Here is a 270,430-nt window from a genome sequence, read left to right as displayed (position 1 = left end):
AACATATGTATCTTTTGACGAAGGGTTTTTGTTTTCAACATTCCTCCACATCCTACAATACAACATGGTGATCAACCATATACAGTTTAACAGACTGGCACCAGGGTTACGTCTTAAATGGTACCCTATTCCCTACATATTCCCCCTTGGGCCCTGGTCAAAAGTAGTGCACTAGAAAAGGAATATGGTGCCATTTGGAATGCAGCCCAGATCATGAAGCAGAGAAAAATAATAATTTGAACACATTGTCTTAGAGAAAATGTAATAACTATTTCAGCATTCCTTAAATATTCCTCTAATAATATTTCAGTATTACTGAAATAACAGTTTGAATACATGCTCGAATTCAAAATACTAAAATTACTCTACAGAAGGGCCTTTTATATAGGCCTTTTGTATTTTCATTAGACGTGCCAAGCCACCAACATCATGTAAGCTGATAGTATGCAAACTGTAAATGTTAATGTGCGCATTAGCAAAAATTATATGACACCAGTCAAACCCTCATTGATTGTGAATGTGCAATCCCAAAGGTAGTGTATAATAGTGACGTAAATTTAGCAACGGCAGCCGTTTCCTTGGAGATGGTCATTAACATGGTCATTAACACCAAAACCGCATGGAAGCAAGAAGCAGCCTATGACGCCTTAGGAACATCTAAACTCAGCAAAAAAAGAAACGTCCTCTCACTGTCAACTGCGTTTATTTTCAGAAAACTTAACATGTGTAAATATTTGTAAGAACATAAGACTCAATAACTGAGACATAAACTGAACAAGTTCCACAGACATGTCACTAACAGAAATGGAATAATGTGTCCCTGAACAAAGGGGGGGTCAACATCAAAAGTAACAGTCAGTATCTGGTGTGGCCACCAGCTGCATTAAGTACTGCAATGCATCTCCTCCTCATGGACTGCACCAGATTTGCCAGTTCTTGCTGTGAGATGTTACCCCACTCTTCCACCAAGGCACCTGCAAGTTCCCGGACATTTCTGGGGGGAATGGCCCTAGCCCTCTGATCCAACAGATCCCAGATGTGCTCAATGGGATTGAGACCCAGGCTCTTCGCTGGCCATGGCAGAACATTGACATTCCTGTCTTGCAGGAAATCACACAGAACGAGCAGTATGGCTGGTGGCATTGTCATGCTGGAGGGTCATGTCAGGATGAGCCTGCAGGAAGGGTACCACATGAGGGAGGAGGATGTCTTCCCTATAACGCACAGCATTGAGATTGCCTGCAATGACAACAAGCTCAGTCCGATGATGCTGTGACACACCGCCCCAGACCATGACGGACCCTCTACCTCCAGTTCGATCCCGCTCCAGAGTACAGGCCTCGGTGTAATGCTCATTCCTTCGACGATAAACGCGAATCCAACCATCACCCGCGACTTGTCAGTGAAGAGCACTTTTTGCCAGTCCTGTCTGGTCCAGCGACGTTGTTGCCGGTGATGTCTGGTGAGGACCTGCCTTAGAACAGGCATACAAGCCCTCAGTCCAGCCTCTCTCCGCCTATTGCGGACAGTCTGAGCACTGATGGAGGGATTGTGCGTTCCTGGTGTATCTCAGGCAGTTGTTGTTGCCATCCTGTACTTGTCCTGCAGGTGTGATGTTCAGATGTACTGATCCTGTGCAGGTGTTGTTACACGTGGTCTGCCACTGCGAGGACAATCAGCTGTCTATCCTGTCTCCCTGTAGCGCTGTCTTAGGCGTCTCACAGTAGGGACATTGCAATTTATTGCCCTGGCCACATCTGCAGTCCTCATGCCTCCTTGCAGCACGCCTAAGGCACATTCACGCAGATGAGCAGGGACCCTGGGCATCTTTCTTTTGGTGTTTTTCAGAGTCAGTAGAAAGGCCTCTTTAGTGTCCTAAGTTTTCATAACCGTGACCTTAATTACCTTCCGTCTGTAAGGTGTTAGTGTCTTAACGACCGTTACTCAGGTGCATGTTCATTAATTGTTTATGGTTCATTGAACAAGCATGGGAAACAGTGTTTAAACCCTTTACAATGTAGATCTGTGAAGTTATTTGGATTTTTACGAATGATCTTTGAAAGACAGGGTGCTGAAAAAGGGACGTTTCTTTTTTTGCTGAGTTTATATTTTAAACAGCTTATTAATAATCAATTTAATGTATACCATAAAAATACATTGTTTCTGTATAGGTAGGTCTTAAGAAACATTAGTGTATGAAAAACATGTATTTCACGAAATAAGTGAGTTTACTTTGTTACTGTGCTCATAGTCTACCCATGTCCCTCCTTCTGCTCCTAGGAGCTGTGTCGTCAGCGGATGTCGGTCAAGCCGCCGGCGGAGCGTCCAGAGCCGATGCACAGTGTGTCGTCACGGCTCAACAGTGTGTCGTCCCAATTCAGCGACGGGGGGCCCATGGTCAGCCCCTCGGCACGAAGCTCCACCTCTTCCTGGTCTGAGGAACCCGTCCATTCCAACATGGACATTTCCACTGGACACATGATCCTGGTAAACATCACAATATCCTTATTTCTGTCTGACTGTTTGTCTGTCTGTCTGTGACTGGTTGTCTGTCTGTCTGTCTGTCTGTCTGTCTGTCTGTCTGTCTGTCTGTCTGTCTGTCTGTCTGTCTGTCGTTGTGTCTCATCTCTCTCTCTATCCCGTCTGTCTTTCTTTTTCTTTCTCTCTCGCACAGTCTCTTTCTTCCTCTCCTCCATCTCTCTCTCTCTCTCCGGCACCATCTCTCTCTCTCTCTCTCTCTCTCTCTCCGGCACCATCTCTCTCTCTCTCTCTCCGGCACCATCTCTCTTTGTTTCTATTCATCTCATTACAGCCACATTTCCATGAGCAGGCTTGTTCCACATGTCTTCTTTTCCCACAGATTAAAATATCCATTGATTCTGAAAAACTCAGTCTACCATCATTGCAATATATAGCTATTCTTCACATAACTCTGTCCTCCTGCTCCTGAGTCTACATGCATCATATGCTTCTCACAGTGATAGAAGGGCCCTGGGATGTGTTCAATTGGCATGAAGCTCTTAATTGCCCCTGAGATTTACGCTGGGAGTGTATGAGACACACATACATGCACATGAACGCACACACACGCACACAACGGTTCACCCTCTGTCTGGCTGTGCTATTCTGACTGACTGGCAGTGAGTGGAGCAGCAGGGTAATGTGAGAGAAAGCTCTGTGAGCTTCAGTACCTTGGACAACTCCCTGGCAGCAGATAGTAACATGTGCTGCTACTCAACTGAGCCCATTTTCAACGGATCGGCCAAATTGTTTGTCCCGTCCTTCCACGTACGGCAGTTTAAATATGAGAATGAACTGGGCCATGAGGCCGTCATTGGAGAGGTTCTGTTCAGTGTTGATGATACTGGGCCTTTGGTGGGTTGGTACATATTGGAGCCAGCCAGGGCAGGGAAGCAAAGGCAATTTACTCAGGAGGTGTGAGCCACGCTCCCTGCCTTCCCACTGCCGACTGTGCCCCTGGCCCCGCCCCCCATCCTGAATACCCTGCTTCATTACATACTGCAAGAGACTGGGGCAGATCCAGGGGCACGCCTCTCTCTTCTCCTGCAATTAATCCCCCCTCTCCTCTCTCTCTCCTCCTCCCCCTCTCCTCTCTCTCCTCCTCCCCCTTTCCTCTATCTTCTCTCCTCTTTCTCTCCTCTCGCTCTCTTCTCTTCCCCCCTCTCTTTCCCCCCCACCCCCCTCTCTCCCTCTCTTCTCTCCAGCCCATTTTCATCTCCTCACAGGGGGTCCCTCTTTCACAGCTGAACTGTCTCTGTCTTAGAGATAGAATTACAACTACAGGCCAAATGCAGTCAACAACAACTGCAATTGTGATCCAGTAAAATAAAAATATTGCCATCTTCTTGATAGAGAAGGGTTAATGTTTCCCTTTTTTGTTTTTCCTGAAGCTTTCAGGTCAAGGGATACTTTTTCTTTGTTCAGTACTGTGTGTGATAAGCTTTTAGTTGATACGTTGTTAGTAGTCTGTATTTTAGTTGATACGTTGTTAGTAGTCTGTATTTTAGTTGATACGTTGTTAGTAGTCTGTATTTCAGTTGATATGTTTTTAGTGGTCTGTATTTTAGTTGATATGTTTTTAGTAGTCTGTATTTTAGTTGATATGTTTTTAGTGGTCTGTATTTTAGTTGATATGTTTTTAGTAGTCTGTATTTTAGTTGATATGTTTTTAGTAGTCTGTATTTTAGTTGATATGTTTTTAGTAGTCTGTATTTTAGTTGATATGTTTTTAGTAGTCTGTATTTTAGTTGATATGTTTTTAGTAGTCTGTATTTTAGTTGATATGTTTTAGTAGTCTGTATTTTAGTTGATATGTTTTTAGTAGTCTGTATTTTAGTTGATATGTTTTTAGTGGTCTGTATTTTAGTTGATATGTTTTTAGTAGTCTGTATTTTAGTTGATATGTTTTTAGTAGTCTGTATTTTAGTTGATATGTTTTTAGTAGTCTGTATTTTAGTTGATACGTTTTTAGTAGTCTGTATTTTAGTTGATATGTTTTTAGTAGTCTGTATTTCAGTTGATATGTTTTTAGTGGTCTGTATTTTAGTTGATATGTTTTTAGTAGTCTGTATTTTAGTTGATACGTTTTTAGTAGTCTGTATTTTAGTTGATACGTTGTTAGTAGTCTGTATTTCAGTTGATATGTTTTTAGTAGTCTGTATTTTAGTTGATACGTTTTTAGTGGTCTGTATATATTCCAAACACCATAGCCATTCTTATGGACATCAACACTGAAGTCCATAATGCCCTCAAATGCCCTTTCTTAAAAGTGATTGTTCATCTAGCCACAATAAATGTTCTGAGTAGTTTCCTCAGACATATCATATGACCAGAGTCAGATCAGCACTATTCTGAAATGATATTGAGTTTTCACAAGCAGTACAGAAAGACAGTACCAACAGTACGAGCTGCATACTTACAGTACATTGTAGAGTGATTAAAACTGTGGGTGTCAGAAAAAAGCATAATTGCTTACTAAGTTTTTTACACTCAAAATTAATTGCCTTCTGTAAAGCTGCAAATCCCACAACATCATGATGCCCGACTGATTTTAATTTGAGAAATGGCTTGCACCATCTTATCTATGTTAATGTATTACTTTTTCCCATGTGACTTGTTCAGAATATGACTTCATACAGAGACTTGGCTGTGTCTTAAACGGATTAACTTGCCCTATATATAAAGCACATTATCTTGTCTTTTGTTGTTGGCCCAGTAAGTGTTATAGATTATACTGCTTGGAGTCTATATAGATTAGGGGTTTGCGAAGCCGCTAAGTCGGAAGTTATTTTGAGTGTGAGGGTGTGTGCTGAGGTGTAATTTGGAGTGTTGATTTACACCACAATGTTGCAGGCACAATGTGTATATGAAGTAATATGTTGTTTAATCACTTTAATACAGGACAGTGTCAGAGGAAAAGCCTATCGGGAGCATTTATGTTGGAAAGCACAATATGTGTTCAGGAGCAGGTCTTAATCTTCCATGATACCCCCTATTCCATGTCTGTGTCCCAAATGGCACCCTGTTCCCTTTATAATGCACTCTCTTTGATGGGCTCTGGTCAAAAGTAGTGTCATCTGGGGCATATCCCATATAAACTTAATCCAGGATTTTAAAAACTTGCCTTATTAGAACCATGTGATACTGTAGCTACCTCACTGTACTGTGTAAGTTGCAGTTGTACGCTAGTTCCTTTTCCTGGCATGTCCATGTCTACGTCCAAAATGGGCCCCCTATTCCCTATTTAATGCACTCCATTTGATGGGCTCTGGTCAAAAGTAGTGCATTACAGTATATAGGGAATAGGGTGCCATTTGTGAACCACCCCATCAGTGTAAAACCAAACAGCTTATACAGTATGTGTATATGTCCTTCTCCTACCCAGGTGCTCTATTCTAGTTCATTACGAGGCTCCAGCCCTGCCTCAACGTCATCGACAGCTCTGAGCAGCCCTGAGCCGAGCGCTAGCTCCTCATCGAGCGTTATTTCATTCTGATTTTATTGAGCACCTTTGGCAGCTGTAAACCCAGCAGTAAGGGGATTAGCCAGTGTTTGCCTGACACATGGTGATCTCAGCACCTCCTGATTGGATTGCAATAATCCCTTTACACAGTACAAAACCCCATTACTCTGGCATTAGCACAGAGGAGAGTGTGTCTCTCTGATGCCCTGGCAGGTAGGGCTGGTGGAGGAGGGGGGATGCAGGGGTAGAGGAGGGGGTATTTGGGAAGGAGATAAGTACAGAATGAAGCTGCTATTCGATAAGGGGCTAAATCAAGGAAGGGCCATGAATTCGTGCCCTGCTAAAAAGTGTAGACCGTTTCCCAGACTGTGTTCAGTGTGTCAGCACATAATGTAATAAGTGTTGATATGATATGGAGACCGAGGTGTACCGGGGTAGTGTGGGCAGGGATTAAAGTAGCATTGTTAAATGGAATGTGTGTGTGTGTGTGTGTGTGTGTGTGTGTGTGTGTGTGTGTGTGTGTGTGTGTGTGTGTGTGTGTGTGTGTGTGTGTGTGTGTGTGTGTTGATCATCTCTGTATGCTGTATTCCACTTTGTTTTTTCAATATCATAGTGAGTAAGAGTCAGACAAGGATACATCCAAAATGGCTCCCTAGTGCACTACAGTACTTTTGACCAGGGCCCATACGGCTCTGGTCAAAAGTAATGCACTATACCCTGTTAAGAGAAAGTCTATTAAGCCTCTTTGAGTAATGAACATGAATCCAGATTATGTCCCCACTCATTTGTAACCTTATGTTATTAATAGAATTACATTAGAGTTGTGTCCTAAATGGCAGCCTATTACCTACTGTATATAGTACACTGCTTTTGACCAGATCCCTATGGGTAGTATGGTTGTAGTGTACTACATAGGAAATAGGGTGTCATTTCTGACGCAGACATAGAGTCCGTTTTAGGAGACTATTTTATTTAATTAATACAAATTCTAATAGTTCACATAATTTAAGTTTATGTGACAAAACAAGAAATGTAGAGAATCATTGTACCATCTAAAACGTTGTGAAATATCTTTCAATAACCAAAAATATTGTATTTTGAGCTGATTGAAACTGGTGTACAAAATCGAAAGTAAAAGGCGCAAAAACTAAACTTAAGATTGGGAAGCGTAGAAATAGCCCACATAGAACAGATCTACAATTTCTTAGACTTGTTTTCAATGAGAATGACAGATCTATAACTCACATTTCTATGTGAATTTGGTTGGGTCGCCCAAAAAGTGACATAATGCAGCTTTAAAGAGACATTCCTGGTGATTGTTTCCTGCCTGTTTGTGTATGGACCCTGGATAACCATTGATGTCCAACAACCATCTCAGTCCAACTGTCCTCTATCAACAGAGAGGAACAATAGCTAGTCTACACTTTTGGCCCCCGTGCTAAAACATGCTACAGTAGGTTTCACATTTAGCTTTGACAATCTCATTAGCGGCAGTTAATCAAAGTCAGTGCTCCTGACTTAATGATGAATACAGTATGAGAGGTAATGGGCTCGGTTGAATGGCTTATCATTGTGAGGGAACTATTCCTGTTCCTGACTACAGATGTAGTTTCTTAATTTGAGCCAGTTTTCTACACCAGGAAAATAATCATGCAGCAACAGCAAATTGTAATTATTATGTGGGTTATAATTAAAGATGCACTATGCAGAAATCTCTCCGCCATTTCCTGTTTGCTAAAATTCGAATAGTTCGCCTAATTTCAGTTTGTGACAAAACAAGTAATATATTGTAGAGAATCATTGTACCATCTAAACGGTAAAATATATTTTCAATACCGAAAGTAAAAAATGCAAAAACAAAACTTCTGAACGCAAAACATAGAACAGATCTTACACTTCTTAGATGTGCTTTCAATGAGAATAAAATATCTATAACACACATTTCTCTGTGGATTTGGTAGGGTTGCCAAAAAAGTTACATATTGCAGCTTTTATGGACATTTCTGTAGGGGTTGATACATTTTTTGTTAGGGCAAATCAAGTCAAATTTCAAAGTGGAAATTACTAACTTTTGAAGCCTTTTTAAACCTAAAATACAGTACAAGATTGCATTTCCTGCTATGAAAGAAATTTCTCAGCAACAAAAGAGTGATAAATTTTTATCCTACATCTATACGGCTAGGACCACAAAGAGACCATAGATAATAGAGACCATAGATAACAATAATAAAGACACACACACCTCGGAACCAAATGCCATAAAACATTAGCATTATTATTCATATAATTATAAGAACATTTCTACTAGCTCATCTTTACTCCTGCTGAATTAAGAATATTCTATTTTGAGTTGTTTGAATGTCTTTCTTTGCATTGCTCCTTCTTGGTCAGATCATTATTGTCAAAGAGAATGTCTTCTCAATTGACTTACCTGGTTATTATATTCTCTTTCCTCGACCTCCTTAGTCTTACATTGAGGAGGAATACACACCAACTGACATGTTGGCTACAACTAGAGTTATTGAATGCATATTGACTCCATGTCTTCTTCTTCCTCCCTAGTCTTACATGGAGGACCACCTGAAGAACAAGAATCGTCTGGAGAAGGAGTGGGAGGCTCTGTGTGCGTACCAGGCTGAGCCCAACGCCTCCACTACAGGCCTGGGGGCTGGGAACACAAAGAAGAACCGCTCCAATGCTGTGGTGGCCTGTAAGTTATTATTCTATGTTTTTAAAGGAGTGGGGCAGTCCCACTCCTTCCGTATTGTTCCATGTTTATTGGATAGAGAGGAAAGGTAGAAGAGAGTGTGCTAAAAGAGCAGTGAATGGGATTTGAACCCATGCTCACAGCAGTACATCAGGCAGCAGCTTAGACCATTAGATCACCCCAGGTCACAAGGCCTGTAAGCTCTCCTCCTGTTAGATATCATGCTACTGTCAATTGCACCCATCTGAGACTATTTCAAATGATAAGATACACTGTATATGGAGCAGGTTTGCTTTTGAGTATTTGAGCATTCCAGCGCTTATAACACACTGCAGGCAGGCCGAGCATGGTGATGAGTCCTTGTAGAGGAGGTTGAGTTGGTGCAATAAATTCCTCCATTTATATTTCAGATGATCACTCAAGAATTACCTTGAAGGTTGAAAACAGCCACAGCAATTCAGATTACATCAATGCCAGCCCAATTGTAAGTACCTTTTCAGTAGACTAAACTCTGCTTTATAGTGTTGGATGCTGTACTTTAGAACGAACTGAAGCAAAGCAGTGCTTTACAATATACCATTTGATGCAACAGATTGCTTAGCTTTAGTAAGATGCCTGGTATTGCTTATGCACACTGTGTTTCATGCGTTGAATATTAATGATTGTTTTATTAGAAATAATGAGTGAATATTCACATGGGGAATGGGTGGGGAAGGGTACCGCGCATGATTCACCCTATTCATTCCCCCATTTTGAAAGCACAGTTGATCTGTGACTGTTATTGACCTTGAATTATGCTAATGTTCATGTCTGTGTTACTGTGTGCTGTTTGTCACAGCTATGCAGTTCAGTTTTTTTGTGCTTTGATGTTGCCTATATACACTGAGTGTACAAAACATTAAGAACACCTGCTCTTTCCATGACATAGACTGACCAGGTGAAAGCTATGATCCCTTATTGATGTCACTTGTTAAATCCACTTCAATCAGTGTAGATTTTAAAATGTTTCTTTAACCTTTATTTTAACAGGGAAGACATATTGAGATGTATAGTATGTCTCTTGCAAATGCGCCTTGTGGATAAGAGCGTCTGCTAAATAATGTAAATGTAAATGTATAATACAACATAAATATACACATTATACCCCAAATATACAGTACCAGTCAAAAGTTTGGACACACCTACTCATTCAAGGCTTTTTCTTTATTTTTACTATTTTCCACATTGTTGAATAATAGTGAAGACATCAAAACTATGAAATAACACTTATGGAATCATGTAGTAACCAGAAAAGTGTTAAACAAATCAGATTTTAGATTCTTGAAAGTAGCCACCCTTTGCCTTGATGTTGCTCCTAGATGTTTCCACTTAACAATAACAGCACTTACAGTTGACCGGGGCAGCTTTAGCAGGGCAGAAATTTGACAAACTGACTTGTTGGAAAGGTGGCATCCTTTGACGGTGCCACGTTGAAAGTCACTGAGCTCTTCAGTAAGGCCATTCTACTGACAATGTTTGTCTATGGAGATTTCATGGCTGTGTGCTCGATTGTATTCACCTGTCAGCTACGGGTGTGGCTGAAATAGCCAAATCCACTAATTTGAAGGGGTGTTCACATACTTTTGTATACAGTACCAGTCAAAAGTTTGGACACACCTACTCATTCTAGGGTTTTTCTTTATTTTTTACTATTTTTACTATTTTTCACTGTAGAGTAATAGTGAAGACATCAAAACTATAAAATAACACATGGAATCATATTTATATTTGAGATTTTTCAAAGTAGCCACCCTTTGCCTTCATGACAGCTTTGCACACTCTTGGCATTATCTCAACCAGCTTCATGATGTAGTCACCTGGAATTCATTTCAGTTAACAGGTGTGCCTTGTTAAAAGTAAATTTGTGGAATTTCTTTCCTTCATAATTTGTTTGAGCCAATCAGTTGTCTTGTGACAAGGTAGGGTTGGTATACAGAAGATTTACCAAATAGGGCTAAGACCAAGTCCATTTTATGGCAAGAACACCTCAAATTAGCAAAGAGAAACAACAGTCCATTATTACTTTAAGACATGAAGGTCAGTCAATGACGAACATTTCAAGAACATTTAAAGTTTCTTTAAGTGCAATCGCAAAAACCATCAAGCGCTATGATGAAACTGGCTCTCATGAGGACCGCCACAGGAAAGGAAGACCCATAGTTACCTCTGCTGCAGAGGACAAGTTCATGAGAGTTACCAGACTCTGAAATTGCAGCACAAATAAATGCTTCACAAAGTTCAGGTGACAGACACATCTCAACATCAACTGTTCAGACGAGACTACATGAATCAGGTCTTCATGGTTGAATTGCTGCAAAGAAACCACTACTAAAGGACACCAATAAGAAGAAAATACTTGATTGGGCCAACAAACATGAGCAATGGACATTAGACCGGTGGAAATCTGTGCTTTGGTCTGATGAGTCCAAATTTGAGATTTTTGGTTCCAACCGCCGTGTCTTTGTGAGACGGAGAGTAGGTGAATGGATGATCTCTGCATGTGTAGTTCCCACCGTGAAGCATGGAGGAGGAGGTGTGATGGTGGGGGGTGCTTTGCTGGTGACACTGTCTGTGATTTATTTAGAATTCAAGGCACACTTAACCAGCATGGCTACCACAGCATTTGGCAGCGATACGCCATCCCATTTGGTTTGCGCTTAGTGGGACTATAATTTGTTTTTCAACAGGACAATGACCCAACACACCTCCAGGCTTTATAAGGGCTATTTGACAAATAAGGAGAGTGATGGAGTGCTGCATCAGATGACCTGGCCTCCACAATCACCTGACCTCAACCCAATTGACATGGTTTGGGATGAGTTGGGCCGAAGAGTGAAGGAAAAGCAGCCAACAAATGCTCAGCATATGTGGGAACTCCTTCAAGACTGTTGGAAAAGCTTTCCAGGGACCTGGATGAGAGAATGCCAAGAGTGTGCAAAGCTGTCATCAAGGCAAAGAGTGGCATCTTTGAAGAATATACAATATAAAATATATACAGTTGAAGTCGGAAGTTTACATACACTTAGGTTGGAGTCATTAAAACTCGTTTTTCAACCACTCCACAAATTTCTTGTTAACAAACTATAGCTTTGACTAATTGGTTAGGACATCTACTTTGTGCATGACACAAGTAATTTTTACAATAATTGTTTACAGACAGATTATTTCACTTATAATTCACTGTATCACAATTCCAGTGGGTCAGAAGTTTACATACACTAAGTTGACTGTGCCTTTAAACAGCTTGGAAAATTCCATAAAATGATGTCATGGCTTTAGAAGCTTCTGATAGGCTAATTGACATAATTTCAGTGAATTGGAGGTTTCCTGTGGATGTATTTCAAGGCCTACCTTCAAACTCAGTGCCTCTTTGCTTGACGTCATGAGAAAATCAAAAGAAATCAGCCAAGACCTCAGAAAAAGAAATTGTAGACCTCCACAAGTCTGGTTCATCCTTGGGAGCAATTTGCAAATGCCTGAAGGTGCCACGTTCACCTGTACAAACAATAGTATGCAAGTATAAAAACCATGGGACCACGCAGCCGCCATACCGATCAGGAAGGAGACGCATTCTGTCTCCTAGAGATTAACGTATTTTGGTGCAAAAAGTGCTAATCAATCCCAGAACAACAGCAAAGGACCTTGTGAAGATGCTGGAGGAAACAGGTACAAAAGTATCTATATCCACAGTAAAACGAGTCCTATATCGACATAACCTAAAAGGCCGCTCTGCAAGGAAGTAGCCACTGCTCCAAAACCGCCATAAAAAAAGCCAGACTACGGTTTGCAACTGCACATGGGGACAAAGATCGTACTTTTTGGAGAAATGTGCTCTGGTCTGATGAAACAAAAATAGAACTGTTTGGCCATAATGACCATCGTTATGTTTGGAGGAAAAAGGGGGAGGCTTGCAAGCCGAAGAACACCATCCCAACCGTGAAGCACGGGGGTGGCAGCATCATGTTGTGGGGGTGCTTTGCTGCAGGAGGGACTGGTGCACTTAACAAAATAGATGGCATCATGAGGGAGGAAAATTATGTGGATATATTTAAGCAACATCTCACGACATCAGTCAGGAAGTTAAAGCTTGGTCGCAAATGGGTCTTCCAAATGGACAGTGACCCCAAGCATACTTCCAAAGTTGTGTCAAAATGGCCTAAGGACAACAAAGTCAAGGTATTGGAGTGGCCATCACAAAGCCCTGACCTCAATCCCATAGAAAATGTGTGGGCAGAACTGAAAAAGCGTATGCGAGCAAGGAGGCCTACAAACCTGACTCAGCTACACCAGCTCTGTCAGGAGGAATGGGTCAAAATTCACCCAATTTATTGTGGGAAGCTTGTGGAAGGCTACCCGCAACATTTGACCCAAGTTAAACAATTTAAACGCAATGCTACCAAATACTAATTGAGTGTATGTAAACTTCTGACCCACTGGGAATGTGATGAAATAAATAAAAACTGAAATAAATCATTCTCACTACTATTATTCTGACATTTCACATTCTTAAATTAAGTGGTGATCCTAACTGACCTAAAACAATTTTTACTAGGATTAAATGACTTCAACTGTATATTTGTTTAACACTTTTTTGGTTACTACATGATTCCTATATGTGTTATTTCATAATTTTGATGTCTTCACTATTATTCTGCAATGTAGAAAATAATAAAAATAAAGAAAAACCTTTGAATGAATAGGTGTGTCCAAATTTTTGACTGTTACTGTATATAACACATTAAAATACAAAAACATTGTCATGTGAAGCACAAAATAAAACAGCACAAATCACCCAGATAAACAGTTACATTCATCCACAAATAAGTCCCAAATCAATACTTTAAATTGCCCGAATGACACCAGAACATCAACATTAAATGTATTTTGAATTTTGCCTAGCTAGTTGGAGACACTAGAAAACCTCAAGAGTTAACCAATCCTGTGAACGGATTAGGCAACTCAGGTGTCTATACTTCAAAAGCAAAGTTAGATAAGATGGAAGTTTATGAAGTAGGGCCTTGTAAACAAAAAGGGAGTGATGTAGAGATCTACGGGTCTTTAGCGAAGTCCAGCCAACATGCAGTGATGAGTATCAGAACTGTCACCTGTAATAAAACGAAGGGCATTATGGTAGATGGCATCCAAAGGTTTAAGAGTAGTAGCAGCTGCACTTTGATAAATAATATCACCATAATCAAGAACAGATAGAAACGTTGACTGAAGGATCTGCTTCCTGAAGGCAGGATCTGTTGCTGTAGAAAAAAACTATTTTAAACCTTAGCTTCTTAACAAGCTCATCTATATGTTTTTTGAACGTTAAATCCATATCAATCCAAATGCCTAAATATTTATATGCGGGAACACGTTCGATTGGAGAATCCTCTAATGAGTGAACATGTAGTTCATCGGAAACATTCTTATGAAATTTTAAAAACAACATGTATTGTGTTTTGCCTGTATTAAGCACACATTTTAAATCAGGAATGGATTCCTGCATAGCTATAAAATCTGACTGTAGTTTTAACACAGCCAGATCAACAGTCGGGGCAGTAGCATACATAATACTATCATCCGCATATAGATTAAGTTTATAATTTTAAACAGATTGACCAATGGTGTTTATATAAATAGTGAAGAGAACAGGTCCCAAAATTGACCCCTGTGGGACACCTTTATGTACTTAACCCCATCAATCACGATGGCCTGAGTTATGTCACTAAGATAATCATGAAATCATGAACAGGCGTCAGAGCTCAGGCCTATTGAGGACAATTTATTCAATAAAATAGCCTGATAAACAGTATCAAAAACTTTAGACAGGTCTACAAACAAAGCAGCACATCTCATTTTAGTGTCTAAAGCATTGACAAGATCATTAACAACTAAAATGGTTGCTGTAATAGTGCTATGCCCAGGCCTAAACCCTGATTGGTTTACATTCAAAACATATTTCTCAGATAAAAAAAGAGAAAAGGTCTACATTTACCAAGGATTCAAGATTCTTAGCTAGACAAGGAAGTCTTGAAATGGAGAGATAATGATTAAGTTCACTACTATCCCTGCGTTTGTGGAGAGACAGAACAATAGTTGATTTCCATACTTTTGGAATATTTCCTGATAACAATGTTAAATTAATAATGTGGGTTATTGAGCAAACAATGATGGGCGCTGCACACTTAAGCAGACCAGGATCCAATTGGTCGGCCCCTGTGGAGTTCTTGTTGCCTATTGCTAGCAAAGCATCCAGGACTTATTTTTCTGTAAATAGCCTAAAAGAAATGTTTTGACTATACATTTTCTGATCATTCAGCACGTCATTCAGCGAGTTTTCCCTATCAGCATCCTGCCAAATATCATTGTGAATATGCTTGGAAGTTATTTCAAAGAGATAGCCCGCTGAAATAAAATGGTGATTAAATGCATCAATGATGGCATTTTTTTCCGTAATAAGGCCAGTGTCTGAATGAATTTGTTGTGGCAGTGAGGAGGAAATAGAACCCTTCAGGGATTTGACAGCTTTCCAGAATTTAGCCGGGTTCAATTACAATCTGAGTGTTTACATTATAATCAGATTTAACCTTTCGGATTTGTCTTACCCAATGATTCCTCAGTATCTTAAAGGCTTGTGTTCCTGGCCTTGACCAAAACATCATCTCTTTTATGAATGACTTCTGATAAAGAGTGTACCAGGCATTTGATCTACCTTTAAGGAGCATGATTATCCACAATAGTATTGAAGACATCTGCAAAAAGGCTCAAAGATAAATCAGGTTCAGGGATAGCTGAAATACAATCAAGGTCACAAAAATAAAGATTGTGTAAAAAAAAGCCTGTATACTGAAGTTTTTAAAGTTCCTCTTTGTGATAACATGAGGCTTAGATTTTTGTATTCTCACATCTCTTAGATAAACAACATATATTTTCGATTGTCTGAAGCCTGCATTTCCCAATCATCATTTTGGTCACCCAGGATAATAACTTCGGATTTAATAAAATAATACAACAAACTAGTTAAGTGCACAAAGGTTAGCCGAGGGAGGACGGTAGGTAGACCCCTATAACAGTTATGGATACATTTTTCCCCAGACAAAGGCTTAAATATAGTAGCTAAACATTTTTGGCAAGGGAAATGGATTTCAGTCAAGAGAGAGAAATTATTTTGTTAAGAATAGCCTCTCCACCACCTCTACCCTGTCTGTCAGCTCTGAACCTATTATAACACTCAATATTAATATCGGAGTCCAGAATGTCCCCAGAGATCCAAGTTTCAGTCAATACTAGAATGTCTGAATTTGTCTGCGTAGCCCAGATCTTGATGTAATTAAGTTTAGGAAGTAAGCTCCTAGTGTTTAGATGCATCAACCCAAGTCATTTCCGATTGTTTAAGTCACATGGACTCTCCAACTCAAACAAGCTACATTCGATAGGTAGTTGCAGGTCCTGTCTGATGTTTTTTTTTTTTTTTTTTTTTAATTTAACTAGGCAAGTCAGTTAAATTTCTTATTTACAATGACGGCCTACCCTGGCCAAACCCGGAACAATGCTAGGCCAATTGTGTGCCGCCCTATGGGACTCCTCTTGCACTGAGATGCAGTGCCTTTGACCGCTGCGCCACTCAGGAGCCCATTGATATAGTTGATATAGAAGAAGGGGAGGAGACAGGTTAAAGAAGGATTTTTAAGCCTTGAGACAATTGAGACATGGATTGTGTATGTGTGCCATTCAGAGGGTGAATGGGCAAGTGCCTTTGAACGGGGTATGGTAGTACCGGTTTGTGTCAAGAATTGCAACGCTGCTGGGTTTTTCATGCTCAACACTTTCCCATGTGTATTAAGAATGGTCCACCACCCAAAGGACATCCAGCCAACTTGACACAACTGTGGGAAGCATTGGAGTCAACATGGGCCAGCATCCCTGTGGAATGCTTTCGACACCTTGTAGATTCCATGCCCCGACGATTTGAGGCTGTTCTGAGGGCAGGGGGGGCAACTCAATATTAGGAAGGTGAGCTGTTTTGTACACTCACTTAAAAATCCTTCTATAACCTGTCTCCTCCCCTTCATGTACACTGGTTGAAGTGGATTTAACAAGTGACATCAATAAGGGATCATAGTTTTCACCTGGTCAGTCTGTCATGGAAAGAGCAGGTGTTCTTAATGTTTTGTACACTCAGTGTATATATTCAGGTTTAGTTGATTACATGTAAGCCTACACATTGGCAGCAGGGAATCAGCATGGGAGCTGATGCATTTATTTATACCGTTTCTACTGGTGCATTTTTAAAGGCTAAATCAGGAGTTTAAAGACCCACTCCGGCTATTTTTGAACCTTCGCCACTCACAAATGACAACCAGTGTATAAATTGGGTAATTTACACACACTTAAGCATCAAACAATACATTTTGAGCGAACATTTTTTTTTACTCAACTGTGAATGTCCAAGAACCAAACATTTGTAAGAAGGAGAGAAATAGGAGCCATGTGAATTCAGGAACTGAGCATACCCATTTGAAAAAGGTGGTCAAATCAAATAGATGCAGTTATCTTCCCCTGGAGGCAGATACAGAACTATTCCATTATAAGAAACTGAAATGCTATGCATTTCAAATACAAGGTCGTGTCCAAACTGGCACCCTGTTCCCTTCATAGTGCACTACCTTTGACCAGGGCTCATAGGGTTCAAAAGTAATGCACTATATAGGGAAAGGGGTGCCATTCGGGACACTGGCCCGTTGTCGTTGCACCAAAGTGCCAGGATGTGACGACACAGAAGAACCTTTTCCTACACACCGAGCGGGATGGGTACAACTACATATTTACAGAAATACCTCTGCTGCTGACAATTTGATTTCCTCAACAACACCACTTACTGGCTCACGCGCAAAACATTGTTGTCGGCACTCTGGAGAATGTTTGTCTGCAAAGTAGTACTGTGAATCACTGTAAAACTTATGACCATCTTATAAGAGGAATTGTGTAACTCCCTTGTGATTGCCGCTTTAAAGAGCTTGTTATTATTTCTCTTGCTACTGTGGGATATCTGGCTTCAAGCTAATTGAGCTGTTATTGTATGGCTTCATTTTGAAGGCATTACTGTTGCTGTTACATTGATGAAGTAGAGTTTCTATGGGCGCTCTAGATCGTCTTATGTACTCTTGCTTTCACATCATCACCACTAGCCCCTCACAATACATGGGAAACCTATTCAAACACCTCTGAAATGAGGACCAGAACAGAAGTGAATCTCCTGTGAGAGAGTATCTGTCCCTCCCTCCTTCTCCCTGGTCTCACAGTGTGGTGGGTGAAACAAAGAGCTGACAAGCCTTGGTCCCCCACGGTGCAGTGGTGACAGACAACCAGAGGCAGAGCAGTGCTATGCAATAACCGGCAGCCACTGGCCAGTAGGGAAGAAAGGCTGATAATTACTGCACACAGACCCTGGCTGGGCAGAACAAAACGGCCATGATTACGCCTGTCACGTTGCCGCTTGCTCCTCATTAGGTCCCAGGGAAATCATCCACTGGTAAACAATGTTTAATCTCTCTCTCTCTTTCTCTCTCTCTCTCTCTCTCTCTCTCTCTCTCTCCCTCTGCAACTCCAACCAAGAAGTTGGGTGGGTGGAAGAGGGAGGGATGGACGAGGGACAATGGGTTCCTGGAGACCCATCAACAGCATTAGCCCCTCAGCCTACTGACGGCTGAATGGACGGACACACTCAAGAATGTCATTAGCACCAGCTCTTAGTTCAGAGACAGCAGACACTTGAAATTGTCAGGAAACATTGTGTCTCCAAGAGATTGGAGAGAGAGAACGAGAGACAGAAGGGGAGCATCAGAGAGAGAGAGCGAGAGAGAGCTAGAGAGAGCAAGAGATATGTATACTTTGACAATGTATGTAATTTAACTTGCCATGTCTATAAAGTCTATTGAATTGAGAGAGAGAGAGAGAGAGAGAGAGAGAGGGGGAGAGCGAGAGAGAGAGAGCGAGAGAGAGAGAGAGAGAGAGAGAGGGAGAGCGAGAGAGAGAGAGAGAGAGAGAGAGAGAGAGAGAGAGAGCGAGAGAGAGAGAGAGAGAGAGGGGGAGCGACAGAGAGTACAGTTTCTCTGTACAGAGTGTACTGCAGACACTGAGTTTCTCTCAGTATTGAGTCTAGACCAATGACAGTCAGTTTCTCTGTTGCAGCAGCAGATACTCTCCAGGGGTACTGCATCAAACACTAGACATTTTTGTATTTCTGTTTTATTTTTTCTGCCAAAGCTAAAATGTTTGACTTGTTGTTAGCATTCGTCATCATTGACAATTATATAAAAGGACATAAAAGCACTCTCCCATTCACAGCTCCTCCTCTATTCTCCTCCATCTGTTAACAAATGCACTTTGCAGTGACAGTTTTTCCGTATTAATTGAAATGCAAACCCCTAGTTAAAACTGTGCCTTTCTTTCCCCAGTTAATACATTTACGTTAAAAGCGTAATCTTTTGTGTAAACCCGAGTTTATTTAAAACATTCTATTATTTTAGTTCATAAAGCAACAGAAGACTGTTAAACACCATTTTGTGTGTGCAAGCCTTGGAATTATCTGTCTTTTCCCATAATTGCTTCCAGATAAATTGGCCTATCCAATTATAACATTTTCCATACAATTTGCATGGTAATAGGTATGACTGACACTCAACTATTCTCTTCTCGCATTCGCCACACATTTCTGGACCACGCTTATTTTTTTAAGATGTCATTGCTCTCCAACTTGTGAGAGTTTAGCAGCCTTGTTGTTATAAGCACTGCAGAATAAGAAAAGACGGCACACAGACAACATTTCATAGAAATTCATAGAAAGGAGTTCTTCCACAAACATTTGGTTAACAATACATGGGAAAACTCTGATCTCATTCCCATTGAATACCTATTCAAACATATCCGAAATGAAGATCAGACCATAAGTGAATGGCTTTGCACACTGTATTAAACCTTGAACGCTTCACTGACCACTTACACTATTTCTCGGGGAGGGAAGAGTAGGCAGTAATACTCTGAATTTCCTCTTTCTACAGCCAATGTGGGTGTTACTTTAAAGCGGCAATAAGCGGTTGAAACAATAGCGTACTCCCCGCCCCTGTTTCAGTAAAAAGCTGAGGGATAGGGCTGGAGAAATATAACCACTCTCAAATTCATAGACAGAGCTATGGATGCAAGGACTGACCATCCATTACGTCAAAATAATAGTTTTAACCATGTTTTTAGGCTACATGGTGTTTGTTTACAAACATTGGAGTATAACAATCTTATATTTTGGGATCTGATGGGGTACGACAGTTGAACTAAGCTCAGGAGGCATTTGTAAGTTATTTTCTTCAAGAATCAATGGGTAAATATAATTAATTTATGAGTGGAATGTAGCAACTATGGATTGTCCCTTTATTTCAACATTTTGCTACATCATTTTTTATTTGACTTTAAGTTGGTATGTTTTTCACTATATCCAGTTTAAGAATATTGTTCTTTCTCAAAGCACTCACTAGGGTAAACCTTGTGGTCCTTTACTTGATCAATAATTAAGTAATAACATTGCTCTTTCTCTCTATCTCTCTGTCTCTCTCTCTCTCTCCCAGATGGATCATGACCCACGGAACCCAGCCTACATCGCTACTCAAGGCCCTCTTCCCTCCACGGTGGCTGATTTCTGGCAGGTACAGTCCTCTCTTTCATAAAATCAATATCTTCTCCAGACTTAAACAACAAGGGAACAGTGTTATTAGAAGTGTAAGTCAAACTGGAGACAAGTGCTTTTTGTAATCCCACCATAGCCTCCATATATACCACTCCCCAAACTATTTGCAAATGATAATCAAATATTGGTGCACATTTTATGTATACAGATATGCCTGGTTGTGTCAAACTATAGGAGAGAAAGGGAGGCTGTCTTGAATTATATTATATTATTTCATGCAATCGATAAGGTGCATGATAATGGGAGAATTCCGAGGATGGAATTGTTCTGGACGCATCCCAATTGGCACCCTATTCCATATATAGTGCACTACTTTTTTCACCAGGGTGCATAGTGCTCTGGCCAAAAGTAGAGTACTATGTAGGGAATAGGGTGCCATTTAGGATGCATCCTCTGTCACCCGTGTGCTACTTGAATTGTGCTACTGAGTGGACGGAATGTCTGGCCCAACATGACAACCGGAGTATGGGCCTCAGCCTGGGCCCCCTCTCTGCCTAATCCCTGTTTGGCTCTGAACACACTCTGAGAGGGGGGGTGGAGACTCTCTCTCTCCTCTCTTCTCCCTAATTTTCTCCCTCCTGTCTTAGTAAATTATAAAAAATGTAAGTGCATTTTACATGGGTCACAACACAATCTACATCATTAAACTATATTAGAACTTTGTCAACGTTGCTAAACTTTGTTCAATGTGCTAAACATTAGCAAATGTTCTTGGTAACTGTGAAATCATGAGCCATAGGTAAGAGAGCATCCTGGTCATCTGATGAGTGTAACAATAATGTTTTATTAGCTTCATTAACCTGGCTGCTGTCTTTCTATCCTGCCAATGGCTCTCTAGAGCCTACCTTCCTTCTGACCAGCAACATCTAGACTGTATGTTAGCGAGAAAAACACACCTAAACAGACACTCCTAGTTCTGGAATGGCACAATAGGGACAATAGTGTATTTATTTGTTAAGGGACAGATACAATTAAAACATTGATACATTGAATCGTCGACAGTCAGATGCATTGCACCATCATGCTTTAGCTTGCGCTAATTTGCACCATCAGTCCCCCCTACATATGAAGCTGTTCGTTTTTTACTATTGTTAAAGTTTACAAAAATACTTTAAGAATTTCACAGCGACAGCTAACAGTGTTTTCCCCAAGTATGGAAAGTAGATTGTACTGTAATTTAGATGCAGATGATTCAATAAAAAGGAATGGATGATAATTAATCATTTTAATCAATCATTTTATTCCATATTCCTGTTTGTCATGTTTTGTCTTTTTCCTCTAATACTAGTAAATGGGCTCATACATAAAAGTTTGAAGTGTGTGAGGGAGCGTCTCAATAGAATAGCGTGAGGCTGCATGTCACGAGGCAATTACCGGGTGTTGCCTTGTGACAAAATGGCCGTTCTCTGTCTTTTGTGTGCAGATGGTTTGGGAGAATGGCTGTGTGGTCATTGTCATGCTGACGCCCCTCACTGAGAGTGGAGTCAAACAGTGCTACCACTACTGGCCTGACGAGGGGTCCAACCTCTACCACATCTACGAGGTACCAGGCCTGGTTATCCAATGTCTGATGTTCGCTGAAAATGACAATTTTTTGTTTTTCTAGTCTTATCTATTGTTATTGTTCTAAATCAGAAATATGGTTATAGTCGTTTTGATTTTAAAATTCATGTGTAATTTCAGCGTAATTTGGTTGTAAATGTACTCAGTTTTAATTGTATTCAACCGTTTACTTATACACTGTAATAGCACAGTCAGTAATACACATTTTCTAACTTTTCTGTAAGGTGCACAGTGCACTGAATATTTAAAATCAAGTGCACTTATAATTACGTTTTACTGTGTATTCACGGATAACTTACAATAGAATAAGAATGAGAACTCATTATATTTCTATGACTCTGACATAACTTCCTCTCTAGGTGAACCTGGTGTCGGAGCACATCTGGTGTGATGACTTCTTGGTTCGTAGTTTCTACCTAAAGAACATGCAGACCAACGAGACTCGCACCGTCACACAGTTCCACTTCCTTACCTGGCTCAACCAGAATGTCCCTGGGTCCAGTCGGACACTCCTGGACTTCCGCAGGTAGGACTTCCTAGAGTCAGGGCTCCACAGGGCTGTCCTCCCCACTATCAACAGTTGTAAAAATCTGTGAACTTTCCAAAAATTCCCAGGTTTTCCAGAAGTCCTGATTGGAAGATTCCTCGGAAAACATGGATTTCTGGAAAACCTGGGAAAGTTACTAGACTTTGGAACCCTATTGCTGTCAGATTGATATGGTAACAATAAGGTATTTTGTGGGATTAAACCTTTAGTTCCCTTCTTTTCCTCTTACTTTATGTGCCAGTCTTCACATAGATATAAGATATACTACGACTCAGTAAATCTCTTTATGACTAGCCTTGCTGCTCTCTTAGACCCACTGAGGAATTTTTCAAATAACAGGACAAGTCTGAGTGCTGTGATGTTATATATCCTGGTGTTATTGTATTTGTGCTGCACACTTATGAGGTGAGATCTTCCGGGAAAGAGCAGGGCCAGGATATGTGGTGAAACACATCATACTGCCATCAAGCCACCAACTGTGGTCAGTGTAGGCATTTTTTCTCTCATGGGGTGAGGGAATGGTGAGGAGAAATACTAGGATTAAAAAATGTGTTCTCGCTCAATTTCTTATCACATGCTATTGCAGTAACACTTGAATCTGAATCTTAGTTTGTGGTTTCGACAGCAATTATCACACTTGAGGGTTCGAGATCATAAACTGCGAGCTAATTCCTCTCTCTGTATGCCGCCATGTATTTAATTAACAAGTCTTACTTCTGATCGAGCAGCACTTTCTTTTATTTCTCAGTTTCATAGCTACCTACCTGTTTTGGTTTGTTTTCTTCCTTTTGTTATTTTGCCAGCTAATTAGCGGTTGCCAGTGTCATTTTTGTGATGTTGCAGCTAGTAATATGAGCCCAGTTGCATAGTCACAAAAGTGATCATTGGAAACTGTGACTCTGCAACCAGGGGCCTTGCGGAACCCCCCTGCTCCTCCTCTCTCTCCTCAGCCTCTCTTCCTCTCTCTAATGATCTCTCACCTTTTGCTTGCTCATGATTTGCTTGACTTCCTCTGACTGATACTCTATACGTTGAACTTATTTAAGGATCACCTCCCTCCTTTGAATTCCCCCACTTCCCCCCAACCAACCCCCCATTGGTGATCTGCTGTTGTTCCTATGGTAATTTGGTTCATGGTGGTACTTCTGAATTGTGAATTGGTTTTTCGGGTTTGTTGCGTAACATTTTATGTCAATTTTCTTTTGATCGATGAAGGAATACTATTAATTTAAATCCAGTTTCTTAAAGAGATAATCATTGGGGATTATAGTGAGAGCTTGAAATAAATCCCTAGGCATAAGTATTCAGTGTCCTGCCCCACATACAGTAAATGTATACAGTTGAAGTCGGAAGTTTACATACACTTAGGTTAGAGTCATTAAAACTCGTTTTTTTCAACCACTCCACACATTTCTTGTTAACAAACTATAGTTTTGGCAAGTCGGTTAGGACATCTACTTTGTGCATGACACAAGTAATCTTTCCAACAATTGTTTACAGACAGATTATTTCACTTATAATTCACTGTATCACAATTCCAGTGGGTCAGAAGTTTACATACACTACGTTGATTGTGCCTTTAAACAGCTTGCAAAATTCCAGAAAATGCCTTTAGAAGCTTCTGATAGGCTACTTGACATAATTTGAGTAAATTGGAGGTGTACCTGTGGATGTATTTCAATGCCTACCTTCAAACTCAGTGCCTCTTTGCTTGACATCATGGGAAAATCAAAAGAAATCAGCCAAGACCTCAGAAAACAAATTGTAGACCTCCACAAGTCTGGTTCATCCTTGGGAGCAATTTCCAAACGCCTGAAGGTACCACGTTCATCTGTACAAACCTGATGCTACCTGAGCCTGATGAGTCATGTATTAAATACAATTTTTATGATCCCTACATAAATGACATTTAATGAGCCCAAGCCTAAAAAAGCCAAAATGATTGTGCCATTATCCAATACATATAACCTATGATATAGACTACTGCACATTACGCACAACAGAAAAACATAACAGCCTATAGATGTAGCTAGCTATATGATCTCTTGGGTAAATAAATGAAACTAGCTCCAGTAGGCTAATCTTTTTGAGTGTGAACTGTATTACTGTACTGTATTGTATTACACTGTATTATACGGACTGGAATTACGCACATCATTCAAGCCATGATAAAGCAGAAGAGAAACATGCAAATCTGGTGCAGCAAATGCGGCCTACAAATTTACAAGTATAGGCTAGCGAATTTGATTTTAATTTTGAAATATAATAGAGCCTATTTGTACAATTAGTAGACTGACGCATATATACCTTTCATAATATTTCCCCTAATGTTATTAGCCTACCTCCTCTTTCTCTCTCTATTGTTGCTTCATTCCTTCCTCGCTTTCAGCAGTTACATGAAACAAGTTTTGTTGTACTTATCTTCATCATTTTAATGACATGCTTCAATATTTTAGGACTAGAATTAGATTTTTTTTTTTTTATCTTTATTTAACTAGGCAAGTCAGTTCAATTCTTATTTTCAATGACAGCCTAGGAACAGTGGGTTAACTGCCTTGTTCAGGGGCAGAATGACAGATTTATAGCCTACCACCATCCCTCGTTCGCTCTTCTTTCAAATTACCCGTGAGTTCTATTGGCTGCTGTATTTAACATTCAGCAAAAAAGAGCTTGCATCCCTCTTCGAATAGTCTATTGGTATAAGAAATGCCCAAAATATTATGTCCAGCAAGCTATTCTAGTCTAGCTTTTCCTGCATGGGACTCCAAGAGCTAAGTAGCGTTTTTTAAGGAGAGGCCAGTGAAGCACAGGTGTGTGCGTATTGCGGCAAGAGACAGAGGCTGTAAGTTAGAAGCTTATTATGCATACCCATCATTCATTAACTAAATATAAGGCTAATACTGCATTGAATGTATTACCTGAAAGAGGGAGTCTAGGACATCTATATATAAGGCTATATATCAATCTTGAACAGGATTAAACATTTTGGATGCAATTTGAATGGAGTTGATTGAGAGAGAGAAAGACTGCGAGAGAGTGCTAGTGAGAGGGTGCACTGATTTAAAGCAATGATATTCTAGTGATAGGCTGTTTTAAAACTCTGGAGCTGCAATTAAAAAACAAGATGACCCCACGAAAGCCAGGTGGAGATGGGTGAATTAGACGCGCATTCAGTCTTTATATTACCGTAGCATAGGCTATGGTGCAGCAAATGTAGGCCTACCTGTCACAAGAAAAACAGTTACCATGCTGAGGTAATAGGTCTACATGCATTGTGAAGTGCGCTCCATACTGAGATGGGCTGTCTGTCCCCACCCTGAGCGCTGATTCATCATTTGGAGGCCGTAGAGAAGCCAGATTTAGACATTGCATATAATTTAACCGTTCCATTTCATGCCATGCTGTTCATATAAATAATTTATTATAATTGACCGGTTTCTTGCAGTTATTTATCCTTGGAAAAGGGAGTGGTTTTGGACGGTAAATTCCGGGTAAAGCGTGGTAGTAGTATACATACAGATGGAAGTTGAATTCTTATTTAGTTCTAGAAGTTTCAGTAAGATCATTAGCCTACTGCATGTACTTTTATGGGAGTGAGTGACCCCTAACCTCCACCACCCCTTCCCCTTTAACATTTTAGTTCTTGCGCTCCATGATGAAAAGATCTGATCCAGCATAATTCACCCCCACAACAACAGCCAATTAACAATGTAGGGCTGCTGTACGGTGCTGTTGGCAGGAGTGTGTCTCGCCACTGTGTAATGTCTTTAATTGTACAAGGTTAATGCATGGCGGACAAGGGGCCGCGTCTCAAAATGGCACCCTGGTCAAAAGTAGAGCACTAATGTGTCATTTGGGATGCAGATACCCAGCAGCCACCTCACCTCATTACCACAATCCAATATATCACCACTGCAATGGCATATCTTCATTAAGTCAGTCTTCATTAATTATGGTTGTGAAATGTGGATTTATATATTTTTTTAATAGATTGAGAAGGGATGTATCTTTTCAAAGTCCACAGTATCATTATAATATTTAACCTTGATGTAGACTTGTTCTAGTCTTCAGGGCCTTATTAATATGAGAAGTGTTGACCAATTAAAACCGATCATAATGAGAATAAAATTGGTTCAATCACTGGGTGTACTCTATTATTTTATATTTCATTTGATCTCATTTTGATGTTGGGATTTGACATAAGGTTTATGATGCTTTATGTCTGTCTGTTCTGTTGCAGAAAGGTTAACAAGTGCTACCGGGGAAGGTCTTGTCCTATAATAGTCCACTGCAGGCAAGTATAAACAGTATTGTACCTCAGTAGAGGAAGTAAATGATGTAATCATAGAATGCCATGTGTCTAAGGTGGGTCTTACATCTATGATTATAACACCCCTCTCTCTCAGAGTCATACTATTATGCGTAGATCTATTATGCATAGATCTACTGTGTTTTCCTTTCATGTATATGCTCCAAACCACAGTTCCCAAAAATAGATCAACCCTGAAACCTGAAATAAATGGTTGGAATATAGTTTATACACTGAACAAAAATATAAACCCAAAATGAAAAGTGTTGGTCCCGTGTTTCATGAGCTGAAATAAAAGATCCCAGAAATTTTCCACATGCACAAAAAACGTATTTCTCTCACATTTTGTGCACAAATTTGTTTACATCCCTGTTCGTGAGCATTTCCATCCACCTGACAGGTGTGGCATATCAGGAAGCTGTTTAAAGAGCATGATCATTACACAGGTGCACCTTGTGCTGGGGACAATGAAAGGCCACTCTAATATGTGCAGTTTTGTCACGCAACACAATGCCACAGATGTCTCAAGTTTTGAGAGAGCATGCAATTGAAATGCTGACTGCAGGAATGTCCACCAGAGCTGTTGCCAGAGAATTGAATGTTCATTTCTCTATAAGCCACCTCCAATGTCATTTTAAATAATTTGGCAGTACGTCCAACCGGCCTCAAACCGAAGACTACGTGTAACCACTCCAGCCCAGGACCTCCACAACCAGCTCCTTCACCTGCGGGATCTTCAAGGACCAGCTACCTGGACAGCTGATGAAACTGGGTTTGCACAACTGAAGAATTTCTGCACAAACTGTCAGAAACCGTCTCAGGGAAGCTCATCTGCATGCTCGTTGTCTTCACCAGGGTCTTGACCTGACTGCAGTTTGGCGTCGTAAACGACTTCAGTGGGAAAATGCTCACCTTCATTGGCCACTGGCACGCTGGAGAAATGTGCTCTTCACGGATGAATCCTGGTTTTAACTGTAAGGGGCACATGGCAGACAGCTTGTATGGCGTTGTGTGGGCGAGCGGATTGCTGATGTCAATGTTGTGAACAGTGCCCCATGGTGGTGGTAGGGTTATGGTATGGGCAGGCATAAGCTACAAACAACGAACACAATTGCATTTTATCATTGACAATTTGAATGATAAGATACCGTGACGAAATCCTGAGGCCCATTGTCGTGCCATTTATCCACTGCCATCACCTCAAGTTTCAGCGTGATAATACACGGCCCCATGTCGCAAGGATCAGTACACAATTCCCGGAAGCTGAAAATGTCCCAGTTCTTCCATGGCCTGCATACTCAACAGACATGTCACCCATTGAGCATGTTTGGGATGCTCTGGATCGACGAGTACAACAGCGTGTTCCAGTTCCCACTAATATCCAGCAACTTTGCACAGCCATTGAAGAGGAGTGGGACAACATTCTACAGGTCACAATCAACAGCCTGATCAACTCTATGCAAAGGAGATGTGTTGCGCTGCATGAAGGAAATGGTGATCACACCAGATACTGACTGGTTTTCTGTTGCATGGCCCTACCTTTTTTTAAGGTATCTGTGACCAACGGATGCATATCTCTATTCCCAGTCATGTGAAATCCATAGATTAGGGCCTAATTAAATTATACGAGTTAACTGATTTCTTTATATGAACTGTAACTCAGTAAAATGTTTGATATTGTTGTATGTTGAGTTTATATTTTTGTTCAGTGTAGTTTAAAGCTTGTGTTTTCAGTTTTCATATAACCAATAGCACAAGCAGCAACATTAGCATAGCTATAGCTTAGTAGACTATACAGAGGCACCTTGCAGATAAATCACAGGTCTCTATCTCAGCTCAGATCAGTTTAGCTCAGCTCTGAGAGGCTAGCCAGTCGAGGCCAGGCAGGCAAACAAACATCTTAAAATGTGTTTTCTGTTGCCCAGGGCTTTGTCCTCAGCCTTATCTTTGATCAGTTCATAATGACCCGTGCTAGGCGTTGCTAGGTATCGATACATACTGCAAACTGCAGACCTCAGATCCCAGACATAGATAGCAGTATTGCCCCGGAGTCCTTGTCTACGTTCCAAATGGCACCCTAGTCTATTCATAGTGGTACTACCAGGCCCTAGTCAAAACTTCTGCACTACAAAGGGATAAGGGGGCATTTGAGAAGCACATCCTGTATACTGTAGCGGGATTGTGCCCAATTATCTCAGCCTAGTTTGTTCAGATACACAACAGACAGTGTGTTTACTGTGTGTGTATGTATACCTCTCGTGCTTTTTTAAGGGGATTTGGTGTCTTTATTTTTACAGCACCAACACCAGATTTAGAAATGAAAAGACATAGATTAAAAACATAGATTAAAAACATAGATTAAAATAGTATTGCATCTCTATTCATCAAACTAAATGTTCAGTTTACCCCCTATTTTCTCTACATGTACGGAGTGTTTTTGTTAGTTTTTCACCAGCAATTTTAATCAAATAAATGTACTCTTCTTTGCATTATATTGCAGCTTTGCCACTTTTGAGGATGGTTTGCTATTCCTGTTATTAAATTTAAACCCCAGAACAACCTTTTTATACAAAAATCATCATGGTTTGATGTCGTTCAGCCTCTCAAAATAGCGTTAGTAGTTGTATATGCTTGGAATATTAAACCCTCCTCTATGTTGCCACTTGTTAAAAACAGCTCACATTTTTACAAGCTGATACAATATCAAACAACAAAAAATTGCATTCAAAATGAACAACTCATTTAGGGATATAAGTAAAAATTGCACTGACCGAAACGATAACACATTGAAATAGTCTTGTGTCTGTTAAGTGATGCTAATGACACCCCATCTCTCTCTCTCTATCTATCTCTCTCTCCATTGCAGCGACGGCGCCGGGAGGAGTGGAACATACATTCTGATGGACATGGTTCTCAATAAGATGGCTAAAGGTGGGAGTCAGACAGCTTTTCTCCTTACGCATGTTTAGCAGCATCGCCATGTCAACGTTAAAGCCTTACTTTTTCAGCTGTGGGTCTTTAAAAGCATTAGAGGGTGACTGGCTCGGGTGCAGCTTCACTGAATTAATGAGCGATGGGAGGGAAAAAATATGGAGATATATATCAGTATTCCTATTCACATTGATGATTTCAGATGTAAATGTAGTTTAAGAGTTCCTATTCTGGCAATTTACGTCAAGCAAATTGTAAATTTGTTCATGCAGATAAATTCATCCTGTTTATTGGAATTTAATGCCATTTCTTTTCAGCAAACAGTATACCTAATTGTGTTCATGTAGTCTCACATGCACTTTTGTTGGAATGTGCTCTTCCATTCAAATTGAAAGCACCTTACACCAATTGCTTCAGCATGGCATTCACACACACACACACACACACGCACGCATTTGTTCTTGACCTATTCTCCTCTTGGTTTGTCGAGGTATTGTGTGTGTATGTGTGTGTGTTCACCCGTGCATTTACATTTGTGTGTATTAGGGATGTCAATCTCCTGACCGGTGCTGTGGCCCTGGCCTTAATGAAAGATCAAAGGCCAAAGCAGGCATCTTAGGCCTGCTGAGAGGGGCTTTTCCCAGGCTGTCACACTGTGAGGCAGCCCAAAGGCTTTTTTCTCTGTGTCGGGGAGGAATCTGGGCCCGGCCAGTTAGGGTTAGGGTTCTCTTTGTCTGTCTCCTGAGAAGCAGGAGGCCCAGGTTCCCTCAGCCTGATCAAAGACCTGTATGCCCTTGGACACAAAATCACTCTCCGCTCTTTTTTTACCCTCTTTACCTTTCTCCCAAGGAATGAATTGTAAATTCGGAGGCTGAGAATTATGCCTTTTTTTTTTTTTTTTACTTACTACCAAAGCCTCTTCTTTTTTTCTCCTGCTGTAATGTTCTCTCTAACTTAAGAATCGGCAGCACAAGTGCAGGAGTGCTTTCAGCCCGGGGTCCAGCTGCTAGCCATGGCTCTGTCTCTTTCAGCCCGGGGTCCAGCTGCTAGCCACGGCTCTGTCTCTTTCACAGCTCCCATAAGGACTTGGGGCTTTCTCTTGTTTCTTCTCAGAGCTCCCCTCCTTGAAGGGAATCTTGCGAGGGAAACTCAAATGAGCCGTTTATACTGTTCCTCCACAGTCTGGTTTATTACAACCAGCACAATAGCCTGGCTGTTAAGTCCTAGAAAATAAAGAACTTATCAGTGTGGTGCTTGTAGAATTGTGCAAGCGCCATTCTTGGGTGGGAGGAATAGACTTGAGTTACTCTATTGTAACTGTAGAGTAAAAACTGTCATTGAAAGAGAATGGCTTGAATAAGCTATTCTTGCTTATTCATTTTTTGATTTGTAAAACAAAAAAGTTTGCTCTTTTGATGCACAGGAAAGACTTTCTGAGGAAAGTGTGGGAGTGGTTGAGGTAGTTAGCTACAGAAAACGAATCAAATCCTTTTTCTTTTTCCATTTTCCTCACCACTCCTCATGAATGTAATTTTGTTGTGTTTGTCTCCCTCGTTCTGTTACTTATTTATTTTCTCCAAAGGTTTCACAGTAGGCCTTCAGCGCCAGACAGGCGATCATGTAGTCTGCCCCCAATTCAAGGGCCTCAGATAGCCGCCTTCTTTGTGATCACAGCCGTGTTTGGTCGACAGGGGAGCATAGAGCAGTGCCAACTGGGCACTGGGTCTGAGGGCAGGGCCCGCTGCCAGGCTGACTGGGCACTGGTGCTGCAGGGATAGGGAAGAGAGGGTTCTCCACTCTGCTTGCCCAGTATCCAACACATCTAGCTATTCACCTGGGTGGTAGCTTGCCAAGTAGGCAGGCAGAAAGACAGACAGGCAAATAGGCAGGCAGACAGAAAGACACTCACCATCCCTCGCTGCTTGAGACTATGACAAACTATGGGGCACCTTGGTTAGCTCACAAAGCAACAGGGGGGACAAGGCTTTGGTCAAAACAAATCTTTATTTGAAGTGTTTATTTTATTTTATCCTAAAATAATCCCTCTGATTCCTGTATCTTAAATTTTGTGGTTTTACAAATACCTTTGCAAACATTCTCTTTCCCCACCCTCTCATTTTCATCTAGGCAACTAAAACAATCGGAGCCTTGTTTGTAGCATCTGTGTGGATATGGGATGAATGTAATAATTTTCAATCGCTGCATGGCGGAGGTTCCAAAGGGAGCAAGTAAAAAGGAGATTGACAGACGCTGCCTGGATTATCTCCTGGCTTTGAACTCTGTCCAATTTGTTGTTGGTGTTGTGTTGCAGGTGCTAAGGAGATTGATATTGCTGCCACCCTAGAGCACTTGAGGGATCAGCGGCCGGCTATGGTCCAGACAAAGGTAATGTCCTCACCTCTGCTGGGAACTCTAATGAACTGTGATTTCTGAAAGGAGATGGAGGGAGGGTATGAAATGGGCTAGCTAGTTAGCGGTGCGCACTAGTAGCGGTCACATTTTCAAAGCTTTTGATTTGGTGCAGTGCTAGGTTTGTAGTGGGTGTATGGTGCTTCCCAAATAATTTTACAGAGAGAGAGAGAGAGAGAGAACTGGCAGGCTCAGTTAGTTGTCTTGGGATAGGTAACACAGGTACACTCTGTGTCCTTTTATGTCTGTTTCATAAAGCAGAGCTCTCTCTCCAGAGTAGCAGCTCAAATGAGACCCAAGTTATTCCCCAACACTAAACACAAAGAATTAACAATATTTGTTCTGGTCAGACAATCGGCAGCCAGTTTGGAAACATCAATCATAGTGTGGATTCCCTGAGAATTATTAGATTGGTCCAGCAGTCATATCGATCCATTCTTTATTAAACCATGTATCCTCAATGAGTGACTCATGTTTTCACTATTATTGGTGATGAAAAAATGTTTTATTAGTATAAGTCTTGCTTTCTTCAATATCGTATAAGCCTATTGTATATAGTTTGATTTCATTAGTTAAGGGTTCTACATACATTGTAAATGTTTGTCATTTGTTTCGTTAGTAAGCGCTCCAGTTGTACTCCCCCTAGTGCTTGCTTATTGAATAACTTCAGTATCAAGTGACCAATCGCAGTGAAGTCATTGTTTTCTAGACTTCTTTCACATGATTCTCTATAGCTCTATAGCTGCTTTGTAAGTCTGATCTGTGTCTATTTCTGTATTGCAATTCATCTGGAAAGAACATTGGCATTAACTCTACAATGACTCTCTCCCCCTCCCCTCCCCTCCCCTCCCCCACTCTCTCTCTCTCTCTCTCTCTCTCTCTCTCTCCTCCCTCTCTTACTCCACCTCAGGAGCAGTTTGAGTTTGCATTGACAGCTGTTGCGGAGGAGGTGAACGCCATACTCAAAGCTCTTCCACAGTGAGAGGTTTACCCACTACCAAGCCTCAGCAGATCTCCCCAGGGACCTCCCTCCTGTTCTCCTTCTCTCGCCCACGCTTTCTTTCCCCCACTCCTTCTCTCCACCTCTCTATCTTTGTGGATGTTGTGCGAGAGAGTGTGACCTGATCTTAGTCGTGTATAAAAAAATATATATATTGTGAACCTATGAAGCTTGTTTCCAAACAAACAATTTAGTGCATCAAGACTTTTACTGATTGAAAAAGATGTTTATCTGTTAAATTACTAGAATATATCAATGACAGAAATATTGTTTTTGTGTGTGTGTAAATGATGATGTTGGTCATAACATCTGTATCATATGGCATATTTAAGTTGAATATTTTTTTTTTACTTTGATCCTATTATGCGGTGTACTAAATCATACCATGTAATGTATATAAAAGGAAAACTGCTTAATTAGGTCAAGTGAACACTGATAACAATGATGCTGATGTTAATTCTAGTTACCATAGTGATAATTACACCAAGCAATATGTGTTTCTTCAGCTTGTCCAGACCTGGACAAATAATTGTATGTTGTGGACAACGATTGTGAGTAAACTTAACTAATGTCAGTAAACTAAACTAGCTAATGCCTGCCTCAAGTAAAGCAGTTCTATGAATTGGTGTACTGTATGTACAATGAAAACGATATTGTCATTTTGTAAATAAAGCAGTTCATCTAATCTAGGGTCTGGATTCAATCCGTATCGCCAAAGTATCACAGAAGATCTGGGTTAAAATGTAAAGGTAATTTCTAATTTAGCCGACATATGCAGCGTTTACCGTTAATGCCGTTTTACCGTTAATGCAGTCTCCGCAACCACAGGAACATTGCCTTTCATTTTCAATCATGCTATAAAGTGGATCATCAGTGCTACGGATTGAATAAAGCCCTAGATGTACATGTAGCATCAGTGGCTTAAGTGTGAATATAAGCTGCCACTGGATGTCCCTATGTCTTATTAACAACTGAGTCCATATCTGCGTTCCAAATGGCAACCCTTTCCTTATATACAATAGATAACTTATTTTGACCAGAGCTCTGGTCAAAACGAGTGCACTATGTAGGGAATAGGGTGCCATTTTGGATGCTGACCAGGCAGGTTTGTCTGCACTACAGGAGTACAGTCAGCTAAATAATAATAATTAATAATAATATATGCCATTTAGCAGACGCTTTTATCCTGTACAGTCACGCGGGCATACAGCTCTACCCCAACACTTTCTGCTTTGACTAGACTCATGCCATTAGATCACACAATTTTGTGTCAAGCTTTCATGTTTGTCCATTGGATTCTGTTTTTTGTACACCCAATATTTTCTGAATTGCAGATGATATGACCTGTTTTTTTAGCATACACTCGCACATGGCTATTTGAGACTATTATTCCCCAAATGTATCTCCTTCAGCCTCAAAATATATCATGTCACCATGAAGAAAGCCAAGGATATAATTTCCTATTGACTTTGACAAGCCAAGGATATATAATCATGCCATTTGAGACATTCATTTCTGAAGAATAGTAGTGCAAATACAGAGGAGAAGATAGTGGATTGTTATATTACATATTGGCATAAACGTATTTTACCTGTCACAGCTGTGCTCCCAAAATGGCACCTGATTCCCTTTCTATTACACTTATTTTCCTTTGGTCCCTGGTCAAAAGTAGTGCACTATAAAGGGAATAGGGTGCCATTTGGAAGGCATTCAGAGTTAAAGCGGGCCATGTTATGTGTCCCATACTGTCACCACTGCAAAAAGCTTTCAACTAATTTATTGCAAGAGATGGCTGGTCTGTTCCATTGATTTGTATATATATATGATTATTAAAAAAACAACAGAAAATATTTTGTTCTATCAGTGAAGATAAACTATTGTGAATAAAGTCCCATTATTGATGGCATGTTGTATTGCAACCTTGTACTCCCAGATGTTGTTCTTCTTTCCACCACTATCTGCTGGGTAGTTCGTATTTATTTTTTGCATTGTCTGAGTAGGCAAGGAACCTCTGTAACGACCTGATCCTATTTCCCAATACCTCTAAAATGGTCTCAAAGAAACCTTAGTTCTTTCTAAAATTCTAAGTTTCCTTCCGGTTCAAAGGTTCTTTCTTCTTAGCCAGAGTGTCTGAATGGCTGAGTGCTATTCTGATCTCCAATCTGCATGGTGATTCACATGGCTTGGCAGCTTCATGCTACTTCAGAGTGTAGATTATGCTATCAACACTTCCTAACAACCACACAGTAAGAGGATGGAACACTGACTGTCTCCTGTCTCATAACCACACTCTCGCATGCAGCACACACACACAGAATGAAGAAAAATAAGTCACCATGAGAAATATCACAGGGATATTTTAAAACATATAAATAAAGAAAAAGCTTCAAAGACAGAAATTATTCTGCTTTTCATAGTAGAAAGTTAATTTAAAAAGATCAACAGGTGGCATGGAGAGATTGCAAACTAAATCTTCCCTTATGCCTCATCTTTGAGGGCCTACTGTTGTCTTTCAAGACATTGATGTGTTGTTTTATGCTTTCTAAGTCAACATCTCAGCTAGATACAATACGGTATGTACCTAGCTCAGGGAGACTTTTCTCTCAATCATTAAGCTCTTGTTTTGCCAGGATAAGCACACTAAATAAACAGTAGAAAACTATTTGAGTCCTAACCTTGCTCCTTCGGTCCCTCTAATAAGTGACACCTAGCTAATAAATATGACCGTGGTGTATTGTATTGCAACTTGTACTCCTAGATGTTGTCCTTTCCACCACTATCTGCTTGTGCTGTAACTATCACCACCAAAATAAAGTTATTATATTCTATTCTTCTACCCTACAAATAAGGAGCCTTTTCAGGACCATGGTCAACTCTCTTCCAAGCATGGGCTCCAGTCTAGTCTACTGCATGTTATGTAAGAGCAATTCAACAGGTGTATGTATCTCACTGGAATACTTGGAACAGGCTCTTATTAAACGTCAACCTGTTTACAGAAACACCACTAAGATTTGTCATTTGACAGCTAGCTACAGGTTGACCCTGAAAACAGCCACTCCCCCTTTTTATGACGTCATGTCAATATTGTGAATACTTCAAATAGAGCCGTGTTCAATGTCAACCTGTTTTCATCCTTATCTGATGATGTGAGATTCCACACAGCGACCATGGTCTCGTTTTCTATAGTGTAATGCAAAACAATCAACAGTTGTAGTTTGCTATTGGTCTGAGAGCCACAGTTAGGTTACAGCTTCAGGTCCATGATATGGTTGCCTGTGTTATGTTTTGGGTTTTGAGTCCAGTCTCTGAATGAGGCTGGCTGTAGTGATGTAGGCTACAGATGTAGAACAGAAGGCTGATGGGTCTTCAGAGAGGTCAATTGAATGAAACCGCCGTGGAATATTTGAACGACTGTTGCTCCAACAGGCTGCCAACATCTCGGGGAATGAACAGGGAAAAGTCTGAGTCCCAAATGTCACCCTATCCCCTATATAGTGGACTACTTTTGACCAGGGCTCTGGTCAAAAGTAGTGCACTATATAGGGATAGGTCCCATTTGGGACATAAAGACTCAGCCTCACTTCAATCACTATGAAAATATTTTCTCATTACATCCAATCCAATTTGATTATTAATAGGCGTCGATGTGACCATGGCATTTCACTCTGTTTCATCTCGTCCCCCCGCATCCGTACTGGACACTTCTGGCATTTAGTTGATCATTTTCATTGGTGTCCTACGTGTGGTGACCCCAATATCGCATGGTGTCACTCATCATTAGGCCGTTTAACTATTTGCATACAAAAATTGCTTTCCTTCTGCATGGCATGAAAAGACTGCTTTGCATAATTACAAATGATACAGTGATCTCAGACAAACCGTGTACTGGGGAATCATGATGAAAAATATTACTATAATAGAAAAGAAAAGCTACACTACAAGACATGAGGTCATGAAGAAATTCCTCTTGTTATTTAGGTCTATAAGTAAGCGTACCTCACACGCTGCTGTTAATCAGCTTGTTATTGCCCATTAGAATGAGTGGAATCATGTCAGAACATTGACCTCCATGCATGTTCTTTTCCTTAAGTTATTTTAATAGAATCTTAAAGGGCTCTTTGATCCTTTCTTTGGCTAAAAGCAAAAAGGTCAAGTTGGAGCCGAGGATGGTTAACTTTTCTATTGTAGAAAGTATTATTTTGGGAGGGCAAAGAAATCTAATTATCTTATTGAAGGAAAGCTGAATGAATGGTGTTTTGGTTGTATGATCTAAAAGAATTTGGACTAATTTGAAGAATATATGTATAGAACAGCAGCTAAATAAAACCTAAAAGAAGAGTTGCAAAGAATTATAAGAATCAAACTATGTCTGATAGTGATTGGACTACTGATTTGATTAGAGACTGGAAGTCAGAAGTATTGCTCATTAAAGGTGATTCTTTTTTATTTTTTAGCAGCAGAGGTCAAAACAAACAGATGCGTTTCGAAGGCAGCCTTCATCAGTGTTTGGAGAACAATAGACATCAACCAATATTTACAGATGACGTCACACTGTAGTACTGCTTCTTTCTTTTTCACAATCATTATTTACAATCATTACAGTGGCGTGTATTCATGGATGCCAAGGGAAGCCAGGCTTCCCCAAAAATGTGATCAATATTTTTTTTATAAAATAATGTATCTCTCTCTGTGTTTCATAATTTTCCTTCAATTGACAAGAGGCTGAATGTACAGTATCTCACAGGAGAAAGCATACGAGTCGAGCGAAACAGCACCCCTTTATTTCTATGTGTAGCCCATCTATCTTTTCTGTCTGGTCAAAAAGAGTATGATGTTTGTATTTGTATTTATTATGGGGGTTCAGGTCAGGGTTCTGTGCAGGCCAGTCATGTTTTTCCACACCAACGAACACCTTTGGGTAAATTGGAATGCCAACTGCGAGCCAGGTCTAATTGCCCAACATCAGTGCCTGACCTCACTAATGCTCTTGTGGCTGAATGGAAGCAAGTCTCCGCAGCAATGTTCCAACATCTAGTGGAAAGCCTTCCTAGAAGAGTAGAGGCTTTTATTGCAGCAAAGGGGGGACCAATTCCATGTTAATTCCCATGATTTTGGAATGAGATGTACGACGAGCAGGTGTCCACATACTTCGGTCATGTAGCGTAGCTAGCCCTACTCGGCTACAATTTGTATAAGACAGTTCTAGTGCTTTGTATTATTTACCTTGGAAGCTGAAAACCACCTGAATGAATATCATTGTCATGGACTCAGTTTGTACCCACACACAGCAGCATGACAACTGGTGTCAAAAGTGGGACTGCTAGCCTAGCTAGCCCAACCAGGTACTAAATGTTAGTAGTTGACATTAGAAGTGCTGGTATTTTATTACTGGACCTCGTGAACATTGAATAGCTAGCTCTGGACAGGGAGGAAGCTTTTGAAGCAAGCTAGCCAACGACCTCAATTGTTGCTTGTGGACTGTTAGCTTGCATCCTGTATGTAACTGAGCCTGTCAGACAAAGCTAAACAGCTAGCGAAGCCCCTTGGGCCAAAGCGCGAGCCCCTGTGTTAAAGCTGCAATGTCACATGATTAATATCACGAGTGGGTCGCATGCAAAGAGAGAGAGACTGTCCCGCTGTACAAAGAGAAACCCCTGTGCAGTACAGAGTGTGAGAGAAACCTTAGATGGGGAGAGAAAAGGAGAGATATTGCTGCTCTGCACCCCCAGTAACAAATCACAAGCACAAAAATCTGCCTTCTTGGTCATTCTTGTGGGGAAATAATTTCAGTGAATGGGACAGTGGAAGTTCAGTATTATAACAGTTGAAAAACAAAATAAATGTGATTTAAAGGAAGAATTAATTAAAAGGCCATCTGGGAAAATTCATTAAAGGGACATTGGAGAAAATTCCTGAAATTGAAAGCAAATTCATTAAAAAGTAAAGATACATAATTAGCTAACAACTGTAAATAAAGACTGAGTTGTAAAAATCACAGGAGATACGAGCAAAACAAATAAATCACCAACAAAATGGAGACAGCTGGAGACAATGAGAAAAGTGCTACTGCAGCCTCTAACCCAGAACAGCCCCAGGCCTGGCTACGCCTATTGTTGAATATTTATTTTTTGAAGCGGCTGTAAAAAGCATTCATGACCTGGATCCAAAGCCCCATCGTGGCCAGGAAAACAGTCAGCCTGATTGTGATAGAATGGCACTCCAAACGAGTTTCTCCACACCTTCCCGTGATGACTCTGCAAGGTAAACCCCCCCATCTAATCACATATGACACCTCATCAGCTTCCGCCAATGCTTCTCCAGACTTTGCCCCAGAGCTACAGATCATCCGACAACGGTCCCATACCTCAGCACCACCACGCCATATGTGGAATCCTGAGTACCCAGAGCCTGTCGTCCAACCACTGCAACACGGAGAGAAGAGGCGGAGCCCCGACCCCAACTATGGCCACTCTTCCTTCTACCAGCACCCACCTGTACAAGTCGGATAGAGAGACAGATGACTTCAGAGATAGTAACCCGCCACACAGCAACTTCAGTGGCTCTCATGGCACCTCACGCTCTGCCTCCTGCTGTTGCAGCGCCAAACTCATCACCACTTTCGATAGAAAAAAATGACTGGAACACCTTTTTCATAACGTTCGACCGGAAGGCTCAGAGACAGACATAGACTAGCGCGGAAAGAGTGGATAAACTCCATGAAAGACTCAGAGGCTCCGCAATCCACTTTGTCTGCTCTCTGCCGGAGCATGTCAGAGAGGACTACGCCCTCCTCATTGAGCAGCTAACAGCATTACGGGCAGATGTCTCCTCCTACCACTGTCTGTCACTGCCTGAATGAACTGCGCCAGCAAAAGGAGACCACTGCAGAGTTTGCAGAGGAAGTGAGACGCCTGGTAACATTGGCATACCCAGGGGTTGACCTTGAACTGCAGATAACCGAGGCAAGTGACAGATAAGTGACAGATAACCGAGGCGAGATGAGGCGCATATCTTGGGCAGAAGACAATGTCGCCATGGAAGTGAGGCCTACAACAGTGACTCCCCGAAGTGACCCAAACAGACAGCTACTGTATGCTACCACCAACCAGCTGCTGTCCCTGATGGATAAAGTGGAAAAGCTCCAAGACACAATGGAAACTGTCACGACTGACACAACTCTCTTGAGTCATGGACATACAGTAGGTCTTACAGCCTGAAACTGGACCCATCAGGAGGAAGGTCTCCCACACGCCAGCCCCATCTGAAGTCATGGACCCATCAGGAGGAAGGTCTCCCACACGCCAGCCCCATCTGAAGTCATGGACCCATCAGGAGGAAGGTCTCCCACACGCCAGCCCCATCTGAAGTCATGGACCCATCAGGAGGAAGGTCTCCCACACGCCAGCCCCATCTGAAGTCATGGACCCATCAGGAGGAAGGTCTCCCACACGCCAGCCCCATCTGAAGTCATGGACCCATCAGGAGGAAGGTCTCCCACACGCCAGCCCCATCTGAAGTCATGGACCCATCAGGAGGAAGGTCTCCCACACGCCAGCCCCATCTGAAGTCATGGACCCATCAGGAGGAAGGTCTCCCACACGCCAGCCCCATCTGAAGTAGTTGCTTCCGGTCCCCATTCCCACAGCTGCTACTAAGGGACCTTCTTACTACTGTGGTGAGACCGAATACTAGAAGCGTGACTGTTTCAGGTCCCCGAGCCCCACGGTCCTGGGAAATTAATAGAGGCCAGGTCCCATGGCCCGGGCCTGGCCGACAGTTCCAGCGGCTACACTGTCAAAGAGAACGGAAAAGCCAACAACTCACCAGTAGTTGCTTTAGGTAGGGCTACCAGTGCAGGGCAGAAGGATAATTGGTCTAGATCCAAGAATCGGCCACCAACCTGTACACAAAACTCATCCTCCTAAAACTTGAAAGCATTTTGCCATCCACTGGCATTTTCTACAAGAAATCTGCCTCCAGAAATAAAATATTCTCCCAGGTGGGTGACACCTACTCCCATTGCCTGCTGCACTGCTGCTTGGATTCCACCTGGCGATCTGTTCACCGCCTGCCCTGGCCTGTCTCTCCTGTCTGGTACAGGTACCCCCACCACACTCCCCACCACACACCCCCCCCCCTCTCTCTCCTGAGTTTCCACTCACCTCCAGCACACATGCAGTGTTGGGGCGAGTGACTCTGAACTTACAATGGCTAGGCCCAAGTCATTATATATTTTATTTTTTTCTTGTGCAGTTTGCTATTTCGCTATTTGCCTCATGACTTCTGCATCATGCTTTGTTGACTACAAACGTTCTTTACCCAACCGTGGGACAGGCTGTTTGTTCCCACACTCGGGACTCTGACTCTCTATTGGTTATACAGACTTTTGGCCTCCCATCCCATTCTAACCACCTCTCGCCGGCTTTGTATTCATGCTACCTGATGAAATTGCTGTACAATATGATCTTGTTGCCATCTGATGCACATTCAGATGTCATAAATCAGCACTGCAGAGCTCTCCCTGTCCTATGCCGTGCCTTGATTGTATTACTGTTGATGATATCTGGAAATGTGCATGTACACCCTGGCCCATCTACTATTCTGACTTCTGCTCTGATATCTGCTTCACTGATTTCTGCTCTCATAAAAGCCTGGGTTTTCTGCACGTTAACACTAGAAGCTTAATACCTAAAATGGATCAATTGAAAGTGTGGGTTCACAGCTCCAATCCAGATGTGTTGGTCATTACTGAGACGTGGTTAAGGAAGAGTGTTTTGATTACTGATGTTAACCTTTCTGGTTATAACCTTTTTCGGCAAGATATATCTTCCAAAGGTGCTCGGTTGTCTCCACCAAGTCTGTCCCCTAACAGTTTTATTTTCTGGTTTTAAGTATTAAACTTTCAAATAGCTCTTTGTTGACTGTTGCTGGGTGCTATCGTCCTCCATCAGCACCGGCCTGTACCCTACCTGCCCTAAGCTCTCTCCTGGCCCCTTACACCAAGTCTGAATTTGTCCTGCTAGGTGACCTAAACTGGGACATGCTTAAACCACCTGACCAAGTCCTAAAGCAATGGGACTCCCTAAATCTTTCTCAGATTATTACCAATCCCACAAGGTATGACTCCAAACACCTAGAAACGTCTACTCTTCTTGATGTTATCCTCACAAATAATCCTCATAGGTATCAGTCTGGTGTTTTCTGTAATGACCTTATTGATCACTGTTTTACAGCCTATGTGGCTGCTCAGTGAAACGACCTGTCCTGATTTGTCATAGAGGCTTGCTAAAAAACTTTAATGAGCAAGCCTTCCTTTATGAACTGGCCTCTGTAAAATGGTATAGAATCAACTTGATCCCCTTTGTCGAAGACGCTTGGACCTTCTTTTTTGATATTTTCAGTGGTACTGTTAACAAACACGCCCCATAAAGAAAATGAGAATTAAAAACAGGTTCAGCCCCTGGATCGACCGTGATCTTGCAGAGTTACTCCACCTCAAGAATTGCATTTGGCGAAAGGCTCGGCACACGCATACTCAGGCTGATTGGCTCTCATTCAGGCAAATGAGAAATAAGTGCACTCAGGCTATCCGGAAGGCCAAAGTTAGTTACTTTAAGGAGCAGTTCTCTCTCTGTGAGTCTAACCCCAAGAAGTTCTGGAAAACGGTTAAAGACCTGGAGAATAAACCCTCCTCCTCACAGCTGCCCATGTCCCTTAATGTTGATGATATGGTTGTTACTGACAAGAAGCACATGGCTGAGCTATTTAATCACCACTTCATTAAGTCAGGATTCCTATTTGACTCAGCCATGCCTCCTTGCCTGTCCAACATTTCCTCATCTCCCACCTCTTCTAATGTGACTATCTCTGATGCTTCTCCCTCTTTTCCCCCTGCCTCGCTACAAAGTTTCTCCCTGCAGGCAGTCACTGAGTCCCAGGTGCTAGAGGAGCACCTGAAACTTGACCCCAAAAAAACATCTGGGTCAGATGGTTTAGACCCTTTCTTCTTTATGGTTGCTGCCCCTATCACTGCCAAGTCTATCTCTGACCTTTTTATTCTGTCTCTCCTTTCTGGGGAGGTTCCCATTGCTTGGAAGGCAGCCACGGTTCATCCTTTATTCAAAGGGAGAGATCAAGCTGATCCTAACAGTTATAAGCCTATTTCTATTTTGCCCTATTTATCAAAAGTGTTGGAAAACTGACTGGCTTTCTTGATGTCTATAGTATTCTCTCTGGTATGCAATCTGGCTTCCGCTCAGGTTATGGATGTGTCACTGCAACCTTAAAGGTCCTCAATGATGTCACTATTGCCCTTGATTCTAAGCAATTTAGTGCTGCTATTTTTATTGACTTGGCCAAAGCTTTTGATACAGTAAACCATTCCATTCTTGTAGACCGGCTAAGGAATATTGGTGTCTCTGAGGGGTCTTTGGCCTGGTTTGCTAACTACCTCTCTCAAAGAGTGCAGTGTATAAAATCAGAGAATCTGCTGTCTCAGCCACTGCCTGTCACCAAGGGAGTACCCCAAGGCTCAATCCTAGGCCCCACGCTCTTCTCAATTTACATCAACAACATAGCTCAGGCAGTAGGAAGCTCTCTCATTCATTTATATGTAGATGATACAGTCTTATACTCATCTGGCCCCTCCCCAGAGTTTCTGTTAAATGCTCTACAACAAAGCTTTCTTAGTGTCCAACAAGCTTTCTCTACCCTTAACCTTGTTCTGAACACCTCCAAAACAAAGGTCATGTGGTTTGGTAAGAAGAATGCCCCTCTCCCCACAGGTGTGATTACTACCTCTGAGGGTTTAGAGCTTGAGGTAGTCACCTCATACAAGTACTTGGGAGTATGGCTAGACAGTGCACTGTCCTTCTCTCAGCACATATCAAAGCTGCAGGCTAAGTTAAATCTAGACTTGGTTTCCTCTATCGTAATCACTCCTCTTTCACCCCAGCTGCCAAACTAACCCGGATTCAGATGATCATCCTACCCATGCTAGATTACGGAGACATAATTTATAAATCAGCAGGTAAGGGTGCTCTTGAGTGGCTAGATGTTCTTTACCATTCGGTCATCAGATTTGCCACCAATGCTCCTTATAGGACACATCACTGCACTCTATACTCCTCTGTAAACTGGTCATCTCTGTATACCCATCGCAAGACCCACTGGTTGATGCTTATTTATTAAACCCTCTTAGGCCTCACTCCCCTCTATCTGAGATATCTACTGCATCCTCCACATACAACACCCGTTCTGCCAGTCGCATTCTGTTAAAGGTCCCCAAAGCACACACATCCCTGGGTCGCTCGTCTTTTCAGTCTTAGGTCTCTCTTTATGTAGTGTTGTGCTGTCTCTCTTGTCATGATGTGTGTTTTGTCCTATGTTCATATGTTATTTATTTTTTATTTTTAATCCCAGCCCCCGTCCCCGCAAGAGGTCTTTTGCCTTTTGGTAGGCCATCATTGTAAATAACAATTTGTTCTTAACTGACTTGCCTAGTTAAATAAAGGGTAAATATTTTTTTATTTATAAATAACAAATTTACAGGACTGTACTCATCCCCTTCACTCAAAACTCAGTCACAGCAGCATCCAGACAAGGGAAAAGAGACTTCTTTCAAAACAGATACATATGTTGACTCTTTTATTCCAACAGCCATTGGGCTGTATAATGGATAGTCTGTTGGTTCCTTGAGTATACAGCATATTACACTTTCACTTTAAATGTGAATCTATAGCACTTTCAATTAATTCTATTGTGTTGTTTCATGTTTCCCCCTGGTGGAATAATATCGTTGATCTGAATCTGTCACACCCTGATCTGTTTCACCTGTCTTTGTGATTGTCTCCAACTACCTCCAGGTGTCTCCTGTTTTCCCCATTAGTCCCTGGTGTATTTATCCCTGTGTTTCCTGTTTCTCTGTGCCAGTTCGTCTTGTTTTGCCAAGTCAACCTGCGTGTCTCCTAGCTACTATTTGTCCCAGTCTCTGTTTTCTCCTTGCCCTACTGGTTTTGATCCTTGCCTGTCCTGACACCGTATCCGCCTGCCTGACCACTATACCTGTTCTGACCTTGAGCCTGCCTATCCCCTTGTACTGTTTGGACTCGGATCTGTTCACTGAACCCCTGCCTGTACTGACCTCGAGCCTGCCTATCATCTGGTACTGTTTGGACTCTGACCTGGTTTATGAACTCTCGCCTGTCCCCGACCTGCCTTTTGCCTACCCCTTGTGTTATAATAAATATCGGAGCTCAACCATCTGCCTCCTGTGTCTGCATTTGGGTCTCGCCTTGTTTGTGCCCTTATAGAATCTGAAATGACCATACAGGCAGGAGGTAGAGTTGCCATTGCCGGTGAGCCAGTACCTAGCTATATCTTTGGAGGATCAGTTCAGACTTATGCAGTATCCTGAGTTCACCTACTTTTCTCCTCAACCCTTACAACTCAAAGTGAATGCCATGTGTGTGGAGTTGTAGAACACCCAAGGCCTGGAGTAGCAGTAGTTCTAGAGCCAGCAGGCTTAGCAGACAGGCTCTCGGGCAGTGTACTCATCGAAATGGATAAGCAGGTGCTCATCTGTTTCTGTAACCTGTCTCCTGTAAGCACAAAATTACGAGAGGGTACTTGCCCTGGAATACTCATTGAGGCTGGCCTCCAGCCCACAGAGTCAATTTCTGAAATAACAAGTGCACCCCAGCAGCAACTCCCCTCAGCAACACATATGACGCGTCCAGCCAGTAAATGCTCTAGACCTACCTGATAACCTGCGTGAGCTGTTCACTACATCAAGAAAAGACTTAAGCGATACTCAACATGAGAAATTCATCAGCCTACACCTGGAGTGTCAGTCAGTCTTCGCCACCAGTGACCAAGATCTGGGTCACTTCATTACAGTCTCCCATCAGATTGACACTGGAGATGCACGGCATGTGAGAGAACCAACACGGCGCACACCACTTGCATTCCAAGAAGAATGAACAGCACCTTCAAGCAATGTTGGATAGTGGTGTTGTCAACCCTTCTACTTCAGTGTGGGCGTCTCTAGTAGTGCTCGTCCGTAAAAAGGATGGAGGAGACAAGTGGTGCATAGACTACCGCAAGCTGAATGAATTGACCCTTAAGGATGCCTATCCGCTTCTAAAGATTGAAAAATGCTTGGACACACTAGGGGGTGCCACAGTTTTCTCCACCCTAGACTTGGAAAGCGGGTACTGGCAGATTGTCCATGAGCAAGACTGCCACAAGACTGCTTTCATAACAAGGTATGGGCTGTTTGAGTACACAAGAATGTCTTTCGGGCTGTGTAACGCACTGAGTACGTTCCAAAGAGCCATGGAGATTGTTCTCTGGGGGTTGCAGTAGCAAAGTCTCCTCATATACCTTGAAGATGTGATCATACTAGGCAAAGGAGTTGAAGACAGTCTACAGAACCTAGCGGAAGTCTTCAGTCACATGAAACAGCAAGGATTCAACCGAAACCATCAAAAGTGCCATCTCCAGAAGGATGAAGTGCTCTTTCTTGGTCATGTGGTCAATGGTCAAGGTATCGGGCCAAACCCAAAGCGCATCCAGGATGTCAAGGAATGGAGCACACCCACCAACCTGCAGGAGCTGCAGGCATTTATGGGGCTCTGTAACTATTATCGCCAGCATTCTCAGAAATCTGCAACTCATTGAATTAGCTCCAGAGAAAGGATGTGGATTTTCAGTGGGGTGAGGCACACCAGCATGCTTTCGAGGAGCTCAAGGGCAGCCATATAGCAGCTCCTATACTCTCATACCCTACATCTGAAGGGCTGTTCATACTGGACACAGATGCCTCGAACTTCAGCATAGGGGCTGTCTTGTCTCAACTTCAAGAGGGGGAGGAGAAAGCATATGCCAGCTCCCACCTATTGAGCACCAATCAGCACTACTGCGTAATCAGGGGAGAGCTCCTATCAGTGGTGAAGTTCACCAGGCAGTTCAGACACTACCTACTGGGTCAACGAATTGTCCTTTGCATGGTTCACAACAGCTTGGAGTGGCTGTTCCACTTCAAACACCCTGAAGGGCAGCTAGCACGGTGGCTAGAGGAACTCAGCCTGTATGACCGTCAGATAGAACACAGAGCTGGAGCTCGGCATGGAAACGCTGGAACCAGACTCCTCATGTGACTGTTACCATGCAGGCAAAGACGTGACCACGTTAACCTGCAGTGGATGTTCACATTGCCGAAGAGTATACCAGCAGTAGAAACTGAGGTGGACGATGTGGTGCAGCTGGCCGTCAGATGTACTGTGAGGTACAAAGAAGATCCACAAGTGGCAAGTCCAGACTCAGCTCATGACAACGAAAGCTCAGAGGATGGACATGAAAGGTCAACTGAACATGCAAAGTAGACCAGGAGCCAACTGGACAGCGCAGCAGAGTAAAAGAGAGTTGGAGAATAAGCAGAGGAGGGATCCTTCTCTCTTGGTGCTGGATCTGTAGAAAGATTCAGAGGAGCTACAGTTGTAGTCGGAAGTTTACATACAATTTAGCCAAATACATTTAAACTCAGTTTTTCACAATTCCTGACATTTAATCCTAATAAAAAATCCCTGTCTTAGGTCAGTTAGGATCACCACTTTATTTTAAGAATGTGAAATGTCAGGATAATAGTAGAGAGAATAATTTATTTCAGCTTTTATTTCTTTCATCACATTCCCAGTGGGTCAGAAGTTTACATAAACTCAATTAGTATTTGGTAGCATTGCCTTTAAATTGTTTAACTTGGGTATAAACGTTTCAGGTAGCCTTCCACAAGCTTCCCACAATAAGTTGGGTGAATTTTGGCCCATTCCTCCTGACGGAGCTGGAGTAACTGAGTCAGGTTTGTAGGCCTCATTGCTCACACACGCTTTTTCAGTTCTGCCAACAAATGTTCTATGGGATTGAGGTCAGGGCTTTGTGATGGCCACTCCAATATCTTTACTTTATTTTCCTTAAGCCGTTTTGCCACAACTTTGGAAGTATGCTTGGGGTATTTGTCCATTTGGAAGACCCATTTGCGACCAAGCTTTAACTTCCTGATTGATGTCTTGGGATGTTTCTTCAATATATCCACATAATTTTCCTCCTCATGATGCCATCTATTTTGTGAAGTGCACCAGTCCCTCCTGCAGCAAAGCACCCCCACAACATGATGGGTGATGCAGTGCCTTAGACCGCTACGCCACTTGGGAAGCCCCTGAAAACTTATTTTGAACAATATATTTTTGAAACAGGAAAATGTACACATTTACCGCACTTATGAGCATTTAAAACAACCGTGAATTATATACAGTTGATGTCGGAAGTTTACATACACTTATGCTGGAGTCATTAAAACTAATTCTAATTCTTCAACCACTCCACTCATTTCTTGTTAACAAACTATAGTTTTGGCAAGTCGGTTAGGACATCTACTTTGTGCATGACACAAGTCATTTTTCCAACAATTGTTTACAGATTATTTCACTTATAATTAATTCACTGTATCACAATTCCACTGGGTCAGAAGTTTACATCCACTAAGTTGACTGTACCTTTAAACAGCTTGGAAAATTCCAGAAATGATGTCATGGCTTCAGAAGCTTCTGATAGGCTAATTGACATCATTTGTCACGTATCTCAAGGAGCAGGAAACGGGTGAGTCAGGCGCAGGAGACGAAATGTCCGTAGAATATATATTTAATAATGTCCAGAGTGAATACAACGACTAGGCAGGGTGAAAACCACAACCAAGAGGGAGAACAGCTCCAAACTCAAAAAATACACGGGGCGCAGCCCGGCAACCCTATAGCCTATCAAAAATGTTGTGTAAATAAAACACATAGGAAAAATCATCCAGCCCTTAACCTCAACGTAACACAGAACAATCCCGCACAAATCCCAAACAAGAAACAGACAAACTAAATACTCTCCCACTAATTACAAACAAGGAACAGGTGCGTACTAAACAGACATAACCAACAGACACATGAAACATGGATCGGTGGCAGCTAGTAGGCCGGCGACGACGACCGCCGAGCGCCGCCCGACCGGGGAGTGGCGCCACCTTCTGTGGACGTTGTGACATAATTTGAGTCAATTGGAGGTGTACCTGTGGATTTATTTCAAGGCCTACCTTCAAATTCAGTGCCTCTTTACCCGACATCATGGGAAAATCAAAATAAATCAGCCAAGACCTCAGAAAAACAATTGTAGACCTCCACAAGTCTGGTTCATCCTTGGGAGCAATTTCCAAACGCTTGAAGGTACCACGTTCATCTGTACAAACAATAGTACGCAAGTATAAACACCATGAGACGCGTTCTGTCTCCTAGAGATGAACGTACTTTGGTGCGAAAAGTGCAAATCAATCCCAGAACAACAGCAAATAACCTTGTGAAGATGCTGGAGGAAACAAGTACAAAAGTATCTATATCCACATTAAAGCAAGGAAGAAGCCACTGCTACAAATCCGCCATAAAAAAGCCAGACTACAGTTTGCAACTGCGCATGTGTATCGGCTGTCTGAAGAAGTAGACCAAGGCGCAGCGTGTTGAGGGCTCATATTTAATTGTAAACGAAACACTTAGAACAAAACAAGAAAATGACAGCCAAACAGTTCTGTCAGGTATAACAAAACACTAAACAGAAATGAACTACCCACAAACCCCAAAGGAAAACAGGCTGCCTAAGTATGACTCCCAATCAGCGACAACAATGTACAGCTGTCCCTGATTGAGAGCCATACCAGGCCAAAAACAAAGAAATACAAAGCATAGAAAAAATGACATAGAATGCCCACCCAAATCACACCCTGACCAAACCTAAATAGAGACATAAAAAAGGCTCTCTCAGGTCAGGGCGTGACAGCATGGGGACAAAGATCATACTTTTTGGAGAAATGTCCTCTGGTCTGATGAAACAAAAATAGAACTGTTTGGCCATAATGACCATCGTTATGTTTGGAGGAAAAAGGGGTCGCTTGCAAGCCAAAGAACATCCCACACGTGAAGCACGGGGGTGGCAGCATCATGTTGTCGGGGTGCTTTGCTGCAGGAGGGACTGGTGCACTTAACAAAATAGATGGCATCATGAGGTAGAAAAATTATGTGGATATATTGAAGCAACATCTCAAGACATCAGTCAGGAAGTTAAAGCTTGGTGGCAAATGGGTCTTCCAAATGGACAATGACCCCAAGCATACTTCCAAAGTTGTGGCAAAATGGCTTAAGGACAACAAAGTCAAGGTATTGGAGTAGCCATCACAAAGCCCTGACTTCAATCCTATAGAAAATTTGTGGGCAGAACTGAAAAAGCGTGTGCGAGCAAGGAGGCCTACAAACCTGACTCAGTTACACCAGCTCTGTCAGGAGGAATGGGCCAAAATTCACCCAACTTAGTGTGGGAAGCTTGTGGAAAGCTACCCGAAACATTTGACCCAAGTAAAACAATTTAAAGGCAATGCTACCAAATACTAATTGAGTTTATGTAAACTTCTGACCCACTGGGAATGTGATAAAAGAAATAAAAGCTGAAATAAATCATTTTCTCTACTATTATTCTGACATTTCACGTTCTTAAAGTAAAGTGGTCGTGCTAACTGACCTAAGACAGGGAATGTTAACTAGGATTAAATGTCAAGAATAGTGAAAAACTGAGTTTAAATGTATTTGGCTAAGGTGTATGTAAACTTCCGACTTCAACTGTACATACCATACTAATCGTAACATATCATACTAATTTCAGTGTCCCAGATGTTAGTTTACTACGTCTACCCCCGAGTCCAGGTTGGCAATGCAGACGCAGAAGCAGAGTGGCTAGGAAAAACTCCCTAGAAGACCTACAGTAATAGGTCAATAATAATCAGATAGAAATCAGTCTGCGTTTTTTTAAGGCTAATAATGATCTGAAATGTATAACATTTGATAAAATAGAGATTTGCCTAATCCATTTATAAATCAGAGATTACATCTACTCCTAAATACACTACATGACCTAAGGTATGTGGACACCTGCTCGTCGAACATCTCATTCCAAGATCATCGGCATTAATAGGGAGTTGGTCCCCTCTTTGCTGACAAAACAGCCTCCACTCATCTGGGAAGGCTTTCCACTAGATGTTGGAACATTGCTGTGAAGAATTGCGTCCATTCAGCCACTAGAGCATTAGTGAGGTCGGGCACTGAAGATGGGCGATTAGGCCTGGCTCGCAGTTGGGGTTCCAATTCATCACAAAGGTGTTCGAAGGGGTTGAGGTCAGTGCACTGTGCAGGCCAGTCAAGTTTTTCAACACCAATCTCGACAAACCACTTCTGTATGGACCTCACTTTGTGTACAGGTGCATTGTCATGCTGAAACAGAAAAGGGCCTTCCCCAAACTGTTGCCCCAAAGTTCGAAGCACAGAATTGTCTAGATTGTCATTATATGCAGAAGCATTAAGATTTCACTTCACTGGAACTAAGGGGCCTTGCCCGAACCATTAAAAACAGCCCCAAACCATTATTCCTCCTCCACCAAACTTTACAGTTGGCACTATGCATTTGGGCAGGTAGTGTTCTCCTGGCATCCACCAAACCCAGATTCGTCAGTCTGACTGCCAGATTGTGAAGCGTGATTCATCACTCCAGAGAATGCGTTTCCACTGCTCCAGAGTCCAATGGCGGCTCAGCCTACCACTTCACAGCTGATTCAGTTGTTGCTCCTAGACGTTTCCACTTCACAATAACAGCACTTATAGTAGACCGGGACAGCTCTAGCATGGCAGAAATTTGAGGAAGTGACTTATTGGAAAGGTGGCATTCTATGACGGTGCCATGTTGAAAGTCAGAGCTCTTCAGTAAGGCCATTCTACTGCCAATATTTGTCTATGGCGATTGCATGGCTGCGTGCTCGATTTTATACACCTGTCATGAAACGGGTGTGGCTGAAATAGAGTCCCCATACTTTTGTATGTATAGTGTATATATACACTACCGTTCAAAAGTTTGGGGTCACTTAGAAATGTCCTTGTTTTTGAAAGAAAAGCACATTTTTTGCCCATTAAAATCACATAAAATTGATCAGAAATACAATGTAGACATTGTTCATTTTGTAAATGACTATTGTAGCTGGAAACGGCAGATTTTTTATGCAATATCTACATAGGCGTACAGAGGCACATTATCAGCAACCATCACTCCTGTGTTCCAGTGGCACGTTGTGTTAGCTAATCCAAGTTTATCATTTTAAAAGGCTAATTGATCATTAGAAAATCCTTTTGCAATTATGTTAGCACAGCTGAAAACTGTTGTCCTGATTAAAAAAGCAATAAAACTGGCCTTCTTTAGACTACTTGAGTATCTGGAGCATCAGCATGTGTGGGTTCGATTACAGGCTCAAAATGACCAGAAACAAATAACTTTCTTCTGAAACTCATCAGTCTATTCTTGTTCTGAGAAATGAAGGCTATTCCATGCGAGAAATTCCCTTGAAACTGAAGATCTCATACAACGCTTTGTACTACTCCCTTCACAGAACAGCGCAAACTGGCTCTAACCAGAATAGAAAGAGGAGTGGGAGGCCCCAGTGCACAACTGAGCAAGAGGACAAGTATATTAGAGTGTCTAGCTTGAGAAACAACTGGCAGCTTCAATAAATAGTATCCGCAAACACCAGTCTCAACGTCAACAGTGAAGAGTCGACTCCGGATTGCTGGCCTTGTAGGCAGAGTTCCTCTATCCAGTGTCTGTGTTCTTTTGCCAATCTGATTATTTATTTTTATTGGCTAGTTGTAGATATGGCTTTTTCTTTGCAACTGCCTAGAAGGCCAGCATCCCGGAGTCGCCTCTTCACTGTTGATGTTGAGACTAGTGTTTTGCGGTTACTATTTATTGAAGCTGCCAATTCAACAGTAACTCTGAAATTAGTTGAATTTGATATACAAGTATAAGGATATATTATTTGTTATAAGCACTTATGAACCTTCGATAATGTGTTATTTTAAGGCTTATAATAGGTTATGTTGCTCAGTCCTTGGATATTGTTATATAAGGTAAATGACAGCTACTGCCACATTGACCATCAGGTAGAATCTGTTCATCTGGCATTCATTCTCCACATTGCTCTCACTAGCCATTTCCTGTCCGATAATGCCTCTTGTATTGTGGTTTTCTCTGCTGCCAGTGTTTCGTCCCTCGGGGGGGGGTTGAGGGGATTGTTCCGAGTCATCATCCATGCCTTCCTTCCAGAGACAAAAAAAAACTATATTGACCTCTGACCTCTTTTTGCATTAGAATTGAATTGAATATCAATATTCTAGCGTACCGACAGCGGCAAATGGCTTTACACAATGGCCGGCTCCCGATTTCCAAACTCCCGATTTCTTTAATGAACCCAGAATAAAGTGTGTGTATTGGGAAAGCAGGGAGCGGAGGGTGGAGAGAGGGAAGAAAGAGAGGGAGGGAGGGAGGATTGAGCTCATCTGCATTTCAGATGAGGCCTCTATGAGAAAAATCAACCATCCATAATTCATTACGTTTTCTACAGAGCCTAGCGACAGAGGTGATCCTAGCAACAGAATCCTAGCAACAGCAACAACCACCCCCTCACCCTATCAAGAACCTGCATGTCTGATCCAATTTAGCCAATGGAGAGAGGGAAGGAACTGAGAGGGAAAAATTATGTTTCCTTTCTCCCCCAGCTGTGTGGACATACCACTAACTCACAACCTTTCTGTGTCTGTTGCTCAGGTACACACACACAAACACACACACACACAGACAAATACCATGTTTGTTGGAGAAACACTTATGAATAGAGAGTGCTTTATACATACCCACCTTGGTACAGAGGCTGGACAAAAATAATAACAACTGTCATGATGTAGACCATGTTGATCAAAACATTAACATTAACATTATTAAAGATTACAGAAAGCAAAGCGGATATTATACTTTCTCTGCTATTGCAGAAATACCTATAGACACATTTCTTCAGGTTTGTTTATTAGCATATGTTAGCACACAAACATTTGGAACCCTGAATATTTTTTTATATAATGTGCTTAGATTTAATATCTCCCTTCCAAAAAGTTCCTGCAGGAATATTTCAAGAAATCCCACCAGAATCCCTCAGGAAACATCGAAATGAGCATGTCCTACACTATATCATAAATCCTAGTGGTTCTACTCCTACAGGCTCCTGCAAGAATATACGTGAGATGTGCAAGATATTTTAAATTCCTTCAGGATATCTTTTTCCTGCAGGATTTCATCAAGCCACAATCAGTCCACAATTGGGCCACAATCAGCCCAGGGACATTCTATGGTATGAGGGGGAAAAGCTTGTATTTAACTTTAACTTCTTTGACTGAATCCAATATGGCTTTGCATCTGACAAACACAACAGCTTCTTTCTCTTTCCTGGCCAGAGGTGGGTATTATCTAGAGATGTATTATTTGGCTTAATCTAAAAATGAAAATGGGAGTCTTACCTGCTCTTTCAAAAGCTAACACTGCTCATTCATGCCTCCATTCTCTACCAGGCAATCTATCACAGACACTTTCATCTCAGATGATTTCTATAAAAATAGAAGAGCTGTTGTTTGTAACGTGATTTAAAGGGCTTGTCCATGATGCAGAAAAGGGGGTGTCAGTTTTATATTCTGTGTTGTCTATCCAGGGCATCAGCTACAGATAATGTGCTATTACTTTGGTGGAGTCCAAAATGACACCTATACAGTCCACTTCTTTTGACCAGAGCCCTGTGGGGGAATATCAAGTTGTGTCAACCAATAAAATCGCTGAACTCTACCACTATGTAATTACAAAGCTGCAACTAAATAACATGTTAGTAAAATGTTACTTAAGTAATTACAACGATATTACACAGATATAACAGCAGCTAATTAGTGTTAACAGTTGTTATATTGTCTGTCTCCAGAAAGTTAAAACTGCTGTTCCTATCTGAAGAGAAATTAAAAAAAACATGTCAATATTTTCATTTGAAAGTGACATTGAACTTCATCAGATCTCATCGTTACCACCATCCCCTTGCTTTTTGAAAATGTGTAAGTAGGGAGGAATATTACTCTCTTTAAAATTTGAATTCAGAGAGCATGTAATTGAAACAATTCTAGATGAGACAGTGTGTGGGTAGAGACCCCATTAAAGGGCTAGCCAGGCCTGTGTGACGACTGGGTGACACACAACTCATTTGGATCAAGATCAGAAAACTGCAGGTCCTCTGACAGGTGGTGGTCTCCCAATGTGCTATTAGAAATAAGGACACTGCACTGAATCATATAGAGACATAGGATATGTCCCAAATGGCACCCTATTCCCCACATAGTGCACTACTTTTGACCAGAGCCCTATGCACTACATAATAAATAGGGTGTAATTTGGGACCTAGATATATAGTTCTAAATGAGGGAGAATGAATCATCATCTCCAGATTAAATTAAAATTATAGGGTCTCGCTGTTGACATCTATGCAATCAGCAAGGATCACACTTTGGAACCCCATAGATATTCAATATTTAAAACTTTCACAAATGTGATAAAAATCTGAATTGCAAATTCAGTTCATCATTTCCCCTTAGCCAACAATAGTCACCTTTCTACTTTAAAAGGTGATGACTCTGAATGTGCTAGTCGGGTGAGAAAAATCCCATCAGAATAGTACGGCATGGACGAATGAAAAGCGGTACGGATTGGGTAACCAGCCATGCAATAACCTGTCCTAGCATAGAATAGATCAGTATTTTCCTATTACTTCAGTTCAATGTTCATATGTCTGATTCTTCACATGTAGTACGTTGCCATGGATCCTTGCCAGGTTCCGTATGGTGCACATTATTTGCCGTAGCTTTCGGGATTTCACAAGGCAGCAATTTATGTCTCAACACCTCAGTCTGTGCTCTTCTTCTATTAACAATTTAGCAATGGATGCCATGGTCGCACTTCAGGATATCCTCTTTCTCTCTCTCTCTCTCTCTCTCTCTCTCTCTCTCTCTCACTCACTCACGATTGTTTTTCTCCATGACTGCTTAGATTAATCAGCAGTTTACTGCCGCTGTCTGACAGTTTTCCCCTAGTTGGCTCTGGTCCAGATCAGCCTGAAACACGAGCCTGCCGTGAATCAGCATATTGGCAAATGGAACAGTTGTAATTTAGTCCTGAGGGGATACAAGCTGCTGAGTAACAATCTCTCACTTCCACCCCATGTTCCAACACTGTTTTGAATTATTCAAACAGACAACAAAAGGACCCAACATGGCAGTTGGTACCTGCACATATGAAAGGAGTGTGAATCTCCTTGACAGCAGGATTTAACAACTGATAACAACAACACAATCGGGTCGAAGAATATGTTTAAAATGAGATGTTGGATCTTCTGCACATGCAACAAGAATGAAACCAAAGTACTAGAGCCTACATTTAACTTAGAACATGAAGAAGCTGCAGTTTTCAGACAACATGGAGCTATCAGAAAATACAATATTGAATATTACAATGATATAGCACCATGCTCAAAAGCTAAAGTTATCTAACTGGCAGGGGTTGTGTTCAGTAGAAGTAGCTACTGTAGTCAAGCAGTTATAAAAGACTATGGTAATTGAGGAGCAGCATGGAGAAGGAAAGAGATGAGTAGGACATGATGAGGTCTGGAAATTCAACAGCAGTACCCAAACAGCAGCTCTCTCAAGTACAATCAAATAAAGGTTTTATTCAGTGTGGAAAATCAATACACTTGAATATGTTTTTACAAAGGGTCTCGTTGTCTCTTGGTGTAACCGGATTTAATGTATTCCAGCTGACTAAACTAATTAAGCAATATCTAGCTAACCCTCCACTCTAATGAAGAGCCAGGAGCGGTCAGACAGGGAAACATTGAGAATGCTGATGTGGTAGAGTAAGGTAAGGTAGGCTAACTGAGTCTGGCAATGTCCCAAATGGCACTCACATAGTGTGCTACTTTCGACCAGGCTCTGGTCAAACGTAGTGCACCATATAGGGAATAGGGTTCCATTTGGGCTGAAACCTAAGTCTGTCTGCCCACATATCTCATGCAGAGCCTTGTTATACACATCTTATTGATTTTGGCTGGCAATATTGACACGATGCTGTGGCCAAGGTAGGGGGACAGCTCAATAGCATCATGCTCTTTCATTGCTGGTGTAAATTGTCAATCCCGCTGTGTTATATACACTGAGGGTACAAAACATTAGGAACACCTTCCTTCTTTGAGTTGCACCCCCTTTTGCCCTCGGAATAGCCTCAATTCATTGGGGCATGGACTCTACAAGGTGTCAAAAGCGTTCCACAGGGATGCTGGCCCACGTTGACTCAAATGCTTCCCACAGTTAGTTGTGTCAAGTTGGCTGGCTGTCCTTTGGGTGGTGGAACATTCTTGATACACCCGGAAAACTCTTGAGCATGAAAACCCCAGCAGCATTGCAGTTCTTGACACAACTCAAACCGGTGCGCCTGGCGCCCACTACAGGATCCTGTTCAAAGGCACTTATTGTCTTGCCCATTCACCCTCTGAATGGGACACATACACAATCCATGTCTCAAGGCTTGAAACTTAACCTGTCTCCTCCCCTTCATCTACGATGATTGAAGTGGATTTAAGTAACATCAATAAGGGATCATAGCTTTCACCTGGATTCACCTGGTCAGTCTATGTCATGGAAAAAGCAGGTGTTCCTAATGTTTTGTACACTCAGTGTATATTTTGTATCTCGCATCAGAATGTGTTGATGTCCCTTCTGCCTTTCAGCACTCTCATCAGTCTCCCCATATGACCTCTAGCCACAGAACTTTAAAGAACAACATATTTTATGACTGAATCCCAAATTGCACCCTTCTCCCTATATAATGCACTACTGAAGGGTGCCATTTGGGATGTATCCGTAGACTACAGTACAAGAAGCTTCACCACAGCAAGAGGAGGGGTAGTATCCTTCATTGGTGGGGACATCATACAGGGTTAGGGCATGGACAAAGGATGCCATGGGACAGAAAATATTGACACATTTCATGCATGGTTGATACACATGCACAGAAAATGATATCACAACTTTGACCGGAACAGTCCTGCACTCATGGCTCATGCATACCTCATTGCTTCTCTCTCTATTTGAAAGGACTCAGGACTGACAGGGTGGAGTGCAATAAATGGTGGCATATTGCTTGAATACAATAATTCTGAATGGTGAAACAGTAAACAGCCGATATATGGAGTGCAGTCAGAATATTCTAAGAGATACATAAGCAAACGGGAGGCTGTATTTGGATAATAATACTTTGATAACAACATACTCCAAAGTGGGATATTGAAGAGATGATTGGAACTCAGCATCCTCACGACTGTCTGCTTCCATAAAAGATTAATGGGCGTAGATCGCAGCGAAGTGTTGAAGGATGGGGGCGAGATTACACATCAGGCATTTATCCTAAAATGGCTGTTATCTATGATCCATATTTAAAACTCATCCTGCTACACCTGCTTGGTCATACATTATTAACAACCGGTGTCTCGGTCCAATGAGCTGGTTCCTCTGCTTCTCTCTCACTCTGCTTCTCTCTCACTCTGTCTCTCTCTCTCTGCTCTCTTTCTCTCTCTCTCCATTTAATCCATTGGTAAATTAAGTTTCTAAATGGGAAATGTAATTACACCACGTTTTTTTGCATTTTGAATAATAAATTATGATAAGATTAGTGCCATTATATTTCTCCTTTTTATGAATTATGAAGGGTTCTATGATATTTTTTTCTGTGTCATTTTTTGCCCTGGGTTAATGTCTGAATAGCACTATGCCTCTGCAGGGCTATAACAAAGGCAGTGTGATGGATTTGTGTAACAAAATGCTTTAACCAAAGGAGCCTTCAGTAATCCTCAACTTTCTCTCATTTCCCCCTTACCCTCTACTACCCCATTTATTTTTCACAGAAATTCACACAGAACAATTTATTGTGATTAGGCATGTAAATAAAAATATAATTTCTATATTTATTTTCTCCTTTCTTTCTCTAAGTCAATTACATTTATATTGAATAGGCGGCAGTGGAGAGAGTGAGGTATGGAGGGAAGGAAAGCATAGTGATTATAATGTGAGATTACAGGCAGATTGGGCAGCCATTTTGTTGTAATTACAGAGGGAGAGAGGAGAAGTAAAGGGCCCTGATGCTCAGATGGCAGTATCCATTTCATTTAGGAACGGTCTCTGTTACCTCTCAATGCTCCTGTAAATATTATATAGACCAAGCAGACATTTTTATATCAAAACACAGCATTCAGTGAGATGGATTGTTGGCCCCATTGTACGATTCATGGCTGCATCTTTATCTCAGTTTTATGGGTTCATTTGAATGTATCGATCCTGTTGTGTTGTAATGCATGCAGTATTACTCATGATGCACTAAGGGGGTAATAGAATGAATAAAATCAATCCTCTAATCAATTCCCTTAATAAAAGATCATGCTGTTCTTTATGTTGTGCATGGGCCTACTGACAATAAAGGGGATAATGCAGGGGAACTGCAAAGCCAAAACAAATGGAAATTGTTAAATCCGATAAGAAATGTATCTAATTCCTATTGCATATTGAGACTGTCTATCTAGCAGACAAAACTAATCTGACTTTACTCATTCTAAAGAATCCTGGTCAATCCATTTAGAGAGGCTAAACCATAGAAATATAATCATTCTTGTTCTGTGGGCTGGACAAACCCATGGACATTTTTTAAGATGGGAAAACCTAATGCTCACACACACTATTTAAACCGAACATTTTATAGAAAAATATGTGTTCATCTTTTTTTCCCACAGATAAATGCAAATTAGTTTGAATTGTATTGTTTTGTAGCACTTTATATATTCTAAAACATACTGATTAAGACTTATGGAACCAAGTCTAGACTGCACACGTATATTATCTCTGAACAAGATGACAATGGCTCCACCTACTGATCTACCTACCAGCTTGTGCTTTTTTCCTCCCACAATACTTTTATTTTGAAAACGAGGCGATACGTTATACAGGTAGTAATCTTCCACTGGGTGAATGTTTATTTCCAAGTTCTTAAGCAAATTTCTAGCTGAATCTTCCATGTCTTTGGCCTCGCCTTTTCCTGTTGCACACAGGCCTTTGGATTTACATTGAGATTTATATTCTAACCTGGTTGTTTGCCGTAAATCGCACCATGACTGCCATACTCCCTCGTATCGATCAGTAGTTTTCCAGTTGTGTGAATTCTGGCATGCAACCCTGGTCCAATGACACTACAAGAAACCAATACATATTTAGTGGAAACGAGAAAATGTGATTTTCATTTTGTAAAATATACTACATTTGCTAGCCACGATTGCCCCTCTTAGATAGCATCGGCTCAGCTTTCTAGGTGATATTGTAGCAAAGAGGGTTCCGTTCTTTCTGGTTGGTCTAATGTAGCCCAATAATGGACTAAATGAGCCTACCGTTACTCCTTATAGTCCAATGACCTGAAATGTTCTGTTAAGAGGCGAATTGGCCCTGGCAGCCAAAACGGACAAATACTCCATCTAAACTAGCCGACTAAACTCAACTCCACCGTGTGCGACTTGTGTGGGCGCACTGGAGCTCCGAAGTCACATAAAATGAAGTTATCAAAAAATACTTATTTTAGCGCACAATTACACAGAACAACGTCATGTGTGATCGGCGGCTGTTCTTTTGAAATTAGTAGTTTTTGATAACTTCCTTTATTGTGAGGTTCAGTGCTCCCACACGAGTCACCGCTCAACTCCATCTTAAATCGCGGAGTTGGAGTTTAATCGGCTACATCTAAATGAATAGATTCTCAATTGCTGAACAATTCTACAAACATAGCTAAAGCGCTCTACTTTTATATCACCTCTAAATAATTTCACAAATGCAAAATATACACTTACTGTACGCTGTTATAACCGTTTTTTACACATTTGAATGCGACTGTATTTTTCAGTGACAACACGTTCTAACGTTACTTACATTTACACTCAGACTCAGATTGCTAATTGGCACAGGTAAGCCTGTCTTCCTCTTTTTTCACTAAACATGCCCTGTAACATGGAAACATGGCAGTGTGGGAATTCTAGCCCTTTAAAGGTGTGTAGTAATTTAACCTTTTGTTTTTAGAAAAGTATTTCTCGCTAGATTTCAGTTTCTTATGTTTCCAAAACTGTACTGCAAGCGATGCGTTTTAAAGTTCATAACGAGCGTCAGGGCTCTTAACAAAACACCCCCGACCAGAAGTTACTATCGTCAATAGACGTAGTTAGCGTCTATGAATGGGCTAGGTCAAATGCGGTAAGATTGTAGCCAGCTATTGTTTGTATGGATATTGAAATTGACCAAAAGTGTACTTGTTTTCAGACGAGTTTTGATGGACAGCAGGCTCTCCCGTGTCTCTGAGTACATCAGCAGTCTCAAACAAGCCTTGAGTCAGTTCAACACTACCATCCAGGAGATCATTGTCACCCATTGGCAGCACCACCATACAGGTGGATAGACATCAGCAGGGACATCACTGGAGGTGAGAGTGACACCAGAGGATAGGCTTCTCTGTCAGTTGGTCAGCTCCAGTTTGACGGCACTGAAGCTCTACAGAGACTAGGTCAGGTTCAGGACATAACCTATGGCTTGCTGAGACTGAGCCTCTGTGTCAGCAAGCGGAGTGCCCTGGACCAGAGCTAGAGGCCAATGTGCTTTTATTTTCGCATGCAGGTTCAAAGTCATTAAACTTCCTCGCTGTCCTCCAACTGACGAAAGAATAGTGCAAAGTAAGACGTACACTTACCTGAAGCATGGAGATAGAGGGGGCCACACTGAAGTGAGTTGATTGTCTAGTGTTACTATGTGCTAGTAGTATGTGCATGCATGTGCCCTTTTAAGTAATATATTGGCCAAAGCCAGTGTCATGTATGTCTGTGTATCTCTGTGGCTGTATGTATGTGCAGTGTCTCATCCACAGTCTGAGCATGGATGTCTATCGGTCTGTGCATGGTCCTGTTCTCCCCAGGACACACAGAGGTCCTCATGTTGGAGGAGGAGAAGGCCAACTTCTCAGGAGACTGTATTCTGGGGGAGGCAACTGCCGTGTTTGAAGATCTCTATGACTATGTGAAATCTCTGCAAACCCTGTTGGACTCACAGGCTGACCTAATATACCCAACTCTGAAACACTGAATGGTAGAATTGAATGAAAAGTGTTCAAAAAAGGCATGGATATCATCCATTACAAAAGACACATTACATTACATAAATTCTACTGTCAATCACACCTTCACATGGCTAGTTCACATTAGCTACAGAGCCTTCAGAAATTATTCACACCCCTTGACTTTTTCTACATTTTGTTGTTACATCCTGAATTTAAAAAGCATTACATTGAGATGTGTGTCACTGGCCTATACACAATACCCCATAATGTCAAGGTGGAATTATGTTTGTAGACATTTTTACAAATGTATTACAAATGAAAGCTGAAGTGTCTTGAGTCAATAAGTATTCAACCCCTTTGTTATGGCAAGAAATAAAAATTTGCTAAACAAGTCACATAAGTTGCATGGACTCACTGTGTGCATAATAGTGTTTAACATGATCTTTGAATAACTACCTCATCTCTGTACCCCACACATACAATTATCTGTAAGGTCCCTTAGTCGAGCAGTGAATTACAAACATATTCAACCACAAAGATCAGGGAGGTTTTCCAATGCCTCGCAAAGTAGGGCACCTATTGAGCATGGTGAAGTTATTAATTATACTTTGGGTGGTGTATCAACACACCCAGTCACGACAAAGATACAGGCGTCCTTCCTAACTCAGTTGCCGGAAAGGAAGGAAACCGCTCAGGGATTTCACAATGATGCAGGCCAATGGTGACTTTAAAACAGTTAATGGCTGTGATAGGAGAAAACTGAGGATGGATCAACAACATTGTAGTTACTCCACAATACTAACCTAAATGACAGAGTGAAAAGAAGGAAGCTTGTACAGAATAAAAATATTCAAAAACATGCATCCTGTTTGCAATAAGGCAAGAAAGTAAAACTGCAAAGAAATTGTCAAAGTTAACTTTATGTCCTGAATACAAAGCATTATGTTTGGGGCAAATCCAACACATCACTGAGTACCACTCTTCATGTTATCAAGCATGGGGGTGGCTGCATCATGTTATGGGTGTGCTTGTCATCGGCAAGGACTAGGGAGTTTTTTTAGGATAAAAAGAAACTGAATAAAACTAAGCACAGACAAAATCCTAGAGGAAAACCTGGTCAGTCTGCTTTCCAACAGACACTGGAAGACAATTCCCCCTTTCAGCAGGACAATAACCTAAAACACAAGGCCAAATATACACTGGAGTTGCCTACCAAGATGACATTGAATGGTCCTGAGTGGCCTAGTTACAGTTTTGACTTACACTGAACATAAATATAAATGGAACATGTAACAATTTCAAAGATTTTACTGAGTAACAGTTCATATAAGGAAATCAGTCAATTGAAATTAATTCATTAGGCCCTAATCTATGGATTTCACATGACTGGGAATACAGATATGCATCCATTGGTCACAGATACCGTTTAAAAAAGGTAGCGGTGGGGATCAGAAAACCAGTCAGTATCTGGTGTGACCACCATTTGCCTCATGCAGCGTGACACATCTTTGCATAGAGTTGATCAAGCTGTTGATTGTGGCCTGTGGAATGTTGTCCCACTCCTCTTCAATGGCTGTGCAAAGTTGCTGGACTTTGGCGGGAACTGGAACATGCTGTCGTACACGTCGATCCAGAGCATCCCAAACTTGCTCAATGGGTGACATATCTGGTGAGTATGCAGGCCATTGAAGAACTGGGCCTCTTTCAGCTTCCAGGAATTGAGTAAAGATCCTTGCGACATGGGGCTGTGCATTATGCTGAAACATGAGGTGATGGTGGCGGATGAATGGCATCAATAAAATGCAATTGTGTTTGTTGTCCCTAGCTTATGCCTACCCATACATAATCCCACCGCCACCATGGGGCACAATGTTGACATCAGCAAACCGCTCGCCCAATTGAGGCCATACACGCTGTCTGCCATCTGCCCGGTACTGTTGAAACTGGGATTCATCCGTGAAGGGCACACTTCTCCAGCGTGCCAGTGGCCATCAAAGTTAAGCATTTTCCCACTGAAGTTGGTTATGACACCAAACTGCGGTCAGGTCAAGACCCTGGTGAGGACGACGAGCACACAGATGAGCTTCCCTGAGACTGTTTCTGACAGTTTGTGCAGAAATTCTTCAGTTGTGCAAGCCCATCAACTATCCGGGTGTCTGGTCTCAGACCATCCCGTAGGTGAAGAAGCCAGATGTGGAGGTCCTGGGCTGGCGTGGTTACATGTTGTCTGTGGTTGTGAGGCCGGCTGGACGTACTGCCAAATTCTCTAAAACGACGTTGGAGGTGGGTTAGGTAGAGAAATTAACTTTAAATTCTCTGGTAACAGCTCTGATGGACATTTCCTGCAGTCAGCAAGCCAATTGCACACTACCTCAAAATCTATGGCATTGTGTTGTGTGACAAAGCTGCACATTTTAGAGTGGCCTTTTATTGTCCCCAGCATAAGGTGCACCTGTAAAAAGATCTTGCTGTTTAATCAGCTTCTTGATATGCCACATCGGGCAAGTGGATGTTTTTATCTTGGCCAAGGATAAATGCTCACTAACAGGGATGCAAACAAAATTGTCCACAAAATTTGAGAGAAATAAGCTTTTTGTGCGTATGGAACATTTCTGGGATCTTTTATTTCAGCTCATGAAACATGGGACCAACACTTTAGATGTTGCATTTATATTTTTGTTCAGTGTAAATTTGCTTGAAAGTCAATAGACTTGAAAATGGCTATCTAGCAATGATCAACAACCAACTTGACAGAGCTTGAAGAATTTGAAAAATAATGTACAAATATTTAACAATCCAGTTGTGCAAAGCTCAGAGACTTATCCAGAAAGACTCACAGCTGCAATCACTGCCAAAGGTGATTCTAACATGTATTGACTCAGGGGTGTGAATAAATCAAATCAAATTCAAATCAAATTTATTTATATAGCCCTTCTTACATCAGCTGATATCTCAAAGTGCTGTACAGAAACCCAGCCTAAAACCCCAAATAGCAAGCAATGCAGGTGTAGAAGCACGGTGGCTAGGAAAAACTCCCTAGAAAGGCCAAAACCTAGGAAGAAACCTAGAGAGGAACCAGGCTATGAGGGGTGGCCAGTCCTCTTCTGGCTGTGCCGGGTGGAGATTATAACAGCACATGGCCAAGATGTTCAAATGTTCATAAATGACCAGCATGGTCAAATAATAATAATCATAGTAGTTGTCGAGGGTGCAACAAGTCAGTAACACAAGAGTAAGTGTCAGTTGGCTTTTTCATAGCCGATCTTTGAAAGTATCTCTACCGCTCCTGCTGTCTCTAGAGAGTTGAAAACAGCAGGTCTGGGACAGGTAGCACGTCCGGTGAACAGGTCAGGGTTCCAGCAGGTCTGGGACAGCAGGTCTGGGACAGGTAGCATGTCCGGTGAACAGGTCAGGGTTCCATAGCCGCAGGCAGAACAGTTGGAACTGGAGCAGCAGCACGGCCAGGTGTACTGGGGACAGCAAGGAGTCATCAAGCCAGGTAGTCCTGAGGCATGGTCCTAGGGCTCAGGTCCTCCGAGAGAGAGAAAGAAAGAAAGAAAGAAAGAGAGAAAGAGAGAATTAGAGAGAGCATATTTAAATGCACACAGGACACCGGAAAGACAAGAGAAATACTCCAGATGTGACAGACTGACCCTAGCCCCCCGACACATAAACTACTGCAGCATAAATACTGGAGGCTGAGACAGGAGGGGTCAGGAGACACTGTGGCCCCATCCGAAGAAACCCCCGGACAGGGCCAAACAGGTAGGATATAACCCCACCCACTTTGCCAAAGCACAGCCCCCACACCACTGGAGGGATATCTCCAACCACCAACATACCATCCCGAGACAAGGCCGAGTATAGCCCACAAAGATCTCCGCCACGGCACAACCCAAGGGGGGGCGCCAACCCAGACAGGAAGACCACGTCAGTGACTCAATCCACTCAAGTGACGCACCCCTCCCAGGGACGGCATGGAAGAACACCAGTAAGCCAGTGACTCAGCCCCTGTAATAGGGGTAGAGGCAGAGAATCCCAAATGATACATTTCAGTCTTTACATTTCAATATATTATGCAAAACTGTCTAAAAACATGTTTTCGCTTTCTCATTATGGGGTATTGTGTGTAAACGGGTGAGAAAAAAATATATTTAATCCATTTTGAATCAGGCTGTAACACAACAAAATGTGGAATAAGTCAAGGGGTATGAATGCTTTCTGAAGGCACTTTATGTATAGAAATCAACACAAAAACGTATTTTACAAGAGTCATTAATTTCTTCCTTATCTAATATCTGCAAGGCATAGCCCTGTGGTCCAAGATGCAGCTTCTAAGATCCAGCATTACATCAGCCATAGAAACCTCAGAGAGCAACAGTTCCTCACTGTCCTCCAGGCAGCCGTAAGGGAACACATTGACTTCTATGGAACTGGTCAAAATCGTCTACAAGGTGTGGGAATTGTAACTTAAAGTTATGATCCTCTGTTGGTAACCGTAAGATTGATATACAGTATGTGTAGATGCTGAACCAAGAAGGTTAAGTAATTCAAAACATACTAAAACTGCTTTGCCTATTGAAATTAACATTTACAAATCTGTGGAATCTTGTGCTATACTCTACTGTGTATCTCACTTTGTAACATTTACTTCTCTGCAAAAGGAGACACCTGAACGTCTGCATAAAGCAACAAAGGTGTACCTTGTGCATCACCTTAAGAAATTTGAGAAGGATGGGAAGATAACTGTTGGTTTGTCTTTATTTCCGTCAATTAAATTGTCATCTTATGTTACACTATTTGATTAATGTACCGTAATACTATGTTCTAGATGTTTATAATTTTGTCTCCAATTTTCATTCAGCCAGTGATGAATCTTCTCACACAAGTAAATGGAAGAGTAGTTTGTGATCCACACTTTAATTCGACAAAGGACACTTGAGAACTTGGATTTCCCTGTGCAACGCACAAATGAGCTTGGTTTGGTGTGATGTGAAGAGTATTTTGCAAGAATATGAAGTTATTCTTCATATCAATTAAATTATTGTGTCTGTACTGTCTGAATACAGCCAAAGGAGAAAGTTGAAATGTGAAAGAAGAGTATAGCTGGCCCGGCACATCAATTTAGGGCGCTACCAATGTACTGGTGGCCACCTTTCATCCATTTTTAACATGCCGACTTTGGATATTTGAGGACATCATTTGACCTTCGGTATGTGCCTAGGGACAGCTGAACTCAAGATAAGCGCATATAAATTGAAACCCTGTGCAAAGAGTTCATTTCAACCAAGATCACACTGATTTTCCAATTGAAACACCAAGATCAAACTATATGAATCCATAATGTTAAATGTACAGATGCCTAATAAATTATAGTTTTTCAATATAGAACAAAACGCTAATGAACGTTCTAATTTCATCATTCATTGCCTTTTGCTGATTGTGCAATTTAAACCTTGTATGGGGGCCAATGATCAACGCTAATGCATGTGCTAACGTCACACTGAGAAATACTCACTAGGTGGCAGTGTATATCAAAGAAAGAATAAACGAACTGGAAAAGAGGAGTGAGAAAGAGTAGAATCAGAAACGGAAGTGGAAGCAAGAGACAACCCACTCGATGTTTTTTTCTGGTTCAATGAAAGTCAATTAACTAAGTAGACCAGACCTAGCTGCTATTGTATTGGTGCCTATGGGAGACCCTCCCCGTTAAATAGACCGGAACTGACCTTGGTAGAATGTCAGCCTATAATGGTATAGATTTTGCATTTAGCCCATAAGCAGGGAACCACTCAACAAGCAACAACATTAGGATATTACCAATTGCCTTCCATGGGTGGCTTTTGAATGTACTACTGAATTGTGATTTTGAAACTGTAATAGGCAACCAAAGCAATGATTGGCTGCCCTTTATTCCACCCTATGAAATGTATGGAACTAGATCCCCCAAATTCCTCAAACTAGATAAATATTATATTTACAGGATAGATCTACATGAGTCCCTCTTTCAAAATGTGCAAACCCTTTACCTTGCCCAAACAATCTCCATTTAATTGAAGCACATTATTTAACAACAATTTATTTTATCAACAGCAGGTTTGGCCAATTAGTAAGTGGCTGTGGCCACTATAAAGGCAGAAACGGGGGAAAGTAAGTAGCCTAATTGGTTCTATGGATATTTGAGGATGCAACATTGTATCTGTCCCCTTATAGTGTCTTTGAGAGCATGGGTAGCACCATTAAAGCCATCTCCATTTTGAAGTAGTACATTTTTGTCTTCTACTACTTCTATGAGTTTGTAAACAAACTGAAAGCGTACATACTACCACCTGAATTGTGTTGTTTGAACAGGTATAAAACCAAGGTTGTCGATTTACTGCCACCTGCATTTATGGAATGTTTGCTCGGGAATATCATTAATTGGCTGATCCCTCCTGATGATGTGGATGGAATTGGGATCGTTCCTTAACTCATGGGAAGTCCCGCCCAGTTGACTAGTTTAAAATTATGAAAGTCCTCAATGGCACTGCCCATGTTAACTGGCTTTTGGGCACTAGAGTCCTCTATCTAGCTCTATGGTATGGACAGAGACGATTTATGAGCAGTTCGAACATCTCTGCCTGAGACATTTTTAACATGCCATAGAGACAAAATTCATAATGTGAAGAGAGGCACTATCTTACTGTGTTTGTGCGGAGGCATGTTAAATGACTCCTACTTATATTAATGTGTGGTAGCTTGGGCTGCATGGCAAATACAAAGCCTAACATCACATACAAACCTGAAGAGTAAGCACACTTTTTTACTTATTAATTTGGGCCTAAAATAACGGGGTGTTTGTTGGTAGCCTACATTTGAAAGACTCCAAAATGTAATGTTTCATTATTTAAATTCAACCTTAAAGGGCGATATGACTAAAACACTTCTGAGTAAGCACAGCAGGGTCAACCTATTCGAGTTTTAAAAAAATACATTGTTAACAAACTTTAATCGGCCGCATTGATACCATGAGTATGTCTGCCTTTAAGCTGTTATGGCTGGCTGCAGTGTCATTATTCTGGCCTTCTGTTCTGTGAGCAGCCAAGTCTATTGTGGTAATGAGGGCTGGTGCGCTGCGCGTGTGGGGGAGGACTACGGGCATGATAAACAAGCACCCAGTCATCGCAAAGGAACATGGCGGCAGTGCTGTTACATTGCCGATTCACGAATGCGAAGGTCCTGACATAGCAGTTCACATTTATGGGACTTCAAGTTACGGTAAGTTATGGAGAGTAACTTACAATATATGCATTTTGTAGTGAAGTATGTTTTTGTGCAGATAGTTAATGTCTATGCTATAATCCATAATGCCAGTTTAGGTTTACCATTGGGAAGCTGCGTTGTTGCTTGTTATCTGAAGCGAGATATTTCTTTAGATGGTTCGAAGATTACTTCCACACTAGTTTTGTTTTGAAGCGTTGCTGAAGTTTAACTTTGTTTAGGCTACTAAGCAATGTAAATCACATTTGTTTTGGCTTGTGAGTCTATAGGCTACTACTGTGTTTGAGTTTCAGAGAGAAGTTGAAGGAGATTTCAATTTGCAAATTAATTTGAAGATTGAACAACGACGTCGATAGCGGATATAGTGGTAAACATTGCACGTAGTTCGAGGTTTTTTGCATAATGCAAAATAGCTTATTGAAACCAAAAGAACAGATGTGGTTGAAGAAACCAAACGTCACTGGCGTATGATTTCAAGTAGGAAATCCTCAGCAAGCACGGCACCACATTTTCGATTGGTAATCCGTCCTATCAACTATTTAACACTGTTAGAAACGTTTGCGATCTGAGAAGTGCAACATTATATATCAATCACATTGACACATTCAAAGGAATGATATCATTTTGACTTCAACTGTTCATCAACCTTTGAGTGACGTCATATGGCGAACGTGACGCAAGTCTTCCCACAGGAGTTATCTATAACTGTTAAAAAAGAATAATAATGTTCCAAAACACAAATATTTGGCAATTCGTTCCTACAACCTAAGTGTTGGTTTATCAGTGACTATCACCTAAACGGTTAAAACAAATATCTCAATCATAGTATTGTATTGCTTGCCTTGTTGTGGGAATCTCTGTGTTACTGTGTGATAATGAGTCATGATGAATCATCAGCTTTAAATTGCTAGTAAAGAATCTTAGGAGAATGGAATGGCTCCACAATCCAATACAGTTCACATTAACCAGGGCCAGTGGGCCACCAATAAATTGGCCTGCAGAAGGTTGACCATATGGCAGGTGCATGGTGTTATCCATAGTGAGATATTACCTAATAAGTCAAACTGCTATTAGAGTAGAAATATAAAGATTGGACAAAAGGCTTGATCTATTGGTAGAGAATCTCTTAATATTGGACTAGTGGCCCTTTAAAGACTTTATTCTCTGCTGCTGTATTACACACCAGTGAACTTTGAAAGGTATTGCATCACACAGCCACTTTCCTTGTTCTGTCATTGTCCATCTTTTCATTATTAAATGCACCAATCTTACATGAAAAACTGAACTTTGTTGACAGAAATGGGCAACTTTATATTTGTTTAGTAATGGAACATAGTATTTTCGATCTTATTTTGCTTATCGTTTTAGAGCCTTTTAGCCTGTTCATTTGCCATTATTTAGTAAGCTATGCAGGAGACTTGGCATGTGCTTCAAACATGCAGTACACAGCGAGTGATTTTTGAAGGGATGCCGTTTCATTGCATAGCTCGATGACTGTACTTAACATTTAAAGTGGAACTGACAGTGTTTTAGCATTTTACATTTTAGGCATTTAAAATACAGTTATCCAGAGAAACATATGGGAGCAATTGGGGTTAAGTGCCTAGCTCAAGGGTACACTGGCAGATTTTTCACCCAGTTGGCTCATGGATTCAAACCAGCAACCTTTTGGTTACTGGCCCAACGCTCTTGGCATGAAATCTTATTCAAATCTGTTCATATTCACCCCCAGGAAGAATATGATGCCTTTTTTGGGGAATGACGTAGAGGAAGACTTTTGTGAAAAATTCTAAAGCAATATAGAGTGGGAAAGCGGCCGTGCATTTGGACAATTTAATAGACAATTCAGTAAATAACACCTAATAAAAGTGTCAGTCTTGTCAAGGACCGGACTCTACACAGACCGGTTTGCCATAGCCAATCGGAGCTACAGTAAGCCTATATGCAAATAAGCAATTTTCCACATGGGCCTGCCATCATTCACTTTGAACTTTGACTGTGTTTACAGGCAGTAGCAACAGCGACATTTTAGATCATTAGAAAAGCATTCGCCAAAAGCCACAAAATACCAGGACGAAATGAGCTAAAATCTAATGAGGGAACAGTAGATAAACCCTCTCAAACTTTCAGCTTGTAGTTGGCAGTCAAAATTGAACTGATAAACGATGGGGAATAGTAGGCTGCTCGTCCTTCTGCAGCTTGCCTGCCAGTGCATGCTTGTCCCAACCCACGTTTTGACAACTGAATGGGAACTTGCCTGCCTGCCCACCCATTTTGATCGATACCAAATATATTTGATTGACAACTAAGAGATGATTGTTCAAGTTCAGCATAGCTAGCTAGCAAAGTGATTCACATTTCTTGCTAGCTAACCAAATGACACCTGCATCTCTAGCTGTAGCCACTGAAAAAACAATATGGAGGGGAAATTATATGACATCCTCCAAACAGCTAGTTAGTTAGCTAGTTAACATTAGGCGCCATGTTTTTAGTTTGCTAAATAACTACATAAATAGACAAGCTACCCTATTACCCACGTTATGACTGACTTGTGATCATTGCCCTTGCTAGTTTGATTGTATTGACAATATTGAGTAATTGAAACTGAATCAGTGCATCCTGAATGGCAGGAGGCAGCAAACATTGTACCAGACCAGCTGTGACTTACAACCTGATATTTGTTGGACTACCAAGAAAGTTCATTCACCAATACCTATCTTAATCATGCATTGATTCTATTCTGACAACAATGCCTTACTCTCCATCATGGTATTTTGAGTCAAATAGAATCTATTTTTAAAACATCAAGTTGGTTATCTAGCATAAACTGGGAATTTTACGTTTTTCACTGATATTATGATTGTCTGTTTGTTTCATATCTGCAAAACATGAATTTGACAGATTTCCCAAAGGGTGGTCCTTAGTGGCTTGAAATCTGCCAGCTATGTGAGTGACAGAATAATGCCTGGACCAATGGCAGAGGAGTGGGAGGGAGCTTGGGACTGGGCAGTTTTCTCTAGCAGGTTTCTGCAGGCTAAACAGGAATTTAGGGCTTGCAAAGTTATCGTGTAAACGACTGAAATAAAATTACCGTCATAACCGTTTTTATTATTATTTTTGTGTGGAATGAACAGCTGACTGAAGACAGGCCAGGCATTCTTGCAGTTTACTCTATTTTCTGTGGTAACATGAACTCTTTACAGCTGTGATGAAACTGTGTTGATCCTTGCTGAAAAAAGCTAGGTGTTTTAGGAAAGGAGTCTGGTTGCCTAGGCTATGCCCCCTTTACTTCAGCATCAGAACATGCAGTCGGTCAGGAGAGGAGAAAATGTGTGCCTTTTATTTTTTAATGAAAACAAAATACTATTCAAACGATTATAACAGTGACTGCGATCATTTGGCTGACCAATGACCATTATTGAAAATTCCATGATGTCACAGCCCTGCCTGAACTTAAATCCCATCTTAGAGGGGGTCTGCTGAAATCACAGCAACGTCAGTTATTCCTTTTGCATTGAGTTTATTTACTCATTTCAAAGTAATCAGAACTCTGATATTTGAAGCGCTGCATCAGTAAATTGAGTGCTCTAACCTACATCTCACCTTGTGCTTTCCTCCACTGGCCATTGAAATTCCAGGGGAATCCTCTGCTTCTCTCAGTAATTGTATATCCGTTCTTATGTGACCTAGTTATGAGAGGCTGTGTACTACTACAGTATGATTATTAATTTATCCAGAGCCCTTGAATGTTCATTCCATTCTGCATTCATGTTACTATTGGAATTCTCTCTTTTGGACATACATTTTACTTTAGCGTGCCCACTTCCTGTCACAGTTGTTCAGTTGATCTATTCATATGGATTCATTTCATTACCATTTTTTATTTTTGTATACAATGCAGACCAGGTTATGATACATCATTGTTTTATATGTTGTCCACCATACTGTGGGACAGAATGGCTCTGTAGGGTGACTACAATTCTGAATGATTGGACCTAGCTTGGTACTGGAGAATTAGTCACATGACAGTTTTCTTCCAAATGCATGCAGGCCAGTGCTGCTTACAAGGGCACATCCCATGAGAGAGTGTGTGCATATGGAGCTGCCACCCCCTGGCAGTCATCTCCTCGAATACCTCAATGACGGTTCATGCATGGACTGTCACCTTACAGTAAGCGGTCCATTCCTTTCTAGCATTCAGCAATGCAGGAAAATGGCAATTGCTGTCATGAAATGGTGGATGTAACATACTGGACTGAGGAGGAGACTGGTTCAAATGGTGTATCTCTCTCTCTCTGTGTGTGTGTGTGTGTGTGTGTGTGTGAACCCCTCCGTGGACAGTCCACACACACACACAGTCGAATAAGTGTACTTAGGCTGCATTTACACAGGCAGCCCCATTCTGATATTTTGCCAAATTGTTGGCAAAAGAGCTGATTTGATTGGTCAAAAGACACAATTAGTCAAAAAAATATCAGAATTGGGCTGCCTGTGTAAACGCAGCGATAGTGTACACATAGTCACAACCCACCATGGTAAACTGTTTCTAGGCCACCCAGCAAACAAGAGGGAATGCAGCAGAATGAACCAGTGGCCAGGGAGCCAAGTCCAGGGTTGCATAACAAGTGCTAATTTGGTTTGAGCTGTGGCCATAATTCTGCAGCTATGTGACAGGGCCCTGGTGGTAAAGTCTCCCCTGTGCTACACCCTGCGTGAAGCACTGTGGACTAACATGACTAGCAGCCAAGCCTGCATGCTTGGATCCAACCTCTGTTTTGTTTAGAATGTTATTTTCTTCTTCGGGAATCCCACATTGCTGTGAGAAGGGTCAGCAGCATTTTCATGTAGGTGCTCACATGTTAACTCCACCAGTGGTTAGCACAAGTACTGTTCTGCAGTATTTGCTTGCATGTGTAGAGAAACCTGGAGGCAGTGGTTGCATGAATCAGCCTGGAATAATATTAGGTAGTATGGATGTGAAAAGCCTACCAATAAACTTTAAAGCCTTGTTCACACTGCAGGCCTTAATGCTCAAATCAGCTTTGTTTTTCAATTCTGTTTTGGAATATTGACTGTCCAAACACCAAGTGAGCAAACTGGATTTGTGTGTGTTCAGACAGCAGTTATTTGCTGACATGGCTACAATAGTTATCATAGTAACGATGGGTGTGTGTGCAGTGGTGTAGGCTGATTTTGGTAGTGGTTCTCGTGCTTCTGATCACTCAGAAGTTATGTAGCAAGCTAAAGTGACAACAATGCCTGTCATGGATGTTTCCCAGTTGCTTTGAATGTTCAAAATCATTGTGTAAGAACTTATTTAAAAAAATTAATTAAAAAAATTAAGTCTCAAAGGATAAGATGATCCAACTTTCAAAACTAGTCCTTTTTGGCTAGCCACAGCACTGAACTAGCTGTTTAGCTTTCTAGCACATTCACTCATTTGTTTATAAACAATTAACAAGCTAGTTAGCTACCACGTGTTCTTGGCAAACTGTCAACAGAATAGCTAGCAAGCAACAAGAAATGCCAAATAGCAGTCTAAAAACCACTTGAGGGAAAATAAATCAAATTTGACCGTCCAGAGACAAGTCGCATGGCCAAGGTGGTTTGAAATGTGGCTTGAAATATCAGATTCCATATGCTTTTTGGCTGTTTAGACTGCAGGAAAAATAACAGATTTGAGTTGGACATGCAAAAAAAAAAAGGATTTGAGTGACTTCAAACTACCATTGTGAACAAGGCTTAATTGTGCCATGTTATGAAAATAAGTTGTGTGGTTATGGTGGTTTTAAGTTAGGATCAATGTAAAATCGGCAGGTATTACAATGTGATCATGATATCGACCATTTAACATCCTAACTGTCATCACTGCTGACATCAGAAGGCAAGAAGTATTTGTTGCAATACCATAATGACTAAAGGCTACTAAGGCTAGATACATTTACATTTAAGTCATTTAGCAGACGCTCTTATCCAGAGCGACTTAGATGCTTACCATCTGGTTGCTTGGTAACACATGAATCATACACACTTCCAGGCTATGTGTTAAATGGTTTAAGGATGACTACCATCGCTTGTGCTTCTGTGGTTTACTATGTTGGTGTACAGATCTGAAACTAGACACCTAGAAAACACTATGGAGAAAACAATATTTACTTTCTACAGATCTAAGATCAGCTGTACTTCATACCATGTAATGGCTAAGGCTTGGATTGGTTGAGAAAAATCTGATTTTTAGATCTGTGCAGGCAGGGGGCAAAGTCTACCATGAGCCAGTTGGACAAATGAAAATTCATGACAGCATTCCGTGTTGATTGAGTAATGACTTGTAAGCACTCGGCCCAGGATCTCCAAGATCTGCTTGGGTATCTACTGTAGCTTCAAGCCATCAACCAGGAGCGAAATTCCATCTGAGTGAGGTGCCATTTTATCCTGATGTGTGTTGTGTTCAGATCACATGCCTGGATCAAATGAATTGATCTGGGTGAGCCAGCATTGCTCTTCGAGCTGCCCTGTCATTGGCTCATTCCGGGGGGAATGAGCCAATGCAAAGCTGTCATCAAGGCAAAGGGTGGCTACTTTGAAGAATCTCATATATATATATATATATATATTTTGATTTGGTTTCTACATGATTCCATGTGTTATTTCATAGTTTTGATGTCTTCACTATTCTACAATGTAGGAAATTAGTAAAAAATAAAGAAAAAACCCTGGAATGAATAGGTGTCCAAACTTTTGACTGGTACTGTACATCCTAAGCATAACTCATTGTTCTGTTCTGAATTCCTTTAACTGATTGACTATCAACAGAAAGCTGATGTTCTCTGGCCATGCTCCCCCACCCATCCCCTCTCTCTCTCCGGGGCCCTGTGGTTGGTGGAGATCATGTTACAGCAGGAGGAAAGCACTGCTGCTCTCAACACACAGCATTACATGATAGTCCTGACTGACTGGGGAGATTTAACCTGTCCCTGTTCAGTGCTGGACTGTGTCTGCCACTGCTTTGTGTGCGCACACAGCACCTGTTCTCATTTGAAGACTATTTGACTTGCTTTTGTCCTGCATATTTTTGAACATCATTTAACAGGAGATGTGATGGATGTAGGCCTACATCAATATGCAATGAAAGAAGAAACGCTGAAATGGAACCAGTGTGTGCTAGGCCCTGCTCCTCCCTCTGAATGGGATGGTGTGTTAGGATCAGCTGTCGGCCCCACTCCCCACACCTCCCTTTGGTCTTTCTGGGACCAGGTGCATCTTTAAGTGCTCTGTGGTTTGAGGCTGCAGCCTGCTGAGAGTCTGTCATACAGCGTCTGTCATACAGTACAAATCAGACGAACACCACCGGGGAAGCTCTAGCAGATGTATATAGTTGACCAGTCACCAAGAAATGTTTCCCCTTTCTACTCTTTCTCTTACTGCAGTGCTTTCTGACTTGTTGCTCTCAATTTCATGTCATGTTGCTCACACATTGAAGTGAGGTAATCATGGTGAGGTAATCATATTGTGTCATTTCTGCTTTGGAACCGTCCTGTTTACTATAAGAAACGTAAGCCTTGTCTGAGCCATAAGGCAGGAGCCTGTCTCGTGTTTCTGAGGGCGTGAGGCAGTTTGATGTACAAGTACAACCCCTGTACAGGACGCTAGCCAACGGTGTATAATATAGTGTATACTATATTTGTATCTATCAACAATCTACATTTACTGGCAATTACTGACATACACAACTCTATGACAACAACAATAAGCTGTTTGTTGGTTCTATAGAACTGCTGTAAACCAAATATTGATGTTATGTAATGATCTGCAAAGTGAAAGTAAAGAGAAGCGACAGGCCTCTGCAGGTTAACTGGCTAGTGAAACAAAAGCCAGCTGCCTGCTGTGTTTAAAACACACACACTTCTTTTGTCTTTTGCCAGCCCATTGTTGCCGCTGCTTTGTCTCATGTGACAAGAGCAGGCCATTATCTTGGTGAAAAGGAAACCACTTTTCGGGGCCGGGCATCATAAACTATTGGAATTTTCGAGTGCTCTCTGCTCTCTCTAGCTGCTGGATTTCCGGAGGCGGGGCCAGGGAAGAGTGGGGGAGGGGATTGGAGATCATCGACTGCGGCTCTGAGGGGATTTGTGCTGTAGTTTGTCAGCTGTCATTAGGAGCAGATGACACAGGAGGTAATCTGCTGTTTGTGCATGTCCTTGCTCCAGCATGTGCCTCTGTCTACATCGCTGCGTAGCGTGTACAGCGCTGTGACTGCCTGTCTGCCTGGGCTCAACGCTAACCAGGCTATATGGGAGGGCTTCTCCTGTTTTTGCTGTGAAACTGAATCTACAGTAGCCATGGGTCAGACACTGTTGATTTATGGACCCATGTTTGGTCAAAGGGGTAAGTAATCAAGGAATGTAATAAATGGCTATTGTTTCCCAATGGAGATTACATTAAGTGTTTGTTTAGAATTGTTTGTTTCTTGGTATAGAATTGTTGCTGTTTTTAGGCGAGTGTTTGTGTGTGTCATTTTTATCTATGTTGTGTCTTTTGAAATACACAACAAACTTCCTACGGTATCATGAGAGGAATTTAGATGTCCACAGAACATTCCATTAGCTCTTTGTTGTGTGCTGTCAGCAGTCCTACTGATGCCACCGGAGATGAACAGGACAAGCCCCTCTGTACACATCCCCATAAGGGCCACCAGTCTGGTGAGGGGGCTGGGATTCTAAATTAACTTTGTATATAGAGCTGTGAATGTGTGGCCAAATAAATGTGTACAGTTAACTGACAGTAAGGAATTTAGGCTTCTGGATCCTGTCATCAGACACGAGGGCTCAGAAGTGCATTTCATTGGGCTTTGGTCAAAAGTGGTGTACTACATAGTATTTTTTTTTTGACCAAGTCGTATAGTAGGCCCCTATCTGTCGGTCATGGAGCATCTCTTCAGTAGAGGGCTGAGGAAGGTGAACCTGGCTCTTTAACACACCTCTCGCCCTGCCTGCTTCTTGCCTGGCATAGCAAAGCATGGGCCAGGTGTCAGCAACAGGTGGGCCGCAGGCCAAAACTAGTTCGCCACAGTGTAAATGTGTTAAATGGTATTGATCTGGTTCCATGATCAATACATTATAACATTGGATGCATCCCAAATGGCTCCCTATGTAGTGCACTACCTTTTGACCAGAGCCCAATAGGCCTATATAAGGAATAGGGTGCCATTTCTGACACAGACCTTGTCAAGCCCACACGGGCTGTAATGTAAGGTCAGCCTGTTATTTCCATGTTGCCTTCCATCGGTCCATTGAGCATAATCTAAACTCTAAACCAATTTTGTGTGTACAGTCAGTGTACAGAAATATTTCTTAGAGGATAATTTGGACTAATTCTAAATAAATTACATTGACTGTTCGCTTCATTCAAATAGCAATTGTGGATGTATTAATGGGACAGAAGTGGGTCATTGACGATAAGCACACTTGGACTACACTTCACAGCGCGCACACACAGTCAGTCGTTTGGTGCACATTCCAGCGCACAAGTGTCACAAGCCATCAGTAAATTAGGAAAACACAATAAAAGACTGTTAAAAATGCCTATCCTGATTTACCAATGGTAGCAGCCAGGGCTGAGCAGATAACATCTGGTTGGTCCTATGCTTTCTGTCTATTAGGAGTGACTCATTTCTTCCAGATACATCCAGTCTTCTGGATATTCAATGATATCACCATTAATTCACAAGAGAATGGTTTGCTAATTCCACTACGGGGTGTGAGTCATAGGATGTGTCCCAAATGGCACTCTATTCCCCATTTTTAATTCCCTATATTGTGCATATGAGCCCTGGTCATAAGTAGTACACCACAACAGGAATAGGGTACTGTTTGGGACGTACCATAGCTGTACACTGAAGACTGAGCAGGAACGCCAGCCTCTTGGACCAGGGTTGATAGCCATTAAAGTGCCTTTTTTATTTAGGTCTGACTTTTGTCTCAGCTGGCATTGCTAAGTGTGTACCCTTACTATAGGGGAGAAGGGCTAGGGGACATAGGCAGGGGAGGTTATCTCAAATGGCACCCTATTACCTATACATGTGCTCTACTTTTGACCAGGGACCATACAGCTCTGGTCAAAAGTAGTGCACTGAATAGGGTGCCATTTGGGATATACCCAGGTATAGTATGAGTGGGCCAGGGGATGTCGGCAGGCCAGGGCTGAGCCCTGATTCAATTTGACCTGAGGGATCAGCCTGGTAATGGCTGGCTCCAGCTCTCATCCGACGTCTCGTTGAATTGGTTATTTTAGTCTGCTGCCTCCCTGGTCGCACCAGTATCAGATCAATGTGCAGGGGTACAAGGTATTTATTTATTTCACCTTTATTCAACCAGGTAGGCCAGTTGAGAACAAGTTCTCATTCACAACTGCAACCTGGCCAAGATAAAGCAAAACAGTGTGACACAGACAACAACACAGAGTTACACATGGAATAAACAAACGTACAGTCAATAACACAATAGAAAAATATATGTACATAAAGGCAGGGTAAAGTGGCTAGGCATCAGGATGGATAATAAGAGTAAGAATAAAGAACAGAGCAGCAGCGAGTTGAGTTTGTTCCTTTTTGTAATTTACAGTTTAGGAATTGACTCTCGTGACCAATGGGGAAAACCGCAGTATTTAATTTGGTTTTGTTTATTAGGATCTTTTAGCCCACCAAGGGCTAGTTTTCAAGAGTAATTGAAAAAGTAAGAAAATTGTCATTGTTTTAGTCTACCCAATGTGGGGGTGTTGGGCTGTGTGTGTTAGTCTATTTTGGTCCATATGTCTTTTGTCTCCCAGACAGCGAAGAGGTTACAGGATAAACAACAGCTGCAAACAGAGATTGCGCACAAACATACGTAGCTACAGAAACATGAAGGCTCCTAATCTACATGTACACCACAGATTTAATACCCAGTGTATATGTCTGATGGGAGGGCTTCAGCCATGTTACCGTGAGGTTTTATACAGGCTTAGACATCCTCCAACAGTCGAACTGACTGATATCTCACTGAGGGTCCACGTCATGTCAGTCTGCATGCGTGGTATCTCAACATCCTCAATAAGGCTATTCTGAACTGCGTTACGCAGGAAAGCAATCAGGCCTATGTGATCAGAAATATTTTGATATACACTGCTCAAAAAAATAAAGGGAACACTTAAACAACACAATGTAACTTCAAGTCAATCACACTTCTGTGAAATCAAACTGTCCACTTAGGAAGCAACACTGATTGACAATAAATTTCACATGCTGTTGTGCAAATGGAATAGACAACAGGTGGAAATTATAGGCAATTAGCAAGACACCCCCAATAAAGGAGTGGTTCTGCAGGTGGGGACCACAGACCACTTCTCAGTTCCTATGCTTCCTGGTTGATGTTTTAGTCACTTTTGAATGCTGGCGGTGCTTTCACTCTAGTGGTAGCATGAGACGGAGTCTACAACCCACACAAGTGGCTCAGGTAGTGCAGCTTATCCAGGATGGCACATCAATGTGAGCTGTGGCAAGAAGGTTTGCTGTGTCTGTCAGCGCAGTGTCCAGAGCATGGAGGCGCTACCAGGAGACAGGCCAGTACATCAGGAGACGTGGAGGAGGCCGTAGAAGGGCAACAACCCAGCAGCAGGACCGCTACCTCCGCCTTTGTGCAAGGAGGAGCAGGAGAAGCACTGCCAGAGCCCTGCAAAATGACCTCCAGCAGACCACAAATGTGCATGTGTCTGCTCAAACGGTCAGAAACAGACTCCATGAGGGTGGTATGAGGGCCCGACGTCCACAGGTGGGGGTTGTGCTTACAGCCCAACACCGTGCAGGACGTTTGGCATTTGCCAGAGAACACCAAGATTGGCAAATTCGCCACTGGCGCCCTGTGCTCTTCACAGATGAAAGAAGGTTCACACTGAGCACGTGACAGAGTCTGAAGATGCTGTGGAGAACGTTCTGCTGCCTGCAACATCCTCCAGCATGACCGGTTTGGCGGTGGGTCAGTCATGGTGTGGGGTGGCATTTCTTTGTGGGGCCGCACAGCCCTCCATGTGCTCGCCAGAGGTAGCCTGACTGCCATTAGGTACCGAGATGAGATCCTCAGACCCCTTGTGAGACCATATGCTGGTGCGGTTGGCCCTGGGTTCCTCCTAATGCAAGACAATGCTAGACCTCATGTGGCTGGAGTGTGTCAGCAGTTCCTGCAAGAGGAAGGCATTGATGCTATGGACTGGCCCGCCCGTTCCCCAGACCTGAATCCAATTGAGTGGATGTCTCGCTCCATCCACCAACGCCACGTTGCACCACAGACTGTCCAGGAGTTGGCGGATGCTTTAGTCCAGGTCTGGGAGGAGATCCCTCAGGAGACCAACCGCCACCTCATCAGGAGCATGCCCAGGCGTTGTAGGGAGGTCATACAGGCACGTGGAGGCCACACACACTACTGAGCCTCATTTTGACTTGTTTTAAGGACATTACATCAAAGTTGGATCAGCCTGTAGTGTGGTTTTCCACTTTAATTTTGAGTGTGACTCCAAATCCAGACTTCCATGGGTTGATAAATTGGATTTCCATTGATTTATTTTTGTGATTTTGTTGTCAGCACATTCAACTATGTAAAGATAAAAGTATTTAATAAGATTATTTCTTTCATTCAAATCTAGGATGTGTTATTTTAGTGTTCCCTTTATTTTTTTGAGCAGTATATATTATTCCTATATTTGGTTGTGCTGGCCAGCCTTGATACTCTTGTCAAAGCACTTGACTCTCCAGTGATGATGATGATGATGATGATGAGAGCAGTTACATCTGATTATGACATCTGGCGTTGATCCGATGTGGCCCCATTCTCAGCTCCCAGGAGGGTGGTGACCTCACAGAAAGCATGCTGGGACAGATTGTTCCATCACCGCTCGAGGCAGGCACACTCTTGATGAATTAACAGTGATGAAGCCTACCACAAAATGCTAACACCCCAGCATCTTCTCCTTCCAATCCAATGCTAATGAAATTAGAGCCAAGTGCCTCCAAAGTAAAACCATTTTAAAACACTTTCGGCAGAGAGAAGAAAACAGTTCAAAGATCAACTGAGCCATTTAAAGAATGAACAGTTGGATTGGTCACTGCTTCCTAGCAGGATTATCTTCCTGATCAAAACACAAACCACTGTTCTGCTTTTGGGAGAATCACTTGTCATGTAGTGTTATTTTCAACCATAAAATAATAATTGTTTTAATCGCGTTGTGCACCTTTGCAGGCTGTGCAGCATGCCTAAAACATTCATACTATTTTTTTTTACATTTTTAATTTAGGACATTTTTATACTTAGGAGTAGCGAGAGTCTTAGCCTTCCCTGTAGCTCAGTTGGTAGAGCATGGTGTTTGCAACACCAGGGTTGTGGGTTCGATTCCCACGGGGGGCCAGCACAGAAAAAAAAAAATGTATGAAATTGTATGAAATGTATGCATTCACTACTGTAAGTCGCTCTGGGTAAGAGCGTCTGCTAAATGATTAAAATGTAAATGTAAATGTCTTACGCCTACTTTCCCTCACGTGTTATGAACCTGTGGAAATTGGAAGACTAATGTGCTGGCCACACCGGTTGTGTTACGTGCGCGAGCGTTGCAAAATAAATGTACACGTGTTATTCACTGCTCGAGTGCGTCAACGAGCATCTGCATAGCCAGGCGCTTCTGTTTGACGCTTGATGCGCTGCAAGTCCCGCCTCTCCCTTCTCCTGATTTTGGTTTTTAGGAGCATATACCCATGTGGGTTATTGAAAGATGAACTGAGGTCCAGTTGCACCTTAAAGTTGGTTGCCAACTGATATATATATATATATACCCTTTTTATCTGTGGATTAATTGTCGGAGTAGAGGACATTATGCATTTCAGGTAAAATAACAACCCAATGTTTATATACCTGGACAAATTAGCTAGCAACAGCAAGCTAGCTAGCTACATTGCCATATGTTTTAATGCTTTCGACCTGTCCCCAAATGAATATAGTTGGTTCAGTTTGTTTTGATATTTCAACCTGTGTGTCCTGATCGTGTCTGGTGTGAGTGGATAAAATTGCTATGCATGAGATGCTCTCACCCGGTGTAGTCGGCATGTAAGGCATCATAAAGATCCATTTCCTCCATTGCATTTCGAGGAGGAGTAAGACGATGTCACTAAATCTCTACATTTGCCATTAAAAGCTGCATCGTCTACAACCCACGATCGGATTGAATCCCGGCTTAAGGTTACTCCTACGTTATCAGACCATTTTTAAAGGGCTTTTGCCCTTTTTTTATGTGAAAAAGTATTATATGTTGGAAGACCTTACTCCAAGTCATAATAGTCAAAGGCCATAGTGTGCTATTTTACTCAATGCTGGAAATGGCTGAATGGCCAACATTCTGAAATGATTTGTAACTTCTGAATGCATTTAGCTGCTACCTTGTAATGGAATGAGGATGTAGGCTATGTCTATGCATTTAGAGCAAGCAGCCAGTTAAATAGCAGGCTGTTTACAATGGGTTGCGTCCCAAATGGCACCCTGTGTGGTGCACTACTTTTGACCAGGACCTATAGGTCTCTGTTTACTGAGAGTCACGTGTGACCATGTCTCTGTTGTATTGTACTACCATTACTTTTAGGAGGGCATCTCTTGTTGTCTCTTCATCAGGATCGGAGGCTGTTTCACAGGTTAGGCTATATAGTGTTCTATTACATAATATTATGTTCTCCCAAACACCTGCTCTGACTTTAAACTCAAAAGTTTGGTAAGCTACTTTTCTCAGCATCATGGAAAGTGCTACAGTCTAAATGGGACGGTGGCTGATGTCTTCAATATTCTCACTGTTATCTAATGCCTACAGTACAGTTTTACATACATGCCCAATCAGTTGAAGCTTTACAGTGAGAAAGTCTTGTAATTAATTACCCATCAATGTGCGCAAGGAAACATGTTTCCCTGCATGGTTTAACATGAACATGTTGATTGCCATAATCACGTCTCAAGATGATTGTATGATCTGTTTCGTTTCATGAGAGCTTTGATAAGCGCGCTCTCTCTCTCTCTCTCTCTCTCTCATTTAACTGATCAAGTGATTAGCCCTAATGATTCCTTCCTGTATAAATTTGCTAAGCATGCATACATGAAAAAAGTAGATTGAGACTCCTCCCACTCCTCCTCTTTCCTTCCTCCTCTCCCCACTCCTCCTACTCCCCTCTTTCTCATCCTCCTGATCGAATGGGGCCATTGTACTCTTAGTAAGGATCTGTGGGCTGATTATTCATTTAGATGAGCAGGGAGATTTGCTCCAGCCGGCCCTCTACTCCTCTCATCTGCTCAGTGGCAGGTCCAGGCTGTGTGTTATGTAATGATCAGGTGATGTGCTGGCCTGTTGGTAATTTAGGCTGCTGCTCCACCAGCATATCAGCTCAACGCTAGGCTAGCTGACACCACCACTGCCCTAAAGACGAGCTAGGTGGCCACACTGTCGCATATGTAATGAAACCTCACTGTACATAATATGCTTTTGCTGTTTTTATTTTGGATATATTTATTCAGGAATTGGGGCATTGATTATGATTCATTTATTTAAATTGTCCTCCGGGTAGATACAGATCACCGTAGAAGTGTATTTTCACAAGTTAGTCAGAAATCTGTGATGCTTTTTGCTTACAGCCATCGTTGTAAGGCCACGAATCTGTCTATTCAGATCAGTCGTTGTGATTATCCTCTGTTTTTAAGAGTTATTTGCGTGACTGTTCTTGTCTCTGTGTACCACTGTTGTTTCATGTATTTGTGTGGACTCCAAGAAGAATAGCTACTGCTTCAGCAAAAGCAAGTGGAGATCTGAACAAACCAATAGTTCACAGCCCCTTGTTGTTGACAGATCTCTTATTGTTACTTTTCAAGTATCAGCCAATGCAGGACCTGAATGTCAGCCTAGTTGCCATCCACACGTACTGGGCACAAGGAAAGAGCGCTGTTTGGACTACTAAGGTGCTGTGTCCCAAATTGCACCATATTCCCTTTAAAGTACACTGCTTTTGACCAGAGCCCTGGTTAAAGTACTGTACTATAAAGGGAATTGGGTGCAATGTGGGATACAGGCAGGGTGAAGTCTCCAATATTGTTCTGGCCTGGTTATACACCCCTTTAAGAGGCGCTCTTATGCTGCTTTTCGACTGTATCACCAGTGTATATACTATACTAGGGAAATTGTTTCCATAGCTAGAGCTGACAGTGAGGACTTGTGAAGAGCGGAATCAACAACCTCTGCATAATCAAAACAGTTGCTTTGTGAGAAGGTGTTAAAATTCACAGTCAGCCATTGTTATGTAAATGCAGGCTGAACAGAACCAGTGGCCTGGCTTTGCACTCAAGTGAAAGCTGATCCACCAGAGCCATGGCCCAGTGAGATACGGGTGCCGGCCCGGGTAGATGGAAGCTGAGCATTTTGGGTAAAACACTGGGGGAAATGCGGCATTACTTCTGTAATTGACAAACAGAGCATTGACCGGTGAAGGGTCTTGGACAAACAGACTAGTGGGGGGAGGGGTACCTCGGCTGCAAATGGGGCAGAAACACAAGGTGGCCATACACTTGGTTCTTCCACCTTCTGCCTGGATTTGATGAGAGACGTGTTAAACCGAAGCCCATGCTATATCACAGCCACACAAATTGCCTTATGTTGAGGTAAACATTGACACCTCTTACAATTAGCCTTCCCACACAATGTAGCTTATTGTGGGATGATGTGTACTAGATCTGTGGCTGACAGTCATGATTAACACCCATCTCAGTCTCTCATAGGTTCACTAGCGGCTATCAACACATTTTGTTAGTACAATGATGATCCACAACATATATCTGCAATTCAATTTAACTGCATGATCAAATTGTATTAGTCACATGTGCCGAATACAACAGGTATAGACCTTGCAGTGAAATGCTTACTTACGAGCCCCTAACCGACAGTGCAGTTTCAAAAAATGCGGCTAAGAGATAAAAGTAACAAGTAATTCAATTATGTAGCTAGTCTCTGGGTTGCCTATTGTCCTAAAAGGCGTCTTGTTTCAAATGTATTGTACAGACATCCAGTAACTTGCAGGTGCTAGGGTAGAAAAAATGAATGGATAAAATATTGGTAGATACCTGTTTATTGATTTAATGCTCCAGCGGTTTATTTCAACCTGAAGGTCTTCGTCAGGCTTGAGCCTTAATGGTGTCTCCTCCTCTCTTTTTCTGTAGTTGGTGATATTTTCTGAAGATGAGTAGTGCGGGGGACAACACCCCCGACCCTGCTGCCAGGGGAGAGTCTCTGAAGCGGAAAGAATGTGGCCCGGACCTCCTGGGGCCCAGGTAAGATCAGCTGTCCAACACACACAACCATAGTATGCATCCCAAATGGCACCCTATTCCCTCTATATAGTGCACTACTTTTGATTAGGGCTCTTACAGATCCCTCTCCAATATGCGCGTGCACACATACGCCTCAACACAACCTTAGTTACAGATCCCTTTCCGATGCAAAGCTCTAGAAGGTCATTCAGCAGTCCGGTTGTACACCGGTCATACAGAGAGCATGTCTGCGTTCAAAATGGCACCCTATTCCCTATTTAGTGCACTAGTTTTGACCAGAACGTGATCAAAATAATTGCACTTTGTAGAGAATACGGTGCCATCATGCAATGACAGAATACAGAATGACGTGTTTTTTTTTTTTCTTGCCGTCTATTAATCTTAAGTACATGTATAGGATTTCTATATTGCTTAAGTTATGATAAAGATACCACACGTATTGCTGTGAAAGTATTTTTCCTAACCAGTGTTGTTCACGTGCCCTGGGTTGTCGGTTGTCTTACCTCGGTCTCTGTCTCCACAGCCCCAAGCGGAGCACGGAAAAACCAAACCGGGAGCATGAAAACAAATACATTGAAGAACTGGCGGAGTTGATCTTTGCAAACATCAACGACATTGACAACTTCAATGTCAAGCCTGACAAATGTGCAATCTTGAAAGAAACTGTGAAGCAGATTCGTCAAATAAAAGAGCAGGGTAAGGCTTTATTTGACTTCATTGACCCTTTTCTAATATTGAGTTAATTCCCCTCCATTTTAAGCACACACATTCCTCTGTCACAGCAATCACTTGCTTTCTTCAAAATACCACACTTAATACCGTGTGTGTGTGTGCGTGTGTGTGTGTGTGTGTGTGTGTGTGTGTGTGCGAGTGCGAGCAGGACTGTGCGTGTATTTCAGTCAGCTGCAAGCTGCGTTGTGTGTCTGTGCTTGAAGGGCAGACAACAGCCGATCAGACGCGCACACACAGTGGAAGATCAGATGAGACACTTCTTGATGATAATGAAAAGCAGGCTGTTATTCACTGACTGGATTATATAATGATGAGCAATGTGATGTAAGACTCAGAGGAAACTAGGAGAGAGGGAGAGAGACGGCCTACTGTATTATATAGTTGAAGTCGGAAGTTTACATACACTTAGGTTGGAGTCATTAAAACTCGTTCTTCAACCACTCCACAAATTTCTTGTTAACAAACTATAGTTTTGGCAAGTCGTTTAGGACATCTACTTTGTGCATGACACAAGTCATTTTTCCAACAATTGTTTACAGACAGATTATTTCACTTATCATTCACTGTATTACAATTCCAGTGGGTCAGAAGTTTACATACACTAAGACGACTGTGTCTTTAAACAGCTTGGAAAATTCCAGAAAATGATGTCATGGCTTTAGAAGCTTCTGATGGCTGATTGATATAATTTGAGTCAATTGGAGGTGTACATGTGGATTTATTTCAAGACCTACCTTTAAACTCAGTGCCTCTTTGCTTGACATCATGGGAAAATCAAAAGAAATCAGCTAAAATTGTAGACCTCCACAAGTCAGGTTCATCCTTGGGAGCAATTTCCAAATGTCTGAAGGTACCACGTTCATCTGTACAAACAATAGTACGCAAGTACAAACACCATGGGACCACGCAGCCGTCATACCACTCAGGAAGGAGACGCGTTCTGTCTCCTAGAGATGAACGTACTTTGGTGCAAAAGTGCAAATCAATCCCAGAACAACAGCGAAGGACCTGGTGAAGATGCTGGAGGAAACGGGAACAAAAGTAACTATATCCACAGTAAAACGAGTCCTATATCGACATAACCTGAAAGGCCGCTCAGCAAGGAAGAAGCCACTGCTCCAAAACCGCCATAAAAAAGCCAGACTACGGTTTGCAACTGCACATGGGGACAAAGATTGCACTTTTTGGAGAAATGTGCTCTGGTCTGATGAAACAAAAATGGAACTGTTTGGCCATAATGATCATCGTTATGTTTGGAGGAAAAAGGGGGAGGCTTATAGCCTAGTGGTTAGAGCGTTGGACTAGTAACCGAAAGGTTGCAAGATCAAATCTCCGAGCTGACAGGGTAAAAAAATCTGTCGTTCTGTCCCTGAGTTAACCCACTGTTCCTAGGCCATCATTGAAAATAAGAATTTGTTCTTAACTGACTTGCCTAGTTAAATAAAGGTTAAAAAAAAGCCAAAGAACACCATCCCAACCTTAAAGCACGGGGGTGGCAGCATCATGTTGTGGGGGTGCTTTGCTGCAGGAGGGACTGGTGCACTTCACAAAATAGATGGCATCATGAGGAGGAAAATTATGTTGACATATTGAAGCAACATCTCAAGACATCAGTCGGGAATATAAAGCTTGGTGGCAAATGGGTCTTCCAAATGGACAATGACCCCAAGCATACTTCCAAAGTTGTGGCAAAATGGCTTAAGGACAACAAAGTCCTGACCTCAATCCTATAGAAAATGTGTGGGCAGAACTGAAAAAGCGTTTGCGAGCAAGGAGGCCTACAAACCTGACTCAGTTACACCAGCTCTGTCAGGAGGAATGGGCCAAAATTCAGCCAACTTATTGTGGAAATCTTGTGGAGGCTACCTGAAACGTTTCACCCAACAATTTAAAGGCAATGCTACCAAACACTAATTGAGTGTATGTAAACTTCTGACCCACTGGGAATGTGATGAAAGAAATAAAAGTTGAAATAAATTATTCTCTCCTATTATTCTGACATTTCACATTCTTAAATTAAATTGGTGATCTTACCTGACCTAAGACGGGACATTTTTACTAGGATTATATGTCAGAAATTGTGAAACTGAGTTTAAATGTATTTGGCTAAGGTGTATGTAAACTTCCGACTTCAACTGTATGGGCGATTCCATGGCAGCGGAAAATATATTTTTGGTATCAGATTATTCTGTCAATTCTCACAATCTCAATTGTGATGAAAGATGTTTTGAAATGCTTATTACATATGTTTCACAAACCATTTTTGTGAAAATCATGATACAAGGCCATTTTTTAGGACTCTTTTTAGACTTATACATGCCTCCTGCAAGACTCTGTGTTCTGTACGTGATAGACATATTGGTGTCATTATCCTCCGTATAGTGTGCTCTAAAATATGGAGTGCATCTTGATTCTCAAATAAAACATTTCACGTTCATTTATTCATCATAAAAAATATTTGATCAACTACCCATTTTGATTTTGTTCATTAAGACATATATATTTTTTGGTACAATATACTCTACAAGTGGGCTCTGCTAATTCTGAAGTTATCGTCATTTTTATGAGTACCATCAACACAGTGAATGGGACAGATTCAACATAATTTACAATCACTTGATTCTGCTGGCAAAGGTTTTAATTTTTAAAACTCAGAAAAAGAAACGTTTAATATTGGATTCTTTCAAAATAACTTTTAAACATACACTAGAAGGATTGATTTTAATTTAAAATGTGTTAAATTGAGACGTCACACAATACCCTATTAATGTCAAAATGGAATGATCTTTTTAGACATTCTTTACTAATTTTAAAAATGAAAAGCTAAAATGTCTTGAGTCTAAGTATTAAACCCCTTTGTTATGACAAGCCTATATAAGTTCAGGAGTAAAAATGTGCATATTTGCTGTAATAAGTGGTTTAATGTGGTTTTTTTTCTTCTTTTTACTACGTCCTCTCTGTACCCCACACAAACAATTATGTGTAAGGTCACACAGTTGAGCAGTGAATTTCAAACACAGATTCAACCCCAATGCCTCACAAAGAAGAGCACCTATGGATAAAGGTCAATGGTGACTTTAAACCAGTTACAGAGTTATGGTTGTGATAGAACTGACGATGGATCAATCATTGTAATTACTCCACAATACTAACCTAAATGACAGTGAAAAGAAGTAAGCCTATACAGAATACAAATCTTCCAAAACATGGATCATGTTTGCAATAAGGCACTAGAACTGCAAGAAAAACTTTGTCCTGAATACAAAGCATTATGTTTGGGGCAAATCCACAACAACACATCACTGAGTACCATTCCATGTTTTCAAGCGGGGTGGCTGCATCATGTTATGAGTATGCTTGTCATCGGCAAGGACTAGGGAGTTTTTTAGGGTAAAAAGAAACGGAATAAAACTAAGCACAGACACAAATCATAGAAGAAAACCTGGTCAGTCTGCTTTCCAACAGACACTGGGAGACAAATCCCCCTTTCAGCAGGACAATAACCTAAATCACAAGGCCAAATATACACAAGTTGTTTACCAAGACGACATTGAATGTTCCTGAGTGGCCTACTTACAGTTTTGACTTAAATCGGCCTGAATGTCTATGGCAAGACTTAAATTGAACGCATTTCAATTAACAGGTGTGCCTTAAGTTAATTTGTGGAATTTATTTCCTTAATGCATTTGAGCCAATCAGTTGTGTTGTGACAAGTTAAGGGTGGTATGCAGAAGATGGCCCTATTTGGTAAAAGACCAAGTCCATATTATGGCAAGAACGGCTCACATGAGCAAAGAGCAACGACAGTCCATTACTTTAGGACATGAAGGTCAGTCAATGCGGAAGATTTCAAGAACGTTTCTTCAAGTGCAGTTTTACCAAGAAGGAGAGTGATGGAGTGCTTCATCAGATGACCTGGACTCCATAATCACTGACCTCAACCCAATTGAGATGGTTTGGGATGAGTTGGACCGCGGAGTGAAGGAATAGCAGCCAACAAGTGCTCAGCATATGTGGAACCCCTTCAAGACTGTTGGAAAAGTATTCCAGGTGAAGCTGGTTCAGAGAATGGCAAGAGTGCGCAAAGCTGTCAAGGCAAAGGGTGGCTACTTTGAAGAATCTCAAATCTAAAATATATTTTGATTTGTTTAACTTTTAACCCTTGTTTAACCTCTATGGGACCGGCGGGACGAATTCGTCCCACCTACGTAACAGCCAGTTGAATCCTGTGGCGCGATTTTCAAAACCTTTGAAATGCTATTACTTCAATTTCTCAAACATATGACTATTTTACAGCTATTTAAAGACAAGACTCTCGTTAATCTAACCACACTGTCCGATTTCAAAAAGGCTTTACAACGAAAGCAAAACATTAGATTATGTCAGCAGAGTACACAGCCAGAAATAATCAGACACCCATTTTTCAAGCTAGCATATGTCACAAAAACCCAGAAGACAGCTAAATGCAGCACTAACCTTTGATCTTCATCAGATGACACACCTAGGACATTATGTTATACAATACATGCATGTTTTGTTCAATCAAGTTCATATTTATATCAAAAAACAGCTTTTTACATTAGCATGTGACGTTCAGAAAAAGCATACCCCCCGCAAACGTCCGGGGAATTTACTAACAATTTACTAAATTACTCACGATAAACGTTCACAAAAAGCATAACAATTATTTTAAGAATTATAGATACATTACTCCTCTATGCACTCGATATGTCCGATTTTAAAATAGCTTTTCGGATGAAGCACATTTTGCAATATTCTGAGTAGATAGCCCGGCATCACAGGGCTAGCTATTTAGACACCCGGCAAGTTTAGCCTTCACCAAAATCACATTTACTATAACAAAAATGGTCTTACCTTTCCTGTTCTTCGTCAGAATGCACTCCCAGGACTTCTACTTCAATAACAAATGTAGGTTTGGTCCCAAATAATCCATAGTTATGTTCCATCAGCGTTCTAGACACTAGCCCAATGGTAAATAACGATCGCGCACGGCACATTTCGTGACAAAAGATTTCTAAATATTTCATTACCGTACTTCGAAGCATGTCAACCGCCGTTTAAAATCAATTTTTATGCCATTATTCTCGTAAAAAAGCGATAATATTCCAACCGGGAATCTGCAATTAGCTAAACAGCCGAAGGAAAATACTGCACGGGGTCAAATCGGGCATGCGCCTAATTCCATTGTCCTTTGATGGGCCACTTGGAAAAGGCGATAATGTGTTTCAGCCTGAGGCTGCCTCGTCATCGTTCAGGTTTTTCCCGGGCTCTGAGAGCCTATTGGAGCCGTAGGAAGTGTCACGTTACAGCTAAGATCCTGACTCTTCAATAAACAGAAGCAAGAACAACAACACCTTGTCAGACAGGCCACTTCCTGCATGAAATCTTCTCGGGTTTTGCCTGCCATAGGAGTTCTGTTATACTCACAGACACCATTCAAACAGTTTTAGAAACTTTAGGGTGTTTTCTATCCAAAGCCAATAATTATATGCATATTCTAGTTACTGGGCAGGAGTCGTAACCAGATTAAATCGGGTACGTTTTTTTATCCGGATGTGAAAATACTGCCCCCTAGCCCAAAGAAGTTAACCCCCGCACAGCCCTCCATGTGCTCGCCAGAGGTAGCCTGACTGCCATTAGGTACCGAGATGAGATCCTCAGACCCCTTGTGAGGTCATATGCTGGTGCGGTTGGCCCTGGGTTCCTCCTAATGCAAGACAATGCTAGACCTCATGTGGCTGGAGTGTGTCAGCAGTTCCTGCAAGAGGAAGGCATTGATGCTATGGACTGGCCCGCCCGTTCCCCAGACCTGAATCCAATTGAGCACATCTGGGACATCATGTCTCGCTCCATCCACCAACGCCACGTTGCACCACAGACTGTCCAGGAGTTGGCGGATGCTTTAGTCCAGGTCTGGGAGGAGATCCCTCAGGAGACCATCCGCCACCTCATCAGGAGCATGCCCAGGCGTTGTAGGGAGGTCATACAGGCACGTGGAGGCCACACACACTACTGAGCCTCATTTTGACTTGTTTTAAGAACATTACATCAAAGTTGGATCAGCCTGCAGTGTGGTTTTCCACTTTAATTTTGAGTGTGACTCCAAATCCAGACCTCCATGGGTTGATAAATTGGATTTCCATTGATTATTTTTGTGTGATTTTGTTGTCAGCACATTCAACTATGTAAAGAAAAAAGTATTTAATGAGATTATTTCATTCATTCAGATCTAGGATGTGTTATTTTAGTGTTCCCTTTATTTTTTGAGCTGTGTGTGTGTGTGTGTGTGTGTGTGTGTGTGTGTGTGAGAATCACATTTTTATCTGGCGTACCCCTGGCGGCATTGCGAGTACCCCTGCTTTCTGCTATTTAACAAGGGGCATGACCTATTTCTACAGAATACGGCCATTTTTATGCACAACCTAATTCTCTTCAATATGCTTTTTAAAAGATCGCTTTTCATATATATATATATGTGTGTATGTGTGTATGTGTGTGCAAATATTTATAAGCTGAGACACGATCAATTTGGGCACCATCCAAAGTACATATGCCTAAATCATCAGAGACATTTTTAAGTGTTCTGGAAAACAACATATACTTGGTTTTATCTGCACCAATTTCAGTTCAACAAAGACTTTCTGTAAAGCAATGAATGGAGACTTCAGCTCAAAGAACCTGGTTGACTGTGGGGTCAAAAGCATACACAAGTGTCAACGGCATACAAGTGCAGCTTAAATGTTTTTTTGTTTGCAGATAAACCAATACTGTTCATGTAAATGGTGAACAGAAATGGACCAAAAATGTATCCCTGTGGGACACCTTATGTCCAGATTTTTTTTAAACCAGCTACACACAGCCTGGTTTAGGCCAATTGATGAAAACTTCTGAATAAGCAATAAGTGATCAACAGTATCGATACTGTTGATCACTTATTGCTTATTCAGAAGCTTTCCTTAGACAGGCCAATGAAAAGGCCAGCACAATTTCCTATTAACCATGTTTGAAACCATGGATGCATCAGAGATGGTGCTTGTGCTATAACCTGGTCTGAAACCTGACGACTACATTTAGACAGGAGTACTGTAAAATCCTACTCAAATAGAAGTACTTTTACTTTAATGAAATTGTAATCAAGTAGAAGTAAAAGTACTGGTTTAAAAAAACAACTACTAAAGTAAAAAGTAGCACATTAAAAAGTACTCAGAGTAAAAGTTACTAATTTCTAAAATAATTTGCTATTTCAATTTTGATGGTTATTTTTATTCTCCTTGTACAATAACTGAAGTTCATGTGAAAAGGGCGTGGCAATTGAATGCAAGCTTCACAAATGAATATTAAAAAGTAATTTTCTATATACTACTGTAAATGCAATATTGTTTACATGTAATGCTTCCATAAAACACCAGAAAAGAACTAACAAGATAAGATCGAGCACAGCTGATTTTAATATTAAATATTAACTTCATGTATACAAATGTTCAAAAGGCATATTTTTGGTGGAACTACCAACCAGAACACATCTCATTTCACATCACTCTGAATTTGCCATTGTTTCAGTAGGAGCAGATTTAAAAAAAAAAAAATACATTTAAAAAAAGTTACCCTCTCTTGGGCAGGTGGGACGCTACCGTCCCACCCACGGTTCACACTATTCAACAGCCAGTGAAAAATCAGAGCGCCAAATTCAAAACAACAAAATGTCATAATTCAAAGTTCTCAAACATATGAATATTTAACACCATTTTAAAGATGCACTTCTCCTTATTGTAACCACATTGTCCAATTTCAAAAAGGCTTTACGGCAAAAGCATAAAGTTAGATTATGTTAGGACAGGTACAACACAAGAAACCACACAGCCATTTTCCAAGCAGGAGAGGGGTCACAAATACCAGAAATCCAGCTAAAATTAAGCACTAACCTTTGACGATCTTCATCAGATGACACTCCTAGGACTAAATGTTAGACAATACATGTATGTTTTGTTCGATGAAGTTCATATTTATATCCAAAAACAGCATTTTACATTGGCGCGTGATGTTCAGAAAATATTTGGCCTCCAATACTGCCGGTGAATCAGCACAACAATTTACAAAAATACTCATCATAAACGTTGATAAAATATTAAACTGTTATTCAAAGAATTATAGATAACCATCTCCTTTATGCAACCGCTGTGACAGATTTAAAAAAAAGCTTCACGGGGAAAGCACACTTTGCAATAATCTGAGTACAGCGCTCAGAAACATACACCAGGCAATACAGATACCCGCCATTTTGGAGTCATCTAAAATCATAAATAGCATTATAAATATTCACTTACCTTTGATGTTCTTCATCAGAAGGCACTTCCAGGCATCCCAGGTCCACAATAAATGTTGTTTTGTTCGATAAAGTCCATAATTTATGTCCAAATACCTCCTTGTTGTTTGCGCGTTCAGTAAGCTACTCCAAATGTAGGAAGTGCGCCCAAAATTTCATGACGAAAAGTTTAAAAAAAGAAGTTATATTTATGTTCGTTGAAACATGTCAAACGTTGTATAGCATCAATCTTTAGGGCCTTTTTAACTTAAAACTTCAATAATATTCCAACCAGACGATTCCAATGTCTTGAAAAACGTTATGGAACACAGCTACCTCATCACGTGAACGCGTGCCAATTAACTCATGTCATTTTCTGAGTCACCAACTTCCCGGCCTTCTTGTTCGCTCTCTGTTCACTGCAAAAGCCTGAAACTAGGTTCTTAAGACTGTTGACATCTAGTGAAAGCCTTAGGAAGTGCAAAATGAACCCTAAGTCACTGTGTGTTAGATAGTAGATAGGCAATGACTTGAAAAGACTACAAGCATCAGACTTCCCACTTCCTGGTTGGATTTTTCTCAGGTTGTTGCCTGCCATATGAGTTCTGTTATACTCAGACATCATTCAAACAGTTTTAGAAACGTCAATGTTTTCTATCCAAATCTACTAATAATATGCATATTATAGTTTCTGGACCAGAGTAGTAGGCCATTTAATATGGGTACATTTTTTATCCGGCTGTGAAAATACTGCCCCCTACCCAAGAGAGGTTAATTGAGTCTATCCTGGCTCGCTTTGCAGTCCAGCACAGCTAAAAAGACGCTCACAGGCGGCAGATGCAGGCAGGCATGTGTTGAGTTTTAGGGACAACTTCTGTATGTACGGAACAAATGAAGTAAATCCATTTTGTCCGATGGACTAGCAAGATACCCATCCAGCTCCCCTGTACATTCTGACCATTTGGTTGTCAGCGATGAGGAGAAATCCTCATCAGATTAATGCTGCCTTAGATGCTCAGTCTCGTCCTGTGTGATTGTGTCAAGATGATTCTTCAGGTACGCCAAACCTGTACATTGGAAACAACAAAACATTCAATGTTTCAGGAAACTCTGATCATGCCAATCATGTTATTGGCATTGCAATAGCTCTAACACAGACTTCCACACTTGTTATTCTCAGATACTGAGATTGGAGTTGTTCAAATAAATTCAGACCTAACAAATTATCTAGGTGAGTCCATGTCTGGCTGTACCAAAACATAGTTATATGCAAAGGTTATTGTCCAGCACCTGTAATGAAACTTAAATAATGAAAAAAAAGAAACATAAGCAATTAAAGAAAAGACTCAAAGACCAAAAGATATCATCATCAAATGGACAATGAGGTTAACCTTTTTGGAGTAAAGAAATCATACCGGCTGTGATGACATCAGCTTTGTCAGTCCAAGACATCTTGAACTTTGGCAGAAGGATTGCAGCAGAAATAAGCTGTGGCTCCTCCATCATTTCGCCGAAGTGCTTTTGGAGACCGTTCTGAATGGCTCTGATAAGTGTAGGCACATTTGGCAGGATGCTTCCAGCCTTTGAAGTTTTGTTTTTAGTAAGAAGATCACTGCCAGCAGCCACCCCATATGTGTGTTGGTCTCAGACTGTAGAATGTTCAAAACTGAGACCAAAGGCTTCATCGCTTTGCAGTACTCATTCAAGAACATTTCTGCCGGGCTCAGCTTGAAAGATAAGGTAAATGTAATACCTCATAGAATTCTAACATTTCATGGACAATAAATATTACTGTAATAGGACAACATTACATTGATTCAAAGAATTGCTACTCACATTTTCACTTTTAATTCTTCACACACATTTCTTATGGCCTCCTCCCCCTTCTCTTGTATGATACGTGTGATCCTCTCCACAGCCAGGTAAGTTGAGTTCCAACGTGTTTGATTTGGACGGATCAACTGCAGTTTGCGTTCATTCTCGACAACTTCGGCAGCTAAGATTGACCGCCCCGTTTTATTCCACATGGCATTTGGCAAAAGACAACCTGGACAACCTTTTGTAGCCATCACTATTTGTTTCTGCCAATGCAGAATCTGTTGCAATGAGGTTCAGCAGGTGACATGCACACTGTTGATGCTGAGGGAGTTGATATTCTAGGCCGCTGCCATTTTCCAGGATGGAATAGGTGTCTTGGTAATCAACCTGCTCTGATGGCTCGTCAGCATCTGAGTCTCGATCTGCTGACTCGACTGCCTGGCTCTGCTCACCAAAAACATTGAATGCTTTGAAGTTTGATCCACAGTCTGTGGTTCTTACAACTTTCCCCCTGATTCTGTATGCACAATGGATGTCATCAAGGGCACCTGCAAGCACATCAAATGTGTGGGAACCTCTCAAACTCTTGCAAGCGAGTGCAGCAGAACTTCTCACCATAGTTTCTTCATCGATCCAGTGACATGTGACCCTGATGTAACTCCTTTGAGCTGTCCAACAATATGGTGGTGGCAGCATAATTTACCCTGCCAAGGTGTGTCATAACTGTCTTCATGTGATTGGCAGCTTCATGTATTCTTGAATGAACAGTAGGTCTGGAGATGAATTTGCATTGAGGATGCAGGGCTGTTACCAACTCTTTAAAAACTGGTTGTTGGACCACAGAGTGGCTGTTGGCCCTCACAGATCAAATGAATGACAAGCTTGTCAACAGTTGCTGTGAGACGCACCTGGCTCCTCCCACTGCCATCTTTTCAGACATCTTTGCTTGCTTGCAAGTTGAAGACGTGTTTGATAGTTCCTTGGTTTGTTTGTTTGTGGTTGCAGAGGTGAGCATATTGTAGTTTGTCATCTTTAATGGATGTTTTCTCTGGACAAAATGTATATAGCCTGACCAGTTTCGGTTTTATACAAATGAACTTAAACCAGTACATAAAGTGCAATCTGTAATTATTTGGGCAATGACAACATTTTTGATTTGGCTCTGTAGTCCAGCACATTTGATTTTAATATATACAATGACAATGGGGTTAAAGTGCAGACTGTCAGCTATAAGGTGTTTTTATTCATATCAAATGAACCATTTAGAAATTACATTATGTTTTGAATAATGTCACTGTCCAAATACAGTGGGGAATATTGTTCGTTCTTTTCCCCAGTTAAGAACTATAGTTTTACCAATCAGGATTTTTGGCTATTATTCGAAACTCAGTGACCCACCAGATATAGCTAGATAATAAGAAGCAAAAAAAAGATAATGCACATACCTAAAAATCCCAGGTCTCAAAAGTATTTATTTTATCTTCACAAGTGCATTAATTTCACTTTTAGCTATCCCCAACAACTTACATTATTGGGATGGCAAGCTAAACTCAGCAAAAAAAGAAACGTCCTCTCACTGTCAACTGCGTTTTATTTTCAGCAAACTTAACATGTGTAAATATTTGTATGAACGTAAAGTTTCAACAACTGAGACAAACTGAACAAGTTCCCCAGACGTGACTAACAGAAATGGAATAATGTGTCCCTGAACAAAGGGGGGGGGGGGGGGGGTCAAAATCAACAGTAACAGTCAGTATCTGGTGTGGCCACCAGCTGCATTAAGTACTGCAATGCATCTCCTCCTCATGGACTGCACCTGATTTGTTCATGCTGTGAGATGTTACCCCACTCTTCCACCAAGGCACCTGCAAGTTCCCGGACATTTCTGGGGGGAATGGCCCTAGCCCTCTGATCCAACAGATCCCAGATGTGCTCAATGGGATTGAGACCCAGGCTCTTCGCTGGCCATGGCAGAACATTGACATTCCTGTCTTGCAGGAAATCACGCACAGAACGAGCAGTATGGCCGGTGGCATTGTCATGCTGGAAGGTCATGGCAGGATGAGCCTGCAGGAAGGGTACCACATGAGGGAGGAGGATGTCTTCCCTGTAATGCACAGCGTTGAGAGTGCCTGCAATGACAACAAGCTCAGTCCGATGACGATGTGACACACCGCCTCAGACCATGATGGACCCTCCACCTCCAAATTGATCACGCTCCAGAGTACAGCCTCGTGTAACGCTCATTCCTTTGACGATAAACGCAAATCTGACTATCACCCCTGGTGAGACAAAACCGTGACTTGTCAGTGAAGAGCACTTTTTGACAGTCCTGTCTGGTCCAGCGATGGTGGGTTTGTGCCCATAGGTGATGTTGTTGCCGGTGATGTCTGGTGAGGACCTGCCTTAGAACAAGCCTACAAGCCCTCAGTCCAGCCTCTCTCAGCCTATTGCGGACAGTCTGAGCACTGATTGAGGGATGGTGCGTTCCTTGTGGAACTCTGGTAGTTGTTGTTGCCGTCCTGTACCTGTCCCGCAGGTGTGATGTTCGGGTGCACCGATCCTGTGCAGGTGTTACACGTGGTCTGCCACTGCGAGGATGATCAGCTGTCCATCCTGTCTCCCAGTTAGTGCTCTTTTGGGAATCTCACAGTATGGACACTACAATTTATTGCCCTGGCCACATATGCAGTCCTCATGCCTCCTTGCAGCATGCCTAAAGCACATTCACGCAGATGAGCAGGGACCGTGGGCATCTTGCTTTTGGTGTTTTTCAGAGTCAGTAGAAAGGCCTCTTTAGTGTCCTAAGTTTTCATAACTGTGACCTTAATTGCCTACCCTTAAGTTGTTAGTGTCTTAATGACCGTTCCACAGGTGCATGTTCATTAATTGTTTATGGTTCATTGAACAAGCATGGGAAACTGTTTAAACCCTTTACAATGAAGATCTGTGAAGTTATTTGGACTTTTACGAATGATCTTTGAAAGACGGGGTCCTGAAAAAGGGACGTTTCTTTTTTTGTAGAGTTTACTAGCTACCATAATGTCAATGCGGTAGTAGCCCGCGCTACAGTTTATAGTTCCTTCAGCTGTGTAAAGATGTTGGTCAGGGTTAGCTTCTAACTAGCTAGCAACAGGATGAGCTAGTTAACGTTAGCATTATGCTACAGATTGAATGCAACTGGCTAGTAGCAACACTTTGTTAGCTACACAGCCTACACAACAAACGCCATTCATGGCGATTTAAAATATATTTATAACTTTTCGTACCATTACATGTTTCCTCAAGTTTGACAGAGTTTTTGTAGGCAGGCACCTCCATCTTTGGTAAGCAGAGCTTACATTCCATAATTACACCTTGTTTCTCTGCTAGATGCTGGTGTTCTTTGAGATGCGGCCAGGGATTTCCTTCCTCATGGTCTTCAGAAGACCCGGCCACTGGCTCGGTTTCTGTGTCTTCTCCTGAACCTGCTCAATCTCGTTAGGCTCCATTTATTTTTCAAGTTGATTAGGAAACCTTTTTTTTTTCATGGCACGTATTTTTTTTAAAACATTTTTTACACTGTTAGAAAATCCTACGACTGATCATTTGGTTTGCATACACAGCTGTGATTGGGCTGTTTTGCGCGATGCGTGAAATTGAATTGTATTGGTCCATCTGGTCATGTTCCTTGTCACTGACGAACTGACGAACAAGTGAACAGTTCTAGCTGCTACAAAAGGTGCGAACTTTATGCTTGCCATGATGTGTATCCTTTTCTAGATTGTACTCTGTAATGGATGGTTTTGAAAATGTACTTAAGTAAAAGTACAGCCTTTGAAAAATACTCGAAGTACAAGTACACAGAAAAGCTACTCAATTACAGGAATGTGAGTAGTTGTAATTTGTTACTTCCACCCCTGCGTTTAGAATACCGATTCTTAGTTCAATAAGATCTTAGCTGAGAATTAATCAAGGATTCTAATATTTTTGCTACAGTTAATGTAGTGGTCAGTGGTAGTTGGTGGACAGGAATGTCAGCTATGCACCCTATTGAGGCAGACAGGACAGACAGCGGACAGCTTGACTCTAGTGGCACCAACCAATGACACCACAGTATGAGGGAGAGAAAGGGAGTATATGGGGGGAAGAGGAGCTCCGGAGGGGAGGATGACTGGAAGGGACGGACGGGCCTATTGAGGCATTAATACAATATCCAATCACTCAATGATGCACACTGGTATTTAAGTCAACACACACATTCCCAAGTACATCAATAGTATGGTGGTTTACTGTTTGCACTTGGCTAGGTATAGACTGTGGGAGACTTTTAATGGGAAATTATGTTGCTAATGATTATCCGTTGTCCCAGACAAAATAATATTAACACAACAACCTGTTGTAAGTCATTCTCAGGGTTGGTAAAACGAGTGCATCCTAGAAATTAATCAGCACCCACACAAACCACTACATTTAATTGGCCTTATTTAAAATATACATTTGAATTTGTTTCTGTTGACAGGATTCTGTTAGTTTGAATGACAAATTAGTCACATTGTCTTTTTGATCCTCCCTTCTCAGGAGTTTTGTTTAGACTATGGTATATTTAAGTAGTCGTGTTTTTCTTTCAACACAGCAATGGCTGTGCTGGGGCTGACATGATTACATGTAAACTTGTGAAACATGTCTAACAACCTCGCTCTCCTCCTCTTCCCCCTCTCCCTCTCTCCCTCTTTCCCTCCTCTCCCTCTCCCCCCCCCCCTCCCTCTCTCCAACCCTGCAGAGAAAACAACTACTGCCAATGCAGAGGAGGTACAGAAAGCACACGTCTCGTCAACAGGCCAAAGTGTTATTGACAAAGACGCTCTTGGACCAATGATGCTCGAGGTGGGTGTGAGCAACGCACACTATTCACAACACCGACTCACTTTGGATCATGTGATCCTTTACCTTGAACACACACAAGTCACATAATTAGCAGGACTTGTGAAATCGACACATTTAAAATATATAGGGGGGTATAACTCCCCCAGCATGGGGTTGTAGCTAACGCCCCTGCAAGTTTGGTAGTGCACGATAGAACAAAAAGTAAATCCTCACACTGGTATAATGCTCCCAAAATGTGTAATAAGACAGCATTTCGACTGAAAACTGGGTTTTCGTCAGGACAAGTTGTTCACCAATGCACTAGCCTGGTCCTCATATGATGAGACAGAGGGGTCCCTCTATCTATAAGCAGGGGAAGTGGTCATCAGTGAGTGGCTGCCAGTGTTATTCTCCAGTTTTGTCTAATCTGTTGTCGGTGGGTATTTATTCTCCCTCTGGCTCATACGTCACTGCATTCAGACAGTGGCTGCGTCACAAATGGCACCCTATTCCCCACATAGTGAATAGGGTGCCATTTTAAATGGCCTATGTCATGGCATTGACACAGTAGACTCTAAATATAACTGCTGCGGCCGGTTGTCCGCGCTGTTTGAAGTGGTGCAGGTTGGGAGCAGGGACAATTCACAGCCGGGCTGCTGACGTGGTGGAGGAGAGGATTACTCATCAGTCCTGACGGTAACCAACCATGGGCCATAAAGCAAACTCTGAGAAACCTCTCTGTAGCTGCCAAGAGGACAGGCGATTTACCCGAAATCTTAGCTTTTAAAACCAGTTTCTGTCTATGAAGAGTTCCAACTGTGTTTTCTATTGCACACAGAATAGCTGCAGTAGCACCATGGCTAAAGCAAATTGATAGAGGAAGAGTATTCCTCTTTTAATCGTGTTAGTGTTTCAAGCATAGTTTTACCCTAGTTTGACCCATTTGTCATTGTAGTTTAGTTACATTGTGTACAACCCAAACCCACTAATATGACAGCGAATTGTTGCCAGGCCAGAATAAGCGAGTACAGGCTTCGGCTCAGGGAATGCGTTTAATGGCCTAGCTGTCTTGTACACACTCTCCCGTCCTAACACACACACACACACACACACACACACACACACTGTCTCTGGCTGAGACTTCCTTTTCTCTAAGCTATTTAGTTAGTTCACTGAGGATGATGAGCCTGTTGCTACACAATGCTCTCAGTTGAGTCGGTTCGCTATGCAGTAATGCATGGTTATACTGTACGGTTATATTCCGACTTGACTGTTCGACTTGCGTGCCGTCATGTTTTAATGATGAAGCCCACGATGCATCCCAAATGGCATCCTATTCTCTATATATCATGCACTACTTTGGATCAGAAGCCTATGGGCCCTGGTAAAAAGTAGTGCACTATAAAGGAAATAAGGTGCCACTAACTCACTTTTCACATGCTGTTAGCTAGCCCATTTTACGTCCAATCATTCCCTGCTAAAGTGTTGATCTCAGAGCATGTCTTTAGTATGGTTGCTTTGTGCTGCTCAGCCATAATTGACTATCATTTTGTGTGGAACTTAACTACTTATGCCCTTCGTAATGGCTGTATAGTAGAAATACGGGTGTCTGTTTGTAAAAATAAAATGTATATGTTTTTTATAATATTCCGTAGATGATGGCTCCCTATTTTGTATCCTCACTGTAATTAGCCAGTGTTCTTAGAGCCATGTCTCAGTAATATCACATAAATCTCCTCCTAACCCATTGGACCCCAGGCCCTGGATCAACACCATGCTTGCATCCCAAATGGTACCCTATTCCCTATGCACTACTGTCCAGGCCCCATAGGACTCTGGTCAATAGAAGTGCACTATATAGGGAATAGAACATCATTTGGGACACAATAGATAACAACCCTGGATATACCAAAGGTAGCTGATGTTTCTCCCATTTTCTATACTCTGTCTACAGTTTCTGTCAATTCAGTAATAACCTTCTTCCTGTACTCCCTCGCCGACCTAATTGGTGTTTTTGTGTATATCAAAATACACATTTCTGTCTTGTATGGATCAGTTAAGTGTTCTTCTTCTAATAAGCCTCATCTTCTCCCAATGCCTTCCTCCACAGGCGCTGGACGGGTTCTTCTTTGTGGTGAACATGGAGGGGAACATTGTGTTTGTGTCGGAGAACGTGACTCAGTACCTGCAGTATAACCAGGAGGAGCTGATGAACACCAGCGTCTACAGCGTCCTGCACGTAGGAGACCACGCAGAGTTCATCAAGAACCTGCTGCCCAAGTCCCTGGGTGAGTTGAGTACCCCCTCACACTCACTGTGACCCATCTATCAAATATATAAACTTTTGCGATTAATGTCTAAATTTTTTATTTATTTTTATTTATTTCACCTTTATTTAACCAGGTAGGCAAGTTGAGAACAAGTTCTCATTTACAATTGCGACCTGGCCAAGATAAAGCAAAGCAGTTCGACAACATACAAAAACACAGAGTTACAAATGGAGTAAAACAACATACAATCAATGATGCAGTAGAAAAAAATAAGACTATATACAATGTGAGCAAATGATGTGAGATAATGGAGGTAAAGGCAAAAAAATGCCATGGTGGCAAAGTAAATAAAGTATGGCAAGAAAAAACACTGGAATGGTAGATTTGTAGTTTGAAGAAAGTTAAAAGTTAAAATATAAATAATATGGTGCAAAGGAGCAAAATAAATAAAATAAATAAATACAGTAGGGGAAAAGGTAGTAGTTTGGGCTCAATTAAAGATGGGCTATGTACAGGTGCAGTGATCTGTGAGCTGCTCTGACAGCTGGTGCTTAAAGCTAGTGAGGGAGATAAGTGTTTCCAGTTTTAGAGATTTTTGTAGTTCGTTCCAATCATTGGCAGCTGAGAACTGGAAGGAGAGACGACCAAAGGAGGAGTTGTAAATCATCTATAAGTAATTTAATTCAGTTGAACATAAAGTGTGAAAATGCTAATATAGGTACCATTGACTTGCATTGGATTTGTGTCACAAATGCTAAAAAGATAGGCCAGGTAAACAAAACCAAAGCATTGGTTGCTGTCAGACCTTCTTTAAGAAGATTTTAGATCGCCAGTGAATGAGTCAATTATGACTGAGACAGGAAATTAGGATTTGATATTCGGTGCAGGTAAGTTGATCGTTTTGACCTTTTGCCCACTGTGTGTGCCCCCTAGTGAACTGCAGAGCACCGCGGTCCAGTGAGAACCCCAACAGGAATAGCCACACGTTTAACTGCCGCATGCTGGTCAACCCCCACGGGCCCTGGGAGGGAGGTGAGCAGGAGCCCCAGGACCAGGAGGTGCAGCAGAAGTATGAGACCATGCAGTGTTTTGCCGTGTCCGAGCCAAAGTCCATCAAAGAGGAGGGAGAAGGTACATAAATGTTTGTTTACCATCAAATCAAACTTGAGTTGAAAACACACTTTACACAAAAAAAATGAATGATTAACATAAGAGGTGAATAAAAGAAAAAGGATGTTTACTGTCATCATGAAGTACCTTTATAATCAGTTATCCACTCCCCTGTCTTCCCATGAGGGGTTAATGCTGAACACTTGGAATGATGTCTTCTGTCTGAGTAAATGTCACTAAATCTTCCAACATGGAACATTAATATGTTTGTGTCAGATGTTACATGTGCACTTCAAGAGCACTACACTCTGCATTCCTAAAATGATTTGTTTTAGAGTTTTTCCTATTTTGGATGCTATTATTAGTATGATTATCACAAGAATACACTTTGTGGTCAGCCATATTGGAGTGCTGAAGCTTTGGTTTGGACAGAAATCACAGACTTGGGTCGTGTTTATTAGTGCAAAAAATTTTACAATGAAAAACAAGCGTTCCTTATTGGACATGTGCAGGTAGTCCCTCCCCTTTTCAGCCTGTTTGTTTCCGTTCGTTCCTAGTGAATACGGCACTGTGTGGTTGGATGTCTTCTCCTCTCCGTTCATCTCCGTCTCTCCAGTGTCCTGTCCTCCTTTAGATTCCTGTCATCCGTCAGACACATCCTCAGAGAGGACCATGGGACGTCTAATTAATGTCTGCCACTTCCTCCTTTCCCTTGGAACTCCCAGGGAAATATGTCTGTCTAATTTTAGTACCGCCATCCATTCGCCACTGCTTCCAAGATATTCTGCAAAAAAAAATATTTTGACATTGAAACCGCATGATGGCTGCAAATTCAATGGAGACGTATTGATGTTGAGTAAGGACAGTAGCTAAGAGTTGAGGCAGGGTGTGAACTGAACATCGCCAAGTTGTATCACCTACTGCCTCCAACCAAGAGGATAAGTTGGAGGTCATGTTCATGAACTTGGGCTACTTCTAGGTAAAGCTTTTAATATGTTTGTTTTTGGTTTTCCTCGTAAAGATTTCCAGTCTTGCCTGATCTGTGTAGCACGAAGGGTTCCTGTCAAAGAGAGGCCCATGCTCCCAACGTACGAGAGCTTTACCACCAGGCAGGATCTCCAAGGTAGGGGACAACTGCTACTGTACTGTATTCATCTGTACTAAATAAGTCATCACCTCTGTGGGTTGGGTCTCAGAGTTTCATCATTCGCATTCAATGTTTGTTTGAAATCTACATTAGGATCACAATTCTGACACCAGTTGAATAGCCTATGTGCAATGAAGCCATTGTCTCATGTCAGAAGGCCGTTTGTCTGATAACTTGCAAGTACTGATGGGATATCTAAAAAGAAGTCGGTCTACAATGTGCTGTCCTAACATTTGAAAATGTTACCAAGGTGATATCGTCCACTTTCAACCCCCTTTCATCCTCAAGAGTCAGAGTAAATCTTACCAAAAACTATAAACCCGTAATATACGTGTTTTTTTTCATGAGCACGTCTTCACTAGCTAAATCCAAGTCTAGTTGAGGTGTTTTGTGGTGGTAGAATCAGTATTTATGAAATTCAAAATGTGCACAAAAATTGGCTAGCTAACGTGTCTGCTTGCTTGCTGAACCAGTCTCAAATCATTGCTAACAATGCCAATTCACATACTCAATGTTGAATACTCTAACTAAGCATAGTGAAGTTCTAGCTAATGCAGAGTTTTCATGATACCTGTTGTGATTAGTGCACCGAGTTCCACAGCAGAGCTGACTGCTCTCGGCGACGTTATCGCATTGGCCAAATGATACAAAGTAGCGAGGCACAGTTCCAGCTATCAGATGCTGATTTTTGAGAACAGTCTCATAACTTTGATGCCTTACAATTTAATCAACAAGCTGGCAAACTAGCTACCGTATGGCCATTCAAACAAGCTTGCACTAGGCTGCTAGTTACAGCATGGTTTGTTGTAGTAGCTAGTGCGTCATATCTTCCGAGAGCGGCGTGATTTTCAGAATTAGGAACTAGTGTTAGGCGGATGAGCATAATCTTGATTTTTAGAGCCGAGTTCCACGTCCTACAAGAAAGATGGGTTGAGGGACGAGCGTTGCGTAGGAGTGATGCGACCTGACGTAAGACAATGCAATGAAGCATTGTGCTTCTTTCTGCTTTGCTTGCTGTTCGGGTTTTTGGCAGGGTAATTAATTGTAAATCACTTTGACTACATGCTGATGTAAAAATGTATTAATAAAATAAAGTTGTTTCATTGATTGAAGCTGGGGAAACTAACTTAGCATTGTAATCGTAGGTAAGATCACGTCGCTGGACACCAGTCTGCTGAGAGCCTCCATGAAGCCAGGCTGGGAGGACCTGGTCAGGAGGTGCATCCAAATGTTCCACCTGCAGAACGACGGGGAGATGTCATTTGCCAAAAAGCATCAGCAAGAAGGTACGTCTCACGGGATCTCTAGGCCTTTGATCTTCTGTTGATTAATGCCCAAATTTGAAAGCAGGTCATGAAATCTCTCTCTCCCCCATATCTCTCTTTCCATCCCTCTCTCTCCAGTCCTGAGACAGGGCCATGCGTTCAGCCCTCTGTATCGCTTCTCCCTGTCCGACGGTACCATTGTGTCGGCCCACACCAAGAGCAAGCTGGTGCGCTCCCCTGCCACCAACGAACCTCAGCTCTACATGTCCCTCCACATCCTCCAGAGGTACGTCTCCCCTGAAAACCACCTCTCTCTAGTTCAGGGTTATTCAACCAGGGGTCACGGAGGTACTGCGGTGGGGGGGGCTGCGAAAATGTGAATTTTATTTTATTGTCTTTAGTTATAATGCTTGCAACAACAGAATAAACACATTTTTTGTTACTTATCTACAGTGGAAGAGAATATATTATTTCTAATGATGTCCGCTTCATTTCACAACTCCTAATATAGAGTTGAAGTCGGAAGGTTACATACACTTAGGTTGGAGTCATTAAAACTCGTTTTTCAACCACTCCACAAATTTCTTGTTAATTAACAAACTATAATTTTGGCAAGTCGGTTAGGACATCTACTTCGTGCATGACACAAGTCATTTTTCCAACAATTGTTTACAGACAGATTATTTCACTTATAATTCACTGTATCACAATTCCAGTGGGTCAGAAGTTTACATACACTAAGTTGACTGCCTTTAAATAGCTTGGAAAATTCCAGAAAATTATGTCATGGCTTTAGAAGCTTCTGATAGGCTAATTGACATAATTTGAGTCAATTGGAGGTGTACCTGTGGATGTATTTCAAGGCCTACCTTCAAACTCAGTGCCTTTTTGCTTGACATCATGGGAAAGCTGAACCTCGGCAAGACGGAGCTGCTCCTCCTCCCAGGGAAGGACTGCCCGTTCCATGATCTCGCCATCACGGTTGACAACTCCCTTGTGTCCTCCTCCCAGAGTGCTAAGAACCTTGGTGTGACCCTGGACAACACCCTGTCGTTCTCCACTAACATCAAGGCGGTGACCCGATCCTGTAGGTTCATGCTCTACAACATTCGCAGAGTACGACCCTGCCTCACACAGGAAGCGGCGCAGGTCCTAGTCCAGGCACTTGTCATCTCCCGTCTGGATTACTGCAACTCGCTGTTGGCTGGGCTCCCTGCCTGTGCCATTAAACCCCTACAACTCATCCAGAACGCCGCAGCCCGTCTGGTGTTCAACCTTCCCAAGTTCTCTCACGTCACCCCGCTCCTCCGCTCTCTCCACTGGCTTCCAGTTGAAGCTCGCATCCGCTACAAGTCCATGCTGCTTGCCTACGGAGCTGTGAGGGGCACTGCACCTCCGTACCTTCAGGCTCTGATCAGGCCCTACACCCAAACAAGGGCACTGCGTTCATCCACCTCTGGCCTGCTCGCCTCCCTACCTCTGAAGAAGCACAGCTCCCGCTCAGCCCAGTCAAAACTGTTCGCTGCTCTGGCACCCCAATGGTGGAACAAGCTCCCTCACGACGCCAGGACAGCGGAGTCAATCACCACCTTCCGGAGACACCTGAAACACCACCTCTTTAAGGAATACCTGGGATAGGATAAAGTAATCCTTCTACCCCCCCCCCCCCCCCCCCGAAAGATTTAGATGCACTATTGTAAAGTGGTTGTTCCACTGGATATCTTAAGGTGAATGCACCAATTTGTAAGTCGCTCTGGATAAGAGCGTCTGCTAAATGACTTAAATGTAAATGTAAAATCAAAAGAAATCAGCTACAATTGTAGACCTCCACAAGTCTGGTTCATCTTTGGGAGCAATTTCCAAATGCCTGAAGGTACCACGTTCATCTGTACAAACAATGGTACACAAGTATAAACACCATGGGAACACGCAGCCGTCATACCACTCAGGAAAGAGACGCGTTCTGTCTCCTAGAGATGAACGAACTTTGGTGCAAAAAGTGCAAATCAATCCCAGAAGAACAGCAAAGGACCTTGTGAAGATGCTGGAGGAAACGGGTACAAAAGTATCTATATCCACTGTAAAATGAGTCCAATATTGACATAACCTGAAAGGCCCTCAGCAAGGAAGAAGCCACTGTGCCAAAACCGCCATTAAAAAAGCCAGACTACGATTTACAACTGCACATGGGGACAATGATTGTACTTTTTGGAGAAATGTCCTCTGGTCTGATGAAACAAAAATAGAACTGTTTGGCCATAATGACCATCGTTATGTTTGGAGGAAAAAGGGGGAGGCTTGCAAGCTGAAGAACGCCCTCCCAACGGTGAAGCACGGGGTGGCAGCATCATGTTGTGGGGGTGCTTTGCTGCAGGAGGGACTGGTGCACTTCACAAAATAGATGGCATCATGAGGTAAGAAGATTATGTGGATATATTGAAGCAACATCTCAAGACGTATGTCAGGAAGTTAAAGCTTGGTCGCAAATGGGTCTTCAAAATGGACGATGACCCCAAGCATACTTCCAAAGTTGCGGCAAATGGACAACAAAGTCGAGGTATTGGAGTGGCCATCACAAAGCCCTGACCTCAATTCTATAGAAAATGTGTGGGCAGAACTGAAAAAGAGTGTGTGAGCAAGGAGGCCTACAAACTTGACTTTGTTACACCAGCTCTGTCAGGAGGAATGGGCCAAAATTCACCCAGCTTATTGTGGGAAGCTTGTGGAAGGCTACCCAAAACGTTTGACCCACATTAAACAATTTAAAGGCAATGCTACCGAATACTAATTGAGTGTATGTAAACTTCTGACCCACTGGGAATGTGATGAAAGAAATAAAAGCTGAAATAATTATTTATCTTCTATTATTCTGACATTTCACATTCTTAAAATAAAGTAGTGATCCTAACTGACGTAAGAGGGAATTTTTACTAGGATTAAATGGCAGGAATTGTGAAACTGAGTTTAAATGTATTTGTCTAAGGTGTATGTAAACTTCTGACTTCAACTGTAGATCAAATGACACTAATTGGAGCCAATTGCACTCACTGGAGTATACTACCGTAAAAAAAAAGACGCCTCACAAGTCCTCAACTGCCAGCTTCATTAAATAGTAACCGCAAAACACCAGTCTCAACGTCAATAGTGAAGAGGTGACTCAACCAGTCTCAACGTCAATAGTGAAGAGGTGACTCCGGGATTCTGGCCTTCTAGGCAGAGTTCCTCTGTCCAGTGTCTGTGTTCTTTTGCCCATCTTAATCTTTTCTTTTTATTGGTATGTCTGAGATATGGCCTTTTCTTTGCAACGCTGCCTAGAAGGCCAGCATCCCGGAGTCTTCTCTTCACTTGACGTTGAGACTGGTGTTTTGTGGGTACTATTTAATGAAGCTGCCAGTTGAGGACTTGTGAGGCATCTGTCTCTCAAACTAGACACACTAATGTACTTGTCCTCTTGCTTAGTTGTGCACCGGGGCCTCCCACTCCTCTTTCTATTCTGGTTAGAGCCAGTTTGCGCTGTTCTATGAAGTAGTACACAGCGTTGCACGAGATCTTCAGTTTCTTGGCAATTTCTCACATGGAATAGCCTTAATTTCTCAGAACAAGAATAGACTGACGAGTTTCAGAAGAAAGTTTCTTTGTTTCTGGACATTTTGAGCCTGTAATCAAACCCACAAATGCTGATGCTCCAGATAGTCAACTAGTCTAAAGACCAGTTTTATTGCTTCTTAATCAAAACAACAGTTTTCAGCTGTGCTGACATAATTGCAAAAGGGTTTTCTAATTATCAATTAGCCTTTTAAAATGATAAACTTGGATTAGCTAACACAATGTGCCATTGGAACACAGGAGGGATGGTTGGTGATAATGGGCCTCTGTACGCCTATGTAGATATTCCATTCAGAATCAGCCGTTTCCAGCTACAATAGTCATTAACAATGTCTACACTGTATTTCTGATCAATTTGATGTTATTTTAATGGACAAAAAATGTGCTTTTCTTTCAAAAACAAGGACATTTCTAAGTGACCCCAAACTTTTGAACGGTAGTGTAGGTAAGCTTTCTTGAATTGGACATCCATTTTTCCCAACAAATGGCTAACATTTGTTTAAACAGCTGCTCTTAGCAAAAATGTGTTTGGACTTACTTTTCTAGCTAATAGGCAGTATTACTGTTTACAATTATAGTGTCATTATTTTTCCCTCCCTACATTATCTTCCAAATCTATTCATTTAAAAAAAATGTTGACTACCTTATCATTTACCTGATAAGACATAACATAAAAAAAATGCTAATGTATGTTTGGGGTCACTGGTTTGCCTGGGAGGGGGTCCCTGGGTAAGAGAAGGTTGAAGACCCCTGCTATAGTTCAACACCCAATGTTTGGGCCTCAGCAGCCATTGACATGGACCCCAGGCTGTTCTACTGATTGTAATTCTATGGGTGCATCCACAGAATGGAGGCTCAGTTCATCCCTTGCCACAGCTAATATGATGTGCCCCAACTCTTAAACATAGTCAGGGGCAGGTTGACGAGAGCTCTATATGAGGTGCACTCTGAAATAGTGCACTATCAAGGAAATAGGGTGCCATTTCGGAAGCAACCCCAGTGTTTCACCCGTTTATCTGGCAGCCTTGGGGCAGAGCTCGACAGGAACAGGAAACAATAACAGGACTGTTGTTGAGAATGAGTGGATCAACTGCAAACTTGGCGCTTTCTTGTCTAATTCTCAAACTCATAATGTTTCTTCAGTGCCGTGCACAATGACGCCTTTGTGTTTTTAACTGTGCCTGAAGCTGCTAAAGCTCGCTCGGTGCGTACTGCTGTGGACTGGAGACCCCACTGGCGTTTGAGTTTGCGCTGTCTCATAGGAGGGAACTTTAGTTATTCGCCTACATTATCTTTTATCAGTGTCCATCATGGAAGTACTACTGTGTGAATGGAAAACATTGACAGTGAATGCCATTTTATGCTTTTCTATAGTTTAGCCAGAATGACTGAAAACCGCTTCCTTAAGTATGTCTGAATTCCAAATGGCACCCTATTTCCTTTATAGTGCACGACTTCTGACTAGGGCCCATAGGGCTGTGATCACTTCACTATATAGGTAATAGGGTGCCATTTGAGATTGAGCCTATGATTTATGTCCATCTCCATCCCTAAAGCTGTGTGTCTATTTGATTTGCCCTCTTCCAGGGAGCAGACGATATGTGGGATGAACCCAGACATGTCTGTCCAGGGACAGGGGATGGGGAAGCAGCCAATGAACACTGTGTCTTCACTGACTCCTCCCAGTGTGGGTGGGCTGTCCCCAGGGTTGGGGGGACAGGACACGATGGTTGGCAGCAATACTAACATGGCCACCATGGGTGGACGTTACAGATGCCAGGGGGCTATGAACCGTTCTCCCACTCCTCGGGGTAGCAGCAACTATGCACTCAAGATGGGGATGAACAGCCCTTCGCAGGGCAGCCCCAGTGTGACCTCTCAGGGGGGTCAAGGTGGCGGTGGTACCATGCTGTCCCCACGCCACCGCCAGAGCCCCAGTGTGGCGGGTTGCCCCCACGCTCCTCCCACAGGACCCTTCTCCCCGACGGGCAGCCTGCACTCTCCACAAGGGGTGTGTAACAGCACAGGGGTGGGGAACAACCACAGTGTCTACACTGGTAACAGCTCCCTCAACGCACTTCAGGCCCTCAGCGAATGCCACGGGGTCTCCCAGCAGGGGCAGTCCATTGGGTCACCTGACAGGAAGCCAGGCAACATGCTGCAGATGCAGAGTCCCCCTGGTAGTGGTGGAGCTAGCAGCACTAGTAGCCCCAACCTCAACTCCAGCCTGCTGGCCAACCGCAGCAGCTGCACGTCTGAGATAGAGATGTTTGGAGCGTACGGGGAGCAGTCCCAGCCAGACGGGGAGGAGAGGGAGAACGTGGAGCAGAGGAAGTTGAAAGATGACACCCTCAAGCCTTTTGGAGGATCAGGAGGAGAGCTGACCGAGGCCCAGAAAAGGCTCCTCAACAGTAAGGGCCACACCAAGCTCCTGCAGCTACTCACCAACAAGTCAGAGCACATGGGGCCCTGCTCGCCCCACGGGGCCCCTGGGGGAGGGGAGCCCAACTGTAAGGATCCCGGGATGGGACCAGGGGGCCACAACAACCACTCCACCTCGCTGAAGGAGAAACACAAGATCCTCCATAGACTCCTCCAGAACAGCACGTCCCCGGTGGAGCTGGCCAAGCTGACGGCTGAGGCCACGGGGAAGGAGCTGGGTCAGGGCCAGCAGGACCAGGGAGGACCAGACAGTATGGCTGCCACCATGGCTGAGATGGCCACCAAGCAGGAGCCCATCAGCCCCAAGAAGAAGGACAATGCGCTGCTGCGCTACCTGCTGGACAAGGACGACAACACCATGCAGGAGAAAGGCATCAAGATGGAGCCCGGGACAGAGATGAAACTGGCCAATGTAAAGACTGAGAAGCATGACCCGGGATACAACATGGCAGACCAGGTCAGTAGAGCAGCAATGTGTATGGTCATGATGCACTGTTTGTGTCCCAAATGATACCCTATTCCCCCTATGGGCCCTGGTCAAAGGTAGTGCGCTATATAGGGAATAGGGACACAACCACTGATCGAGAGTCTGAAGTAGGAGGTGGAGGTTGTAGTAAGTCTGTGTTCAGGGGATAAGAGATGGATGGGGAGAGAAACTACAGCCTTTAGTTGTATGCCATATATTTTTTTGAAAATCTCTTGAAATACACTACATTCACAGATCTCTTTCAGCATAGCCACAATATGTGAGTTCCAATTCTCCACCCTTTTCCCAAAGGGTGCACTTGCACACACCATTTTTAACAATGGTGAAGACTCCACTCCAGCCAATGTTTACTCTAATCCAATACTTTTAGATCATGACGGGAAGTGTGCAAGTGCACACTGGGAGATTGTTAGAGAATCGGGACACTGCCCGAGAGGAGGCAGGAGGTGGAACAGGAACTAACCAACAGCAGGTCACCCTGGCATGCAGACGTGCAGTGCACAGGGAGGAGGGCAGAGTAGAGCTGCGAGCCGTGAGGATCGGAGGACAGAGCAGCCTTACATCATACATGACCTCATTAGTTCAGCTTGCTATTTATATCCTCCCCTCTATTCATTGGCCTGCCTGTATGAAATGGCCTGGGCAGGAAGATTCCATTCCCATCTGTAGGCTTCTCTCCTCTTTCTCTCTCTCGCTCTTTCTCTCTGCTATCATATTTAAATGAAAAATGTAGCTCATTCTCAGTGATGATGGGTACAGTAATTAGCCTAGGCTAGCTATGCACTGGTTTTGTTGATTTGAAAGCAATCCACATTTTTTTTACATTTTATTGTGGTGTATTCAGTGTTTTCCTGCGCTAGAAAATATGTTCCATAATATCTATATATTATTTATGTACGTAGTAGTCAGATGTTCTAAATGCTCATGGACACTGTCTCCCACATTCTACTATCCTACTCATGTCTACTTCCGCAGTCTACTCTAATGCATATAAGACTTGTCTGTGTCTTTCTGTGTGTGTGCATGCAGTCTAGTGCGCTGGAAGACATCTTGGATGATCTGCAGTGTCGCCAGCAGCAGCAGCAGCTCTTCTCAGTCCAGCACCACCAGCAGCAGTCCAGACCCGTGTCTCTGCCCGCCAACGTAGACAAGCAGTCCATCATCAACGACATCCTGCAGATGACAGAGAACAACAGCAGTCCCACGGGCACCAACACCCAGCAGAAGGCCTTCCCAGGCATGGGCCCAGGACGTGAGTTAACCACACCCCTGCTCTTATCTGTTCTAGGTTGCATCCCAAATGGCACCCTCTTCCCTATGAGCCCTGATCAATGTAGTGCACTGTATAGAGAATAGGGTGCCATTTGGGAAGCGACCCAAGTAGCATGAGATGGTAGTAGCCCTTAACCACAGATCTGAGATCAGCTTACCCTCCCCAAATCTTAACCTTCATCATAAAGAATATCTGACCCGGTGTCAGTGGTTAGTTAGGGGCAACTTCTACCTACTTTGTCCCACTTTTGATATAGAAAAGATTGTTTGGTCAAGCCAGTATAGTTTAGTACGATGATTGTGTAACTTTTTCCTGTCTTGTGCTCCCAGACTTCAATGGTCCCAGGATGGGTCAGCTAGGCCAACGGCCCCCTGTCCGCAGTATGTCCCTGGATCAGTCCAACATGTCTGCCCATGGTTCTCCCCGACCCTTCCCTCCTCCCAGGAACAGCAGCCCCTACTCTGTCATGCAGCAGCAAGCCATGATGGGAAACCACGGAATGCTGCAGAACCAGGCTAACATGGGCAACCCAGGTAAGTCGTCTAAAAATTCATTAAGCGTTACCATCAAAATGTCTAGTGCAAATTTAAGAGATGTGCTCTGTGTTATTAGAAATAGGATCAGTCCCAAATGGCACCCTATTCCCTATTTAGTGCACTAATTTTGACCAGGGTCTGTAGGGTCCAGTTTCAGTGTTTGAAAGCTGAGCCAGGATCACTTCTAGTCTGTCCTCTTCTTTCCCCCTGTCCCAGGCATGCCCCAGGCTAGCATGCAGCAGGTTTGGGGTCCTCAGGGGCCAATGGGCCAGGCTCTGCAGCAGAGAATGGGGCCTGATGGTCGCATGGTGCCCAACGTCTCAGCTGGAGTCCCCATGAGGCCCAGCAACCAGCAGTCTGGACCCAGACAGATGGTCCCAATGCAGATGATGGGAAACGGTAGGTGCTGGTGCTGCCCCCCTTTTGCCACGCACACCTTGCCCGTTTTTCCACGCACACCCTGCCCGTTTTTCACGCACACCCTGCCCGTTTTTCCACGCACACCTTGCCCTTGTTTTTCCACGCACACCTTGCCCTTGTTTTTCCACGCACACCTTGCCCTTGTTTTTCCACGCACACCTTGCCCTTGTTTTTCTACGCACACTTTGCCCTTGTTTTTCCACGCACACCTTGCCCTTGTTTTTCCACGCACACCTTGCCCTTGTTTTTCCACGCACACCTTGCCCTTGTTTTTCCACGCACACCTTGCCCTTGTTTTTCCACGCACACATTCACAACTTGCCGCCGTTTCTCCAAACACACAAACGTCTCCATTGTCTCTGTATCCATCTAGAGCCATATGAAGCCCATAATTGAAGTTATTCTGAGTCTTTTCATAATGTCTGTTGAACAGTGCAATCAGATATGGAGATGGCTGGTCCTCCCTACCCAGGACAGCAGGCACCGCCCAATCAGACAGCCCCGTGGCCTGACCGCATGATGTCAGTGGATCACGAGCCTTATGGGAACCAGAATCGGTAACTAGCTACACACTGTACAGACCCCTTCTCTCGGTGATAGTACAATACGCCTCTCTGCTGTCTGACGCACTCTTTTGAAAAGTAGTGCACTATATAGGGAATAGGGTACCATTTGGGACCAAACTACTAAGTCCGAACCTACTCTGGGCCCGGTTTACCAAAAGCATCTTAAGGCTAAGTTCCTCGCTAGAACGTTAGTAGGAGCATCGTTAACTCTCCGAGCTGTTTCCCAAAACCATTGTTATTAACTTTGCACTAACGCCTGCCTCAGACCACTCGTAGAAGTGCATCACTAGGTGCTTTTGTTTGACCTCCCACATCACTTTATACACAGATCTCCGCTAAACATAAAATCACATGCTTTATCCATCTCTCTGTGACCACCGATAACTTTAAAACAAAGTTGACTACAAATACAAAGTTGCCAATGTCTTTGCAATTGATACAAACAAGCAACATACTGTATAAAAATATGCTTCAAATGAAAACTGAGATGACTGCAATAAAATATAAACAGTAAGAGGCCTATTTTCAGTCGTATTGAACATGAAATGTATTTCAATCAGTTGCGTTCTATTTTGCTACTTGTAGGCTACTGTCTGTAATTTGTCTCAACATATTTCATGATATGTAGCCTAACATGTGCGCAATGATGTGCCAAATCTGTGATTTTGTGCATTTATTGGGTAAACATTAGAAAAAGTCACCTCAATAGGTGATATCGCTCTAGGCGCTGATCCGTCGTCAGTATTGTGAAATAATTGTAATGTTAAGGAAATATTTTAATGTATAAAGCTGATCTGAGAGCAGCACTCCCCTTTCCTTCAATCCTATCAGTATCGACACATGCTCCAACAACTTCAGTCAATGGCTGTTGACTGAGTGAAAATGACAGTGGTATGGTATGCACATGATGGTGTGTGTATGATGAGAAGCAGATGATTCACCGTGATGATCTCCTTGGCCACGCGACCCTTTCCAGTCTGACCTTTGACCTCTAACCTCAGACCTTGTGTTGTGTTCTTGCACTTAACACCCACACTTTTTTGTTTTTCTTGCACCAATTCTTCTGATAGCGGCTACTTCGAGAGGGTCTACTTGCAATAACTGTGATATGTGATTGTATTTTCCTACTGAACTTAGTCTGGATCGGAGCGTCTGCTAAATGACCTTAATGTAATGAAACGTTGTGATCCCCACAGACAGGCTTATGGTAACCCCCAGGATGAGGTGTTGTGTTCTCCCTTGCGGCCTGGGGAGGGGCCTTCGGACGGGGACGCCCTGCTCAGCCAGCTCTACTCAGTGCTGAAAGACTTTGACGGCCTGGAGGAGATTGACCGCGCCCTGGGAATCCCCACTCTGATTAGTCAGGTAATCTCTATTAGCCGCTCTAATCTGCGCAGGCCACAGATATGTACTTGAGCAGGGTTTCCCAAACTTGGTCCTGAAGCCCCTCCGGCGGCACGTTTAGTTTTTTTCCCTAGCACTACACAGCTGATTCAAGTTTTGATTATTTGAATCAGCTGTGTAGTGCTAGGGCAAAAAACAAAATGTTTACCGGGGCGGGCTCAGGACCGAGTTTGGGAAACCCTGTACTAGAAAGTTCATCTCCTATCTTTGCAATGGCCACTTCAAAATGGTGTACGCCCTCAATGGCGCTGTCCATGCTAACACAGGCTTTGGGCCAAGTGTGCCCTCTATCCAACTCTATGGCCCAGGCCAACAAGCCTATAGCAGGCAGCTGGACTCAGCTCATTTTCCCTTGAGGCCTTACTGTGGTACTGTAATTGCTGTACAGTAGTTACCTGTCCCCTAAGGTCTACAGGGAATTTGTATGTTGCTGTGGGTTCTGTCATTTGAATGGATTGACTACAAAATCTACAAATGAAATTAACTGACTAGTTAGCAAGCCATTACTTATTAACGGAAGGAAGACAGCCAAATGAACACTGACCTACAGTAGCTTTTTTTTATGTCCTGCTATGTGACTCAATTTCTTACTTGGTTTGATCTCTGTAGGGCCAGCCAGTGGCGCAGGAGCAGTATGCCAATCAGGAGTCACCCATGAGGAAGCCACCCATGTATAGCCAGTACCCCCAGGCTGGTAGCATGGCACAGGGCAACTACATGAGCCAGCAGGACCCTGGCTTCCACGGTATGCCCGGTCAGATGGGCCAGCGGATGGGGTACCCCATGCTCCGACTCCCTGCCCGACCAGGAGGCCCGGTGCCTGCCCAGCCCAACAACCTGAGGCTGCAGCTGCAGCACCGACTACAGGCACAGCTGGTAGGGCGACACCATCCCTGGAGCCCCCACTGTTAATAATATAGGTCCTATCCTAATGAATGTCTTCATCTGCAAAGAAACATTTAAATAGCTTGAAATTATGTTCGAAATGATAAATGCTTTACAAAGTTTACATATTAGACCTAAGGCACAAAATACAAACTTGCCTCTTTCAAAATCACACACACCACCCCAAGAGCCCTCAATGTAAATCAGAGGGCATAAAGAAGTCCTGACCTGAAATGGACAATTGATAAGCTAAACCTTGAAATGGTATTTGGAATTAATAGTTTGCAATATTGACATCGATAATTGAACAACCTTGCCCCTCTCCCTTGTCAAAATCAAACAGGAACTGGACATTTAAGAACATTTCAAACTGAACTGGACATCTGAAAATAACTGTTAAGAGTCTACTCAGTTTCTGCAGTAAACTCTGAGGATTCTACTGCCACCTGCTGGAGAGTTTGAGAAAGGGCTAAACTATTTTATAGCAATGACTCAAATCAAATGTTATTTTATTAATTTCACCTCTATTTAACCAGGTAGGCCAGTTGAGAACAAGTTCTCATTTACAACTGCGACCTGGCCAAGATAGAGCAAAGCAGTGCGACACAAACAACAGAGTTACACATGGAATAAATAAACATACAGTCAATAATACAATAGAAAAATCTATATACAGTGTGTGCAAATGAGGTAAGATAAGGGAGGTAAGGCAATAAATAGGCCATAGTGGCGAAATAATTACAACTTAGCAATTAAACACTGGGGTGATAGATGTGCAGAAGATGAATGTGCAAGTGGAGATACTGCGGTGCAAAGGAGCGAAGAATAAATAACAGTATGGGGATGAGGTATTTGGATGGGCTATTTACAGTGATCTGTGAGCTGCTCTGACAGTTGGTGCTTAAAGTTAGAGAGGGAGATATCAGTCTCCAGCTTCATTGATTTTTGCAATTCGTTTCAGTCATTGGCAGCAGAGAACTGGAATGAAAGGCGGAATTGGCATTGGGGGTGACCAGTGAAATATACCTGCTGGAGCGCGTGCTACGGGTTGGTGCTGCTATGGTGACCAGTGAACTGAGATAAGGCGGGGCTTTACCTAGCAAAGACTTTTATAGATGACCTGGACTTTTATAGTTTAGGACCTTGAGCGTGGGTGAGGTGCACCCATGACCAGCTCGGAAACCAGATTGCATAGCGGAGAAGGTACGGTGAGATTCGAAATGGTCGGTGATCTGTTGACATTCCAGCGTTTCCTAGCCTCAGTGCAGTGGGCAGCTGGGAGGAGGTGCTCTTATTCTCCATGAACTTTACAGTGTCCCAGAACTTTTGAGTTTGTGCTACAGGATGCAAATTTCTGCTTGAAAAATCTAGCCTTAGCTTTCCTAACTGCCTGTGTATATTGGTTCCTAACTTCCCTGAAAAGTTGCATATCGCGGGGGCTATTCGATGCTAATGCAGTACAACACAGGATGTTTTTGTGCTGGTCAAGGGCAGTCAAGTCTGGGGTGAACCAAGGGCTATGTCTGTTCTTAGTTCTACATTTTTTTGAATGGGGCATGCTTATTTAAGATGGTGAGGAAAGCACTTTTAAAGAAAAACCAGGCATCATCTACTGACGGAATGAGGTCAATATCCTTCCAGGATACTCGTGCCAGGTCGATTAGAAAGGCCTGCTCGCTGAAGTGTTTTAGGAAGCGTTTGACAGTGATGAGGGGTGGTCGTTTGACCGCAGACCCATTACGGATGCAGGTAATGAGGCAGTGATCGCTGAGATCCTCTTTGAAGACAGCAGAGGTGTATTTGGAGGGCAGGTTGGTTAGGATTATATCTATGAGGGTGCCCGTGTTTACGGATTTGGGGTTATACCTGGTAGGTTCATTTGATAATTTGTGAGATTTGTCACATGCTTCGTAAACAACAGGTGTAGATTAACAGTGAATTTCTTACTTAGGGGCCCTTCCCAACAATGCAGAGAATTAATAATAGAAAGATAACACAAGGAATAAATACACAATGAGGAACAAAAGCTTGACTATATACACAGTGTATTGAGTCAATGTGCGGCAGTATGAGGTAATTGAGGTAGATACTAAATGTTAATATGGGTAGGGGTAAATTGACTAGGCAACGGCATGGATAATAAGCAGTAGCAGCAGTAAATGTTATGAGTCAAAAGAGTTTGTGCAAATTGGGGTCAATACAGATAGTACAGGTAGCTATTTGGTTAACTATTTAGCAGTCTTATGTCTTGGGGGTAAAAGCTGTTCAGAGTTCTGTTGGTTCCAGACTTGGTGCATCGGTACCGCTTGCTTTGCAGTAGCAGAGTGTATTTGACAATTTTTAGGGCTCTCTGACACTGCTTGATATAGAGGTCCTGGGTGGCAGGGAGCTTGGACCTAGTGTTTTATTAGGCCGTACCCACTTCCTTTCTGTAGCTCTTTGCGGTTGGATGCCAAGCAGTTGCCATACCAAGCTGTGACACAGCCAGTCAAGATGATCTCAAATGATTTAGGCTCTGAGCGCCCATGCCAAATCTTCAGCCTCCTGAGGGGGAAGAGGCTTTGTTGGTGTGTGGGCCATTAAGTTAATTCCTTAGTAATGTGGACACAGGAAGTTCAAGCTCTCGACCCGCACCACTACAGCCCTGTGGATGGGCTGTGTTGTCCCTCCGTTTCCTGTAGTCCACCATCAGCTAATTTGCATTGCTGACATTGAAGGAAATGTCATGGCACCACACTGCCAGGTCACTGACCTCCTCCCTATAGGCTGTCTCATTGTCGTTTGTGATCAGGCCTACCCCCTTGTGTCATCTGCAAACTTAATGATGGTGTTGGAGTCGTGCGTGGCCACGCAGTTGTGTGTGAACAGGGGGCACAGGAGGGGACAAAGCACGCACCCCTGAGGGGACCCCATGTTGAGGGTCAGCGTGGCGGATGTGCTGTTACCTACCCTTACTACCTGGGGGTGGCCCGTCAGGAAGTCCAGGATCCAGTTGCAGAGGGAGGTGTTCAGTCCCAGGGTCCTGATTTAGTGATGAGCTTGGAGGGCACTATGGTGTTGAATGCTGAGCTGTAGTCAATTAACAACATTCTCTTATAGGTTTCCTCTTATCCAACTGGGAGAGGGCAGTGTGGAGTGCAATAGAGATTGCGTCATCTGTGGATCTGTTGGGGCGGTATGCGAATTGGAGTAGGTCCAGGGTGTCTGGAATGATGGTGTGGATGTGAGCCATGACCATCAAAAAATGTCATAGCTGCAGATGTGAGTGCTACAGGGGCGATAGTCATTTAGACAGGTTAATTTGGCATTATTGGGCACAGGGACTGTGGTGGTCTGCTTGAAACATGTAGGTATTACAGATGGGGTCAGGGAGCGGTTGAACATGTCAGTGAAGACACTGATCAGTGAATGCCAGGTGGTCAGTGAATGCTCTGAGTATTCCTTCTGGTAATCCATCTGGCTCGAGGCCAGAAGAAAGGAAAGGTTCACCCAATGTGAATGTTATATCGTTTTTGTGCATCTCTGAGTGATGTACGATTGATTCCCTGGATAATTCCATGTTTTCATGTGTATCTGAGTTATTGCCCTTCAAGCAGGGAGAAATCCATCCGGTATGACGTAGCACCTGGATAGTTGCTCTCACTATACTGGAAGTTAATAGAAATAGGACTTAGATCGCGAAAAACGTCTATCATAGATTTCAATACAGACTGATGTCATAACTCGCGAGGTTGTCTTCTCTCGAATGAGCCATTGATCATATTTTAACGATATTCCTACCTCGAGAAATGTGTAATTTAACAGAGGGTCTAGCACATTATTCCCATTTGTCTGCCTCTTTAGTCCAGGGTGCATTGCATAGTGCCATTGCCAGAGATATTATAAAAAGTAGATAGGAGTCCAATGAATGAAGGAACATATACCGTCCCACCCAGCAGACTGTCGACCAATCGCGTCCACTTTGTAATGCTGCTTCACGCAGTTGTTAAGCTAATCGTCATGCAACCCCTTCTCAAAGTCAGTGTGTATGTTGAGAAACATGCTTATTTTCCTCGAAAGTACGTAATTTCACGGTTCCAAAGCTCCTTGTCCCAGAATCACCCAGAATACACCGTGTGGCCCATTGACGTAGCATGGGCAACGTTTCCCATCACCTCAAAAGTATATCTGTCGTTGCGAATGTTAGGTTGGGCGTTAGGTTGAACATGGTGAGATTGTAGACTCCTAAATTGATAGTGCATTTTGTTTTAGGTGATTTTACAGATACCTAGCTATGTTACATGCTGATGTTGTCTTTGGTATTACTGTGTGTAGCTATGTTTGTTTGCTACCTGCCTAGCTAGCCAGCTAGCCCATAGATAGAGAGCATTGCATTGTGTATTTTGTAGTCGACTTGAGCTGCAACACATTTCCAGAACGATTTTCCAGGTTCCCACCAACCTTATAATGCCAAAATGAAACATTTGTTCGCAAAAAATATTTTCACATTAGTTTTATTTTACACTGTAAAATAAAGGAATTGGTATTTTAGGGTGGATTTTTCCTTTAACCTGTTTAAAGGTCTCACTCACATTTTACCTAGAGTTTGTGCATGCATTGATATGTAGGCTACGTGTGCCTTTTAAAAATGTATGTAGTTCTGTTCTTGTCCTAATGATGTTCTGTATTATGTCATTCTGTATTATGTTTTGTGTGGACCCCAGGAAGAGTAGCTGCTGCTTTTGCAACAGCTAATGGGGATCCTAATAAAATACCAATACATTGACTACAGAGAGCGAGATCACACAGTCGTCCGGAACAGCTATTGCTCTCATGCATGGTTCAGTGTTGCTTGCCTCAAAGCGAGCATAGAAGGCATTTAGCTTGTCTGGTAGGCTCGCGTCACTGGGCAGCTCGTGGCTGGGTTTTCCTTTGTAATTCGGGATAGTTTGCAAACCCTGCCACATCTGACGCGCATCAGAGCTGGCATAGTAGGATCCATCTTAGTCCTGTATTGACACTGCCTGTTTGATCGCTCGTCAGAGGTCGTAGCAGGATTTCATTACATTATAAATGAAGTGCAGTATCATAAATGTCTTTGGACTTCACCAAGTAATGGGTCTAATAGAATGTCAAGGGCTATGTAATTAACACATTTAAGTCGGTCAAATTCAACAACAAAATTTTTATTTTTATTATTTCCTCAGCAGAATCGTCAGCCAATGATGAATCAGATGGGTGTGTCCAACATGAACCTGCCTCTCAGACCCAGTGTACCCAACCAGGTTAGTCAGAATACTGTAGCAGATCATTATTATTCCAGCTCCATGCATGAGTGAGTTTGCATCCTTAATGGCACCCTATTCCCTAGAAATAAAGGTTAAATAAATAAAAAATAAACTTCAAATATAGTGTACTTCTTTTGGCAGCACCCTATTCCCTATATAGTGTACTACTTTTGAGCAGGCCCTATAGGGCTCTGTTCAAAAGTAATGCACTTTATACGGAATAGGGTTCCATTTGGGCTGCACACTAAAAGTCTAAATGTGTCTTGTCTGTCTGTCCTTCTAGGGAACCCTGAATGCTCAGATGTTGGCCCAGAGACAGAGGGAGTACCTGAGTAACATCCTGCGCCAGCGCCAGCAGCACGTCCACCAGAGAGCCATGCTGATGCGGGCCCAGGGCCTCAACGCCCCCCCCAACATGGCTTCAGCGGCTGGGGCAGTGGAGCCCTCACAGTCCCCTGGCATGCCCCCCGGTTCCATGGGCACCAACCCTCGGATCCCCCAGGCAAACCCCCAGCAGTTCCCCTACCCGGCCAGCTACGGTACTGGTCTTACGTCCCCGCCACCCTCCACCAGCCCCTTCCCCCCGCTGTCCCCTGGTCTCCCTGGGGCTCAGCAGCTCCTCTCCCCTCTCCACTCCTCCCCAATCACGCATGGCTCCTCCCAGATGAGTCTAGCTAACCAGCAAGGGATGATGGGAAACGTAGGTGGCCAGTTTGGAGCCGTAGTGAATCCACAAATGCAGCAACACCGTGCCTTCCAGTTTCCCAGCTCAGGTATACTGTAATATAATACTGCCCGGTCACCTCGCTGTGTGGCTTCCTGTCACAGCTTTGGTTTCATTTGAACTGAAAAATGTTTAATCATACGTGGGTTTAATTCGGTGGCTGCATGACTGTAGTGGTATTTGTTTCTCATACATACTCCATGGTGGTTTAGCTGAACAGCTGCCAATAAAATAGTATACTACCGGTCAAACGTTTTAGAACACCTACTCATTCAAGCATTTTTCTTTACCATTTTCTACATTGTAGAATAATAGTGAAGACATCAAAACTACTAAATGACACATGGAATCATGGAGGAACCAAAAATGTTTTAGATTTTAGATTTTTCAAATAGCCACCCTTTGCCTTGATGACAGTTTTGCACACTCTTGGCATTCTCTCAACCAGCTTCATGAGGTAGCCACCGGGAATGCATTTCAATTGTGCCTTAAAAGTTAATTTGTGGAATTTCTTTCCTTCTTAATGCGTTTGAGCCAATCAGTTGTGTTGTGACAAGGTAGGGGGTGTATACATAGCCCTATTTGGTAAAAGACCAAGTCCATATTATGGCAAGAACAGCTCAAATAAGCAAAGAGAAACGACAGTCCATCATTACTTTAAGACATGAAGGTCAGTCAATACGGAAAATTTCAATAACTTTGAAAGTTTCTTTAAGTGCAGTCGCAAAAACCATCAAGCGCTATGATGAAATTGGCTCTCAAGAGGACCGCCACAGGAATGGAAGACCCAGAGTTACCTCTGCTGCAGAGGATTTGCTTCATGGTTGAATTGCTGAAAAGAAACCACTACTAAAGGACACCAATAAAAAGTGACTTGCTTGGGCCAAGAAACGCAAGCAATGGACATTAGACCGGTGGAAATGTGTCCTTTGGTCTGGAGTCCAAATTTGAGATTTTTGGTGCCAACCACCATGTCTTTGTGATACACGGTGTGGGTGAACGGATGATCTGTCCGCATGTGTATTTCCCACCGTGAAGCATGGAGGAGGAAGTGTGATGGTGCTTTGCTGGTGACACTATCTGTGATTGATTTAGAATTCAAGGCACACTTAACCAGCATGGCTACCACAGCATTCTGCATCGAGACGCCATCCCATCTGGTTTGGGCTTAGTGGGACTATCATTTGTTTTTCAACAGGACAATGACCCAACACACCTCCAGGCTTTGTAAGGGCTATTTGACCAAGAAGGAGAGTGATGGAGTGCTGCATCAGATGACTTGGCCTCCACAATCCCCTGACCTCAACCAAATTGAGATGGTTTGGGATGAGTTGGACCGCAGAGTGAAAGAAAAGCAGCCAACAAGTGCTCAGTATATGTGGGAACTCCTTCAAGACTGTTGGAAATGCATTCCAGGTGAAGCTGGTTGAGAGAATGCCAAGAGTGTGCAAAGCTGTCATCAAGGCAACAGGTGGCTATTTTAAGAATCTCAAATATAAATAGATTTTGATTTGTTTAACACTGGTTTTTGGTTACTACATGATTCCATATGTGTTATTTCATAGTTTTGATGTCTTCACTATTATTCTACAATGTCAAAGCCAATATAAAGAAAGCCCCTTGAATGAGTAGGTGTTCTAAAACCTTTGACCAGTAGTGTATGCCTCATGTAATCTCACAGGTCTATCTACCTAAAGATATCTGAGGACTTGTGATCCATAGTATTAACTCATTGTCTCTCATGTTAGTCAAAACAATCCATTACATATGATACAGGGATAAGAATTACTAACAGCATTATCAGATGGTTTCATGTTGGTGTTCACATTGATGTTGGTGGTGGCTGAGCTGTAGAATTTTCATATTTTTCCTCTCCTTTTCTTATTCATTCATGTGACTGTATAGATTTGATTGTGCAACGTTTTTGACCAACTGCATGTACTTTACTTTGGCTCTTCATGTATTTCTGTTTCTTCATTAAAATATCTGCGGTAGTCAACTACAACACACAGCTTATCTTTAGCCTGGTCCCACATCTATTTGTAATTTTGGCAATTCCATTTCTGTCATTGTCAAGCCAAACATGGCATGACGATGGATGACAAGGAGTTGGAATGGTGGAACAAACTGACTGGCATTCAAGCAATCTTATCTTGACAATGAAATGAATGTTTAGGTAACGTCTACTGTACTCTCCACCCCTCAGTACTGATAACAAATGTCTCCTCCCTGGTCCTGTCAGGTATAAACCAGCAGCAGCAGGACGCAGGCTTCACAGGAGCCACCACCCCCCAGAGCCCCCTCATGTCCCCCCGCATGAGTCACGCCCAGAGCCCCATGATGCAGCAGCAGGCCCAGGCCAACTCCTCCTACCAGCCCTCCTCTGAGATGAATGGCTGGCCTCAGGGCAACATGTCAGGAAACAGGTGAGACTGACTGGCAGCTCTAACTGGGTCTTTGATCAAAATCAAATTTTATCACATGCGTCAAATTTTTATTTAACCAGGCAAGTCAGTTAAGAACAAATTCTTATTTACAATGACTGACAATCCCGGCCGGATGTGATACAGTCTGGATTCGATCCAGGGTGTCTGTAGTGAAACCTCAAGTACTGAGATGCAGTGAGTTAGACCGCTGCGCCACTCGGGAGCTAAAGCGTTAAAATAACTATGCATAGATAATAACCAGAGAGTAGCAGCAGTGTGAGGGGGGGGGGGAAACAATGCAAATAGTCTGGGTAGTCATTTTGATTAGCTGTTCAGAGTCTTATTTGATTAGCTGTTTAGAGTCTTATGGCTTGGGGGTAAAAGCTGTTAAGAAGCCTTTTGGTTGCAAAATTCAAGTAACTTCGGAAAGGGTTTCCAGGAAGTCCTGGTTGGAGGATTCCCTGAATCAGGAGGAAATAAACATATCTGTAATTCTTCATCCAGGTTTTCTGGAAAACCAGAATTTTGCAACCCTACTCCTAACCTTTGTATTTAGTTGTCGTGGAAATGATCATAGACTTATATGTTTTGCTTCTGCATGAATCTACACTGTCTGTAGGATGTATCCAGTATGCTCTCATGATACACATTTTCATCAACCTGTGGTAAAATCTGTGATTGAACATGTACCTTTTGATTTCCATGCTCTGTTTCAGCATGTTCACACAACAGTCTCAATCTCAGCAGTACATGCCCCAACAGTCAAATGGTGGAATGTACACCGGCACAAACGCAAACCTGAACATGAACATACAGGGTGTCCCCATGGCCTCCAACGCCAACGGCAACATGAACAACATGAACCAAGTGTCAACAGGCCAGATGACCATGCCTACAGGAAGCCTGTCCTCCATGGACCCTGAGCAGGTGTGTGTGTGTCCAGTTCAACTTCCACCCACTTCTTTGTGTACTTCAGTTTCTCTTTATCATTTATAGGTCATTTTACAGAAACTAAAGTTAAATCTGATTTAGAAATTCAAATGAAAGAAAAAAGAACACCATCTTAGAAAAAGCCAATAAAAAATATTTACAAGCTAAAGAAGGAAAATACAATTTCATAACTATGATCTTTTACTTTTGAAGAGAGCCAACAACTACAGGTTAAACTCAAATAAAGAATACTACTTAATGGCAAATAAAGCTGTAAAATATCTCACCTCTCGCTAAACCAGTTAGAATTTTAAAAGATAAAAACTCTGTATTTAGAAACAACGCGATTTGACAATCTTAATCTTCAATGAAAATGTATATGAATCAAAATTATACAGTTGGATGGATCATATAGCCTTCTTATACTCAACAACTCTGAAGCAGTTATCAGCAGAAAAAGTATCATCACTAAAAACAGAGATTACTCAAGAAGAAATATTAGATACTGTTAAAACATTTGCATGGAGAAAAGCACGGCTTTCCCATAGAATTCTATTCAACATTTTGGGACAAAGTAGCCCCCCTATTTACACAAATGACAACACACGTCACTCAACTCAGTGCTTCCTAGTATCAAAAAGTTATTTCAATTATATTAAAACCAGGAAAATCTGTAGTCCCCTGCTGATAATAGACCCATAAGTTTAAATTGTGACAAAATGATAACAAAACTTACACGCAATAGAATGGCAAGTCTTACCAGACTTGATACACATCAAACAGGCATTATTGAAAATAGACACAACCAAGAACATGTCAGTTTAATACAATGCACAACAACAACAAAAAGATATACAGATTTATCAATAATGGCTGATGCCAAAAAGGCTTTTGACTGTCTTGAATGGCCTTTTCTATTCAAAACTTTGGAAGCTTTCAACTTTCCATCTGAAATAATACATTTAATAAAAATATTGTATAATTGTCCCTAAGCAAAAATATACACAAATACAGTTGAAGTTGGAAGTTTACATGCATACACTTAGGTTTGAGTCATTAACTTGTTTTTCAACCACTCCACAAATGTATTGTTAACAAACTATAGTTTTGGCAAGTCGGTTAGGACATCTACTTTGTGCATGACACAAGTCATTTTTCCAACAATTGTTTACAGACAGATTATTTCACTTATAATTCACTGTATCACAATTCCAGTGGGTCAGAAGTTTACATACACAAGTTGACTGTGCCTTGGCCTCCCGGGTGGCGCAGTGGTCTAAGGCACTGCATCGCAGTGCTAGCTGTGCCACCAGAGATTTTGGGTTCGAGCCCAGGCTCTGTCGCAGCCGGCCGCGACCGGGAGGTCTATGGGGCGACGCACAATTTGCCCAGCGTCGTCCGGGTTAGGGAGGGTTTGGCCGGCAGGGATATCCTTGTCTCATCGCGCACTAGCGACTCCTGTGGCGGGCCAGGCACAGTGCACGCTGACCAGGTCGCCAGGTGTAGGGTGTTTCCTCTGACACATTGGTGCGGCTGGCTTCCGGGTTGGATGTGCATTGTGTCAAGAAGCAGTGCGGTTGGGTTGTGTTTCGGAGGACGCATGGCTCTCGACCTTCGCCTCTCCCGAGTCCGTACGGGAGTTGCATCGATGAGACAAGACTAACTACTACCAATTGGATACCACGAAACTGGGGAGAAAAAAGGGGTAAAAAAAAGTTGACTGCCTTTAAACAGCTTGGAAAATTACAGAAAATGTTGTCATGGCTTTAAAGCTTCTGATAGGCTAATTTACATAATTTGAGTCAATCGGAGGTGTACCTGTGGATGTATTTCAAGGCCTACCTTCAAACTCAGTGCCTCTTTGCTTGACATCATGGGAAAATCAAAAGAAATCAGCCAAGACCTCAGAAAAACAATTGTAGACCTCCACAAGTCTGGTTCATACTTGGGAGCAATGTCCAAACGCCTGAAGGTACCACTTTCATCTGTACAAACAATAGTACGCAAGTATAAACACCATGGGACCATGCAGCCGTCATACCGCTCAGGAAGGGGACGCGTTCTGTCTCCTAGAGATGAACGTACTTTGGTGCAAAAAGTGCAAATCAATCCCAGAACAACAGCAAAGGACCTTGTGAAGATGCTGGAGGAAACAGGTACAAAAGTATCTATATCCACTGTAAAATGAGTCCTATATTGACATAACCTGAAAGGCCGCTCAGCAAGGAAGAAGACGGTGCTCCAAAACCACCATAAAAAAGCCAGACTACGGTTTGCAACTGCACATGGGGACAAAGATCGTACTTTTTGGAGAAATGTCCCCTGGTCTGATGAAACAAAAATAGAACTGTTTGGCCATAATGACCATTGTTATGTTTGGAGGAAAAAGGGGGATGCTTGCAAGCCGAAGAACACCATCCCAACCGTGAAGCACGGGGGTGGCAGCATCATGTTGTGGGGGTGCTTTGGACTGGTGCACTTCACAAAATAGGTGGCGTCATGATTATGGAAAATGATGTGGATATAATGAAACAACATCTCAAGACATCAGTCAGGAAGTTAAAGCTTGGTCACAAATGGGTCTTCCAAATGGACAATGACCCCGAGCATACTTCCAAAGTTGTGATAAAATGGCTTAAGGACAACACAGTCAAGGTATTGGAGTGGCCATCACAAAGCCCTGACCTCAATCCCATAGAAAATGTGTGTGCAGAACTGAAAAAGCGTGTGTGAGCAAAGAGGTCTACAAACCTGACTCAGTTACACCAGCTCTGTCAGGAGGAATGGGCCAAAATTCACCCAACTTATTGTGGGAAGCTTGTGGAAGGCTACCTGAAATGTTTCACCCAACAATTTAAAGGCAATGCTACCAAACACTAATTGAGTGTATGTAAACTTCTGGCCCACTGGGAATGTGATGAAAGAAATAAAAGCTGAAATAAATCACTCTCTACTATTTATTCTGACATTTCACATTCTTAAAATAAAGTGGTGATCGTAACTGACATAAGACAGGGAATTTTTACTATGATAAAATGTCAGGAATTGTGAAACTGAGTTTAAATGTTTTTTGCTAAGGTGTATGTAAACTTCCGACTTCAACTGTTATACATTATCTGATTTAAATTGCTTTAGAATTGGGCACGACAGGGATGTCCCCTCTCCCCCCCCCTCCTATTTGCACTGGCAATTGAACCGCTTCTTAAAACTGAGGATGGTTTTTCAATTCCAAGTCTGGAAGGTTATCAACTTGCTACCTAAAGCTTTTACTTGCGGCATATAGTTAAATTCACTAAAGCGGAACAATGGGTACATATTGATGATCCTCATCCCCAGAATATTTTTACGTGTCTATTTTCAAAGGATAAAGCTAAGAACATTAACAACTTCATAGTTAAGAACACTATAACAATATGAAATGTAATCTACAAGAACCAATATCACTCTCTAATACCACATCCTTATGAAACAATCCTTGGATAACCTTTCAGAATTCACAGAAATTGGTCCACATGGAAAAACTAAAGGTACATAAACCGTAAATGACTTGGTGACAGGAAATGCACTGAACAAAAATATAAATGCAACATGCAACAATTTCAAAGATTTACTGAGTTACAGTTCCTGTAAAGAAGTCAGTCAATCAATAGAAATAAATTAATTAGGCCCTTATCTATGGATTTCACATGACATGGTCAGGGGCTGGCCTGGGAGGGCATAGGACAACCCACTTGGGAGCCAGGGCCCACCCACTGGGGAGCCAGGGCCCACCCATTGGGGAGCCAGGGCCCAGCCATTCAGAATGAGTTTTTCTGCACAAAAGGGCTTTATTATGGGGTATTGTGTGTAGATTGCTGAGGAAATTGATTTATTTAATCCATTTTAGAATAAAGCTGTAACGAGACAAAATGTGTAAAAAGTCAAGCGGTCTGATTTTTCTTTCCAAAGGCACTGTATAAGGAATAGGGTGTAGTTTGGGAGGTAGCCGTAGTGTGGTGATGTAGTGGAACATCAAACAAGTCTTTGGGTGTTCCTACTACCACAGGTGAATCATGATAATGCCTTGAGACGAAGGGATAGCATCATTCTAGACCGGTTGGCTGGAATTGACATGTTAACACAAGGTGAAGCAACTCCAGTGAGTAACGTTTCATCTTCTGTTGTTGTCTGCCCAACATTAGGGATTAGTGTATTTAAAAACGTTTACACATCAAAACAAACAGCACCGATAAGGGTATTCTTCCCATGTCCTTATAATCCCCTGTGTCTCTTTCGAATGTTGTCAGTCGTATTTCACTAAATTCTGCCCTTTTGTCCCCCACAATGGAATCGGATGGGAGACTGTGGATCTGTCTCCGTCCGGTCCTATGTTAGTTAGATATGATATCTGACACCACTGGCCCGATTTTGACTAAACTTGGGTGAATTATGTGTCTTGCCATAGAGATCTGGCATTTACAATATTACACTGATTGGCCTAAGGGGGGCAGTATAGTAATCAATGGAAATGTTGCCTTGTTTAAATCAAAGAAACATTTTCTTTTTCAGAACTATTGCTGACCCCGGTCTATTGTTGGACAACACGGTTTACAAAAGGTCAACACCCAATGAAAACACTGGCATCCAACCAATCAAGGAGCTCCTGCAGTTCTCCCTGAACCAACCAACCGCATTCACCTTAGTGTGACTTAGGTCCTTCCCAAATAGGCTACACGCAGAGACACACACACTGACACTTGCGCACACACGTATGTATGTGTGTGTGTGTGTGTGTATATACTCATACTCACACAATATAAAAGCAAAACTGATCCTGTCAGCAGGCATCTGCTCAGATAAATGTATTCATTTCAGGGGATAGAACGCAGACTATGGCTCCCCTCAAATGCTCTCTTTACTCCTCTTTAGGTATTTTCTTAGTAACAATATTTTCTTTGTCTGATCGTTTCTTTGTATGCACAGGTGTGAGACAAAATTATATCACATGGTTTCAAAAATTAAATAAGTGATATTATAAATGGTTTGAAGAGCATAAACTATACAATGATGTTAATTTTGAATGGTTACATTGTAAAGCCTGACTAAAGTAGTCACTTGAAAGGTTTATAAAATAAATGTTTTACAGGTATTTATAGTTTTTAAACTTGAGAAACTTTCTTTGTATGAAACTATAAAAAGGGGGCAAGGGTTAAGTTTCTTAACAAGTATCCCTTAATGGTACCTTATTGTGTCTATTTGAATTACATATTTTAGGTCCTGTAGTTTCAGATGAAATTGTCAAATGACTCCCCCTGCTGCGATATGTATGAAGGTGAATGTTCATAGTTTGTATATATTACAGTATAGATTAATTAATTAAGATGTATTTTTTTCTCTCTAGCCTGGTGTTACGACCACTGAAATTTGACTTCACAGTCATACCGTTTGTGTTGGATTAACTAACAAAGGACTGTTTATCAGGGTTCCAACCAATTGCGTAAGGATTTTTCCTTGCACTTCACCTCGACCTCATCACAATGAAAGGAATGGACAGACCTACCAACAGGCATAACTGAATACTTTAGGGTGCTCTGACTGTGCTAATTTTGTGTGCTGGCCTATAAAAAAGCTGGAAGTGTAAAATGAACAGGTAATATGTATTTTTCAAGCCATATTCCTGTACTATTCCCGTTTTTGTTTATCGTCTGTAAGCACATAGCAAATAGGAACTCATAGAATTTATTTAAAAAAAATAGTAGAATGTGAAAATTCCAAATTGTCTGCAAACACTGAAATGAAGTTGGGCTCACATAATCATGTGTTTAAAAATGTGTGGCCAGAATATCTATTTTGTAGGTTTGCACTGGTTATTATGATGTCACTCTGACGATGCAAAGGATATTTCAATTTTTTTGTGATGGCCAATTTCTCCCAATTAATGAAACATTTTCCTAAACAAGGCATTATTAAAGAGTTGGGCAAAGTTTTAAGATTAGGATGCTCTGATATAAATATATATTCAACAACAAAAAATGTATAGAACAATGTACTGCTCTCATTGCAAATCCAAAGATGTTATTACTACCTTTAAAATAAACTGAAGCCATGTGTTAACTGTGTTAACAGCCTTTTGTGAGGCATGCATTTTGGCAATCATGATGACAAGTTTTAAGGAAAGAGTTTGCATACAAATATAACTCGCATAGTTTGGTTGAATTGATTTTTTTTCTTCAATTCTGACTGATCAATACTTTTTTTTGTCAAATGTGTTATGCTTTTATAGTTTGCTATTTTATCAATTGGTAAATATTACATGCAAGTACCTTAACATGCTAAAGACCTAGCATAATGCCTTAGACCTGTTTTTCTGTCATGTGCATTGCTGTGAAGTTGAAAGTTGTATCATATATGTATAGTGAAGTGACAATACTGAAGAGAGTGCATTGTTATTCAGTGGCCATATCTGAAGTGGCACCTTATTCACTACATATAGTGCACTACTTTTGAGCAGGGCCTCTACGGCACTATATAGGGAATAGGGTGTCATTTTAGATGCAGACAATGTACTTGTGCTATGGTTAGACTACTACACCCCTGGTTTATTCAGTTGGTTTTCAGATTTTTCTTTTTCCCACATTTTATTTGTGATCAGTGAGTTTTATTATTTGTACAATTGTTTCATATTTTGACTTTAAGATGAGTATGTAAACAATGGTAAATCAAAGCAATATTGTAAAACATGAGTTTTTGTGTAGAAAGCTCAGTGTTGCAGTTCAGAGATGTTTTTCGAGGTGTGATGTTCATATTAAATATCACTTCACCTGCATCAATGTTTATCCAGAGTGGGAGCATTTATGTAAAAAGTTTTATTTACACCTTATGCAAGCTGTTGACTAATATTGCTTTTGCCAATGCTGCTTGCTAATTTATGATTTATGCCATTGTAAATAAATTATTTTTTATTGTTGATTGACGTGTAATTACTGATTGACTTGGTCTACAATTCATGTCCCTGTCCCATAAAAGACACATGGTTGACAGTTTGGTAAGACATTTAACTGAGGTTTCCAGAATGGAATTATTCAGTTGTACACGATAACACATAACAATCGTAATAAGACTGAACAAATGATCAAATCAGTTAGCCAAACGTACAACTAACTAAGATACTGTGCATGTATTACTACATGAAGTTGCAACGATACCATGTCAAGTGTGACCGAAGTTTAATATTTCCCAACAACGGTTGAAATACTACCCCAATTTAAAGTTATCATAGATCTTGAATGAATACATTTATTTGTGTTTGACATACAGTGCAAGTCAAGTTTGGACACCTCAATGGTTTTTCTTAATTTTAACTTTTCTACATTGTAGAATAATAGTTTGTCTTCACTATGAAACCAAAAAAGTGTTAAACAAATCAAAATATTTTTCAAAGTTGCCACACTTTGACACACCTGGCATTCTCTTAACCAGCTTCATGAGGTAGTCACCTGGAATGCTTCTCCAACAGTCTTGACGGAGATCCCACATATGCTGAGCACTTGTTGGCTGCTTTTCCTTCACTCTGCGCCCCAAACCATCCCAATTGGGTTAAAGTCGGGTGATTGTGGAGGCCAGGTCATCTGATGCATCACTCTCCTTATTGGTCAAATAGCCCTTACACAGCCTGGAGGTGTGTTTTGGGTCATTGTCCTGGTGAAAACAAATGATAGGGAATAGGGTGCCATTTTAGACGCAGACAATGTACTTGTGCTATGGTTAGACTACTACATAAGTGCAAACTAGATGGGATGGCGTATCGCTGCAGAATGCTGCGGTATCCATGCTGGTTAAGTGTGCCTTGAATTCTAAATAAATCGCTGACAGTGTCACCAGTAAAGCACCATCACACCTCCTCCTCCATGCTTAAAAGTGGGAACCACACATGTGGAGATCATCCATTCACCTCCTCTGCGTCTCACAAAGACACGGCGGTTGGAACCAAAAATTTGGACTCAGACCAAAGGACAGATTTCCACCGGTCTAATCTCCATTGCTCGTGTTTCTTGGCCCAAGTCAATCTCTTCTTATTGGTGTGGTTTCTTTGCAGCAATTCAACCATACATTTATTTGGGCTGCAATCTGAGGTGCAGTTAATTGCCAATTTCTGAGGCTGGTAACTACCGCAGAGGGTAAATTCATTAGAGGTAACTCTGGGTCTTCCTTACCTGTGGCGGTCCTCGTGAGAGCCAGTTTTATCATATCGCTTGACGGTTTTTGCAACTGCAGTTGAAGAAATTTTCAACGTTTTTGAAATGTTCTGTATTGACTGACCATGTCTTAAAGTAATGATGGACTGTCGTTTCTCTTTGCTTATTTGAGCTGTTCTTGCTATAATATGGACTTGGTCTTTTACCAAATAGGACTATGTATACACCCCCTACCTTGTCACAACACAACTGATTGGCTCAAATGCATTAAGAAGGAAAAGAATGCCACAAATTAACTTTTAACAAGGCACACCTGTTAATTGAGATGCATTCCAGGTGACTACCTCATGAAGCTGGTTGAGAGAATGCCAAGAGAGTGCAAAGCTGTCATCAAGGCAAAGGGTGGTGACTTTGAAGAATCTCATCTGAAATATTTAGATTTTTTAAAACAATTTTTTGGTTACTGCATGATTCCATGTGTTATTTCATAGTGTTGATGTCTTCACTATTATTCTACAACATAGAAAATAGTACAAATTTAGAAAAATCCTTGAATGAGTAGCTGTCTCCAAACATTTCACCACATGGTTGGGCCATCCAAGCACAGATACCCAACAAAACTAAGTATTACTTAAAAGTATTTTTTTATTTACACCACTGGAAATGACCCGCCATCCAGTAAAGCTGGTAAATGCTACTATATCAGTCTTTTAAAAAGTTGTATGAAGTGAACATGTTTCCGAATGCAACAAAGTCACACATGAATTGAGAGAATGTTATCACTGGCAGGTGCCAGATGCAGGAGCAAACCGACAAGTGATCACAAGTCTGCAGTGACCATTAACAGCTGTATGGTCAAGTACTGGGCTTTGTACAATAAGCTGATTCTAGTTCGGTTTTTAGGGGCAACTCGCCCCTCTCCCTCCCGACGACACTTCCGCCCCAGTAAAATCGAACCAATAAGGTGACTCACTCAGTCGGACGCTGCAGAAGCCTATAAACTGGGTTGTGGTAAACATCTCAGATGTTCTTCAGTGAGAGGGTTGTAATGTACAGCTTGCTACGGTATAGGATGACGATGGTTTTATCTAGTGCAATTTGATAACGGCCGTCAAATGTGATTTTCGTAGGAATTAAGGGCCCTGATATTGCTTAAAATCGTCAGGTTGGTAAGTAAAATGTGTTAGTTAACGTTGTGTTTTCATTCACAGCTACAACGCGAGTTTACAAGCCTGCCACCAGCAGATTATCAGCCGTTCACCAGAGCTAACCGCGGTTTTTAGTTAGTTAGCGTAACGGTAGGCTATGCCTACTCTGTGGGGATTGTATTGAAAACAGGTTCACGTCGGTAAATGCTAACTAGACAGTCACCGTTTTTTAGTAACATGTCCATTTTTATTCAATGCCAAGACTGGTTTAATTTGTTCGTTTTCATGTCTAGGTACTGGTAGTTACAGTACCTAGTTACTCGGTAACGTTGCCTTGGGAGAAGCCAAGGGGTTACAGCTTCCCCTGCTTTGGGTTCTCAATTGGACGTATCGACCACAGCTGGCTATAGCTACAGATTGTTACACCAGATAATATGATTTAAGAAATATTTTTGCCATCCATTACTGGGAGTTACAGGTTACGTACTGTTTGGTGTAACAGATCATTTTCGACCAACCTTTAACTTGGCGATGCTAGCTATCTTCGTTCTCGATTTGGCCAAACATGTAACGTTATTTTAAACGTCCTTGTCCAGTTGCAGGTGGTGTTTGAATTTAGAAAATGTTCCATTATTTAAGTAAAATAATTGTTTTGTTCAATCAAGAATTCCTACAATGTGTACGCTGCTATCTTGTCTTGCAAATATGTTGTATTTAGACGGGTGAGTGTCAGAATGACATGCCGCACTTTGGGGTGGACCCACCTGTCTCTATCATGGAGAGATTTAGTCTCTGGCCCGGGTTGCCCTTGGGAGGAGTTTGTGTCGGGTGAAAAGTGATTTGCATTAGTTTTGGAACTGAGCGTGAGCCACGTGCCCCGCTCTGGCGATGGCGAAGTTCACTCAAAACAAAAGTGATGTAATTAAGCTCGTGAAGTGATAAGCAGGATTCTGCCTTTTCACATCCAGATATGATTGCTTTTGATATAAAACGCTTTATCTGCCTTCCCAATGAAAATGTGTGTTTCTGGATGAGGCACCATGCTGCCTTGTTGACAACATGGCCGATTGGTGCAGATTTACAGTTTGATTTGAGATGGGCGCGCCTCTCCTCTTTCGCCCAATTAAGTTACGGGCCATTGCCCGGTTCAACCTGGGCCAGCATAATAGAACTCACTCAATATTTAAAATTGACAAGATGGCGGCGTACACATTGTTGGATTACTTCATCGAGCAAAACAATTATTTTAATAACGGAGCATTTTCTAAATTCAAACGCACCACCTGTAACATTTTTAGAAGATGTATGTTTGGCCTAATCGAGAACAAAGATGGTATTGGAAAGGTTGGTAAAAAAAAAATCTGCTTCACCAAACAGTACCTAACCTGTAGCTCTCAGTAATCGATACAAAAAAATATTTGGTTAAATCACATTATCTGGTGTAGCTAATCTGGCTCCATGTGATCTACAATCCCGACACCCTGTTTTAACGTTTATAAACTTCAATGATCCTCAGTTGCGATATGGTTTTGGAAACATAAACATACTTTCACATCAAAATCATTTCACAAATGCAAAATATACACTTGCTATATACGGTTTAATTTCCAACACTATTCTGGCTTTCTCCTTTCGTTACTCATCGATGTTCAGAGACGCTTTGATGGCTAATTAGAACAGGTGGTCGGATGTCTCTGTCCTCTGTAAACAAAAATGGCCGTGTGGGAACCCTAACCCTATACAGTTTATGACAATGATGACATCTAACTAGAGAGTATGGAGGGAGGTGAAAACATTCAATATGTCTGAAATGTATTATTTTTTTCTTAATTGAAGGTGATTCCAAGGGAACCATGTCAACACCACTGTGTCATCTGCCCATGTCTGCCATTTTCTTTCTGCTTGACTCAAAACACCAACATCCTCCACCACCTGCCAAGTAGTGATGGTGAGATCCTGCAGCAAATCTAGCTAGCTGAAGGCGTGCGAGTCAACGAAACTAGCGGCCTCGAGCTCAGAATCACATGCCAGCAGAGCACAAGTGTTTGCGAGATAAACAGAGGCAGTGCTGCTTACAGCAACACTGATAAGCCAATGCAGAAACCATATGCCCATATTTTCTCAATATTATTTGGCCTGGCTTGCATCCTGAATCTATTTTTTTTTTACTGGATGAAATGTGTATGTTATAGTGTAAGTGGTGTCAGAAATTGAATGCAGTGATTGGACTTTTAAACCTACACTTGTGAATTCTCAACAACCACAAAACATAATGGCTTCCGGTGACCACAAAGAGACAGGGAATGAACTGTCAGAACCCCTTCAAATGGATCATGAGTTATTGAGTCAGAATCAGGACCCTGCTGGGAGTAACTTCAAGTCCAAAAGTTTGCCCACTCTGAATGACTCAGGCCAGCAAAGCAAGGCCTTGTTGACCAAGTCTATGCAGCAACAGGTGTCAATAACCGAGGACAAGAGTACTGAATTCATCCAACTCCCACAGAGGATCAACCTGAACCAACCTTTACCTGAATCCCCCACCAGGACTAATGTTAACTATTCCCCTTCCAGGTCTAGTGTGGTGGGGATGAGTCGTTCATTTAACACAGAGACGCAGGTCAGCAAACCCAGGCGTAAAAATCCTACGAGGCAAGGCTTCATTGCCTCGAGACTACCCCTGATGCGTTTACCCACTAGGAAATACATCAGTGTGATTCTCGAAGACTCTCGCTGTTTTTTATGCTGCATGTGCTACCTGACATTCATCCAGTCACTGATGGTGTCTGGCTACCTTAGCAGTGTCATCACCACCATAGAGAAGAGGTACAGCCTCCGGAGCTCTGAGTCTGGCCTGCTCGTCAGCTGCTTTGACATAGGCAGTCTGCTGGTGGTGGTTTTCATCAGTTACTTCGGAGGCCGAGGGCAGAGGCCCAGATGGTTGGCCGTGGGTGCAGTGTTTATAGCAGTCGGAGCAGCACTCTTCTCCTTGCCTCACTTCATCTCCCCTCCGTACCAAATCCTGGAGGTGAACTCATCACGGGGCAATGAAGGCCTGTGTATGAACAACGGCAGTGGCAAGAACTTCCTGGATTTGTCCTCCTGCCCCAGAGACCAAGAGGGTAATGAACACAACCTGTACGTGGCCCTATTCATCATAGCACAGATCCTTGTGGGTATGGGGTCGACGCCCATCTACACCCTGGGTCCCACCTACCTGGACGACAACGTCAAGAAAGAGAACGCCTCACTTTATCTTGGTAAGTAACTGTGTGTCTGTCATGGGGTTTGAAAGATGTGAAGATTACACCAACCAAAGTTAATAAACTACTAGGACATAAAGGAAGGTAGCTCAGCTAGCAAATATGTGTTGATCAGGCCCAGGGCTCCAGACCAACATTCTCCCCTGGTGGCACTGGTACCACAACATTTTTCAGTTGGTTGCAGCATCCCGTGATTTGGTTGCACCATTATTTTTTTCCCGGTATCGCGCAATAGAAAAGGATCATCTTATAAAACTTTTGTAGGATTAATTTACTTGTCTGAAAGCTCAAGTCTCTTGTAACCCCCCTCCCCTTAAAAAAATGGTCTGTAACAGCATAGCTTGTTGGTTGACGGAAGGAACCACTTCACAAAATAACATTGATTATTATCACTGGATGATGGATGGCTGCTGGTCTCTGATACCATGAATTATATCTCCTGCCGTTGTGGCCTTGAGCAAGGCACTTAACTGCACTGATGGGCTACTGTATAAAACACATGATCCGTCAACCCTCCACCTGGAGAGCTGCTGGGTGTGCAGACTTTTGATCCAACCCTGCTCATCAAACGCAAGTCTGCTTATCAAGGTCCCGTTGAGCAGCTTTTTTTAAATTTATTTTTTACAGTGTGTTTGAGCAGGGCTGGAGCAAAAGCCTGCACACCCAGTAGCTCTCCTGGAGAATGGTTTTCCGCCCTGCAGCATTACAATCACAACCAAATACTTGTTATGTCTTTATGAAATAATTCACTCATTCAATGAACCAGGGATTAAATGGCTGAGGTGGGCGACGTAGCTACTGACTAACACATGTTTGTCTATTTGTTAGGCTAAAATATTCAGTGTTCAGGGTAGATCTTGACAGCATAGTTACTTGTAAATGAGGCTATTCTAAGAATATTTTTTTATACTTTGTCAGAATTACGTGGCCAATATTGAATGGAGGAGAGTCCTAGCTTAGCAATGGTGTCAGAATTATTTCTTAACACCCAATTTTGAGCTCTTGAGACTGTTCTACAGCTGGAATATGCAGCATTGGTTTCATCAACTGTGCACCTCGAGTACCGGTGGAAAGGTATTTTAGGTCATGGCAATGACATTAATGCATGCTAAATAGTTAACTAGCAAGATTACCAGCCAAACTACACAATGTTTTCAATTGGCTATCTAGGTAGTCTGTTGTGCAGTATATCATTATTTTACCTGCTGTGCAATGTCTCCTCTCTCTCTCAATGACCCACTGGCACATACACAGGTGATGCACACACCATGACTTTTCCAGGATTTTCATTGCTGACCAAAAATGTGCTTTAACTGAGCAAATAATTCACCAACTAGCAATGCATATCAACAAATGTGCACACACACTAGGCTCGCTTTAAACTCAAACGCTTCTCACGACTGCATGGTTGAAAGACTACTCATGCCTGCCAACGCAGAACTACAATTATGCTCCGATGCCCTCTGCAGTGATTGGAAGGACAGCGCCCAACACATCGCATCCGGAAGACACGTGATCCAGTTCTGATCGGAATAGCCTGATTCTTTGATATTGTGATTATTATTTGAACTTGTTTTTTACTTGTCCATTTGGACAACTTAAATCTACTTGTCCAACAATCTTTTTCTTTCCTCTTGCAAGCCTACAAGCGTTAATGTCATGCCCAGAGATTACTGAGATGGTATTGAAGAAATGTTGTTTAATCATCTTTTCATGTTGTGATTCAAAATATTAATGTGCAACCTAATCCAGTGATTGTCATGTATTTTGGGTAGACAATTGTGCTATTGTTATATTTTACTGTTAAAATAGGGCTCCAGAATTAGCCTAGGTAGCTGCTAGTGGGCACTAGATCTCCAGTATTGTCTAGGCTTAATGTGCTCAGCTGGTAATACACTTGTCTCCAACGACTGGTTCGTACATAACATCCAACATGAAGCCTACAAAGGTATCGGCGTCCTCCTTAACTGGCTTTAACGGCGTGCCGCCGGAAGGAAACGGGAAAAATATGCGTACTGTCTTAATATAACCACATTTTCCGACTGTTGCACAATCAGGTTGCAGTTTACCTCTGTTGCGCCCAGCATTCAGCAAAGTAGCATTAGCCATTTTAGCTTCTTTTCCACCTGTCTCTGTCTATACATAAGGCCTTACAATACACATTTGTGTATTACCAAATTGGCTACGCAATGTTTTTTTTGTTTTTTTACCCCTTCTCCCCAATTTCGTGGTATCCAATTGGTAGTTAGTCTTGTCTCATCGCTGCAACTCCCATACCTCGGGAGAGACGAAGGTCGAGAGCCATGCATCCTCCGAAACACGACCCAACCAAGCCGCACTGCTTCTTGACAGAATGCCCGCTTAACCCGGAAGCCAGCCACACCAATGTGTCGGAGGAAACGCCGTACACCTGGCGACCGTGTCATCGTGCATGCGCCCCACCCGCCACAGGAGTTGCTAGTGCGCGATGGGACAAGGACATCCCTGCTGGCCAAATCTTCCCCTAACCCGGACGACGCTGGGCCAATTGTGTGCCGCCCCATGGGTCTCCCGGTCTGGCTGGCTGCGACAGAGCCTGAATTCGAGCCAGGATCTCTAGTGGCACAGCTAGCAACTGTGCTGCAGTGCCTTAGACCACTGCGCCACTCGGGAGTCCCGGCTGCTTAAACTTTGACTTCAGTTATTCGATCAAGCCTTGTCCCTTTCAACTGTCGTCCTAGATCTTCTCCTTCCAGTGCTCTGAAACAATGTGAACTCATTAAGGGCTTAACACTGAAAAGAAAATAATAGTTATGAAACAGGCTTGTATTCTGTGGTGGCCTGGTGCCTGCCTCCATTACACTCAGAGAAAAAAAACCTACACAAAGGGATTAGCTCCTAGGATGTGTCCCAAATGGCACCCATTTTTTTTTAATATATATAGCGCACTACTTTTGACCAGAGCCTTCTAGGGTACCAATTGGGACACAGGCCGCAGTCGCCTTTCTTCTCCTCAATCCTGTCTCTAATTATGTTCTTGTGGAAGGCCAGTTCACAAAGGACTGGTGCTTTGATCATGCAGTCTGTCTTTTGGTGCCAACCAGCAGTATGGTGGCTGGTTATGCATTGGCCAGGATGTGAGGGGATGGCCCATCAGGACACACCCACCTGGCTGGAACACACTGTATTAAATGACACCCATCAGGGCTCTGGTCTAAAGTAGTGCACTACATAGGGAATAAGGTGTCATTTGAGACAGCTTAGAGTGGACAACACTAATGGTCCTTGACAGATCTCTGGTCAGTATAGCCACAGACAGTTACTCTGTGAGGACAGGACTGTTGGGTAATATAGCAACGGTTTATTCATTGTATGTTCATGGAGTTCCAGGAAGAGCCATTTATAAACTTTGGAAATGAGAGAATGGACCTATAGTTAGTCCAAAAAAGGCTAGATAACCAATGGTCTTTACCAGATTAAGAGGGTGCCTGCAGTATCCTGTAATCTGAGATTGTATATATAATCTGAGATTATATATAATCAGTGTATGAGATTTTGTTGCTACTAGAGTTATTACGTAGGTAAAGTTATGAGGAGTGTGGACATGTCTCACCAACAAAATACTACATTTTCTGCGACTGCACTACTAATAATATAACAACAAGAACGGGTGGACTGACATCATCCTGAAACAAAATATTATTTTATTCTGAGCGTTGTGTTATTTAGAGGCACACGTTGAAACAGACCCAAGAGAGGGGGTGTTCCATGAGAGATGAATACTGAAAAAAAAAAAATAGGTCCGTGTTATCATTAAACAGAATAAAAGATTATGCCTCTCAGCACCGCCAATAGATGCATGGCAATTCAAGTAGACCAAATACAGTAAGAAAACATATCTATTTCACATAGTGCCTAGTGCAAGTCTATGCACCCCTTGCACAGTTTTTTTAAATCTTTTTTTGCCACATTTTACTGCCTTAAAATTAATTATTTTATTAAAAGGGATTAAGCTGGATTTTTTCCCCCTACCAATCTAAACAACCTGCTCCACATTTTCACAGTGAAAGAGAAATTATAAAACATTTTCTAAATGTATAAAAATGAGGCAATCAAGAAATCTTGTCTTCCCACCCCAGAGATGATACTTGGTGGAAGGACTTTTGGCAGCAATTACAGCTGTGAATCCATTTGAGTAAGATTCTGCCAACTGCACAACTCTTAGGGCGACATGCACTGAGTTTACAAAACATTAGGAACGCGTTCCTAATATGAGTTGCACTCACGTTTTCCCTCAGAACAGCCTCAATTCATCGGGGCATAGACTACAAGGTGTCGAAAGCGTTCCACAGGGATGTTGGCTCCAATGCTTCCCACATTTGTGTCAAGTTGACTAGATGTCCTTTGGGTGGTGGACCATTCTTCATACACAGGAAACTGTTGAGTGTGAAACCCAGCAGCATTGCAGTTCTTGACACACTCAAACCGGTGCGCCTGGCACCTACTACCATACCCTGTTCAAAGGCACTTAAATATTTTGTTTTGCCCATTCACCCTCAATGGCACACACAAACAATCCATGTCTAAATTGTCTCAACTAAGCCTTAAAAATCTTGTAACCTGTCTCTTCCTCTTTATCTACACTGATTGAAGGTGATATAACATGCTGACTATACCGCTCGCGTCACATACGCTAGCGTTGCAAAATAAATTCAGAAATCTATATTATCGTTGTTCGCGCGCCAACGAGTGTCTGCGTTGCCAAGGGCTGAAATAGAAGTCAGTTCTATTTGTGATGCAGATCGCGCTGCAAGTCCTGCCTCTCCCATCTCCTCATTGGTTTATAGAAGCAGGTACCCACGTGCCATCTCCTCATTGGTTATACCCACGTGGGTGACTGAAAGACGAACGAGGTCAGTGGCGGTAATGCACCTAATTTATAAAAGTTACCAATCGCAACAAAGTCAAGAGAAGAAAAAGCTTGGGAGGAGAGATGACTAGAAACGATTCGGTTGACCGTTTTATTTGTGGATTAATTGTCAGAGTAGAGGACCTTGTGCATTTCAGGTAAAATAACTCAATGTTTATATCCCAGGACAAATTAGCTAGCAACAGCAAGCTAGCTAAATAGGACAAATTACCTAGCAAGTGCAAGCTAGCTAGCTAAATTGCCGTAAATGTTTAATGCTTTTCGACTTGTCCCCAAATTAATGTAATTGGTTCAGAGTTTGTTTTGATATTTTAAACTGCGTGTTGTGATCGTGTTTGGTGTGGGGGGACAAAATTAATTTATGCAAGATGGCGCACGCAGCCGGTTTGGGTTCCATGTTAGTGATCAAGGTGACATCAATAAGGAATCATAGCTTTCACATGGATTCACCTGGTCAGTCTGACATGGAAAGAGCATGTGTTCCTAATGTTTTATACATGTAATCCCTTAAAAAAAAAAACGTTGTAAAAATTTACTCAAGCTCAGTTAATGTGGTTGGGAATGATTTTCAAGCAAATTCAACACAGGACTGAGACTGACCACTCAGGAACACTCAACACCTCTTGGAAAACCATTCTGGTGTGTCTTTGGCATTAAATGTTGTGTAGTTGTCCCGCTGAAAATAAAAATCTATTCCAGGGTTAGGTGTTCAGATGACTGAGGCAGGTTGACTGAGGCAGGTTTTCTTCTAACTTTTTACCTGGGCTTTGCTCCTTTCAAATTTTTTTGTTGTCCCGACAAGCATACCCATAACATAATGCTGCCACCACAATACTTGAAAATGCAGCACTCTTAGTCTGTAAAATAACATTGGTTATCTAGCTAAAGACACACCAGAATGGTTTTCCAAGATGTGTTCCTGAGTGGTCCAGTCTCAGTTCTGACTTCAATCTGCTTAAAAATGAGACACGGTTTGATTGAATATGGCTGTCCAATGATTGGCAACCTTATTTACTGTGCTTGAGAAATGTTGACAAAAACAATGGATATACAGCATGTTGCCATAAGAGTTATGCAGGGTTGGTAGAATCTTATTCAAAATGATCGGCTGCCAAAGGCGCTTCCACCAAGTATTAACTCTGGGGTGTGAAGACATACGTAACCAATATTTATTTTATTTTTACATTAACTAATTAATTAAGGCAGCAAAATGTGACAACTGCAAGGGATGTATAGACATTCATTAGGTACTGTACATAAAGCTATTTTGATTTTCAATTGTACTTTGTAGGCCTTGGCTGACATTTGTTCATGGTACTTGACGATGTATGAAGCATGCATGTCTAACAGTAGGCCTATAGCAGGGATCATCAACTAGATACAACCATGAGCCAATTTCTTGAGCGGATGGTCAGGGGGCCAGAACATAATTACAAACAATTTGTAGACTGTAAATTACAAACCTTGCTTATAGTATATGTGATCGTATACAAATGTATCTCTCTTCATGCGTGGGAATACTTTGGAACAGGTTTCCAAAATGTAAAATCCCTTGGAGCTGATTTGATGGTGTTTTTAGTCTTATGTCCAACAAAATAACTTGAGGGGCCAAGTAAAATCACCCGCTGACCACATTCAGCCCGTGGGCCGTCAGTTGAGGTCCCTGGCCTGTAGCTTTGTTGCATATGTGCCGGGTCGGATGACTTCACACATGTGCAAACCACTGCCACCTCGCTGAGTGTGGAGGGAGGAGCTGGTGCAACACAATCAGACTTAGTGCTTTCACACCTCGGTTAGCCTTGTAAACCCTGGAGCATTATGCTCTGGTTTCTATGGAAATAAGGGGGAGGGTAGAGGCTACAGTTCCTTCAAGAAGTATTTACACCCCTTTTTCCATATTTTGTTGTTACAGCCTGAATTAAAAATGTAGATGTCACTGGCCTACACACACTACCCCATAATGTCAAAGTGGAATTATGTTTTTAGAAATTGTATTAAAATGAAAAGCCAGGAGTAAAAATGTGCTTAACAAGTTACATGTTGCATGAGCTCACTCTGTGTGCAATAAGTGTTTTTAACATGATTTCTGAATAACTCTGTACAATCATCTCTGTACCCCACACATACAATTATCTGTAAGGTCCCTATGTCGAGCAGTGAATTTCAAACAGATTCAACCACAAAGACCAGGGAGGTTTTCCAATGCCTTGCAAAGGGTACCTATTGATAGAGGTAATTTAAAAAAACAAACAGACAATGAATATCCCTTTGAGCATGCTGAAGTTATTAATTACACTTTGTGTATCAATACACCCAGTCGCTACAAAGTTACAGGCGTCCTTCCTGTTGCCGGAAATGAAGGAATCCGCTCAGATTTCACCATAAAGCCAATCAATGGTGACTTAAACAGTTTAATGGCTGTGATATGAGAAACTGAGGATGGATTTATTTTACCTTTTTATTTAACGGCAAGTCAGTTAAGAACAAATTCTTATTTTCAATGATGGCCTAGGAACAGTGGGTTAACTGCCTTGTTCAGGGGCAGAACGACAGATTTCTACCTTGTCAGCTCGGGGATTCAATCTTGCAACCTTTCGGTTACTAGCCCAACGCTCTAACTACTATGCTACGCTGCCGCCCCAGATAAACATTGTAGTTACTCAATACTAACCTAAATGACAGTGAAAAGGACGCCTGTACAGAATAAAAAAATATCCCAAAACATGCATCCTGTTTGCAATAAGGCACTAAACTGCAAAAAATGTGGAAAAGAAATGAACTTTGTCCTGAATACAAAGCTTTATGTTTGGGGCAAAGCCAACACAACACAGCACTGACTACCACTCTTCATATTTTCAAGCATGGTGGTGGCTGCATCATGCTATGGGTATGCTTGTCATCGGCAAGGACTAGGGAGTTGTTTAGGATGAAACAGAATAGAGCTAAGCACAGGCAAAATCCTAGAGGGAAAAACCTGGTTGCATGCTTTCCAACACATTCAGGGAGACAAATTCACCTTTCAGCAGGACAATAACCTAAAACACAAGCCCATATCTACACTGGAGTTGCTTACCAAGATAACATTGAATGTTCCTGAGTGGCTAAGTTAGTTTTGACTTAAATCGGCTACGGCTATGGCAAGACTTAAATGGCTGTCTAGCAATGATCAACAAACAACTTGACAGAGTTTGAATAATTATTTAAAGAATAATGTGCAATCCAGGTGTGCAAAGCTCATAAGAGACTTACCCAGAAAGACTCACTGCTGAAATCTCTGCCAAGGGGGCTTTTAACATGTATTGACTCAAGGGTCTGAATATTTATGTAGTCAAGATATATTAGCTCAAGCTGTCAAGTTGGTTGTTGACCATTGCTAGACATCCATTTTCAAGTCTTGCCATAGATTTAAGCCATTTTTTAATTTTTAATTTTTTTTTAAAGTTAAAACTATAACCTCAGTAACAGAGTTTTGTGTAGATCGTTGACAAATAATACAATTAAATCAAAGGTTGTGAATACTTTCTGAAGGCACTCTAGGCCTATACTTTGACTTTTGATGTTTGTTCAAGATGAGTCCTCCTGGCAGGCTGTGATGTAAAACCATACGTGGGTCATAAAGGCAGTTCTGTATCAGTTGGTCTGATGGACTGGCCTTGTCTGTGGGAAAGATAGCAGGTTGGTTGGAAGTTGTAAGAAGACGGTGCTGTGTCAGCAGGTTGCCATGGCGATGAAGTTATCCCACATTTCGTTGTGCCTGCTGCCTGTGTCTGTCTCCCTCTCTCCAGCAAGGTCACACGGTCCAAATTGGTCCAGCTGCCAGGTTGAGGTTCGCGTCACTTTCCTGTAACGTACGGCCCTGGCGCATTATTACTCCTGCATCAATCTCTTTTGTGTACAGGACAGTAACACACCTAATTTCACTCATCTGAGCTCATTTACTCAAGGCTGTAGAGACATAGAACATATCTTCGCTGCCTGATGAAAACCTTGTAACTCCGTATTTGCCCATTCTTTTCTTTTTTTACATGTATTGAAAGCAGTAACTTCCCCCAATGTAATCTGACCAGTTCATGACTCTAGGACCAAGAAAATGTGTTCAAAATAGCTTCTGAATTGTCGTAATTGTATTTTGGTTAATGGGAAAATATGGCAGTGTTTTCTGTTTTGGAGAGGAGGTTTTCATCTGACCGTTACGATATGTAATTAGGCAATTCCATAAATATGAAAGGCGCAAAGCCCATTTAATGGTAATTATGTTCTAAATGACAAGCTAGTTCACCAGTCTGTTCCCCATTGAAAATATATTAGCCACACTCAGTACAGTACAACCAGTTCAAATCCGTACATGTCTCAATCTCCCCTGGTCTCGGTGACGGACCAAAGAGCAGTTGGTGAACGGGGTCGCTTGCCATCGCCTTGCACTCTGTTGAACTGTATTGTTCCACACACACACACACACACACACACACACACACACACACACACACACACACAAGCCCAGCTGCAGACTGCCCGGTGGGTGCTGTGAATCTGCCAGTGATGTGTGATCGCCATTGTCCCTAGTCTAGCAGGTCAATGGAAATGGGCGGATAGTGTGGCTGCAGCAGAGATCCTAGCGTTCTGTTCATACTCCCTTCGGTATGTGCCGGCCATCCGATCCACATGCTGAGTAGTCAGCAGCATGTCCCTCTCACAGAAAGATGGTCATACCTTTTCATAATATTTATCTTTTATTAAAGAACATTTTTGGTGAGTTTGTGGATTGATACGAAAGCTGAATTTGATTTTAAATTGTTGATGGGTTGTTGCTGATAGCTTCCTATAACACGTTGTTTTGGTTGGAAACAGTAGGAAATCTTTGAGGCGTTTTTAGATTTATGTTTTCATTTTGACCTCCAACAAAGCAGCTTACTGAAACCGGACGTGACTAAGATGGCCAATGCACTGGAAGAACTACAGTGCCTATTGACAGTCTGCACACCTCTTGCACAGTCTTCAAATTATTCTAATGTTTTCTACCAATGTACGTAATTTACTCCACATTTACAAAGTGAAAGAAATGATCAAAGTGGCTTGGGTGGTGGGAGTGGCAATTTGCACGGTCTGCTCGGCAACATTTTAGAGGCCCCCATCTTGACGGTGTAGAGATGTTTGCATTTTTAAGCTAATATCCTGCACATCTACACAGTTTGCTATGCAGCTGAGAAAAAAATGTTTTTTTTAAAGCTGATTTCCTGCAGTTCTACATATTCTGGCATGGAGCTGAGAGAAATGTTCTGTTTTAAAGCTAAATTCCTGCAATTCTATGCATTTTGCCATGGCTAATTTTATATTTTACCTTTATTTAACTAGGCAAGTCAGTTAAGAACAAATTCTTATTTTCAATGATGGCCTAGGAACAGTGGATTAACTGCCTTGTTCAGGGGTAGAACGACAGATTTTTACCTTGTCAGCTCGGGGATTCGATCTTGCAACCTTTCAGTTACTAGTCTAACGCTCTAACCACTAGGCTACCCTGCCGCCCCAAATGCTGTATTTTAGTTTTTTGCTCAAACATAACAAAATAAATACTGTTAAATTCATTGTTTTTGGAATTTTCAATTCTCCCTGATTGTCTAGCTTTTATTATGGTGATTGTTAGTTCTCAAATATTATATTATGAAAAAAATATATAGGCACATTATCTTTCCTACATACTTTGTCTGGGTTTAGCTGTTTAAGTTAAGTGTTTTTCAATCCCGAACATGTATTTTTTTTCTTTCACAGTTTGGATTTAGGCATCCCGAAAAACCACTTAGGCAACCTGCCCAAGGATTTAAATGGCAGAGAAATCCATGTGCTCCAAATGACCCGCCTGTAGGACAAAGTGAAAAGAATTTAAGCCTGTGTTAAAAACAAATCCACTCCAAATTCACTGCAAAAAGGCTGTTAAGTAATACTGCAAGACATGGCAAAGAAATTAACTTTTTGGTCTAAATGTAAAAGCCTACAAGCTTGGGCTACATCTAATACCACACAATGAAACCCTGTGTATTTTCAAGTATTGTTGTGGCAGCATCATGTTATGGGTACTGTATGCTTGTCACCAGCAGGGATTGGGGATTTTGTCAGGGGTCAAAATAAATATGAAAGGAGCAAAGCCCAGGTACAATGTTAGAGGAAAACACCCTCAGTCTTCTGAAAAGCTAACCTTGGGATAGAGATGTATTTTTAGCGGGACATTTGCATTATTTACATTATTTTCAATGCTATCAGCAGAATGGATTTTCCAAAAGGTGTTGAGTGTTGTGTGGGTTTGAATATTGCTGTCCATCAATGATTGGAAACTCAGTAAAACAAATTCACTGAGCTTGAGCAATTTTGATAAAAACAATGGATAAATGTTGCCCTTAGAGTTGTGCAAAGTTAGTAGAATATTCAGCCGTAATGGCTACAAAAGGTGCTTCCATCAAGTATTAGGCTAAGTCTGGGGTTTGAAGACATGCAATATTTTTTCAGGGATTGCAGGATTTCTTTTAGCCCAATATTATTATTTTTCTCTGCTTATAATTTCCGACATTTTGGTAGACTATTTGTTAGTCAACTTCTCTAATTAGATGCATGCAGCTTCTCTTCTGTCATTACTGCCCTAGAAGACTAAATAAACTTGCTCACCAGAATAATGTAATAAATCGATGAATGCTTCAATTTAGTTGACGTCGGTAAAATGCTCTTTCATCTCTGCTTCTCTCTTGCAGCAGGCATTTGGGGACTGGGGAGAAAATGAATTAACCCCCAAAAATTGGAAAGATCTAACGTGCAAAATGTCCAAATGACATCAGTTTGACCGGTATAAGGAAATTTAAAAGCACTGAAAACTACCCAACGTGTTTCTAATAAGATTTCAGTTCAGCTTGGATTGCGTACTTTGTGGTTGAAATACTATCACCTTTTGACGCTGATAAAGATAGCATCTTTACAGACGTCCCTAACCGTGCGTTCATTCTCAGTCATATTTGTCATCTCCTTTTCCTGAGTAAAAATGTCCATTTGGTGTATAATTTTACTGCAAGAAATGCTTAATCCTGCACAAATTGATATTATATTAGGCTGTGTAAGAGGTTATCGACCTAGTCAGTGTCCAGATTTCAGTTAGGCTATTACATTTAACCCATCTGAACAGTAGACTGCAGTTGCCTTGACGTGCCATATTTGAAGTCCCCTTCTTGTGACTCTGGAAAAGCGCCTAACCATCATCAAACATAACATAACCGGCCGGCACTGCTATCATTCGCTTTTACCACTTCACCAAATATTTCCCAAACATTACTATTCTGCCCCTCCCTTCTCTTTATTTTCAACTCTCAATTTTCCAGCCGGTCTCTTATTGAATTACACTCCGGCATTGCCCATTTTGCCTCTATGGATCAAAGTTGACTTGTTCTGCCTGTTCACAAAAGCATTTGGTGATTGGCGTGTAGGCTATTTGGCACGCGAACAGTTAGGCCCTAAAGCAGGCTTATGTACTATTACAGATAGACTCAAATAATGAAAGAAAAACCTCAATGTAGCCTATAGATTTAAATTGCACAGGAATGATACATTTCTGGAATTTTTTAAGGTATTGTTTTCTTTGTTCAACCCACCCGCCCTTCATCCAAACATTATTTCATGACCCTAAACCCGCCTGCCCTGCGGATAACACCACGGGGACTGGGGGGTATGAGTCAACCCACGCATTACAAGTTTGTTGACACTGAGTCAGGGAGAAGACTGCTTGGTGGATGATGACATTAAGCAGTTTTGTGTCAAGTGGGTGTGAACTGCTGGCTGCAGTAAGGGAATGCCTGGGCTGTGTCCCAAATGGCACCCTATTCCCTAGATAGTGGACTACTTTTGACCAGAGGGTCAAAAGTATTGCACAACATAGAGAATAAGGGTTCCCCAGGTTTGCTTGTCATTATTCCCGCAGCACACACTAGACTACTGCAACACAATTTCCCCTGCCATGACCCCTCCAAAAGAGATGATGATGTGGTGGTTTGCGGGGAAAAAATGTGTGCTGTATTTGCATATTGATTAGCGATTGTCAAGGATGCACAGAAATTCCAAAATGTGTGTGTTTAGTTCAGATTATTTTTTTGAAATATGTGATCTATAGGCTAAGAGAGCTTCATAAGCTGTTTATTGATTGTGGGGTTTGAATAGTGTGAGAAGACAAAATATTTAGTGAGAATCACAACACAGGGTACAAAATCTATTGTAGCTCTTAAAGGTGCTGTAGCCTACCTTGGGTATACAATGTTCAATTACAGCATTATTTATTCTGCAGTTATTCTATTGCTATTCTGTTACCAATCAAATGTACATGTTAATAGTACAGTCGTGGCCAAAAGTTGAATGACATGTTAATTTTCACAAAGTTTGCTGCTTCAGTGTCTTCAGATATTTTTTGTCAGATGTTACTATGGAATACTGAAGTATAATTAGAAACATTTCATAGGTGTCAGTCTTTTATTGACAATTACATGAAGTTGATGCAAAGAGTCAATATTTGCATGCTGACTGATGGCAGCCCATTCTTGCATAATCAATGCATGGAGTTTGTCAGAATTTGTGTGTTTTTGTTTGTCCACCCTCCTCTTGAGGATTGACCACAAGTTCTCAATGGGATTAAGGTCTGGGGAGTTTCCTGGCCATGGACCCAAAATATTGATGTTTTGTTCCCTGAGCCACTTAGTTATCACTTTTGGCAAGGTGCTCCATCATGCTGGAAAAGGCATTGTTCGTCACCAAACTGTTCCTGGATGGTTGGGAGAAGTTGCCCTCGGAGGATGTGTTGGTACCATTCTTTATTCATGGCTGTGTTCTTAGGCAAAATTGTGAGTGAGCCCACTCCCTTTGCTGAGAAGCAACCCCACACATGAATGGTCTCAGGATGCTTTACTGTTGGCATGACACAGGACTGACGGTAGCGCTCACCTTGTCTTCTCCGGACAAGCTTTTTTCCAGATGCCCCAAACAATCGGAAAGGGGATTCATCAGAGAAAATGACTTTACCCCAGTCCTCAGAAGTCCAATCCCTATACCTTTGGCAGAATATCAGTCTGTCCCTGATGGTTTTTCCTGGAGAGAAGGGGCTTCTTTGCTGCCCTTCTTGACACCAGGCCATCCTCCAAAAGTCTTCGCCTCACTGTGCATGCAGATGCACTCACACCTGCCTGCTGCCATTCCTGAGCAAGCTCTGTACTGGTGGTGCCCGATCCCGCAGCTGAATCAACTTCAGGAGACGGTCCTGGCGCTTGCTGGACTTTCTTGGGCGCCCTGAAGCCTTCTTCACAACAATTCAACCGCTCTCCTTGAAGTTCTTGATGATCTGATAAATGGTTGATTTAGGTGCAATCTTACTGGCAGCAATATCCTTGCCTGTGAAGCCCTTTTTGTGCAAAGCAATGACGGCACGTGTTTCCTTGCAGGTAACCATGATTGACAGAGAAAGAACAATGACTCCAAGCACCACCCTCCTTTTAAAGCTTCCGGTCTCAATCAGCATGACGGTGATCTCCAGCCTTGTCCTCGTCAACACTCACACCTGTGTTAACGAGAGAATCACTGACATGATGTCAGCTGGTCCTTTTGTGGCAGGGCTGAAATGCAGTAGAAATGTATTTTGGGGATTCAGTTCATTTGCATGGCAAAGAGGAACTTTGCAATTAATCTGATCACTCTTTATAACATTCTGGAGTATATGCAAATTGCCACCATACAAACTGAGGCAGCAGACTTTGTGAAAATTAATATGTCATTCTCAAAACTTTTGGCCATGACTATATGTTCTGATTACAATTATTATGGCTCAATCTATTAGCTTCCAAAATGTAAGTAGGTATATCTAGCTGTCCAATAATACATTCTGATTGAATGGCTTGTCCTGCACTTTGTAAAAACCTGCATGTTGGAAAAAGATCTTGGTTCCTTTCTAAACATAGCAATGTTAATACAAAGAGGACTCTGTCCACAAAAATGAGTTGAGTCTTCATTCAAAGGCAACGGCAGTTTTGAATACAAAGAGAACTGAGTTATTTTTTTACCCCAGAGTTCACTGAGATCAGTTCTTTTAAAGAGGACTATATGTGAAAATACCCTTAGATGCCTCACATGACTGAGTCAGGGGTAGAACATTGGCTTACGCCCCAAATTACACCCTATTCCTTATAGTTCATTACCTTTGATCATAGGGCTCTGGTCAAGAGGAGTGAACTATATCGGGACTATGGTGCCATTGGACGCACCCATGCTCTTGATTCTCCATTCTGTTGATCCATTCTCTTAGCATCCATACTCTTCTAACCCATAAAGTTACATTTGAATTTGTCCTGATGCCTCACGCCTGTCTCTCTCTGCAGCTGTCATGTATGTGATGGGAGCCCTGGGTCCGGCTGCTGGGTACCTGCTAGGAGGGGTTCTCATTGGCTTCTACGTCGACCCCAAGACTGTGGTCAACATAGATCAGAGCGACCCTCGCTTTATTGGCAACTGGTAATGTTCCAGACTTTTCACTGAATATGTTAAATTATGTGATTGAATAAAGATATTAGCCATTTCCATGTTTGGTTGCCAAGGCTTAATATGTCAAATATGATTGGATATATTAGAAATGTACATGTTAGCTTGTCAAATGGTGTTGGACTTTGAAATGTATATTACTCTTGTAGTGTTCCATGGTGTGTTTAATGTGGGGCTTGTATGTTGTGGGAATGTGCAATTGAACTCGATGCAGATAATAGGATAGATTGTCTTAGACACACAGTAGTTGTATACATAATAAATACTGTACATTACACTGAACATAAATTAATTTTGTAACTAATAGGGCCTAAGCTAAACCATCCCTGCTCTCTCAGGTGGAGCGGATTCCTGCTCTGTTCTGTCGCCATGCTGCTGGTCATCTTCCCCATGTTCACCTTCCCCAAGAAGCTTCCTCCCAGAAACAAGAAGAAGAAGAAGAGGAAAAAGATCAGCCTGGACAACGTGTCCAGTGATGATGAGATCACCAAGGAGAAGACCAAGAGCCAGACGGTTACATCGTCCATGGGCTTTGGGAAAGACATCAAAGGTATGCTATACAGAAAGCATATGCGTTCCAAATGGCACCCTATTCTCTGCGTCAGGGCTGTTCAATCCTGGTCCTGGAGGGCTGAAACACTTTGTTTCGCTCGGTGTTCTCTCTTTATATTTCGATCTCACTCACTCTCTTTCGCTCCCTCCCTGTCCCTGTGTAGAGCTGCCTAAGGCTGCAGTGAGAATCCTGAGTAATGTCACCTTCCTGTTTGTGAGCCTGTCCTACACTGCAGAGAGCGCCATCGTCACCGCCTTCATCACCTTCATACCCAAGTTCATAGAGTCGCAGTTCGGCATCCCGGCGTCCAGCGCTAGTATCTACACAGGTAAAGAAACACCTAGTATCTGCACAGGTAAAGGCGCCCCTGGTAGCTGCACAGGTAAAGGCGCCCCTGGTAGCTGCACAGGTAAAGGCGCCCCTGGTAGCTGCACAGGTAAAGGCGCCCCTGGTAGCTGCACAGGTAAAGGCGCCCCTGGTAGCTGCACAGGTAAAGGCGCACCTCTAACATCCCTCTGTAACTGTATCCAATTTAACTGTTCACCTGTACTAGTTGCACTCTGAAGCGCATAGCTTGGAACACAGGTCTGTTGGATCTAAATGACCTCCAGCTTCATCACAGAGATCAATTAGAAGTCAGAGCCTTCCCATTCCTCAAAAGCACCTCAGTCTGGGACTCAGCCTGAAGTTGCCTGTATCTTTTAAGACTACTCCACATCAGTGGGGCCACGGTGAGATTCACACTCACTACTCACTGCTTGAGCCTGTCCCAGATGCCCCCTTTATTTGAGGTGGTGTCTTAAAGCTCCCTCACCACTCCCCTAGAAAGGAGTATCTACTCTGTGTCATGTGTACTTTGGATGGTGTGTTTGGAAGTGAACAGAAGGCCGAAGTAAATTCTGTTGTAGAATTGTATACGTGTAAATATGAACAGATTGCCGTGATCTAATCTTTCCGTTCTAGAGAAAACCATTGACTATCTTTCTTGTGCTGTCCCAGGTGTGATCATCGTGCCCAGTGCTGGGGTGGGGATAGTCCTGGGGGGCTACATCATTAAGAAGCTGAAGCTGGGAGCCAGAGAGTCAGCCAAGCTGGCCATGATATGTAGTGGGGTGTCTCTGCTCTGCTTCTCTACTCTGTTCATAGTGGGCTGTGAGAGCATCAACCTAGGAGGCATCAACATACCATACACCACCGGGTAAGATGGAGACCGACCGCCCTCCTTCCTTTCTTCTTTCCTTCACTCAATATCCCTCTGAATCTTTTGATTCTTTCTCTGCAAACATTCCAGCCTCCAAAAACCAATATCAAGGAATTAAGCAATGTGAGAATTGTTTTTGTTTGTGCACTCAGCAGTGTGTGCATTTGTGAGTGTTTCCCAGTGATGATAAGGGGAGGTGAAGGTCATGATTAAAGGCCCATGTGGCTGTCACCAGACTGAACAACTTTGATGCATGAAATTGTTATCATCTAGAATTTGAGGCGGATCGATATGCGATTTTTGGGTCCGGTACTGATTTTAGGAAGGCAAAAGTCACTGATGACCGATATATCTGCCGATTATAGCACTTTTTTAGAGGTGGAATAAAAAACAGACAAATTGACACATTGTGCTCAAGGATTAACAGATTACTCTAAATGATGATGATTTATTTAAGAAATGTTTATTTGTGGTTTACATGAAGCAGCTATATATCCTCTATAAATACAACACTTGTTTAGTTTACCTTCTTAGGTACCATTTAAAGATGTGTATATCGATGGAAGTGGATAAGAAGTATGCAAAAGTGTTTGTGCTAAACCACCACAAGGGGTATCTGGCTGACGAATTAAACTTTGTCTCAAGGTAAATCTGAAACTGCACCGTTCACAAATAAGCATTGAAATGCAGTGGCATGCCATTCGTAATGTCAGCATTTGTCTTGAGTAAATGTATCTACAGCGTTTGCAACAAAGGTCATGTAAACAAACACTTGATGGCACGTCAGTGGTTATGACAAGCACAAGCTCGTCTTACAGAAAGCTTACAGAAAGTTTTCTTACAGAAAGCACATGTACATTTACACTGTTATTCAATACAAAATGTATTGGCTCGATTTCAACTTCAAATTGCATGTGCTGATGACTGAAAACCTTTATGCAGCCGAATGCTTGTCGCACTGGTTTTAGTCACACATTCTAATTTAGCTAGCTAACATTAGCTTCTTAGATCTGCGCCAACTATCTTGCTGTTTGCAGATTGTATATTTCAGGAAAAACTAACCAAATAAGCCCACTAGATAACATAATGGGCCCAGACAGTAACATCATAGATATGTATTACTAACCCAAGATACTGTAGTTCATCTGTGTTGTTTAGTGGGAGAAAATTAGGCATAGAGGGCAGAACAAGCAAGGATGTGGGCGAAGTCCAGCATGAGCTAGCGAGACCCTATTGGCGCGTTGTAGCCTGGGGGCATGAGCTAGCGAGACCCTATTGGCGCGTTGTAGCCTGGGGGCATGAGCTAGCGAGACCCTATTGGCGCGTTGTAGCCTGTATTTGCATTTTTCCGTTAGGGAATGCCATTTTTTATTTTTTTTGCTTTGGTGAAGCCTTATGTTCGTAACAGATTCTAGTTTTGGGAACTGAGAAATGTATTGAGATTTGTTTCATTGATTGCGAAAATTGGCAGAATGTCGGCCCAGTTTCATCTAGTTCCATCCTCTCCTACTTCCCGCTACTGGACTTGTTCACTTTGGCGCCAGTCCAGTGTTGGCACATAAGTAGCACAGATTGCTTGCTAGCAAGCTAAGCTAACTACCTTGTGGGCTAGTTAGCTTACATTAACTAAGTGAGAATGTGCTGAGGACAGGCCTGCTTGCTTGGTGACGTCTACATGTTTGTTATTTACTTATTCAAATACACTGGCTGTGGCAAGCTGCTCATCGTCAAACCACCATGCCTAGTCTATCTCACAATGTGACCTAGAGCTGAATGATGTTCAATGAGCATCTGGTAGAGCGTCCTCTTCAGGCAAACAGTTAACATTTTAAAAAATTACCACAGATTAGTTTATTATATGTATATAATACCGGCGCTTTATCTGTTGAATAAAGATCAATACAAATCTCTCAATGAAAGGCTAGTATCAGACGATTTTAATATCGGTCAACCGATTTATCGGTGGGGCTCGATCTAGAAGGGAACTCTCTGTTCTGCAGTCCTGGGGCCTTGTCTCCTCTTATGTCCAACCGCTTGTGCATCCCAAATGCCACCCTATTCCCATTTAGTGCACTACTGTTGACTGAGCCATTTTCCTCCTGATCCAATTATGATTTGTTCATCCCTCCCTGATATATCTTCAATTGTTGTAATTGCCCTTGTTCTGGGAAATGTCAGTGTAAATGTGCCGATTTGAATAGCAGCACGGTAAGCTATTCTGACTTAATATTATGTTTAAGCAGTCTTTGGATAAAGCTGTGGTGGACAGTTTCCTCTAAGGGTATTCTTCATCCCTCTCCCTTTTTCTCCTCTTTCTTTCTCACTTTTCTTTCTCACTTCACCTCTTGCTTTATCTCCCTCTCCTTCACTATACTCTGTCTCTCTAAATAATAGATCTCTCTCCCTCTCTCTTCTCAGTCCTACTCTGACTATGACCCATCGTAACCTGACTGGAGGGTGTAACGTGAACTGTGGCTGTAAGATCCATGAGTACGCTCCGGTCTGTGGCTCTGATGGCATCACATACTTTAACCCCTGCCTGGCAGGCTGTAGCAGTGTGGGCAACGACAGCAAAGGAGTGAGTCACGACAGTAGGGTTGCAAAATGATAACCTGTTATCGTTAAGTTTTCCCGGATTTCCTACTTATTCCCTCTAGATTCCAGAAATATTCCAAATAGGATTTGGAAAGTTACCAGAACTTTGTAACCTAAAGCTAACCCTAAGTGCTCAGACACACCAATGTTAGCTGGCCGAGAGTACTTAGCTCCTCTGAACGTAATTTGCGAACCAAGTGAGCACCAATTTTACGTGTAGAATCGTGTGAAAAATGTCGGCAGTGAGATGTCCACAGCGGGTGGTCCCAAAACACAGTGAGCTGAACGATCGGCAGATCAACATTCGGACTGGTGCGTGTGTGTGAGAGCATTAAAGCTAGGGCCAGGAGTTCTTCGTGGCCATTGTGACTTGACCAGGACAAACTATACTGTTAGGCCCTAGTTATAGCTAACTGTTCATTGAACAAACATCCGTTAAGCATCTATTTACAGTGTACAGTCCACATTGGTAGTACTTGAATAATACTCCTAGTGGTACGCACAGTTGCTCCTTAGACGTTCACATCCATAGTACAATAAGATGAGCTGAGTGTGATGCTTTGTCCCGCCCTCCCTTTCTCAGATCCGGAACTACTCGGACTGTGCGTGTGTCCAGAGCAGACAGGTCATCACCCCCTCCTCCAACGGCCAGGGCAACCAGCTGCAGCTGGTCATCGTCAAGACCTACCTGAATGAGAACGGCTACGCCGTGTCTGGGAAGTGTGACCGCACCTGCAGCACACTCATCCCCTTCCTCATCTTCCTCTTCATCGTCACACTCATCACCGCCTGCGCTCAGCCCTCTGCTATTATCGTCACTCTCAGGTATAGACCAAAAGAAAGCACACTTGCAGTGCGTTCGGAAAGTATTCAGACCCCTTCACTTTTTCCACATTTTGTTACGCTATAGCCTTATTCTAAAATTGATTAAATGCATTTTGTTCCTCATCAATCTACACACAATACCCCATAATGACAAAGCAAAAATATAACAAACAGAACTTATTTACATAAGTATTCAGACCCTCAAATTGAGCTCAGGTGCCTCCTGTTTCCATTGATCATCCTTGATGTTTCTACAACTTGATTGAAGTCCACCTGTGGTAAATTCAATTGATTAGACATGATTTGGAAAGGCACACCTGTCTATATAAATTCCCACAGTTGACAGTGCAAGTCAGAGCAAAAACCAAGCCATGAGGTCGAAGGAATTATCCATAGCGCTCCGAGACAGGATTATGTCAAGGCGCAGATCCGGGGAAGGATAACAAAAATGTCTGCAGCATTGAAGGTCCCCAAGAACACAGTGGCCTCCATCATTCTTAAATGGAATAATTTTGGAACCAACAAGACTCTTCCTAGACCTGGCCGCCCGGCCATACTGCGCAATCGAGGAAGAAGGGCCTTGGTCATGGAGGTGACTAAGAACCCAATGGTCACTCTGACAGAGTTCCTGTTTGGAGATGGGAGAACCTTCCAGAAGGACAACCATCTCTGAAGCCCTCCACCAATCAGGCCTTTATGGTATAGTGGCCAGACAGAGGCCACTCTTCAGTAAAAGGCATGACAGCCCGCTTAGTTTGCAAAAAGGCACCTAAGGACTCTCATACCATGAGAAACAAGATTCTCTGGTCTGAATGCCAAGCATCACTTCTGGAGAAGCATGCATGCATGTTTTTCAGCAGCAGGGACTGGGAGACTAGTCCGGATCGAAGGAAAGATGAACGGAGTAAAGTACAGAGATCCTTGATGAAAACTTGCTCCAGTGCACTCAAGACCTCAGACGGGGGTGACGGTTCACCTTCCAACAGGTCAACGACCCTAAGCACACAGCCATGACAACGCAGGAGTGGCTTCGGGACAAGTCTGAATGTCCTTGAGTCGCCCAGCCAGAGCCCGGACTTGAACCCGATCAAACATCTCTGGAGAGACCTGAAAATAGCTGTGCAGCGACGCTCCCCGTCCAACCTGACAGAGCTTGAGAGGATCTGTAGAGAAGAATGGGAGAAACTCCCCAAATACAGGTGTGCCAAGCTTGTAGTGTCATACTCAAGGCTGTAATTGCTGCCAAAGGTGCTTTAACAAAGTACTGAGTAAAGGGTCTGAATACTTACATAAATGTATTTCAGTTGTATTTTTTTTTAAATTAATTTGCAAACAGTTCTAAACCTGTTTTTGCTTTATCTTTATGGGGTATTGTGTGTAGGTTGATGGGGGGGGGGGGGGGACGTTCATCCATTTTAGAAGGCTGTAACTTGACAAAATGTGGAAAAAGTCAAGGGGTCTGATTACTGTCCGAATGCACTGTATAGACACACCTATTTTGTAAGGTATGAGGTTGAGGTAGGGATCCATCCCGGTACAAAACAAAATACACAAACAAGAAGTTGTGTGAAGTAGTAGTTGTATTGTGAGCACTCTTCTTGGTTTCATCCATTTTTTTCTCTCCTCTAGGTCAGTAGAAGAGCAGGAGAGACCCTTTGCACTTGGGATGCAGTTTGTTCTCCTCAGGACCCTTGGTGAGGGATGCAGCTTGGCTAACCAGTGAAATACAGTAATGTGCCATTCTGAGAGGTTATTTTTTTTGAGTTAAGTGTGATCTGACTGTCTCCTCCATGAGGAGTAATGAAAGGGAAATGTAATTTGGGAAGACAGGCTCCCATTTCCTGTCAGAGAGCATTACTAAGAGGAATAGAAAATGATTTTTTTTATATATATATTCTCTACATTTTGATTGGTGATAGGGCTGTCAAAGTTAATGTGTTAATTACAGTTAACTTTTAGAAATTTTTTTTCACGCCTTTCATTTTGCAATGGTGTGCCACTGCTGTTAAATGAATGTAGGGTTAACACTGGAGTGGTCTCTCTTGTGATGCTTAAACCATCCACTCAGCTTTGAGCAACAAAGTGGAAGGAAAACTTACAGAACGTTTTACCATAAACACTTTCCCAGGTGTTTAAGATGACAGCAAAAATGTAATTTGCACAGAAGTAGCTAGTCAGTTATGTTAATGTTAGTTATGCTAACCAAACAATAATGTTTACAATGCCATGGCTTAATGCCTCTAGATTCAACACAATGATTTTAATCAGAAAATAACTTCCATTCCATTTAGCTACTGTTTTTGTTGTAGATCTCAGTTCAAAAGATGAAAGCAAATGATCCCAATTCTAGTGTAGTAGCAGCTTGTGACGAGTTCATGTTGGACATGGATAAGAAGTAGCCAAGGCTAGATATAATATTTGTTTATTTATTTTTTACCTTTTATTTAACTAGAAAAGTCAGTTAAGAACAAATTATTATTTACAATCATGGCCTACCCTGGCCAAACCCGGACGACACTGGGCCAATTGTGCGCCACCATATGGGACTTCCGATCATGGCTGGTTGTGATACAGCCCAGGATCGAACCAGGGTCTGTAGTGACACCTCTAGCACTGTGATGCAGTGCCTTAGACCGCTGCGCCACTCTGGAGCCCGAGCTGTATGATATTTTATATCAGAACAGGCTGAGTTTTTATTTTGTGTTTCCTAACCCTATAATCAAAATATATTACACCTACACCCAATGGAATGAGTTTTAAATTGAACCTCTTTTTAAATGGGGTCAAATTTGAACAATTTCTAAAATAAATTAATACAGAAACCTCTGCAATCAACCATCTACATTTATTTTATTTTTTTTATCTCATAACAGCCCTAATTGTTGATATTAAATATCTCAAGATCAAGTTGAAAACTTATTGTAATTAGACTGAAGATATTAGGTTTTAGAAATGGGAATGTGTTTGGCTTCCTGCTCTGAAAGATGTTCTTCCTTCCCCGCAGCCTACATCCCTATACCAATCTTACTTCTGCTGTGTTGTAACTGTTCCTCTCTCCCCAGCCTATATCCCTACTCCCATCTACTTTGGGGCAGTGATCGACACAACCTGTATGCTGTGGCAGCAGGACTGTGGCGTCCACGGCTCCTGCTGGGAGTACGATGTCACTTCCTTCCGCTTCGTCTACTTCGGCCTGGCCGCCAGCCTCAAGTTCATTGGCTTCATCTTCATCTTCCTCACCTGGTACTCCATCAAGTACAAGGAAGAGCGTCTGGAACGCTGGCTGAAACACCTCTCGCCCATGGACACGGTCAGCGACCTCATCTGCCACGCCGGGGGTCACAAGGGGCACGCCCGTACCCGCTCCTGTCCCGTAAATATACCACGCAACGAACCTCCCATCATCCCCATCCTCAACAGGGGCCTCAGCAGCCAGAGCTGCCCGGGAAACAGCCTGAAGAGCCTGAAAGCAATAACCCCGCCGGCCCCTCGCCCTCCCACTCGCTCTCTGGAACAGGTGTCTGCCCGTATCTGAGGGTTGGGTGTTGTTTCCAGCCCTCCCTGCTAGCATCAGTCTGTAATGTGTACCTTTCTCATTCTGGTTCTCACTTGTATAGTATTATAGTGTGTACACACACACACAGGCACTGGACGTCACTCAAACAGTCAGCGGTTGGTCAACACGTATACAGGAAGACATTGGGATGGATACCTCGACTTAGCTAATCTTCTCTTCCCTCGACCTAGTATGTTTGTGTGCTTTTTTTTGTTTTCATCATGGAAGTGAATGTGTATTATCCCTGCGTATCATTTCTTTAGAAAATTGCAAGTATGATCGTAATGATGGTATTATAGGATGGTGCTATGTGAAAATGACATGAATAATATCCTTAATTGCTCAGTTTTATTGTTAATTCTAAGACCTCAGCAGGATGAGGTGATTGAGCTAAGAAGCTTGGCCGGCTAGCACAACTAAATCCTGTACTATGCAAGGTCTTTTTGCCCTATTATACAATGACAAGCAGTATTAAAGGCACACAGTGAGTGTTGCCTTCCCATACAATGTGCAAACGTCATTCAGCATTGCCCCAGACCTGCGTGTAATGATGACTGGTTGACTTGGAAAGGATATTTTTGGAACATTTGGAATTGGAACCTCTTCTCCTGTATTCTGTGGTAACCTCATAGGCAGGCCCACAAATAATTCCCTCGCCGTAGTTGTAGTTCAGACAGTTGGCTTACATCCCAAATGGTTCCCTAAAACCTATATAGTGCAATACATTTGACATGTGCTCATGTCTCTGGTCAAAAGTAGTGCACTACATGGGGAATAGGGTGCCATTTGGGACACCAGCTTAGTACACTCATGATGACCCCCCCCAGTGTTGCTTCATGTGCTACGGGCTATACAGAACGAAGGTATATTTTGCTTACTGGTCTCTAAGAACTTGTTTTAGACAAAGCTCCTAATTTAAAGCTGCAATATGTAACTTTTTTGGGGCATCTGATTGGTCATTCTGATTGAATGCAAGTCTAAGAAGCAGTAGATCTGTTCTATGTGCGCTATTTCTATGCTTCTCGTTTTTAATTATTTTTACTTTCGGTTTTGTACACCAACTGAAAATGCAATATTTTTGGTTATGGAAAATATATTTCACAGCAGTTTTAGATGGTAGAATGATTATCTACACTACACTTTCTTGTTTTGTCACAAATTGACATTGGGTGAACTATTAGAATTTTGGCAACCAGAAAATGGTGGAGCAATTTCTGCATAATTCATCCTTAAATGTTTGTCCCCAATGGCCCATATGGCTCAGGTCAAAAGTAGTGCACTATATAGGGAATAGGGTGCCATTTGGCACGCATTCAATCTTTTAACCAACCAGACCCCCTGCTGGCTCTGTGGTGGAGCAGTCCAGACCATTGCTGCTGGTGCCAAGAGACTGTTGTGCTTCCCATGATCAGCTAAACCACACACACCACTCTTTCACATAAGTTAGTGTCAGTATTTTAGTTGCCTGTGTCAGACTTCACCTCATTTTCGAGCGAAGCCTAGGCGTCTGAGGCTCAGTTCAGTCTGTCTGTACCACACCAAGCATGAGTAAAAGGTATGTATGTGTAAATTAATGCATATACCAGCAGGGCAACTTCTACCATGTACTGTGTAACCAAGCAACATTATCATTTTTAAACAATACTCTTAAGAGAATTCGTATAAAGTCCAACTACTCAGTATGTCTACCATACAGCATGTGCTACTGAACCACTGTCAGTGATATCAATCATGGCTTCTGAGGTTGTTTGTTTTGCCTTTTGGTGTAACCCTTTTTTACTAACTCAAACGAAGTCAGACTAATTGTTTAAACAGTGCTAAGTTGCGCTTAGGGCTGTGACTTCCTAAACTCCCACAGCTCAGTAATCAGTAAGATTACATGGATGGGGGGGGGGCCTGATCCTAGATCGCCACGCCTACTTTAAGACTTGATACTGAAGGCCCATGAGCTGGAGGGCAACAAGATTGTTGAAACATTCAAGTAGCTTGTGGGTGTAACATGCAATATTCAAGTACATATTTCTGTTAGTTTTGCAAGGTGTTTGAGGACACCTGCTGGTCAGATGTGGTAAGCAATATTGTAGAAAGAAATTCAATTTGAGTGTTTTCCAAAGTGAAATAACTAGGCAATTATTTGGTGGAATAATCTTTAATTTTCAGTTCAATCTAACACTTTAATATTGGAAGTTTAAATGATGCTTTTCTATGTACCTATGTTAAATTTGGGCAGTTGGGACAGCACTTACATGATACAATGTGGCAGTTGGGTTAGAATTAATAGCGTTAAAAGCTATGGTTTGCGTTGCCTTTGGGATATTATACTGAACTAAAATATAAATGCAACAAATGAAAATCAGATTTAGTCACATACTTACTTACGAGCCCTTAACCAACAGTGCAGTTCAAGAAATGGAGTTAAGAAAATATCGACTAAATAAACTAAAGTAAAAAATTAAATAACATGCAACAATTTCAATGATTTTACTGAGTTACAGTTCATATAAGGAAATTGGTCAACTTAAATAAATTCATTATGCCCTAATCTATGGATTTAACATGACTGGACAGGGGCACAGCCATGGGTGGGCCTGGGAGGGAATAGGCCCACCCACTGGGGAACCAGGCCAAGCTAATCAGAATTAGTTTTTCCCCATGAAAGGGCTTTATTAGACACAAATACTCCTCGGTTTCATCAGCTGCCCGGATGGCTGGTCTCAGACGATTCCGCAGGTGAAGAAGCCGGATGTGGAGATCTTGGGCTGACGTGGTTACATGTAGTTGTGAGGCCGGTCGGAAGTACTGCCAAATTCTCTAAAATGACATTGGAGGCATCTTATGGTAGAGAAATTAATATTCAATTCTCTGGCAACAGCTCTGGTGGACATTCCTGCAGTCAGCATGTCAATTGCACGCTCCTTTAACTTGTGAGGCCGGTTGGTCTTTTATTGTTCCCAGCACAAGGTGCACCTGTGTAATGATCATGCTGTTTATTCAGCTTCTTGATATGCCACATCTGTAAGGTGGATGGATTATTTTGGCAAAAGAGAAATGCTCACTAACAGGGATGTAAACAAATTTGTGCACAACATTTGAGAGAAGCTTTTTGTGCATATGGAACATTTCTGTGATCTTATTTCAGCCCATGAAATATGGGACCAACACTTTACATGTTGCGTTTTGTATTTTTGTTCAGTATAAAAGATGTTGCCGATTTAATATGGAAAGTTACCATAGCTCTTTAAAATAAACTGAATGATTAAACTGACATTGCAATGTTATTCTAGATGACCATGTATCTGCCAATAGTAGTGACAGACATAGACTAATTGATGTAATAATTTTCAGTACTCAGTGGAAAAATACACTATTAAAGGATAGAAATCACAATTCTTAGTCAAACATGTATTCTTTCACATGAAATGCAGTATATGTAGTGTGCATTTAGGGGCAAATGTATTACATTTCTAGCTACATTTTGAATCAAGGATGCTAACTTCAGTGTTATTGAATCCAATGTTAGTGAACGGCTGGCTACATTATGTTATGTTTCTCAGTGCCTACTTTTCCTACTCATTGATTACAGTTGAGATGGATTAATATGTCAGTGTTAACCTTTTTATGCCATATTTTTATTTGGAGATTCTGAAATGCTCTTGACTTCAAGTAATGACACTAAATGATATGACTGACTGACTGAAGAATTTAACTCTAGGACTTTTTGTTTACTTGCTGCCATCAATAGACCTTTTCACCCTGTACCTACAGTATCAGGATGTTTGCTGCAGAATTCCGGTAATCTTGTGATACTCACCCTCAAACCTACTGTTCCTCTGGAGCGAGGAGCTATAGCTTACCTCCTTGTGTAGTGCTGTCATTGTATGTGGCATAAAACGAGGACTTGACCTGGATGCTACGATAAAGACTATTTCAGGTAGATTGTAGTTGTATCTCCTTTGTCAGTATTGTATTTATTTCAATTCAAATGAGTGTTTAATGACAAGTTGAAGCCTCATTTATATGGTCAACATCATCATAGGAAGAAAAATGTATTGTTTGCGGACACACTGTTTACAAATGCCTTGGATACTTGACATCTGTCAATAAAAATGTGAAAAATAAACAAATCCTGTGTATTGAAATTTGATTTTTGACTGATGCAACAAAAAGCCTGGGGGGTAGTTAAAGAAGAGCTTGTTGGAGCAGGTAATAAACATAACATTTTGTCATGATTGAAGCTGGTCATGGGCTGAGTCCCAAATGGTAACCTAATCCCTACACAATGCACTACTTTTTGACCTGTGGGCCCTCAAAAGTAGTGCACTATATAGGTAGGATATATGGTACCATTTGGGATCCACACACATCTCAGTTCATTTTGACAACTTTTCCAACAAATTATACAGAAATCTAGTGTCCAGAATCTTAGTCTACTTTTATGCTATTCAAAATTGAAGTCAGAACAGAAATATATTCTATCAATCAAATGATACAGCCTATTTTAGTAACCACAACTTATTTTCTCTCAACTTTTACAAACAACTGAAATGTTGACCAAAAAATCTGAACATAAAGATATTCTACCAATCAAACTATATGTTGCCTGAAGAGTTAAGCAAAGTTGGTAGAATCCTAGTCAAACTGATCCACAGCTCTAATTGCTGCCAAAAGGGGAACGCATTTTGTAATTTGGGCAGTGCTTGACTTGGACAGGAGCTCACCGGCACCTCAAATTTTCCACTGCTTGAGTTCCTGTTCCCTTTATAGAATATTAGATCAAAAGTATTGTGGAGCTCCTGCACCTAATATAAACAATACTGGCACCTGAAACTAGTACAGGCACCTATTTCAGTCCAAGTCAAGCACTGCATTTGGGTGAACTATTCCTTTAAGCTCCTAGTTAGGAGTTATATTTTATTTGATAGATGGTTTAAACTGTATAGTTTAAGGCAGTTTTCTTTGGACAGTGTAAACGTGTAATATAGGTTGTTTTTCTGGATATAATACAGTGAAACTTAATGTTGGAACATTGATCAAACTGGACATTGGTGATCCACAGTGGTGCAAAAGTTTTTGATGTCCCTAGCTCTTGAGAACCCAAGGGGTACCAATGGGCGTACAGCCAGTCCCCCTCTTGGGTTCTCAACTGAAGGTATGGACCACTGCTGGCTCCATTTGAATTACAATCCAGAAGCTCTGTTTTAATGTTTATAAATGTCTCGCTCATATGAAAGTTAAATTCCAAATGTTTCCAAACGCGTATAGCCAGCGTCGGGGGATTGGCCTCAGTCAGCAGCATATAGACAAATATTTTTTTATAACTAACCCTCTGTGATATAGCTATGTGGAATGACCCAACGTAAAGCAATGGCGTTGGAGTAACTCTCTCCCCCAACCCGCAGAAACAAGATTTCATTGCTGACGTAAGTGACGGAATGACGTTACTTCCTTTCAACATGGCGCTGACAGGTTGCTAATAGAAATCGGTGGGATTTCCTTTCTGGAATAAAGGATATTTTTATGTTTCTTCTTAGTGCTCCAATGTTACCCTCTCTAACAAAATAAGACTACTACAACACTATTCTGTCCACGGGGCAGCAACTTTGAATACAGTTCCATCACATCATGTATGAGAGTAAAACGAGAAACATGTTTTTAAACCGAGCACTGGAGAAGATTTTAGCCGATAAGGAGGTGAAAAAAGCTCACCATTCCCAGTTGCGCAAAGCCTGTGAGGTGGCACTAGGTGAGTTATATTGTGGCAGTGTGTAAGTTTGGGGTGTCATCATCATTTGTCATAGGCTACACACATCGTGCTACTGCACCAATGACTATCGGTTCGATACATGAAGTGCTTGGATACATTGTTGCAATTCGTTCATTGTAGTAACGTTCTTAATATGGGCTGCGTTCAAAACAAGTATTGCTTTTAAATCGCTGCAGAATCGAGATTCGAGATCCTGGGCCGAAAACAAGCTTATCCAAAATCAAGCGTGATCAATACCAGTTATCTAGTTTGTTAGGATATGTATGCTTGTTGTCGTTTGGGGTGTAGCCTGGGAGAGGGCGCAGGTGTGTGAGGGGTGGTCCACTCCATTGTGACCACACCAGTATCCCGTAATGACCCTGTGCCTTCCAAAGACGGCGTGTTAGGTTACGAATCCATACTAAATAATTCGTTTTAAATTTTGATCAGCGCAAGCCTATTTGTATGCTGCCATCATTGCTTTAATAATGTTGAGTGTTTACATTGGCAGATTTATTGTTTATAAATCGGCAGATTCACACAGATGCAAAGATTGTATAGATTTTGATGTAATTCTTTAGGGAGAGGAAACATGGTAAAAAATATATTATATTACATTATTTTAATTCAGGATTAACATTAGCAATTGATGCAATTATTCACTGAGAGCTTGGTCCCACCCTGTGGAGACAGACAACAACATCACAGTGAATGATGTGGCCCAAGAAGGGTACTGTGGTCGGGACTGTGGCAATGGGACAAGAGTTTGCTAAACAAAACTAGATAAGGTATGTATCCCAAATGGCTCCATATTCCCTATAAATACACTACTTGTACCCAGGGCCCTGGTCAAAAGCATTGCACTATACTTGTGTGCGTTTGTGGGTGCACCACTAACCCACTAATTGTGTCAACGGTTTTGATCTCTAGTCGTAATAGTCTAAATAGGCTAGGATCCCAAAAATGTCCCAAGTAGTGAACTGTCCACAGACAGTTCTGATCCATAATTCCTTAAAGTCAGTCTGTGGTAGTGCTGAAAAACATCCAGTGCCAGCAGGTTTATGCTTGCCAGCCGTTGACAACAATAACGAAAATGCACTTGCATATACTCTGAACAAAAATATAAATGCACCATGCAACAATTTCAAAGATTTTACTGAGTTAGAGTTCATACAAGGAAATCAGTTAACTCGTATAATTTAATTAGGCCCTAATCTATGGATTTCACATGACTGGGAATACAGATATGCATCCGTTTGTCACAGATACCTTAAAAAAAGGTAGGGGCGTGGATCTGAACCAGTCGATATCTGGTGTGACCATCATTTGCTTCCTTAGCATAGAGTTGATCAGGCTGTTGATTGTGGCCTGTCGAATGTTGTCCCACTCCTTTTCAATGGCAGTGCAAGTTTCAGGATATTGGCGGGAACTGGAACACGCAGTCGTACAGGTCAATCCAGTGCATCCGAAACACACTCAGTGGGTGACATGTCTGGTGATTCTGCAGGCCATGGAAGAACTGGGCCATTTTCAGCTTCCAGGAATTGTATACAGATCCTTGCGACATAGGGTCGTGCATTATCATGCTAAAACATGAGGTGATTACAGCGGATGAATGGCACGACAATGGGCCTCAGGATCTGCAAACCTCTCGCCCACAAGACGCCATACAGACTGTCTATCATCTGCCCGGTACATTTGAACCTGGGATTCATCTGTGAAGAGCAAACTTCTCCAGTGTGTCAGTGGCCATCAAAGGTGAGCATTTGCCCATTAAAGTCGGTTACCACTCTGAACTACAGTCAGGTCAAGACCCTGTTGAGGACAACAATCATGCAGATGAGCTTCCCTGAGACGGTTTCAGACAGTTTGTGCAGAAATGATTCAGTTGTGCAAACCAACAGTTTCATCAGCTGTCCGGGTGGCTGGTCTCAGGTGAGAAGCCGGATGTGCAGTTCCTGGGCTGGCATGGTTACACGTGGACTGCGGTTGTGTGGCTGGTTGGACGTACTGCCAAATTCTCTAAAATGACTTTGGAGGCAGTTTATGGTAGAGAAATGAACATTCAATTCTCTGGCAACAGCTCTGGTGGACATTCCTGCAGTCAGCATGCCAATTGCATGCTCCCTCAACTTGAGACATTTATGGCATTGTGTTGTGTGACAAAACTGCACATTTAAGAGTGGCCTTTTATTGTCTCTGGCACAAGGTGCACCTGTGTAATGACCATGCTGTTTTATCAGCTTCTTGATATGCCACACCTGTCAGGTGGATGGATTATCTTAAATAAAGGTTCAATAAAATACATACAAATCTTGTCAAAGGAGAAATGCTCACTAACAGGGATGTAAACAAATTTGTGCACGTTTTAGAGAAGTAAGCTTTTTGTGCTTATGTAAAATGTCGGGGATATTTTATTTCAGCTCATGAAATATGGGACCAACACTTTATATGTTGCGTTTTATATTTTGTCTTAGATACATAATTACTAGAGCGGCCGTATCTATTCAATTCAATGGGTGGGACCGGTTCTAATAATTCAATGTCTATGGTTGCACCTGCTTCTAAGCTTGGTAAACATCTGGAACACACTTATACAACACTAGATGTACCAGATAGTTTCTTGTGTTTTGTTTAAGGAAGAAATCTAAAGGGGAATGGAGAGAATGTGTAGGTTGTTTGTTAGACAGTATCTTATCTTAATCTTATAATATGGCCTTCTTTAAATAGGGTAAACTTTCAGCTGTGCTATGGAAGTAATTCCAGAATAGAAAAGCCAGTTTGTCAAGACCGAAGACTATTTGCTCACTAATGAATCAGTATGACACTTAGATAGACTTGCATATTTTATGCACACAACTTCACTGTCAGCTATGTAAGCAGCCAGCCAAACATGCGTCATTGCTTATAAGTATACTGCCATCCAAGATGAAACCAGGTGGATGATGACCATGACCCCAGCCTCCCCTTCACTGGCTGCTGCGCCACCGATACCCAAATGTTTAATTAGCTGCATTAAACGTCTGGATGATCTGCTGCCTCTTAACTTGGAGTGAATGGTTTTTAGGGTAATATATGTATATTTTGGTGAAAAAAGATTGATTAAAAAAATACTTTCGCAGATCGTTTACTGATTTGCCTTTCGGGTTGACAAGTCATGGGGTGCATTTGTTTCTTCTGAGTTCCACCAAACACTAGGTTTGTTATTTAGTTTGTCTTCATTCTGTATTGATTGTGTCTGGTACACTGTTGAGTGGTCAGTGCCTCCCGTTCCATTGTAGATGATGATGATGATGGAGGGGAGGTTATCTCTGTATCTGGTCCAACAGTGTTGCTCTTATTATTTATCTGGCCCAGAGTGATCTCCATCCTACAGGTCTAGATAGTATTCGCTAGACACCAAACACAAGAAAACCAACCAGAACAGGGACGGACCTACCTGAATTTGTCCAATAAGAAACTCTTGTTTTCTTTTTTAGTTTTTGCAAAATGTTTTGCTACTGTGTGCACTAATGAATACAACCCTGGTTGGTGGAGGCCAGGGGTGATGATGTCACTGATAATGAGGCCATTGGTGATGATCTCATCATGACTCATGAAGTTAACATAAATGGACAGTAGCTCTTATGAAGATAAATTATATTACGGTATTGGATGTTTTCTGTCCTGTTCACAGAGCATCTCAACTGTAATTGTATTGCCAGCGGACATCAAAATCTGAATGGAGTATTCAATTTAGCAGGATCTTCTATGAAGGTCAAGGGCAGGACTGTATAGTCGTGGAGGACATGGGCTAATTTGACAAAGTGCCCATGCCTTCATGTAATGAGACCCTCTACTGGTGCCATATAACATTGGCTGTTGATGTACAGCATTATACAGTTCATGCAGGGCCAATATCAAAGGTATTTGGTTAATTGTTTCTCTCTTTCTGTTTTCAGAGGAAATTAAAGAAGAAACAGAGAAGCTGAGGTAGGTTTACTTTGAGATGTTGTGTGTGTGTGCATGCAAGCGTGTATGTTTGAGATGTCGTCTGTAGTAAATAATGGGTTGTTTTGATGTGTCTCCTTCTCTTGGCTCCTGAGAACAACAATCTTCCTTTCTGAATATGTTGTTGGTTGGTAAGCCAGAGAGGCCTGAAGTTCAATGCAGCTCTGTGACCCGCACATCTCCTGTTGGCTTCTGTGTGGAGGTTTCTTCCCTGTCACACCTGAGCTCACACATGTCCTAGTCACCACCCCCAGGCTGGAACACTGACCAGACACAATGTGATTCCCAAATCAAACCCTACCCCCTATACAGTACACAACTTTTGACCAGGGCCCATAGGGAAAAGGGTGCCATTTGGGACACTCTACACACACTGTAGCACAGCAGTCTATAATGTTAAAAACAAGACACTTTTTTTCAAATTTATTGACAAAAACAAATATGCTTTGGGGAGATGAACGCCTCTCGAGTCTAAAATAATATGCAATTAAGGTTTTGGCTAATCTGCTTCGTAGCCAGCCTAATTAATGTTTGAGGAAATGAGAGGGAGGGTGGATGGAGCTGAAACGAGAAGTGTGATACAAATATTGACTCAGTAGACTGGCTCCCCCTGATTCTCTACCTTTCTCCCAAAATGTGTTCTCTCGTACGTCTCCCCTCATGGATTTAAAAGGATTGGATTGATGTAAGCATTGGCAGTAGGGAGTGTTCAAGTGCACACTTCTGGAGAAGGGTAAAGAATTGGAATGCAGTTATTGTGTTTGTGTCATTGTCCACCAAGCAGACACGGGTACCCCTCCCCTGTCCTCCTCCCTACCCCTGTAACCAGTTTGCCATTGCTCACTGAGGCACAAATGTCCAATATTAGGTGGTTGAATTCCTCAGACATGTTGTTTGGCCTAATGTTTTAACCATTTAGTTGCCACTGTGTGTGTGTGTGTGTGTGTGTGTGTGTGTCCCTCAGTCCCCCTCCTGGAGTCAACAATGCTGATTCCAGTACCTTACCACCGGTCAAGTCCAAGGATACCATCATTGAAGCAGACAAGTACTTCCTGCCATTTGAGTTAGCCTGCCAGTCCAAATGTCCTCGCATTGTCATCACATCTTTAGATTGTTTACAGGTCAGTGGTAGGTTACACTACACGCATGGACGCTCACACACATACACACCCAAATACACACCCAAATACACCCAAACACAAACAGCTTCATTAGATGTATGTCTTATCTTGGCAAATGCCACTGATCAAAATATATCTACAGAATGTATGTGTATTATTGTCCAATACATGCACCATTGAGGGTTCACCTGACTTTTCTTTCTCCAGAAACTCATTGCTTATGGCCACCTCACTGGAAACGCACCAGACAACACCACACCTGGTAAGAGGTTGATCGATAGAATCATCGAGACGATATGTGGCTGCTTTCAAGGCCCTCAGACAGACCAAGGTATTCAGCTACAAATTATAAAGGTATGAGCTCCCCTCTTCTCTTCCTCTCCTCCACACTGTGTGTGACAGACACACCAGCCCCAGCCTGCCTCTCCTCTCCTCCCCTCAGTGTTAATCCTGTGTCAGGCCAGACTGGCCTGTGTCTGCCTGTCTTTCTGTCGTCTCGCCACTGAGCAGATAACACACATCAATGGCGTGTTCAGGCCCTTCCTCTCAAGGTTGTGCCACACTGGTCGGTCTAACATTTGGCAGATACATAGCGGACGTAATCCTCAGTTATTGGTTTTTACTGTTCAATATTACTGCCCACTAAGCAATAGCATCAAAATCATGATTTTCAGAGACAGAAGGCAACCATAATTGATTTCTTAATGATAGGAATGATTGAAAATGGACATTCTCATGTTGTTATAATGTTTTGCGTTTGGTCATAAAAAGCCTATCTTGTTAACTGTGAGCGGTAGTGATTGTTAGTTCGGTGCCATAGAAATAGAATGAGTAGTAATGGGTATACTGGGTGCTGTCACTCTGCAGGCTCTGCTGACATCGGTGACCTCTCAACACATCGAAATCCACGAGGGCACAGTGCTGCAGGCTGTCAGGACCTGCTACAACATCTACCTGGCCAGCAAGAACCTCATCAACCAGACCACGGCCAAGGCCACCCTCACACAGATGCTCAATGTTATCTTTGCACGTATGGAGAACCAAGCAGTAAGCGCTCTCTCTCGCTCTGTCATAATTGGGCCATAGAAATAGAATGACTAGAACAGACATCCCCATTCAAGTCAGTGTGCCATGATGGGTGGACCAGCGGCCATATTGAGTGTACCCATAAGTGTAGTCTGAGGGCCTTTTCCCATTCCAGTAATTATATTATTTAATTTTTCAAGTTTATTTTAACTCTCTGATGATATCTAGCATTCAAGTCACAGGATAAATTGTTTTGGGTCGTCCAGAAAGCAAGTGCGTCAGGTACAGCTTGCAGCAGGGAAGTGCGTTGCGTTCCGCTGCTTGGTGTTGAAGTGGCTGATGATATATGAACTCTCTTCTGGGTGTGTGTGCATCTTGGCATGACTCCTCTCTCTGCTATCTTTGCCAAGTGGGATTTTCTTTCGAGTAAAGACGCGCAGGCCAGCCTATCAGCTGGCTGCTGACCCGACCAGGGAACCAACCCTGACTAAGCCCCCTGCATTAAAGAAATACAGTATAGCATTCCCTAAAGTATGTTGCCATGGTCAGTGTTTGCATTGTTGCGCTGAATGCTGTGACGTCACCACTCGGCAGCCAGTTTGAGTTCATTTAAACCTAATCTCACAATGCCAGTCAGAAATCAACAATGTAACATTGTTTATCATTTACCACTTGAAGACACTGATTCAGAAAACAATGTATGTGCTTAGTACCAACGTTGTGATTGGTTTCCTTATATTGACCTGTATACCAGACACCATGAAAAAAATCAAATGATACCCAGTGATGTTTTAGTGCATGGTCTAAAATTGTTTGGCCTATCGTTATGTTTTGTGCAGTCTAAGGCTAGGCATTAAGTGAAAACTTGTGTCTGTGTGTGTTTCCATTTGTGTCCGTTTCTCTGGGTGTGTGTGTGTGTTCTCTTTTCTCACCAGCTCCAGGAGGCCAGACAGATGGAGAAGGAGCGTCTGAGACAGCAGCATCTGCAGCCGTCACCAGTCAGCCAACAGGGGCAGGAGCCTCCTGCATCGCCCCGCCAGAACCAGGAGCCCCCTGCCTCGCCCCAGCAGAAGCCTCCTGCCTCCCCTCATCTGGAGCAGCACACCGCCTCAGCCCCACCTCAGGAGGAGGCCACCCAGATGCCTGAGCAGAACACTCGTGAGGACCTGGAGCCTGAGAACGGCTCTGTGTTCTGCAGTGCTGAGAATGAGCAGACTGAGGCGGACCAAGCTACCGCAGCTGATGCACAGGGTAAGTCTCTCTCTCTCTCTCTCTCTCTCTCTCTCTCTCTATGGAAATCACTCTACGGTCTCTATGGAAATCACTGTTCTATATTTCAGTGTGTGTCACCTTCATCACTGCATTCGATTGGGAGACGTAAAATCCATGCACGTGAATTAGTATTCCTATACATTCTCTGCTGAGAGAGAGGTTTGCCATGGTAGCCCTTTACACAGTTTGAAAATGGCAGATTTGGTCACAGATAAGCACCTAAGTTGGAACGCAGTGGCTGTACAATAACATGCTATAAATGATGTCAGAGCTCAGGCTCTGCGCTTCACAGCTCTGAATGGCTTTTGAATGACCGACGTTCTGAACTTGAGCACCACACGTGACAAGAAGTTGCCCACATCCCTCCCAGTAATTGGGCAAAATGTTTTGTTGTCTGAGTGAGAGTAATGCTGTAAACTAAGATGACTCTATGCATTTTGGAAGATGAGACGTTGAGGATTAGAATGAATACTGCTTTGATGCCATACAAGCAAACCAAACACCCATGAGTCCAAATGTGCACATCACATTTCCATATCATAAAACTCATGTCATATACAGTGTCAACGTTTTTGGTCACTGTTTGATGTACAGTTACAAGATGACATGGCGTCATAGCCTGGGTTGTTTCAAAGCGAATGAGCCCATGTTTGTCTATTGGGAAGGAAATTCTCTGCAGAACACACACCTGAATGCACTCCTTTCTATGCACACCAAAAGTATAATCTGTTTCTCTGAATTGCCTTGTCATTTGATGCTCACTTGACTCAGATTGCGATTTATAATGGGCTGTTTTTGGATTGCGTAAACAACAACAGTAATTGTGTGACGGCGGGGATGTTCCAAACAAATGAACTACAAGTGTGTTTTCTCTAGCTCCTCAATGGCACAGCTAGGAGAGCTAAAAAAAACATCTTATAGCTCAAGGCTCTTCTTTGATTCATAAGTACATTGAAAGTAGAGGTCAACCAATTATGATTTTTCAACCCCGATACCGATTATTGTAGGACCAAAAAAGCCGATACCGATTAATCGGCCGATTATTTTCTCTTTTTTTATGCCAATTACAACAATACTGAATGAACTTATTTTAACTTAATATAATACATCAATAAAATTAATTTAGCCTCAAATAAATCATGAAACATGTTCAATTTGGTTTAAATAATGCAAAACAAAGTGTTAGAGAAGAAAGTAAAAGTGCAAAATGTGCCATGTAAAAAAGCTAACGTTTAAGTTCCTTGCTCAGAACATGGGAACATATGAAAGCTAGTGGTTCCTTTTAACATGAGTCTTCAATATTCCCAGGTAAGAAGTTTTAGGTTGTAGTTATTATATTATTATAGGACTATTTCTCTCTATACGATTTGTATTTCATATACCTTTGACTATTGGATGTTCTTATAGGCACTTTAGTATTGCCAGTGTAACAGTATAGTTTCCGTCCCTCTCCTCGCTCCTACCTGGGCTCGAACCAGGAACACATCGACAACAGCCACCCTCGAAGCAGCGTTACCCATGCAGAGGAAGGGAAAAAACTACTCCAAGTCTCAAAGCGAGTGACGTTTGAAACGCTATTAGCGTGCACCCGGCTAACTAGCTAGCCATTTCACATCGGTTACACCAGCCTAATCTTGGGAGTTGACAGGCTTTAAGGGGTGGGTATAATTTGTGGAACGTTCCAACAGGAATCTGTTCCAAAAAACGTAAAGTAAAAGGTTGCCAACCAACAACGCATACAAAGTAGCAACGCATACAAACCTAGCTAACTACCTGCCGAATAGGCATCAACTCACCACGTAGCTTATTCTTAATGTTTGTCCATAGGCAAACAGACATGTGAGGACAGACATTTTTCGGAATAAACGTGATGAGTGAAAAACGCAATGAAATAGTCCACTCCCTACCCGGTATCTTATTCTGCCGCTATACAACTTTGTATGCGTTGTTTTTTGGAAACCTTGTTATTTACGAAGTTTTTGGAATAGATTCCTTTTGGAAGGTTCCACAAATTATACCCACCCCTGCCTACCACCGCTCAATCAGACTGCTCTATCAAATCATAGACTTAATTATAATATAATAAACACACAGAAATACGAGCCTTTGGTCATTAATATGGTCCAATCCGGAAACTATCATCTCGAAAACAAAAGTTTTTTTCTTTCAGTGACATACGGAACCGTTCCGTATTTTATCTAAAGGGTGACTAAGTCTAAATATTCCTGTTAGGCATTGATGTTTATGGTTAGGTACATTGGTGCAACGACAGTACTTTTTCGCAAATGCGCTTGTTAAATCAACACCCGTTTGTCGAAGTAGGCAGTGATTCAATGAAAATTAACAGGCACCGCATCGATCATATGCAACGCAGGACACGTTAGATAAACTAGTAATATCATCAACCATGTGTAGTTAACTAGTGATTATGTTAAGATTGATAGTTTTTTATAAGTCTAATGCTAGATAGCAACTTACCTTTGCTTCTTGCTGCCCTCGCGTAACAGGTAGTCAGCCTGTTAATCCTTGTGGAGTGCAATGTAAGGCAGGTGGTAGAGCGTTGGACTGGTAACCGAAGGTTGCAAAAACGAATCCCCCCCTGAACAAGGCAGATAACCACAGTTTCTAGGCCGTCATTGTAAATAAGAATGTGTTCTTAATCTGACTTGCCTAGTTAAATAAAGGTGTAAAAAAAAAATTTAAACGGCAAATCGGTGGCCAAAAATACCGATTACCGATTGTTATGAAAACTTGAAATCGGCCCTAATTAATCGGCCATTCCGATTAATCGGTCGACCTCTAATTGAAAGGACTTAGGAAGTGTACACACTTTGGAGAGGTGTGTGTCCACTTGGAAACACCAGTTATTCCTCTCACTCAAACCCTTGTCATTTTGTTGTATTATGTTGCACCTACCCTACATTTTCCAGGAATATTCTTATGTTACTGAATGTATCCAGAGTATTTTCAGATTTTGATATCAACAAATGTGGTGAAAAGCAGTGCCTGAAAAAGTACCCAATTGTCATACTTGAGTTAAAGTAAAGATGCCTTAATAGAAAATGATTCAAGTAAAAGTGAAAGTCATCTAGTAAAATACTGCTTGAGTAAAAGTTGAAAAGTATTTGGTTTCAAATAATACTTAAGTATCAAAAGTATAAATCATTTCAAATTCCTTATTAAGCAAACCAGACGGCACAAGTTTTAAAAATTTACGGATAGCCAGGGGCACAATCCAACACTGACATACAGTAATTTACAAATGAAAGCATTTGTGTTTAGTGAGTCCACCAGATCAGAAGCCATGGGGATGTCCAGGGATGTTCCCTTGATAAAAGCGCCATTTTCCTGTCCTGCAAAGCATTCAAAATGTAGTAAGTACTTTTGGGTGTCAGGGAAAATGTATGGAGTAAATAGTACATTATTTTCTTTAGGAATGTAGTGAAGTTAAAGTTGTCAAAAATATAAATAGTAAAGTACAGATACCCAAAACAACTACTTAAGTAGTACTTTAAAGTATTTTTTACACCACTGGCGAAAAGTACAGTAAATGTAAAATGCACATAAATTGAACAGTGTAATGTTTGAAGTCAGTCTTGTCAGGTGAACTGTTGTGTTCTCAACGTTGGTCTAATAATTTCCCCATAATCTCCAAACTGTCCCTTTCAATTTCTACCATGCTTATGCTTATTCATATTTCTCCTGTAAGGAACATTTCAATTTAGCCCTATCTATACAGCCCAATTACCACGAGTGTAAATGACACCCTATTCCCTCTATAAAAGTAGTGCACTTAGACGTAGTGCACTTAATAGAAAATAGGTGATGTCTGAATATGGTGTACATTCTTGACTCCTTGGTCTAATCAGAGGCAGTTAAACTCTACAAGGTATTACAAGGCAGAGGTTCTTTATTGGGATTCATAATGAAATGGTCTTCAGAGACTTCTGCGGTTTAATATGTTTTGTACACATATAGCTGTGCCGTGGTAGCAGTAGTAAAGTGATGGAAAAATAACTCAAAAGACTTATGTGCATTGGTTTATCTTTTTGTTGTTGGTATAAATGTTTTACTGTCACATACACCAGATATATTCAGTGAAATGTGTTGTTTTACAGGGTCAGCCATAGTAGTACGGCGCCCCTGGAGCAAATTAGAGTTAAGTGCCTTGCTCAAGGGAACGTCGACAGATTTTTCACCTTGTCAGCTAGGGTAATCGAACCAGCGACCTTTCGGTTACCGGCCCACTGCTCTTACCACTAGGCTACGTGCCGCCCTTAAATCCTACAATTTACGTTTAATTCCTCAGGATATTGTCCTCTACTGAAACTTGAAAGTAATTGTATTGCAGCTCAATCTGATTTAAGTAAGTATGGTGAAGTGTGTTTACATCGCTCTAGGTTTTTCTCCGCAAGATGCTGAAGGGGTTGTTGAGCAAGAAACATATGAGGAGGAGCAGGCTCAAGAGATGGTCCAGACCATGCTGCAGGAAGTTGTCAATACAGTTGTTGGAGGTAACACGCCATTTTCTTAACTTTATACTCTTATATAGTCTGTCTTGTCTGTAGAAAATTGGACTCACTTTAGTTCCTTGAGAAAGTTGTTGACCATGCACAAGGAGGATTGATTTTGAAATAGAAACTATCTTTCTTTATCATACATTTTTAGCCCCACGGTTATGTTTTCTGAGATGATCCTAAGTTCTATTTTAGCTGCCAAGGCAGCAGCTACTCTTCCTGGTGTCCAGCAAAATTAAGGCAGATATACAATTTTAAAAACATTACAGTACATTTACAACAGATTTGACAACACATTAAGCATGTGCACTCAAGCCACTACTCTACTACCACATATCTACAACACATAATCCATGTGTACGTGTGTGTATAGTGCATATGTTATCATGTGTGTATATGCATGTGTCTGTGCCTATGTTTGTGTTGCTTCACAGTCCCTGCTGTTCCATAAGATGTATTTGTATCTATTTTAAATCTGATTCTACTGCATGCATCAGTTACTTGATGTGGAATAGAGTTCCATGTAGTAATAGCTCTATGTAGTTCTGTGCGCCTCTCATACAGTCGTCTGTTCTGGACTTGGGGATTGTGAAGAGACAGGTGGCATGTCTTGTGGGGTATGCATGGGTGTCTGAGCTGTGTGCCAGTAGTTTAAACAGACAGCTCTGTGCTTTCAACATGTCAATACCTCTCACAAATACAAGTAGTGATGAAGTCAATCTCTCCTCCACTTTGAGCCAGGAGAGATTGACATGCATATGTCTGTTTGCCTACGTGCGTGTGTGTAGAATGCAGGGAGAGTGTGTGCAGCGCTACAGAGTGTGTAGACGATATGCCAGTCCCGGTGGTGGTGGAGGAGGAGGAGGGCGGGCTGGGTAGCGACACAGAGAACATCCATGCCAACGGTATCCCTGGCACACCCATATCTGCCAGCTTCACCCCCTCACTGACAGATGACAGGATCTCTGTCTCCTCCAACGACACTCAGGTGCCCACCCACACTGCTCCCCAACATAGAATAGCATTGTATGCATCCTAAATGGCACCCTATTCTCTTTATAGTGCACTACTTTTGACCACAGCCCTATTGGTCCTGGTCAAAATTAGTGCACTATATAGGGAATAGGGTGCCATTTGGGATTCATACATTGTCTATGGAGTTTTAACATCGGTCGGTTTGGTGTATTCATGTACATTTGTGCATATGAAAATGCATTATTTTTTGTTAATCTCAGATGAATCTGTGCGTTTCGTTTTCTAGGAATCTGGAGCTACGAGTGGTTCGTCTCCTGTTGCTAAGTTCTCCCATATCCTCCAGAAGGATGCCTTTCTAGTTTTCCGCTCTCTCTGCAAACTCTCTATGAAGCCACTGTCTGATGGACCTCCCGATCCTAAGTTAGCTCTCCTTCATACCCTGTCACACTTACTTACTGTTTGAATAGACCGGTAGGCTATGGCCACAGGAAATGATTGTATGATTGAACCTCTTGTTAAAACTTTACTTAAAACCTACAGGTATAATAACTTAGCTTTATAACTTGTTCTAAACTTTTTTTTATAATGTCTTGTAATAAGGCTAATAGTATGTTACGTCCCTCGATGCCAGGGTTGTCCAATTCCGGTCCTGGATGGCTGAAACAATTTGTTTCTACCTGGTAGTTAATTGCACTCACCTGGTGTCCCAGATCTGAATTAGTCCCTGATTAGAAGAGGAGGATGAAAACCAGAAGTGTTTCAGCCCTCCAGGACCAGGATTGAACAGCCCTGCTCTATGCATGACATTGTCCACTGTCTATCAGTCCGCATCATTATGAGATGATAGCATGACAGCCTTCCCTGTAGCTCAGTTGGTAGAGCATGGTGTTTGCAACACCAGGGTTGTGGGTTCGATTCCCACAGGGGGCCAGCACAGAAAAAAAAATGTATGATATGTATGAAATTGTATGAAATGTATGCATTCACTACTGTAAGTCGCTCTGGATAAGAGCGTCTGCTAAATGACTAAAATGTAAATGTAATGACATTCTATACGTGCTCATAGCAAGTCTTAACATGCATTATATTTGGATGCTTTAAGTAAATGTTGTTTTCTTTTTGTCTCTGTAGATCTCACGAGCTGCGCTCCAAGGTGCTGTCCCTCCAGCTGCTGCTGTCCATCCTGCAGAACGCTGGGCCCGTCTTCAAGACCAACGAGATGTTCATCAACGCCATCAAGCAGTACCTGTGTGTGGCGCTGTCTAAGAACGGCGTCTCCTCGGTCCCCGAGGTCTTCTCGCTCTCGCTCTCCATCTTCCTCACCCTCCTCTCCCACTTCAAGACTCACCTCAAGATGCAAATCGAGGTACCCGAACTGGCTCGATTAATTATGGGTCTGTCCCAAATGGCACCCGATTCCCTTTGAATCATTACAAAATGATTTAGAGAGGGTTTTGTTAACAGATATGGTGGAGTTTCATCACTGAGGTTTTTTTTTCTCCCTCAGGTGTTTTTCAAGGAGATCTTCCTCTACATCCTGGAGACGTCCACCAGCTCCTATGATCATAAATGGATGGTGATCCAGAGCCTCACCAGGATCTGTGCAGGTTGGTGTCTGGTTTGTCTACTATACTTCACACTACCAGGGATTTGTCTATCTGTAAAACCCTGATGAAGGGTTGAAACACGTTGGTTTTACCAATAAAAAAAGCTGCTGGATTCCCTCTTCACTTCAGTTTGCTCCTCTGTTCATGTACCTTGATGGGAGGTAGCAGCAGTACTCCTTTCTCTTTGGTTTTCTGTCTCCCCGGCCCCGGGTATGATACAACCTCGCACTACTGAGGCTTTGACAGACAGACACTCACCTCTGTCTCTTGCCTCTCCTCACAGACGCCCAGAGTGTGGTGGATATCTATGTCAACTACGACTGTGACCTGAATGCTGCTAATATATTTGAGAGGCTGGTCAATTACCTATCGAAGATAGCACAGGGTAGAGTGGGGCATGAGCTTGGCACCACACCTTCTCAGGTAAGAGATGCTTCCAATGGGCACTCACTATCCATAAATCTCCTTTCCGGGTTGTGTGACCATTTTAATGTGTGTTTTTTTGTTGTTGTAGGAGCTGAGCTTGAGGAAAAAGGGTCTGGAGTGTCTGGTGTCCATTCTCAAGTGTATGGTGGAGTGGAGCAATGATCAGTATGTGAACCCTAACTCTCAGACCAGTCTTGGTAAGATACCACTTACTTACTACTGTTGAATAAGAGCTTCTGTGTTTCTCCTGAGACCAAACTGTCCTCATTCATAACCAGACCTCCTGCAATAGCCCAGGCCCTTCTTACTGACATGCAAACCCGCTGAGACTTTAACTACACGTCTGAGATCTCTCTCCAGCTCACACTGAACTACATTTTTGTTCATCGTTACGTGTTCCATCACCGATCTGGATCTGTTTTGCTCTCTATCTTTTATCTTGTAAGGAAGAGCAGGTAAATTCCTGAAATGTATTCCTAACCTTAGAAATCCATTGTTCCAGTTAGAGCCTGAGTTTGATCTTGATAATCAGTTTTAGCAAAAATCCCCCCTGCCTTAGTGTTAGGAAGGAGCTACCTTTCAGTTTGTTGTGTGGCCCTCTGTTTGTTAACCCGCTGTGAACACAGGTGTTCAGGCTTACAGCAGCAGACCTGGTACAGTAGTGAGCCCCTGAGATGATCCAGGTTGAGACCTTTAACAGTGTTTATAAAGGAAAGGGTTATTCTTAATATTATGGGATGTCCCTACATGCCGCCCCTCTTCTGTAGGTCAGGAGAAGCCTGTGGATCAGGAGCCCAGTGAGAGCACCAAGCCACCAGAGAGTATCAACCGCTACGGCAGCCTCAACTCCCTGGACTCCAGCGCCTCCTCAGGCATCGGCTCCTACAGCACCCTCATGTCAGGAACGGACAACGCAGAGCAGTTCGAGGTCCTCAAGCAGCAGAAAGAGATCATCGAGCAAGGCATAGACCTGTAAGTGTGTTGGAGACTGGAAGTGTAGTCAGAGCAGCTATCAGTGGCCCAGAGTGCTCAGTGTGGCTGTTTGAGAGTCGGACTGAGCACACTGGCTAATCTACAAATCACCTTGCATCCTAAATAACTAATCATTATGATTTGTAGATCAGTCAGTCTGTGATAAGTGACTGAGCAGAATTGATTCTCTCAAACATGCCTGTGTCGTACAGATATGTCATTTCCCCCTCTTTCTCTTCCTGTACAGGTTCAACAAGAAGCCAAAGAGGGGCATCCAGTACCTGCAGGAGCAAGGGATGCTGGGTACCACACCAGAGGACCTAGCCCAGTTCCTGCACCAGGAGGAGAGGCTAGACTCTGTAAGCACCTGCTGAAATTACATGCAATGAATGAGACTAATTTCCTCTTAGCCTGTAAAAAGAGATATCTAACTTGTGTTCTTCTTACTGATGTCCACAAACATATTGAATATACACTGTATTTAGGTTGTTTTTGTGTATATTGAAATGCCTCTGTATGGACTTCCTTCTTTGCTTATCAGACTCAGGTGGGTGAGTTCATCGGGGATAACGAGCGCATTAATAAAGAGGTGATGTACGCCTATGTTGACCAGATGGATTTCCAAGTCAAGGACTTTGTCTCGGCTCTGCGTCTATTCCTGGAGGGCTTCCGTCTGCCTGGAGAGGCCCAGAAGATCGATCGTCTCATGGAAAAATTTGCGGCCAGATATTTAGAATGTAACCAAGGGTGAGTCTCTATATGCTTTCCATCTCAGTAGATAGACTGCATGGCCTGCGTCCCAAGTGGCACCCTTTTCCCTTTATAGTGCACTACTTTTGACAATGGAATAGGGTGCCATTTGGGATGCAGTCCATGGTGTGGCTTTAATAGATGTAGGTTGTTCTAATGTTAGGCCGAGGCTGCGGATCCGAAGGTAACCGGCATGTTCCGCCCCCCTGGAAGCCTCTTCCCCAGAGCTGAAGATCCGGATCACGTTCTGTTCATTTACCTCTACTTTATTCACAAACGTTTGTGGTCACCCTCCCTTCACATTTCTCACTGTTAATCGTGTATGATAATTCTTCAAGTGTTACCCATATGTCTGCATGCCAACCATTTGATCTCAATCAGCTTAATGAGAATGTGCATTTAGCTCTTGAGATGTACAGTGTTGTTACAAAGATCTTGTAAGCCCAGTGGCGCACTCTGTTTTGTTTTGGCCGCATGAGAGAAATAATGGGGTCTTGCAGATATTGATTCAACTTTGATCTAACTTTATTAAATGAGCACCTTTTTCCATTCATCTCTGAAATTCTCCAGAGTAGCCTGTTCTCTGGGCAGCCCAACGAGTAGAGCAGAGACAGTGCGTAAAGCTTCTGACTTTTAGGTGTTGGGAAGCGGAGCCACCCCTCATAATGTTATTACACAGTTCATGTTATGACATTGGGGTTTTTCTCTGTTCCTTCAGGCAAACTGAGTTTGCTAGTGCAGATACGGCCTATGTCCTGGCTTATTCAATCATTATGCTAACAACAGACCTTCACAGTCCCCAAGTAAGTATCTCAAGCAAACGGTTTCTTGATTAAGAGAGGTCATTTTCTCATATGTTAATACATGAGCTGTGACCAAACATGTTTTTATATTTTTATATTTAAAAAAATGTAGGTGAAGAATAAAATGACAAAAGAGCAATACATCAAGATGAACCGAGGAATCAACGACAGCAAAGATTTACCCGAGGAGTACCTGTCAGCTATTTACGATGAAATCGCAGGGAAGAAAATAGCCATGAATGAAACCAAAAAATTAACCCTCAAATCCAGCAAACAAAGTAAGTTGCTGGATGACAAAATGACAAGGGCCAAGAAGAAACAAGCACACTAAATGAATTCAGAGCTAATCTGTCCTCAGAGGCACAGTGATGGCATCAACATAGGGTCTTGTGTGGTTAGTTGTTGACAGTGTGTGTACAGTAGGTGTGTTTTGTATGTGAGAGCATGCCCACCAAGTCTCTGTTTCCTCCAGGTGTGGCCAGTGAGAAGCAGCGCCGTCTGCTGTATAATGTAGAGATGGAGCAGATGGCTAAGACAGCCAAGGCCCTGATGGAGGCAGTCAGCCACGTCCAGGCTCCCTTCACCAGCGCCACCCACCTAGACCACGTCAGACCCATGTTCAAGGTAACCCACCTAGACCACGTCAGACCCATGTTCAAGGTAACCCACCTAGACCACGTCAGACCCATGTTCAAGGTAACCCACCTAGACCACGTCAGACCCATGTTCAAGGTAACCCACCTAGACCACGTCAGACCCATGTTCAAGGTAACCCACCTAGACCACGTCAGACCATTAGAATGAATTACCAGTAGGACAAACATTAGAATGAAACTCATTCTATTTATATATTCAGACCAATGTTCAAGGTACAACATCCCACTGCTGCTACCATATGTCACCATTACTCACAGTACTAATGCATTCCTTTCACTATAAAATGGGATTGTAGCTGATGCTGTAACCAAATGCAGAATACCATTTTAAGATCATATTACAACACATTGTGTGTTTTTCCCCAGTTGGCATGGACCCCGTTCTTAGCAGCGTTCAGTGTGGGTCTTCAGGACTGTGATGACACTGAGGTAGCCTCTCTGTGTCTGGAGGGGATCCGCTGTGCCATCAGGATAGCCTGCATCTTCACCATCCAACTGGAGCGGGATGCGTACGTGCAGGCCCTGGCGCGGTTCACCCTGCTCACAGCCAGCTCTGGTATCTCTGAGATGAAGCAGAAGAACATCGACACCATCAAGACTCTCATCACCGTCGCCCACACTGATGGAAACTACCTGGGCAACTCCTGGCACGAGGTTAGTCTCAGTCTGTCTTCTATCCTGGTCCTGGGGACTCAAAGGGGTGCACGTTTTGGTTTTTACCCTAGCAGTAAACAGCTGATTCAAATGATCTACTGATCATTCAGCTTTGATGATTAGAATTAGGTGTGTAGTGCTAGGGCAAAACATTCAATGTCCACCCCTTTCGTTCCCCAGGACCAGGATTAACAAACACTGTTCTATAGTATATTGTCACTGCATTTCAGTTTTATTTTTTATTTTTTTATTTCACCTTTATTTAACCAGGTAGGCCAGTTGAGAACAAGTTCTAATTTACAACTGCGACCTGGACAAGATAAAGCAAAGCAGTGTGACACAAACAACAACACAGAGTAACACATGGTATAAACAAACGTACAGTCAATAACACAATAGAAAGTCTATATACAGTGTGTGTAAATGGCGTGAGGAGGTAGGGCAATAAATAGGCCATAGTAGCGAAGTAATTACAATTCAGCAAATTAACACTGGAGTGATAGATGTGCAGATGATGATGTGCAAGTTGAAACTCTGGTGTGCAAAAAAGTAAATAAAAACAATATGGGAATGAGGTAGGTAGTTGGGTGGGCTATTTACAGATGGGCTATGTACAGCTGCAGCGATCGGTTAGCAGCTCAGGTAGCTGATGTTTAAAGTTAGTGAGGGAGATATAAGTCTCCAACTTCAGCGATTTTTGCAATTTGTTCCAGTCATTGGCAGCAGAGAACTGTAAGGAAAGGTGGCCAAATGAGGTGTTGGCTTTGGGGATGATCAGTGAGATATACCTGCTGGAGCACGTGCTACGAGTGGGTGTTGTTATGGTGACCAGTGAGCTGAGATAAGGCGGGGCTTTACCGAGCAAAGACTTATAGATGACCTGGAGCCAGTGGGTCTGGCAACGGATATGTAGCGAGGGCCAGCCGACGAGAGCGTACAGGTCTCAGTGGTGGGTGGTATATGGGGCTTTGGTGACAAAACGGATGGCACTGTGATAGACTGCATCCAATTTGCTGAGTAGCGTGTTGGAGGCTATTTTGTAAAAGACATCACCAAAGTCAAGGATCGGTAGGATGCTCAGTTTTACGAGGGTATGTTTGGCAGCGTGAGTGAAGGAGGCTTTGTTGCGAAATAGGAAGCTGATTCTATATTTAATTTTGGATTGGAGATGCTTAATGTGAGTCTGGAAGGAGAGTTTACAGTCTAGCCAGACACCTCGGTATTTGTAGTTGTCCACATATTCTAAGTCAATGGTTCACCTCTTGATCAACCAGGAGATTAAGACAATGTTTTCAATGGCTTCTCTCTCCCAGTATATTGTCACTGTTTTTTAATTGTTGACCGACTTTATCGTCAGAAAATGTATTTGTTCTCAATCACTTACCAGGCTAAATAAAGGTTGAATAGTGGTAACTCACTTCTCTCCTGCTTGTTATCACAAATGAGAATGGTTTTTAATGACTTACCAGGCTAAATAACGGTTGAATAGTAACAAAAAGTATTAACCCCGACTCTTCTGTCCTGTCTTTCACAGATCCTGAAGTGTATCAGTCAATTGGAGCTGGCCCAGCTTATCGGGACAGGGGTGAAGGCCCGCTACATCTCAGGGACGGTCCCGGTCAAAGGGGGCCTCCTGGCCAGCCTGAGAGAGCAGGCCTCAGACAGCTCAGAGTACCTGGGACTGGGTCAGTCCTCTTGCCTTTCCATGACAGAGGTTGCGTCCCAAATTGCACTCTATTCCCTTTTCCACCCTAGCCCCATAGGGCTCTGCTAAAAGTAGTGCGCTATATGGGATATACTAAGCTGCCATTTGGAATGCACAAGGCTTTTTGATGAGTCTCTGGGCTATTGTCATAATGCCTGGTTTGGTTTTTATATTCTATTCATAATGTGTAATATAATCCTATGCATCATTGTCTGACTATTGGGGTTTTCTTGAAACATGTACCTTAGCTATTTCTCATTACACACTGTTTGTCTTGCAGTTGGAGGTAATGTGGACCGTAAACAAATAGCCAGTATTCAGGAGTCCATTGGAGAGGCGAGCTCCCAGAGTGTAGTCGTTGCTGTTGACAGGTAGGCTGATAGAATGGGCCCTATGATGGAATTTATTCAATATGTTGTTTCCTCTCTCCAGTTTTATTACTCGATAAACCTCTAAAAGAAGTCACTTGCAAATGGAGAAAAATTCATCTTATTTTTATTTATTTTCCTCAGGATATTTACTGGTTCTACCAGACTCGATGGCAATGCAATAGGTTGGTATTGATTGATATTTCTCTACAAAAAATGCTGTGTAGATTTAACCTCATTTGTGCTGAAGGTAATAATGGTTGAACAAAAATAATGGTTGAAACAACGAAATAAATCAGTTTGAATCGAGATAGGTAGTTTGTACTCTGAAGTTATACAGGGTAAATATATGATATATTTGATTGTTTGAATATACATGAATATTAACAGCTTGATATGCATTTGTTGTCTTTTTGCAGTTGATTTTGTCCGGTGGTTGTGTGCTGTATCAATGGACGAGCTTGCCTCACCGACACATCCACGTATGTTCAGCCTTCAGAAGATTGTGGAGATTTCCTACTACAACATGGGCCGCATCAGGCTTCAATGGTCTAGAATTTGGGAAGTCATCGGGGATCATTTTAACAAGGTTCTGCTTTTTGTATTTTTAATTAGGTGGCAATTTCTGTTGAAAAAAAAAAGGCATAATCTGCATGTATTTCTATGGCGCTGTTCTCTTGCTGGTTTTCGGGTGAGACAACAGTGGTTGAGATGCATTTGTATCTGTACAGGTTGGATGTAACTCCAATGAGGATGTGGCTATATTTGCTGTTGACTCCCTGAGGCAGCTATCTATGAAATTCTTAGAAAAAGGAGAGCTCGCCAACTTCCGTTTCCAGAAGGATTTCTTGAGGCCTTTCGAACATATCATGAAAAAGAACAGGTCAGCTTTGTTTTATTTTGTAACCTGCACTAATTAGTGCATGGAATGAAATTCCAATGCTTGTCAAAATTGCTGCAGCTGTATCCTTTGTGGCCTTCTAAAACAATTAAATGATTCAAACTTTGAAAACTATTCAGACCTTGAAACGATTCACTTATTTAAACCTTGAAATGATTAAACAATTCCAACCTGGAAAATGATTAAAACCTTGAAATGAAGCAATGATTCCATAATGATTGAAACTGTAATGCCAACAGGTCTCCTACCATTCGAGACATGGTGGTGAGGTGTATAGCTCAGATGGTGAACTCCCAGGCTGGGAACATCCGGTCGGGCTGGAAGAACATCTTCTCAGTGTTCCACCTGGCAGCCTCGGACCAGGACGGGAGCATCGTAGAGCTGGCCTTCCAAACCACCGGCTACATCGTCAGTAAGTGTTGGGTTCTCTGAGTCTGACTAACACTAGCTACTCCTTGGGCAATGACATGACTTACCGATGTAAACATGAAGAATAATAGAGGACGGTAGTGCAAAGAGAAACTCAAAGAGAAACCTGTTTATTACCCGTTCCTGTATCTAGTCATTTCTCTGTTTTTATCTTTTTGTTCTCAGCGAATGTATTTGAGAAGCACTTCCCGGCCACCATTGACTCTTTCCAGGATGCTGTAAAGTGTCTGTCTGAGTTTGCCTGCAACGCCTCCTTCCCTGACACCAGCATGGAGTCCATCCGCCTCATACGCCACTGTGCCAAATATGTGTCTGAGAGACCACAGGTGAGCAGTGAGCACTATATTGAGAAGGACTTGAAATACTCCAATAATGAAAAGTTTGATGGTGTATGTCAGAGATAAAACTAAGCTGTTTAGTAGTTGGGCAGAAGTTCTAAAGTATGAAATAGTCAAACAAACCAAAAACTATTGTAGGGTTCTATAAGTGATAATGGAGATCACCTAGATGAAAAGGGAATGTATGGATTCAGGTATCATTTATTCAGGACAATCCAACTCTCTGAATGGCCATGAGATTCCTCTCTTACCCATGGATGTAAACTTCTCCTCCCTCTCTTGCCAGGCCTTCAAAGACTACACCAGCGATGACATGAATGTAGCCCCGGAGGACCGGGTGTGGGTGCGAGGATGGTTCCCCATCCTGTTTGAGCTCTCCTGCATCATCAACCGGTGTAAACTGGACGTCAGGACCAGGTAAGGCTCTTCTCATCCTACCTGGAACAAACATCTAGGAAGTTTTCCCAGGCCACTGTGCTTCCTCATTGCTTGCTCTTTGGGGTTTAGGCCAGGTACCTGTATAACACTTTGTGACAACTGCTGATGTAAAATATGTTTGTTTGATTGAATACCTGTGTCCCTAGTCCTTGTCTCTTCTCCTGACGGGAGGAAAATTAGTTAAATCAATGTATGCACAATGAACTACCAGCAGTTGTCTTTCTTTTGTCAACCTGTCATGAATGAAGGAGTTTCACAAGTGACGTGACCATCCCTGCTTTTGTTGCCTTAATGAGTAAAATAGCAGAAAACAACTTTTCTGAGTGTGGACCCTCTACTAATAAATCATCCCTCTTTCCTTGCCACTGCTCTAGGGGCTTGACTGTGATGTTTGAGGTGATGAAGACCTATGGTCACACCTACAAGAAACACTGGTGGCAGGATCTGTTCAGGATCATCTTTAGGATCTTTGACAACATGAAACTTCCAGAGCAGCAGACTGAGGTTAGACTAAGCTCACAATTTTCCGGAACTTTGTGTCACAGCCATAAAATACATAGTGTGTGTCCCAAATGGTTTGGCACTATGGGTACTGGTCAAAAGTGGTGCACTACATAGGGAATAAGGTGCCAGCTGCTGCATATTAATGAACTTCGCTTTCCTCTTCAAACCCAGAAAGCTGAATGGATGACCACCACCTGTAACCATGCACTTTACGCCATCTGTGATGTCTTCACTCAGTACTTTGAGCCTCTCAGCGATATTCTCCTGGATGATATCCTGTCCCAACTGTACTGGTGTGTACAACAAGGTGAGAGGAGAGGGCTGGTTGGTTCCCTGTCTCATCTAAAACACCTCAGAGTTTAGGACTCTCTCTTTCTTCACGCTATCTTTGATCTGCTCTCTCTCCCCCTCCCCTCTCTCTCTCTCTCTCTCCCCTCTCTCTATCTCCTTGTCTCCCTGCTCTCTCTCCCTCCTCTCTCTCTCTCTCTCTCTCTCTCTCTCTCTCTCTCTCTCTCTCTCTCTCACTCCCTCCCTCCTCTCTTCCTTTGACCCTCTGTCTCTCCCTCCCTCTGACCTTTGTCTCTCCTCAGACAACGAGCAGCTGGCGCGCTCAGGGACCAACTGTCTGGAAAACGTAGTCATTCTGAACGGGGAGAAGTTCAGCCCAGAGATATGGGACAAAACCTGCAACTGTGTGCTGGACATCTTCAAAACAACCATCCCTCATGCGTAAGACCCTTTTTAATTACAGGAAGTTATTACTACTGTAAGTGTGCAGAATTCATAGCAAGAGTAAATTGACTCTGTTCTGTGTTGGGCCTGCTGTCCTTAGGTTACTGACGTGGAGACCAGCTGGAGCAGAGGGAGAGCTGATGCCACAGTACGACCTTTCAAACCTGGTAGGTTTACTGCTCGTGTGTTCACCATTCCACTTTGACCATTTATTTGGTTTATGTTTGAGACTTCACACTGACTTCTCAATACAGTACTTCTTAACGCTCAAATTAATCGAAACAACATGCTGAGTTATGATCTATGTTCCCTCTGATATTTTTCGCCACTGAGCAAATTTCAGTCCAGCTGAGCGCAAACTTGAACGTTGTGTTTACTGTGAACACTGAGGCTGTACCCGCGTTAATTTACTGTTCTAACAGTGGCCAGTCAGGCTACTGTGGCTAACTGATCATAATGTAGGCCTACCAGAGGGGCCTAGCATAAAAAACAATGAAGAAAATGCATCACATAACATTTGAACATGGAAATAGCGGTTCTATCATTCAGTATACAGTATCAACCAATGTGTGGTGTTCAATGTAGGCCCACAGGCAGGGCTTGACACGAACCTGTTTCTCCACTTGTCCTTCAGACGAGGAGGTGATTGACATGTTGTTGTGTTGTTTGATGCAAGCAACCACTTTACAAAATACAATGGATTATTATTCCCGTACCATTATTACAGAGAATAAGACAAATTATGCTACCCTCTGCCTTTTGTCTCGACACTGCCCCTTTAAGACATAAAAAAAAGCTCTTTACCTGACTTGCATTTCAAAGATGGCTAGAAATGTACACGTTTTGTGCTCTTGTAGGAAGCAACCACTCCCCCATTGTTGACTAGAAATGATCTATAACTGGGCTAATAACTCATTAACTAGTAAATAATAACTAATAACTCACTAACTAATAAATAATATGAACAAATGTGCACACGTGGCTACATGCAGCGCTCACTTTTATCTCAAAACAATCGCATAATAATCGTGACCGCTCATGCTGTAAAACAGTCCAGTTCAAAGTGAATGGCACAAATCCATATATGGCAATGGTTTATTTGCATATAGGCCTACTACAGCTCTGATTGGTTATGGCGCACCTACTAAGTCTTGCATAGTTTTTGTTTCGGGATGTTGCATTGAAAGTGGCTAATGTTGCGTTGATTTGAACACAATTCCCACAATAAAGTGAAACGTTGATTGTGTTAATTAACGGGGAAAATTCTAGAAAGTTGAATGAAGTTCAATCTCGTACTTCTCTGCGCGGGCTGATTTTGCTTCTGAGCGGAAGTCCGTGGGGAGCTGCACATACTCGCCCAGTTTAGAGGAATCATTGGTTGTGATTATGTATGATGTGTTTAAAATCTCTGCTACATACAGGTCCCTCTCTTGTGTTCTCAGGACTCCATATCCCAGAAGTCAGTGGACATTCAGACTCGTACGGAGGACCAACAGTCAGTGTGCAGTGTGGACAGGATCTCCCTGGAGAACCAGAGGCAGAGGACATACAGCGGCTCCTCGGGCACATATGAGGACGGCCCCAGGGCTAGGAACCCAGCCAGTGAGTTTGTGTGGAGGTGTATGGGCAAGTCCTAGGCAGCCCTCCCCTTATTGTGTCTCTCCCTTGCCAATGACCCATGACTCTCACCTTCTGTGTCCTTGTCTTTCACCTTCTCTCCCGTCACCATCCCTACCCCTCCAAATCTCTCCCTCTGTCCATGTTTCTCTCCTCCTGCCTCCTATTCCTCTCTTCCTGCCCCTCAAACTGGCTGTGCTGTGTCTGTCGATGTGTTGCAGAGATGCAGGAGCAGAGGTTATTCTCAGCGCTGCTCATTAAGTGTGTTGTGCAGCTGGAGCTGATCCAGACCATAGACAACATCATCTTCTTTCCCGCCACCAGCAGGAAGGAGGACGCAGAGAACCTGGCTGCTGCACAGGTAACCAAAGAGTTTGTATTGAAGTCGCTCTGTTTCAATAACTGAAGCAAAGCCGTTAAGGGCAACATATATTTTATGGATAATAATATTTTGAGAGGGGCTGTCAACGTTAACGCTCAACTAACAACTAAAAAAAGGTTGTGAGTCAGTATGGCTTACTAACATTTGGTTCTAACTGAGCATTGTGTCAACCTCTCCAGAGAGACACAGTAGATGCAGATGTCCAGTTAGCGGCCCAGGACCAGGGAATGTACCACTATCTGACCTCGGATCAGCTCTTTAAACTGCTGGACTGTCTGCTGGAGTCCCACCGCTTCGCCAAGGCCTTTAACTCCAACAACGAGCAGAGGACTGTCCTGTGGAAGGCAGGTATGTGACTCAGGACCCTCGATACCAGGGGTATCAAGCGGCCCGAATCCTGCACCCGAGGGGGTCCAATCCGGCCCGAGGGTGGTTTGAGTAAAACATTTAAATAAGTAAACAACATAAAAATAAAAAAAATTAACTAATTCAATATACTTTAAAATGACTAAAACCGAATCAAAACTGTGTAGAAATGATAGTGGGCCTATATTCATACCGTTTCTTGACTGTCCAGCTTGCTAATAATCACTGTGCACAGTCAGGGATCATCGAAAATTTAAAAAACTACGGATAGAGGAACATTTGATGCCAAGGAAATTTAAAAAAAATTCCGTGCGGCCTTCCAGACCTCGTTGAAGACCAAATGTGTTCCAGGGGGGTTTGACACCCCTGCTCAGTACCTTCACGCTGTCACAGCAAACTCTAATCTGGAGCTGTATGTGTCAGGCGTCTCAGAGTAGGAATGCTGAGTTAGGAGCATTTTTTCTTTTAGATCACAATGAATAAAATGACATGGACGGGGGGGATCTCATCACAGATCAGACTCCTACTCTGAGACACTTGATACATACGGCCCCAGACTAACATACAGTAGCAGTTGTCTCACAGCATGTTGGTGTTTCTAAGGTTTCAAGGGGAAGTCCAAACCCAACCTGTTGAAGCAGGAGACCAACAGTCTGGCCTGTGGCCTCCGCATCCTGTTCCGCATGTACACAGATGACAGCCGCAAGGCAGCCTGGGAGGAGGTGCAGAGACGACTGCTCAAGTAAGAACATAAAGATAATGCTTTTTTTCTGTTCTTTAACAAGACACTGCTCAAGTAAGAACTTTGCTAGAGGAAATGGTGCTATTGACTTGTTAAGAGTTTGTCTGTTCAGCACCTTTTAGTCCCTCATTGTGGACAAGAGTGAATAGTACAGACTTTGAAACAAGAACCTATATTTTGCTCGCCTGGTCAATCAGACTGACTGCTGCGCTCACATTTTGTTTAAAGTGAAACAGAATGTGAGTTATCCCGAGATCAGGCTGGGTTCCACCAGGCTAATATTCTGCTGCTCGGATCTGGAAATACGTGCCACACTCACTCACTCTTCCGTAACGTCTCTCTGCCTATTGCAGTGTGTGTGGGGAGGCCCTGGCCTACTTCCTGACTCTGACGTCAGAGAGCCACCGGGAAGCCTGGACCAATCTCCTCATCCTCTTCCTTACCAAGGTTGTGAAGATCAGCGATGACAGGGTGAGTCAATCAGAAAGTAGAGCCACATACACCTCTGACATGAAGTTTCCCTGAGGTACAGATCTAGGATCAGTTTCCCCTCCCCCAGTCTTTAACCATAGTGGGGGAAATGTAAGACTCACCCAAGATCAGCGTCTAGGGGCAATTTCACCCTAAACCCCATATACAACACTGTACCAAAAAAGAACAGTTGTAATTTTCCCTTCCCATGTCTTTGATGGAGAATGAGCTAATTGGGTCCCTTCCTGTATCCCTGTACTATCCAGTTTAAGGCCCATGCATCCAGGTACTTCCCGCTTCTCTGTGAGATTATGCAGTTTGACCTGATTCCAGAACTCCGGGCCGTGCTACGTAAGTTCTTTCTCCGCATCGGCAACGCCTTCGACATCTCACTGCTGCCTAGTCACCGAGAGGAGCTAGGGCCTGCTGGGAGCCAGTGACATCATCACTAGTGGACCAGGACCAGCACAAGACACAGGCTGCTCAGAGTCTCTCTCTGGGGTGGGAGAGGGGAAGGGTGCATCCCAAATGGCACTACATTATGGTACTGGAAGCTCCTCCATGGATCCTCCAAGCTGCACAGTGATGTTAACTATTGACGGTAGTGTGGTGAGTGGGGCCCAGAAAAGCACTGAATGAATGGCTGCAGTATGGCTTCCTTGTACAGCATAGAAATACCCTACAAGATCATACAGATGATGGTTATAACAGTGCAATTATTCTGGTCATTTCTCCCCCTCTGACCAGAGGACTAACTAACATTGTGGAGGCTGTGATGTGAGCTTTTTGGTATTTCTTGGCATTATTTTATGGAACTGAGGAGGTATGAAATTGTTCGTGAAAAGGATGACTAACGTTAGCAGTGATTTTTCTTTTGCACAGCCACTAGGTACCAAACAGCAGCCCTCAAATACAACTAGACAATTCAAAAGTAGCTTTGTAATATACTAAGGCCGTGTTTACAGACCAGACAGCCCATTTCTGATCTTTTTTTTATTCCACTAATTACATCAGATCCGATTGGTCAAAAGACCAATTAGTGAAAAAAAGATCAGAATTGGGCTGCCGGTGTAAACGCAGCCTGAAATCTAACAGCACTGTCATTCAACTTAACCTTACCATGACACTAATGTATGAAGATAAGTAAATGTTATTCCATTCTATGTATATACTGTAGTACTTTGTTTAAATTTAAACACATTTGAATTTGCAAAATCTTGTTAGCAGTCACCACACGTTTGATGTATTGTCATTTAAAAAAAACAATGCTACATTGAATATGTGGAGGTTAAACGGATGAGTTATGAAAATCAAGACGCACATGGTGTTTGAAGCTGTACTTTGAGGAGTGTTTCTTGGCGAGTCAGTTACACTGGGAAACGAGGTGTACATGACACTTAATTACCACCAAGAACATTCTCATTAGTCAATAAAGGTTTGGCTTTGCATTAATATGCAATAGAAGTAACTGACAGACAATTCAGTTGCCTCAAAATGCTTATTTGGCTACTTGTCATGCATGGCTTAGGAGCCTGTCGCAAATGAAACAGTTATCAGGTGAACTGAAACACAATGTACAAAACTTCCTTATTTAAAATATAGTTTATTCTGTTAAGTTGAAAATGAGGTCACATCTTGGCCAAACATTTTACACACGGTACATATAAAAATATTTTAAAACATGCCATTTGAACAATTTACATTACAAATGTAGTGCCATTATTATACAATTAATAAATATTGTAGAAAGATGTCCTGAACTGTTTCAAAGACTAAGGGCTCTATTCAGTCCGTATTGCGGAAGTTCAGCGTGACTGAAAATTAAACGCAGTGTTCGGAGACTGCATTTACGGTAAACGATGCATGTCAGCTCAATCAGCGATACAGAATTAATTGTCCTAAGGCAACCCAAGCACACTGTCCTTTTAGAGGCTGCAGGCTTTTGTTCCAGCCCACCAATTACACACCTGATTTAACTAATCAACTTTAATAGTGCTTGACTGGTGCAAATGCCTGCACACAGTGTCCTTATAGGAATGGAGTTGTTCTCCCCTGTACTTACTAACCATTCTGAGACAATCTGCATATTTTTCATTACAGGTCCATGAAAGTACAATCTATGCATTTTTCATAAGAAGCTCATAATTCTGCATTGCAAGAGGCATTTTGAGGTAGACCATGATACACAAGTCAAGCACTGCAAAAGTAAAGGGTTAAGTTAGTAGACACATCGATCCTGTCAGCATGACCACTGATGTGGATGCATCAAGCCAAGTGAGGGCAGTGTACAAACGTAGGTCCCCTACACACTCAGGTTGTACAACTGATGTACAATGCAAAATCAAGTTTCCACCACCGTTGTGTGGCTATTTTTGCACAGAAAATCTCAGGTCTAACACTGCTGTTATGTCAAAACCATTGTGCATCAGTTGTACAACTGAGTGTGTAGGGACCAAAGTGCTTTGAGTGACCCTGTTAGAGCGGAGATGGTTAGATTAGCCATGGTAGGTAGAGGGGCCTTCCCAGTCCTGCACGGTAGACTCTCTGCTGGCCAGCCTCTCCCTGCAGGGGGTCTGACCAGTCATTAAGCGCTTCAGCGTCTCCGAGGTGCCTGGCCTCATCCACGGCTCCATGGCAACCGTATCCACGGAGCCCTGAGTGTGTGGGGCGCGAGGGGAAACCTGCGGAGACATATCTTCATCACCAGACAGGTCTGCTGGAAGAGAGAAACCGTAAACAGATATCATCAACCTAACAATGATTCATAGACAGATCTCCCAGGTAAGATGGCTGACAAATTGTTCCATTCTGGCACTGACAGCCTCAGTTTAATCTTTATGCAACACCCACCTCTTCTGAGGCCATGGCGGCCCATAGCCAGCAGCCTCTTGGTCCTATGGTGGTTACGCTCTCTATCATGCTGCTGTGTGTTGAGACTGGCCTCTGACTGGCAGTAGGAGTTCTCTGGCTGGCCAACAGGCTCTCTGGAGCTCCCCCGCTCCTAAACAAACCAGAGCACAAGGTATAGTGATGGTAGAGGAATATAGCATTTTCAATGAAGAGCTGCCACTGGCCTCTATTTAAGAAGTGAGGATATATTCATGATGTAAGGATCAGGGGTTGTATGCATCAAGTGTCTCGAGTGCCGATTTAGAATCCGTTTTGCCTTTTAGATCATGATGAAAAAGATTACAAGGACAAAGGCGACCTGATCCTAGATCAGCCCTCCTACTCTGATGCTGGGAGAATACTGTCCCAGATATTAGAGACTGAACTCTGAGTTATAGAGAGTTCTTACATTGTGCAGGTCTGCCCTCTTGGCCAGCCTCCTCCTCTCCCTGGCTGAGAGCTGGGGCTTCTGCACGGGTGGGGGGGACACTGGGAAGGCTTCACCCATGGGATCTTGGGGCAAACCACAGGTAAATAGTTAGTGTGCTTCTCAAGACACTCCTTCCCTTACAACAACTGGTGTACATCCCAAATGGCTCGCTATAGTGTACTACTTGTGACCAGCTCCCATCGGCCTCCCCCATAGGGCTCTGGTCAAAAGGAGCGCATTACTTAGGGAATATGGTGCCATTTGGGACGCAGCTTTAGTTGTGATTCTCAAGGCGCTCCATCCCATGCTACACATGATAGTAGTGAACCACCAGAGGCTTTACCAATGAAGGCACTGTCAGACTCCAACAGGGAACCTCTCATAGGATCCCCTACTGCATTCCTCTGGGGAGAAGAGTGTACAGGCTTCGTGTCACACACAGACAAGCATGTACTGTACAGCAAAGAGACCACTCTGTGGTTCAGGGCGATAGCTAAACAAACTGGCAAGTAGAAACTCACCAAATAATGGTTGTGTTGCTGGGGTGGTGACAGGTCAAAATAATCTGTAAAATAGAAAGACAAATGATTTCCAAGCCCTTAAAATGCAAGTACTCCACCTGTAAATATCCTCATGTTAGTTAGTCCTCTAGTTAGTGATAAAGCAGTGAGCAATGAGTATTTAAGCAGTTAGGTTGATATTGAGTCTGTAGTCAGCGAGTAGAGTTTGATATTTTTTATTTATTTATTTTTTATTTTATTTTACCGTTATTTAACCAGGTAAGTTGACTGAGAACACATTCTCATTTACAGCAACGACCTGGGGAATAGTTTCAGGGGAGAGGAGGGGGATGAATGAGCCAATTGTAAGCTGGGGATGATTAGACAGCCGTGATGGTATGAGTGCCAGATTGGGAATGTGTGTGTTGAGAGTGTGTGTTACTGACCGGCGGCAGGTTTCCTCCTCAGGCTGTTGTTGATCCTGCGTAGCTCCTCCCTGTAGTCTGCCTGTCTCTGGATGTGCACACTCTGTCCATCCCTGTCGCTAGGGTGCTCACAGTAACCATGGCCTTCCACCTCGCTGGAGTCAACATCTGCAGTACAAACAAGACTTCTCCACTCAATACACACATGACAATACTGATCATCCTGGTCAAAAGTAGTGCACTAAAAAGGGAACAGGAAAACGAGTGCAGACACAGCCCCAGTTGCTGCATTTGTTTGATGAGCACTGTGTGCTGTTAAAGGGCAAATCCACCACTGTTTTACGTTTCTTAGCGCATTTCTATGATCTGTGGTTGTTTTTACACATGTAGACTGGTTCCGTTCTGAAAATTATGAATAGAAGGTTGAAAAGTGTCAGAATTGCCCTTTTAAGACTCAACAATCAATGGCCTGGGTTACGTTCCACATGACACTCCATTCAATACAGTGCGTTACTTTTGACCTGACCCTATGGGCACTGGTCAAAGGTAGACCACTACATAGGGCATGGGTTCTCAAATGTTTTGGGCCGGGGACCCCTTTAGTGATAGCAAATTCAACAGGGACTCCTCATAATGCGAGTGAGATTAAAATAGCAAACAAATTATTTTACTACTACTTTGGCAATGCATGGCCAGACGAACCAAGTCTCGGGCCCTGGGAAGGAACATTTTAAAGGCCCAAATCTTGGCATAGGAAAGAAAATGTTGCTAATTTCCAGCAATTCTACATGACTCTGTTTTGGTAAAAAAACTGAGGGATGGGCCTGGAGAAATGTAACCAGTAGTTAACAATGTTTTGAGGCTATACAGTGTTTGTTTACATTTACATTGTTTACAAACATTGGAGTAAAACAAGCTCATATTTTGGGTTCGATGGGATACGACAATTAAACCAAGCTCCCGAGGCATTTATAAAATAGATATTCTTCAAGAATCAATGGACATATACACACACAGTTGAAGTCGGAAGTTTACATACACCTTAGCCAAATACATTTAAACTCAGTTTTTCACAATTCCTGACATTTAATCCTAGTAAAAATTAGTCAGTTAGGATCACCACTTTATTTTAAGAATGTGAATGTCAGAATGACACTAATAGTAGTGTGATTTATTTCAGATTTTATTTATTTCATCGCATTGTCAGTGGGTCAGAAGTTTACATACACTCAATTAGTATTTGGTAGCATTGCCTTTAAATTGTTTAACTTGGGTCAAACGTTTCAGGTAGCCTTCCACAAGCTTCCCACAATAAGTTGGGTGAATTTTGGCCCATTCCTCCTGACAGAGCTGGTGTAACAGTCAGGTTTGTAGGCCTCCTTGCTCGCACACGCTTTTTCAGTTCCGCCCACAAATGTTCTATAGGATTGAGGTCAGGGCTTTGTGATGGCCACTCCAATACCTTGACTTTGTTGTCCTTAAGCCATTTTCCAGAACTTTGTAAGTATGCTTGGGGTCATTGTCCATTTGCAAGACCAATTTGCGACCAAGCTTTAACTTCCTGACTGATGTCTTGAGATGTTGCTTCAATATATCCACATCAATTTTCCTCCCTCATGATGCCATCTATTTTGTGAAGTGCACCCCCACAACATGATGCTGCCACTCCCGTGCTTCACGGTTGGGATGGTGTTCTTCAGCTTACAAGCTTCCCCCTTTTTTCTCCAAACAACGATGGTCATTATGGCCAAACAGTTCTATTTTTGTTTCATCAAACCAGAGGACATTTCTCCAAAAAGTACGATCTTTGTCCCCATGTGCAGTTGCAAACCGTAGTCTGGCTTTTCATGGCGGTTTTGGAGCAGTGGCTTCTTCCTTGCTGAGCGGCCTTTCAGGTTATGTCGATATAGGACTCGTTTTACTGTGGATATAGATACTTTTGTACCTGTTTCCTCCAGCATCTTCACAAGGTCCTTTGCTGTTGTTCTGGGATTGATTTGCACTTTTCGTACCAAAGTACGTTCATCTCTAGGAGACAAAACTCGTGTCCTTCCTGAGCGGTATGACAGCTGCACGGTCCCATGTTGTTTATACTTGCGTACTATTGTTTGTACAGATTGTCACGAACCGGCTCAAAGTGTGTAACAAACAAGGAGACAACGTGGAGATGAGGAATAACAAAATATATTTATTTAACTAAAGTAAAACTAAATAATTAACAATGGTGTGTGTGTAGTCAGAAATCAGTAGTGTAAGTGAGTGGTTGCGTGCATAAATGTGATAATGAGGGGTGTTGAAAGGTGCCAACGCAAACAGCCACAAAAATGCCACAACCAAAATCTGTGTCTGCATGGAGAGTGTCTCCTCAATGAATGGGGAAGAGGTGCATTTATCCTGGGACACACCCGAGCCCACGTGTGTCCCATTTCGCTGACGACCCTCCCAGCTCCACCCACCGACATCCTATTAAGGAAAACGAGAGCAAAGAGAAAGAATTTGGCAGACAGAGTGGGAGGGTCGTCACAAGATGAACGTGGTACCTTCAGGTGTTTGGAAATTGCTCCCAAGGATGAACCAGACTTGTGGAGGTCTACAGTTTTGGCTGATTTCTTTTGATTTTCCCATGATGTCAAGCAAAGAGGCACTGAGTTTGAAGGTAGGCCTTGAAATACATGCACAGGTACACCTCCAATTGACTCAAATGATGTCAATTTGCCCATTTTCTGGAATTTTCCAAGCTGTTTAAAAGGCACAGTCAACATAGTGTATGTAAACTTCTGACCCACTGGAATTGAGATACAGTGAATAAGTGAAATAATCCGTCTGTAAACAATTGTTGGAAAAATGACTTGTGTCATGCACAAAGTAGCTGTCCTAACCGACTTGCCAAAACTAGAGTTGGTTAACAAGAAACTTGTGGAGTGGTTGAAAAACGAGTTTTAATGACTCCAACCTAAGTGTATGTAAACTTCCGACTTCAACTGTATATCATATTATTTTCATACCAAAAATGGATGTAGCAACTAAGTATTCTAGCTTTAAATTACAACACAAAACATTTTGTGGAATACAAAGTGTTTAATTGAGAAATGTATAATTGGTAGAGCACTGAGGATATAATTTTTTTTTTTTTTTTAATTTTTAAATATATTTTGAGATCTGGCCGCAGACCCCACATTGACAACCCCTGACATAAGGAATAGGGTGCCATTTGGGACAGGCCCATTATTCAAACAGTCACTGTATATCTTTACCTCTGTATCTGAGCTGCAGCGAGTCGTGGATCCTGTGCAGGTTGTTGGGCTCTGTGTTCCTGGAGGAGGGTCTCCTGACGGGGGCCTGCAGCCGCAGTCTGGCCATGTCAAACACATCCACCTGGGGCCGCTCCCTGTCCCTGTGCCTGGACACCAGCACACAGTCACATCGTTCAGCGTGTACACACAGCACTGGGGCTAACATATAGCCTAGACCAGGGGTCGACAAAAGGTAGCTTTTTTTGGAGTGTTTTTTTTTGGCCCACAAACATTTTTTGAATCAAACAAATGGGGGTCCTACCACAGATTCTCAATTGGAGAAAGTGCAATAACTCAACAATAAAAAAAGTAAACGATTTTCTGTGCAAAATTTCCACATGACATCAGTTTGACTGGTTAAGTAAATAGAAATCTGGGGAATCGACCCAACATGTTTCCGATAAAATGTCAGTTTGGCTTGGACTATTCGCTTTTATGATGCTGATAAAGATAGACACCGTCTGTAGACGTGCTAACAGAGCATTCTTATTCTCTCAAGATGCTGAAAGAAATCATTTCTCCCCTGCTGTTCCGGAGTCAAAATGTTGCCTTCATTTGGTGTAGAACTTTACTGCAAGAAATGCTTAATTCTACAGGAGCTAATATTAAGGCTATGTGAGAGGTTATAGACCTACAGTCAGTGTCCAGATTTCAGTTACCATTTAACCCATCTGAACAGTAGGCTACAGTCCCCGTCTTGTGACTGTTTCTCAAACATTACTTTTCTGACCCTCCCTTCTATTTATTTTAAACTCTGCATTTCGCAGCTATTCTCTTATTGAATTAAACTCCGACATTGTTCTTTTTGCCTCCGGGATTGATGTTAACTTTTTCTGCCCGTTCCCAAAAGCTTTTGGCGATTGGTGTATAGGCTATTTGCCACGTGTACAGTTAGGCCCTAAAGATCTCTGGATATAAATTGCACAAGAATGATACATTTATTGATTTAAGGTATTGTTTTCAACCCACCCGCCCACCAACCACCCACCCTTCAGCCACACAATATTTAATTAGTCTAAACCTGTCCATCCCATGGATATAACTGTGGGGACTGGGGGTTATGAGTCAAACCATGCATCACTAACTCACAGCACTACACACGACCAGCAGTGGAGGGCATCACCTCACCAGTCTTACCTGTCACTCATAGGGGAGTCCAGCTCCTCCCACTCTGACTGTAGTAGCTGGCTCTCCAGCCGTTTCTGCTCGCTACGCAGCTGTCTGCGCAGCTCGGACAGCTCGCTGATCACACCCCGCTGGTCCTCTGGCACAGACACACACGTCAGCATCACAGACGTTGAGAGAAAATTGAGTTTCTACCTGCTGTGTACTGTATTATAGTGTGAGGCAGTGTTACCGGCAGCTCTCAGCTGGTTCCTGCGAGCTGGGACTGGGGGGGACTGGAGGCCTGACAGAGAACGCTCCTACAGGGGGAAGAGAGGGAGGAAGACAAAATCTAGTCATTGTGCTCCACTGATACTTCCTCACAGTCAAACTATTTCTCTCCATGGTGGTGTGGAAAGGGACATGCTGTGTGCTCTGAAAGTCACTCACAGACAGGGGGACAGTAGTAGCGCGATGGCTGTCCATGGACGGAGGTCTGGGGCTGTACTGGGGAGCCTGATGCCTCTTTTGGAGGGTGGGAATGGGGGGAGACGGCTCCCTTGGTACCTTCAGACAGACAACCACATGAATGTCCTCACTTATCTCATATGAATCTCTCAGGGCCTGCTTCCTTACTAAAAAAGCACTTTCAATAGAGATTGTTCATTGAGCATGCTTTTGAATCCAGGACTGGGCTTAATGTGTGAACAGTAAACCTCCCCTCAACGTTCAGAGGGTCAAACAGAGAGTCTTCAATCGAGCTCACCTCCTGTAGGCGTGCCCGTCTCTCCTTCTCATACTGCTTCCTCAGGGCAGAGTTCTCCTTCTCCTCTGCCTCTTTCTTCATCCTCTCCACCTCTTTCTTTCGCTCCTCAGCCAGACGGATCAGCTCATCATTCTTGGCTTTTTGCTGGAGAGAGAGAAACTTTGCTCAGTCCCCTGAATGAGTGAGTTACAATAAAGATTTCCTGAACTGAATGACTCATGTCAAACGATAGCATTCAGCTGATAGACATGTTACTTGTAGTAGTAGATAGAGTATTGCAGTGTAATCTAATGCTAAAGCCCCCTTAGTGAATCCAAGCCCTGGTCCAGTTAATACTGACATCCATCTCCTTGCGTTTCTTCCTGTCCTGTTCTTCTTCATACTCTCTCTGGATGCGTTCCCTCTGCTCAGCCAGCCTCTTCTCTTCCTTCTCCTCCTCCAGCCTCTGGCTCTCTCTCTCCTCCGCCTCCTTCTTCCGCTTCTCCTCAATCTAGGCAGCAGGACAGACAACCAGGGTCATCAGTGAGACAGTCTGACAGTGTATCCAATCAGATATCAAAGCTGAGTGTATGGTTAACCAAACCATCGATGCGCATCAGTACAACATTGAGTTGAAGCTCAGAAATAAGCTTGTTTTAATGTGATCACGTTTAGGGGAAGGTTTATGTCAGGTGATAATATGAAAACGCTACTCTAGCCATCTTTCACACAGTACTGATGTGTAACATCCAGTACCTGTTGTTTGAGGTAAGCCTTGTACTTTTCCTGTTCATGGAGCTGCTGTGGTGTGGGCAGGTTCCCAAAAATACTGCCTCTGGCAAACGATGGGGCCTGAGCAAAACCTGTGAAGAGAAACCCACCAGACAAAACAACATAGTAGCTGAACCTGACAGTGAGTTGGACAGGATGGTGAAGCTGTAATCACTCATGGACAGAACGTAAACATAAATGCTACTGTAGGTCTGTCATGATACAAACGGGATGCGTGACATAATGAGCAGCATTAGTTCTGGTGCTTAGGTTTTTCGTCACTGGTTATTTGGACAAATCCCGAATTCACAGGTGTTAGCATATGTTGATTTTCCAAAGCAGAGGGCTAATAGACTTGCTCGTAACTTGCAGAGAGGGTAGAGCTTTCATTCTGGTTCCCACTCTCTCTCTTAACATGTATGGACCCAGAACTTAATCGAGCATCTGAGCAATTACGCAAGACTTTAGTTCTGGATTAACCAAAAGTAGTGCACTATGAAGGGAATAGGGTAGTTTGTGGGACGCAGCTTTCCTCTCGGTCCTTAGAATCAAATCAATGTGAAAACCACTGTATCTACCTGAGACTCTGTGGGTGGAGGGAGGTCTAGTGTCCTCCTCTTGGGGCACTGCCATGATGGCTCTTGCACTCTTCTGCCATGTCTCAGGGTTGATGTAGGCCTCTTCATTATGCTTGTGCATCTGGTGCAGATCGGCTGGTAACACAATTCACACAATTAGGATTAGCAATATCCTTTACAAAGATTAAAAAACATTACACAATGGCTTTTCTCTGCTATCAGTCTCCAAAACGTATGTACTGAAACAAAGTTTAGAGAATATGTGGACCATAGTGTGGAGGGAGGGAAATAACGGGGATATGGTGGAAATTACAAGATTATGTTATAATGTTATTGCATCAAATGGTTGTTTTATGCAACAGAATAAGGGGTTGTTAGAACGCTCATCTGTGTGTGTTCTACCGAGGATGGGCCTCTGGGAAATTTACCATGTCTTTGGGTGATACCGCATTCCAGAGCATGAGTTAATGTTTCTGTTCTATAAGGTACCAGGGGGAGATGGCTCCAGTATGGAGTTGGGGGACCAGACCCTGGTCTCTACACGATAAGGACAGTTTGTACAGCAGATACTGTCTGCTGTGAATTATAAGTATCTTTCATACAAATCTTAACCTTGTGACCCATTCCATACATCTGTTGTGTGTCATGTAGACTGAAGGAGGGTGGACTTTGCTATAAAAAGCTGTGGCTCAAACCAGCTGGTTGAGTTCTCAGTGATCACCTCCAGGAGTGGTTACTGACCAGCTACATTACTGCACTAATTAAATAAAGTTTGATTGTTTTGAAAAAATCTAAAAGTCTCTCCTTTTGATTACAATAATTCCACCACAGGGAACATACTGATGAGGTTGCCCCTGCTGTCTCTGAGAGGGGCCCCTCCTCCTCCTCTCCCCCAGGGGTCGTGGTTCTTCATGTCTGCCTCCAGCTTGGCCTCGTAGCGATCTGTCTCCTCCCTGTCCAGCCTCCGCCGCTCTCGTCTCTCCTGGATCTGTAGTCAGGTTAGGACGGAACACTTTGATCAGAATACCAAATAAGATATTTGTCTTCTATTCATAACACAAATAACAAGTCATCACCGGTCACACAAAGAGGGCAATGGAAGAGGCTGGAGTGCAATGGTATATTGCTGTTGGAATGTCTAAACATATTCAGTTAAATACTTTTTATAACACTTGTAATATTCTATATCAAGCTACAACTCATCTGTTACCTGGCAAAAAATCTGACTCCTCCCTTTCCTCGGGTCTCCCTGCCGAAATAGCACACTCTTTGACAAAACGCACGGAGACGAAAGATTCTGCTGACTTCCACAATCACATTCTAAATGTACCTGTTGTCTTAGTGCCTCCTTGTAACTTAACACACTCTCTTTAGATGGCTTGACCTGCTCTGCAGGGAATACTCCAATCCCTGAACCCATGGTAGCAGCATCACTGGCAGGTCTGCTGAACAAGAGACAATGTTAATTCACTTTCATGTATTCCTTCTGTTCATTACTATAAAAAGCAGATCCATTTGAATTGTTCAATACTATGCAAAAAGGTATGGGAAACAGGAGACACAATTGATGTGGTTTGTCACTTTTCATGCCTTACGTAATGAATGTCAATGTATCACTGTGAAAAATATCTTCATACAGCCACTAGGAGGCGAGAGACCAAGACAGCTCAGAGCTGTCCAGACCAGCGCTGACTGCAGCAGTGACTCAGCAGGGAGGGAACAACACTCCCATCTATCCAGACCAGACCAGTGCAGACTGCAGCAGTGACTCAGCAGGGAAGGAACAACACTCCCGTCTATCCAGACCAGACCAGTGCAGACTGCAGCAGTGACTCAGCAGGGAAGGAACAACACTCCCGTCTATCCAGACCAGACCAGCGCAGACTGCAGCAGTGACTCAGCAGGGAAGGAACAACACTCCCGTCTATCCAGACCAGACCAGTGCAGACTGCAGCAGTGACTCAGCAGGGAGGGAACAACACTCCCGTCTATCCAGATTAGACCAGCGCAGACTGCAGCAGTGACTCAGCAGGGAAGGAACAACACTCCCGTCTATCCAGACCAGACCAGTGCAGACTGCAGCAGTGACTCAGCAGGGAGTCAACACTCCCGTCTGTCCAGATGACCAGTGGGCATGACCTTCTCATAACAGAACACTAGCCATCGATAGGGGGAACAGCTCTCTGTTTGTTCCTTTAGAGGAGGTGCCCCCTACTGGTGAATAGGGGATACACTCATTGTAGGTGTTGAAGAGAAAGAGTCCCGATTCTCTAACCTTCTCCAGAAGTGGGCACTCGTTCACTTCCCCATATTCCTCACAGCAGTCCATTCCTTTTCAATCAATGAGGGGGAGTGTACAAGTGCACACTTCAGGAGAACGGTAGATAATCAGAATGTAGCCTAGGTGTTGAAGGGAAGAGAAAGGATGAGATTGGTACGACACATACTGTGGAGGGGGCTCTGGATGGCTGCTCCCATTGTAATGGCTGTGAGGGCTGTGTTGACCCATCTGGCTGGGGTGAGGCCCTGCAGGAGGAAGGCTGAGGTAGGACATGGGCTGCACCCCTCCTGTCAGCGGGATCTGACCATCTAACATAGAAACACAGAACACTCATTATGCTGGATCAGAGAACACATGTATTGTATCCCAATGCCAAAATGTGCACACTACTTAGTATGAAGTGATGCATTGGCTATGCATACTAAATAGTATGCTAGTATGGACATTGGGACACAGTGAATTGTTTTCACTCCAACTAACAACATCCATTCATTTTTTCTAAGTTTATTGTAACATGGAACTCTTTTCATGTGTTAATATAGACTATAAGCTACAACACATCCGCCACGCTGATCCTCAACACGGGGGCCCCTCGGGTGTGTGCTCAGTCCCCTCCTGTACTCCCTGTTCACTCATGACTGCATGCCAAGGCACGACTCCAACACCGTCATTGAGTTTTCCGATGACAACAGTGGTAGGACTGATCACCAACAATGACGAGACAGCCTATAGTGAGGTCAGAGACCTGGCTGTGTGGTGCCAGGACAACAACCTCTCCCTCAACATGATCAAGACAAAGGAGATGATTGTGGACTACAGGAAAAAGAGGACCGAGCACGCCCCCATTCTCATCGAAGGGGCAGTAGTGGAGCAGGTTGAGAGCTTCCAAGTTCCTTGGTGTCCACATCATCAACAAACTAACATGGTCCAAGCACACCATGACAGTCGTGAAACGGGCACGACAAAACCTATTCACCCTCAGGAGACTGAAAAGATTTGGCATGGGTCCTCAGATCCTCAAAAGGTTCTACAGCTGTACCATCGAGAGCATCATGACTGGTTGTATTATTGCCTGGTATCACAACTGCTCGGCCTCCGACCGCAAGGCACTAGTGCGTACGGCCAAGTACATCACTGGGGCCAAGCTTCCTGCCATCCAGGACCTCTATACCAGGCGGTGTCAGAGGAAACCCCTAAAAATTGTCAAAGACTCCAGCCACCCTAGTCATAGACTGTTCTCTCTGCTACCGCACGGCAAGCGGTACCAGAGCGCCAAGTCTAGGTTCAAGAGGCTTCTAAACAGCTTCTACCCCCAAGCCATAAGACTCCTGAACATCTAATCAAATGGCTACCCGGACTATTTGCATTACCCCACCCCCCCGTTATTCTGTTTATTAGCTATCCATAGTCACTGACTCTACCTATATGTACAGCTCAATTACCTCGACTAACCGGTGCCCCCGCACATTGACTCTGTACTGGTACCCCCGCTATATAGCCTCGCTATTGTTATTTTACTGCTGCTCTTTAATTATTTGTTACTTTTATTTATTTATTTGTATTATTTTTTTGTTGGTATTTTTCTTAAAACTGCATTGTTGGTTAAGGGCTTGTAAGTAAGTACTTCACTGTAAGGTCTACACCTGTTGTATTCGGCGCATGTGACAAATAAAGGTTGATATATAATAGACTGGTAGGCAGGTGGTGCTTACAGTAGGCCAGGTTAGGGTCCAGTGGGTTCCTTGCACCATGGTAGAGATGGGCCTCAACAGAGGGACTTCTATATGCATCTGCCAATGTGGATGGTGGATGAGGACGGAAACCTGCCATCCTGAAACACAAATTAAAAATCATACAGCAACGTTAAATGATGTCAGAAAAAACAATAATGTAGTGAATTTATCAGAATGAAAACACACCTGGTCTCTTCAAAATGGCACCCTTTTCCTATATAGCGCACCACTTTTGATTGGAGCCCGGGTGCCATTTGGGACGCAGGCCAGGATTACTGTCATAGCAACCTAGGTGGCAGGTAGCCTAGTGGTTTGAGCGTTGGGACAGTAAGTGAAAGGTTGCTGGTTCGAATACCTGACAAGGTAAAACATTTGTCGATCTGCCTTTGAGCAAGGCACTTAACCCTAATTTGCTCCAGAGGCGCCATACTACTATGGCTGACCCTGTAAAACAACACATTTCACTGAAACTATCCAGTGTAACGTTATGTGACAATCTTTTTTTTACCTGGGAGTGTCCATGCTCCTGTGAATGGCCTGGCTGTAAGGGGAGATGCCTCCACTGAGGCCCAGGGTGTGGCTGTAGTCTAGCAGGGGGGACTGCAAGGCCACGCCGGGCTGCTCAGGGGGAAGCCTCTCTCTGTTTTCCTCACTGGGTCTCCCATTCAACTCATCCACTGGTTGGTCCACAGCTTGGCCTGGTGGGTACCAGCTGTCTTTTCTCTTTCTGGCATGGTCATCACTAGTCACTGCTCCAAACTGTTTGATCCGATCTGCCTTTTTCTCCGGGTCAGTCGTCTCCGTCACAGCAACTCTGAGCTCTAAATCCTTCTCCCTAATACGACAAAGGACATAACACACAGCTCATATGAGGTATCCATATCTGTGTTTGAAAACTTTAAATTGTCTATCTTAGTGAGATGGGCTACATGATCTACATAGACACATTTTAGCAGCATTGTGGTCAGAGGTAGATTTGTTTATAAGCTGCGTTTACACAGGCAGCCCAATTCTGATATTTAAAAATATATATATTTTACTCCATATACAAACTTATACATATGAACAACAACTTACAGACACACACAAACAACTTATTTTCCCTTTATTTAACTAGGCAAGTCAGTTAAGAAAAAAAATCTTATTTTCAACGACGGCCTAGGAACAGTGGGTTAACTGCCTTGTTCAGGGGCAGAACGACAGATTTTTACCTTGTCAGCTCGGGGATTTTATCTCGCAACCTTTCGGTTACTAGTCCAACGCTCTAACCACTAGGCTACCCTGCCGCCCAATGACTTCATCTCATCTTCCCAGACACGCATGCTCACACCCCCGTCCCTAGTGCCTGCATTATTGTTTTCCATTTGGCCTTAAATGTTTTTCTCGTAGCCCATACAATTTCAATATTTAAATAATTATTGCCAAAAGATCTGATCCGTCAAAATATCAGAATTGGGTTGCCTGTGTAAAGGCAGCCTTATAATCAAATCTACCTCAGACTACAAAGCTGCTAAAATGTAGCCCATCTCACTAAGATGGAAAATATAAGGGTTTGTTCTTCATTGGACAGCAGGATCAAACACAGATATTGACACCCACCTCTTTCTATTCCTCTGCTGTTCAGCTATCTGCTCCTGCAGCTCCTGCCTGTACCTCTCCTTCCTCACCTGCAAGGCAGCAGCTGCATCTGCAGCCCCTGTCAGACATGCCATGTCACCACATTTGAGGAATATCATCAAATGTTCAATTAGTCCAGAAAAAAAACACCACAGTTAATCTTAGTAATGAACTTCAGAACAGAGCTGGTCTTACCAATCATAAGCCCGGTAGCGAATTCAAGCTCGTCCTTCTTGGTAGAGGATCTGGATCTTCCACTGGGTCTCATCCCTGCTGGAACCTGCAGCCTGGCAGATAGGACGTCAATCAGCATTCACAGTATACTCATCATACCTCACAGACGATTGTCTCTCGGTATTCTTCAATGTTTGTTTAGTGAGTGAGTGTTTGAATTGTGTGAGTGAAGTTTTATGAGGGCAGAGCGTAAAAAAATGCTTGAGGTCCACTATTGGTTTGTCTGATTTCAGGCTGGCTCGGGATTTAATATGATCTTATTGTACGAGCGGAATCTAAATCAACAAGCCATGATCCAGCTACAGTGTGACATCAGACCTTTCATCTGTACTTTTCCATCCAATGTCCTTAAAATTGAAAACAAAAAATGTGTTTTATCCAGATTAAAGTAGATACTTTATCTACTGTTAACATACATTTACATAGAGAAAATGCACTGCATTATAAAATCCATAACAAAAAGAGAGCCATGGCAATCCAATCATGTTCACTTGTCCAAATTGGTTTTAGCACAATCCTTTGGATGTTAAAGTTATCAAAATTATAGGTATAGTGATTTAATACTACTTGACATACTTGGGTTTGGGGGTTAGAGAGGATGTCCCCCGGCTTGCCTGCGAATAATCCTCATCAGGAACAACAGAGCCGTTAGTCTCCTTCCTGTATGCATATTGACTACTCTCTGTGTAGTCATCAGGCAGTTCAGCACCTCTGTCCCGGAGCCTTGATATGTCCCTGGGCAAAAAAGAGGAAGACGATGAACAATACTTTTTCAAAACATAGACATAAAAACATATTGCAAATACCATGTCAGTAGAAATACTTAACCAATTACATAGCTAAAAACTGAAACCATTAAAGGTAAGTGTAACATCATTAACAAGTTGGGACAACAGGGAATGGGTGGAGGGAGGGGATAGAATGTAATTTGTTTTAATATTATTATCATATTGTATGTTTTTGTGCCTTTTTCTTTGTTTGCTGTTCAGGTAAGAAAAAACTATTTGTACTTACACATGTCAAGAATTGCACGACCGTGGCACTGTGACTAGGAACATGGACGTGTACAAACATACCGCCTATGACCTCCGTAAATCAAGAGGCAAAACGACAGTACAGGGACAAAGTGGAGTCGCGATTCAACGGCTCAGACACGAGACACACGTGGCAGGGACTCCAGACAATCAGGGATTATAAAATGGAGAGTAAACCAAGTGGAAGACACCGACGCCTCGCTCCCAGACAAGCTAAACACCTTCTTCGCCCGCTTGGAGGAAAACATGGAGCTGCTGACACGGGCCCCCGCCGCTAACGAGAACTGTGCGCTCTCCTTACGCCGTGGCCATTTAAGCGTGTTAACACTCGCATGGCTGCCGGCCCAGACAGCGTCCCAAGCCGCATCCTCAGCATGTGCAGACTAGCTAGCTGGAGGAGAGTTTAAGGACATATTCAATCTCTCCATATAGCAGTCTGTTGTCCCCACTTGCTTCAAGATGTCCACCATTGTTCCTGTACCAAGAAAGCAAAGTTAACTAAATGACTATCACGCCGTAGCACTCGCTTCTGTCATCATGAATTGCTTCGAGGGGCTTGTTATGGACCATATCACCTCCACTTAACCTGACATCAACTACAATTTGCATACCGCCCCAACAGATCCACGGACGATGCAATCGCCATTGCACTACACACTGCCTTATCCCACCTGGACAAGATAAACACCTATATAAGAATGCTTTTCATTGACTACAGCTCAGCCTTCAACACCATAGTGCCCTCCAAGCTCATCACTAAGCTCAGGACCCTGGGTCTGAACCCCGCCCTATGCAACTGGGACCGAGATTTCCTGACAGGCTGACCCCAAGTGGTGAAGGTAGGCAACAACACCTCAACCACATTGATCTTCAACACAGGGGCCCCACAAGGGGAGCGTGCTCAGCCCTCTCCTGTACTCCCTGTTAACCCATGACTGCGTGGCCACGCACGTCTCCAAATCAATCAGCAAGTTTGCTGACAACACAATAGTGATAGAACTGTTTACCAACAACGACATGACAGCCTTCAGGGAGGAGATGAGAGCACTGGCTGAGTGGTGCCAGGAAAATAACCTCTCCCTCAATGTCAACAAACAGAAGGAGCTGAACGTGGACTACAGCAGAGAGCACATCCCCATCGGCGGGCTGCAGTGGAGTTCCTTGGCATGCACATCACGGACAACCTGAAATGGTCCCTTGACAGTGTGGTGAAGAAGGTGCCACATCACCTCTTCGACCTCAGGAGGCTGAAGAGGTTCGGCTTGGCCCCCAAGACCGTCACAAACTTCTACAGATGCCCCATTGAGAGCATCCTGTCATGCTGTATCACTGCCTGTAAAGGCAATTGCAACATCCGCAACCGCAAGGCTCTCCAGAGGGTGGTGGTGCGGTCAGCCCAGCGCATCATCGGGGGCACACTTCCTGCCCTCCAGGACATCTACAGCACCCGGTGTCACAGGAAGTCCAAGAAGATCATCAAGGACCCCAGCCACCCGAGCCCTGGCCTGTTCACCCCGCAACCATCTAGGAGGCGGAGACAGTACAAGTGCATCAAAGCTGGGACCGAGAGACTGATAAACAGCTACTATCTCCAGGCCATCAGACTGTTAAACAGTCACCACTAGCTGGCCTCCGCCCAGCACCCTGCCCTAAACCTTAGTCACTGTTACTAGCCAGCTACAACCCAGTACTCTACCCTGCACCTTAGAGACTGCTGCCCTATGTACATAGTCATTGAACACTGGTCACTTTAATAATGTTTACATATGGTTTTATCCACTTTATATCTATATACTGTATTCTAGTCATGTCTCATCCTATACAACTACTGCTGTACACACCTCTTCTATTCATATACTGTCTAAAAGTCACTATTGGTGATTTATCAATATATTGTTAAAAGTCACCTTGTCCGAGAGAGCTTTATATTGTTATCAAAACGGCAGGGTAAGCCTACATGAAACACAGCCCTTATTTTAAGTGTTTCTAAAATTCCCTATGGGAAAAATGAATGGTGGAAAAACTATTGGAACCATTTCTCTGTTTGACTGCTAGGTTTTAAGGGTATTGTGACACCTCCATTATGGAATTGTGTTTTTAGAAATGTTTATAAATTAATACAAAATGAAAAGCTGAAATGTCTTGAGTCAATAAGTATTCAACCCCTTTGTTAGGGCAAGCGTAAATACGTTTAGGATTAAAAATGTGCTTAACAAGTCCGATAAGTTGCATGGACTCTATGTGCAATAAGGGTGTTTAACATGATTTTGAATGACTACCCCATCTCTGTAATCCCCACATACAGATAATTGCAAGGTTCCTCAGTCAAACAGTGCATCTCAAGCTCAGATTCAACCACAACAACCAGGGAGGTTTTCCAATGCCTTGCAAAGATGGGCACCTATTGGTAGATAAAAATACATTTAAAAAAATAACACATTGTAAATCCCTTTGACCATAGTGAAGTTCTTAATTACACTTTGGATGGTGTATCCATACAACCAAGTCACTACAAAGATAAGTGTGTTCTTCCTAACTCAGTTGACGGAGAGGAAGGAAACCACTCAGGGATTTCACCATGAGGCCAATGGTGATTTTAAACTAGTTACAGAGTTAAATGGCTGTGATAGGAGAAAACTGAGGATGGATCAACAACATTGTAGTTACGCAATACTGACCTAAATGACAGAGTGAAAAGAAGGAAGCCTATACAGAATACAAATATTCCAAAACATGCATCCTGTTTGCAATAAGGCACTAAACCAGCAAAAGATGTGGCAAAGAAATTAACTTTATGTCCTGAATACAAAGCATTATGTTTGGGGCACATCCAATAGAACACATCACTGAGTACCACCCTTCATATTTTAAAACATGGTGGTGGCTGCATCATGTTATGGGTATGCTCTTCATCGGCACGGGATTTTTGGGGGGGATAAAAAGAAAAGAGCTAAGCACAGGCGAAGTCCTAGAGGAAAACCTGGTTCAGTCTGCTTTCCAACAGACACTGGGAGACAAATCCACTTTCATCAGGACAATAACCTAAAACACAAGGCCAATTATACACTGGAGTTACTTACCAAGACAACATTGAATGTTCCTTAGTGGCCTAGTTACAGTTTTGATGATTTAAATCACTTGAAGATCTATGGAAAGACTTAAATGGCTGTCTAGCTATGATCAACAACGAACTTGACAGAGCTTGAAGAATTTTAAAAAGGTGGAAATATTGTGCAATCCAGGTTTGCAAAGCTCTTAAGAGACTTGCCCAGAAAGACTCACAGCTGTAATCAATGCCAAAGGTGATTCTAAGAGGTATGGACTCAGGGGGTTGAATAATTATCTAATAAAATATGTGTTTTATTTCTATTAATAAAAGGTTATAATTTTTCTTCCACTTTGACATTGAAGTATTTTGTGTAGATTGTTGACAAAAAAATGACAATTAAATCCATTTTAATCCAACTTCGTAACCACAAAATTAAGAAAAGGTCAAGGGTGTGAATACTTTATGAAGGTACTGTATTTATATTCCAGGCTCTGACATTGTTTGTTCTGATATTAATTAATTTATTTAAACTTTTTGGATTAGTTGTGTATTGTTTTGTATTGCTAGGTATTACTGCTCTGTTGGAGCTAGAAAACACAAGCATTTCTCTGCACAGGTGATAAAATCTGCAAATCTGGGTACGCGACCAATAAATATTGATTTGCTTTGACCTTATGTCCAAAAACATTACAAAAAATATTTTATTTGAATCACATAGGAAGTGTTTAAAAAAAATACCTTAAGTCTGTTTTGTAGTGTCTTCTTTGCCACGTCCTCTCTTCTCTCTCTAGCCTCGTCTGCCTTGGTCTCCTTCTCACCATCAGGTCCAGCTCTTCCTCTGTGAGGTCTGCCTCAGAGTCAAAGTCCACTCTCACCAACCTGGCCCTCTCTCTGGGAAGCAGCAGCTCATCCTCAGGCCACAGGCCCTCCATCCTCCTGCCCTCCACTAGGCAGCGTCCTCCCCTGTGCAGCCCCCTCCTTCCTTCTGTCAGCGTGGCTGCGTCTCTCATGGAGGGGGCCCGCTTGGGGTGCACCGGGGGTCTGGGGCTGCAGTGGACAACAGGTAGGTCTGGAGGAGCTCTGAGAGAAGCAAGCTGCTCCTGTGTGTATGAGGGGGAAAGCACAGATTAAAGATGATCGACTTTTGGTTCCAAGCACCCTTTTTACTGGCAGAAGATAGAGTTGAGCACGTTCTCTTCATTTACTGAGACATGTTTAAGATGACGTGATGTCTAAAGTTCTCTCTCTCAATTAACTCTAAGCGGCCTCAGTTGACTGAGCATGGTATAATATAGGCTATATGCAGAACTGTCTAGGTTACCTTAGCAGCTCTCCTCTCACCAAGGGGAAGGGATGGGTCTGGTTCTGCAGCATTGAGATGTTTTTTCTATAATTAAGGATCAAAATTGGCCAAATCAGCCCATATCAGAGATTGTAAAAAAATATATATTTGGTAGAAAAATATTTGGAAGAAAACTGCACTGACTCCTTGCACCCGTAACATTCCAGTAAATCTTGTGGCCCATGCATGGATGCTGACAGGTTACAAAGTAGTAAAAACTATATAACTTTTGGCATTGGTAATATTATTACCTGAGTCACGTAGCGTCTGTAGTCCAGACGGAGCTCTTGCTGTAACTTCTGTTTCTTCCTCTCATAGTCTTCACCCAAAGGTAAACTTAGACAACAATTCTCCTCTGAAAAACAGGATGGCATACATGAAATAAGAAGACCTCCCAACAGCAAGGATTTAGATCTACCACAAAGTGCTTACAATTTGGGTTTATAACTTCAAATCTATACTGTACCCTTCCCTTGCGCTGTGGATGACTTAAATGTTGGGATATTTGTGAATGTGGGGTCATTGGCCTTGTAGTCTTTTGTCTGTTGATGAGTAAATTCCAGTCACAGGTCAGAAAATTGCAATAATTTGTTCAGCTGTCACCAAACACAAAGTAGCATGCATTGCACTCATGTCCAAGTCCAACATTTTCAGTATTCTAGCACCACAGGAAAAGGAGCATTGAAACACACCCTTATTTCAAGGTAAGGTGGATCCTGTTCCAAGCTGGCTTTATCCTCTGCCACTCTGGCCTTCTGTTGCTGGATGAATTTCTCAAGTTCATCATCCATCTCCATTTATAATACAGGCTCACTGAAAGACAGTGACAAAATGTAATAATTTATAAATACAGCACAACTGTACTAGCAACGTACACACAGTATAACGTTATCTAGCTAGTAAACAGCCACTTCAATGTTTCTGTGAAATGGTTCAAATAGTGATGTTGTTGACGTTTGCAAGAAAGGTCTTGAATTGTAAACATTTGGGCGCTACTAGTAGCTAACTGGCTACGTTATTGTACAGTAGTAGTAGCAGCTAGCTACCCCAATGCTAGTTACCGGTAACGTTAGCAAAACAGAACTTTGGACTCAACTAGTCTAACGTTAGCTAGGATTACTGTAACTAAACCATCTACGTATGCTGTTGTAATATCCTCTGATCATCTCATTGACCCACTGTCTCTTTAATTTCCGTTGTCAAGCAACCACTGAACACAAAAATCATGTTTTAGCGAGAGACATGTGATCGTACTTCGTAACTCTTGCGTTGTTAATTAAACAAAATATAGAATGTCCAGTCAGCGGTCCCGTTGATTGGTGTTTATTCTGACTATAGACAGAAGGAAGCGCATTAAAAAACCTCATTAGGGCCAGGCACTGGTTTTAGCTAACTAGCATTTAGACCATACCTAGCTAGCTAACAAGCAAACTGACGTTAACGTTACACGCAAACATGAATACTTTTACACGAGTTTGCGAACATGCCAGATTCTCATTATAAACTCAATTACGTTAGCTGGCTAGTTAACCTGTTTGCTAGCTAACGCTACAACGACAAATGAATGCAAGTCTGGCGTAGATTGGAAAACTGTTGCTGCGTTGGTTTTCTAACACGCCAAGCGAAATATTAAAATGGTATAAACAATACTCACCATTTCAGCAACCAAGTTAGCTAGCGAACTTGCTAACATTTGCTACTCAGGTAGCTAAAGCTACAAGGCAACCGCTGCCAAGTAGCAACAGCAAAGATTATGGATATACTGACAAGATACACGTTTCTCCGCCCTAACAATAGAGCCCCACGGTATGAGTCATAATCAAATGTTCCCTCTAATATGTATTGACATTAGCAAATGTCAGGTCTTGAACCTTGTGAAATTGCTGTGCAATTTCCGGCGAGCGTTTACTGTACCCGCTTTAATTTACTGTTCTAACAGTGGCCAATCAGGCTACTGTGGCTAACTGATCATAATGTAGGCCTACCAGAGGGGCCTAGCATAAAAAACAATGAAGAAAATGCATCACATAACATTTGAACATGGAAATAGCGGTTCTATCATTCAGTATACAGTATCAACCAATGTGTGGTGTTCAATGTAGGCCCACATTCGATGTGGCTTCCCGTCCCAACATCTCTGACCCTATCAAATCATCACAAAATAATAATGCATGTTCAACCGTTTCCTCTACCATACATCCATTACACATTCCAGTACCATGTTAGCCTATCAATTTCAAATATTAATTAAATCCCGTATGCCCTAATCACATCCCACACAACCTCCTCCCTTCTGCTCCCATGACATGACACTATCTTCCGTACAGATTTCTTTGTACTATAACACATTTCTGCCCTTACTACCTTCATCCCATTGTCTCTGCCAGCAATCTAACCCATTTTTACGAATCAATGTTTTCATTTCCCCTCTAACCAACTACACCTTTATATCCACAAAATTATTTTTCACTGCTCTTTTTGCTGTTATATCTACTATATAATTTCCATAAACCTGTTTGAGCCGGAATCCAACAGTACTGAATTTCAATAGCATTTCAATGTAACCCCAACAACATCATCATCATCACCATTATTATTTCTAACCATAAATCCTCATGTTCTGATTTCACACAAGCAGTTTAGAGGGAACATTGGTCATAGCAGTCAAACAAGGAAATGGTTCCAATCGTTTTTTCCACCATAAATTTTTCCCATAGGGGATTTTAGAAACACTTAAAATAAGGGCTGTGTTTCATGTAAGCTTACCCTGATGTGACGTTTTGATAACTGTATAACTCTCTCTAGGACAAGGTGACTTTTATCAATAGAGTCACCTGTATTTACCTAATAGCCACATTAGCAGCTAATTAGATATCATAAAGAACTACAAATGCCATGATGATCTGGACGAGACTGACGAATCGAGGCAAAGGTAAGACTCTGGATAACTAAAGGTCATCAATGATGTCACCATTGCCCTTGATTCCAAGCAATGTTGTGATGATATTTTTATTGACTTGTTCAAAGCTTTTGATACGGTAGACCATTCCATTCTTGTGGGCCGAGGAGTAAGGAGTATTGGTGTCTCTGAGGGGTCTTTGGCCTGGATTGCTAACTTTCTCTCTCAAAGAGTGCTGTCTCAGCCACTGCCTGTCACCAAGAGAGTACCCCAAGGCTCAATCCTAGGCCCCACACTCTTCTCAATTTACATCAACAACATAGCCCAAGCAGTAAAAAGCTCTCTCATCCATTTATATGCAAATGATACAGTCTCATACTCAGCTGGCCCCTCCCCGGATTTTGTGTTAAATGCTCTACAACAAAGCTTTCTTAGTGTCCAACAAGCTTTCTCTACCCTTAACCTTGTTGTGAACACCTCCAAAACAAAGGTCATGTGGTTTGGTAAGAAGAATGCCCCTCTCCCCACAGGTGTGATTACTACCTCTGAGGGTTTAGAGCCTGAGGTAATCACCAAATACAAGTACTTGGGAGTATGGCTAGACGGTCCACTGTCCTTCTCTCAGCACTTAACAAAGCTGCAGGCTAAAGTTAAATCTAGACTTGGTTTCCTCTATCGTAATCGCTCCTCTTTCACTCCAGCTGCCAAACTAACAATTTATAGATCTGCATTTAAGGGTGCTCTCGAGTGGCTAGATGTTCTTTACCATTCGGCCATCAGATTTGCCACCAATGCTCCTTATGGGACACATCACTGCACTCTATACTCCTCTTTAAACTGGTCATCTCTGTATACCCGTCGCAAGATGCTTATTTATAAAACTCTCTTAGGCCTCACTCCCCCCTATCTGAGATACAGTTGAAGTCAGAAGTTTACATACACCTTAGCTAAATACATTTAAACTCAGTTTTTCACAATTCCTGACATTTAATCCTAGTAAAAATTCCCTGTCTTAGGTCAGTTAGATCACCACTTTATTTTAAGAATGTGAAATGTCTGAATAATAGTAGAGAGAATGATTTATTTCAGCTTTTATTTCTTTCATCACATTCCCAGTGTGTCAGAAGTTTACATACACTCAATTAGTATTTGGTAGCATTGCCTTTAAATTGTTGGGTGAAACGTTTCGGGTAGCCTTCCATAAGCTTCCCACAATAAATTGGGTGAATTTTGGCCCATTCCTCCTGACAGAGCTGGTGTATCTGAGTCAGGTTTGTAGGCCTCCTTGCTCGCACATGCTTTTTCAGTTCTGCCCACAAATTTTCTATGGGATTGAGGTCAGGGCTTTGTGATGGCCACTCCAATACCTTGACTATGTTGTCCTTAGGCCATTTTGCCACAACTTTGGAAGTATGCTTGGGGTCATTGTCCATTTGGAAGACCCATTTGCGACCAAGCTTTATCTTCCTGACTGATGTCTTGAGATGTTGATTCAATATATCCACATAATTTTCCTCCTCATGTTGCCATCTATTTTGTGAAGTGCACCAGTCCCTCCTGCAGCAAAACACCCCCACAACATGATGCTGCCACCCCTGTGCTTCACGGTTGGGATGGTGTTCTTCGGCTTGCAAGCCTCCCCCTTTTCCTCCAAACATAACGATGGTCATTACGGCCAAACAGTTCTATTTTTGTTTCAACAGACCAGAGGACATTTCTCCAAAAAGTACAATCTTTGTCCCCATGTGCAGTTGCAAACCATAGTCTGGCTTTTTTATGGCGGTTTTGGAGCAGTGGCTTCTTACTTGCTGAGCGGCCTTTAAGGTTAGGTCAATATAGGACTCATTTTACTGTGGATATAGGTACTTTTGTACCTGTTTCCTCCAGCATCTTCACAAGGTTCTTTGCTGTTGTTCTGGGATTGATTTGCACTTTTCGCATCAAAGTACGTTCATCTCAAGGAGACAGAACGCGTCTCCTTCCTGAGCGGTATGACGACTGCGTGGTTCCATGGTGTTTATACTTGCGTACTATTGTTTGTACAGATGAACGTGGTACCTTCAGGCGTTTGGAAATTGCTCCCAAGGATGAACCAGACTTGTGGAGGTCTACAATTTATTTTTGAGTCTTGGCTGATTTCTTTTGATTTTCTCATGATGTCAAGCAAAGAGGCACTGAGTTTGAAGGTAGGCAAATAATCTGTCTGTAAACAATTGTTAGAAAAATTACTTGTGTCATGCACACAGAAGAAGTCCAAACCGACTTGCCAAAACTATAGTTTGTTAATTAACAAGACATTTGTGGAGTGGTTGAAAAGCAAGTTTTAATGAGTACAACCTAAGTGTATGTAAACTTCTGACTTAAACTGTATATAGCCCTCATCCTCCACATACAACACCCGTTCTTCCAGTTACATTCTGTTAAAGGTCCTCAAAGCACACACATCCCTAGGTCGCTCCTCTTTTCAGTTCGCTGCAGCTGCAGCTAACAAACACTCAAACTGGATAGTTTTATCTCAATTTCTTCATTCAAAAACTCAATCATGGACACTAACTGACAGTTGTGGCTGCTTTGTGTGATGTATTGTTGTCTACCTTCTTCCCTTTGCTGTTGTCTGTGCCCAATAATGTTTGTACCGTGTTTTGTGCTGCTACCATGTTGTGTTGCTGCCATGCTATGTTGTTGTCTTAGGTCTCTCTTTATGTAGTGTTGTGTTGTCTCTCTTGTTGTGATATGTGTTTTGTCCTTTATTTATTTATATATCTTTTTTGTAATCCCAGCCCCACAGAAGGCCTTTTGCCGTTTGGTATGCCGTCATTGTAAATAATAATTTGTTCTTAACTGACTTGACTAGTTAAATAAAGGTAAAATAAAATAAACTATCTAATGTTTGTTAAATATAGTACTGAATATACTGGCTACATTTATTTAAATGGTCAATTCTGTGAAATGTCTTTCGCAAGTATTAAATTGACACAATACCTTTTAGCAAAGGTGTCAGCTAGAGACGACATGCAGGGATTTGTAGTTTTGTATGATATCTACTTTGATGCTAATTAGCATTTTCAAATCTGAGCCAAATCTATTGATAAAAGTCACCTTGTCCGAGAGATATTTACGCGGTTATCAGGGTAAGCCTACATGAAACACAGCCCTTATTTTAAGTGTTTCTAAAATCCCCTATGGGAAAAATGAATGGTGGAAAAACTATTGGAACCATTTACCTATGTGACTGCTAGGTTTTATGGGTATTATGACACTTCCACTGTTGGGCTCTATGGGAGTTGTTGTCCACAAAGCGGTATGAGGGTTGTTGACTTCAACCACTGGTATTCAATGGAGAGAGATGCTGTCATATAAATAAGAATTTTTGTAATGTCATTTGAGTTGATTTAACTTCCTGCTTTGTTCCTATGGGTACACTTGCAATGGCTGCCAGTCCACCCATTATGCAGTCATTGACTTGAATAGGGACCCCCGTTCTATTCATTCTCTCATTTCTATGGACGCTGTGCTACTCATAGAAATAAGAATGAATAGAACGTGCTTGGAAGCTCTAACTCTGGCAATTAACCGGTAAACTCACAATGGCTGCAATAATCAACTGATGCTGGATTGCCATGGTAATGTCGAATGTTCATTTAAATGATGCGGCTCATGCAATGGAATGTATTTTTTGTAAACTCAGTCGAGTTGACCTGAGGGTGGGTTCGTAAATTCCCTCTGGCTATCTACTCCGATTACAGAGCACTCTCGCCTGAGTGTGCCAGAGCGCAGAATAATCGATGAATTTACGAACGCTCAACACCAGTTAAAAAAAGCGTAATTAAATTGTTACCAGCAGCACAGTTAGTCACGAACGCTCTGGATAAACATGAAAACAGCCTAACCAGCTCTGCTAGGTAGGGCGAGTAAAATGATCAGAGTGAGGTGTCTGGATGTAGCTAGCCAATTAGCTTGGGTGCCGTTGTGAGGTCAGAACGCTTGGATCAACCCACTCCTCGGCCAGAGCGTCCTGTGTGCGCTCCGAATTTACGAACGCCCAGCTCTGGCACTCCATATTTAATTTATAAAAACACCCTCAACAAAGCACAGGACAGATTGAAGGGTACACGTACTGCTTTTACTTCTTGGCATGGGTACGCTCAAAATGGCTGCCAGTCCACCCATTATGCCATCATTGACTTGAATGGACACGCCCTTTATATTAATTCTTATTTCTATGACGCTACTAGCCTCATGACTCCCGAGTAGCGCAGCGGTCTAAGGCACTGCATATCAGTGCTGGAGGCGTCACTACAGACCATGGTTCGATTCCAGGGTGTATCACAACCGGCCGTGATTGGGAGTCCCATAGGGCGGTGCACAATTGACCCAGACAATTGTAAATTCGGAGCGTGTCGCTCTCGGTTTGGTCGGGGTACACTGTCATTGACTTTACAAAAACTTGCTTGGTGGGCGAAACAACGAAAAAATGCCACCTGCTGGAGGGAGACAAGATTTTCCGCCTCTTTCCTCCTCTTCCTCTCTGAACAGAAACGTAACAAAACCAAAATACTTGGTACTTGTAGTCAATTTGAAGGTAAATACACAACTCATTTATGAAACGTTATTGAAGCAATACTAGTTACGCAATAAGATTGACGCGATAAGATCTTGCTTAGTATTGTTAAATTATGGTATGTGTAACAGTGTAGGTTCCGTCCCTCTCATACTTGAGTAAAAGTAAAGATACCTTAATAGAAAATGAGTCAAGTGAAAGTCACCCAGTAAAATACTACTTGAGTAAAAGTCTAAAAGTATTTGGTTTTAAATATACTTAAGTATCAAAAGTAAATGGAATTGCTAAAATGTACTTAAGTATTGAAAGTAAAAGTATAAATTTCAAATTCCATATATTAAGCAAACCAGATGGCTCAATTTGATTTTTTATTGACTGATAGCCAGGGGCACACTCCAACACTCATACATCATTTACAAACAAAGCATTTGTGATTAGTGAGTCCACCATATTCAGAGGCAGTAGGGATGATCAGGGATGTTCTCTTGATAAGTTTGTGAATTGGAAAGGTTTCCTGTCAAAATGTAACAAGTACTTTTGGGTGTCATGGAAAATGTATGGAGTAAAAAGTACATTATTTTCTTTAGGAATGTAGTGAAGTAAAAGTTGCCAGAAATATAAATACCCCCAAAAACTACTTAAGTAGTAGTTTATTTTTACTTAAACTCTTAACGCACCAAAGCGCAGTTTAGAAAACTACATGTACCACAATCCATTGCAAACTAGGTTTCGCAACAGAAAAAAACAACCGCTTCCGTGTTGTTATTCTGGCAAATAGCTAGCTTGTAATACGTGAGACAAAGCGCAATTGCTAGCCAGTTAATTTGGGATTTAACCATAATGGTTTTATAAGATCAATACCTAGTGTAGTTTTATTCGCCAGAATGTCGTTGCTACAAGGCTCAAAGAAAAAGGACAAGCGTATTTTGTCCGGTACCTGCCCAGACCCGAAATGCCAGGCGAGGCTATTCTTCCCTGCTTACGGCTCGATCAGCATTGAATGCACTGAATGTGGCCAACGCCACGAACAGAATAATCTTTTAAACGTGGAAGAAGTAACTGATCCAGATGTTGTACTGCACAATTTGTTAAGAAATGCCCTACTCGGTGTCACTGGAGCCCCAAAGAAGGGAACCGAGCTGGTGAAAGTGATGGGGCTTTCCAACTACCATTGCAAGCTCCTCTCTCCTATTCTCACAAGGTATGGAATGGATAAGCAGACGGGAAAAGCGAAACTGCTGAGGGAAATGAATCAAGGAGAGATGTTCGACTGCTCACTTCTAGGTGATCGGGCGTTTCTAATCGAACATGAGCATGTATCTACAGTTGGCTATGGCAAGGACAGATCCGGGAGCCTGATATACCTTCACGACACATTGGAGGAGATTAAGAAAGCTAACAGCAACAAAGAATGCATAATTCCTGTTCATGTGGATGGAGATGGACATTGCCTTGTTCATGCTGTGTCCAGGGCCCTGGTAGGCAGAGAACTGTTCTGGCATGCCTTAAGAGAGAATTTGAAACAGAATTTCAAGCAAAATCTGGATCGCTACAAGGCACTCTTTCAGGATTTTATTGATGCAGCTGAATGGGAGGACATCATCAACGAATGTGACCCCCTTTTTATCCCACCGGAGGGTGTGCCACTGGGACTTCGAAACATTCACATATTTGGCTTGGCTAATGTGCTGCACCGCCCCATAATCTTGTTAGATTCACTAAGTGGAATGAGGAGCTCTGGGGATTACTCTGCAACTTTTCTCCCTGGGCTTGTACCGGAAGAGCAGTGCAAGGGAAAAGATGGGAAGTTCAACAAGCCTATATGCATCGCCTGGAGTAGCTCTGGGCGTAACCACTACATCCCTCTTGTCGGAATAAAAAACACCCTCCTCCCCAAGCTTCCGCCGAGGCTTCTCCCCAAAGCTTGGGGGGTCCCGCAGGAGCTCATCAAGAAGTACATTAACTTGGAGCAAGACGGGAGCTGCGTCATCGCGGGAGACAGGAGTTTACAAGACAAGTATGTGATGAGACTGGTCAATGCCATGGAGGAGATCTTCATGGAGAAGCATGGCATCCACCCCTCCCTGGTGGCAGACGTGCATCAGTACGTTTACAGACGGACCGGTATGATCGGCGTCCAACCCGAAGAGGTGACGGAGGCTGCCAAGAAATCAGTCATGGAAAACCGGCTACATCGCTGTCTGATCTGCAATGCACTCTCTGAGCTCCATGTTCTACCTGAGTGGCTGGCTCCAGGTGGTAAGCTCTACAACCTGGCTAAATCCACCCACGGGCAGCTCAGACCCGACAAGAACTACAGCTTTCCGTTGAACAATGTGGTCTGCTCTTACGACCCCGAGAAAGACATCCTCATTCCTGACTACAAACTGAGCACCTTGAACACCTGCAACTGGTGCCACGGCACCTCAGTGCGCCACATCCATGGCAACGGCTCTGTGGTGTACTTGGATGGAGACAGAACCAACACCCGCTCCCAGGGGGGGAAGTGCGGCTGCGGCTTCAAGCACTACTGGGAGGGAAAGGAGTACGACAATCTGCCAGAGGCTTTCCCCATCACTCTGGAGTGGGGTGGGCGTGTCGTGAGGGAGACAGTGTACTGGTTTCAGTATGAGGTTGAGGTGACCCTGAACAGCAACGTCTATGATGTTGCCATGAAACTGGTTACCAAGCATTTCCCTGGGGAGTTTGGGAGTGAGCTCCTAGTGCAGAAAGTGGTGAACACCATTTTGCATCACACTGCCAAAAAGAACCCAGATGAGTATAACCCAGTCTCCATTGACGGTGCGCATGCTCAGAGACTCACAGATGTGGTGGAAACCCAGCAGGCTGTTGACACACAGCCACCGACTAAGATCATACTAACTGGGCAGAAATCAAAGACCATTCATAAAGAGGAGCTGACCATGAGTAAAGCAGAGCGGAGCCTTCAGCAGAGCATCAGTGAACAGGCCCTAGTGACCCAGAAAAGGAGGACAGATCGACTGAAGCAGGAGCAGAAGGGAGTCCAGGGACATGGGCGGTCGTCCTCTCCGAGTGCTGCTCAGGAACCTTCCTCGTCCGCCCCAGCCACGCCCACCAAATCTTCCACTTCCAGTAAGGAGAAGAAGATCCGTGTCACCACTAGCGACGGGCGGCAGGCCATGCTCACTCTACAGGCTCAAACCACCTTCTCTGAGCTCCAGAGGAGCATTGCGAACGAGTTCATTGTGTCTCCAGCCCAGCAATGTATTCGACATGGGTTTCCTCCCAAAGAACTTTTGCCTCCCAAGGATGGAGAGGAGAATGAGCCGGTGGCTCTCCAACATGGGGACAGGGTGACTGTGGAGATCCTGAGAGGTCCAGAGGATCACAAGGTTTCCGCCCCAAGTGCTTCCAGTTCCCATTCAAACCTGCATTCCCTCCACTCTGTGAAGAGTGATGATCCAGTGACTTCCAGCAGAATGAATACTAGCAGAGAGCTGCAGGAGAACATTGACCTTGAGATGTCCTCCCTCTGTCTCCTAGCAACCTTAATGGGTAAGCAAGGGGAAGGGTGGGAAAATAGTTTCTTATTCAAATCTTTAGGAATCTTTATCTTTACTTTATATCATTATTTACTGTTAAAAAAAGACAATCTAGCAACACGTGACTTACATGTTTGAGTTATGCAGAACACTGCTGTGATGTCAATACAAAAAGTAAAAAATGACTTGCTGTAGAGGGAGAACCAGTTTGTTGATTCACCTTTAAGACTATAGTACCAGGCATGCCTTCTTAGATCATCCCTTCAGTAAATATAAGGCTAGAAACAGAATGTGATGGGTGTGATTGTGAGAGTGAGAGGCTAGTAACTGATAGGCCTATAGGCTTTACAGATGGTAGCTTTACACAGCATACTGGCATGCTGTTCTTGGATTGGTTACAAGAAGCAGGATGAATGATAGTGCTACAGGTATTGAGTGACTGGTGGGCTAACCAGGGATGGATCAAGGCCTAATCTTTGGGGATAATGACTTTTTTCCACTTAAAATAATTATAATCTATTCAAGTGCTTTTTCTGTACATCAGCGACGTGGCTTTTGGAATTCATTGAAACGCATGCAGCAGTCTCGGAGAGTGCAGACTGTATGAAAGTGCTGATGTGGTCATCTCCACTCACTCCACTCCACTTCACCTTAAACAGAGTCTGAGTTCCAGTCTCTGGACACTCTTCAGCCTTCACAGTCTTACTAGCATATTACTAGCCATGCAATCTTATCTGGCCTGTAATATTACGGCCAGTAATGTAAGTTGGAATAGAAGCCTTGGTAATTGCAAAGGGTGGCAAGGCAAATGACAAGGCAACCTATTTTTACTACAGAATTAGGATTTTTATCTGAGGAAAACCACATGATGGCATGTATTCTACAAATTTCTATTCTATTTCACATACTAATTGCAGTATTTTTCATTCCTACGCAGGAGAAGATGTCTGGTCATATGCAAAAAAACTGCCTCACTTATTCCAGCAAGGTGGAGTTTTCTTCAACATTGTGAAGAAAGATATGGGTATGTAAACATGTTTTCTGTTATTGTGCTCTTTGCAATTTGCATAACTTAAATGACAACTACAGTATTTTTTTAGTTTTTATGTTAAACTTTTGCATGTGATATGTACTGATCTGTGTTCATGACTACCTATAATGGCTCTTGTCTCGTCTGCAGGCCTGATGGATGGCAAGCACTGCACCCTCCCACACTTGACTGGAAAGACATTTGTGTACAACGCAGCAGAGGAGTGTCTGGAGCTGTGTGTGGATGCGGCGGGACACTTCCCCGTGGGCCCTGACGTGGAGGACCTTGTCAAGGAGGCCCTGGTGCAGCTCCGCTCTGAGGCTGCCTCCAGGAGTCGGGAGGGAAGCCCCTCTCACAGCCTGCTGAGGCTCGGAAGTGGAGGTGTGGTGCGCAAGAAGGAGCAGCTCCAGAGTGTCAACGCCTTCCAGGGTAAGGGCCACTCCCTGGGCAGTGCCCCAGGTGGCTCTCCCCCTGAACACAAGCCCATCACCCGCCAGCACAGCAGCGGGGTGGACCTGAGCGCCAGCGTCTCGAAGGGACCCGACCTCTCTGACATCTCAGAAGATGCAACCAAGGAGCTGGTGCGCATGGCTCCTGGTTTCGTCACCATGAAAGACAGCCGACACCTAGACCCTAGTATGATCGAAGAACAAAGGAAAAAACTACAGGAGATGGTCTCATCCATCCAAGCCTCCATGGACAGGCACCTGAGGGAGCAGAGCAATGCAGGGGCAGGCACTGGGGGCCCTGCAGAGAGGACAAGTGGGGCTAAGATGAGTGCTTCCCAATCTGCCCCAGGGGTAGGTGACCAGGAAGCCTCTTCTATGGACGTATCTACTCCTGGTGCTCGTGGCACACCAGTGAAGGCAGGGAATAAGCCTGATGCAGGGTCAGAGGAGCTGGAGGAAATGGATAGCCAGGATGCAGAGCATACCAACGCCCTGGAGCCGATGGATCATTCCTGATGGGAAAAGGGCCCAGTCCTATAGTTTTCTCACTCATGATCAGTCACACCTCTGTCTGGTTGACATTAATATGTGAATGCTTCAGGTTGTATCAAAGCTTTGGTATTCATTGTGTTTTGTTGTCTTTACTGCATGATTGCCAGAGGTTGACCGTTACTGCCTTTGGTGACAGACTAATGTTATTATACAGAAACATGCACCAAGCTCCAAGGAGCAAAGCTGGTTCTCATGTGTGAAATGCATTCCTGTAGATACCCTCCATGTCTTATGACAAGAGGTAGTAGAACAGCTTGAGCTGATGAGATCCCCTCCCACGCCAGTATTGTAATGTCTGCAAACATCTGCTTCAGCAAAGTGCACACTGTAAATGGAATGAGTACCATCATCACATTTTCTGATTTACCAACATATTTGCTATAAACAACAGTGACATTTTCCAAATGTAGTTTTTTTTTCTTGAACTCTTCTCCCCATGTGAATGTTTGCTGTCTTAATTCCTGAAGGAAGGCGTCACATGCCCTTATGATAAGCATATGCATCGACTGACAGTTGTCGGAAAACCCTGTGATCTTTTTTAGTTTGTATATGGGCCATTTTATAAGAATTTAAACATTCTGTTTAAAATGATCATTTAAATGTGAGTGCCATTTGAAAGAAAGTGTTGCACTGTTCTGAAAATAACCAATTGATTGGTGGAATTTAGAGATTGACATTGAAGTGTGCACTGTTTGGGGGAAAATGCCTGTTGATTCTTTTGGGTTCAAGGCTACTTACTGATGTTTGAAGAGCAATTTATGTTACTTTTGAGATTTCTCATAAAACCCAAACGAGGGGCCCAAGTTAAGTGTGCTGCGCAAATGCTGAACTACTTGATGTGGTGCTGTATTCTGTTGGAAGGACCGGCATAACATACTACACACACCTGGGAGTATATTCCATTTACTTGTATGCAATTTCCTTTAGTGAAAGATGGAATGCAGCGCAGGATTATTATTTTTTGAAATACTTTAGAATTGTGTAAGACTTGATTTGCGAATTTTCCAGATTTCCAGATTATCTTTTTAGGAATGATAAATCAATTCAAGAATAGCGGATAATTCTTTTTCCATGAACTGCCTGCAGTTTTTGTTGTTTTGTAAACATGCAATGCTGGCATTTTATTATTCAATCTAATACATTTATGTTTGCACTTGAATGTTGTTATGCAGGGGTGTGTTGATCCCTGTAGGCTCCCTTTTTAGTGTTCTTACCATTCATTAGGATATAAACTTGGGATGAACCAACCATAGAAATATAGTTATTCATTCTAATTTAATGGAAACCACAATCAGCTGGTATTACTAAGAATTGTACTGTATGTCTAGTTACTTTATGGCTATTCAGCTCTAGAATTTCAACAGAACATCCACAATTTGAATTACTCAAAGAGAACTTGAACAATGGGATATTTTTAAGTGCTGTGAACATTTCTGTTGCCGATTGTGACATGAGATGTCGGATCTTTTGGTGCAGAATGTGACGTATCCCTTGAGAAATCCTTGAAAGAGATATCATGGAGGTTGTACATTTTGATATCTCGTAAACAAAGTACTACATCTCTCAGTGGTGTGAAGTATATTTCCAATTGGTTGTTCAGCCAATCCAGTTGATTGTAAACTTATAGACAAACCGTGTAGTACCATGTTGCATTCAGATCAGTTTTGTGGCATTCAATTCCTCTCGCGACATTATAAAATGTAACTTTTGGTTTGTTTGTTGGAATTTCAACCAAAAAGTGAGTTGGTGTTTTATAGGCCCTCACATTGGAAGGCAGAGGCCTCACTGTTAACTAATTTAAGTCGCCATTGAGATAAAGGCATTATGGGCCACATTGAGTTTACACTTTTGTTGCCAACCCAGATTTTGGAGTATTCCAAATCACCTTGTTGTTCTAGAATGACATGGTAACTTTGGATGCTGCCATTATCAGCTTATGGCCTTAAATCCTTCAGTCTTACTGAGTCTTGGCCTGACTTCTGGACAAGGTTTCTTATTATGGCAAAAAGCAGTTATATTTGTACCTGCCTAAAAAAAAAACATTAATTGCAGGTCATTTTTTAAAGAGCTCCACAGCTTTTCTTTCTAGTGAACAAAATGTAAAACTTAGCACTTTCAGAAAAATAGGGAATATTAGAATAAAACATATACTAGATATACTCAAATATAGATATTGTCAGTCCAAGGAAACATTTAAAGGAAATATTAAACTCAGACAACACTGTTTTGACAAACTTGAAGTTTGTTTCTTTGTGACTGCTGTACTAATTATATGTATTGTAAGCCAGTTGTATTATAATAGTATATATTGTAGTATACTTTGATCTGTACAGAAACTCAAGTTCTTTCATTTTTTGTTAACTTTTTTTCTTGTTTGCTAATAAAAGATTGAAGATACCATGGCTACAACATTGCTGTTTGCATGTGTGATGACTTTTCAACCAAACAATAAAGTAATTTCTTCACAATTTTGTATTGTGGTCACTAATACTTCCTTAACTACTTGCCTTTGAATTCACTTACAATTATTATTATTTTAAAATCAATCATGTAGACCCACTTGATCAATAGCATATGTTTGATCCCATCTTGAAGTTCTCTTATCAGAAGTTTGCTGCCCTGTCAATTCAAATTTGATTTGTCATGTGCACACGATACAGCAGGTATAAACAGTACAGTGAAATGCTTACTGACAAGCTCTTCCTCAACAAAGCAGTGTTCAATATCAAAGGTAAAGAAATAGAACATTCTAGGTGAGATAAAATAAAAAAACACAATGTATGCTATATACAAGGCCAGTACCATATCAATGTGCAGGGATATAGTGGTAGTTGAGGTAGATATGTACATGTAGGCAGGGGTAAAAGTGACTGGGCAGCAGGGTAAATAACAACAAATAGTAGCAGCAGGGTATGGGGGATGTGTGTGGGCGTCAATATGTGTGTGACCAGGGTTGTCAGTGTAAGTGTGCGCTGTCTGTTGTCTACTTGACGGGTATATCTTAATTTTACCAGGGATGGGTCACTGCATTGTGGCGAACAGACATGAATGTGACAGAATATACACTGCTCAAAAAAATGAAGGGAACACTTAAACAACACAATGTAACTCCAAGTCAATCACACTTCTGTGAAATCAAACTGTCCACTTAGGAAGCAACACTGATTGACAATACATTTCACATGCTGTTGTGCAAATGGAATAGACAACAGGTGGAAATTATAGGTAATTAGCAAGACACCCCCAATAAAGGAGTGGTTCGGCAGGTGGGGACCACAGACAACTTCTCAGTTCCTATGCTTCCTGGCTGATGTTTTGGTCACTTTTGAATGCTGGCGGTGCTTTCACTCTAGTGGTAGCATGAGACGGAGTCTACAACCCACACAAGTGGCTCAGGTAGTGCAGCTCATCCAGGATGGCACATCAATGCGAGCTGTGGCAAGAAGGTTTGCTGTGTCTGTCAGCGTAGTGTCCAGAGCATGGAGGCGCTACCAGGAGACAGGCCAGTACATCAGGAGACGTGGAGGAGGCCGTAGGAGGGCAACAACCCAGCAGCAGGACCGCTACCTCCGCCTTTGTGCAAGGAGGAGCAGAAGGAGCACTGCCAGAGCCCTGCAAAATGACCTCCAGCAGGCCACAAATGTGCATGTGTCTGCTCAAACGGTCAGAATCAGACTCCATGAGGGCCCGACGTCCACAGGTGGGGGTTGTGCTTACAGCCCAACACCGTGCAGGACGTTTGGCATTTGCCAGAGAACACCAATATTGGCAAATTCGCCACTGGCGCCCTGTGCTCTTCACAGATGAAAGCAGGTTCACACTGAGCACGTGACAGACGTGACAGAGTCTGGAGACGCCGTGGAGAACGTTCTGCTGCCGGCAACATCCTCCAGCATGACCGGTTTGGCGGTGGGTCAGTCATGGTGTGGGGTGGCATTTCTTTGGGGGGCCGCACAGCCCTCCATGTGCTCGCCAGAGGTAGCCTGACTGCCATTAGGTACCGAGATGAGATCCTCAGACCCCTTGTGAGACCATATGCTGGTGCGGTTGGCCCTGGGTTCCTCCTAATGCAAGACAATGCTAGACCTCATGTGGCTGGAGTGTGTCAGCAGTTCCTGCAAGAGGAAGGCATTGATGCTATGGACTGGCCCGCCCGTTCCCCAGACCTGAATCCAATTGAGCACATCTGGGACATCATGTCTCGCTCCATCCACCAACGCCACGTTGCACCACAGACTGTCCAGGAGTTGGCGGATGCTTTAGTCCAGGTCTGGGAGGAGATCCCTCAGGAGACCATCCGCCACCTCATCAGGAGCATGCCCAGGCGTTGTAGGGAGGTCATACAGGCACGTGGAGGCCACACACACTACTGAACCTCATTTTGACTTGTTTTAAGGACATTACATCAAAGTTGGATCAGCCTGTAGTGTGGTTTTCCACTTTAATTTTGAGTGTGACTCCAAATCCAGACCTCCATGGGTTGATAAATTGGATTTCCATTGATTATTTTTGTGTGATTTTGTTGTCAGCACATTCAACTATGTAAAGAAAAAAGTATTTAATAAGATTATTTCTTTCATTCAGATCTAGGATGTGTTGTTTAAGTGTTCCCTTTATTTTTTTGAGCAGTATATATTAGACTCATGACAGGCAATTATGAATTCAAGGGTCTCTGTTATCTGTCGTCCACCAGATGGTAGTATTGCATCAACTTTCAAATATCAGAAACATTCCACGTTCCATCTATCCCTTGTCATAATGTAATTGTAAGATCTTCATGAATGACTTGGTGACCAACAGCTCAGTTAAAAATACAGGTGTTGTCGTGGGCTTTGTAAAATACCTGGCTGCCTGAAAATGATTTTGATATATTTGACAATGGGAAGAGAGTCTTCGTGGGGCTGCGGATCCAAGCACCTCTCTCGAAGGGGGTGACATCATGACCACGTTACATCTACATTAGCTTTGAATGGACTGATCATGTCAACATCATACTTTCAAAATCTTAGCTAGCAAGCTAGCAGTCATCATGAATCAAGTCAACAATCTACTGGCAAATCCTTTTTAATCCTTATCATATGAAGATACATTTTTTTAACCTTTATTTAACTAGGGAAGTCAGTTAAGAACAAATTCCTATTTACAATGACGGCCTACACCGGCCAAACCCAGACGACGCTGGGCCATTTGTTTGCCGCCCTATGGGATTCCCAATCACGGCTGGTTGTGATACAGCCTGGATTCAAACCAGGGTGTCTATAGTTACACCTCTAGCACTGAGATGCAGTGCCTTAGACCGCTGCGCCACTCGGGAGCCAAAAATCCTGAGAATGCCAGACTTTGATGACAGAGTTTGATGACACCTTCCTGTTCAAGTGAGCACAGCACAACAAGGAGAGTCCAAAAGTGTCTCGTATGCTACTGCATAAATGATTTAATATGCCAGGGAGATATGTATACTGTAGCTAAGAAAGTAATGCTAAGTGTATGTTGTGTAGTAAGCTGTTACTAGCCCATGTGCCTCTCCCTAATAATTTGGTCCATTTTCCCCTCATAATTTAGCCTACTGGTATGACTTGGTGGTGCACATGTAGCCTATAGCCTGTTTTAGAAAAATGTAATCATTTAATATTGTAAGAGCTTTTATTGTCTGCTTATATGCCCCCTTTATTTATCGTACGGTTCTGACATGGTGTACAGGGAGAATACTGTCAGAATGTCCCATGTTCTGAATTCTGTCACTGTACATTTAAAAAATGCTGAACAAATAGTTATATTGACTACGTCTGTCCTAGCTCGCTCAGTAATGTCTTAATCGAAATTACAGATTGCCTCTTATCTGCTCGTCATCCCCTTATGCCATAGTTTGTACATCTCAATTGTCAATAGAAACCAGATTTGTTTAAGCAAGTCAGCCATACCAGCTGTTTTGCTGCCAGACAAGGCTCCGATGATAGCCAGGTGTAACAGTGGTAAGGGACTGTTGGGACATCATTATGTCATGTTGGGACAGCTTTATGTAGGCCCTAACAGTTTGTCGGCACCGTTTGTCACCCTTATAGTGCAATTAATGTATTGTTTAGTGTTGTGTTGTGTAGTGGCTTTGTTGGAATGCATCAAAAATATTTTCTCCCAATCTTCGCTACTACCGCATCAATATGTTTTGACCATGACAATTTACAATCTCGGGTTACTCCAAGCAGTTTAGTCATCTCAACTTGCTCAATTTCAACATTATTTATTACAAGATTTAGTTGAGGTTTAGGGTTTAGTGAGTGTTTTGTTCCAAATACAATGCTTTTAGATTTAGAAATATTTAGGGTTAACTTATTCCTTGCCACTCACTCTGAAACTAACTGCAGCTCTTTGTTGAGTGTTGCAGTCATTTCAGTCGCTGTAGTAGCTGACGTGTATAGTATTGAGTCATCCGCATACATAGTGTAACGATCGTCAAAAGGAGTAGACCGAGGTGCAGCGTGGTAAGTGTTCATCTTGAATTTATTTTAAATCAGAACACTTAAACAAAATAATAAGCAATGGAAAAACGACCGTCTCGTCTTGCAGGCTTTACAAAGCAGTACAAAAATAAGATCCCACAACTCAAGGAGGGAAAAGGGCTGCCTAAATATGGTTCCCAATCAGAGACAATGATAGGCAGCTGCCTATGATTGGAAACCATACCTGGCCAAAACATAGAAATAAAAAACATAGAATGCCCACCCCACACGTGCCCTCCCCAAACGTGACACAAAGACACTCTGGCTTTACTCAAAGTCAGTGGCATGTCATTAGTAAACATTTTAAAAAGCAAGGTGCCTAAACAGCTACCCTGGGGAATTCCTGATTCTGGATTATATTTGAGAGGCTTCCATTAAAGAACACCCTCTGTGTTCTGTTAGAGAAGTAACTCTGTATCCACATTATAGCAGGGGGTGTAAAGCCATAACACATAAGTTCTTCCAGCAGTAGACTATGATCGATAATGTCAAAAGCTGCACTGAAGTCTAACAAGACAGCCCCTACAATCATTTTATCATCAATTTCTCTCAGCCAATCATCAGTCATTTGTGTAAGTACTGTGCTTGTTGAGTGTCCTTCCCTTTAGCATGCTGAAATTCTGTTGTCAATTTGTTTACTGTGAAATAGCATAGTATCTGGTCAAACACAATTTTTCCCAGAAGTTTACTAAGGGTTGGTAACAGGCTGATTGGTCGGCTATTTGAGCAGTAAAGTGGGCTTTACTATTCTTGGGTAGCGGAATGACTTTAGTTTCCCTCCAGGCCTGAGGGCACACGCTCTCTAGTAGGCTTAAATTGAAGATGTGGCAATATCGTCTGCTATTATCCTCAGTGATTTTACGTCCAGATTGTCAGACCCCGGTGGCTTGTCACAATAATTTTTTCACCTCTTCCACACTGACTACAGAATTCAAATGTACAATTCTTGTCTTTCATAATTTGGTCCGATATACTTGGATGTGTAGTGTCAGCGGTTGTTGCTGGCATGTCATCCCTAAGTTTGCTTATCTTGCCAATGAAAAAGTCATTAAAGTAGTTTCAAATATGAGTGGGCTTTGTGATGAATGAGCCATCTGATTCAATGAATGAAGGAGCTGAGTTGGCTTTTTTCCCCAAAATTTCATTTAAGGTGCCCCAAAGCTTTTTACTATCATTCTTTAAATAATTTATCTTTGTTTCATAGTGTTGTTTCTTTTTCTTTAGTTTAGTCACATGATTTCTTAAGTTGCAGTACGTTGCCAATCAGTTGGGCTGACAAACTTATTTGCCATAACTTTTGCCTCATCCCTCTCAACCATACAATTTCTCAATTCCTCATCAATCCAAGGGGATTTAACAGTTTTTACAGTCATTTTCTTAATGGGTGCGTGGTTATTAGTAACTGGAATAAGTCGTTTCATAAATGCGTCAAGTGCAGCGCCTGGTTTCTCCTTATTACACACCACAGACCAGCAAATATTCTTTACATGGATTCTCAGTGTCAGCATCGATGGCAAAAGGTGCTCAACCCAGAGACGGTGAAAGGGCCATGGACCAAGGATGAAGATGAGAGGGTGAAGACAGTTTCTATTCTGTGTGTTCTGTCTACCAAATAGGTTTATCACATGCTAAATTCTGAAACGTGCCGTGTGTAAATGTATCTATGCACAGGTATGGCCCCAAGCAATGGTCCATCATTGTCAAGCATCTGCACGGGTGTATCGGCAAGCAGTGCCGGGAGCGCTGGCACAACCACCTTAACTCTGAGGTGAAGAAGTTGTGCTGGACTCAGGAGGAGGACCAGATCATATACGCTGCTCACAAACGTATTGGGAACCGCTGGATTGAGGAATCTAAGCTGCTGTCTGGCAGGTAATAACACTCTTATAAGTTAGAGCACTGTTATAACAAGCTCTAACACTCTGTGTGTGTCCCAAATGGCACCCTATTCTCTATATAGTGCACAAAGTTTGACCAGGGCCCATAGAGATCTGGTCAAAAGTAGTGCACAATGTAGGGAACAGGGTGCTATTTTGGACGCAGTCTCTGATATGCAGTCAATCTCATGATTGATAGGCCATCATTGTAAATAAGAATTTTGATTTGCCTTGTTAAATATAAAAATAAATAAAAAAGATTGATCAAATATTTTATTTGTCTGAATTGCAGAGATATATAACAAATAACAATCAATATACTGTTAACAATATGGAACATAATATTGTTCTTATTCAATTTCTTTGGTCTGAATCCCCCCATAGGAGAGACAACTCTTTAAGAATCACTGGAACTCCACCATGCGTAGGAAGGTGGAGCATGAGGTCTACCTGCAGGACGACACAGATCTACAAGACCAAGGTTCCCATCAAGAGAAGGACCAAGTCCTCCTGCTCCTCTAGGGACTCCTGCGGGGCCAGAATCATTATGTCATGATTATCCCCACAAAGGTGATCACTGAGCACCCATCTATGATTTCTACCAGTCAGCACAATCAACTAGACTGAACAATAGCCTAGTGTTTGAATTGAAAATCACCACTGAAATCAATCCCAAACTGTTTGTTGATTTTATGACACTGTTTTTTTGTTTGTTTATGTTTTGGTAGATTTCAGGATATTCCTTTGGCTTGTTGGATGGCCAGTACATGGACAGTGTTCCTGAAACTGCTTACTTTGTCCCAGTGAGTGTCCCATCTCTGCACTCACTTAGCTTAACTTAACCATGTTGCAAGTGAACTCCTCCCCTACCACCATCGTACAGTAGCTTCTATGTAATTCAGTAAGAGAGGAATACAACTTGTAAATGAGAAAACGGTGCTGTTTTTTATCTTTTTCTGACCAATCTGTCCTGGGCTGCATGTACCCCAGAAGTCATTAACTGACCAATAAAGAGCAGAGAATTAAGGAACTCAAGCAGCTCCTTATGGCAGCTGAGAGCGAAGTCGGGAGTCGGGCAGCTTCCTGTGTAAGACAGAACCCTTGTATGTGTAGTCAATAGTGTAGTACGCTCTAGAACACATCCTTACCACCCTTCCCACCGGCTTCCCATCCTCCATCTCACTCACCTCCGTTTAGCTGCCCCTCCTAGCTGCTACCCATCCTGTCCCTCCCTGCTTCATACTGTAGTATCTAGCAGTGAGTCATCATTAACAGCTTCTCAGAGTAGTAGTGACTGTTCATCATCTGTTTCTGCTCATGCCAACTCCAATGCTGTCATTGTCAGACCGAACATAATCTCTGTTAACCTAGAGGTAAAATCATGTGTAATTTGGTCAGCTGCATGATTCATTTCTGTGTTAGAAATTGAGCGTTCAGGCAAAAACTAAGTCGCAACCCTCGCAAAAGGAAACTCTCAGCCAAAGCCCCCCCTTACCATCCGTGTGGGCACACACACAAAGCACTCGAGGCGAAGCAGTTTAAGCATTGCCTTTGGGCCAATCCTGATCCCATTCAGTCCTGGCACATTCTTTCGGTCTACTGTACACACAGAATCTGCCCACGGGAGATTAAGCCAAACATGACAATTTTTGTATTTGTATTGATTATGGATCCCCATCTGCTGCTGCCAAAGCAACAGCTACTCTCTTGGCATGACAGTTGCATGAGGAGTTGGCAAGGGCAGAATCATACTTTTACCCAGGCTAGCTGTTCAAAACACCTGTGAGCCTCTTTGGATAGAAGTGGACCTCTAATGAAAATCATGTAGATTTTCACTTCTGTGCAAAAATGCACAGTTCATGTTAAAGTTTTGGAATGAAACTGAGGCACCTGCTCCTGCTCATGTCCACCCTTAGTCTCATTACATTTACATTGGTAAATGTACTTATCATGTTTAGGGCCAAGAGTTTTTCCCAGGCAGATTATTTCATCTGGGAAACTCCTGGCCCTCACATCCCTACTCATCTCTGGTTCTGACCTTCCCCTAGCTCTGATCCAGGGCATTACGTACGGCTTGCTTACGCTGAGCCTTCAACATCAGCAAGCTGCATGTAACACCCTGGACCAGATCTAACCTCTCCAAGACCTCTCGCTTCCTCCTGCTCCACAGCACTCAGAGTGTCACTACTCGACTGCCTGACCAACACGACCCTGAGCAGCTTGAGGGACTAGAGTACGGAGGGCCATGGATCAGCTCTCTACACCCCTGTGTCCCCCAGCAGGTTCCTGACCATGGAGGCCAGCGCTGTCCTCTACTCCCTCCAAACAATCCTCGAGTTCACAGAGACCCTGAAGCTCATAGACTCAGTCAGTGTTCCTCTAGTGTCCCTGTTTGTGACGTTTCTACTCTTTATCCTCCTGTCTCTTTGTTGTGTTGTAAAACTGTAAAACCATGGGCCCTGGTAAAAGTAGTACACTGTATAGGGAATAGGGTGTTATTTGGGACTCAGGAACGGTTTCATCATTGAGTTTATTTAGGTTGGGTAATTCTGGTTAACAATCAAACACAATTAATCATAGTCATTGTATTATTCACGTTTATGTCAATAATATCCCATTCTGTCTGGACTGACCCTGTAGGACCCAGTGGCTTGGAGTGAGGTGCCCAGTTTCAGCCTGAAGGAAATGACTTCGCCCCTGTAACAGGAAGTGATGTCGTCTGTTTCCCAGGTGGGGATGCCAGAAGGCGCTAGCTACCATTTTGATGAGTCATACATAATTGACCTGAGTAAGAACTACACTGAGCTGATGCCTGCCTCTTCACCCACCTTGACCAAGCTGAGCACACCTCCCTCCATCCTGAAAAGGTGGAGGGAGAGGGGGGAGCAGTCTCCTGCCAGTAAGTGTCACAGCACCTCCTCACCTAGGATCTCTCCTGTCAAAGCACTGCCATTCTCTCCCTCCCAGGTAGGATTTCCTGTTCAAAAAATATCTAATCTAACACCATTGAGTCATTATGCAAACCACTTAATATCATATGATGTATGATATTAAAGTATGTTTGTGAAATACAGCAGAGTATGTTTGTGATAAACAGTGGCAAGAAAAAGTATGTGAACCATTTGGAAATACCTGGATTTCTGCATAAATTGGTCATAACATTTGATCTGATCTTCATCTAGGTCACAACAATATGTCACGGATCCCTCTGGAACTTTCATCACGCACACCTGTCCCCTATTCCCACTGATTAGTACTTGTATAAGTGTGCCCTTTGGTTTCCGTTGTCTGTCGATTATTGTTACAATGTCCGTTGGTGTGTGTGAGTACCTGTGCTGTGTTTTGGGCTTTCGTGCCCTTGTGGATTGCGCAGATAATTACAGGTCTCATCCTGTGTGATAATCATTGTGTGTTAGTGTTATTTATTCAAGGTACTCTTCGCTCTTTTGTTTGGGTTTCAACCCTGTGTTTTTGTTATGTGTTTGTTTGGTCTTCGTCCCTGTGCCCTTACACGGTACGCTGTAATTTGGGCTTAATAAAAAAAACTATTACGCATTCCTGCATCTGTCTCCCGATCCTTCATGCCAACGTGACAATAGACAAACACAGTCTGCTTAAACTAATAAAACACAAACAATTATACGTTTTCATGTCTTTATGGAACACACCGTGTAAACATTCACAGTGCAAGGTGGGAAAGTATGTGTACCCTTGGATTTAATAACTGGTTGACCTTCCTTTGGTAGTAATAACCTGAACATTTTCGGTAGTTGCGGATCAAACCTGCACAATGGTCAGGAGGAATATTGGACCATTCCTCTTTACAAAACTGTTTCAGTTCAGCAATATTCTTGGGATGTCTGGTGTGAACTGCTCTCTTGAGGTCATGCCACAGCATCTCAATCGGGTTGAGGTCAGGCCACTCCAGAAGGCATATTTTCTTCTGTTGAAGCCATTCTGTTGTTGATTTACTTCTGTGTTTTGGGTCGTTGTCCTGTTGCATCACACAACTTCTGTTGAGCTTCAATTGGCGGACAGATAGCCTAACATTCTCCTGCAAAATGTCTTGATAAACTTGGGAATTTATTTTTCCGTCGATGATAGCAAGCTGTCCAGGCCCTGAGGCAGCAAAGCAGCCCCAAACCATGATGCTCCCTCCACCATACCTTACAGTTGGGATGAGGTTTGATGTTGGTGTGCTGTGCCTTTTTTTCTCCACACATAGTGTTATGTGTTCCTTCCAAACAACTCAACTGTAGTTTCATCTGTCCACAGAATATTTTGCCAGTAGCGCTGTGGAAGATCCAGGTGCACTTTTGCAAACTTCAGACGTGCAGCAATGTTTTTTTTTGGACAGCAGTGGCTTCTTCCGTGGTGTCCTCCCATTAACACCATTCTTGTGTAGTGTTTTACGTATCGTAGACTCGTCAACAGAGAGGTTAGCATGTTCCAGAAACTTCTGTAAGTCTTTAGCTGACACTATAGGATTCTTCTTAACCTCATTGTATCAAGGCGTCTCACCATATACGCTGGCTGGCCACCGATAATCCGGGGGGGAGGGATGGGCCTGGAGACAGAAGTCAAAGGACAGTGAGACACGGGCTTAATCCTAGACACATGGAAGGTAGGGTGAATACAGAGGGTATGGGGTAACACAAGACGGACAGCAGTGGAAGTCAGGACTCTGGAGATGGGAAAAGGACCAATGAACCGGGGAGACAGCTTGCGGGACTCTACCCGAAGTGGCAGATCCCGAGTGGAAAGCCATACCCTCTGCCCAATGCGGTAGCGGGGAGCTGGGGTCCGGCGATGGTCCGCTTGTCGACGATACCTGGAGTTGGTCTTGAGAATAGCCACCCTGGCTCTCCTCCAGGTACGTCAACAGCGGCGGACAAACATCTGGGCCGAGGATACACTGACCTGCTTTTGTTCCGGGAAGAATGGAGGCTGATACCCCATGGAGCACTCGAAAGGGGAGAGTCCCGTGGCAGAACTGGGAAGGGTGTTCCGGGCATACTCCACCCAGACCAGTTGACGGCTCCAGGTAGTGGGATTGGTTGAGACCAAGTACCTTAAGGTGGTCTCCAGGTCTTGGTTGGCTCGCTCCGACTGACCGTTAGTTTGGGGATGGAATCCGGATGACAGACTGGCCGACGACCCAATAAGGGAGCAGAATGCCTTCCAGAACTGAGACGAGAACTGAGGACCCCGATCGGAGACCATGTCTACCGGGAGTCCATGGATCTGGAAGACATGCTGCACCATAAGCTGGGCCGTCTCCTTGGCAGAAGGTAGTTTGGGGAGAGGGATGAAATGGGCGGCCTTGGAGAACCGATTGACTACCATCAGAATGACAGTGTTGCCATCAGACGGAGGAAGCCCAGTGACAAAGTCCAGAGATATATGAGACCAGGGACGATGAGAGACCGGTAGTGACTGAAGGAGGTCAGACGTCAGGGACCAGTGTGGGCCACCAGAAACATTGTTGGAGGAAGGCTAGTGTACGACAGGACCCTGGATGACAGGTCAGCCTGGAGGAATGAGCCCATTACAGGACCCGGGACCGGACTGGATTAGGGACAAACAACCGGTTAGCCGGGCCCCCTTCAGGTCCAGGCTGGGAGCGTTGTGCCTCGCGGACCAGGTTCTCAATACCCCAATTCACAGTGGCAGCAAGGCATGATGTAGGGAGAATGGTTTCAGAGGTCGATGGTGTGGCAGAGGAACTGTATAGTCGGGAGAGTGCATCAGGCTTCACATTCTTTGACCCTGGGCGGTAGGAGATGGTGAAGTTAAATCTGGTGAACAGGAGTGCCCACCGGGCCTGCCTGGAGTTGAGGGGCTTGGCTGTACGGAGATATTCCAGGTTTTTATGGTCGGTCCAGACCAGGAATTGCTGTTCTGCTCCTTTCAGCCAGTGCCTCCACTCTTCCAACGCCATCTTCACCGCCAGGAGTTTTCGGTTGCCAACATCGTAGTTCCTTTCAGCAGGATTGAGACGATGGGACAGGAAGGCACAGGGATGAAGCTTCTGGTCCTGGGCAGATCGCTGGGACAGGATGGCCCCCATTCCAACATCCGCAGCATCCACTTCCACCACAAATTTACGCGAGGGGTCCAGATGGATGAGGATGGGTGCTGTTGTGAACCGATGCTTCAGGTCCACAAAGACTTTGTCGACAGCTGGAGACCATTTGAACGGTACCTTGAGAGAGCTGAGTGCCGAGAGGGGGGCCGCCAGGGTGCTGTAGTCCCGAATGAAACTACGGTAGAACCCAAGAAACCGTTGCAACTGCACCCTGGATGTTGGTTCAGCCCAATCCACCACTGCTTTCACCTTTCCAGGATCCATCTGAACATTGCCCTTTCTCAGCTTTCACAAACAGTTGGTTCTCCGGGAGGCGCTGAAGGACCTGTCTGACATGAAGAACATGTTCTTGTGCAGATGGAAAAAAACATGATGTCGTCAAGGTACACGAACACAAACCGGTTTACCATGTCCCGAAGCACATCATTGAGCAAAGCCTGGAAAACAGCGGGGGCGTTGGTGAGTCCAAATGGCATGACCTGGTACTCATAATGTCCACTGTGTTGAAGGCTGTCTTCCACTCATCCCCCTCGCGTATCCGAACCAGGTGGTAGGCATTTCGAATGTCCAACTTGGAAAATATGGTGGCCCCCTGGAGAGGTTCAAACGCCGAGGAGAGGAGAGGTAGGGGGTAATGATTCTTGACAGTAATGTCATTAAGTCCCCGGTAGTCAATACACGGATGCAGGGTCTTGTCCTTCTTCTCTACAAAGAAAAACCCTGCGCCGGCAGGAGATGCAGACGGACGGACGGCCCCAGTGGCCAGAGACTCCTCTATGTACTCCATAGCTTTGGTCTCTGGTCCAGACAGAGAATACAATCGACCCCGAGGTGGTGTAGTGCCTGGGAGAAGATCAATGGCACAATCATAAGGACGGTGTGGGGGAAGGGAAGTAGCATGTGCCTTACTGAACACTTCCAGGAGGCCATGGTATTCTGTGGGGATAGCAGAGACATCCACAGTCTTGCTAACATCCAGAGGAAGACGACTTGAGGAAGGCTGTGCTGCTTGAAGGCAGTGGGAATGGCAAAATGGGCTCCAACCCAGGATGGAGCTTGTGGTCCAATCAATCATTGGATTGTGCTTTTGAAGCCAGGAAAATCCCAAAACAACCGGAACATGGGGAGATGCAATGAGGAGGAACTGCACCCATCACCCATCGTAGATTCCCGAGAGGGCTCGGATGGCTTCGAATCCTCTCAGAAGAGCTGCCTTCGGAACCTTCCAGATTCCCTTGGAGGTGAACGTGCCATAGCGGGTGCATGAGTGTGGCCGAGACCAGACCTCCTCTCACTCTTGCGTTCCCTTAGGCGTCCATCAATTTTAATGGTAAGGGCGATAAGGGAGTCGAGATCCATCGGTAATTCCCGAGCAGCTAGCTCATCCTTTACCTCCTCAGATAATCTGTGCAAAAAAGTATCGAAAAGAGACTCCGGATTCCAGGCACTCTCGGCGGCCAACGTGCGAAAATCAACTTCTTGACGTAAGTCGAGCAGTTTACTGGCCTCCTTTCTCCCGGAAACCGGAGACTCAAATACCTTTCTCACTTCTGCCATGAATTCCTCCAGATGACCACAAATGGTAGATTGTTGCTCCCAAACTGCCGTAGCCCTTCCCGACATTAGCGTAATAATTGACGCTATCTTCGATCTGTCTGAAGTAAACGAAGATGGCTGTAGCTCAAAAATAAGCGAGCACTGAGAAAGAAAACCCCGGCAGGTACCAGGATTCCCCGAATATCGCTCTGGAGGAGGTAAGCGGGGTTCTCGGGGAGCCGGGATAGTCTGTACAAACTCACCACAGATAGGGGAAACATTACTGGGTGATTGGGGTTTTTCAGAGGTGGCAGACCTCTGAAACTCCCTGATTTGCTCCATAATAGCCTTTAACCCATGGTCGTGGCGTTTCGTCAAGGACCTGAGCCCTTCCAAAAGGCCCTGTACCAACTCCTCATGTCTTCTAATGGTGGCTCCCTGCAGGGAGACAGCGTGGTGGAGCTGGTCCAAGTCTGCTGGGTCTGTCATGGCCAGTTCGCACTATCAAGGCACAAGGTGAGACCCAGATGCAGAAACAGGAGGCAGATGGTTGGAGTCTTACAATGTTTAATAATCCAAAGGGGTAGGCAAGAGAATGATCGTGGACAGGCAAAAAGGTCAAAACCAGATCAGAGTCCAGGAGGTACAGAGTGGCAGACAGGCTCGTGGTCAAGGCAAGCAGAATGGCCAGGCAGGCGGGTACAGAGTCCAGAAACAGGCAAGGTTCAAAATAGGGAGGACTAGAAAAAGGAGAATAACAAAAGGACTACAGGAAAAACACGCTGGTTGACTAGACTAAACATACAAGACGAACTGGCAGAGAGAGACAGGAAACACAGGGATAAATACACTGGGGAAAATAAGCGACACCTGGAGGAGGTGGAGACAATCACAGGAATAGGTGAAACAGGTCAGGGCGTGACACATTGAGCATTCTGTGCTGTGCTCTTGCAGTCATCTTTGCAGGACGGCCACTCCTAGGGAGAGTAGAAACAGTGCCTAACTTTCTCCATTTATAGACAATTTGTCTTACCATGGACATCAAGGCTTTTAGAGATACTTTTATAACCCTTTCCAGCTTTATGCATGTCAACAATTCTTAATCTTAAGTCTTCTGAGATCTCTTTCGTTCGAGGCATGGTTCACATCATGCAATGCTTCTTGTGAATAGCAAACTCAAATTTTGTGAGTGTTTTTATAGGGCAAGGCAGCTCGAGCCAACATCTCCAATCTCGTCTCATTGATTGGACTCCAGGTTAGGTGACTCCTGACTCCAAATAGCTTTTGGAGAAGTCATTAGCCTAGGGGTTCACATACTTTTCCAACCTACACTGTGAATGATGCATTCAATATAGAGACGAAAAATACAATAATTTGTGTGTTATTAGTTTAAGCGCACTATGTTTGTCTATTGTTGGGACTTAGATGAAGGTCAAATCAAATTTGAAATCCAGGTAATTCCAAAGGGTTCACATTATTTTTCTTGCCACTGTAAGTAAGTATATGGGGCAAAAACTATGAATCCCTATTTGCTTGATGGTTCTGTCTTTGTTTCTCTATAGTTTTTCAACGTGTCTGAAGTTGAGGATTTGACTCTAGACAACCCGGCTCTGACGTCCACCCCAGTGCTTGGTCACAAACATGCCAACACCACCCCCCTCCACAAGGACTTAACACACAAGCATTGGAAAGAGAATGCTGGGTAAGTATGTTTTCCAGGGAAGTTCTATGTTGATATTTCATTACATCCAGAAGTTTTCTCATATACACCATACATGTATTGTCAGTGTTACAAATGTTCAGGACCCCCAAGGTTTGTAAAGCTGTCATGCTTTCCATGCCACTAACTCAAAAGCCCTTCAAGATTGCCACGGCCACCCAAGAAAAGATGCAGGGTCCGTTGAAAATGATGGTATGTTTATTATAACACATTAATGACACATTTTAACTAATGTCTTCCGTCTATTTAGTGTATTGTATTTTGTTCAGTGTGTGAGGGGATGCTGTACTCTGCAACTGTACCTGTGTGTGTGTGTGTGTGTGCACGTCCTTGCTCATGCTTCTCTGTGTGTGTGTTCTGTTAGATGTGTGTGTGTGTGTGTGTGCACGTCCTTGCTCATGCTTCTCTGTGTGTGTGTTCTGTTAGATGTGTGTGTGTGTGTGTGTGTGTGTGCACGTCCTTGCTCATGCTTCTCTGTGTGTGTGTTCTGTTAGATGCAGCTGCCCCAGTCCCTGGCCTACCTGGAGAAAGAGGTGCTGAGAGAGGAGATTGAGGTGGATATTTTAATTCATGGAGTGACACAGGCTGGCTTCTGCTCCTCCTGGAAACATGATGTATCCTAACCCCATAACCATCCGTAGATATTTGCACCCAGTAATTATGAAGTAATTCAATTCCATTCAAGTAACTTTATTTGTCCCCTTAGGGCAATTATGTCAGGGTTATAGCTGTGCTTCAGACACATTCAACAAAAAACACGCAGACTAAATAGAACATGAGAGGTAATGCCTTCAAAGTGCCGTCCAATAAATATATGAGTATAAAACATAGATGGAAATAAAATAAAATGACGGTCCTGTCCATTCCATGTTTTATAACCCAGGTTGACGCACCGTCCAGGACAGTTAGGAAATCCCTGGCTGTGGAACCCTGGAGTAAGGACTGCCAGTGCTCAACTCTACTCCCAAGAACACCTCAATGTGAGAGGAGAGGATCAGTGAGAAGATCATTCAGTGGTCATGTTACCATCAGAAACACTGACAAATGTGTCATAATTTCAGGTGAGCTGTGAGTGAGAGGCTGTGGTATTTGGGAAGACTGCTGAAGACTCTGGGCTGCAGACTGCCGCTGAAGACTCTGGGCTGCAGACCGCCGCTGAAGACTCTGGGCTGTCTCTCGTTCTTCCCCGGTAGGCTACGATACCTGTCCAATACCTGGCCCCAAGTCCAGTTTCTCCTTTCACTCCACTCCTCCATAGACCAGGTATCCATCTCCTCCCGGGCACGCTGCTTGATCCAATTGTGGTGGGCAGTTCTGTAACAGGCGTTGTATAGAGGGGACCAAGGCACAGCGTGTTGAGTGCTCATATTTATATTTAATGAAAACTAAACACTCTGACAAAGAAACAAAACGACAGCCAACAGTTCTGTCAGGTAACATACACGAAACAGAAAACAACTACCCACACAAACCAGGTGGGAAAAGGCTGCCTAAGTATGGCTCCCAACCAGAGACAACGATAGACAGCTGCCTCTGATTGGAAACCATACCCGGCAAAAACATAGAAACACAACACATAGAATGCCCACCCCATATCACACCCTGACCTAACTAAACAGAAAAAACGTCTCTCTTAGGTCAGGACGTGACAAAAAGTCACTCAGATCATTCTTACCCAGATGTATAATACTACTAGACAATCTTACTGTAGGTAGAAAACATCAGATTTCCTACTTTTATTTTTACACAAAACAACCACCTGTATTTGTCTGTTTTTGCTTAGAGGTTAATAGGAAAATTACATAACCACATGTAGCCAATGAACCATACTGGTTCTTACATACTGGTGTAACGTCTGCTTCCAGCTCACACTCTCAAACACGTAGATCCCCTGAACGCAGCTCACTTTCCAGCCCACTTTCCAGCTCACACTCTCTAACACATATATCCCCTGAACGCAGCTCACTTTCCAGCCCACTTTCCAGCTCACACTCTCAAACACATAGATCCCCTGAACGCAGCTCACTCTCCAGATCCCAATCACCTGAATTCTGATCACCTGTTCACACACCTGTATGTCATTTACACACACTATTTAGTTCAGTTCATTGCACCCCATCATTGTGAGGTATTGTTTGTTTTTGTACACATTCTATTCGGAGCGCTGTTTAGCTCTGTTTTAGCAACGTTTTTTGCCTATTCCCTGCCTGTACTTTTGCCTATCAGATTTCCTGTCATTAACCTCTTGCCTGATCTCCTGGACTACGTTATTAGCTTTTTTCCCTGCCTGTACTGTTACCTTTTTGGATTCCCTGTGTATGACCTTCTGCCTGTCCCTGGACCCAGCTACCTGCTTCCCCCTGTGGTCCTTTACTAATAAACACCTGCTGCGCCCTGCGCTTGAAACCAGCTCTCTGTTTCCCATCATACTTATTACAACTGGTACTTACCATACTTACTTATTTTTATGTAAAAACCTTATTCTGAATTTGCTCCATTAGCACATATTATTTAATACATGTGTATGAAGAGAAATTCATAAATTGAAGTCTTGAAGACCATAATAACAAGAGAGAGTTGGAGGCATTTCATGAATGTTTTCTGCGTTGAAGGTGCAAAGAAATTGTAATGGTACCTTTTTAATTTATTGTGCTGAAACTTTTGAAGATTTTGTCATCCAAAATAATATTTATATTGCACACCTGAAGTTAAGTTAATGCTGTTTTACTGCTTAACAAAACCCCACCTGATCTTAGATGTTAACACTTAATCAGTGAATCATGTTTGATACTGAATGTATAGTTTTCAAAACGTATATTGAAATTTACTGTTACTACTTTGCAGACTGTTAACTAATGTGTCTCCCTAGAGATGAAAGCATTGCAACATTCACAGAGCACATTATGTCCCATATTCACTATGTGCCCTATATTTTTACAAACACAGTTTATAGCATTCCACCTCAGCTGTCTATACAAAAGCAAATTGCACTTATTGTTTTCAAGATGTGTGTATTTTTTTGGATGGAGCATGCATATTTTGTTATAATTTAATGTTGTTATTAACTAGAAGTAAAGTTGATGGAGGTGGTTGTTATTGCTGCTATAGAGACAGCAGGTCATTGTCACGACTTCCACCGAAGTCGGTCCCTCTCCTTGTTCGGGCGGTGTTCGGCGGTCGACGTCACCAACCTTCTAGCCATCACTGATCCATTTTTCATTTTCCATTGGTTTTGTCTTGTCTTCCTTCACACCTGGTTCCAATCCCATCAATTACATGTTGTGTATTTAACCCTCTGTTTCCCCTCATTTCCTTGTCGGAGACTGTTTATTGTAAGTGTTTGTGTACGTCTGTACTGGTGTGCGTCGGGTTATGTTTATCCATTGATTTTTATTATTATGTTTTCCGGTGTTTTTTTTGTAATATACTGCGCCGTTGGAAACACAGTTATTTCTCTCCTGCATCTGACTTCTCTGCCGCCAGTTAAACACCCCTTACAGACATGCACTTATCAGAGGGTCAGAAGCCACTGGAGGAACACTGCCTGAGATATCCTTTAATTTGAATTGTGGAAGTTGGTTGTTAAATAACTTGCTCTATAGGTGTCCAAAGAGCAAGTTTTATGTTTATGAAATGTACACTGATGCAATGTAGAATGATTTCACTTACTGGTAACTAAAATTATACATTTATAGGTATGTAAATTGCTTACTTTCTTAGCAAGGTTTTCTAAACATGGATTTTAATTTAAAATCATAAAACAGTATGTAGCAAGTTCCATGTGTATCACGTTTAAGGTAAGACTGGCAACAGACAAACAGAAAATACACAGGAGATAATTGGGAAGATGGGTGAGACAAGCACAAAGACAGGTGAAACAGATCAGGGCGTGACAGTACATAGAGGGATTGTGTCGCTGGAGCCAAGAGAATCCCAATACCACGGGAACCTGCGGAGACTCAACTAGCAGGAATTTGATCATCTCGCTGTGGTTCCCTGACCCTCGTAGGTTGATCGGGGTGGTATGGTGGGTGACCCAGCCTATTGAGCACCCGTCCAGCGCTCTAACATCCATGGGAATGGGGAGGGGTTGAGTGGGGATGCCCAACTCGGACGCCAGGGTAACATCCTTAAGACTCACATCGGTCCCCAAGTCGATGAGTACCTGGACAGACTTGGACTGGTTGTTCCACAGCAGGATAGCATGGAGAGGGGGGCGAGTAAGGGGAGAAGGAAAAATCATCTTTAAGACCCACCAGAGTACTCACGCCAACGAATGAGCTAGGTCTCTTGAAGGGACAGGTAGACACATAATGACCGGCAGTACCGTAGTACTGACAACTCTGGGTGTCAAGTCTGCGTACGCGTTCGGTTGGAGACAGCCTAGCCCTGCCAAGCTGCATCAGCTCGGGAAGGGGTGAATCAGCAGTCTTCGGAGGCTCTTGGAGGAACTCGGGTAAGCTCGGATCCTCTCGGGGACGTAGACGCCTGGGACTTTCGGAGTTCATCAGATGCAAGGTGGGATCCTTGAGTGAGCGATTGGGACCGCAATCAGACCTCGTCTCTCTCCTACGTTCCCGTAGGATATGAGTGTGTTGAGATCCGTCGGTAGTTCCCGGGCTGCTAGCTCATCCTTTACTTCCTCTGATAATCCGTGCAGAAACGTGTCAAACAGCGCTTCCGGGTTCCAGGTACCCTCCGCTGCTAGTGTGCAGAAATCCACCGCATAGTCTGCCACACTGAGGGAGTCCTGCCAAAGCTGGAGAAACTTCCGGGCAGCCTCTTTCCCGGACAACGAAGCCTCAAACTTTTTTCACCTCCGCCACGCCTCCAGACTGAAGCATACGGCCGACTGTTGTTCCCAAACATCCGTAACCCAGGTGAGAGCCCTCCCAGACATCAGCGTGATGAGGTACGCTATCTTAGAGCAGTCTGAGGGGAAGGAGGAAGGCTGCAGCTCCATGACGAGGGAACACTGAGCAAGAAATGCCCGACAGGTGCCCGACTCTCCATCGAAGCGCTCCGGGGGAGGTAAGCTGGGTTCCCGGGAAACCGGGGGGACGGCGCTGCTACCAGGGCTACTGGGGGGGCTTGAGGAAAGTATTTGCTGGGGAAAGTATTTGTTTAACAGTTTTATATTTAAAACTGTTAAACAAATGACTATACTGAGGAAAACTACAATCAACTCAACCATCAATCTACACACAATACCCCAAAATGACAAAGTGAAAACAGGTTTTTATACATTTTAGCAAATTGAAAGCAAAAATAAATAAAACAATTTTTGGGGGGGTTGCCTGTTTTGCATTTTATTTTGGCATCAATACATGTCACATATCAGTTTGCAAACTATGTAAAACAATATATATATAATTGATTTAATAAAGCCACCCACAAACATGGTCTCTTTTTTGTTTTCTTGATTAAGGCAGCTTCAAAATGCAGGTGTTTCAGCCTAGCTCAGTGCTTTCTGTGGTGGTGGGGCAAGCCAGCAGAAAATACGGAGCATTGAGCCGTGATTGGCTCAGTGTTCTGTCACTCATGGGGACACTACGTCACCGCCAAGTCTAAGGGTAGAGCTTGAAAATTCAAGCCCCTTGGGTGCTGCCATAGAGTTACATTAGAAGTGCTCATCCAAGAAGGCTTTAGGTCATTGGCCACAAATAAAATGACGTCAAATGAAGTTATATCTACAGTAGCTTTGATTGGACTGATCATGTCAACATCATACTTTCAAAATCTTAGCTAGCAGTTATCATGATGAATCAAGTCGACAATCTACTGGCAAATCCTTTTTAATCCTTGTCATATGAAGATAAATAAGAGAAATTATAGATAAAACGTATCGGTGCTCATCAGCCATTGGGCATAAACATTACACAACAAGTTGGAAATTGCAAATTCAACAATGAGTGGTTTGGAAGGAATCAGTGGCTAACTGCAAGCATTGCAAAGCAATCATTAGCCTGCTATTCAGTGGAGTGGCTGTGTGGTCCTAAGTCTAAGATTAAGGGTCTCTTGTCCTAGTTTAAAATTATTAACATTCAACATTGGCCCTGCTGTCAATGAAGCATGATTTGTGCAGCTGTCAAAACAGCTGTTAACTCGGAATTGAAAAATCTGACTTTAGTGAGTTCAAGACAACTGGGAACTCGGGATAAACAAGCTACGACTGGGAAAATATGTTTTCAACTTTCATCCAACTCGGAATTGTAAATCGGAAACTCAAACCTCTTTCTAGAGCTACGACCTGAAGATCACTGACGTCATCACGATTCCAACTTTTTTTCTCTCGAGTTCCCAGTTATCTTGAAAGCACCATACATCCAGAGAATGCCAGACTTTGATAACAAAGTTTAATGACAATTTGCCGAAGAAGGACCGCCACGCCACCTTCTTGTTCAAGTGAGCACAGCACAACAACGTAAGTCCAAAAATGGATTGTATGCTGCATGAATAATGTAATATGCCAGGGAGATATGTATACTGTAGCTAAGAAAGTAATATGTTGTGTTAGTAGCCCATGTGCCTCACCCTAATAATTTGGTCCATTTTCACCTCTTAATTTCGAGTACTGTTCTGGCTTGGTGGTGCACATGTAGTGTCACAGGGGTCGTTGAAAGGGGACCAAGGCGCAGCGTGTAAAGTGCTCATATTACTTTTATTAATGATAACACTTCAACAAAATAACAAAAAAACGACAGTTGTCTACGTCAGGTACGTAGACAAAACGGAAAACAACTACCCACAAACCCCAAAGGAAAACAGGCTGCTTAAGTATGGCTTCCAATCAGAGACAACGAAAGACACCTGCCTCTGATTGGAAACCATTCCTGGCCAAAACCTGGAAAACAAAACATAGAAATAGAATACTAGAAAAACCCCACCTATAAACAGAAAACCCAAAACCACCCAACACAACCACCTGTCACGCCCTGACCACTCTACTATGGCAAATTACCCCTTACAAGGGTCAGGATGTGACATGTAGCCTATAACCTGTTTTTGAGAAATATAATCATTCAATATTGTAAGAGCTTTCATTGTCTGCTTATATGCCCCCTTGATTTATCCAACGGTTCTGAGTTGGTGTACAGGGAGAACACTTTAAAAATGGCCCATGTTCTGATTCTGTCGCTGTACATTTCAAAAGTGCTGAACAAATAGTTATATTGACTACGTCTGTCCTAGCTCGCTCATTAATGTCTTAATCGAAATTACGGATTGCCTCTTATCTGCTTGTCGTCCCCTTATGCCATAGTTTGTACATCTCAATTGTCAGTAGAAACATCATTTGTTTTTAACAAGTCAACCATATCAGCTATCAGCAAATGAGGCTGAATGAACTCTTTCACTGTCAGACAAGGCTCCCCTGATAGCCAGGTGTAGCAGTGGTAAGGTGTTGGGACTGCTGTTGGGACTCTTCTGTTTGGACAGCTTTATGTAGGCCCTAACAGTTTTACGGGCACCGTTTGTCATCGTTATAGTGCAATTAATGTGTTGTTTAGAGTTGTGGCTATGCTGGCATGCATTCCACAATTATTTTTTTGCCCAAACAAGATTTACATGCTAAAATCGACACTGGTCATACCCAAGAAGACTCAAGGCTGTAATCTTTGCCAAAGATGCTTCAACAAAGTACTGAGTACAGCATATGAATTCTTATGTAACAGTTTTTTATTTTGAATACATTTGCAAAAATGTCTAAAAACGTGTTTTTGCTTTGTCATTATGGGGTATTGTGTGTAGATTGATGAGGGGAAAAAACTATTTGATCCATTTTAGAATAAGACATTGTTAATGTTGTAATGACTATTGTAGCTGGAAACGGCAGATTTTTTATGGAATATCTACATAGGCGTACAGAGGCCCATTATTAGCAACTATCACTCCTGTGTTCCAATGGCACGTTGTGTTAGCTAATCCAGGTTTATCATTTTAAAAGGCTAATTGATCATTAGAAAACCCTTTTGCAATTATGTTAGCACAGCTGAAAACAGTCGTGCTGATTAAAGAAACAATAAAACTGGCCTTCTTTAGACTAGTTGAGTATCTGGAGCATCAGCATTTGTGGGTTCGATTACAGGCTCAAAATGGCCAGAAACAAATAACTTTCTTCTGAAACACGTCAGTCTATTCTTGTACTGAGAAATTAAGGCTATTCCATGCGAGAACTTGCCAAGAAACTGAAGATCTCGTACAACGCTGTGTACTACTCCCTTCACAGAACAGCGTAAACTGGCTCTAACTAGAATAGAAAGAAGAGTGGGAGGCCCCGGTGCACAACTGAGCAAGAGGACAAGTACATTAGTGTCTAGTTTGAGAAACAGACGCCTCACAAGTCCTCAACTGGCAGCTTCATTAAATAGTACCCGCAAAACACCAGTCTCAACGTCAACAGTGAAGAGGTGACTCCGGGATACTGGCCTTCTAGGCAGAGTTCCTCTTTTACCCATCTTAATCTTTTCTTTTTATTGGCCAGTGTAACAGTGTAGGTTCCGTCCCTGTCTTCGCCCCAACCCGGGCTCGAACCAGGGACCCTTGCATACATCAACAACTGACACCCCACGAAGCATCGTTACCCATCGCGCCACAAAAGCCGCGGCCCTTGCAACGCAAGGGGAAACCCTACTTCAAGTCTCAGAGCGAGTGACGTCACTGATTGAAATGCTATTAGTGCGCACCACCGCTAACTAACTAGCCATTTCACATCGGTTACACCAGTCTGAGATATGTTTTTTTCTTTGCAACTCTGCCTAGAAGGCCAGCATCCCGGAGTCGCCTCTTCACGACTTGCCAAAACTATAGTTTGTTAACAAGAAATGTGTGTGGTTGAAAAACTAGTTTTAATGACTCCAACCTAAGTGTATGTAGACTTCCGACTTCAACTGTATATATTTAAAAATATATATTTTCATTGTTGGACATAAAAGACTGTAAAAACACCAGGAAATGAACTCCAAGTCTTATTAATTTAACTTGTTGGGGCTAGGGGGCAGTATTGAGAATTTTGGAAAAAATATGTGCCCATTTTTAACTGCCTCCTACACCAACTCAGAAGCTAGAATATGCATATTATTGTTTGGTTTGGATAGAAAACACCCTAAAGTTTCTAAAACTGTTTGAATGGTGTCTGTGAGTATAACAGAACTCCTATGGCAGGCAAAAATCTGAGAAGGTTTCATTCAGGAAGTGGCCTGTCTGACAAGGAGTCGTTCTTCTTGCCTCTGTTTATTGAAGAGTAAGGATCTTAGCTGTAACGTGACAATTCCTAGGGCTCCAATAGGCTCTCAGAACCCGGGAAAAACCTGAACGATGACGAGGCAGCCTCAGGCTGAAACAGATTATCGCCTTTTCCAAGTGTCCCATTAGGTGACAATAGAACTAGGCGCGTGCGCGATTCGCCCCCGTGGAGTATTTTCATTCGGCTGTTTAGCTTATTGCAGATTCCCGGTCGGAATATTATCGCTTTTCTACGAGATAAATTGCATAAAAATTGATTTTAAACAGCGGTTGACATGCTTCGAAGTACGGTAATGGAATATTTAGAATTTTTTTGTCAAGTTCTGCGCCATGCTCGTGACCGTGATTTACAATTCTGATAGTGTCTAGAACGCACGAACAAAACGTCGCTGATGGAACATAACGATGGATTATTTGGGACCAAACCTACATTTGTTATTGAAGTAGATGTCCTGGGAGTGCATTCTGACGAAGAACAGGAAAGGTAAGACCATTTTTCTTATAGGAAATATGATTTTGGTGAAGGCTAATCTTGCCGGGTGTCTAAATAGCTAGCCCGTGATGGCTGGGCTATGTACTTAGAATATTGCAAAATGTGCTTCATCCGAAAAGCTATTTTAAAATCGGACATATCGAGTGCATAGAGGAGTAATGTATCTATAATTCTTAAAATAATTGTTATGCTTTTTGTGAACGTTTATCGTGAGTAATTTAGCAAACTGTTAGTAAATTCCCCGGAAGTTTGCGGGGGGTATGCTTTTTCTGAACGTCACATGCTAATGTAAAAAGCTGGTTTTTGATATAAATATGAACTTGATTGAACAGACATGCATGTATTGTATAACATAATGTCCTAGGTGTGTCATCTGATGAAGATCATAAAAGGTTAGTGCTGCATTTAGCTGTGGTTTGGGTTTTTGTGACATTATATGCTAGCTTGAAAAATGGGTGTCTGATTATTTCTGGCTGGGCACTCTCCTGACATAATCTAATGTTTTGCTTTCGTTGTAAAGCCTTTTTGAAATCGGACAGTGTGGTTAGATTAACGAGAGTCTTGTCTTTAAGAAATCTGTTCCCAAGTATTCCCACGCATAATACAGGGACACGTGATCGTACACAAATATAAGCAAGATTTGAAATTATATTATTTTAGTCAAGCATTATATATGTTTGGGCTTCTTGCAGTCAGTTTGCAGTCTACAAATTATATGTAATTATGTTCCGGCCCCCAAACCATCCGTTCAAGAAAAAATAGGCCCGCGGCTGAATCTAGTTGATGATCCATGCCCTAGAATATAGTGCACACTTGCAGACACACCCTGTTTTTAAGAGTGTCATATGTTGAGCCTCATGACAGTTATTGTTTTTATTGCGTTTAATTAATTATCCTCATCATGCATGAGTAACCTGTGTCTGCCAATTTGTAGAGCTTATCATGCAACGCTTCTGTGAACCACTTCAAATTCAGAGGATTTAAAATATAGTTTAATATTTCAAGTTACCTCAAATGCGCAGCCAGTTTTTTTTCTCACAGTCATGTCCTGAAGCTAGAGCGCAAACATTACATCTTTAAAACAACCAAGGGTAGAAACCACAGTTTCAGTCCATGTTTTCCCAGGAGAGCCTATTTAGTGGTACAGATTATCACATTTATAAAAGCACCCCTTTCTGTTCAGGTGAGAGTGTTTGTACCTGAAGTTGTGTTAGATGTTACAATTTAAAATGTACTTAATTAACAAGAATGCTGTTTGTAACAATACATTTTTTGTATTTTATCCAAGTACTACCTTGATGGAATGTATGAGAATGGGCAGGGCATCTGCACCTGTAAATGAAAAAAGCATTGTGTAATCAGTACAAGTAAATATCCTATCATGATGGTGCATAGTAAACGCACTAGTGCAATGAGGTTGGGTTGATGTTGATGTAGCCCTTGATCTTGACTCTCAGATCCATTACATTACGCATAAGAGTCATTTGACAAAGGCGTCTTCTGTACGGGGGAGTTTTGTTAAGAGCCTCGAATGGTTAGGGTGTCCATGTCACAGCACGTGTTTATGGAAGACAGATGGGAGACAGAGGGACCACCTGTGCTAATTAGCTATCTAGCATGCTCTGAACACCTGTGTGTAAAGGAAGAAGGCCGCCAGAAATGTGTCGTCACTGAAAGATACTGTCGGCTGCAACTGGGATAAAGCAGGTTAAACAGTGTGAAATTATTTTGATGTGATATGAAAGTAAAGGGCTTTATGTTTCTTGAACCGTATCGCAATTGAGAATCGATTCACGTTTATATGGAGTATTTGGCTGTTTTGGCTGCCAGAGCAAGTCTACCTCTGGAAATAACATAAGGTTCTTGGACCTTAAGAAGTAACGGTAATCTCCATAAGAGTACATCTTGGGCTAATGTCGACGCTGCACTGCCATCTGGCTTCTGGATAACAAGCTAGGTAAGTTAGATATTACACTGCCAAAAGTTTAAGTGCATTTAACAATCTTGCATTTGCTCATTTTCGCGATTAGGAGTCAACTTACGCTGCTTTTTTCAAGTTGCCTGAGCAAATGCACAATCCTGTTGAGTCCTGCCATGTCCAAGTGTTTTACCTTCGGCTTTTGGGTTTACTTAAGGGTTCAACTCGAAGGGGATCGAAGTCTGGAGTTTGAACTGGTACCTGAGCTCCCCTTACCACACAGAATGTAATATAGATATATGAGATATAGCACAGGGGTCATATAAGACCTATGAGGTCTACCCAAGTCTCTACCACTCACGTTTTGCATAGCCTAATCATGATGAGGAAAACAACATAACAGGCAGTAGGGTACAGTTCACAAAGAGAAAGATGGCCTTCAATTGAAAATATAAATGAGTGTAGGCAAAATATGAATGTTTAATATCAAGTTCAACTCATAATAAGAAAAGGAGGATGATTGGCAGCTGAATACACAACCTGTCTCCTGGGGGCTTAGATTGATTCACTGCAAATCTTAAACTATAACTGAATCCTAGTTTTCATACTTTGATGAATAACAATGAATAAAAGCATCTATCCCATACTCCTTAGGAGTGACATTCAGGCATGTCACTCACTATGTACATCAAGTGATGTGAGGAAGAGCACTTTAGACGGCTGGCCTCACGCAAAACATGCAGAGTACGGACCTCCAACCCCAAAACATCTCAAAGTTGCCCTACCACATACAGTAGGCTGCCAGTACTACTTTTGTGCTTGTCACTAGAAAGTGAAAAGGCCCTGAAAAACCCATTCATCGTTGCTTCTGATGTCCTCATAATAATCATGTGATAGCCTATCTTATATTTATATTCCTGCTAAATCCATTCTACGTTATTCTACGTTTTATTTGTTTTAACTGACATACTTTATTCTTATTATTGTCACACTGTTGAGAGGTGAACCTGCAAGTAAGCATTTAATTGTAGTGTTTACACCATGTGTATCCTGTGCATATGACAAATAAACTTGACTAGATTTGACTTAACCCGACTTGATTGTGCGTCAAGCTGCCTCTTGCTACAGAAACAGATAGGCTCCTGCCCAATGGGATGTTCTGGCTTGGACAAGACTTACAGTACTTACTTTCTGTAACTAAATTAGTGATGTGGAAAGTCAGTTCAAATTGATAAATTACTAAAAATAGACTTTAAGACAAAGGGGTGGCATCAGAGGGGACATCCTAAGGATCCCTTTAGACTTTTCTGTGTAGTAACTATCTTGTAAAGGACCTAAGTCTATTATCTATAATTTTACCTTTCATTTATTTAGCAGACACTCTTAGGGTTAAGTGCCTTGCATAAGGGCACATCATCAGATTTGTTTCACATAGTACACTCTGGCATTCAAGACAGCGACCTTTCGGTTAGTGGCCCAACGCTCTTAACCACTAGGCTACCTGCCTACCTCTAACTCTTATCGTTTCATTCAGCTGGATGGGTTTTTTCACCGAAATGACTCACATTGATTTAGTACCTTTGCTATGTGCACTTGCACAGCTGCACTACATGTGTCAGCTATGACCTGTGTTAACCAGGGCATGGGGAGATCTGTGTTGAGCTGTGATGATGGCTATCAGAGGGGACAGACTAGCCAGGCAGCGAAAGAAAGTCCATGTCCTCAGCGAGCTCTAAAAAGATACATTCTTCTGTGGCCTTTCAGGATCAGCGTGGGGTAGCCAACACCAATTCTCTGAGACTGTGATACTGGTGGGCATCCCAAATGGCACCCTATTCCCTATATAACATACTACTTTTGACCAGGGTCAATAGGGAATAGGGTGCCATTTGGGATGCACACACAGTGTCAATGCTACAATATTACAGTCCCAACATGCTGCTGCTGGAGGGGCCCCCCTTTTTAGGGGCACCTAGCAGATCAACAAATGAGTGCCTTAAAATAAAACATTTAATAAAAAAATATATATTTTTATTGGAGTAGTATTCTGTGGTGTGGCGTTCTTGAGCAGCATTTGGCCAATAATTTATTTGAATTTGAAATAGCTGTTTTCATACATTTTTTTTATGCAGTTGAGCATACTTCAGCGCTATTGTTCCCCTCATTGAAATACATGATTAACTCGTTCCTTCCTCTTTTCAGATACATGATTATATCAGGCTGAATAGTGTGTGAGGCCCTTTAATGAATCATTACAGCATTTCATTTTATAACACAGATAATGATATCCATACTGTATGAAGATGATCACTACGGGATTCACACGTCTTGTTCCCTCCACCACACTATCGTGGATCTAATTACAGCGGGGCGTTATAGGGCAGCCTTTGACATGAGACGGATCACCAGAAACAATGCTAATTGGATAGACATGCCACATGATGCATTTGCAATATTAATATCACAAAATAGTGAGAATATGGAAGGGAGTCTCCATGCAAGTGCTCATCTTGCAATTAACATAAATGTTCAGTTGATTTGAATTGACCCAAGTAAGTGTGTTAAAGTGAATTGACACAGTTAATGAATGAGTAGTAATAACATGCATTTGAATGCATGGCCTGAGAGTTTCTCCCAAGCGTGAGTTCTCTCTCTGGATGAGCAATGACAGGAAGGAGAGAGTCGATAGCTCCGCGAAAGGTCAAGCTGTCACATGCAGCTCCTGGGTGAAAATGTCTTCTGCCACAAATGATGGCATTGTAACACCTTGTGACTGGTGGCACCTTGGATGAGAGCAGACCGTCGTGATTAATGAATCACTGAGGGTGTGACCCAAATTGCACCCTATTGCTTATGTAGTGCATTAATTTTGACCAGGGCTTAAATTGGCCCTGGTCAAAAGTAGTGCCATACACTGAATAATCCCATGAAATTGGAGGTGCGTGGTCGTGTGTTGGAATTTCCCTGCTGTAGACGTCCACACATCCGTTAACACTTGCGTGATATGGGAATTTCTGGGATAGTAAATTCAAATTATGTATTAATACGTTTCTCGAAATGTCTGGACCGTGCACATCACATAAATTCTCAACTGCCACAGGCGTGTGCCTCTCTACCTCATGTTTTGGAAGAGAAGCCCAGTGAAAAGAAGCCATCTCTCCCTGTCTCCTTATCTATCCTGTTTTCAGGATTGTAACATTTATAAGCACACTTTCGTCTTAAAAATCTAGAGATAACATGTTAATCTACACTGTGATGACTTTTCTGGTCATTTTGAAGTGTTTTGACCTAGTGATTCATATGAGTGAAGCCAAGCTAAGCTAGCTAACTTTGTATGTAAGTTTATTTTATTTATTTCACCTTTATTTAACCAGGTAGGCCAGTTGAAAACAAGTTCTCATTTACAACTGCGACCTGGCCAAGATAAAGCAAAGCAGTGCGACAAAAACAACAACACAGAGTTACACATAAACAAACGTTCGGTCAATAACACAATAGAAAAATATATGTACAGTGTGTGCAAATGTAGAAGAGTAGGGAGGTAAGGCAATAAATAGGCCATAGAGGCAAAATAATTACAATTTAGCATTAATACTGGAGTGATAGATGTGCAGATGATTATGTGCAAGTAGAGATACTGGGGTGCAAAAGAGCAAGAGGATAAGTAACAATAAGGGGATGAGGTAGTAGGCTGTGCTATTTACAGATTTGCTGTATATAGGTACAGTGATCGGTAAGCTGCTCTGACAGCTGATGCTTAAAGTTAGAAAGGGAGATATAAGTCTCCAGCTTCAGTGATTTTTGCAATTCGTTCCAGTTATTGGCAGCAGAGAACTGGAAGGAAAGGAGGCCAAAGTAAGTGTTGGCTTTGGGGATGACCAATGAATTATACCTGCTGGAGCGCGTGCTAGGGGTGGGAGTTGCTATGGTGTCCAGTGAGCTGAGATAAGGCGGTGCTTTACCTAGCAAAAACTTGTAGATGACCTGGAGCCAGTGGGTTTGGCGACGAATATGTAGTGAGGGCCAGCCGACGAGAGCATACAGGTCACAGTGGTGGGTAGTATATTGGGCTTTGGTGACAAAACGGATGGCACTGTGATAGACTGCATCCAGTTTGCTGAGTAGAGTGTTGGAGGCTATTTTGTAAATAGGATCGGTAGGATAGTCAGTTTTATGAGGGTATATTTGGCAGCATGAGTGAAGGAGGCTTTGATGAATACAGAATGGTGTCATCTGCGTAGAAGTCGATCTGAGAATCACCAGCAGCAAGAGCGACATCATTGATATATACAGAGAAAAGAGTTGGCTGTAACGGTTGTCTTTTGAAGAAGGAGTAGACCAAACCGCAGTGTGGTACGTGTTCATGATGTTTATTAATAACTTGAACACTGCAACAAAAAAACTAAGTGGAACAAAACGCAACAGCTCTGTCAGGTGAACACACCAAACAGAAAACAACTACCCACACCAACCCTGTGGGAAAGGCTACCTAAGTATGGTTCCCAATCAGAGACAACGCTAGACAGCTGTCCCTGATTGAGAACAATACCCGGCCAAAACAAATAAATACCAAAACATAGAAAAAAGGACATAGAATGCCCTCCCTAGTCACACCCTGGCCTAACCAAAATAGAGAATAAAAACCTCTCTATGGCCAGGGCGTGACATCGGCCCGAGAATTGAACCCTGTGGCACCCCCATAGAGACTGCCAGAGGTCTGGACAACGGGCCCTCCAATTTGACACACTGAACTCTATCTGAGAAGTAGTTGGTGAACCAGGCGAGGCAGTCTTTTGAGAAGCCAAGGCTATTGAGTCTGCCGATAAGAATGTGGTGATTGACAGTGTCGAAAGCCTTGGCCAGGTCGATGAAGACGGCTGCACAGTACTGTCTTTAATCGATGGCGGTTATGATATCGTTTAGGACCTTGAGCATGGCTGAGGTGTACCCATGACCAGCGCGGAAGCCAGATTGCATAGTGGAGAAGGTACGGTGGGATTCGAAATGGTCGGTGATCTGTTTGTTAACTTGGCTTTCAAAGATTTTAGAAAGGCAGGGCAGGATGGATATAGGTCTATTACAGTTTGGGTCTAGAGTATCTCCCCCTTTGAAGAGGGGGATGACCGCGGCAGCTTTCCAATCTTTGGGGATCTCAGATGATACAAAAGAGAGGTTGAACAGGCTAGTAATAGGGGTTGCAACAATTTCGGCAAATCATTTTAGAAAGAGAGGGACCAGATTGTCTAGCCCAGCTGATTTGTAGGGATCCAGATTTTGCAGCTCTTTCAGAACATCAACTGTCTGGATTTGGGTGAAGGAGAAGCGGGGGGCTTGGGCAAGTTGCTGCAGGGGGTACTGAGCTGTTGGCCAAGGTAGGGGTAGTCAGGTGGAAAGCATGGCCAGCCATAGAAAAATACTTATTGAAATGATTGATTATCATAGATGTATCGGTGGTGACAGTGTTTCCTAGCCTCAGTGCAGTGGACAGCTGGGAGGAGGTGCTCTTATTCTCCATGGACTTTACACTGTCCCAAAACCTTTTGGAATTTGTGCTACAGGATGCAAATTTCTGTTTGAAAAAGCTAGCCTTAGCTTTCCTAACTGACTGAGTATATTGGTTCCTGACTTCTCTGCATTTCCTGACTTCCCTGCACTTCCTTCCCTTCCCTGCACTTTTAAAGCGCAACCAGGCATTCTCTACTGACGCGATGAGGTCAATATCCTTCCAGGATACCTGAGCCAGGTTGATTAGAAAGGCTTGCTCGCTGAAGTGTTTTAGGGAGTGTTTGACAGTGATGATGGGTGGTCGTTTGACCGCGGACCCATTACACATTCAGGATCGCTGAGATCCTGGTTGAAGACAGCAGATGTGTATTTAGAGGGCAAGTTGGTCAGGATGATATCTAAGAGGGTGCCTGCCCATGGTTATGGATTTAGGGTTGTACCTGGTAATTTCCTTGATAATTTTGTGTGAGATTGAGGGCATCTAGCTTAGATTGTACGACAGCCGGGGTGTTAAGCATGTCCCAGTTTAGGTCACCTAAATGTACAAACTCTGATGATAGATAGGGGGCAATCAATTCACATATGGTGTCCAGGGCACAGCTAGGGTCTGACGGGGGTCTATAACAAGCGGCAACGGTGAGAGACTTGTTTCTGGAAAGGTGGATTTTTAAAAGTAGAAGCTCAAATTGTTTGGGCACAGACCTGGATAGTATGACAGAACTCTACAGGCAATCTCTGCAGAGTCGCCTCGCTGTCCA

At 42.6% G+C, this 270,430-nt stretch overlaps 6 protein-coding genes, 1 long non-coding RNA gene and 1 pseudogene across 24 annotated transcripts in view; 7 read left to right on the top strand and 1 right to left on the bottom strand.

The window, feature by feature from the left end:
- Positions 1-35,135, top strand: part of LOC115169809 (receptor-type tyrosine-protein phosphatase N2) — a 160,058-nt gene extending 124,923 nt beyond the window's left edge. For both annotated transcript variants that reach the window (XM_029725780.1, XM_029725781.1), the window contains 10 exons: positions 2,281-2,487; positions 8,546-8,693; positions 9,101-9,174; positions 20,339-20,416; positions 21,881-22,000; positions 22,380-22,546; positions 26,808-26,861; positions 29,743-29,807; positions 32,119-32,192; positions 33,127-35,135. In XM_029725780.1, coding sequence (XP_029581640.1) covers positions 2,281-2,487; positions 8,546-8,693; positions 9,101-9,174; positions 20,339-20,416; positions 21,881-22,000; positions 22,380-22,546; positions 26,808-26,861; positions 29,743-29,807; positions 32,119-32,192; positions 33,127-33,198 — 1,059 coding nt within the window. In that variant the 3' untranslated portion in view covers positions 33,199-35,135. The remainder of the gene's footprint in view (positions 1-2,280; positions 2,488-8,545; positions 8,694-9,100; positions 9,175-20,338; positions 20,417-21,880; positions 22,001-22,379; positions 22,547-26,807; positions 26,862-29,742; positions 29,808-32,118; positions 32,193-33,126) is intronic.
- A 25,768-nt stretch (positions 35,136-60,903) lies between these two features.
- Positions 60,904-62,118, top strand: LOC115169255 (uncharacterized). The gene is made up of 3 exons (XR_003870828.1): positions 60,904-61,243; positions 61,593-61,752; positions 61,944-62,118. It is a non-coding gene; the product is annotated as an uncharacterized LOC115169255 (long non-coding RNA).
- A 33-nt stretch (positions 62,119-62,151) lies between these two features.
- Positions 62,152-77,760, top strand: LOC115169191 (endoribonuclease LACTB2-like; annotated as a pseudogene).
- On the top strand, positions 69,493-136,432 carry LOC115169808 (nuclear receptor coactivator 2). Of its 7 annotated transcripts, none has more exons than XM_029725779.1 (22): positions 69,493-69,636; positions 86,898-87,008; positions 87,532-87,704; positions 102,644-102,747; positions 104,837-105,014; positions 105,930-106,127; positions 107,128-107,229; positions 108,399-108,539; positions 108,657-108,804; positions 113,712-115,023; positions 116,083-116,305; positions 116,656-116,859; positions 117,079-117,261; positions 117,716-117,839; positions 119,045-119,213; positions 119,862-120,128; positions 125,327-125,401; positions 125,688-125,943; positions 128,371-128,554; positions 129,271-129,481; positions 133,530-133,622; positions 134,033-136,432. In XM_029725779.1, the coding sequence occupies exons 2-22, from the start codon at positions 86,917-86,919 to the stop codon at positions 134,042-134,044; spliced, it is 4,449 nt and encodes a 1,482-aa protein (XP_029581639.1). In that variant the 5' UTR covers positions 69,493-69,636; positions 86,898-86,916; the 3' UTR covers positions 134,045-136,432. The 7 variants fall into 7 exon arrangements, with proteins under 7 accessions (XP_029581639.1, XP_029581635.1, XP_029581638.1 ...); XM_029725775.1 differs by having other exon boundaries at positions 125,688-126,177; XM_029725778.1 differs by having other exon boundaries at positions 125,324-125,401.
- A 2,189-nt stretch (positions 136,433-138,621) lies between these two features.
- On the top strand, positions 138,622-168,606 carry LOC115169807 (solute carrier organic anion transporter family member 5A1). 2 transcript variants are annotated; one of them, XM_029725771.1, is made up of 10 exons: positions 138,622-138,823; positions 140,643-142,063; positions 157,361-157,493; positions 157,859-158,070; positions 158,237-158,401; positions 159,073-159,271; positions 161,693-161,852; positions 162,453-162,694; positions 164,324-164,388; positions 165,757-168,606. In XM_029725771.1, exons 2-10 carry the CDS (start codon positions 141,079-141,081, stop codon positions 166,227-166,229), a joined length of 2,634 nt encoding a protein of 877 aa, XP_029581631.1. In that variant the 5' UTR covers positions 138,622-138,823; positions 140,643-141,078; the 3' UTR covers positions 166,230-168,606. The 2 variants fall into 2 exon arrangements, with proteins under 2 accessions (XP_029581631.1, XP_029581630.1); XM_029725770.1 differs by having other exon boundaries at positions 138,622-138,827.
- A 3,072-nt stretch (positions 168,607-171,678) lies between these two features.
- On the top strand, positions 171,679-201,234 carry LOC115169804 (brefeldin A-inhibited guanine nucleotide-exchange protein 1). The gene is made up of 38 exons (XM_029725758.1): positions 171,679-171,993; positions 175,935-175,965; positions 176,948-177,104; positions 177,312-177,458; positions 177,972-178,151; positions 179,066-179,381; positions 183,803-183,916; positions 184,708-184,907; positions 185,181-185,314; positions 186,026-186,260; positions 186,402-186,501; positions 186,785-186,924; positions 187,016-187,124; positions 187,695-187,899; positions 188,147-188,258; positions 188,441-188,646; positions 189,368-189,452; positions 189,565-189,730; positions 189,925-190,076; positions 190,475-190,762; positions 192,297-192,447; positions 192,748-192,838; positions 192,980-193,020; positions 193,255-193,424; positions 193,567-193,718; positions 193,976-194,148; positions 194,331-194,491; positions 194,790-194,920; positions 195,316-195,445; positions 195,617-195,752; positions 196,036-196,174; positions 196,278-196,344; positions 197,620-197,779; positions 198,016-198,155; positions 198,356-198,524; positions 199,146-199,284; positions 199,638-199,755; positions 200,022-201,234. Exons 1-38 carry the CDS (start codon positions 171,873-171,875, stop codon positions 200,193-200,195), a joined length of 5,640 nt encoding a protein of 1,879 aa, XP_029581618.1. The 5' UTR covers positions 171,679-171,872; the 3' UTR covers positions 200,196-201,234.
- Positions 201,235-201,338: 104 nt separating this feature from the next.
- On the bottom strand, positions 201,339-224,161 carry LOC115169805 (centrosome and spindle pole-associated protein 1). Of its 10 annotated transcripts, XM_029725766.1 has the most exons (29): positions 223,435-224,066; positions 222,473-222,593; positions 222,247-222,322; positions 222,032-222,135; positions 221,760-221,825; positions 221,177-221,538; positions 216,932-217,090; positions 216,317-216,408; positions 216,104-216,200; positions 215,013-215,339; positions 214,484-214,602; positions 212,938-213,079; positions 211,821-211,935; positions 211,701-211,739; positions 211,331-211,478; positions 210,491-210,625; positions 209,898-210,004; positions 209,503-209,652; positions 209,163-209,306; positions 208,847-208,963; positions 208,650-208,716; positions 208,430-208,556; positions 207,254-207,399; positions 204,021-204,167; positions 203,596-203,639; positions 203,418-203,478; positions 203,054-203,157; positions 202,606-202,756; positions 201,339-202,471 (listed from the first exon to the last, which is right to left on the bottom strand). In XM_029725766.1, the coding sequence occupies exons 2-29, from the start codon at positions 222,575-222,577 to the stop codon at positions 202,251-202,253; spliced, it is 3,672 nt and encodes a 1,223-aa protein (XP_029581626.1). In that variant the 5' UTR covers positions 222,578-222,593; positions 223,435-224,066; the 3' UTR covers positions 201,339-202,250. The 10 variants fall into 10 exon arrangements, with proteins under 10 accessions (XP_029581626.1, XP_029581620.1, XP_029581619.1 ...); XM_029725760.1 differs by lacking the exon at positions 223,435-224,066 and adding an exon at positions 224,145-224,161 and having other exon boundaries at positions 203,418-203,639; XM_029725759.1 differs by having other exon boundaries at positions 203,418-203,639; positions 223,435-224,067.
- A 5,743-nt stretch (positions 224,162-229,904) lies between these two features.
- On the top strand, positions 229,905-237,263 carry LOC115169802 (deubiquitinating protein VCIP135). The gene is made up of 3 exons (XM_029725757.1): positions 229,905-232,777; positions 233,702-233,788; positions 233,945-237,263. The coding sequence occupies exons 1-3, from the start codon at positions 230,125-230,127 to the stop codon at positions 234,757-234,759; spliced, it is 3,555 nt and encodes a 1,184-aa protein (XP_029581617.1). The 5' UTR covers positions 229,905-230,124; the 3' UTR covers positions 234,760-237,263.
- The last annotated feature ends 33,167 nt before the right edge of the window (positions 237,264-270,430 follow it).

Source organism: Salmo trutta, chromosome 31 (assembly GCF_901001165.1).
Source record: "Salmo trutta chromosome 31, fSalTru1.1, whole genome shotgun sequence".
Lineage (NCBI taxonomy): Eukaryota > Metazoa > Chordata > Actinopteri > Salmoniformes > Salmonidae > Salmo > Salmo trutta.
This window is presented reverse-complemented; position numbering and strand designations above follow the sequence as displayed.

Excerpts from the sequence above, each read along its gene's own strand:
- LOC115169808 (XM_029725773.1), top strand. The coding sequence starts at position 86,917 with ATGAGTAGTGCGGGGGACAACACCCCCGACCCTGCTGCCAGGGGAGAG. Across the intron at positions 102,748-104,836 it reads TTGGACCAATGATGCTCGAG|GCGCTGGACGGGTTCTTCTT; the intron begins GTGGGTGTGAGC and ends CTTCCTCCACAG. Across the intron at positions 120,129-125,323 it reads ACCGACTACAGGCACAGCTG|CAGAATCGTCAGCCAATGAT; the intron begins GTAGGGCGACAC and ends TTATTTCCTCAG.
- LOC115169807 (XM_029725771.1), top strand. The coding sequence starts at position 141,079 with ATGGCTTCCGGTGACCACAAAGAGACAGGGAATGAACTGTCAGAACCC. Across the intron at positions 157,494-157,858 it reads CCTCGCTTTATTGGCAACTG|GTGGAGCGGATTCCTGCTCT; the intron begins GTAATGTTCCAG and ends CTGCTCTCTCAG. Across the intron at positions 164,389-165,756 it reads TGTTCTCCTCAGGACCCTTG|CCTATATCCCTACTCCCATC; the intron begins GTGAGGGATGCA and ends CTCTCTCCCCAG.
- LOC115169804 (XM_029725758.1), top strand. The coding sequence starts at position 171,873 with ATGTATGAGAGTAAAACGAGAAACATGTTTTTAAACCGAGCACTGGAG. Across the intron at positions 171,994-175,934 it reads AGCCTGTGAGGTGGCACTAG|AGGAAATTAAAGAAGAAACA; the intron begins GTGAGTTATATT and ends TTCTGTTTTCAG. Across the intron at positions 175,966-176,947 it reads GAAGAAACAGAGAAGCTGAG|TCCCCCTCCTGGAGTCAACA; the intron begins GTAGGTTTACTT and ends TGTGTCCCTCAG.
- LOC115169805 (XM_029725760.1), bottom strand. The coding sequence starts at position 222,577 with ATGGAGATGGATGATGAACTTGAGAAATTCATCCAGCAACAGAAGGCC. Across the intron at positions 210,626-211,330 it reads CAGCAGGGGCAACCTCATCA|CCGATCTGCACCAGATGCAC; the intron begins GTATGTTCCCTG and ends TTGTGTTACCAG. Across the intron at positions 208,964-209,162 it reads GACGGGCACGCCTACAGGAG|GTACCAAGGGAGCCGTCTCC; the intron begins GTGAGCTCGATT and ends GTCTGTCTGAAG.
- LOC115169802 (XM_029725757.1), top strand. The coding sequence starts at position 230,125 with ATGTCGTTGCTACAAGGCTCAAAGAAAAAGGACAAGCGTATTTTGTCC. Across the intron at positions 232,778-233,701 it reads TCTCCTAGCAACCTTAATGG|GAGAAGATGTCTGGTCATAT; the intron begins GTAAGCAAGGGG and ends ATTCCTACGCAG. Across the intron at positions 233,789-233,944 it reads CATTGTGAAGAAAGATATGG|GCCTGATGGATGGCAAGCAC; the intron begins GTATGTAAACAT and ends TCTCGTCTGCAG.